This window comes from Mytilus edulis, chromosome 8 (genome assembly GCF_963676685.1).
Source record: "Mytilus edulis chromosome 8, xbMytEdul2.2, whole genome shotgun sequence".
Taxonomy (NCBI): Eukaryota; Metazoa; Mollusca; class Bivalvia; order Mytilida; family Mytilidae; genus Mytilus; species Mytilus edulis.
In genome coordinates this window covers 6,396,448-6,684,805 of record NC_092351.1, presented here as the reverse complement: position 1 = coordinate 6,684,805, position 288,358 = coordinate 6,396,448, and the positions used below count along the sequence as shown (strand labels likewise).

At 32.3% G+C, this 288,358-nt stretch overlaps 8 protein-coding genes and 1 long non-coding RNA gene across 18 annotated transcripts in view; 2 read left to right on the top strand and 7 right to left on the bottom strand.

The window, feature by feature from the left end:
- The window catches only part of LOC139484673 (chymotrypsinogen B-like), an 8,245-nt gene extending 1,575 nt beyond the window's left edge, over positions 1-6,670 (bottom strand). Inside the window, exons 1-4 of the mRNA XM_071268530.1 lie at positions 6,556-6,670; positions 4,497-4,707; positions 916-1,006; positions 1-62 (exon numbers count right to left, since the gene is read on the bottom strand). The exon at positions 1-62 is cut by the window's left edge and continues 119 nt beyond it. Coding sequence (XP_071124631.1) covers positions 1-62; positions 916-1,006; positions 4,497-4,707; positions 6,556-6,601 — 410 coding nt within the window. The 5' untranslated portion in view covers positions 6,602-6,670. The remainder of the gene's footprint in view (positions 63-915; positions 1,007-4,496; positions 4,708-6,555) is intronic.
- Positions 6,671-38,236: 31,566 nt separating this feature from the next.
- LOC139484691 (toll-like receptor 4) lies at positions 38,237-40,992 on the top strand. The gene has a single exon (XM_071268557.1). It carries the CDS (start codon positions 38,273-38,275, stop codon positions 40,862-40,864), a length of 2,592 nt encoding a protein of 863 aa, XP_071124658.1. The 5' UTR covers positions 38,237-38,272; the 3' UTR covers positions 40,865-40,992.
- Positions 40,993-47,445: 6,453 nt separating this feature from the next.
- Positions 47,446-50,403, bottom strand: LOC139484690 (toll-like receptor 4). Its single transcript, XM_071268556.1, has one exon. It carries the CDS (start codon positions 50,361-50,363, stop codon positions 47,763-47,765), a length of 2,601 nt encoding a protein of 866 aa, XP_071124657.1. The 5' UTR covers positions 50,364-50,403; the 3' UTR covers positions 47,446-47,762.
- Positions 50,404-79,747: 29,344 nt separating this feature from the next.
- Positions 79,748-93,103, bottom strand: LOC139484671 (uncharacterized). Of its 2 annotated transcripts, none has more exons than XM_071268528.1 (6): positions 92,489-93,103; positions 91,939-92,085; positions 91,297-91,429; positions 89,288-89,467; positions 81,356-81,548; positions 79,748-80,730 (listed from the first exon to the last, which is right to left on the bottom strand). In XM_071268528.1, exons 1-6 carry the CDS (start codon positions 93,049-93,051, stop codon positions 80,726-80,728), a joined length of 1,221 nt encoding a protein of 406 aa, XP_071124629.1. In that variant the 5' UTR covers positions 93,052-93,103; the 3' UTR covers positions 79,748-80,725. The 2 variants fall into 2 exon arrangements, with proteins under 2 accessions (XP_071124629.1, XP_071124628.1); XM_071268527.1 differs by having other exon boundaries at positions 81,351-81,548; positions 92,489-93,101.
- LOC139484672 (uncharacterized) lies at positions 83,516-88,629 on the bottom strand. Its single transcript, XR_011655136.1, has 3 exons — positions 88,483-88,629; positions 85,296-85,381; positions 83,516-84,206 (listed from the first exon to the last, which is right to left on the bottom strand). It is a non-coding gene; the product is annotated as an uncharacterized lncRNA (long non-coding RNA).
- A 17,370-nt stretch (positions 93,104-110,473) lies between the features above and the next one.
- On the bottom strand, positions 110,474-129,217 carry LOC139484669 (proteasome maturation protein-like). Of its 2 annotated transcripts, none has more exons than XM_071268525.1 (6): positions 129,188-129,217; positions 117,005-117,096; positions 116,462-116,522; positions 115,640-115,741; positions 114,487-114,580; positions 110,474-110,603 (listed from the first exon to the last, which is right to left on the bottom strand). In XM_071268525.1, exons 1-6 carry the CDS (start codon positions 129,200-129,202, stop codon positions 110,536-110,538), a joined length of 432 nt encoding a protein of 143 aa, XP_071124626.1. In that variant the 5' UTR covers positions 129,203-129,217; the 3' UTR covers positions 110,474-110,535. The 2 variants fall into 2 exon arrangements, with proteins under 2 accessions (XP_071124626.1, XP_071124627.1); XM_071268526.1 differs by lacking the exon at positions 129,188-129,217 and adding an exon at positions 128,975-129,096.
- Positions 129,086-190,555, top strand: LOC139484668 (vascular endothelial growth factor receptor 1-like). Of its 8 annotated transcripts, XM_071268517.1 has the most exons (27): positions 129,186-129,619; positions 143,917-144,089; positions 147,214-147,394; positions 148,311-148,604; positions 150,404-150,543; positions 152,001-152,027; positions 153,338-153,361; positions 157,067-157,253; positions 157,469-157,631; positions 158,170-158,291; positions 160,508-160,843; positions 161,448-161,631; positions 163,232-163,374; positions 163,677-163,875; positions 170,113-170,213; positions 171,172-171,305; positions 171,650-171,779; positions 172,897-173,001; positions 173,577-173,696; positions 175,298-175,578; positions 175,826-175,948; positions 177,650-177,720; positions 178,025-178,065; positions 178,381-178,480; positions 179,498-179,603; positions 180,268-180,276; positions 182,488-190,555. In XM_071268517.1, exons 1-27 carry the CDS (start codon positions 129,544-129,546, stop codon positions 183,085-183,087), a joined length of 4,170 nt encoding a protein of 1,389 aa, XP_071124618.1. In that variant the 5' UTR covers positions 129,186-129,543; the 3' UTR covers positions 183,088-190,555. The 8 variants fall into 8 exon arrangements, with proteins under 8 accessions (XP_071124621.1, XP_071124624.1, XP_071124623.1 ...); XM_071268520.1 differs by lacking the exon at positions 152,001-152,027 and having other exon boundaries at positions 129,086-129,619; XM_071268519.1 differs by lacking the exon at positions 153,338-153,361.
- Positions 190,556-194,031: 3,476 nt separating this feature from the next.
- Positions 194,032-256,743, bottom strand: LOC139484666 (vascular endothelial growth factor receptor 1-like). Its single transcript, XM_071268516.1, has 30 exons — positions 256,574-256,743; positions 240,087-240,251; positions 235,120-235,356; positions 234,230-234,367; positions 231,660-231,824; positions 230,703-230,948; positions 229,465-229,602; positions 227,173-227,336; positions 223,027-223,207; positions 220,842-221,135; positions 219,628-219,764; positions 218,567-218,753; positions 217,616-217,775; positions 216,805-216,926; positions 215,869-216,183; positions 214,059-214,242; positions 212,427-212,569; positions 211,038-211,233; positions 210,474-210,574; positions 207,707-207,843; positions 206,822-206,951; positions 205,330-205,434; positions 204,089-204,208; positions 200,596-200,816; positions 200,235-200,357; positions 199,568-199,638; positions 198,937-198,977; positions 198,587-198,686; positions 196,635-196,740; positions 194,032-195,459 (listed from the first exon to the last, which is right to left on the bottom strand). The coding sequence occupies exons 1-30, from the start codon at positions 256,647-256,649 to the stop codon at positions 194,683-194,685; spliced, it is 5,280 nt and encodes a 1,759-aa protein (XP_071124617.1). The 5' UTR covers positions 256,650-256,743; the 3' UTR covers positions 194,032-194,682.
- An 11,380-nt stretch (positions 256,744-268,123) lies between these two features.
- On the bottom strand, positions 268,124-273,731 carry LOC139484665 (carbohydrate sulfotransferase 4-like). Its single transcript, XM_071268515.1, has 4 exons — positions 273,691-273,731; positions 272,242-272,295; positions 271,399-271,576; positions 268,124-269,075 (listed from the first exon to the last, which is right to left on the bottom strand). Exons 3-4 carry the CDS (start codon positions 271,515-271,517, stop codon positions 268,268-268,270), a joined length of 927 nt encoding a protein of 308 aa, XP_071124616.1. The 5' UTR covers positions 271,518-271,576; positions 272,242-272,295; positions 273,691-273,731; the 3' UTR covers positions 268,124-268,267.
- Positions 273,732-288,358: the final 14,627 nt, after the last annotated feature.

Genomic DNA, 288,358 nt, shown 5'->3' with positions numbered 1-288,358 from the left:
AATGCTAGGTCGTAAGGCAGGTAGAAAAGATGCTCCGGTGCTTGTAAGTTGTAGAACGGATTCTGTAGATATAAAATTAAGAATTGAAATGGGGAATATGTTTAATATGAGACGACAACCCGACCAAAGAGCAGAAAACAACAAACGTCTTCAACACAGCGTGAAAATCTATCACTGAAAGGCGGGTCTCAGCTAAAAATGTGTACTAGTTCAGTTAATGGACGTCAAACTACAGAACATTAAATATACTAGATATAGTTAGTTGTTTATCTAATTTAACGTTTTCATTTATTATATTTCAGCGCAGTTATGAATAACTATGTAGTTCTAGTATTGATACTTTAATTGTATGGTCTTTGTTCTGATTGTAAGTATAACTGATACTAAGAATTACTAATTAATTTACTATTTGGATACACTCGTAATATGTATTTGATTTAGTCTTATAATAGATACCATTCCAGTTAAACGTGTGAATACTAAACGCGCGCGTGTTATATGTAACACAACACTAGTATTCGGCAATTGTATGTTGACAAGCAATACCAATACTACTATTTTCGGTGTAAAACCATCAAACCATAGTATGTTACATCATGTGTTATGTTTGTTAAAAAGGGTCGAAAAAATATTTCCTTGAATTTTAGAAATGTAGGAAAGTAACCCCGAAGAACACCTTTCCTGACTCATACCCCAGTTTTTTGGTGCTTCAAATAAACTCATCATAGATACCAGGACTAAATTTTATATATACGCCAGACGCGCGTTTCGTCTACAAAAGACTCATCAGTGACACTCGAATCCAAAAAAGTTAAAAAGGCCAAATAAAGTACCATTCTTTTTTCATTTGCGTTGTCTTGTTGATACATTGAGGAACTATTCATTGTACATTACTGATATATTATGTGTACTAACATTATGTATGACTGATACATTAATGGTCTGCTCTGTGTTTTCATCCACACCAATCACATGGTCCCCTAGTACCACACGGAAATCACCAGATCTGAATTTGGTGTATGAAGAAATTTGGTAGTTACGTATTTCACAACCTGTGAACTTTTAATTGATAGTAAAATTCTTATCAAAGTTAAATTCTATGTAGGAAATCACACATCACGTATAATGATGAACACCACTTTTAACGTCAACATACGCAGTTTGGTTAAAAAAATCATCAGTAATTGCCACATATATCTTTGAAAAATATCAGATAATTGGATAATCAATAAATGCTTGAATACTTTAAATATATTTTATTTCGTTTGAAATTGTTTTTTTCCTGTTAGCTATTTGTAGTAATTATTTATAGTTTGGAACTAGTATAACTAGTTCTGATACTGGTTCTTCAACAGTATGTTCTATTTATAAAGTTTAACGTTAGGAGCATAAGGCACGAGGAAAGTTTTGGTGGTTCTACGGGTGGGGTTTAAAGGGGCACTAGCTGTCAAATTCATTGTAACCGATTTGACTCAAATTCTCATATTTGGTTTATAACAATGTAAAACATTTATCCAAACTATCAAAAGTCTAAAATAAACAGTTTACAGAGCTTGGGGTAGATAATATATAGGTTCGTTTCGTGTGTATTTTAGTCCAGACGCCATCTAATTAACTATCGATTTGACCTCAGATGACCATATAAGCGATGTAAACAAAAATAAAGATACGAATAGATTAAACCAACACGTACAATTGGATTTTTATAGGTCTGTTTGATTTTATTTATAGATTAAAAATAGATGTTTCTCATTGTTTTTAACCATATAAGAATGATTTTATGTGCATCGAATTAGTAATCAAATGATTTACCGTAGTTTCACTTTCATTGTTGACATTCTTTTTCTTTAATAAAGTGATATGAAACGAGTGAGTGGTGAAAAATAATGTTTATCCAATTCTTGAACCAATGCATGTATATATCATAAACTTAGTCCTCTGTGCACGATTTTATCATTATTTTCGCAAATACATCATATAATCGTCAATTTTTTTCTCTCTGTTTGTTATGATTTAACAAATATGGCTGCTCATTAAATAGCGTGATTTGAAGCCGAGTTTTACCGATTGTCACCTTATAGTAATCAAATCACAAAAAGCATGGGTATTGAGCACGTGTTTAACATGTATAATCAGATATTTGTTTATTTTAATGACAGATGCATGCGTATTGCGATCACCGGATTTTTACGAGGAGGGTTACATTCGGGTCACTATGCATACGGAAAATATGTCGGCGAATTGCTTCCTGGAAGCAAGCAATTAAAAATAAGTAAACTTCTTCTTAATGTGGACAAATTAAAGAATTTTCTTCAGAAAAAAGTATATGTACATAAGTTGTATTATGAAAACTATCCATTTAGTTATAAAAAACATATGCATATTTTTTTTCTAATTTGAGGTTTCTTATGACTTTAAATAACCAGTACACGTACAATGCATGCGTTGTCAATCTCTAGCTAGGGGTTAACTTGAAGTTCACATGAATACCGGTTAGAATGATGATGACGTTTTCACTTGCAAGTGAATCAGTCAAAAATTATGTTTAATCGCTTATTTCAACAAAATTAAAGGAAATTGATTGCTAAAATCAAATTATTATTTCATTATTCCAATTTGATTAATGATTGATCTAAAAAAAATCATACTTTATTTTTTTTTATATATCGTAGCTAGTGTCCCTTTAAGGTTCTATATGGGTCATTTTAAAAAAAAAATGTAGAATTTTCAGTACACCCATGCTAAACTTTTTTTATTTCTGATGAAATTTCAGTTGTAGTGGTTTAAATGCATGAGAGCTTGTCGGATTTGTGATTCAGAACATTAATAATAAACACACCTTACATCTATTTTGATAAGATTAAACTGCATTTAAGTCCGATTTTGGGGGTATTTGTGTGCGCACGTTGTCAGAAAAACACATTTCAAATGAATTTTTTCCGATTTTCTGATCGCCTTAATACCTGCAAAAGGGACGTTTTAAGAATGTTAATTATAATTCTAACGAAAAATCGTAGCTTCTTTATCATTGTTTGTAACAGATTATCTACAAACTAAATTCAATCAGCGTACAGGAGGTTCATGTCTATCCTGTTACCGCTACTTAAATCAGTCGTTAAATTATTTTCCCTATGAATATTGAATCAGTCAGTGTTGATTTCAAAAATGCAAAGTTATCTTTACATTTAAAACGCCTCGTTTCTTGAACGACAGTGTAGAAAAAAACCATTTCAAGACATTTAATGAAAAAAAATAGAGCGTACTTATTTACATGTCTATGCTGTTACCAACCATTTTGATTAATTATACTAACATTATGGTTATAAAAAGTGTAATAACGTGTTGGAAACCAAATTCACAATAGAAAACCATAATCACTTCACCAAAGGGAGTAGTTATTTCACAACAGCAATCAAAAACTTAGAAATTTGTCTATCCTGTTATGTCTATCCTGTTACTATGGTTGCTATGGTTACAGTAACAGGATAGACAATTATAGACAAAAACGTCGTTAAATTTTTTATCTGAACATGTAGGTGGAAAACGAATGAAATATTTCATTGTTTGAACTCATCTTAAGGTTATAACGTCTTAATCTTCCCAATTAAGCATTTGCAGGTGCAATACTGATATCGGTAACAGGATAGACAAAAAGGTAACAGGATAGACTTTTATATAGTGATATATCAGAAACGTACGTTCCTGTTACCAACGAAATAAAGAGAAAAGTAAATTAACTTATGAGGGATTTACTTGATGTTGGGTTTATTTGAAAGGGTGAAAAAAGGCCGAACAATATAAATTGTTATCTTAGACTTGCATTGCTGGTGGTAATTTTTACAACCTATGAAAACCAATTTTTAGAGCCATTTTTCAGTACAACCTAGAAAATTGGCAAATAATCTATTATTTTACAGAATAAATATATATAGAAGTTTATTCTCTTGAAAACCATCTAATTGGTAACGTAAAACAAGCTTGACATTTTATCTAAACCTTTTCTTAATAACCCAAAATTTCTTTTGAAAATGGTAACAGGATAGACAAAATATTGTACCACCGATCAAAAAATGTTTCAAGATATTCTTGTATGACATCATTAAGATTGCATCTTTTAATATGTTGTTCTTAAAGTACTGTTTGTTTTGATTTGCTTATGTAGAGGGTTGTTTGAATAAGTAACTTTTAATAAATTTTTCAATTTCAAAATTCGACATTTTTTGAAAATGACCCATATAATATTTGACATTTAAAGTTATAAGTATCGAAGGTGCTCGCAGTTACGTCGAATTGACGTTTGTCACATTGGTATATTATATACAGTTGCTGCTATTTTTATTGTACATTTAGGCGTTGGAGGTATTAGCCGAGGAAAAGAAACAATGCGAAAAAGGAACAATGTTATATGTCGTGTATTTACATGTTGTTTGAATCGAAGAAATCTGTACAATAAAGATGCACATATTCTTAACCATAAACCTAGCTTAAGTATTTACTTTGCTCCCTCTGTGCAATGGGCAGCAGTCAAAACCCATTTTTGTCCTATCAGTACACCACCACAGAAATGATAACCATCATGGTACTGAATGGAGGCAATAAAAGGCCACTGATGTGCCTGTGATGTCGATCCACCAATTATCCTAGAGCCTCCATTTGAATTATTTCTGGCATTTTGTCTTGCAGGACGAGGACCATGTGCCGTCACTCCTAAACAAATACAATGAAATATACACGTAAATCATTGTTCTACATCAGTGAAGATGCCCTCCCTTTTTGCATGATTTAAATTTTAGTTAGTCATCAATCAGATAAAAGAACAAGGAAGATCATACAGTAATTAAGATGCAGTTAATACCGATTGAATTGAAAAGTATACAAGTATATTATATTTATTACTTGTTAGTGGCTTTGAACTAGCTCTCCGATAACTGCAAGTACTCTCAGATCTATTCCTAGTGTCTTTTTGTTGTTGGGATGTACAAGTACCCGGCCACGTCCACTTGTATTTTTGTCCATCTCATGAGTTGAGCCTTTTTCAGCTGATTTTTATAGTTCGTTCTCGGAGCACCTGAGATCACCCCTAGTTGTTGGTGGGGCTCGTATTGTTTAATATTCTTTAGTTTTCTATGGTGTGTCATGTGTACTATTGTTTGTCTGTTTGTCTTTTTCATTTTTAGCCATGGCGTTGTCAGTTTATCTTCGATTTATGAATTTGACTGTCTCTTTGGTATCTTTCGTCCCTCTTTTATACCACTGTCACGCTTAGGGGGAGGGTTGGGATCCGGCTAACTTGTTTTACCCCGCCCCATTATGTATGTATGTGCCTGTCCCAAGTCAGGAGCCTGTAATTTAGTGGTTGTCGTTTGTTTATGTGCTACATATTTGTTTTTCGTTAATATTTTTACATAAATAAGGCCGTTAGTTTTCTCATTTGAATTGTTTTATATTGTCATTTCGGGGCATTTTATAGTTGAATATGAGGTATGGGCTTTGCTCAATGTTGAAGGCTGTACGGTTACCTATAGTTGTTAATTTCTGTGTCATTTTGGTCTCTTGTGTACAGTTGTCTCATTGGCAATCATATCAAATCTTCTTTTTATAAGTATACATACATGCATATGGTGACCTATAATTTGTACTACGACTTCATTTTTATTTTGGTTGACAGTTGTCTCATTGGCAATCTTACCAATTGTCCTCTTTTTTATATAAAGAGTTGATACAAAAACATGTTTGTTACTTGTATTCAATGTCGCAGCATTGAGTATATATTAAAGAGGGGAAGTCAGTATATACTTAAAATACATAAACATCTAACAGATAGGATAATATCAACGTTGAAGGATCAGGATCAATTTTGGAAAAGTTTAGCAAGCTCTTGAAAATGAAAGCGTATTGGACCAAAACAGTAATACTGTTTAACAACAGGGCACCTGCACATAGTTGTTGCGAGGGTTCATTAATGTAGCGAAAGTCGTCATCTTAGCGGAAGTCGTACCCAAGTCGTCATCTTACCCTCTCTGACCGTTACTTACCTAGAATAAAAATCACCTAGGCTAGGCTATACATATGTCGTGATCTTACCGTATCTATATTTCAACCTAATACACACCTTGAAAAAGATTCATTTTAGGCTAAAGAGCATTCTTAAGTCTTCATATTACCGGAAGTCTATATGCCTAAGTAAGGCCAAACAGCATACACAAGTCGGCATCTTATCAAAAGTCTATTTTCATACCTGTCCCTCAACTAGAATAAAACAACTTATGCTGAACAAGCCACAAATTCGTCCTCCCAACGAAATTTTTATCCCTCCTTACCAAGAGTAAAAATAACCAAGCCTTAACATCATACATAAGTTGTCTCTTACCGGAAGTCTATATTCCTACATGTTCATTTCCCAGTGTAATAACAACTAAGGATAACGGCATACGTAATTCATCATCTTACTAGAAGTCTATACAGAGTGTACTCCTACCTGTTCCTTACCCAGAGTCTAAAACAGCATAAGATATTCGTCACCTTTGGAATTCTATATCCCTACCTCGTCCTTACCTAGAGTAAAAATCACCAAGGCTAAACAGCTTACAAAAGTCTTCATCTTAGCGGAATTCAAACAACGGAAGCGATAATCATAATATACATGAAGGTCTGTCACGTTTATAGTATTTAGATAACGTCAAGATCAGAACAAGAACAAGGTTATATATTGCATGATTGTCCTTCTATTTATAACAATAACTTGTTGATTTTATTTATTCATTTATCAATGCTCATATTCTGTTTTAATGCATGTTAAAAATACATTCCTTGTGTCTGTTTTCAGAATTATAGTATATGTATTTCACGTGCATTGTTTTGTTAAAAAAATGAGTTATTGGCCTATCAATGGATGACGGATTGGTGCACTTGCACATTTGTATATGTACCTAATGAGAAAGCAGGACAATCGGAACCATATTACTGTTTCTTCCACACTGTTGGAGTTAGAACCGATGTATCGGCTGTTAAGGACAAACGATACTTTTACAGGGGAGGCAATGAAGTTGCTAACGTGGATATATCTGGTAATCATGCATTGTGTTTGACTGTTTTTTCTGATTTAAACTGATTAAACTTAAAAAATAGTACATGAACCCCTCTTTTGTAAAATGGCATGAGTTTGATTACGTATGAAGACTATTTGTATCAATTTTATTGAAAAAGTCAACAATGAATTTACCAAACGTAAAAATGCCGTTTTTTTCATAAATTCATGATTATTTGTTAAAAACTAATTATTTTCATAGAAATGTAGCATATTCATTTTTAAAAGCGCTTATTTATGTGAGGAAGATTTTCATAATGTAAGTTGTGTCTACATCTTGTTATTATAGGATTAAACGCCTTTTTAAAGGAATTTATTGGTGTATAAACTCGACCAATACACTCACAAACAAATAAAAGTCCGACGGACTTTTATGATATGTTTGTGAGTGACTTGGTCCAGTTCAGATTATACACCAATAAATTCCTTTAAAAAGGCGTTTAATCCTTATAATTCTTTAAAATTGGAAATAGGGAAAATATGTTTTCACACTTGTAACCTCTATCCCACGTAAGTTGTATATTTGTGTCATTGAATAGGCCTGGCACAGTAATTTATTTGTTGGCTTATGCAAAGATATGTACTCCTTGAAATTTGCAAAAATAAACTACACAAATTCTTATAAACATTCAAACGAATCTTTTTTTTTTTACTTAACGATTAACGTGCAGTGAAATACATTTTGTTAATATCGCCGCCATCTTGTTTACATTGGTTACGAAAAGAAGTTCGGTCAACGCCGTCTATCGAAAAATAACCAACGTCAAGATCAACTACCGGAAGTCCTCTCGACCAATCATATCAACTTATTCCCTAATATGCAAATGTTATAATGTTATAATTAAAATTGCCATTAAAGCGGGAGGGTTGGCATGCCGCAAAACAAGGTTCAAACCACTATTTGTATCTTAAAATGCCCTGTACCAAGTTCGAAATTAAGAAATCAATTTGAGAAAAACACAAATCCGGGTTACAAATTAAAACTGAGGAAAACACATCAAATATAAGAGGAGAACTACGACACAACAGAAACACAACACTAAAATGTAACACACACAGAACCCAAATATAATATAACAATGGCCATTTTCCTGAATTGGTACAGGACAATTAAGGGAAAAAATGGTTGGGTGAACGTGGTTTTGTGGCTATATAGCCAAACCTCCTAGCAATATAAAATATACCATTAAAATGACAACATTACATGACAGGACTAACAATACAAATAACACACGCAAAATAGCTATCAAAAGGTAACAGGTTTATGATTTAATGCTACAGTCGCGCGTTTCGTCCATACAAGACTGACCAGTGACGCTCAAATCAAAAACGTTCGAAAACCAAATCAAGTACAAAGTTAAAGAGCATTGATGACCAAAATTTCCAAAAAGTTGTACCTATAGCTAATAGGGCTAAGGTTTTCTGCACGGGATGAGAACATCCTTATTTTTTAGAATAATTCATACTTTTTCAAACAGATATTTATAAAACCGACTATATAATAGATATAAATGATAACACCAAAGTGGTGACTAACTACAGAAAAAATACGAATACATAAAACAATCTAAACCAGCATACAAAAAGTCACAGCCGATTTAGCAGACAAGATAAACTTACACAGTGACATCACATTTGAATTTCTAAGAATTTCACCAAAATAGAATAGGATAGAATTAGGATAGAATTCATTATTAGGTTTGTAATACTGATATAACATTTATTAATAACAATGAAAATCACAATACTAATTAATATAAAATTGTGGTAGTATTTGGATAATCAATTGCTTTATCTAGCTCTGTCGGTATTTCTTCTAAATCAAACAGATATCGTATAAATTTAGTTGACCCAAACTAAAATCGAATAAATAAACTGGGTGATTAATTAATATTATCTTTACCATAACATACGAATACAGCAGAAAAAAATAATATTTACAACTACAAACGATAAAACATTTGCCAAAATCCGATGAGATAACACATATAAAATCAAAACTAAATACATGAATTTTGGAAAGAACAATTCCGTGACACGTCTTTTAGTAATGCGAATTCACATTGAGCAAAACAGCCACAATCGGAAAGAAGTCACGTTCGGTAATTAAAAGATCAGACGACTTAATGACAAACCACAATCTAACAAGTGGTAAAAATGTCCCTAGTTTTTTGAGAAAAAAGAAAATTGATTAACCAATTCGTGATGGTGTCCGTAAAATGTAAGGGGTGCGGTTTTTAATCTGTCCTCCACATAACTTTGTTGGAGCAGTTTCTGCGTTAGAAGCAAACTCATCTATATGAAGTCCGTATAGAGTAAACATGCACGAGCATAACGTATCAACTGAGATATATAAATACCATACGAAGGGGAAGATGGTATGTTACTACTGAAAAATGGGAAATTGTTAATTGGGTAGTTGAAATCGTCCCGTTTATCATAGATTTTCGTGTGAAGTCGTCCATCTGTGTGTACCAATGTGCTTTATCTTTGGTTACATCTTCTGACATCAGACTCGGACTTCTCTTAAACTGAATTTTAATGTGCGTATTGTTATGCGTTTACTTTTCTGCATTGGCTAGAGGTATAGGGGAGGGTTGAGATCTCATAAGCATGGTTAACCCCGCCGCAATGTTGCGCCTGTCCCAAGTCAGGAGCCTCTGGCCTTTGTTAGTCTTGTATTATTTTTACTTTTAGTTTCTTGTGTACAATTTGGAGTTTAGTATGGCGTTCATTATCACTGAACTAGTATATATATTTGTTAAGGGGCCAGCTGAAAGACGCCTCCGAGTGCGGGAATTTCTCGCTGCATTGAAGACCTTTTGGTGACCTTCGGCTGTTGTCAGCTCTATGGTCGGGTTGTTGTCTCTTTGACACATTCCAAATTTCCATTCTCAATTTTATCAATATTGATGAAAAGATCAATGTATGACGCAGTCCTTGTAGAATCAGTAGTATCCTTAATTTCAAGTTTACTGGTATATATGAGATGTAAGTATTGGCTGAAAAATGGGTTATTCAATGATAGGACATCATCAATATATCGAAAAGTAAGATTAACGAATTTCGCTAGGTGCTTTTTCTTTCTGTCTTTAAGAAGGTTCTGAATAATTTCTGCTTCACACGAGTACATCGACAAATCAGTCAGTAGAGGTTCACAATTAGTACCCATTGGAATACCAACTGTCTATAAAGCAGACGAACTCATCAGATACCGTTCAGACCTATTTTGTTCATAATTTATAATGTTTACATTTGTAAATATTTGTGTTGACTATGAATTAATTTTATTTATGCATGATTTGTGTCTATACTTATGTGTATAACTATTATAAAAATCAAAAATGTAGATTTAAAACACAATTAATATGTGTCCTATAGGAAAAAAGTTACACTGTTCAAATAATCTAGTTTACGCAAATCTAATACTGTAGTCCATGCATTCAAAATGTATGATGACACACACTACCTCGAATGAGTCGAACCTCGGATGAGTCAAATATTTTTTCCGGTCCCTTCGACTTCGACACAACGAGGGAGGAAGACGAGTTAAATGCCATAACTGAGTTGATTTGTTATATCTATCATTATTTATTTCTATGTACATATCGATTATTTTGTTTATTTTTAACGTCCAATTTCGACTCTGGCGGTAAACTTCAAACACATATACACCGTACAATGTCCCATATTTACAAATATATGACCTCGAAAACTTTCAGCCGATTGATAGTAAGTTATTCCCACGTACTAAATCTTGTATTATCAATGTCAATGGACCCTATTTATAAGACATTGCTGTTGTATCGTTTATGAATCTAAGGCGTCAGCAAAATCATTCCAGAATATACCTCTGTCGTCTTCGTTCTCGGGATATTCTATATACGTATCCTCCTTTAATATGTACATGATTTCTGAGGAGATCTTTTTTGCATGCACTCGACCTAATTTAAGCATAAATACCATGTTCTGATCTTGCCTTGAGGTAGTTCTTTCTATCAAAGCAATATTAAATTCATACATGCACCACTTTTCTGCTGTTGTGGATAGCATTGGTGATAATTTCAGCTATTCCACATCCTGCAATAAAATCTCTGTGATATATACAAAAGCGGAAATTTCTTTGTTTTTCCAGGTAGTTCACCATCTCATCTTTAGGGAAGTGTCGATCGCTGTCTTCGTATGACACAAAAGCGTCGAACTGATAATGATCCTCAGTTTCAACACGATGATATCCGTATGCTCCTTTCATAACATAATACCAATATCGAATTTTCCAACGGAAGCGATAGATTAGCAATGAACAAAATATAACTATAAAGGATACGATCAAAATCACGGATAGCACTATAAGTCCAACAAAGGAGGAACAATCTTTCCTTAAAATGTTATTTACGTCCGTTATGGTGTACTTTCTCCCTTTATAACTGCATGGGTATTTATCAAAAGACATGAAATGAAAACAAAACTGAAAGTCTGTTTGATGACATATTTAATGAAACTAAATTCGTTTGGTTTTCTAAGATAGAGATTGATCGTACTTCTGAAATATAAACGAGTTGCCAAGAACATTGTTATCAAGCAATAAAACTTTAAGATTTGGCAGAGCTCTAAATTCATAGGGTATTATTTCTGACGCGCGGTTTCCTGAAAGGTCTAAATACTCCAGATTTGTCAAGTTGCACATTGGTCAATTGAATTATTATAGCTGATTATTTCAAAGAATCAATTTTCTTATCGATTTATTTGAGAAATATATAGGAACTATAGCATACCCTATTCTTGCATTTTCAAGAACAACTGTCTTCACATTTGGTGGTATTGCTGCAAGAGTGTAATCTGACAAAATATTGTTACATGACGTTACTGTTTTAATGATTTTTGTTGGTATCTTTTGTTTACGAGTAACTGATTCTACATGTAAGTCAATAATCGTCTCATTCTGCATTCTGTAGCAAAAACATTGCATAAGTTTAAAGATTCCAAATGGTTACAGTTAACAGAATTATGTGTTTGTGACATTTGGTGCTTGTTTTGAAAACTTGCATCAAACGTCGTTAGACTATTCAAATTGATCAAAGTATGATAGTGAGCATATTCATCGACAACCCATCTGTTGTCCGTCACACTTAAAACTCTCAAGGAACTGGGTAAAAATAATTTAGCTGTTAATTCTGGTTTACCAAAATTATTTCCATCGATGTATAGTTCCAATAGGTTTGTTTCATTTAACGGTTTTATATCACTCGTTAGCAACCAGGAACTTCCACTTCGTTCGCATGTAATATACTGAGCCTTGGATATCTGAATAGCTGTAAACGGAAGATCATAAGTAACGTTGCGAAATCCACATAATCCAAGTCTACGATTATATGATATATCTCAAACTTCTAGATGTGAAAGGTTTTTGAACGTCCCCTGCTCTATTTGTAAGACGGCAAAATGTTCTATATTTCTCCATTCTTTTCTAGACGAAAGATCTAGAAATCTTATGTTTGGTAAGTGTTGGAACATGTCTTTCTGTATTGTACCCCGTGCAGCAAGACCGGTTACTTTTATACTCAAGTTATGAAAAATAGAAAATTTGCTTCCAAATGACACATTATTAACACCGTCAATGCTCAACTTTTTCAGTGAAAGTAGATCCATAAATACTTCGTCAGGGCAAAAATAGTTTTTATTTTCATTTGAATTATTAGACATATATAATATTTGCAAGTCACATAAATGCTCAAAAACGCCTGGAAAGTATGTATTACTGTCTACGGAAAAAAACTGATTATTCGACAAACTAAGACTGATCAGATTTTGTAATGAGGCATTTAACCCAGCAAAACTGAAATTCAATATTCTATTAGATGACAGATCTAAAAATTCTAAATTTGCTGGTGAAGTTCATCGCTTGGTAAACTTGTTAAAACGTTAGAAGTGCATCGGACTTCTAACAAATATCTTGAAAGATCTGTCAATAACGAATCAAGAATACATTTCGACTACATGATACGATTCATTGGTGCTAAATTATTCAGTAACGATGAACGTCAAATCCTATATCAATTTGGAAGCACGGTTCATCAAATATCTATAAAAAGTATGGCAAATACGACTAAGGTTATATATGTCTAAGGAAGACAAATCATAATTTCGAAAAGAGACATTTTATGAAAACATTTAATATACATAATAAACTATGGTATAATTGATAATTGAGATCCACACATGGATAACTACTAGAACGGTGAAACCGTCGGGAACGAAAACGTCAAAAAAACAGTGGCGTCGACACAATGGACTTAATATTATATTGATTGATGATTTTTTGCTTAAAGTACTAAAAATGATTTAAAACATAGATATTAGTCTTATGACTTGGTACGTATGACCCGCATGTCGTCAATGAAAAACGCATTCATCGCGCGCGAATCAATACGTTTGTTACGGAAAGAATTAATATGAACTTAAAGTGCTTAAAAACCTGACAATGGAAGTTTTGTCAAAGTCAGTTGAGGATATAAATTTATTGGGAAAGAAACATTAATGGTTTTACAGCATGAATATGCTGCAAAATCTAATAATTGTTCAATAAATTTTTAATTCATAAAAGATGTTTCTAGGATAAAAAATGTATGACTATTCTGAATTATATAATTTTGTCATACTTTCGTACTGTTAAAAATAAAAAATAAAAAATAATAACATATTTTTAGTAGCATAAATCTCAATTATTGCAAATTGTGGTATGGCATTCTTCGTTCAGCATTGTACAAATTGATCAAAGATATCAGTTTTATGATTGAGTACACAAGACATGTGTTTCATCTACAAAATATTCATCGTATGAATGAAATAAATGAAATGAAAACAGTTTTAGCAAATACTGCATAGGCTATATATGCTAATGATTAGAACATATACGTATTAATTTAGATAAATAAAAAAATATATTTCATTGCAGCACAAAAATGAATTGCAGTACAAATGTGCCGATTACCTGGATGATGATACACACAGGGACGAAACATCTACCAGAAGTATATTCGACCCAATATAGATCAAACACTTCTTGAAACTTTGTGTGTGATAATTTGGTACGCCCGACGATCTACTGTTATTTTCTAAACAATAGGAGATATCAAACATGTGAAGAAAACAAAACATGCTAGGTTTGGGCTCTTTGTAGGCACCAATATAAAAAAGGAGATATGGTATGATTGCTAATGAGACAACTCTCCACAAGAGACCAAAATGACACAGAAATAAACAACTATAGCTGGCGTTTTCAATTATAATCCTGATACCTTTGATAACTATTTACACCACTGGGTTGATGCCAATTCTGGTAGACGTTTCGTCCCCGAGGGTATCACAAGCCCAGTATACGTAGTCAGCACTTCGGTGCTGACATGAATATCAATTATATGGTGATTTTTATAAAGTTCCTGTTTGAAAAAACCTAAATTTTTCGAAAAACTAAGGATTTTCCTATCCCAGGAATAGGTTAATAGTACCTTTGCCGTATTTGGCATTTGGAATTTTGGGTCCTTAATGCTCTTGAACTTTTTATTTGTTTGGATTTATAATTGTTTTGAAGTTTTAATAGTACCTTAGCCGTATTTGGCAATTGGAATTTTGAGTGCTTATTGGTCTTGAACTTTGTATTTGTTTGGCTTTATAACTGCTTTTCAGGGATTCCGATACCATACATTACTTAATATCTATATCGTAAATAAAAGGATTGTATACAGAAATTCGACTACACCTGTACTAACCTTCTAACAAAGAGTATATCACATTCTGTTTTAAGGATTTGTTATATACATACCCAGAAATTTATCTACGATCCATGTACACTTATAATTGTGGTTATTTAAACTACTTCCTTAATATATAAGAGGGCTGATCTTTCGCCTGTTGCATGATATGTCCGGATGTTCTAATTCGCCAGTCTCAAACGAACATAAATTATTAATACCATAAAACTCAACACATGTATCAGAAATGAGCTCTCCTTGTGAGATACTTTTTATTAACCAATGTATAATAAATCTAAATCAAACAGTTCGTTTCAAAGTTCATTTAAGCACACTACGACTCATTCTCATTACTGATACACTAAAAACAGTCATACTGGCTCGATCACAATCAGCCATCCATTAAAAAATACAAATATATACTAATCTACAAAACAAGAATAACAAATATTGTCCAATGGATTACATTTTAAACATTACAGGTATTCTAAACATACGTATTGATGTAAACAAACACACGTGTTTTACCAAAACAAATACATGTGCTTCCGTACTATTATTAAATATATTTATGTTCTAATTCGCCAGACTCAAACGAACATAAATTATTTATACAATAAAACTCAACACATGTATTAGAAATGAGCTCTCCTTGTGAAGGTAGCATACTTTCGAAAGTAACAAAGAAAGAAAAAGGGGGTCATATACCAAGGTTTTTTGAAACAGTTAACTTCTCTGTTGCTTTCCTGAACATACCATCTTTTGCAATTTCAGATGTCCATCTTCCATGTTTCTTAAATAACATGTCATTTATACTAGCAGCGGCTGCAGCCGTCACACCACCTGCTCTCAAACTGTGTAAACCAAATTAGATTTTTCTTAACCTAAAGATCCAAGAGCGTCTAACAACAATTCTCTAGCTCTTGTATGATAAAGAGGAGCAATACAGAAGACACCTACAGGCGATTCTTCTATGATTTAAAGTGCTGAATTCGTTACCGTATTTTTGTGCAATCTGTTACAGAATTTTAGATGTAATAGGCTCTTCCTTTTTACAATGTAAAGCCCGATTGACCTATGAACTCCTTTAATAGATGTACATAGAAAAGAATTACAAGGATCGGCAACATAAATTAATCAGGTATAACGAAAACAACATAGTCTGATGCTGGTAAAGAGTAAACATTAAAATAATTACACCATCTACAATAAATGTTAAAGGCGTACCTGTACTTCTTTCGCGTATTTTCAGCTTTGGAGTGTAGACAAGATCCTGGAAAACACTTTGCTAAATTTTGTACTGGCTGGTGTTGTGAAAGAATTTCTGATGACCACCTACACGTACCAACGCTGAACATATCTGAAAAATGTAAAAGATCAAACAAATAGTAAATAAAAAAGTATATACATGACAAATTCATTTCATATATAATCATTACTGACCTTGCTCTAGCTGTACTATAGCCTTGTCATATTTCTTACAAGAAAAAGACCTCGCTATCATTTCTATAGCCTAGTTTATCAACATGTTTCATATAAAAAAGAAGATGTGGTATGATTGCCAATGAGACAACTATCCACAGAAGAATGTCTATTTCACAGTAAAACAAAAACAGTTATCAACATATTGTTCTTAGCCTAAGAGCTAAAATATCAGAATTAAATTTCGTATAGCCAAAAATTGAATTCTTCGTGTTCCCTTGAGAAAAAAAAATATGCATTGCTCTCTTGAAAATTTAATGACTTCCAATACATAATGACAAAATTCGATGTTTCTTCTGAAGTCTTAAAGTCCAAAACGATGAGGACGGCCATTTTGGTTCTATCAGAGTACCTTCTGCTTTACAGAGTACTAACTAGTTTATACTTTTATTAACTAAAACTAATTATTTTCATTTTTCCAATTTTGTATAAAAGCATCAATAGGTTCTACCGGGATTCCAAAATTTTGAATTAAATCGCTTCAATTTTGTATAAGCAAAATTGGCAAATCTATCAACGGTATAAGGACCCCGTAAATTGTCCGTTAATTCAAAAAAACTCCGGAGATGTTTGCCAGTCACCTATGTCTATCATTTTAAACAACAACAAAAAAGATCACCTGTACGATTTTCTGATCTAGGTACCCGTATTGGTTGTACAATGACTCCTTCCATCGAACAAAAGTTAAAAATGTCATATGCGAAACACTGTAAATGCATTTTGGTGCTACCTCTATCGATTATTTTTACTCAGTTTTGATTATCTGTGTGCCGTTTAACAGTACTGGCTTTTTTTTAAACAGATTTAAATGAATACAAAACTAATCTCGCCAAGTCGAACTCATGTTTTTCTCATAATCGCTCCATGTGGAATGAAAAACTTTATCATTCAATTCTACAATAAAAGCACATGCGGCTACATTATTAGCATCTGAATACACCACTATTTAACCATAGGTCATAAACATTTTGTAAAAATGTAAGGCACTGAGCTCAAACCAAAAGCTTAAACTGAAAAACAATAAAACTTTCCGTTTTAAGAAAATCCTAAATATGAATGTTGCTCTTTGCAGATGCCCTAATAAAAATATCCAGATTTTAAATCAAATTCTATTAGGTATATATTTTTCTTTAAAAAAAAATGGTGAGCAACTTTCCCACTGCGAATTCTATTTTATTTTTCAAAACTCATAAATTCAATTCAGACAGATCTAATATCTATCTCTTTTTTCCACTTCATGGATATACTACAAAAGGCTTCCGTTCTTTGAAAGTACGAGGACAGCTTTGTTTACTATACAAATTCAGTATTATCATATGCAGATTTATTATTGCGGAATTGCATAAGAGGTGATAAACTCATAAAAAGAATTAAATAACCTGATTTTTATAGTATTAATTATAAATTTGCTTGCCCCAATGTGCTCCCAAAAAAGCTACAGTTTTAGATATTAAACTACTTTTGACGTTTTGGCGAATTTGAAAAATCAACTTTATCAAAATACTTCACGTGTTCCAAAAGTATATCCATGTGCCCTTGCAACAAATATTCATCTACTAAATTAAGATACTTATCATTTATCTTATGTTGCTGGGTTGTTCCTTGGTGTAAATTGCTCGCTGCTTTTATTGGAACAGGTTGTCCTCCAGTGTCCAAGTTGGTGGCATTCACTGCAACTGTTCCTCCGAAAGGGTGACTGTTTGTACTGTTGATGAGAAATATCTGTAGTATAATAGAATCAAAGTACGACGTAAACAGTTGGAAAGTGCTGTCACTTATTTGTTGATGTGGGGCTGTTTGATGGGTTGCTATCCTCAGTGCTGATGCAGGCAAACTAGGAAATGCAGCTTCTCTGTTAAGAACTAAAGGAGTTGTAGGCTCGTGTAGTAGTAATTCGTTTTCGTCTTCGGAACATTGTTATGTCATGGTAATACAGACAAGGCAGTAGTACGACGTATGCTATCCAGCGTAAGGCAGAACTTCGAATATTAACATTATAAATTACATTTAATTTATAATATCATACAACAAGCACGAGAAACACGAGCCAAATTGAAACGATACCTAGAATACCTGTTTTAAAGGCGCAATGCGACAAATATTGTCCAATGAATTACATTGAAAACATAACAGGTATTCTAAACACACGTGTTGATGTAAATAAAACACACGTGATTTTCCAAAATAAATACATGTGCCTCCGTACTATTATTAAATATATTTATCTTGTGTTAATCTGAAGGTCATTAATCAATCAATGTATCAGTATGAAAGGCATTCCATTATATAAGATAGCAACTTTTTTTGTCACTAAATATAAAATTAAACGTATCAACCTTGTTAAATAAAGGCAACAGTAGTATACCGCTGTTCAAAACTCATTAATCCATGGACAAAAAAACAAAATCGGGGTAACAAACTAAAACCGAGGGAAACGCATCAAATATAAGAGGAGAACAACGACACAACATTAAAATGTGACACACACAGAAACGGACTAAGCATTAGACAAAATCCTATGAGAATAACAAATATAACATCAATATATTAAAATGTGATCGTTACTTGTAAACGCAGTCTTCTTATAGTATGATTATTAATTTGAATGGATACGTTTGGACGGTTATGATTCAGGAAGAAAAAGACATTAAATAGTATGATGTTTGACTGATGTTATTGTTCAATATTTGAAATTATAAAATGCACATTTAATCTACAATTTTCATATATTTTACAGAAATGAGGGGCCGAATGAAAACCTTTACCATGAAAATAAGTTTAAAATAAATGCTGCTATTGATAATATCTTGAAACATCTGACAACACTTAAATACATTTCGGCTACATGATACAATTCACTGGTGCTAAATAATTTAGTGCACGCGGAACGTCAAATTCTTTATTTTTGGAAGCACGGTTCATCAAATATCTATAAAAAAAATATGGCAAATACGGTTAAGGTTATCTATGAAATTGCGAATGGAAATGGGGAATGCGTCAAAGCGACAACAACCCGATCATAGAGCAGACAACAGCCGAAGGCCACCAAATAGGTCTTCAATGTAGCGAGAAACCCCGCACTCTGAGGCGTCCTTCAGCTGGCCCCGAAACAAATATGCATACTAGTTCAGTGATCATGGACGTCATACTAAATTCCGAATTATACACAAGAAACTAGAATTAAAAATCATACAAGACTAACAAAGGCCAGAGGCTCCTGACTTGGGACAGGCGCAAAATTGCGGCGGGGTTAAACATGTTTTTTTGATATCTCAACCCTCCCCTATACCTCTAGCAAATGTAGAAAAACAAACGCTCAACAATACGCACAGTAAAACCCAATTTAAGAGAAGTCCGAGTCCAATGTCAGAATATGAAACAAAAGAAAATAAACAAAATTACAATAATACATAAATAACAACAGACTACTAGCAGTTACTGACATGCAAGCTCCAGACCTCGATTTGACTGATTGAAAGATTATGTTTTCATCATATGAATATCAGGAACAATCCCTCCTATTAGTATTATACCATCATGAAATATATAAGAAGAACATAACCCGTGTCATGGCAACAACTGGTTCAAGAATACATACGTTTAATTCCGATACAAAGACCCTATGAGTGAATCAATATTAAGGCCAAAATATGCAATCTTTAATGACCTGACAACAGTATCGTAACTATATCCCTTCTTAATAAGTCTGTTTAAAGGTTTTGTTAGCTTTTGAGGTGAATACTGACATTTTTATGTTTTGTAGTTCAGTGATAATGGACGTCATACTAAACTCCAAATTATACACAAGAAACTAAAATTAAAAATCATACAACAAAGGCTAGAGACTCCTGACTTGGGATCGGCGCAAAATTGCAGGGGGGTGGGTTAAACATGTTTTTTGATATCTCAACCCTCCCTCTATACATCTAGCCAATGTAGAAAAATAAACGCACAACAATAGTCTATGTATAGGGAAGACAAATTGTAATTTCGAATAGTGACATTTTATATAAACATTTAATATACATAGTAAACTCAGGTATAATTGATAATTGAGATCCACACATGGAAACCGGTAGTAACCTCGTCATATCGAGGAGCGTTTAGTACAGTGATTTTGTCATAGTTTGGCGAAGATTAACATGGTTAATTTATGTTACTTCTCAAAACAATTGCCTCAGTTCTATTCAAACGAGCAAATAAAAAGCAAATAAGATGGTTGAATCTGAATTGGAAGTCAAACGATCTACATTAGAATTGTTTTTTCACGACATTAACGCAGAATAAGCAAGATATCAGAATTGCTATGATTTGGTTAAGCGATTGACATGGTTTGGTTAATTGTTTAGAAATAAGTCATGGTTTTGGTCAAGTTTGTCATGGTTTAGATCGAAATTAATATATATGTGTTTCATCTTAATACTGATAATTTGTTTGGGTGCGCTTGTTATAAAACAAAAAAGAAGAAGAAACCCTTGTTAACCAAAGGAGTAGGTTCAGTAAGACCCCTTTTTGGCCCAAAAATATAGCAGTTTTACAAAACTGTTAAAATGTAAACCTTTAGTTATTTATTGGACAGTAGAATGCTTCTGCTACATAAATATGGGCTGTTTTTGACAATACAATGCACATATATCCGGTACTAGCACCATTACGTCATGCTAAATTACTGAAATCCTCATAATCTAGCATTTTAGTTAAATTTTAGACGGTTTTCGTGTAAAACGAAAGTGGCCGCACTCGTGTTCATCCTTAATATTGAAATGTAAGTTGTATTTTATGATAATACATAACATATATAAAGGTTGAGGATGAACACGGATGCGGCCACTTTCATTTTTACCAAAAAACATCTGAAAAGTGACATTTTTCGGCATATTAGGTAGATTTTTCATATTTGAGCTTGAATCGGATCGTTTTTAATGACTAAATCTGTTAAAATCTTTCACATAAACTAATTAATTCAAATAAAATAGACACTTAAGTGTATAAAAAGTGGTCAAAATCTTTCGTCAGATGAACCTGAAATTTGAGGCCAAAATCGGTCCTTACCGGACCTACTCCTTTGGTGGTTGTAATCAGCAAAGCGTAAATTCAACATGTCAGGTTACTTTTCGTAAGTTTCCTATGATATAATTTAAAAGTCACTGCTCTTTTAAACTAGCTTTTACAAAAAAAAAATACAAACCGTTGCTTCTGTTTCACATATAATATTTTGTTCATGCTTGAATCTACCGGGACATCACTAGTCAAATAGCTAAAGACTACTCAGTAAAAAAATAAATCTTGTTTTTACATATTTTTTTCTAGAAAACTTTTTTTGTTTTAATTTATTAAAATTTTTAAACCAGTTTATGATGAAAGAAGATTTTGGAAGGGGGTGTTATAGGCATATGATACAGTAAACCAACTTCAAGCCTAGAAAAATGATATTAAGAGGACAGAATATGTCTTCTTTTTCTTCTTCTTTTTCAGTTAAGGAGTTGACCAAATGTTGGAGTGTTGTAATAATTCCGCTCGGTAAAACAGGAGGCTTATCCCATGCATAAAATAAAAAATTCCAAATATTTAAATCTATTTACACTGTACAATTTGGCTAGCTGATGTCTAGTTAGGCTGCATCTGGGTCCAGGGCATACTGGGTAATCTGGCCCTGAACACTTCAAGTGTTGCTGCAGCTGATACTGTGTCTGGCAGTAAGTTTCAGTCTAACTATATGGCCACCCCTTGTTCTACTGTTCCCAGTTATGTCATAGATAGCTGGTTGCATCTCCACTGGTTGGTTCTGGATTTTGTAGTAAAGGACAAGCGCTGGTTCATTCGTCTTTGGTGTGGGGTATCCCATTGGGGTTGGTCTAATAGTCCAGTGACACAGTCTGGGGAAGTGTCGGTGTACTGGTTATTTACCAAACGTGCTGCTTTGCGCTGTACCCGTTCGAGATCTTTGATCAGTGTGGTTGGATAGGGATCCCTTACTATGGCAGCGGAACCGATCGATGGTCTGATCAGTGCACAATAGGCTGTGTCTACAACCATTTATGAAACCGTATCTTAATGCGTGACATGGAAAACTGTTATGATTGAAACCGACATAATTTTTAAGTTTATTAATTATTATTACGAATGAATAAAATGACTATGTTTTGTAATATTGTATGAATGCTAGGTGTGTTATCACTTAATCCTTTCAAATATTTTACTTTTTATGCAATAATGTTTCGATAATATCTGACAAAAAACTCCTGCGAGTTATTAAGTATTAAGTATGGAGTGGTACATTATTAAATTTGATTGAAAACATAAAGCATTGAAATTCAAAGAAACACATGTTAAGTTGTCTTGAACATGTACATTTGAACTGTGTACCTTATTTTTGACCTTGCTAGACAAACAATCATCGTTTGTAATAGTTAAAAGACTTCTACTTAAAGTTGCAAAACGTAGCAGCTAGTCAAAATGGATTTTTTTGTCATAATTCAAGGTTGAATTGAATTTGTCAAAACTGTTGGCTTCCTTTGCTAGAAACAGCAAAATTTGATTTTGAATCTTCAGGATAAAGTTTTCCTCGTTTTGTATTGTTTTGAACAGAAATCAAGCTGTTGCCTTTTTCATTTGAATTCTTCTACATTTCATTTTGTCGCAGCCTTTCAAACTTAATAACTTGCTTAGAGGTATAGTTTTTGGTCATTGTTGAAAGCTTTCTTTTTTTTGTAATTTATTTTTATTTCATCTGAAGTATATATTGTGATACATAATTATATAATTAATTCATAATACATATAATGATATTAAATTTTTCAATAACAGTCTAAAATTAAAAAGTTAGTTATGCTATTTGTTCTAAATTTTCTACTGGATCATACACATCCTTTATCACTCTGGATTAGAATACATGAATATGCTGATAAGGTTAATGATTACATCAGCCTTCTCCTATAGCCACATGCATCACTGCCTATACAGTGATGTAAAATATGAGAGGTACCAGGAGAGGCCACCAGAGATCATTAACATATCACATGTTGGACAACATGTTGGACAGAGTCACATAATAAATGTCAACCTAAGTCAAGGGGAGATAATTCAAATACAATCAAACAAAAACTAGTATATCAATATATATATATAACAATAGCAATAAACATAGATAGTACTTTTAAGATGCACACAAATCACTGTCCAGTTGTGATGTGCATCAACATATTATTAATTCTACATGAACTATTATAAAGCCTTAAGTAAGTACATAAATAGAAAGATCTCTCCTCACATGTGAACTAAGTTTTTAATTAATTCCCATTTACTATCAAATTTCTCTCTTGCTCTAGGGGATCTGTAAAAGGAGGTAGATATTTTTTCTATTTGGTAGGAATTTTTAATCATAGCTATGACACCTTTAAGAGTCGGTAATGAAGTATTAAAGCGACATGTATAAATATAATATTTAACCAGAATAGTGAATAAGTTTAGGGAAATATCCCAAGACTCTGACCCAAGACCAATATTTTCCACATTAAGAATTAAAGTTAAATTATTTTCAACTAGAAAAAGTGCTGCAATTTCTAACCACAAATTTCTAACTAGCATACATTCCCAGAAAAGGTGACTTATAGTTTCTTTAGTTTCATTAGAGAAACTACATAAGTTAGTTTCTTTTAACCCGTATTTCTGCAATAATGCATTTGTAGCGAGAGTTCTATGTAAAATCTTAAACTGGAACATACTAAATTTGTTGTTTTTAGTGCAACAAAAGGGTAAACTATAAAAGAAATCCCAATTTTCTATATGAGTGCCTAGTTCTTTACACATTTTGTCTTCTTGTTTTGTAGGACGTTCTGTATACATTGACAAGAATTTTTTATAAAAGAACTGACATGACTTTTTATTGTTTTTTATAAATTCAAATTTATCGTTAGATATGTGAGTAATTTTCTCTGAAGTAGTGATTAAATTTTTCCAGTCTTTTGGTATCATATGCAGCAAAGAATGGTATTCCAAGAAATTAATATTAAGATTATATTTTTCGCAGAATTCTTTTAAAGTAAAAAAATTACTGTTTTCATCAAGTAAATCACCTATAAAGAAAACTCCTGATTCAATCCACCTCTGGTAAAAGACAGTTTTATTATTAATTTTCAAACTCTTGTTTAGCCATATGGATTGTTTCATGATCCCTTCAGCAGTGCCATTAGTGACAGTGTTTAGGATATTCCAGTTTAGTAAAATATCTTTCCAGAAATTATTAAAATTTGAAGAAATCTTTTGGATACCATCAGGGGTCATCAACCATATTTTGTCTGCTCCTAATCTGTTGTATTGATCTATTAATGTTTTCCATGGGGATATATTCAAGGGGTCTAAAAGTTTATTTATCCATGTCATCTTTAATGAATAACAAAAGGATCTTATATCTGGCATTTTCAACCCCCCATTTTCAAATAACCCTATCATAACTTTTTTTTTAATCTTGTCTGGTTTTTGAAACTAAAAAATATATTTTGAATTTATTTTATTTTATCATCCGGAGGATTTGGCAAAACTGTCAATGATTGAATTAGAATAGGTAGAGCTAGTGATTTAATGACAGTGATCTTTTCCATATATGTTAAATCTCTATAAACCCAGGAATTTAGCAGGCTCTGTATTTGTTTTATTTTTTCTTCAAAATTTACGAGCGTTTTATTTTCACTGAACAGATCAAATTTTATTCCTAAAAGTTTAAATTTTCCTGAATGATTCCAGTTCAAATTTCTTGTAGTTGTTAGTTTATCCCTTGAGTGAATCTTTGGCCCAATCCATATTGCTTCTGTTTTATCAAAATTAGCCCTAAGTCCCGCACACTCAGAAATTTTTTCTAAAGTATATAAACATTTATCTAAAGATTTCTCATCCTCGTCTAATAAGAGACATGAGTCATCTGCATACTGGCTTAGTAGATACTCAGAATCATTTATTTTCATACCATTTATATCTGGGTTATTTTTAAGTGCAGCACTCATAAGCTCTAAAGATAATATAAAGAGATATGGAGATAGAGGATCACCTTGTCTAACACCCCGACCAATATTAAAAAATTAAGAGCAATGTCCATTATTTATAATACAGCTCTGAGATTCTGAATATAAGGTCTTGACCCATCTACAAAAAATAGGACCAAATCCTAGAAAAGACAAAGCCAAGTCTATAAATGACAACTCAAGAGTATCAAAAGCTTTCTCAAAGTCTAATAAAAGTAAAAGACCTGGTAGATTATCATCTTCTGCCTTTTCCATAATGTCAAAAATAAGCCTGGTTGAAAGCTTTCTGGTAATTAGCTTACATCTGTGTCATTTGATCTCGGGTGGATAGTTGTCTCATTGGCAATCATATTGCATCTACTTATAACATATTACTACATTGTATGTGCGTTCATATGTCCTTTTGTGTTTCAAATGAAACATTTTTTTGTAAAATGACTGTTTGTTTTTGGTCTTTTCTCTTCATTATACACGACAAGAATCACATATCTGAACCATGTCGAACATGATAGAACATGAACTAAACCATGACACTAATGAACCAAACCATGACATAGTTTTTTCAGTAATTTTGAATTGTGTGAAAAAGTTGGTATTTTTCGGAATAATTGACGGCAGTTTTATATTACAAGGAGATTTGTGATGTAACAGCCAGAAGGCAAATATTGCTTTTATGCACGAGAGACCAAACAGCAACTTTTAATTTCTAACATACGAAAGCGTTGTTCTGTATTAAAGTATTAACTATATGATACGATTTTTGATGTACTAACATATTAACTATATACAAAGATACTTACCAGCTTGAATTCATGGTCAGAAGTTCCTTTTACAAAATATCCCAATGTTTACATTTTGGCATTGATTGTCATAAAAAAAACACTTTACACAGTCATGTCAAACTTATCCAAACTATGACAAAATCACTGTACTAAACACTCCTCGATATGACGAGGTTACTACCCGTGATGTATAACTACTGGAATGATAAAACCTTCACGAACGAAACCTCCAAAAACAGTGGTATCGAAATAATGGATTTGATATTATATTGATTGATGATTGTTTGCTTAACGTCCTAAAATGATTTAAAACATAGATATTAGTCTTATGATTTGGTACGCAAGACCTTCGTGTCGTCAATTAAAACGCATTAATCGTGCGCGAATCAATACGGTTGTTAAGGGAAAATTAAATATGAACTTATAGTGCTTAAAAATCAAACTATGGAAGTTTTGTCAAATACAGGACTAGTTTAAGCTATTAATTAATTGGGAACGAAACATTAATGATGTTACAGAATAAATATGCTTCAAAACCTATTAATTGTTCAATAAATTCTTAATTTGTAAAAAGTGCTAATAGGACCTAAAATGTATGACTATTTTGAGTTACATAATTTTATCATACTTTCATCATGTCTAAAATATAAGATAAATAATATATAATAAACTTATTTTTAGTAGCACAAATCTTAATTGTTGCAAATTATGGTATGGCATTCTTCGTTCAGCATTGTACAAATTGATCAAACATACCAGTCTTATGATTGAGTACACAAGACATGTGTTTCATCTACAAAAGATTCATCAGTATGGAAGGGAATATCCGCCATTTTTATACAATTCTTAATTCGTAACATGCAATTTCTTAATTTGTAACATGTTATTTCTTAATTTGTAAAATGTATTTTTTTCCATCCGTTACATGAATTTCTACATTTCCTGATTTGTGAAATGTAAATTCTTAATGTGTAAACGCAATTTCTTAATTCTAATATGACGTGCTTCTTTCACTTTATAAATAAACCCACGCTCTAAATCCAATAATTTGTTTCTGCACATGCGTATATTGACTACTGCAGAATAATAATTTTATCAAAATTGGCATGCATTTAATATATTTCATTAACTTAAAACACTTCCAAACTCTTAAATGATGCACACGTTGTTACTAATTCATTTCTTATGACTGTAATGTGTTGCATTCCGAAACTGACATATTTTGACCTAGATACGACAACAGTTCATGCTAGCTGTTCAAAAACTCCTCTCCCTGAAAAATCACATTGCCAGCTGTTTGCTTCTTTACAAACAAAATAGGGAGGTTCATGAAAGAGCCTAGACAGTCGCTTTACCCTTATACACATCGGACATAGAAATTACCTTAATTGTCCTAATCAGAATCGACATAATTGATGCAAGCTATACTTTATTGTAGTTTGAACATGGGTAGGCATTATATTCGTGTTATTTTATCCCTCACTATCGCTCGGGCAAAAATAATCACGAATATAATGCCTAACCATGTTAAAACTACAATAAAGTATAGCTTGCATCAGTTATTTCTTAATTTGTTCACGTATTTTCTTCATTCATTACATGAATTTCAAAATTTCAAATTTGTGAAATGTAGTTACATTGTTTGAGTCACGTTTAGTGAGATCGCGTCTGTTAAAAAAAAGCGCTGCCAGTGAATGAGAGGTTCCGTTTCTAAAGAAAAACTACAAGTTACAAATCAACATGTTACAAATCAAGAAGTTTGACAAGACTAGAATGAAATAGTTTCATAATATTCCACACGAGGTCGCTGTGGAGACGGTGATGTGGGGCCATGTCAACTCGTACCTTCACAAACTGGTACCCAATATTTACCAACGCGTATTTCTACCAACTCGCACCCACTATTTTATGATTTATATCCAATAAGTTTGTTGTATTCTTTTCTATAATATATAAAAAAAAAATACACATAACAGTAAGTGCAACTGCATTTATTGGTAATCCGATGCAATTGGTTTTCAAATCAGAAACGTCTTAAGTTAACCATTTCAAGTGTCTTAAACAATCAGATCTTTATTCCAGACACTGTATAAGACATATATCCTTTTGAAGCGAACAAGCAAGTACAAGCATTAAACATAGTCCTAACGTTTTATACAGTTATTTAGATACTATAACAATTACGGACCATGATTAAAATTTTAAAAATATACATTTCGCCCTCATTTTCACCCAATTTTAGTTTTTACAAAGTCAATAATAAAAACTGAATGTCATTTGGTGTTGAAAATGCAGTAATGATTCTGAAATCTGTTTTCATACACCCGTCTATATTTTTTCCTCTTAAAACAACCCAATTCCCATCTATTTTTTATGTTCTTGCCTTTTGTCCACTAAGCAAGTGCCAATCAAGTCAATTTTTAAAAGGGTGTTCCAACACTTTCAAGTCAAATAGAAAGGGGGTTCCAACCATATGTCCCTATACAAAAGCATAAGTAGTCAAATAAAAAAGGGGGATCAACCCCCGGAACCTCCCACTCATTCCGCGTCAATAATCAGTGAAATGGTTAACTGTAGACATTTCTGATTTCAAAACCTATTGCATCAGATTACAATCGATGCCGTTGCATTTAATTATATGTGTATTTTTTTATATTATAGAAAAGAATATAACAACTTTAATGGATATCAATTGTAAAATATTGGGTGTGAGTTGGTAGAAATAAGAGTTGGTAAATATTGGGTATGAGTTTGCGAAGGTACGATTTGACATAGCTCCACATCGACCTCGTGTGTAATATTGTAATACTATTTAATTCTAGACTTGTAAAACTTCTAGTCTGGTGTATTAAATTATAATCCTGGTACCTTTGATAACTATAGGTTACCGTACGCACATATACACAGTACAATTCAATATGGTTACACATATATCATCAAAAACAGTTCAGCCGATATTTTGTCCAAACTTTTCTGAGAATTTTATTTTTAATTTTAAAATTATTTATAAAACAGTGATATTGTATTGATATTGTATTGTTTATGCATTCAAAGCGTCAGCAAAGTCATTCCAGAATATATCTCTATCGTCTTCGTTCTCGGGATATTCTATATACGTATCCTCCTTTAGTATGTACATTATTTCTAAAAGGGATCTTTTTGGCATGCACTTGACCTAATCTAAGCATAATTATCATGTTCTGATCCTGCCTTGCGGTAGTTCTTTCTATCAAAGCAATATTAAATTCATACATACACCATTCGGAATTAAGATAATCCTCCGAAAGTACGCAAACCACTTTTCTGCTGTTGTGGATAGCATTGGTGATATTTTCTGCTATTCCACATCCTGCAATAAAATCTCTGTGATGTATACACAACCGGTAATTTCTATGTTTTTCCAGGTAGTCTACCATCTCATCCTTAGGAAAGTGTCGATCGCTGTCTGCGTATGACACAAAAGCGTCGAATTGATAATGATCCTCGGTTTCAACATGATGATATCCGTACATAATACCAATATCGTATTTTCCATCGGAAGCGATAAATCAATAGTGAACATATAACAACAATAAAGGATACGATCATAACGATGGATAGTACTATTAAACCGACGTAGGATGAACACTCTTTCTTTAAAATGTTATTTACGTCCGTTATGGCATACTTTCTCTCTTTATAACTGCATCGGTATTTGTCCAAAGACATAAAATGTGACCCGTATGTCGTCATCCAATTGTAAAATTCTGCAGATTCACATGAACACTGCAAAGGATTGTTCAACAAATTAATTGTTATAATAGTAGAGAAAGAATGTTCCAATAAACTCATTCCGGATTGAGACAGGTATAAGATTTCTTTCTTGTTTTACTTAATTTATGCATGCGGAATTGATGAACGGAGTTGTTATTATATAAGTAACATTCTGTTGCCTCCAACTTATATCTTTTTGAATGAAAGCTAGTAAAACAAATTAAGAAATTTTTGTATGTATTTATTAATGAAATTATTTAGCGATTGACAAAACGAAAAATATTTATGATTTGCAGAAATGCTACCCAAAAGCAAAATTAAGAATTCTAAAAATGCCAATTTGTTTTATCAACAACAAAAAATAATTATCAGACTGACTTACGTCTATGTGGTGCACTTTATCTTAAAAATGTTGAGTTTTGTAAACTAAAACCAAGCAACCTATGCAGATTTTGTTTTACGTTATAGTTAGAGATCTTTAACCGATATAAGTGTTTGTCCCTGTCTGCCAAAAGCTAATGTCGTTAAACCAATATTCTAAGTCGAGTGTCATACACATTTTAAATGAGGTGTTATGTACACATTAAACCGCATTAAAAGCAATATAACGAATGCGTAACACGTGTTTTTGTAATAAAAGCGCTTTTATTTCTCTTATGACCATTGTAAACTAATTTATGGTCATTGTCTCGTTTCCGTTTTGAAAAAATCATATTGACCTTTAATTTGTACGGAAATAATTACAATCCTCAAAATGATTTAATGTTTGTAGCTTTTTATGAATATGCAAGTTTCAAAATTATGAATTGGGCTATTTGGCAAAACTTAAGCTGACATTATCATCATAAATAGCTCGAAACAAGAAGGACAATTCTCATTTTTTTCACTCTTCTGACCTTTATTTTAAGAAACATGGTAAGAAACTATGTTGTAAAAAATAATGGTTGACTTTTTGATTGGTACCAAAAAACGTTATTTAACATAAAACAGTCTAGGATAAAATATCTGCACACAGCTCAATGAAAATTTCCACACTTGTCTTTACCAAGTATATAGTAATATGTTAGTGCTAGTCCACATAAAATGTGTATGTGTCTTTGTTAAAATCATACAGTTTTAAACGTTATACGATTCTTTCTTTTTGACGCGTTTGCAATCTGCTTTTTTCCGCTAATAACCACCACCAAATAATATATAAAAGTTTGATACCCGAATTTAACATTTTTAATAAGAAATATAAAATTCAAACAAATGAATTTTAAAAAATAAAAACAAATAGCAAGTAGGTTGTTAAAGTAACCGACAAACTGACAGTCGCATAGAATTTTGTTATATTGATAAATATCTTTCCTGTTTACTGATACAGATATTGTAAGCTAAACTTTAATCCGATAGCCCCTTTCATATTTTGAAAACATATAAAGATTTAAATATTCAAATTATTTGAGTTGCAATACTTTCTGTACAACTTAAAGTTCAACATTTATAGTTTTTTTTTCAAAATTAAAACAAGACAATGACCATAAATTAGTTTATAATGGTTATAAGAGAAATAAAAGCGATGTTTCTATAGAAACACTTGTCATTCATCCCTTATATTGCTTCTTGTTCGGTTTAATGTGTATATAACACCCCCTCTTGGTTATAGCACTCGACTATTAAATAACTGTTTTAACGACACTAGTTTTAGGAAAACAGGAACAAACTTTTCAATTGGTTAAAGATGTCTTAATATAACATAAAACATAATTTGCATCTAGTATAGGTTATTTGGTTTCAGTTTTAAATAGTGCGAAACTTTTCAAAGTAAGTGAATACATAAACGTAAGTCAATTTGATTTTTAATTTTTTTTTGTCTTTTTGTTATTGATAAAAAAAAAATTTGCATGTTAAGAATTAGTTTGTAAATCGGATTTGTTTTCTCTCTATCGATTTAAGACTTTAGAATAGCGGTATACTACTGTTGCCTTTATTTTTTACTTTTATATCCTTTGAGTAGCTTTTGGGTATCATTTCCAAAAACAATATAAATAAATCGTTCTTAATCTGTTATAGTGGTTTTCATTTTGCAGAAGATAACTTTGGTTACAATTTCGTTTATCAATTTTGATTGCAAAACTTGAACGAACGACATTATGTACAAATGACTGCTTCAACACAATTAGCACGCTGTGATAAAACTTTTTCAGAGTTTTTTAAAAGTCATATCAAAGTTTTTTCAAACTCAATTTTGCATTAGTAATAGTTTTTGTTGTGGGTAATCTATTTAGTCAATTATAATAGTAAGACCACAGGCTTTATAAGAAAAAACTATGAGCAGAATGTTTAAAGAAGTAATTTCTTTAGATTGGTGTTGGTATTTTATTGTTTTTATCTTAAATAAATCTTATGTTCGTTTCTGTGTGTGTTGAATTGTCGTTTTGGATTTTTGTTGCTCTTCAGTGTTTCTGTTGTTTCGTTGTTTTCCTCTTATAGTTGATGTGTTTACCTCAGATTTAATTTGTAACCCTGATTTGCTTTCTCTCAATCGATTTATGACTTTCGAACAGCGGTATACTACTGTTGCTTTTATTTTTTTCTGGCAAATATATTATGTATGAAACAGAAATTTCTGCAAACTTTAAATCGAATATAATATTAGTTCGAATTAACAACGTGAATATAATGTTTTGTGCTACTTTTGATCAACATATATAATTTGATATAGTTATAATGAACGAAAAACGTTTAGTAGTACGTTTTGTGTTCATGTTGTAAAATAGGTTTTTTTTTACTGTGAGCTATTTTACTTCCTAACTTGACTTTTGATTGATTTTACATATCAACAATAATTTTAACCGAGCAAAATACATTCTCACGTCATAGACATTACTTACATGATTTTGTTTTATCAGATGCTAAGAACTAAGTGTCAGTTACTGCAAGTTTTCTCAGATATGTACTTTTTTCTTGTTGTGAGGGATGAAGGATGGATAAATACCTTGCCAAAAACCATTCTGTGCTTTTGTTTGATATGTTTTGCTTAGTAACGATCTGATGAGTCAGATCTTTGTTTTTTTCGTAAATGTTTGTTTTTCTTGAGATTATAACACAATGATGACTGCTGTAACCATATTTTGACTATTCAACCGATTATATCTGTTTTGTTCACGCATCGATGTAAAAATAACTGAATTTGATGCGACTGTACTAAAAGTGAGAGGTTTAGCGCTATACCACCAGGTTCAATCCACCATTTTCTACATTTGAAAATGCCTGTACCAAGTCACTAATATGACAGTTGATGTCCATTCGTTTGATGTGTTTTATACTTTGACTTTGCCATTTGATTCAGGACTTTCCGTTTTGAATTTTCCTCGGAGTTCAGTATTTTTGTGATTTTACTTCTCAATCATTTTTGTCGTTTGTTCTCATGTCGTGCTGCTGGTTAGGAGAAGATTGAGTGTTTATTTCATTGGCATTGATACCATATCTTGTCATTTCTATCATATCTATATTAACTTACACATGTACTTGAAATAAATTTCTCATAAACTTCACGTGAAATATTTGTTCGTTGAAATATAAAAAAGACATCGAGTTTCAGGTTCATGTAAGTGTAAACTTTATTTTTATTGATCAATAACGCTTTATCATTTACAATACTCATAGAAAAATGTGTTACACAAACTCATGATTTGCGTTACGAGACTGTACGGTATAATAGCGCTATAGAGTAGAATTTGTGGTGACTTTATATTAAACATCAGTAACGTCGCCGAATATTTTTTTAATTTTACGCTAAAAATCCAACTGCCAGAGGATATAGCTTGAAAACTAGCATGACTGCGAACGACTTTTTATGCCTTTATAGATTCGTCGTTCATTTCTATTTTTTTTTTTAGAATAATGTTGACCAACGAATAAGAAAATCTTGGTAAAGTAAAAAAAAATAACATGTTCACCAATTTGATTTAAATTATACTACATTCAATCTTTATTCAAAATTGATTATGTCATAGAGAAACCATTATCAAAAGTAGGACTCAGTGATATAGATACAATGGATAAGCGTTGATTCTTGAAAAAGAAACCATGAGCCCGCAGGGCGAATGGTTTGTTTTTCATGAATCAACGCTTATCCATTGTATCTATCACTTAAACTATTGTGATAATATCTTTTGAAAATTAACGCCTATTCTTAATTAGAAGGTATTGTAAGTGAGTTGAAATAACCATGTAATCGTGTCAGACGAACTATTACAATAAATAAGATATCACAATTAAATGGTTAAAAAAATACAAATATATTATAACACAGCACGTCTGGCCTGAAAGATCTTCATATCATCAGGCATCCAAATGTTATCTGATTTTACAAAATAAGACTAAGACATATTCGAACTTATTTCTATTTGAATTGATCTTAATGGAAATGGCGAATGTGTCAAAGGGACAACAACCCGACAAAAAACATTATATATAGTGCATATAATAAGTATGTTTCCGAAATTTCTAGCAAAAAGCCTAATTCAAGACATATCACGATTTTCTAGCATAGGAATTTGCGAATTAAAATTTGTAAAATTATGTAGTAAAACAGATGAAATCATATAATATAAATTTATAAAACAAAAATGGACCAATATTATGCAATCCAGTTTTGTTTTGTTTGAAACATATGGAATAGCCAACCATTATCCGATAAGAAACGACCAAAACGCTTTTTTTTACACAAATTATCCACAATAACATTCAAAACAAGAACAAAAACTGGAAATCTAGACTATTGGAACAACAAAGAGAATTCAGGGATTCGAACCTAAACAGACAAGATCTTTAATTTAGCTTTAACTCATTTATCGTAACTACGAAACCTCGTGGCTACCAACTCATACTATACGATTACCTATTATGTATATATAAAGGTAGAAGCCATGTGTGTCCGTTGTACCGATGTATATCATATATTCATTTATATATATAAAATATATACTTTTAAATCGTAACCGATTGGTAGCCCAGAGGTTTCGTCGATATGTTAATGTCAGTAACAAGTTTCACAATTTATGGACGGGTTCGATTCCCAGTGAAGGCATATAGAAATTACAAAAAATAAAGGTAAGTTTTTAAAAATAATTCCATTAGTGAACAGAAATCAGGAAATTAGTCAATTCAAACTAAATGATATTAGGCACACAAAGGAAACAATAGAATATAATCTGGTGAGTCCATTTCAGCGACGGATTTAGGAAGCGTTGATTCTAGAAAAAGAATCCACTGTAAATGAATAGGCTGACGTCACCACAATGGTTTAAATATACACTATATACACACCTGTATACCACATTGCCTCACATTCTCATTAAGAAAAAGTTCACACACCTAATTAAATGGGCATTTAAAAAGTCAGAATGTGAATATATATGTTCAAACTCTTTTAGGTCATTTTTTAGTAGCAATAAACAAAACAAAACTATGTCAATTGGACATGCTTTGATACTATATATGCCCTTGAATTTTTACCAGATAATAGTTTTGTTCGCTTTGGGGATTCCGTATATCGTCAGATTATCGGGATTCCAATGGGGACTAACTGTGCACCACTTATTGCGGACCTGTTTTTGTATTGCTATGAGTTACAATGTATGACAAAAATAAGCAAAGACCCATCGAAACAACATCTGATAAACAAATTTAATAATACTTTTAGATATTTGGATGATATTTTGGCTCTCAATAATGACGACTTCAGTATGTATATTAAAGAAATTTATCCTGTTGAACTTACTTTAAATAAAGCTAATACTAACAATGACCACTGCCCTTTCCTCGATCTTGATATCTATATCACTAACGGAAAGCTGAATACTAAAATTTATGATAAAAGAGATGATTTTTCATTTCCTATCGTTAATTATCCATTTTTAGATGGTGACGTTCCCTTGTCACCATCTTACGGTGTTTATATATCTCAACTTGTACGATTCGCTCGTGTATGTAACAATGTTTTAGATTTTAACGAGAGATATTTATGTTTTACTGAAAAATTATTACACCAGGGTTTTCGATATCACAAACTAGTCAAAACATTTACTAAATTTTATCATCGGTATAGGGACATCATTCGTAAATATAGCTCAACATGCAGACTTCTTATACGTTCAGGTATTTCACATCCATTTTTTTTATGGAAATATTCTTTATGAAGCACAAAGGTGTCAGTATTCACCTCAAAAACTAACAAAACCTTTGAATAGACTTATTAAGAAGGGATATAGTTACAATACTGTTGTCAGGTCATTAAAAGATTGCGTATTTTGGCGTTAATATTGATTCACTTATAGGGTCTTTGCATCGGAACTAAACACATTTATTCAAAAACCAGTTGTTGGCATGACACGGGTTATGTTCTTCTCATATATGTTATGATGGTATAATACTAAACCCCTAACGGGAAGGATTGTGCCTGATGTTCATATGATGAAATCATAATCTTTAAGTCAGTTTAATTGAAGTCTGGAGCTGGCATGTCAGTTAACTGCTAGTAGTCTGTTGTTATTTATGCATTATTGTCATTTTGTTTATTTTCTTTTGTTACATCTTCTGACATCAGACTCGGACTTCTCTTGAACTGAATTTTAATGTGCGTATTGTTATGCGTTTACTTTTCTACATTGGCTAGAGGTATAGGGAGAGGGTTGAGATCTCACAAACATGTTTAACCCCGCCGCATTTTTGCGCCTGTCCCAAGTCAGGAGCCTCGGGCCTTTGTTAGTCTTGTATTATTTTAATTTAAGTTTCTTGTGTACAATTTGGAAATTAGTATGGCGTTCATTATCACTGAACTAGTATATATTTGTTTAGGGGCCAGTTGAAGGATGCCTCCGGGTGCGGGAATTTCTCGCTACATTGAAGACCTGTTGGTGACCTTCTGCTGTTGTTTTTTCTATGGTCGGGTTGTTGTCTCTTTGGCACATTCCCCATTTCTATTCTCAATTTTACTATGTATATGTTAGACAAGACTAACTGCTTATTGCAAAATATTATTCACAATCCTACTTTCACCTTTATATGAAACTAAAAAAAACTCATGTTCCTTTTTTTATCTCGTATTCGGTCCCTTTTTAGTGTCTCTTTAAGGATAATGTTTCCTCGATATTGATACAGATGAACAACTACAAACTAGAATCTTTGATAAATATGATGATTTCAATTTTCAAATACTTGGCTTTTCTTTTCGTAGCAGTAACATATTATCTTTTTTCTGTTATACAAGTGAGTGGTTCAGCTAGCTATAAAACCAGGTTTAATTCATTATTTTCGACATAATAAAATGCCTGTACCAAGTCAGGAATATGACAGTCGTTTGATGTGTTTGAGCTTTTGATTTTGCCATTTGATTAGGGACTTTCCTTTTTGAATTTTCCTGGTAGTTCAGTATTTTATGTGCTTTTACTTTTTACATTATATTTACTAAACAATTGCATTAGCTATATCTATGTAAATAAAGGCAACAGTAGTATACCGCTGTTCAAACTCATAAATCCATGGACAAAAAACTAAATCGGGGTAACAAACTAAAACTGAGGGAAACGGTAACATCCAGTTTTAGAGTTTTATTTTTTTGAATCATATAAAAGCGTTGCTGATATACTTAGAAGTAATCTATTTGAACTCAAATTTGAATAGATTTTATCTCAGGTTTGCTTTTTGTTCTAAATAATTTACCACATAAAAAGAAAAGAAAACTGCCACTTCTTTCAATCGAAGCATTCTACTTGAAGGGAAATATTGCCAATACTATGAAGACTATTTGACAAATTTATTTAACATATTTAGGTTAATAAAAGCAACGGTCGTATACCGCTGTTTACAAGTCATAAATCGATTAAGAGAAAACAAATCCGGGTTCCGAACTTTAACTGGGCGAAACACACGTACTAAGAGAGGGAAACAATTAAACAACAGAGACAGTGAAGTATAACAAAAGACAACCCAACATAAATAGAAATGAACTATAAGATACCAACTTTCGTATTCCTGACTTAAAACGGGACATCAAACGGTGGGTTGAACCTGGTTATGTGGCTAGCCAAAACTCGCCCTTTATGGAAATGTTAAATATACCGCTCAAATGACAACATTACATGACAGGAATCAGCACAAATATTGCTGTCTCCTTTATCTAAAGTTAGAGAACATTTTTACAGCAAGGTAACATGCAAACCAAAACAAAAGAGATGCAATGATGGTTGTAAATGACGAGAGGTGTCTGTATCATTTCAAGTATCCACGGCTTACACAATGTATACCACAAAATGCAAGTAAATTATTTGAATTTATATTTAATCTTATTGATTTATTTTGTAGATGACATATCTTGAAGCAACTATTTTCACCATCATCTGCAATATAGCAATGAATTATGCATTCAAGTGTTCATCAAATTCAAATTGTGTATGCATCAACACACCATTAGGTTTGATCGCAGATTGTTCTGGCTTAGGACTTACTACAGTGCCCTGGTTTACAAATAGTGTTGTCTCTGTCAATTTAAGCAAAAATTCTTTGACACAGTTACCATCGCAGGGCAGGCTATCCTTGAAATTAAAGTACTTAGATCTTTCGGTAAACATGATTAGGAATTTTAGCACAGATGGAACCTTGCCATTTTCCAACACTAAACATATACTGAGCCTGAATTTGTCTTATAATAGGATTTTATTAGATAGGGATACATATGTCGATGGAATTTTTAAAAACTTACAAAAGTTGCAACATCTAGATGTTTCATATAATTCCTTTGGAGACCGAAAATATTATTGTCCTGATGAAGTGTTCAAGGAGCTTCAATCACTAAAACGTTTACATATTGATGCTGTTTTAAACGTATCATTTGGAAAGGGATTTCTTGCACTACGTCAGTTGACACATCTAAAGCTTACAGGATTAACCTCAAGAATAACAATACCTAAGAATTATTTCCTTTACCTTCCAAACTTGATTTTTCTTGATTTGTCTGCACAATGGGACAAGCAATTTTCGTATTTTACTGGACTAGAACATATTGAAAGTGGAACATTTAGGAGACTTGCTCATTTGGAGATCTTGGATATATCGTATAATCGTAAGTTAGGTTTGTGCGGGTTTACAAATGTCACGCACGATCTACCTTTTACGTCAATCAAGGTTTTCAAAGCTAAATATTTGGCATGTGAGCGAGGTGGTAGTACTCTGTTATTTAACAATGACATCAAACCTTTGTTGAATACCAAACTTGAAGAGTTATACATCGATGGGAATAATTTAGATAAAGCAGAGCAAGAAATTACATCATTTTTTCCGAAATCATTGCATTACATTAGCGCAAAAGATAACAGATGGATAGCTGGACCATACTCGTACTATCATATGCTGATAAATTTAACAAATGTAAAGAAGATTGATTTAAGCTTTCAAAATAGACACCAAATGTCACAGTCTGTGAATTCATGGAAATGTGATTATGATAATTCAGTTGTTGCAATAGGCTGCTTATGTCAGAGGTATCCGCATAAAATAAATATGCATCATCTAACATTTGAACCAGAAATACCCTATAATCAGAAAGCTAAATTAATTAAAGCAAACCATTCTGCGACCATCCATTCTTGTGTACCATATTTCTATCCCTTTTTTGAACTTGTTATCGTACCACCTAATATTGAGGAAATTATTATGGAAAGGGCACGCGTTGGATATTCAATTCCACCTTTATATATCAGTTCACCATCTGTGAGGAAAATACTTTTACGGAATAATCAGCTATACTCCTTCATTGGACCTATGTGTAACTTTACAAATCTGCAATTTCTTGACCTTTCTGGAAATAAAGCAACAGATATTTCATCATATGTCTTTGGAGCCTTACCAAGTCTTCGACATTTGGCGCTTGATAATAACATTCTCGGTAATTCGAAAATCTTCTTCACTGTTGATTCAAAACATATATTTGAAAACCAAACAAACTTAACATTTTTAAACATTTCATCGAACAGTCTTTCCATTTTGTTTCAAGATTTATTACTGCGATCGACAGATCTCAAGCACATATATTTAGACCATAATTTGTTGGTAGATTGGAATGTAACAATAGAACATATGAAAAACCTTGAAATTCTTGACATTAGCTGGAATCAAATATTGTACCTATCACCAAATGGAATGCAGCGATTAGAGAAATCTTTTTCTACTAATGTCTCAATTAATATGATGAACAACCCTCTTCATTGTTCGTGTGATTCTTTAAACTTTTTTGAATGGATACAAAAACATAGAAAACATTTTCTACATTTCGAAAATTACACATGCAGTTATAAAGGCGATATTTATGCGATAAATACAGCAACTATGCATCTGAAGAAAGACTGTGCATCGTATATTGAACTAATAGTGCTGTCAGTTATTCTTATCATAACATTCATATCAGTGGTGTGTACATTGTTGGTTTACCGCTTCCGTTGGAAGCTGCGCTACTTGTACTATGTTATGAAAGGAGCGTACGGATATCATCGTGTTGAAACCGAGGATCATTATCAGTTTGACGCTTTTGTATCATACGCAGACAGCGATCGACACTTCCCTAAGGACGAGATGGTTGACTACCTGGAAAAACAAAGACATTTCCGGTTATGTATACATCACAGAGATTTTATTGCAGGATGTGGAATAGCAGAAAATATAACGAATGCTATTCACAACAGCAGAAAAGTTGTTTGCGTACTTTCGGAGGATTTTCTAAAATCCGCATGGTGCATGTATGAATTCAACATTGCTTTAATTGAAAGAACAGTTGCCAGACATGGTCAAAATATGATAATTATGCTCCAATTAGGTCGGATGATGAACATGAAGAATATCCCCACTGAAATTATGTACATATTAAAAGACGATACTTATATGGAATATCCCGAGAACGAAGAGGAAAGAAGAATATTCTGGGAAGATTTTGCTAAATCCTTGGATTCTTAAAAGGAGCTAACTTATTTATTCCTTATTTAAATGAGTGTATTTCCTTCGTCATAGTCTCAACGTTTCTTCTCTCCACTTAATCATGTCATTCAAGAAGTAAATGGGATATGAAAACCAATGAGATAACATTCAACCATAAAATCCAAATAAAGTGGATTTAAGCAACTATAAGTCATTAAATAAAGATCAAGATCAATACTTTATAGTCGATTAAGCCATAACAATTAACAAAAAAATGAATATAACAAACAGGATCTAGCTTCAACTATTGGTTGGTATACTTGAGGGTTTTTTTACATGCATTAGTTTCAAAAATATTATAACTATAGAAAAGCAAATTCTGTTTTAAACTTTTCAAAAAACAAAATCAATGTTTAAAATTATTTGATATTAATGATGTTATTTTCTATAACAATCAAAACGTTTCTGATTAGATTCCGTTATTAGATTATTCGGAAATAGAGATTGCAGAAACCGTTTACCCAGCTATCTATGCCTCAGCTTTGGTACATACGTCTAATTCGACTCCAACGAATATCTGAGTATCCGTATTTATTACAAACTAGTCGTTTTCAATTTTAAAATTGACAATTTCATCAGATAAGCAACAATATAAAAACTTCAGACAAGTATGTACAAAAAGAAGATGTGGTATGATTGCCAATGAGAGAACTCTGCACAAGAAACAAAATGACACAGAAATCAGCAACTTAAGGTCAACGAACGGCTTTCAACAATAACCAAAACCGATAACGTATAATCAGCAATGAAAGGCTCCCAAATTACTAATGTAATACAATTCAAACGAGGAAAATAAAACCTAATTTGTATACAAAATAATGAACGAAAAAACAAATATGTTACACAGCAACAAACGACATACACTGAACTACAGTCTTCTAAATGGGACAGGTGCATACAAATTGTGGCGTGGTTAAACGTGTTAGTGGGCGCCAAACCCTACACCTAATCCGGAACATTGGTTCAAAAGTGCAACTAAAAAACAAACTAGTTACAAAAGGCTTAACTCACTAGATGGACACAACATAAAATACATCTAACAAAAACAGAGTTGACGTGACCGTGTACAAAAAGTAACTAAGTACAGATCTGAGAGAACTGTCACTTAGTTCAAAGCCAACAACAAACAGTAAAAAAAAAATCATGCAACTAAGACTAAATAATCAATCAGTACACATCAATATCCAATGGATTTAGCATAACACTGTAATAAACAGTCAGAGGAAATAATGACCGAGTGCTATGCCAGGTACAGAAATCGACAGATTGTAGAGCCTTTTAATATGCATATGTATATCACAATAATATTTATAAAAAAAAGAAGAAGATGGGGTCTGATTGCCAATGAGACAACTCTCCACAAGAGACAAAATGACACAGACATTAACAACTATGAATTACCATACGGCTTTCAACAATAAGCAAAGCCAATACCACAAAGTAAGCTGGCAAAGGCCTTGAAATGACAAATGTAAAACAATTCAAACAAGAAAACTAATTTATTTTGCTTTTAATTCACTTATAATTCACGTTTAGTAAAGTCAATACTAATATCAATAGAAACAATATTCGAAGATCTAATTACAGTGTTGAATCGATAACTATTAACACAAGTTTATTTAAAGGATCCATAAGATGTTTACCAGATAGCTTTTTTATTTTTTCCGTCATGGTAAACACCACCTCCGTGCTATTCCGTTTAAGGTACAACATAACTTCAAAACAAAATATCTTTCTATTGAAGAATTAAGTAAAGGTTTAAAATAATTTGTAATAAAAAAATCCCTGGCTTAATAATTTACCAATAATACACAGTTTACATGCATTCAAGTAAAAATTATCACAACAGACACGGGCATATCGAACGAATAGTGTTATATAAACACCGCAAAATGGTACCAACGGAACATCATCATCCGAAAAAGGAAAATTAACAACAGGGTACGAAAAAACACCCCTTTTGTCGTAAATTTTGGTGTGGAGTTCCCAGTGTGAATGAAACTGATATATCTTAATCTAGGAATGGCCAGTTATTACCATAGGAAAATTTACAACTTGTCGAAAAACTTTGTTGCCGAAATGTACATTACTATTTTCAAGGAGAAAATAAACAGCTAAATATATTCTACATTTCTGAGCACATGTGATATGCAAGAGAATTCGGCTGTCACTTATGTTAGATAAAACTTACGCGCATCCGCAGTATCTAAGAATGAAAATTATGAGCCAAGATTTTGTAAAAGAACGAATCCTCCTTTAAAACATAAGATCTTGGAAGATACCTAGACCTATTATATATAGATAAATATTCTGTGTCTACTTCACTCTTTATTATCCGAGCGTCACTAATGAGTCTTCTGTTGGCCAAATGCGCGACTGGTGTAACAGGTTGTAAGCTTGACACCTTTGATAACTCTTTACTCATAATATAATGTGCGCTTGAATTCTACGTGATGACGTTGTATTTCTTTTGCATTGATATGCCCCTGTTGTGTTAAAGTCGTAACGTGGCCTGTCATTTGTGGAAATTGCTTTAGGTTATCTTTGTTTTGCGTTTCTGATGCTGGTCAAGTTATAGGGGAGCTTCGAACGCTTGTTTTCAATTTTAAATCTTCGATTCTATATTTTACAGTTGTTATCAAATAGTCTATTTCTATGTATGTTGGCGTTTGTTTTTATTGAACTTCAAAGATTCTGTTTTCGTTGTGTTTTTTTTTCTGTTAGTTGACGGGTTTACTTCTGTAATAGTTTATCTGGATTAATTTCTCTCAATCGATTTTTGACTTTTGAACAGCGGTATACTACCGTTGTCTTTATTAACCTTAATACGAACACTTTTGTTTACTCTTTGTTATATGTTTAATTGTTCGTTTAAATGATCTAATCTATTCTTTTATATGTTTATAATTAAACGTATGTTTGCCCAATTTTGTCTGTTTGGATTGCTTTTACAGTTTTGTAAATTTATGTGACTATATATCACTTACATATTAGTACGAGATATGCCGGATATAAAACCAAGTTTAATATAATAATTTCGTCGAAAAAATGTGTGTACTTTACAAGAATATGACAGTTATTTTCCAGTCGTTCCATTGGTTGATATATACAAGCGTTTGTGATTGTCTATCTTATAGCATTGTCATCTTAAATATGATTTTTGAGGACGTGCTTGTCAACACCCTGTCGGCATTCCAATTAGAACCATGAGTGCTCCTCCTTAAACATTGGAAAAATGTCAATTTACCGCTGTTGAGATGTCAAAATCGTTAACGGTCAGGTTTCAATACATAAAAGTGAATATTGCAGTTCACACTAGTTCACAGCTATCAACCGAAAGATAAGTGTTTATGTTCAGTTCTTATGTTGTATCAAGTACATGGACTGTTATTAATGATATATAATTTGTAAAACTTATTTCAGACTTTGATCCGTTCTTTACATCAACTTTATTTCAAATACAGAAATTAATATGATTGGAATCCCGCTACCATGTTAAACCGCACAACATTCTGTATGTATGTACCTGTCCATTATTATGCGCCAGCAATTAAGTGGTTGCCGTGTGTTGCTGTGTAACATATAAATAAAAATCATTAAATTTTAAGGCCGTTAGTTGTCTGGTTTGAATTGATGTACATTTGCCATTTTGAGGATTCGTATAGCTGAACATGCAATATGGGCTTTGCTTATTGTTGCAGGCGGTAAGGTGACCTACAGTTTTATAATTTTTTTGTCATTTTGGTCTCTTGTGAACAGTTGTCTCATTGGCAATCATACCTCATCTTATCATATATAGTAAAGCTTTATTGATTTTTGTTTTTATTAACACTCAAAATGGTATGGAAACTCAACGTTTTCTCGTTAACCAGACATTCTTGTATTAGCACGTCTCATACCTCATTTACCTGTGTACATTATTCGCTTTGGTGGCATTTTGTTCAAGGTTATGACTCGCTGAAATGGTAAAACATCTCACCACTTATTTTATTGAGTTTGTATCTATATTGTGTCATAGATCAAATTTGTTCGTTCAGTGTATATTCACTTGTTTGTGTTAAAATATGTCCTTTGATTGAGTTAAGCCATTTTAATTAATATTTTATAGTGTGTTTTTCTATGTTGTGCTGTTACACTATTGTTTCAGGTAAGGATGAATGATGGTACCTATTAAAAAATTTCAACCCGCTGTATTTGTGAATAGCTATCCTAAGTCAGGAACCTAATGTTCAGTGTTTGTCGTTTGTTAATGTTGTTAATAAGTGTTTCGTGTTTCTCGTTTTTAATATAGATAAGGTCGTTGGTTTTTCCGTTTGAAGGTTTTATAATATTTATTTTTGGTGCCCTTTAAAACTTGATGTTCGGTGTTAGTCAAGGCTCCGTGTTGGAGACTGTACTTAGACCAATAATTCTTTACTTTTACAATAAGTAACTTGTATGGAGAGTTGTCTCATTGGCACTAAAACCACATCTTCTTATATCTATTTATACATGAGATTCTCACGAAGAATAAAGAGAGACTAGTATAATTCTTGAACGTAACGTATAACTATGTAGATCAGATCCGCTACTTTCATTGTTCAGTTCAAATTTTGCTGACTAGATGACGATCTTATAAATATCCAAATAAATTTTAAAATTATGATACAGAAACAATAAGTTTTCGTGCATAATAAAAAGTCTACAAGAAGATTTGTTGGTTTTTCTGTTTTCAAAATGAATTTTCCACTGTTGTATGTGAGATCTGTTGTGTGTAAGTGTGTAACCTTTAGTGTAACATTATATATTGAAAAGTACAGAGTTCTTGACCAAGGGGTTAATGGAAAATCATGAGTCTACGTAAAGTTCGACATCATGACTTCGAAAAACGACGAAAGAAATTAGAAGTCAAACAACACCACACACAAAAGGACAAAGTAAGAGGTAATGTAACGAACATACCGAACTTCAAAGAAAATTCAAAATGGAAATTCCATTTCAAATGACAAAATCAAAAGCTCATGTACATCATACGAATTGAAAAATCATGTCCAGTTTTAAGGTAAAATAACCGATTTACAGTGTGTTAGGTTTTATTGTTGTAAAGAATAAATAGTTTTCTTCATATATAAAAAAAAAAGGGAATCCATAACGGCTACAAGCACGCCGTCTATACAAAACACAATGCTTGTGTTATATACCTCTATTTGGTATTTCTGGTTACCGGAAATGTAGGACATAATTCAGTCTGTTTTTTTTGTATTTTACGGGACTGTATACCTTTTTTATATTTGTCGGCGGCGAACAATTAGTGTCGTCTGTCATACATGTGTTTGTTAAATGGCAGTAAAATAAAATTTGGATACCGAAAAACATTAAGAACCCCAACAAAAGCAACTGCTGTTTGATGGGGGATAAAAACTTTTAGTATGATATGTGCATTTTAAAGTGAAATATTCTTAAATGGATTTCATCTCCAATTTCTACCCGTGTAATATAAGCCTCATTGATGGTTAACATTAGTGTGCCCGTGTATATACGCAATAGCTGTTTTTAAATCCTTATATGATGTGCTCCTCATTCGTAGGAGGAAGTTAGAGAAAAGAAGAAGAAAGGGGTTGAAGAAACTCCAAAGGGGTAAGCCGATTCTATGGGAAAGCGACCACGGCTATAGTGTTTACATATTCTGTGATAAGTATGATGTCATTAAAACATTACTTACAGAGAGGCGAAAGATACCAAAGGAACATTCAAACTCATACGTCGAAAATAAAGTGACAAAACAGAAAAGAAAATACAGAAAAACAAGAGTACACAAAACACAACAAAGAAAACTAAAGACTAAGCAACAGTCAACTAACTTGTCAAGTAATGGTATTCCCATAGACTGTCAATCAAATTTTTTTTTTTTCTAATGAATTTCTTGCGATCTTGAGTAGATAGAAAGGAAATAAAGCTACTATTACCAGAACAAAATTTATAAGGCTTGTGTTCACTAATTGATTTGAGCATTGATGAATTATGGTATTCCTTACACTCAAATTATACTGCTAAACCAGAATTAAATAGTAATAAATCAAAGTCGCACCAAGTTCCATTATATTGACAACAAATTTACAATGTGTAAACAAAACAAACAGACATAATGGGTAAAAATGTCACAAATAGTGGTACAGCAGTCATCATTGGGTTATAATCTTAATCACTATAAAAACAAACAAATATGCAATAAATAAGTACTAAAAGGCAAATAGACAGAACACATTATCAAAACGAAAAAAAAACAAGAATACAAAAATACCATATACAATAACACAATGACGGAACGTTTAAGTACAGAGCCACGTCATATGTGTCAAAAACACACAAAGGAATATAGAAAAAGCACGTTAGCACAAATGAAAGTAAGAATACAAAAATTAGCATATAACAATAACACACTAAGGGGATGTATAAGTATATAGTGAAATCACAAAAAACAGACTAAACAGAAAATTATATTCATGAAGACAAATAAAAGACTACTATAACACGTTATTTAGATGAAGAAAAAAAATTAACCAATATATATCAATACTTTTTATTTTAAAAGACCAGACGTTTTTGGCATACCTCTGGTTCATCAACTTTGACTGATCGAACTGGATAATACAATGTGAGAAGTTATATACATGTTAAATACTTATTTGATATTAGTTACTAAATATAAAATGCACATCCAAAGTCAACTTGTTAATTTAGCCATGAAATAATTAAGTTTAACAGAAGAATATTGTTGTATAGAAATCAAAAATCGGAGGGCAATGCATAACAGTGTTTGTCAGATCTGTTTTGATACATTTAGTATCTTGTATATGTAATCGCTCACGAACTTTATAATGCATTGATTTCTCATCAATTACGAAGCTAATGATTCAGCCATATCTTCCCAGAATATTCCTCTATCGTTTTCGTTCTCGGGATATTCTATATAAGTATCCTCTTTTAATATGTACAATATTTCAGTGGGGATATTCTTCATATCTATCCGACCTAATCGAAGCATAATTATCATATTCTGACCTTGTCTTGAGACTGTACTTTCTGTCAATGCAATATTAAACTCATACATGCACCATTCAGATTTCATGAAGTCCTCCGACAGTACGCAGACAATTTTTCTGCTGTTGTGGATAGCATTCGTAATATTTTCTGCTATTCCACATCCTGCAATAAAATCTCTGTGGTGTATACATAGCCGGAAATCTCTTTGTTTTTCTAGATAGTCCACCATCTCATCCTTTGTAAAATGTCGATCGCTGTCTGCGTATGATACAAAAGCGTCAAATTGATAATGATCCTCGGTTTCAAGACGATGGTATCCATACGCTCCCTTCATAACATAGTACCAATATCGTAGCTTCCAGCGGAAGCGGTAAATCAACGATGTACACACGACAGCTATAAACGTTATTATAAAAATAACTGATAGCACTATCACTTCAATAAAGGAGGCACAGTCTTTCTTCAGAAGAATGTTTGTCTTACTTATCGTTAGATCACCCCCTTTGTAATTGCATGTGTAGTTTTTAAAATGTAGAAAATGTTTTCTGTGTTTTTGTATCCATTTAAAAAAGTTCAAAGAATCACACGAACACTGAAGTGGATTGTTCAGCATATTGATTGAGACATTTGTTGTAAAAGATTTCTCTAATAATTGCATTCCATTTGATGATAAGTACAAGATTTGGTTCCAGCTAATGTCAATAATTTCAAGGTCACTCATATGTTCTATTGTTACATTCCAATCTACCAATAAGTTATGATCTAAATATATATGTTTGAGCCTCGTCGAACGCCAAAAAAAGTTTTTGAACAAAATTGACAGCCTGTTCGATGACATATTTAAGAACATTAAATTTGTTTGGTTTTCAAAAATGGCTATTGAATTATTTGTGCTGAAGATTTTCGAATTACCGAAAATATTATTATCAAGCGCCAAATGTCGAAGACTTGGTAAAGCTCCAAATATATATGAAGAAATATCAGTTGCCCTATTTCCAGAAAGGTCAAGGTATTGCAGATTTGTAAAGTTACACAAAGGCCCGGTAAAGGAGTATAGCTGATTATTTCGTAAATTTAATTTCTTAACTGTAGATGTGCTAATATAAACAGGTGGAATAGAATATCCGACTCGAGCACTTTCTATAATGATTTCCTCTGTATTAGGTGGTACGATTACAAGTTGAAATGAAGGATAGAAATATGGTACACAAGAATGAATGGCTGGGAAATAATGAGTTTTATTTTCGTTTTTACTTGTTGTCAGTTGATAAGATTTTAGACTGTTTTGTTCAAATGTTAAATGGTTTATATTTTCTGTATATGGAAATCTTTTACATAAGCAAGCTATTTCGGCAACTGAAAATGGCTGAGCGCATTGCCAAGAGTGTAAAGACTGTGACATCTGGTGTCTATTTTGAAAGCTCAAATCAATTTTCTTGATATTTGTTAAATGGTGCAGTGTGTTAAAGTATGCATATTTCGCAGGTATCCATCTGTTGTCCGTAGCACTTAAGTAACGCAATGACTTGGGAATGAAAGTTGTGGCATGGAGTTCTGTTTTATCCAAATTGTTCCCATCGACATATAACTCTTGCAGTTTGGTACTAAATAAAGGTTTTATGTCATTGTTGAACAACCAGGTACTACCACCTCGTTCACATCCAAGATATTGAGCTTTGAACACTTTAATCGACGTAAAGGGAAGATCGTGAGTGACATTTGTAAAGCCACACAATCCTATCCGACGATGGTAGGATATATCCAATACCTCCAAGTAAGGAAGTCTTCTAAATGTTCCCCTTTCAATACTTTCTAGTCCAGAATACATTGAAACATTTCTGTCCCACTGTGAAGACATATCAATAAATTTCAAGTTGGGGAGATGACGAAAAAAGTCATTATGTACTGTTTTCCGTGCAGATAATCCAGTTAACGTCAGATTTGTCAATTTAGGGAGTGTAGAAAATTCCTTTCCGAATGAAACATTTACAACAGCGTCAATGTGCAAACTTTGGATCGATTTAAGCTCTTTAAATACTTCATCAGGACAATAATAACTTCTGTTATCAAATGAATTATAAGAAACATCCAAATGCTGTAACTTTTCTAAGTTACGGAATACACCATCGACATATATATCCCTATCTAACGAAATGTTATTGTAAGACAAATTAAGAGTCATCAGTTGTTTTGTGGTGGTAAACGGGAAGAGGCCATCTGAATTAAAATTCTGAATCTTGTTAAACGAAAGATCTAAATGTTTCAATTTCGAGGGTAGTCTGTCGTTCTGAGGTAACTGTGTTAAGAAGTTTTTGCTTAAGTTGACTGATATAACAATATCTGTAAACCAGGGCACTGACGTAAGTCCTAGCCCAGAACAGTCTGATAAAAAACCTAATGTTGTTTGGATGCATGTACAGTTTGCATATGATGAACATTTGACTGCACAACTCATTCGTATATTGCAGATGATGACGAAAACTATTGCTTTAAGATATCTCATCTACAAAATAAACTAATAGTATTATATGAGAATACGAAAACTTTTCATTATTCAAATCATAATTAACTTTCTATTTTAATTATTTTGTTGAGTCGCTGTCTCATTGTAAACAGCTGTTATATGAAAACAATCCATACAATATATATAATTGTTATACTATTTGAAAAATGTCTAATGACAGGTGTCCATATCAACAACTTGATCTGTTGATATTACATGTATGAACTTAGTTCTAGGGAAACCTTAATCGAAGATCACACACAGGCTATAGTACCAATCATAATTAATGGAGACATCAAAAATATTCGGTCGGTCTCAAATATGCTTTAAAAATTATAATTTTTAAAAAGAATAAAAACCATTGTGTATTTGTACATATTTTAGGCCACAGATTCGTTGGTTATGTCTATTTTGTGCAAAATTGACATGCTGATAATCGAAGTGTATTCATATAACTATTACATTTGCTTAATTGATTTTGAATGAAAATCCACAAATTAGTGTTAACATCCTCATGGGAACTATGCAAAGTCCTTCTCAGTCTTGGTTAACAATATCTTTTAAAACTTCAAAGTGCTTCATTTTGATTTGTCTTAAAATCGACATGCATGAGCCAGAACAATTCCCGTTCTTATGACGGTAAAAAAAATTATAGCGTCAACTACACCATTATGTCACGTCAGGCATAGTACTGTTTTACTGGGGGGAAAACCCAAAGCGTCGAAAAAAGAGTCACATCGTCAATTTGTGAGGCCGGAAATCTCTGTTAATCGACAATACATCAGGTCGGGAGATGATACAATGGAAAGATCTCTCCAATGGCGTCAACTATTGACAACGTTTGTAATATTGTCAGATCATAACCACTATTGATGATTTAAAAATATTCGTTAGACAGTTTTAAAAGCATTAGAAAAAAACCAATTCCATAGACTGAGATTATTTTACCAACCACTCAATAAGCATGGTATTGGTCCATTGATTTGAAACACCTTTGCATTTAGCCACATTTCTCTTTTGTAGAAAACAATTGTAAATAAAAATGAGTTTTATAGCTGGCTAAACCTACCACTTGTATGACAGTTGTAAATACTTTATTTGGGTGAAAAAGCCAAACAGACGTAATAAAATTCTTTAGAACAATAAATGTTAATTGAAACATACCTGCGCTTTCTAATTAGATTTTTACAGAGTGTATGTACTTCTGTTGAGATAAATTATCTCAAAAATAGAAAACAGCTCAAGATGAAAATTTGGATCGATACTGTTATGTTGGCGAGATTTGAAATTCAGTTCGACAAATTCTGATGTAATCATATTGTTAACTTTTTTCATTGCACTTAATAAAATCTTTATCATTAGATTGATTACTCATTAATTGCAATGTAAATTCACGACTTAGAAGCCTATTTGATATTTTATGCATAGTACATAAAGAAATAGATAGTGAAGGTGTATGAAAAACAGTTGCAAGTTGATCACCGTTCACAATAATAATCAAAGGACGATAACTGTGTTCCTTGTCCTTTTTAAATAAACAAGCCAACAATTCTGAATACTCTTGGCATGACATTAGCTTGATCAATTATAAGACAATTGATCATATTTTTATATATCATATAAGGGCAGTTTTATATTTGAACTTTTGATATTCAATTTTGAAGTTCAAATTGAACAATATCAACTTGCAAGATTTGGGCTTTATTAAACTGAATATAGTAAAAATTGCTATTGAAATACACTCGTATTTAATGTATCGTGTGATTAAAGCAATAAAATGCTACTTTGATGTATCTGATTTATTACATTTATTAAAAATTCATATTTATATGATCGTGTGAACCGCTAACAATCGAAGATAATTATGGTAGTATCTGAAATGAAGCAGGTATATTTATCATTTTAAAGTTCTTTTAATACAAATTTTCTGACATCTTTATAACGCATTTTAACTTTTATTTACATATCACCCCATAGTATACTTGCTTCAAACAGGCCGTTCAGTAAGGTCAATAAGTACAACACATCTTGTCTGTGAACTTCTTCATGATTCGCGATTCACAAATGATTAATAAAACTTCATAAAAGTTAAGAAACAAACACAAAAATCAAAATATGAAAACCTGTCAGTAACGACGTGTGCCACATGTGGAGCAGGATCTGCTTACCCTTCCGGAGCACCTGAGATCGCCCAGTTTTTGGTAGGGTTCGTGTTGCTAAGTCTTAAGTTTTCTGTGTTGTTTCTTGTGTACTATAGTGTTTCTGTTTGTCTTTTTCTTTTTTTAGCAATGGCGTTGTCAGTTTATTTTTTATCTATGAGTTTCCCACTGGTGTCTTTTGCCCCTCTTTTTGAAATGCATCATCCTGCTGATGGCTGATAACATTGACGGTACAAATTTCACTGCATCAGATGCACATTTAGGCAATAAATGTCTCATCAATCACGCTCGAGGCAAAGTTATTTGAAAATTTAAACCCTTTTAAAACAATGAACAGCTCATTAACCAAAAAGGGAGGAAAAGGTAGCAAACGTAGAGTAAAGTATCAAAGCTTTGTATGAGGTAGACGTATTCCTGAATCAAACATAATTACCATTATTTTGTAACTACAAATGTTTGTTATGCTAGTACCAAAGTGCTAGCTAGTGGATACTACTGAAATCATAAGAGCATAGGTATCCCATTCAGTGGTAGAAGTACATTATTGGTAATAGGGAACGGCTTAAATACATATTTTGGTTAAGTGATGGGACATTGTTACAGAATATCTACCCAATAAAAAAGTAAATTCTTTATGTTCATGCAGTATGACAATTTGACACGATAAAATCAAGGCAACTGTAGTTTACCGATGTTCAAATTATGTTAATCAATATAAAAGAGACAAATGAAGGTAACCAACAATAATTGAGTAAGGCGCAAATACTTCAAAAGGACTGAGCGTGTAAATAGGCATAGTTGGCGTCTCCTGATATACATGTAGAGACATCAATGACAATTCAATTTCCCACTCTGTAAAAATTTCATAAATGTGAATAAAATACAATCGGAATTAGATTAGACGACTATACTTTTATCTAAAGATATACAAGAATTGGTCCTGCTTTGTTTCATAAAACAGAACGAAAACATAAATACAGTTTTTTGTCTTTGCGAGGGATAAGGCCACACCAATTTGATTAGAAGTTTTTACGATGATCCCGCTCCTCTTTTGGAGAAATTGACTTTACAATGAAAAATAATAAGTCCCGCTACCGAAACATTATAGTCCGCATTCCGCCCCAAAATTAGTTTCCCCTTAAAATCTGTTACCACGATGCCGTTTTTCTATAATATACATATTACTCCGATCGAGTCAAACGCATGTGTGATATATGGATTTCGGAATAAAAGATCAAAAGTCTTGATGCGAACATGCAGTTTTGTCAGCCCTTGGCCGTGGTTATTGAAGACACAATTTTCCGAAGGGCATCTCGTTTTACCTTTGATTCTTCCTCAGATGACCAAAATCTCATTAAAATGTGTAAGAACCACCGTCGTCACCTTTGGGCATCATTGTAACAGAACAAGATGAGAAGATACTATACAAATCAGATTGGTATAAAGCAGAAAAAAACATATAATTTTTCTTTTGCAAAATATTACTTACATATTTGATATATGACACATGATGCGCTATTAAAATTTACCACGTGTAGCCGAAGAGGTTTTTTTTAAGAGTTACATCCCCTTACACTGTTTATCTTATTAATTTCCCTCGTGTCAAAACAAATAAGTTCTAATTTCTAATTTGTTCGTTACATCCTCATTAAACTTCAATCAATTAGGAGCGAAGCCATCCGGTGACTTTTTACTTGAGTAAGCTACCCATTACTATTTCATTGGTGAATCTCTAAGAATAACTTATTAACCGTAAGACACAAAGGCGTTATATGGAAAAGAAGATGTAGTATGATTGCCAATGAGACAACTCATCACAAGTGACCAAATGTCACAGAAATTAAAAACTATAAGTTATCGTTCTACTTTAAACAATGAGCAAAGCCGGGCCGCCAATACTGCATAAACAGCTAGGAAAGGCCCGGAAATGTAAATGGGAAGAAATAACGGCATAATTAATGTATAAAAAAATTACGAAAAAGAAATATGAAACACAGCAACAAAAATCAACTAAATTAAAGGCTCCTGACTTAGAAGAGGCACACAGATACAGATAAATCGTTGTTTGAGTAAAGACCAGTGGCAAACATTTCTGTGCAAGTCAAGTCGATTTGAAAGGACCTTAATTTTCAAATGAATTATGTGTTTGGCAATGATGCTGCTTTGAGTCTTAATAAGGGCTTAACAAAGCTACGTTAAGTTTAAAAAAAAAACCAAATAAATATATCAAGTTTAGACAAATATGTCTGTAAAGAACTTTATTAATAATTGTTATAAATACCAATTTTATTCAAAAATTGTTTCTTCCTTAAATATACACGGTGAAACTAATGTTTTAAATGCCTAGTTTTGTGTACACTTAATCTAAACAATGGGCGTCAAGTTGGTTACCTATTCCCTATTCCCTATTCGTTACCTATTCCCTATTCCCTATTCGTTGCCTATTCGTTACCTATTCCCTATTCCCTATTCGTTACCTATTCCCTATTCCCTATTCCCTATTCGTTACCTATTCGTTACTTATTTGATTTTAAATATTCTTCCCCCTTTTTAATTATGGCATGGAATAGTTTAATATGGCTGCCGTTACCATGGAAACGGCACAATTGTGAAAAAAATGAGCTTTTGGTTTTTGGTGAACTGTTTGGATATGCTTCAACTCAGAATCATCATATTTTAAAACAATGTAGGTGCCCACTATATACAGGTGTTGGATGATTTTGGCGATCATTGGAACTACTATGTTGCCATGGAAACTACACCAAAATTTTCAAAATTCTCAAAATGCTCAAAACTTCATGAAACTTCACAGTAATGATGAGCAACATTGGAGTTGGAATTTCCAAAATAGGTCTTGTTACCATGGAAACAATGCAAAAAGGTCAAAAATTTCAAAAATAAGACTTTTCCGCAAACTGGATGAAACTTTACAGGAATGGGAACTGGCATAGGCAGAGTTGGATTTTAAAGTAAGAATTTTCAAAATGGCCGCCGTAACCATGGAAACAGCAAAAATATCAAAAATTCAAAATGTTCAAACTTAATGAAACTTTGCAAAAATGTTACTAGACATCTGTAGATGCTCTCTTTGACTTTGGAATTGTCAAAATGGCTGTCGCTCACCTGGTAATAGGGGGAAGGGGTGCCTTCCGTTATTGCTAGCAATTACAAATCTAGTTGTTAATAGTCTTACATATGGTAATAGTTCTGAATTGGTTGAGGTAAAATGATCTTTTTATGACCTATTTATATGTGTTTGTGCTCAACCGATCCTTTTACTTCATGTTCGATACGCATTTGTTCCTTACTTGTTTTTTATACGTTCTACCTTTTAACTGCTTTATGTCCGTATGTTTGAAGATGGATCTTGGTTCGACGGGATGAAATCACCGTGTTAGCGCTTGCGTAAAAACGAAGATGTGGTATGATTACCAATGAGACAACACTCCACATTAGACCATAATGACACAGAAATTATCAACTATAGTTCACTGTACGGCCTTCAACAATGAGCATAGCCCAAACCGTGTAGTCACCTATAAAAGGCCCAGACATGACAACCTCATACAATTCAAACAACAAAACTGACGGCCGTATTTCATATACAAAAAAATAAACGGAAATATGTAACACAAAAACAAACGATAACTACTTAATTTCAGTCTCTTGTCTAGGGACAGGCACATACTTACATAATGTGGTAGAGTTAAACATGTAAGCAGGGTGTACATCGTTTCGGAGCATGCTATTACCTTGTTTAATTCGTTCCATCACTCGCTTATAATTCGCTTATAATACGTGTATCTTACGTTGCACCTTTTAAAACGTGATTTTCAATTGTTTTGTTGTCTCTGGTGGAAGATTTGGGCTCTTAGAGGTGATATAACTCTATAAGTGCATTTGTATCCGTTCCAGCGGTCGGATAATACCCTGTTAAATATTCGTTACTAATTCGCTTTTAAAAAGTTTGTTGTACGTTGCACCTTTTAGAAAAGGATTTCCAATTGTGTTCATATCTCTGGTGGTAATAATGTGTTCTTATAGATGAAATACCCCTATAAGCGCATATGTACTCGTTCCAGCGATCGGTTAATACCCTGTTACCTATTCGTTACCTATTCGTTACCTATTCACTTATAGTACGTTTGTTGTACGTTGCACCTTTTAGAAAAGGATTTTCAATTAAATTCATATCTCTGATGGTAACAATGTGTTCTTAGAGATGAAATGACCCCATTAGAGCGCATGTACCCGTTCCAGCGCTCGGTAAATAACCTGTTACCTATTCGTTACTTATTCGCTTTTAATGCGCGGGGTATACGGTGCACCTTGAAATAAATCGTTTTTTAATTGTGTTCAGGTCTCTGGTGGTAAGAATGTGTTCTTAGAGATGAAATTACCCTATTAGCTCGCATGTACCCGTTCCAGCGCTCGGTTAATACCCTGTTACCTATTCGTTACCTATTCGTTACCTATTCGCTTATAATACATTTTTTTATACGTTTCACCTGTTAGAAAAGGATTTTCAATTATGTCCAGGTCTCAGACGGTAACAATGTGTTCTTAGAGATGAAATGACCCCATTAGAGCGCATGTACCCGTTCCAGCGCTCGGTAAATAACCTGTTACCTATTCGTTACCTATTCGCTTTTAATGCGCGGGGTATACGGTGCACCTTGAAATAAATCGTTTTTTAATTGTGTTCAGGTCTCTGGTGGTAAGAATGTGTTCTTAGAGATGAAATTACCCTATTAGCGCGCATGTACCCGTTCCAGCGCTCGGTTAATACCCTGTTATCCATTCGTTACCTATTCGTTACCTATTCGCTTATAATACATTTTTTTATACGTTTCACCTGTTAGAAAAGGATTTTCAATTATGTCCATGTCTCAGGTGGTAACAATGTGTTCTTAGAGATGAAATTACCCTATTAGCGCTCATGTACCCGTTCCAGTGCTCGGTAAATAATCTTGTTACCTATTCGTTACCTATTCGCTTTTAATGCGCGGGGTATACGCTGCAACTTGAAATAAATCGTGTTTTAATTGTGTTCATGTCTCAGGTGGTAACAATGTGTTCTTAGAGATGAAATGACCCCATTAGAGCGCATGTACCCGTTCCAGCGCTCGGTAAATAACCTGTTACCTATTCGTCACCTATTCGCTTTTAATGCGCGGGGTATACGGTGCACCTTGAAATAAATCGTTTTTTAATTGTGTTCAGGTCTCTGGTGGTAAGAATGTGTTCTTAGAGATGAAATGACCCTATTAGCGCGCATGTACCCGTTCCAGCGCTCGGTTAATACCCTGTTACCTATTCGTTACCTATTCGTTACCTATTCGCTTATAATACATTTTTTTATACGTTTCACCTGTTAGAAAAGGATTTTCAATTATGTCCATGTCTCAGGTGGTAACAATGTGTTCTTAGAGATGAAATGACCCCATTAGAGCGCATGTACCCGTTCCAGCGCTCGGTAAATAACCTGTTACCTATTCGTTACCTATTCGCTTTTAATGCGCGGGGTATACGGTGCACCTTGAAATAAATCGTGTTTTAATTGTGTTCAGGTCTGGTGGTAACAATGTGTTCTTAGAGATGAAATGATCCCATTAGAGCGCATGTACCCGTTCCAGCGCTCGGTAAATAACCTGTTACCTATTCGTTACTTATTCGCTTTTAATGCGCGGGGTATACGGTGCACCTTGAAATAAATCGTTTTTTAATTGTGTTCAGGTCTCTGGTGGTAAGAATGTGTTCTTAGAGATGAAATGACCCTATTAGCGCGCATGTACCCGTTCCAGCGCTCGGTTAATACCCTGTTACCTATTCGTTACCTATTCGTTACCTATTCGCTTATTATACATTTTTTTATACGTTTCACCTGTTAAAAAAGGATTTTTAATTATGTCCAGGTCTCAGACGGTAACAATGTGTTCTTAGAGATGAAATGACCCCATTAGAGCGCATGTACCCGTTCCAGCGCTCGGTAAATAACCTGTTACCTATTCGTTACCTATTCGCTTTTAATGCGCGGGGTATACGGTGCACCTTGAAATAAATCGTTTTTTAAAGGTCTCTGGTGGTAAGAATGTGTTCTTAGAGATGAAATTACCCTATTAGCGCGCATGTACCCGTTCCAGCGCTCGGTTAATACCCTGTTATCCATTCGTTACCTATTCGTTACCTATTCGCTTATAATACATTTTTTTATACGTTTCACCTGTTAGAAAAGGATTTTCAATTATGTCCATGTCTCAGGTGGTAACAATGTGTTCTTAGAGATGAAATTACCCTATTAGCGCTCATGTACCCGTTCCAGTGCTCGGTAAATAATCTTGTTACCTATTCGTTACCTATTCGCTTTTAATGCGCGGGGTATACGCTGCAACTTGAAATAAATCGTGTTTTAATTGTGTTCATGTCTCAGGTGGTAACAATGTGTTCTTAGAGATGAAATGACCCCATTAGAGCGCATGTACCCGTTCCAGCGCTCGGTAAATAACCTGTTACCTATTCGTTACCTATTCGCTTTTAATGCGCGGGGTATACGGTGCACCTTGAAATAAATCGTTTTTTAATTGTGTTCAGGTCTCTGGTGGTAAGAACGTGTTCTTAGAGATGAAATGACCCTATTAGCGCGCATGTACCCGTTCCAGCGCTCGGTTAATACCCTGTTACCTATTCGTTACCTATTCGTTACCTATTCGCTTATAATACATTTTTTTTATACGTTTCACCTGTTAGAAAAGGATTTTCAATTATGTCCATGTCTCAGGTGGTAACAATGTGTTCTTAGAGATGAAATGACCCCATTAGAGCGCATGTACCCGTTCCAGCGCTCGGTAAATAACCTGTTACCTATTCGTTACCTATTCGCTTTTAATGCGCGGGGTATATACTGCACCTTGAAATAAATCGTGTTTTAATGGTGTTCATGTCTGGTGGTAACAATGTGTTCTTAAAGATGAAATGACCCCATTAGAGCGCATGTACCCGTTCCAGCGCTCGGTAAATAACCTGTTACCTATTCGTTACTTATTCGCTTTTAATGCGCGGGGTATACGGTGCACCTTGAAATAAATCGTTTTTTAATTGTGTTCAGGTCTCTGGTGGTAAGAATGTGTTCTTAGAGATGAAATGACCCTATTAGCGCGCATGTACCCGTTCCAGCGCTCGGTTAATACCCTGTTACCTATTCGTTACCTATTCGCTTATAATACATTTTTTTATACGTTGCACCTGTTAGAAAAGGATTTTCAATTATGTCCAGGTCTCAGACGGTAACAATGTGTTCTTAGAGATGAAATGACCCCATTAGAGCGCATGTACCCGTTCCAGCGCTCGGTAAATAACCTGTTACCTAGTCGTTACCTATTCGCTTTTAATGCGCGGGGTATACGGTGCACCTTGAAATAAATCGTTTTTTAATTGTGTTCATGTCTGGTGGTAACAATGTGTTCTTAGAGATGAAATTACCCTATTAGCGCGCATGTACCCGTTCCAGCGCTCGGTTAATACCCTGTTACCTATTCGTTACCTATTCGTTACCTATTCGCTTATAATACATTTTTTTATACGTTTCACCTGTTAGAAAAGGATTTTCAATTATGTCCAGGTCTCAGACGGTAACAATGTGTTCTTAGAGATGAAATGACCCCATTAGAGCGCATGTACCCGTTCCTGCGCTCGGTAAATAACCTGTTACCTATTCGTTACCTATTCGCTTTTAATGCGCGGGGTATACGGTGCACCTTGAAATAAATCGTTTTTTAATTGTGTTCAGGTCTCTGGTGGTAAGAATGTGTTCTTAGAGATGAAATTACCCTATTAGCGCGCATGTACCCGTTCCAGCGCTCGATAAATACCCTGTTACCTATTCGTTACCTATTCACTTATATTACGTTTGTTGTACGTTGCATCTTTTAGAAAAGGATTTTTAATTCAGTTCATATCTCTGGTGGTAATAATGTGTTCTTTTAGATGAAATACCCCTATTAGCGCATATGTACTCGTTCCAGCGCTCAGTTAATACCCTGCTTCTTATTCGTTCCTTATTTGCTTTGAATGCACGAGGTATACGTTGCACCTTGAAATAAATCGTTTTTTAATTGTGTTCATGTCTCTGGTGGAACGGGTACATGAGCGCTAATAGGGTAATTTCATCTCTAAGAACACATTGTTACCACCTGAGACATGGACATAATTGAAAATCCTTTTCTAACAGTTGAAACGTATAAAAAAATGTATTATATGCGAATAGGTAACGAATAGGTAACAGGGTATTAACCGAGCGCTGGAACGGGTACATGCGCGCTAATAGGGTCATTTCATCTCTAAGAACACATTCTTACCACCAGAGACCTGAACACAATTAAAAAACGATTTATTTCAAGGTGCACCGTATACCCCGCGCATTGAAAGCGAATAGGTAACGAATAGGTAACAGGTTATTTACCGAGCGCTGGAACGGGTACATGCGCTCTAATGGGGTCATTTCATCTCTAAGAACACATTGTTACCACCTGAGACATGAACACAATTAAAACACGATTTATTTCAAGTTGCAGCGTATACCCCGCGCATTAAAAGCGAATAGGTAACGAATAGGTAACAAGATTATTTACCGAGCACTGGAACGGGTACATGAGCGCTAATAGGGTAATTTCATCTCTAAGAACACATTGTTACCACCTGAGACATGGACATAATTGAAAATCCTTTTCTAACAGGTGAAACGTATAAAAAAAATGTATTATAAGCGAATAGGTAACGAATAGGTAACAGGGTATTAACCGAGCGCTGGAACGGGTACATGCGCGCTAATAGGGTCATTTCATCTCTAAGAACACATTCTTACCACCAGAGACCTGAACACAATTAAAAAACGATTTATTTCCAGGTGCACCGTATACCCCGCGCATTAAAAGCGAATAGGTAACGAATAGGTAACAGGTTATTTACCGAGCGCTGGAACGGGTACATGCGCTCTAATGGGGTCATTTCATCTCTAAGAACACATTGTTACCACCTGAGACATGAACACAATTATAACACGATTTATTTCAAGTTGCAGCGTATACCCCGCGCATTAAAAGCGAATAGGTAACGAATAGGTAACAAGATTATTTACCGAGCACTGGAACGGGTACATGAGCGCTAATAGGGTAATTTCATCTCTAAGAACACATTGTTACCACCTGAGACATGGACATAATTGAAAATCCTTTTCTAACAGGTGAAACGTATAAAAAAATGTATTATAAGCGAATAGGTAACGAATAGGTAACGAATGGATAACAGGGTATTAACCGAGCGCTGGAACGGGTACATGCGCGCTAATAGGGTAATTTCATCTCTAAGAACACATTCTTACCACCAGAGACCTGAACACAATTAAAAAACGATTTATTTCAAGGTGCACCGTATACCCCGCGCATTAAAAGCGAATAGGTAACGAATAGGTAACAGGTTATTTACCGAGCGCTGGAACGGGTACATGCGCTCTAATGGGGTCATTTCATCTCTAAGAACACATTGTTACCGTCTGAGACCTGGACATAATTGAAAATCCTTTTCTAACAGGTGAAACGTATAAAAAAATGTATTATAAGCGAATAGGTAACGAATAGGTAACGAATAGGTAACAGGGTATTAACCGAGCGCTGGAACGGGTACATGCGCGCTAATAGGGTAATTTCATCTCTAAGAACACATTGTTACCACCTGAGACATGAACACAATTAAAACACGATTTATTTCAAGTTGCAGCGTATACCCCGCGCATTAAAAGCGAATAGGTAACGAATAGGTAACGAATGTGTAACAGGGTATTAACCGAGCACTGGAACGGGTACATGCGCGCTAATAGGGTCATTTCATCTCTAAGAACACATTCTTACCACCAGAGACCTGAACACAATTAAAAAACGATTTATTTCAAGGTGCACCGTATACCCCGCTCATTAAAAGCGAATAGGTAACGAATAGGTAACAGGTTATTTACCGAGCGCTGGAACCGGTACATGCGCTCTAATGGGGTCATTTCATCTCTAAGAACACATTGTTACCACCAGACATGAACACAATCAATTAAAACACGATTTATTTCAAGTTGCACCGTATACCCCGCGCATTAAAAGCGAATAGGTAACGAATAGGTAACAGGTTATTTACCGAGCGCAGGAACGGGTACATGCGCTCTAATGGGGTCATTTCATCTCTAAGAACACATTGTTACCGTCTGAGACCTGGACATAATTGAAAATCCTTTTCTAACAGGTGAAACGTATAAAAAAATGTATTATAAGCGAATAGGTAACGAATAGGTAACGAATAGGTAACAGGGTATTAACCGAGCGCTGGAACGGGTACATGCGCGCTAATAGGGTAATTTCATCTCTAAGAACACATTGTTACCACCAGACATGAACACAATTAAAAAACGATTTATTTCAAGGTGCACCGTATACCCCGCGCATTAAAAGCGAATAGGTAACGACAAGGTAACAGGTTATTTACCGAGCGCTGGAACGGGTACATGCGCTCTAATGGGGTCATTTCATCTCTAAGAACACATTGTTACCGTCTGAGACCTGGACATAATTGAAAATCCTTTTCTAACAGGTGCAACGTATAAAAAAATGTATTATAAGCGAATAGGTAACGAATAGGTAACGAATAGGTAACAGGGTATTAACCGAGCGCTGGAACGGGTACATGCGCGCTAATAGGGTAATTTTATCTCTAAGAACACATTGTTACCACCAGACATGAACACAATTAAAAAACGATTTATTTCAAGGTGCACCGTATACCCCGCGCATTAAAAGCGAATAAGTAACGAATAGGTAACAGGTTATTTACCGAGCGCTGGAACGGGTACATGCGCTCTAATGGGGTCATTTCATCTCTAAGAACACATTGTTACCACCAGACATGAACACAATTAAAACACGATTTATTTCAAGGTGCAGCGTATACCCCGCGCATTAAAAGCGAATAGGTAACGAATAGGTAACAGGTTATTTACCGAGCGCTGGAACGGGTACATGCGCTCTAATGGGGTCATTTCATCTCTAAGAACACATTGTTACCACCTGAGACATGGACATAATTGAAAATCCTTTTCTAACAGGTGAAACGTATAAAAAAATGTATTATAAGCGAATAGGTAACGAATAGGTAACGAATAGGTAACAGGGTATTAACCGAGCGCTGGAACGGGTACATGCGCGCTAATAGGGTCATTTCATCTCTAAGAACACATTCTTACCACCAGAGACCTGAACACAATTAAAAAACGATTTATTTCAAGGTGCACCGTATACCCCGCGCATTAAAAGCGAATAGGTAACGAATAGGTAACAGGTTATTTACCGAGCGCTGGAACGGGTACATGCGCTCTAATGGGGTCATTTCATCTCTAAGAACACATTGTTACCACCTGAGACATGAACACAATTAAAACACGATTTATTTCAAGTTGCAGCGTATACCCCGCGCATTAATAGCGAATAGGTAACGAATAGGTAACAAGATTATTTACCGAGCACTGGAACGGGTACATGAGCGCTAATAGGGTAATTTCATCTCTAAGAACACATTGTTACCACCTGAGACATGGACATAATTGAAAATCCTTTTCTAACAGGTGAAACGTATAAAAAAATGTATTATAAGCGAATAGGTAACGAATAGGTAACGAATGGATAACAGGGTATTAATCGAGCGCTGGAACGGGTACATGCGCGCTAATAGGGTAATTTCATCTCTAAGAACACATTCTTACCACCAGAGACCTTTAAAAAACGATTTATTTCAAGGTGCACCGTATACCCCGCGCATTAAAAGCGAATAGGTAACAGGTTATTTACCGAGCGCTGGAACGGGTACATGCGCTCTAATGGGGTCATTTCATCTCTAAGAACACATTGTTACCGTCTGAGACCTGGACATAATTGAAAATCCTTTTCTAACAGGTGAAACGTATAAAAAAATGTATAATAAGCGAATAGGTAACGAATAGGTAACGAATAGGTAACAGGGTATTAACCGAGCGCTGGAACGGGTACATGCGCGCTAATAGGGTAATTTCATCTCTAAGAACACATTCTTACCACCAGAGACCTGAACACAATTAAAAAACGATTTATTTCAAGGTGCACCGTATACCCCGCGCATTAAAAGCGAATAAGTAACGAATAGGTAACAGGTTATTTACCGAGCGCTGGAACGGGTACATGCGCTCTAATGGGATCATTTCATCTCTAAGAACACATTGTTACCACCAGACCTGAACACAATTAAAACACGATTTATTTCAAGGTGCACCGTATACCCCGCGCATTAAAAGCGAATAGGTAAAGAATAGGTAACAGGTTATTTACCGAGCGCTGGAACGGGTACATGCGCTCTAATGGGGTCATTTCATCTCTAAGAACACATTGTTACCACCTGAGACATGGACATAATTGAAAATCCTTTTCTAACAGGTGAAACGTATAAAAAAATGTATTATAAGCGAATAGGTAACGAATAGGTAACGAATAGGTAACAGGGTATTAACCGAGCGCTGCAACGGGTACATGCGCGCTAATAGGGTCATTTCATCTCTAAGAACACATTCTTACCACCAGAGACCTGAACACAATTAAAAAACGATTTATTTCAAGGTGCACCGTATACCCCGCGCATTAAAAGCGAATAGGTAACGAATAGGTAACAGGTTATTTACCGAGCGCTGGAACGGGTACATGCGCTCTAATGGGGTCATTTCATCTCTAAGAACACATTGTTACCACCTGAGACATGAACACAATTAAAACACGATTTATTTCAAGTTGCAGCGTATACCCCGCGCATTAAAAGCGAATAGGTAACGAATAGGTAACAAGATTATTTACCGAGCACTGGAACGGGTACATGAGCGCTAATAGGGTAATTTCATCTCTAAGAACACATTGTTACCACCTGAGACATGGACATAATTGAAAATCCTTTTCTAACAGGTGAAACGTATAAAAAAATGTATTATAAGCGAATAGGTAACGAATAGGTAACGAATGGATAACAGGGTATTAACCGAGCGCTGGAACGGGTACATGCGCGCTAATAGGGTAATTTCATCTCTAAGAACACATTCTTACCACCAGAGACCTGAACACAATTAAAAAACGATTTATTTCAAGGTGCACCGTATACCCCGCGCATTAAAAGCGAATAGGTAACGAATAGGTAACAGGTTATTTACCGAGCGCTGGAACGGGTACATGCGCTCTAATGGGGTCATTTCATCTCTAAGAACACATTGTTACCGTCTGAGACCTGGACATAATTGAAAATCCTTTTCTAACAGGTGAAACGTATAAAAAAATGTATTATAAGCGAATAGGTAACGAATAGGTAACGAATAGGTAACAGGGTATTAACCGAGCGCTGGAACGGGTACATGCGCGCTAATAGGGTAATTTCATCTCTAAGAACACATTCTTACCACCAGAGACCTGAACACAATTAAAAAACGATTTATTTCAAGGTGCACCGTATACCCCGCGCATTAAAAGCGAATAAGTAACGAATAGGTAACAGGTTATTTACCGAGCGCTGGAACGGGTACATGCGCTCTAATGGGGTCATTTCATCTCTAAGAACACATTGTTACCACCAGACATGAACACAATTAAAACACGATTTATTTCAAGGTGCAGCGTATACCCCGCGCATTAAAAGCGAATAGGTAACGAATAGGTAACAGGTTATTTACCGAGCGCTGGAACGGGTACATGCGCTCTAATGGGGTCATTTCATCTCTAAGAACACATTGTTACCACCTGAGACATGGACATAATTGAAAATCCTTTTCTAACAGGTGAAACGTATAAAAAAATGTATTATAAGCGAATAGGTAACGAATAGGTAACGAATAGGTAACAGGGTATTAACCGAGCGCTGGAACGGGTACATGCGCGCTAATAGGGTCATTTCATCTCTAAGAACACATTCTTACCACCAGAGACCTGAACACAATTAAAAAACGATTTATTTCAAGGTGCACCGTATACCCCGCGCATTAAAAGCGAATAGGTAACGAATAGGTAACAGGTTATTTACCGAGCGCTGGAACGGGTACATGCGCTCTAATGGGGTCATTTCATCTCTAAGAACACATTGTTACCACCTGAGACATGAACACAATTAAAACACGATTTATTTCAAGTTGCAGCGTATACCCCGCGCATTAATAGCGAATAGGTAACGAATAGGTAACAAGATTATTTACCGAGCACTGGAACGGGTACATGAGCGCTAATAGGGTAATTTCATCTCTAAGAACACATTGTTACCACCTGAGACATGGACATAATTGAAAATCCTTTTCTAACAGGTGAAACGTATAAAAAAATGTATTATAAGCGAATAGGTAACGAATAGGTAACGAATGGATAACAGGGTATTAATCGAGCGCTGGAACGGGTACATGCGCGCTAATAGGGTAATTTCATCTCTAAGAACACATTCTTACCACCAGAGACCTTTAAAAAACGATTTATTTCAAGGTGCACCGTATACCCCGCGCATTAAAAGCGAATAGGTAACAGGTTATTTACCGAGCGCTGGAACGGGTACATGCGCTCTAATGGGGTCATTTCATCTCTAAGAACACATTGTTACCGTCTGAGACCTGGACATAATTGAAAATCCTTTTCTAACAGGTGAAACGTATAAAAAAATGTATAATAAGCGAATAGGTAACGAATAGGTAACGAATAGGTAACAGGGTATTAACCGAGCGCTGGAACGGGTACATGCGCGCTAATAGGGTAATTTCATCTCTAAGAACACATTCTTACCACCAGAGACCTGAACACAATTAAAAAACGATTTATTTCAAGGTGCACCGTATACCCCGCGCATTAAAAGCGAATAAGTAACGAATAGGTAACAGGTTATTTACCGAGCGCTGGAACGGGTACATGCGCTCTAATGGGATCATTTCATCTCTAAGAACACATTGTTACCACCAGACCTGAACACAATTAAAACACGATTTATTTCAAGGTGCACCGTATACCCCGCGCATTAAAAGCGAATAGGTAACGAATAGGTAACAGGTTATTTACCGAGCGCTGGAACGGGTACATGCGCTCTAATGGGGTCATTTCATCTCTAAGAACACATTGTTACCACCTGAGACATGGACATAATTGAAAATCCTTTTCTAACAGGTGAAACGTATAAAAAAATGTATTATAAGCGAATAGGTAACGAATAGGTAACGAATAGGTAACAGGGTATTAACCGAGCGCTGCAACGGGTACATGCGCGCTAATAGGGTCATTTCATCTCTAAGAACACATTCTTACCACCAGAGACCTGAACACAATTAAAAAACGATTTATTTCAAGGTGCACCGTATACCCCGCGCATTAAAAGCGAATAGGTAACGAATAGGTAACAGGTTATTTACCGAGCGCTGGAACGGGTACATGCGCTCTAATGGGGTCATTTCATCTCTAAGAACACATTGTTACCACCTGAGACATGAACACAATTAAAACACGATTTATTTCAAGTTGCAGCGTATACCCCGCGCATTAAAAGCGAATAGGTAACGAATAGGTAACAAGATTATTTACCGAGCACTGGAACGGGTACATGAGCGCTAATAGGGTAATTTCATCTCTAAGAACACATTGTTACCACCTGAGACATGGACATAATTGAAAATCCTTTTCTAACAGGTGAAACGTATAAAAAAATGTATTATAAGCGAATAGGTAACGAATAGGTAACGAATGGATAACAGGGTATTAACCGAGCGCTGGAACGGGTACATGCGCGCTAATAGGGTAATTTCATCTCTAAGAACACATTCTTACCACCAGAGACCTGAACACAATTAAAAAACGATTTATTTCAAGGTGCACCGTATACCCCGCGCATTAAAAGCGAATAGGTAACGAATAGGTAACAGGTTATTTACCGAGCGCTGGAACGGGTACATGCGCTCTAATGGGGTCATTTCATCTCTAAGAACACATTGTTACCGTCTGAGACCTGGACATAATTGAAAATCCTTTTCTAACAGGTGAAACGTATAAAAAAATGTATTATAAGCGAATAGGTAACGAATAGGTAACGAATAGGTAACAGGGTATTAACCGAGCGCTGGAACGGGTACATGCGCGCTAATAGGGTAATTTCATCTCTAAGAACACATTCTTACCACCAGAGACCTGAACACAATTAAAAAACGATTTATTTCAAGGTGCACCGTATACCCCGCGCATTAAAAGCGAATAAGTAACGAATAGGTAACAGGTTATTTACCGAGCGCTGGAACGGGTACATGCGCTCTAATGGGGTCATTTCATCTCTAAGAACACATTGTTACCATCAGAGATATGAATTTAATTGAAAATCCTTTTCTAAAAGGTGCAACGTACAACAAACGTACTATAAGTGAATAGGTAACGAATAGGTAACGAATAGGTAACAGGGTATTAACCGATCGCTGGAACGAGTACATATGCGCTTATAGGGGTATTTCATCTATAAGAACACATTATTACCACTAGAGATATGAACACAATTGGAAATCCTTTTCTAAAAGGTGCAACGTACAACAAACTTTTTAAAAGCGAATTAGTAACGAATATTTAACAGGGTATTATCCGACCGCTGGAACGGATACAAATGCACATATAGAGTTATATCACCTTTAAGAGCCCAAATCTTCCACCAGAGACAACAAAACAATTGAAAATCATGTTTTAAAAGGTGCAACGTAAGATACACGTATTATAAGCGAATTATAAGCGAGTGATGGAACGAATTAAACAAGGTAATAGCATGCTCCGAAACGATGTACACCCTGCTTACATGTTTAACTCTACCACATTATGTAAGTATGTGCCTGTCCCTAGACAAGAGCCTGAAATTAAGTAGTTATCGTTTGTTTTTGTGTTACATATTTCCGTTTATTTTTTTGTATATGAAATACGGCCGTCAGTTTTGTTGTTTGAATTGTATGAGGTTGTCATGTCTGGGCCTTTTATAGGTGACTACACGGTTTGGGCTATGCTCATTGTTGAAGGCCGTACAGTGAACTATAGTTGATAATTTCTGTGTCATTTTGGTCTAATGTGGAGTGTTGTCTCATTGGTAATCATACCACATCTTCGTTTTTACGCAAGCGCTAACACGGTGATTTCATCCCGTCGAACCAAGATCCATCTTCAAACATACGGACATAAAGCAGTTAAAAGGTAGAACGTATAAAAAACAAGTAAGGAACAAATGCGTATCGAACATGAAGTAAAAGGATCGGTTGAGCACAAACACATATAAATAGGTCATAAAAAGATCATTTTACCTCAACCAATTCAGAACTATTACCATATGTAAGACTATTAACAACTAGATTTGTAATTGCTAGCAATAACGGAAGGCACCCCTTCCCCCTATTACCAGGTGAGCGACAGCCATTTTGACAATTCCAAAGTCAAAGAGAGCATCTACAGATGTCTAGTAACATTTTTGCAAAGTTTCATTAAGTTTGAACATTTTGAATTTTTGATATTTTTGCTGTTTCCATGGTTACGGCGGCCATTTTGAAAATTCTAACTTTAAAATCCAACTCTGCCTATGCCAGTTCCCATTCCTGTAAAGTTTCATCCAGTTTGCGGAAAATTCTTATTTTTGAAATTTTTGACCTTTTTGCATTGTTTCCATGGTAACAAGACCTATTTTGGAAATTCCAACTCTAATGTTGCTCATCATTACTGTGAAGTTTCATGAAGTTTTGAGCATTTTGAGAATTTTGAAAATTTTGGTGTAGTTTCCATGGCAACATAGTAGTTCCAATGATCGCCAAAATCATCCAACACCTGTATATAGTGGGCACCTACATTGTTTTAAAATATGATGATTCTGAGTTGAAGCATATCCAAACAGTTCACCAAAAACCAAAAGCTCATTTTTTTCACAATTGTGCCGTTTCCATGGTAACGGCAGCCATATTAAACTATTCCATGCCATAATTAAAAAGGGGGAAGGATATTTAAAATCAAATAAGTAACGAATAGGTAACGAATAGGGAATAGGGAATAGGTAACGAATAGGTAACGAATAGGGAATAGGGAATAGGTAACGAATAGGCAACGAATAGGGAATAGGGAATAGGTAACGAATAGGTAACGAATAGGGAATAGGGAATAGGTAACGAATAGGTAACGAATAGGGAATAGGGAATAGGTAACGAATAGGCAACGAATAGGGAATAGGGAATAGGTAACGAATAGGGAATAGGGAATAGGTAACCAACTTGACGCCCATATCTAAACAAGGCCTACATCGAGTATCGACTGCATACATGTAAACATTGAGTTTTATCAATGGGAACGTAATTTTGTTTAGTTTACGTGTGAGTTACACTTACACAACACAGAGTATAGGTCAATGTGAACACGACCAAAGTTATGAAACACCTGCCCCAGGTTAGTGGTAGGAAAACGTAAAATAACAAATATACTATATTTTAAGGACAGTTCAAACCGGAAATTCCCTGCAAAATCAAATTTTCAAACACGTCAAACGAATGGAAAACAACGGTTATATTTCTGACGGTACAGTTCTTTATGAATATAATTGTAAATTAAACCTGGTTTAATAGCTAGCTAAACTTCTCGCTTGTATGACACTCGTATATTATTCAATTATTTTGACCACAATTTTGACCACAACAAACATATTGCGTGCTCAAAAATAAGTTTAAACCCGCCACATTCTTTATCTGCCTATCCCGCATCAAGGGCCTGTACTTCATATACTGTTATTAGTTGTTGATAGTAAAATTTGTATTCTGTTTGTCGTTTTGTTATATATCAGGGCGTCGTTTATTTTTTTACAAATATAATTGTATTGATTATTCAGTCCTAGATGCACGATTTTATTATTAGTTGTTAGGGCTTTGAACTAGATGTCAGTAACTGCAAGTACTATTAAATCTTTATTTATTGTTTTTATTTGTTGGGATGTAAAAGTTCCCGACCACGTTCACTCTGCGCTTTTGTTAGATGTTTTTCTATTTGTATCCATCTGATGAGTTATAATGAAAAAGAAGATGTTGTATAATTGCCAATAAGACAGCTCTCCACAAGAGACCAAATTACACAGAAATTAACAACTATAGGTCATCGTACGGCCTTCAACAGTGAGCAAAGCCAATACCGCATAGTCAGCTATAACTGGTCATGAAATGATAAATATAAAACAATTTTAAATTCTCCCTCGCCCTGCTCGTCCGAATTTAAAGCATTTAATTTCTAATTCAATAGGCTATAAACAAGACAAACACAGATATAGGATTAGTTGCTCGCAGTAACATCTTATTTTCTCTTGCGATACAATATTTTATTTTACTGAATTGTACATATTTCTTCAATCGAAACATTATATAAACACATGACATATAACATTGTTCCTCTTTCGCATCGTTTCTTTTCCCCCGGCTAATACCTCCAACGCCTGTACGTACAATAAACATAGCAGCAACTGCACATATACCTATGTGACCAACTTCAATCCGACGTAACTGCGAGCACCTTCGATACTATTACATTTAAATCCCAAACTTTATATAGTACCTTTAAACCCCACCCATAAAAACCGCCAAAACTTTCCTCGTGCCTCCTGCACCTAACGTCAAACTTATAAATAGTACACACTGTTACAAAACCAGTATCCGAACTAGTTATACTAGTTCCCATCTGTAAATATTAACTACAAATAGCAAACGGGAAAACCCTATTTCAAACGAAATAAAATACATCAATCGAGAATACCATCGGCCTAATTTATGTACAAACAATGAACGAAAAAGAAATATGTAACACATCAACAAACGACCACCATTGATTACAGGCTCCGGACTTGGGACGGCACAAACATCATCAGATGGATACACACAGAAATACTACACAGAGTGGCCGTAGCCGGGTACTTGTATATCTACTTTTCAACTGATGTGTATCGTTCGTTCACTTATTGTACTGTTACACTACTGTCCGAGATTAGGGAGAGTTGGGATCCCGCTAACTTATTTCACCCCACAAGATTCACTAATAAATGCATTACTTAAAAAGTGTGAGGTAAATGTATTGTTTGTCTAGTACATGTATCTCGGATCCGTTAAATTACCCTTAAAACTATAAAAAAAAAAAACACACATTACCCCCTCCCTTTGCCAAATACTCCTTGGAGAAGAAATACCATTTGAAACAAACAGAAAAGATAGGAATATAGTGATCCCTAATATATCATTCCTTCTTCTCCTTCAATCTCTGTACCGATGTAATGCATTGGCTTTATGAGAATAAAAATATATATTCTTCGCCTGTAAGCACGATGCTGCAGCCTACGTTTTCTAATGCTTAATCGAGACATCTTTATTATTTTTAAACTACTGCAAATCATCAAAATGGCTTTCATAAAAAAGCAACCACTTAATTTAAAATGGGGGGGGGGGGGGGGGGGTATTTTGTTTATTTATCTGAGCCAGAAATGTTTCCGCGCAAACGTTTTATTCCGGTTTTTTTTCGATGCTGGTAATCATTTTTTTTTCAATATTTAACACCATAATGTATTGGTATATATAAAATTTAGTCCTGGTATCTATGATGAGTTTATTAATAAAATGCAAATATGGTGAAAAATAAGAATTCTTAATCAAAACAGCCGTGAAATGTTCTTTAATGAACATAAAAATCACAAGTAAAATTGATAAAATGAAACAGCTGTTTTTTGGCTATAAACACAATTAAATATGTTTCTGACATTTAAAAACTGAATATTATAAGTTACACAATTAAAACCCACGTAAAAAGTATACCGGTAGCAAAAAGAAAACAGATAGCTATGTCGGAAAGGAAAATTATCCATCATTAAAACGCATCAATGAACTATTTAACAAAACGAAGGGCGGGATGTATGGAAATTACACATAATTTACAAGTAAGAAACTAGACGGGAAAATTAATTAATTTCATTCCTTTCAATTGTTACTAACTCTCAGTTAATGATACTCTACATGGATCGAAGTTGATATCCTAACTCACAGAACTCTTGCAACACAAACGTTTTCAAGTATTTGAAATATTTTATGAAGAGTTCATTGGGTATCCTTGAGACCTCTTATTCAAAATATTTGGTCTTCAATGCTCTTCAACTTCATACTTTTTTGCCTTTTTAACTTTTTTTTATTCGAGTCACAGTTGAGTCTTTTGAAGACGAAACGCGTGTCTGGCGTAAATTTAAAATTTCAATCCTCGTATCTATGATGAGTTTATTTACCGAGTATTAACTGTTATTTGTTGACAATTAAAATTAATACGTTATATGATTTTAAGGTCACTAATTATACGTTAAACAATATCGGACGTGAAAGTGTACTTTATAACAGCCACTGAACTATACAAATATGGATAATGTGACCATTGTATTTATCTGTTGACCCTGTAATACCATATGATTATTTGGAGATCCGGCTAGAGACGCCCATACATACACTTAGAGTCACAATATCAAAAACCTGTTTTCAGAAAATTATAATGCACAAATATTGTACCGACAAATCGGTAACAAACTTCAGGCAAATAATACATACATAATGATAATGCCAAATAAAATACCAGCATGATGAGTCGTTAGCGCCACTTACATAGATTATTTGACTACAGATTAAATATAAAAGCTTATATAATAAAACGCTCTATAATTCATAGGGAAACTCATTAAATACATTCGAAAGGCTATATCTTCCTTCTTGTCGAATCTAATAATGTTAACTCGAAAGACATGCTTCAAAATTTTCTCATATGTTATATTTACTATTACTATCAATAAGACCATTAGTAAGAGAGACAGCTTTACCTTGTACTCTATGGTCTGTATAGGTAACGTACGATCACATCAGGTATTTTAAACTATGCAGATGTTAAACGAATTCACTAGAGTAAAAATGAATATCGTAAGAAACGATGGGAAAAACCGTTCAGGTGGCAGAACCAGTTATTTTACAATAAATCTTTAGAATTTCATGGATTTGTGATTTTATTTTCTTGAAAATTCATTCAAGCTTATATACAAATAAAATGTATAGTTTCAAGGAACTAAGATGTGTGCGTGCTTATGTAAATATATAGAAAACCTTTAAATTTGGGTGTCTGTCCGGCATGGAGATTTTAAAATTTATAAATGCATTGCAAATAAGGCAAAAAATGTGATGCTCTGATACCAATCTAATCCTCACCTGCAGAATCCTGCTAAAAGCCGACAAGAATTTTAGCCAAAGTTCAAGAGAGAAAAGATATTCAGTGAATTAGAGCCTTGGCCGAACCTATCCTTACCATCAAAATCTCAAGATATTTTTGTTTGAATAAAACTGAATTGTTTCCCCACTTTGATTGGATGCCGTCAAGTGAGGAGACCACACTTTTGACATCTGATTGGACCTATATGTGAAGGAAATCCCCAACCTGTGTATGCAACTACTTACTTGTGTAGTACAATAGCCTAGAATTTACATTCATTTATTTTTTCAGTCCACATGATGCAATTATATACCTCAATACTTAACTATAACAAAATGTCTGCGTGGGACACATGTTCTGGTACACCAAAACTGGTACCTGCCACCTCAGCTTTCAAAGATTTTAAAGTCCCTTTTTAATATATCATTACAATTTAATTGTTGTCACATTAGGCAGCTAACGGATAATTTTAAAAAGAGGGAATCAAATTGGAATAGCATATTAGATTTGATGGTTACCAATTTTCTTTAAAATTCTAGTACAAAATATCATTTAAAACATTTGTGATTTCTGAACCTCTAAGAAATTTTTATCCCAGATTTTTCACCAGCAATGATTTTTGAATGTACAAACTATGGACATCTTTTAAGAAAATTTGAACTTTAGGTATGCCATACAAGCGACGAGGTAAAGTTTCCTTAAACGTTTTTACAACACTGGACAGGTTACAAACCTTTCACTTCGTTCCCTTGCACGATACATAGCTTTGAATATTTGAAATATTGAAAAAGAAGATCATAGATAATTCGAAATTCCCATTATTCGAGTCTATAATTAAATGATATATCTTAATCCTCTAAAAAAAAAATTGTTCCACGCTATATATCACAGAGAGCAAACTTTTTAACAAACTTTTTTTCGTCTCAACCATTTGGTTGAGATTAGATGGTTTACCATAGTTAGGCAGCTTACCACACAAATCATGCAAATGGTGATACAAGCATGAAACTTTGTAAGAACATGCCTTTAGGTGTATGTAATCATATTAGGGGGGTAGCCACGAAAAAAAATCATCCGATCATGGCGGCCATCTTGGATTTTCGAAATGACGTCTTCACAGGGAACAGACATCATATGTATGGCCCGTTTTGCTTGTATTGTATCCAATATGTTACAAAATGGAGTAAATCATTGTTATATAAAATAAAGTATCACTTTCGGTCAAATATCGGTCGATAACCCACTCCTGGTTTTATGAATATCCCGAATATGACTGTTTTATAACCCAAATAATGTCAGTCGTTATATTCCAAAAACTTCGACTAATCTTCGATTGCTACATTAGGTTCAATAGGTTATGGACCAATAGAGGGAGTAATTTTATTCTAGTTAACCTTTTTGAGAGTGTGTGTTGTCATTGGTATAAGATGTGTCTCGGTACTTGTCTATCCACCGTTCATATTTTTAGTTACGAAGTTTTATTTGCAATTCTGATCGGATATTGATTTGAAGGAATTCTATCCCTATTACTAACACAGTTCTATGATAATACTGTTGTTAATACATCAAATAACATAATTAGAAAAGTTATCTTGAATTTTATACAATTTCTAGAATTTTACCTGTGACGTTTCTCTGTGTTGCGTAAATTTATTCATGTTACAGACACACACTCTTCGTGCACTTCTCTTATAGTTGATTAGTTTCGCTCGGTTATAGTTTGCTGTTGCATTTATTTATTGCTCAGATAATATTTGCGTTATTGTTCTATTAGTTCATTGCTGATTACTTTTGTTTATATAATAGTTACTTAGTTTTTGAAATGGCGAAAAGAATTCGCTTATCAGCTTCTTCAACAGATAGTTAAGAAACTGATTGGACAAAATGTTGTATTGTCAGGAGGTCACAACAAAGGATATAGGGTCTCACTAATTAGCGACAACAAGCGTCAAGAAGCGACAACAAGCGTCAACAAGCGACAACAAGCGACAACAAGAATTATTTTAGCGACAACAAGCGACAAGAAGACTATTTAGCGACAAGAAAACATTTTTTTTATTAGATATAAAGAAATTTGTATTTAATGGTTTTTTTTAAATATACGAGCAGATATGTCTAATTAAAATGTTTTATTATATAGATAGACAAAGAAATTGAACATTTGTGAGGAAGAAAGAGATTGTAAAGTTTATATTAGTATATTGGTAGATGAAGAAATTTAACATTTGTGAAGAAGAAAGAGATTGAGCTTCTTTTTTTCATTTTTAAATATGAAGAATATGTATAAGATAATGTATGTATCTGTTTAACTTTTCATCAAAGTCAAAGTATGAATAAACGAATGGAGATATATGGAGCGGGCATAATGGAATATAATATTTTAATTCATTTGCTTAATACTATGCTCTAAGTGTACTCTTGTTATTTCAATTCGATGCTTTATTTATAGAACTCTCAGCCACGCTTTGTCCCCTGTTTTATTGCTACAATAACATCCAATTAACACCTTCAACTTTGTACACGCGTCGGACTATACAATTACACGCGCCAGAATATACAATCATTGTAAATAATGAACACCTGTTGAAAACTCAAGATTGTCATTAATTTCCTTTCATCTTCAATCAATATGCATAAACATGATAAATATCGTTTAATGAGGCAAGAAACAAATAAAAAGATGAAAACATTACATTTCAATTTTCTTTTCCTCCTGTTTGATTTCAGTTCTTTGTATTTCACAATTTGTGTCAATATTTTCAGGACAATGATGCACAAATAATTCATTTTGCGAGCTTAATATATATTGCACGAAAAGAGTTTTAAAAAACAAATTATAAGATAAATAATATGTTCTAAAACACAAGGAAATGTAATCTCATAATACAATAATTAAACGTAATACTGGCTGTTATTCATAATAGATGATAGAATATTATGTAAATAATGTTTCATTTTTTTCTCAGTATCAATTTTAACTTTCTTGTCGCTAAAATTATTTTCTTTTGCATATTCTTTTAATATTTATTGCAATAATTAATTTTGATTAAAAAAAAATGTTTTCTTGTCGCTAAATAGTTTCTTGTCGCTTGTTGTCGCTAAAATAATTCTTGTTGTCGCTTCTTGTCGCTTGTTGTCGCTAAAATTCTTGTTGTCGCTAATTAGTGAGACCGAGGATATACAATGTTAGGCCAAACTGTCCATCTTTTTCATGAATTAAATGCCCTCCCTATCCCTCTTGATATTCGGCGATTAAACCACGGAGAGGGTATTTAAAGCACAACGAAAAAAGAAAATGCCAAGTATCATAATTTGTGTAGGATAAAGTTCAATAATACTAAACTTGAGAGCCCAGAAACGCAATATGTCACCGATACCATCTGGAAGTTCTAGTGATTGTACGTCTCCTTAACTTTTTAGGTGTACTCCCCGTTCTATTAAAGATCAACAACAAAATCCAGTTGAAAATGTGCATAAATGTTTCATTTGTGATAAAGAGTGACCTTTATCTGTCTTAAGAGAGGCAATGACAATGAAACTAAACCAACGACTAGTGGATTGTGCAACAGCTCTTCATGATAAACAACTTTTGGCAAAGCTGGTAGAGGTGTGTAAACTATTGTAAAATTTAAGCGATTTCTGTAATTGAGTTCTTATTTTATTTCGATATCACCTCTATTTCTCCTATTATTCAACAGAAAAAAAGGACCTAAACAAAAATGTTTGCTTCTTTCGAAGGCAGATTGTGAGCTTAAATGACCTGTGATTCAACTTTTTGTACTTTGTACTAGATCAATACTGCACTGAGCTGAATTTTTAACATACCAGTTCACCAAAGGAGAGAATTTGCAAGAAGACATGTTCCCCTACCTGGTCAGATACCTTCATACTGAACAGTCTATGTTCTTTCTCCTTTATGCTGTGTAAAAAAAACTCTTGTAATCTGTCCTATTAACCATTACTGCAGATCATATTTAACCAAAAAATATATGAAATATGGTGTTAGAATATATAGGTACCTTGTTAACGGGAAGTTAAAGGGGTGAAATTTTCCGGATTTGTAGTTCCTCGGAAAACTGTGTCATTGGCTTTGCATATCAGAGGTAAAAAAAGTATAAAAACCTAAAGACTGATTTCCAACAGACTGATTAATGTCTGATGGATGTCACTTGGTATATATATTAACCTTTTTGATTTGTGAACAAACATTCCCACAAAATACCTTTCATGAAAAATTACTTAGTCAATTAAACTTCACATTACAAGTTACATGGATTTGAGTTACTTTTTGAAAATATTTGAATACTAGTACAGTACTACAAAACATGATTACTAATCTTACATTATTCCTGACAATTGTGGTCAGGTGGCTATGTATGTATGTATGTACATGTACAAACATCCCTCCGTTTGACCATTTAGATACATGGTTTGCTTTTCTTAATTGAATAAAACAGGATGAAGATCTCAAATGTTTAATTTTCTCTTTTTGTATACTGCAAGATCCTCCATTGCAAGTACAACAAAAAGTAATCTTAACAGTATGTATATATACGTCTGAACCAGTGACAACTCTACAACAGATTTATTCATCGGATCACCAGCAGTGATGGTGATACATGGCTGCTGTAAATTCTTTATATACAACTCGTCTAAACATCAACCCAACAATGTTAGATCTGTAAATTTGCTTTCGCAAATGTTTTGTTCTTCCCTCGCCGGGATTCGAACCCATGCTACTGATCATGAGATATCGTGACACCAAATTGCCTGCACTGTAACCAGTGTGCTAGACCACACGATCGCGACCACCTGGGCTTCATATATATATATAAAATTAAGTAAAAAATGTTTGATACTGATCTTTATACATAAACTTTATATACATATATTTACAAAATAAATTTTCATAGATGAAACAATAAATGTATGTGATAATTATCATTCCTGTTGATTTACAATAACATGTATGCTAAATTGACCCATATAGTTTTTTTTTTCCATGTCTTAATTAGTTTTCTCTATTTGTCTTTGGTACATGTATATGGTCAAGATGAATGTCCCAAATACAAAATAAATTAAAGGCAAGGTTTATTTTTTCTCTAATCATGCTAATGATAACTCATACTTTACACATCAAGTTTTCTTGAGTTAAAATTAAGTTTAAAAAGAATTACCCCAAGCATATTTGCCACACAAAAAATGACAAATTTATCTTTGATAATCTCTGTCCCTGTTAGAAAAGAAAAAAATAATATGCTGAACTCCTTATCATTATTTTTGCACCAATTGCAATTCCAATAATGAAAATTCCTATTGTACTAGAACATTTTGTAGAATAAGTAGTACAAGGAATATACTTTTTGATGACTTGAATCATGTTTTTATATAATACATTTCTTTCACAGTACTGTTTGTACTTTACAATATCTATACCCTTCATTTTTTTTGCTAACGTGTCCTTTACATAACTGTTACAGTTTTCCGGAAATATCAACTTACAATATTAAATCCATTAATATAACCCGTTTGGTGTGGATTAACATAAAAATAATTTATTATAAATATTGCACTATGATTTAGCAAATCTTCTCATCATTTTTACTTGTCTCGCCTCAACAATTAGAACAAAACCATTTTCATTTTGGTTTATTCACAAGTCCAACACAGTTAAAATGAAGCCATTCTACAACACAGAGATCAATGTCACATCCTATCGTTTCCCCGTAAGAAACTTGATTACACAGACAGTATGTAGGTTCATCAGGGCCAATAGGGGGAAGTTGGTGTATATTCTTTCTTTGCCTTCTTCTTCTTTTTCCTTTTTGGTCTTATATCCATTTCATCCTGATAAAGAATCTGAAGGAATAAGCATACATGTATAAATTTATGTGTGTTTAAATATATATTTTTTTAAATAGGTGAAAGTATATTAGGATTGTGAAGGTACACTGAAGAAAAGTTAGACTATCAACCTAACACATGTTTAATTTTACATTCATATCATTTTCATTGATCTATACAATTTAACATCAATTAATTTTAAAATTTTCTTCGTAATATATTTTAAAATACACAATGAAATATAAAATCACATTTAAGTCTAAAATGACCAAATCACGATAATAATGCATACAATAATTTCTGAATTTAAATTTAAATATTGAATTGTCCCTTTGATATGTATATCTAGATACCAATGATGAAATATTTTTTTATATGAAAACAGGATTGAGAAAAATATAAAGATGCTCTTTTACAGGTAATCTAATTTGATATAAAGTGACATTGCTACAGAAGTATGTTCTATACATATTAGTCCTTTACTTAGTATTATCATGGACGGGTCCACTAAGGGGGATTACCCCTAAGCAACAAAGTTGAATAGAATATAATTATACTTCTTAAACTAAGTTTAGTGTTTGACAAATATGTTTGAAGAGGTAACTAATACAAACAATTTATACCTAACTCTTTATTTCCTGTGTCATACAATCAAGTAAAGTTGACATTCCAAGGAAGGTTCTGACAAGTTCGTATCTTCCCTCGGTAGACAGCATATTAACTGGATTGCTGTACTTTATTGTAGCATCACAATTCTTCATGTTCCCTTCACTAAGGTTATTACAATATTCTTGACTTGTTGCCAGGGATACAAATGTGATCTGCAAATATACAAGATACACTTGATCAGATTGTACAGATTTCATCTGTCATTTGTTATGTGCACTTTGTACTGATTATCAGTTTTCCAACTATTAATACTACTGTCTTAAATAGATTCAAAAGAACATGCTGAATTGTGAAATATATCAGGTCGAATATATAAACAGAAAAAAAATAAAATACTACTGTTTGAAACTCATACACGAAAGAGAACCCAGACATAAAAGCTTGTCAACTCAACAAAGGCTCTAAGGTGTCTGTATTGCTCACTATGCAAACAAATTGGCACCAAATGCATCAATCCTGTAAACATGGTAAAAGAATTCCAGTCTATGCAACAATTCATTCCTGCAAAACTTTCATAAAAAATGATCTAGCAGTTTGGTTTCCACCAACAAAAGGAACTATAGTAGGGACTTCTAATATAAAAAAAAAAGAAGATGTGGTATGATTGCCAATGAGACAACTCTCCACAATAGACCAAAATGACACAGAACATTAACAACTATAGGTCACTGTACGGCCTTCAACAATGAGCAAAGCCCACACTGCACAGTCAGCTTTAAAAGCGTCGAAATGACAATGTAAATCAATTCAAACGAGAAAACTAAGCATCATTCTCAGTTTTGTACATAAATATGCATATAGTTGCTGCTGGATGTTTAGTCACTAAGGCACTTATAAATTCATGTATTCAACTTATAGTACATTTGTATAACAATTCTAATTCATAATTTTTGATAGTCCTTGGTTTCTTTTGTTATTATACATGTTATTTCCTACAGTTAAAATTTATAAAATGGTTGATGTTTTTAGGGTATTATTTTGCTTGCTGGGAAAAGTTTACTAAATGTCCATGAAACTGATTCATCTCAGCTCACATGTAACAAATGTCTACAAACTGGGCACGTGCTCAGAGAATGCCCAAATGAGTGGGTATGTACAACATGCAACAACCCAGGACATAAGAAAGCTGAATGTCCAAATTTCGAGACCGTTATTGCCCACGCTCAAGAACATCCAGTCAACGTCAATAATGCTAGCATGCATGAATCTGAAGATTCAACAAGTGAAAATGAAAATACATCTGAACTTAGAACAAATACTGAAAAGATGGGAACCACCAACCAGTCTCCGTCTTTTATGCAAAATTTCAATGTGACAAGCGCAAGTTTCAGCTATAATGCTTCAAATAAAAAGGATGCAGCTCTCATTATGAACGAACCTGAACACCAAGGCATTTCAGCATCCAAACATAACAATGAAATTAAAAAGGCAAAAGCTAAAAAAAAGTCTGGCAAAAAAACCGGTACACAACAACCTAATAAAGACAACGAGGACAATCCTAATCAATCAACATTGTTCTTTCACTTCCAAGGAAACAACAATGTTGGAACCCCTGATGGACGCAAAGACAAACGCGCAGCAACAACACCAACTGACCAAATTCACGAACGAACATCAAATATTCAGAAACCAAAGGGACCCTAACTATCATCCGGCTCAACTAAATGTATATAAATTTTATAAGCATTAAATAGTAAAATTATATACCTATTTCCATGAACATTTGTATATATTTACTTTTTTTCTGTGTTTTTATTTATAGTGTAAAATACAAACAAAAAAAAGAACTCTTTGTAATAATAGATTGTATGTGTCCAACTGATGTTATGGTAAACATAAACAATGTTCTCATTTTATGTTTTTTCATGACTTTTATTTATTATGTTAAAAAAAAAAAAAAAAAAAAAATACGATATAATTTAGATTATATGTGTTTGAATAATGATATCGAAAATGAAAACTACTTATCCTCTATACATATTGTATATTGTATTTGTGTTGATAAGAGTAGTACATGTATATTAACCAATCAAAAAGAGAAATATGACACAAAACTAGATCATATGTTCTCAATTGATGATCATGATGATGTAGAAATAGAAAACAGTGTAATATGTAATTTATCTTATATGTATGTTTATTCACAAAATACCAACAAAAACATATGTCTGAAAGAAACAGATAATTTTAAAACAAGCATTAAACCAACAAAAAGAAAAAACTTTTATTCACTAGTTAACAAAATGAAACGATCACTAGTTCTACTATCCACGTCATTAGACTGCATTTGTTTAATTCGGTTCATCACCAAAATGCTTTTATTACACGTAAGCACTGATTGTACAAACAAATCTTCTATTTTCTGCAATTCAAACAAGAATAATCGGAAAATATACCAACCACTTCATATTCCTACGAAATTGCAAATATGGTACGCAACTATATGTAGTATATCACCATATACCGCATCACACACAGGAAGTACGAAACGAATTGCACTCATATATTTTTGCACCATACTATCAAGACACACATATTCCACAACCAGCTATGCTAATCATTTTGACGCAGTATATTCACTTGAAGTACAGATCCATATCTTATTAAAACACATGATACACACATGTACAGCAGCGTTAAGTGAACATTTAAAAATCTCCAAAGAATTCTACACAAAAAGATATCATTTCCAGGTTCAAATGTATGGAAAATTTAAGACGTCATCAAAAACTGTTGAGAATATATTTCATTTGATCACAGTTATAATGTTGTTGAGCACTCGAACACTCCTTATTGAACAATTCAAATATCTGAAAATAGAAAAAGTAATTTCTGAAAATCAAGCTCCTATATACATTTACATACAGGCACAAGTACAAAACTGTATTATTGTAAAAAACACATATTATAATGATACATATATATTATATATACTCATGCATTACTACTATTATACGTTTAGTCATAGTTGTATTGTATACAACAAATTAAAACAGTTTGTTATGATGTATATCTCTGTAGTAATCTTTGCTAATACATGTATAGTTCATTATTTAGATGAGTAATAATTTAAATATTTGCTCCTTGAACTGCCAAGGGCTAGGGAAAAAAGAAAAGCGAGACAGACTATATATTTGGTGTGAAAATCAAAAATGTGACATCTTGTTTATTCAAGAGTCCCATTTCACCGATAAAAACATAAATGTAATAAATAGTGAAACTAAATGTAAGATATACCATAGCTTTGGCAATTCCCTATCCAGAGGTGTTTCAATTTTAATTAAAGAAAACATAAATCACAAAATAATAAATGAAATAAAAGATGAGGGCAGGTTTATTCTAATTAATGTAGAACTTGATAATAACATCTTCACTTTAGTTAATGTTTATGCACCAAATATACAAAGAAATAGAAATTCTTTCTTCAAAAAAATAAACAACTTAATTGAAAATAATAGATTAGGCATTTTAATACTTGGAGGGGATATAAATGAAAGTCTGACTGAAAACGACAGAAAAAGTACAAGTACACAAAAATTTAATAAACCTGTAAATAGTTTGAAACAATTAATAAAAAAACATAAGTTAGTTGATATATGGAGAGAAATTAACCCAAACAAAAGACAGTTCACCTGGAGAAGGAAAAATAACTTTAACATAGCAAGCAGAATAGATTATTTTCTTATTAGCTCTGATATAAGACCACATATTACAGCAGCAGATATTAGACCCGCTGCTATTTCTTACACTGATCATCAGGCAATTTCATTAAAGCTAAGACACAAAGCACACAGTAGAGGCCGAGGTTTCTTTAAAATTAATAACAGTATATTGAATGACACAAAATATCAAAATCTCATTAATAACTTAATTCAAACTTATAAACAAAAAATACTTACTACGGCTGTAGATCCTCGAGTTAAGTGGGACGTTTTTAAAGCTGAAGTAAGAGACATAACCATTAAATACTGTAGGCAAAAACAAGCTGAAAATAAAAATGAAATAATTAAATTAGAACTGTCATTAAAAATATTGAACGAAAATGCAGAAAACTTACAGGATAATAATGTTCAAAATAGAATAAACAATGCTGAGAAAAAACTAGAGAACCTTTACATAAATGAAGCAAAGGGAGCTCAGGTTAGATCATGTGTAAAATGGACAGAAGAAGGAGAAAAAAACACAAAATTTTTTATAGGCCTTGAAAAATCCAGACAAACTCATAAAAATATTTCTGCACTTACGAATGAAAAAGGAGAAATTATAACAGATTCATCTGAAATTTTAAAGTTAGAAAAAAACTTCTATGAAAATTTATATAAAAGTACAAATCCTAATGAAAATGAAATAAAAAAATATATAACAGAAACAAAAGTAGATAAAACTCTTTCTCATGAGGAAACTCAAAATCTAGAAGGGGAGCTTACCATAAAAGAATGTACAGAAGCTATTAAATCTATGAAATTAAATAAATCACCGGGCATCGACGGGATCAGTGTAGAATTTTATCAAACCTTCTGGACAAATTTAAAAGAAATTGTTGTTAAAGTTTTTAACACATGCTATCAAAAGGAAGAAATGAGCACACTACAAAAAATAGGAGTAGTCTCTTTATTATATAAAAAGGGAAACCCACTTCTTTTAGACAACTATAGACCAATTACTTTACTCAATGTTGATACAAAGCTTATGGCATATTCTTTAGCACAACGTCTTAAACCAATACTAACTAAAATCATCCATAGTGACCAAAATGGTTACATAAAAAATAGATATATAGGTTTCAACATTCGTCAAATTCAAGACATAATAGACCATGCAGAATACTTTAATATTGAAGGAGCATTGCTCTTCATAGATTTTTCCAAGGCCTTTGACTCATTGGAATGGCCATTTATGTATGAAGCACTCAAGAAATTCGGCCTTCCAAATCCTTTTATCAAATGGGTTAAAACTCTGTACAAAGACATAACGGGTTGTATGTTAAACAATGGGTGGGTCTCATCACCATATAACATTAAACGCGGTATTAGACAAGGCTGCCCGTTAAGTTCCCTGATTTTTGTTATTGCTGTAGAAATTTTGTCCTGCAGAATAAGACAAGACAACAACATCAAAGGTTTTCAAATTAAGCTAGATACTAAAACACACAGTTTAAAGATTTCTCAATTAGCTGACGACACAACACTTTTTCTAAAATCAAAAGATGAAGTACGTCACACTCTTAATATTATTGAAATCTTTGGAACGCTATCAGGTTTAAAATTAAATAGATCAAAAACTGAGGGCATTTGGTTAGGAAAATTAAAACATTGTAAAGATAAGTTTGAAAATATAACATGGAATAAAGGACCAATAAAAAGTCTAGGAGTTTATTTTGGAACAGATCGAGCTGAATGTGATAAGCTGAATACTGAAAAAATAATACAGAAATGTGACAAATTAATAAGTAATTGGAAAAAAAGAAATCTTACAATGATAGGTAAAATAACAGTTGTAAAATCTCTTCTTATACCTAACCTTACATATTTAGCTTCAGTCACAAACCTACCACATGAATTTATTCAACAGTTTAAAACTATTATCTACAATTTTATATGGGATGGTAAACGAGAAAAGGTCAAACGAACCACCCTTAGCAAAAATACTACTGAGGGAGGGCTTAAAATGACAGATATAGACAATTATATAACTGCACTACAAATAGCATGGATAAAAAGACTTACTGCAGATGATTTTGCTAACTGGAAAGTAATTCCGACATTTTACTTTAATAAATTTGGTGCTAATTTCATGCTACTTTACATGAATCTAGACAACATTTACTCAATACAAAACCTACATAAAACTTTCCAAAATTCTACTTAGAAATTGTAAAGTCTTGGTTCAAAGTACAAAATTTAAATAATACCAAACTCAATATGAATTTTAAAAACATTAGACAACAAATCTTATGGGGAAACAAACTGATAAAATTTCAAGGAAAGTGTTTAGTTTTTATAAATTGGATAAAAGAAGGTATTATATACGTTAACGATATAATAGACCAAAATGGTAATATCTCTCAAGAAATAATATCTAATAAAATATCCTCAAAATCCAATTTAATGTTTGAAATTTCAAAACTTAATTATGCCTTACCAAATGAATGGCTCAAGGTACTTAAATCAGAAAAATCAATAAAATCAAAAGTAAAAAATAAACTTAACCTTTGCATCAATACAAAAGAAAAAAATAAGATAATAATTTTACAAGTAATGGAAACAAAACAGATATACACACACATTAATAGTGGAAATGAAGACACGCCTCCAGGTTTCTTTAAATGGAAACGTGTCCTAAATTTAGATTCGTTAATTCCAATTAAATCAATGCTTAACTTTATATTTACTTATTTAAAAGATAACAGATTAAAAATATTTAAATGGAAATTGCTGCATCATATCCTTCCTTGCAAACAATTGCTTTTTCAATGGAAGATAAAAGAAGACAGTAAATGCGACTTATGTAATGTAACAGAAGATTATAAACATTTTTTCCTAGAATGTCGTTACTTTAAAACTTTTTGGGAAAAGATCAAAATACTATTAAATAAAGTTAAAATAGGTCATCATATCCTAAACTACAGAAACCTCATTATAGGATATAAAATCGGTGATATCAATTATTATGATATAAATCTGTTGGTGACACTCATTACATTTTCTATCCACAAGTGCACTCACAGTTCAAATTATAAAACTACAAATTTTGATGTGTATGCCCTGTTCAAAAAAGATTTTTTGAACTACTTAAATATTTCGACACTTTCAGGTGGTAAACATGGTAAAATTTTGAAAGAAATAAGCTTATACATATAATTATTATTCTCGCATATATGCTATATGCTAATTTATTCAGCAATACATGTGTCTCTATATTAGTTAATCTTAAAACCACGTGTTGTAGACTTCGTCATGATCATGATCAGTGATAAAGATTAAACCCCTACTATTCTGACGCATCCTTCATTTAATATATCACATACTCATAAATAAATATACTTATATAATGTACTTCAATTCGTAACCAAGTATGTTCACCTACATAATTAATATACAACAAACTGCTTCGACTGTTAATTTGCCTCCATCGTGTAATCCTTGATCAATAGGTCATGACCAGGTCAACTAGCATATATACAGAGTCAAAGCGGTTCACGAATGTATTTTTTTCCGGAAAATAATTTCTGTAGTAATCTGTTTAATCTGTATACACAATATTGTAACATGTAAATCTAACCATTTATTATTATTATTAATAATTTACTGAACAATCTCCCTGTTTGTTCAGTAAAACTAACGCTTCAGGGATGCCCTGTCAAATGCTGTAGACATGGTATTAATTATAACAGCAATAGTGCAATAAATCAGATTTTAGATAAAAAAAAAAAAAAAAAAAACTAAATGTCCATGCAGTTGAAATGAAGTGTGAGCAAATGCTCACAAAGCATACCCCCAAAAAAATTTAATAAACAAAAGTCAGAAAACAAGAAATACACGGGTTACATGCTATAGTAAGTACAGTTTTAGGGACAAGCTTCAATCTGGGACCAATTATGGGGCCTCCCACCTTTCATTGATTGATTGATTGTTGGTTACTTAAAGTCCACCTTTCATTGAAGACACATCAGTGGCATTGGGATTTTATTTTGGTCAAGTTTGGGTTGTCTATTTGACATTTGTTTATAATAAGAATCCCTACCATTGTGCCCTGTACTATGATTCCATATTTTCCATTGTTGGTTACTTAACGTCCACCTTTCATTGAAGACACATCAGTGGCATTGGGATTTTATTTTGGTCAAGGTCCGGTTGTCTATCTGACATTTGTTTATAATAAGAATCCCTACCATTGTCCCCTGTACTATGATTCCATATATTCCATTAGGACCAAATACAGATGAAGGAATAACTGCTAACATATCTCCAGCATGCTGACCTTTTAGTCCAGAATCAATAACTGATGTCTTCCTTTCACAATTTCTGGACTGCCTTTCCAGATTTGATGGTCTGGTGTAGTCTTTCTTTACCTTTCAAATATATGAATATAGCATACTGTAAATCTAGAAATTATTGTGTGCATTTATTATTGCGATTTTGTCAATTTAGACTTAAATGCAACTTTAATTTTTACGATGTTGAGAAAAATCCTTTTTAATTCATACAAAATATTTGAAAATGCGAGTTTAAATTATTGCATTTACAAATCTGTTGCATTTTTCAAAATAATAAAAACCTCGCAATAATTTCTGAATTTACAGTATTCATCCTAAATGCCAGAAATAAATAAATCGTCACAACTAAATCCATCATGATATACATTGTAGTACAGTATCTAACACTATGTAGTTAAGAAATTACATGGCAGAGAAGTGTTAGATAAATCTTACTTTTAATTTGAACAATGTTGAAGTAAATTATTAAAGAATAACAAAATATAACTTAATTTTATTTATTTCTCTATTCAAGCATAAAATAGAATAGAGACCTGAACGAACAAAGTCACAGAGCTCCAGATAAGAATCGATCTATTGAGTAAATTTCATCTGTGATTATCATTTCTATTAGGAGCGTAATCCATGCATTATTCTTCACAAATTTAGTTGAAACTTATTGAATTTATGACATCTATGAAAAGGTGTACATTTCCCATTGGCATTGTTTTCAGGATCATTTGAGTTTTCAACCTATGTTTGGGGTTTTTAAAAGCAAGCATTTTTGGATCAATTGGGTTTTCAGTTAGTTCAATTGAGTAATTACCCAAAAACCTAGCTTATCTTTTGTCTTACATCATATGCTACTTACAAAGTACTCATGATCAATGATTTTTGGACCTGTCCCAAGTAAAGAGCCTCAGGCCTTTGTTCGTCTTGTATGATTTTTAATTTTAGTTTCTTTTGTATATTTTGGATTTTAGTATGACGACCATTATCACTGAACTAGTACAGATAGGACATGCCGCTGGAATCAGTCATCTTTTCAAGCTTGAAAATATGTGAATAGGTCAGGAAAACTATCAGAAATATCTAATAAGGTCAATTAAGTTCACATTACTTTTGTATTTTTTTTTTCTTTGTAAACCTGGCTTTTTATTGACCAATTTGGTATTCAACTTTTACATTACAAACCACATGAAACCCAAACAATATGGGAAAAGGTAACATATTTACCTACGCAATATATGATTTATTTTTTAAATCTCAATTATGTGAAAAGAGTGTAAGCAAGCAACAGAACCCCAGCAGCACCCCTATCAATTAAGTATTGAAGTGGACCCACTGAGGCTAAGGCACACCTCAGGTTGCAGGATTTTCTTGCTGTGTTAAAGATCCATTGCTGGCCTTTGGCTGTTGTCTATTCTTTGGTCAGGTTGATGTCTTTGACACATTCACCATTTCCATTCTCAATTTTACATGTATCTGCACAACAGATTAAGTCAGAAGTCAGATTAACCTGGTACTGTATAGCGGGCTATTTTTGCAGTTGCAAATTTTCATGATTTTCATTTTATAAGGTACCTATGTATACAAAATATTTTGGTGTTTTTTTATTTTGGGGGATTCAAAACTTTAATTATTCCTCAATTTTACATGTATCTGCACAACAGATTAAGTCAGAAGTCAGATTAACATGGTACTGTATAGGAGGTTATTTTCGCAGATGCAAATTTTCATGATTTTCATTTAATTAGGTATACAAAATATTTTGGCGGATTCAAAACTTTTATTATTATCTTTGCATGTGCACTTTAAAATTGGCGAAATATATTTTGGTTATTTTGTTCTATCCGTGATAATAAGCGAAAATTACACCTCGCAAAAATAACCCACTATACTGTATCATATGCTACATAATTTACCTCTACAACAGCAATAACTTTCTTGTCTACTTCTTCTCCATTTCTAACAAAGCTACACACAACAGCATCAGGTGTTGAAGTTACTGTCCTGTCCCCAATTGTCAGATGATACGCAGGCAGATTTGGAACATTTCTTTATAATGAAAATGTAGATACAATGTATATATAGTCTTTCAATTAAGAATAATATTATCGGATGTCCCAAGTCAGGAGCCTGTACTTCAGTTGTTGTTGTTGTTTGTTGATGGGTTATATATATATTTGTTTTTTGTTCATTTTTTTGTACATAAATAAGGCTATTAGTTTTTTCATTTGAATTGTTTTACATTTGTCATTTAAGGGTCTTTTATAGCAGACTATGCATTTTGGGCTTTGATCATTGTTGAAGGCTGTATGTACAATGACCTGTAGTTGTTCATCAAATTTCATTCTGCAGTTTAAAAGGAGTAGTAGATACAAAGGTCAGACAAACGGACAGAAAAATACCATGAATACTATATACATGTATATTTAAAAGCAAGTGTACACGTATAATTAAACCACTGGCACCAAAATCCATCCAAATAGGGTTTTTTAGTATGTTGATATCATTACTGCAGTAATAAAAGAATATAAATAAACATGTACATTGTATATACTTACAAGACAGTAACACCAAATATTCTCAAAAAGGACACAAATAATTCTTGATACATAGCCTCAGTCAGGTTATCAGAATTCTGCCTATGTGTATGCTCTGACACCATAAATAAAAGTTGACTGCAAAATTGCTGTAATCTTGGATATATGCTTCATAAAAACAAAAAAAAAGAATGTGCTAATTAATACACTGTAATTTTGTATCTGCAAATTCAAACTGCCAGACAGCAAATGTTTATTTTGTACATGTGTATAAGTTATTAACAATTTATAATTTGATTAATGAATGGAAATAGGGAATAGTGTACATGTATGTCAAATTAAGAGCCAGAAACGCCACCAAAAACAGGAAATAAAGACCACCTACAAAATTATTTGAAATTGTTTTTACATATAACATGTATAACGGGTGTAAAAAATACACATGGTTTACTTGTAATGTATTCATTATTTACATATCAATCTAATGACATCAGACATCCTCAGTAATGCACAACTGTTGAAACTGTTGAAACTGTTTTTGGACTGCTACCTTTATGACCTTAACACTTACTTTTGGCAGATATTTCTCATGTCCTTCAATTTGTCTTTTTCTATTTTTTTTCTATTTATATTGTATTCAAACAGCCACCTAACAAAACATGAGTCCTGAAATGGTTTTTTGAACTCTTCAGCCAACTGCCATGCTTTGGAAATTGTTATATCACTAAGTACACTGCAGTCTACATCAAATGCATCGTTAAGTGCAAATGCATAGCAGTCGTGCTTTGATCTGTGCCTTTCGTCTGTGTTCACCTTTAACATGTAATCTCTTATTTTTATATGGTTTTTCAAGAAAGAGTCAACATATCCCGTATTGAAAACATCAATGGGAGATGGGCTTGGCATGTCATTAATTTGTAGAATATTGTAAATAGTTTCTTCCATCCAGTCTCTTGTATCCTTTGGAATATGGCCGATGGGACTTGTGTTTGATGAAGTCTGAGACGAACGTGGAGAAGAATTGTTGCCCGCTGATTGTCCTACAAGTGTTTCCTCTGAATCAGAGTCAGAATGTCTCCTTTTTCTCTTATTTATTGGATCAGTTGTGCTCGAAGGGTTTTGCTTTGACGCCATGTCAGTGGAGTATTTAAGGAAGGGGAGGGAAATCAATGTGTTGTTCTGTGATTACTTCTTCTTCTTCTTGTCTCCGTATGAGCCTCCTTTATAAGGAGCACCACCATGAGTTGTGGCGTGTAAAGGAGGACTTTTGGAGCCTGTATCGGTACAAAATAATGTGAGCATTGCCTACCAAATTCACCAGCCAGGCCGTGACGGGTCTAATTACCAGAAAATTAACCTTCCCCAAACATAAAAAATCCATGATTAGATTGATAATTTAGGCTTAGATGCATGTTTTTTTATTAGTTGTTAGAGGCTTTGAACTAGCTGTACAAGTACCCGTCCACGTCCACTTGTATGTTGTCCAACTGAGGCTAAATACAAACTTACCTGTCAAGGTAGAATTGTAATCTGAGTGATACCGGTGTTACACCATAATGAAATCATTACAGTGTGTACTGGCTGGTCATTATCGCGTATGATACGATTTTGACACGTGTAGCCATAAACTGAGACTTGTAGATTTGTAGTGTAAATATATAGATGTAGTTTATAAAATAGAAAATTAGATCAGAAATATAGTTATTAATTATTATAAAGCCAACCGAGTAAAACACGGATCTATCAATAAACTGGAATATTCATGTTCAGTATGGGACCCTCACACAGTTGAACAAACCTCTAAACTCGAGATGGTCCAAAGGCGAGTTGCCAGATATGTCTGTAAAAGATACCATAACATCAGTAGCCCAACAGATATGATAAACACCCTAAACTGGCCAACTCTACAGGAAAGAAGAACACGCACAAGATTAATATTGTTCTACAAAATAGTACATCAAATCGTAGCTATGCCATCAGCTATTCTCATACCATCAGACAGTAGAACCCGCAAAAACCATAATTATACTTTTAGACACATTTCAACCAAAAAAGATACATATAAATATGTAATCAGTGGAACTTATTGCCAATGCAAACAGTCGCTGTCGTCACAGTCGACACTTTCAGAGATCAGCTCACACCAGCTGTTCTCCACAAATTCATATAACTCATTATTAGCCTATGTGTACATAGTTTTAATCACAATTTTAAAACTTAAATTACGCACCTCAAATTTATTTCCAAATATTTTTGTTTTTGTAAATATATATATAGGCCACGCTGTGCAAACAGTAAATAGTCTTCAGATCATTGAAGGACTACTGAAAACCGAAAGAAGGAAGAAAGAAGAAGAATAATTATTATTGTTTTACATTGTCTTTTCGGGGCCTTTTATAGCTGACTATGCGGTATGGGCTTTGCTCATTGTTGAAGGCCGTACAGTGACCTATAATTGTTAATTGCTGTGTTATTTTGGTCTCTTGTGGAGAGTTGTCTTATTGGCAATCATACCACATCTTCTGTTTTGATATATAATATAATAAAATGCAACATACGAACTTACACACTCACTGGATTCGCTCAGTCCTCAAAAGTATATAAAGTGCAACACTGTAACAGGTGTATATTTTCTATTTATCAATTATCCTTTTTAAAATATCTGTGTGTTAAATAAAATGGAACAGGGTCACCCCGGATGTCCCACGAATGCGAATGCCGTGGCAAACTATGATACGTCTTTAAGCGCGTAATAACGAGGAAACGGTTTATAGGACAAAATACAATCAAAAACCGACACTGTCAAATGCCCTGCTGTATCAATGGTAGAGGAAAGCCGAAAATCCATTGAAAAGGGTCTAGGAAAGAAACTACCGATCCATTAGAACAGCAAGAACTCTCAAACTTAAAATGATAGGTCTGATAGTTTCCAATGGAAACTCCTAACGGATCCTATATGGGCAGAGCACATGTCTCAAACAAATCCGAAAATATCTGCAGAGGTTTTGCTCAACAAGAAAATAATGACCGAAATTGAAAGAATAATTATATATAAGCTATGGATGATAAAATGCATCCAAAAAAGCAATTTAGAAAACTAATTTGGATGATATTGATGAATTCTCTCTGCAAAAATTTCTCGTCCGTTCTCATCAACATACACCGGCTCTCCCTTCATACTAAAAACGTTACACTTAAGACCCGAAGACCAGAAATTGTTACAAATCCTCTATTTTTAAATAAAAAGCAACCCACATATGAACTTAGTATTTCTAAATAAAAAGCAAACATATGAACTTTGTATTTTTGTCCATCTGATGAGTTAAGCCTTTTTCAACTGATTTTTATAGTTCGTTCTTATCTTGTACTGTTATACCACTGTACCAGGTTTAGGGGGGGGGGGGGGCTATCCCGCTAACATGTTTAACCCCGCCACATTATTTATGTATGTGCCTGTCCCAAGTCGGGAGCCTGTAATTCAGTGGTTGTCGTTTGTTTTTGTGTTACATATTTGTTTTTCGTTCATTTTTTTTTAATTTAAATTAGGCCGTCAGTTTTCTCGTTTGAATTGTTTTACATTGTCATATCGAGTCCTTTTATAGCTGACTATGTGGTATGGGCTTTGCTCATTGTTGAAGGCCGTACGGTGACCTATAGTTGTTAATTCATCATCTCTGGCCTTTTTTGGACACCTTATTAGACTGTAACATGCCATGGTCTACATATTACACATGAAATCATGGACCTATTTCTCTTAGTAACACAGAGCACAAACTGTAAGTTTAGGACAGCTCATATAGAAACAGTTAATCTGTGTTTCTTTTCATTTTGTTTATCTTTAACGTCACAGATTTTGTAGATTCTGGATTTCCAAACATAAACCTTGTCTATAAACATGAAAAGCAAGAAACATCATGCAAAATATTAAATGTATTAAAGAATACTCGAATAAACAATGAGTGCAAAATGAGGCAAAATTTTACTTCTTTTAAAATTATCAACAACTAAAATTACTTGTGATCTTAATACAACGAAAGAAAATTGTACAATATATGATAGTTCTTCTCCACTAAAAACAACAAGTTCTCTATAATTTTTAAGGCAAATACTGTGAGGGGACTTTAAAAGACTGAGCAACTAAGATTGTCTTTTAAAAGGTTAATCTCTTTAAAAAAATGTCCATCAGAACTAAAAATAACAAGCTGTCCACTTTCACTCAATACTACAATACTTCCTAATTGTGTACACTCTACATGTACATTAATAGAACAATAAACTTTTTATTTCCACCTTAACTCTCCATTTTGGCTGAAAGCTTTAACCTTCATTTCGACCTAACTAAGAGTACAAATATTTCTATTAGAATTTTCAATCATTTTAAATTCTTTAGAAGCATATCGGAAGAGAAAGCCTGAGTTATAAATTTTCTTTAAAAATAATAGTTTTCACTTCCACTCCATATTGAGATATTATATCTATTGAATATTTTATTATTCTTACGTCTGAGAAAAATCTTGAAATCCTATTGGTATATATGGTATATGTTATAGATATTTCATATCTTTTGGATAGTTTTGTGGTGTTTCGTAAATTATACCATAGCTTTTGTTGAAACCCCCGACAATAACCTCACGAGACGAAGTCGAGTGAGGTTGCCGAGGGGTTTCAACAAAAGCTATGGTATAATTTACGAAACACCACAAAATTATCCAAAAGATATGAAATATCTGTTTTAACCTATCGCATATATTGCTGTTTAAAAATGTGTATTTCATATATTTTTCTTAGTTTACTTTAAAAATACTTTAATAAGAATCAGTCAAATTACCCTTTTTGGACCTTACACATTAAGGTCCGCCTTCTTTCTGAAATAAGCACGGGCTTCTGAAACAGCGGGAACATCAGTTAGACAAGATTTTTCGACAGCGATGGATGCATATCTACATTGGTTACGGGTAACGTTACAGACAAAAGAAATTGGATGTTCTGCATACATGTATATGGCTGCAAGAGATATTTTAAAAAGTTTTCCGGAACCCCCGATTAAAAGTTGAACTGCAAAGGGTTAGTGTATTTTTTTATTTTATCAAAATGTTAAATGTTTGAAATGTGTAAATTTTTATTGTTAATAATTAGTTTTATAATTCTGTGGAAATTTTGAATCTCAAGAATTTTTTAGTGAGTTTGGATGAATAATTCTACGTTTTGATTTGTACCAGAAGCCCAAGTCACGCATTAACAGGGAATTCAAAATATCCACGATTAAAATCGCATGTGATGTATATTCTAGATGATTTAAACAAAATGTTCAGCTTCATTTAAAGAAACCTATGTCCAGCTTCATTTATAGGAACCTATCTATTTTTAATTCTCAAACATAATTGTTATTACTTAAGCAACCTCGTTAACAGTTTAGATGTATATCAAATCGGATGAGAATCCAGGATTTTTAAAGGGGAAGGGGTCTAGCAAGTCAACATTAAGGTAAAACTATATTTAAAAAAGGACTACGCATCTACCATACATGAAGCACCTTGAAAAGGGCGTGCCTTCCGCTCCCTTCTCCCCCAAAAAATCTGCCTCGGCAATTTTAAACCCTTTTACTCAATATATTCATGTACATGTAGCTGTACAGTGGAGGCTATGGGAGTACAATCTAAGTACACATCAGATTCTGAATCACCGAAAATCAACTTATATTTTCATGTATAATTTTATAATTAAATTTTAACTCATTTATACCTTTTTTAGCTCACCTGGCCCGAAGGGCCAAGTGAGCTTTTCTCATCACTTGGCGTCCGTCGTCCGTCGTCGTCGTTGTCCGTCGTCGTTAACTTTTACAAAAATCTTCTCCTCTGAAACTACTGGGCCAAATCAAACCAAACTTGGTCACAATCATCATTGGGGTATCTAGTTTAAAAAATGTGTGGCGTGACCCGGTCAACCAACCAAGATGGCCGCCACGGCTAAAAATAGAACATAGGGGTAAAATGCAGTTTTTGGCTTATAACTCAACCAGGTGCTCCGCAGGGCGCAGCTTTATACGACCGCAGAGGTCGAACCCTGAACAGTTGGGGTAAGTATGGACAAAACATTCAAGCATGATACAGCTCTGAATTTGGATTGTGATCAAATTTTTGACATTACATGGTTTTTTTTTACACAAAACAAATGCCAAGATTTTAGAAATCAATTAAAGATTTCTTCTTCAAACTTTTTAAATCTAAAATTAAATAGTTGACACAGCATAGGTTTCTGACACAGAATGAATGTGGTCTAATGAACTTAAAAGGTTTTTTTTGCCTTTGAGCAAATCACTATGCTGTTGAATATTAATCCTCTCAAAAAAATGTTTGAAGAAATTTTCTTTTTATTTATGAAATCTGAAATGAGAAAAATTTAACCCCCCCCCCCCCTTTTTTTTTCACATCCCCGTTTCCCTTTTTCAAAACTGATATCAATTCAAATTTCTAATGGAGTTTGCAACAATAACTACTCATTTAAATACATCATAAAATATTAAGATGTAAAAAAACTGCTTGTTATCACTGAATGGTAAAGATTATTTAAATTTATCAGTTGGTAGTAAAAAGTGTATATACATTGTATATTGTATATAACAAAGATTTAAGTTGATTCTGGACAAAGAAAGATAACTCCAATTAAAAAAAATTCTTGCTATTGCACAAATAGGATATTTCTTGCTTACTATTCTAGACAAAGAAAGATAACTCTAATTAAAAAAAATTTTGCTATTTCACAATATTGTGCAATTAGATATTTCTTGCCATTGCACAATACTGTGCAATTGAAAAGACTTGCTATTGCACAATACTTAATATAATAATTTTAGATCCTGATTTGGACCAACTTGAAAACTGGGCCCATAATCAAAAATCTAAGTACATGTTTAGATTCAGCATATCAAAGAGGCCCAAGAATTCAATTTTTGTTAAAATCAAACTTAGTTTAATTGGACCCTTTGGACTTTAATGTAGAATTTGAAATTTGAAAACAGGACCAAAAATGAAGAATCTACATACACAGTTAGATTTGGCATATCAAAGAACCCCAAGGATTCAATTTTTGATGAAATCAAACAAAGTTTAATTTTGGACCCTTTGGACCTTAATGTAGACCAATTTGAAAACTGGACCAAAAAAACTTCAATAATCAAGAATCTAAGTACATTTTTAGATTCAACATATCAAAGAACCCAACCGATTCATTTTTTGTCAAAATCAAACTAAGTTTAATTTTGGACCCTTTGGACCTTAATGTAGACCAATTTGAAAACGGGACCAAAAGTTGAGAATCTACATATACAGTTAGATTCGGCATATCAAAGAACCCCAATTATTCAATTTTGATGAAATCAAACAAAGTTTAATTTTGGACCCTTTGGGCCCCTTTTTCCTAAACTGTTGGGACCAAAACTCCCAAAATCAATACCAACCTTCCTTTTATGGTCATAAGCCTTGTGTTTAAATTTCATAGATTTGTATTTACTTATACTAACATTATAGTGCGAAAACCAAGAAAAATGCTTATTTGGGTCCCTTTTTGGCCCCTAATTCCTAATCTGTTGGGTCCTAAACTCCCAAAATAAATACCAACCTTCCTTTTGTGGTCATAAACATTGTGTTTAAATTTCATAGATTTCCATTTACTTAACCTAAGGTTATTGTGCAAAAACCAAGAAAAATGCTTATTTGGGCCCTTTATTGGCCCCTTATTCCTAAACTATTGAAACCAAAACTCCCAAAATCAATCCCAATCTTTCTTTTGTGGTCATAAACCTTGTGTCAAAATTTCATAGATTTCTATTAACTTAAACTAAAGTTATGGTGCGAAAACCAAGAAAATGCTTATTTGGGCCCTTTTTGGCCCCTTATTCCTAAAATGTTGGGACCAAAACTCCCAAAATCAATACCAACCTTCCTTTTATGGTCATACACCTTGTGTTAAAATTTCATAGATTTCTATTAACTTTTACTAAAGTTAGAGTGCGAAAACTAAAAGTATTCGGACGCCGGACGACGACGACGACGACGCAGACGCCAACGTGATAGCAATATACGACGAAAATTTTTTCAAAATTTGCGGTCGTATAAAAACCAAAGCATTTAGAGCAAATCTGACATGGGGTAAAAATGTTTATCAGGTCAAGATCTATCTGCCCTGAAATTTTCAGATGAATCGGTCAATCAGTTGTTGGGTTGCTGCCCCTGAATTGGTAATTTTGAAGAAATTTTGCTGTTTTTGGTTATTATCTTGAATAGTATTATAGTTAGAGATAAACTGTAAACAGCAATAATGTTCAGCAAAGTAAGATCTACAAATAAGTCAACATGACCAAAATGGTCAGTTGACCCGTTTAGGAGTTATTGCCCTTTATAGTCAATTTTTAACCATTTTTCGTTAAAGTAATCTTTTACAAAAATCTTCTCCTCTGAAACTACTTGGCCAAATTAATCCAAACTTGGCCACAATCATCTTTGGGGTATCTAGTTTAAAAAATGTGTGGCGTGACCTGGTCAACCAACCAAGATGGCCGCCACGGCTAAAAATAGAACAAAGGGGTAAAATGCAGTTTTTGGCTTATAACTCAAAAACCAAAGCATTTTGAGGAAATCTGACATGGGATAAAAATGTTTATCAGGTCAAGATCTATCTGCCCTAAAAGTTTCAGATGAATCGGTCAATCGGTTGTTGGGTTGCTGCCCCTGAATTGGTAATTTTGAGGAAATTTTGCTGTTTTTGGTTATTATCTTGAATATTATTATAGATAGAGATAAACTGTAAACAGCAATAATGTTCAGCAAAGTAAGATCTACAAATAAGTCAACATGACCAAAATGGTCAGTTGACCCGTTTAGGAGTTATTGCCCTTTATAGTCAATTTTTAACCATTTTTCATAAATTAAAGTAATCTTTTACAAAAATCTTCTCCTCTGAAACTACTTGTCCAAATTAATCCAAACTTGGCCACAATCATCTTTGGGGTATCTAGTTTAAAAAATGTGTGGCGTGACCTGGTCAACCAACCAAGATGGCCGCCACCGCTAAAAATAGAACATAGGGGTAAAATGCAGTTTTTGGCTTATAACTCAAAAACCAAAGCATTTTGAGGAAATCTGACAGGGGATAAAAATGTTTATCAGGTCAAGAACTATCTGCCCTGAAATTTTCAGATGAATCGGTCAATCGGTTGTTGGGTTGCTGCCCCTGAATTGGTAATTTTGAAGAAATTTTGCTGTTTTTGGTTATTATCTTGAATATTATTATAGTTAGAGATAAACTGTAAACAGCAATAATGTTCAGCAAAGTAAGATCTACAAATAAGTCAACATGACCTAAATGGTCAATTGACCCCTTAAGGAGTTATTGCCCTTTATAGTCAATTTTTAACAATTTTCATTAATTTGGTAAATTTATGTAAATTTTTACCAAATATAGTTCTCTGTTACTAATGGGCAAAGTTCATGATAGATATAATTGTAAGAAGCAAAATCGTTCAGTAAAGTAAGAACTTCAAACACACCACCATCACCAAAATACAATTTTGTCATGAATCCATTTGTGTCCTTTGTTTAATATGCACATAGACCAAGGTGAGCGACACAGGCTCTTTAGAGCCTCTAGTTTAAATTTGTTCTTGTCAATTTTGTTTTTTCATTTAAAAATATAGGGACAACGGAGTTGGTGTACGTGGGTTCGATTCCCACCCTAGGCATTCATTTATATCGGCTGGTGCAAAGCGGGCAGTTTAGCTTAGTGGCCCCACATTGACTCTGTTGTTCATATGTAAATCTAAAAATTCAGGCGGCCTCGTTTAGGTCTTGCCATCTTTTCGAAAATCATACACAACAAAACCATGGTATAATTGTGAAAATTATACCATAGATAGCTATGGTATAATTTTCGGTTATTAAGATTTATACTCTTGTTGCATTCCCATAGGTTACATTGTACAGCTATAGGTTAAAAGCTATGTATCTCATTGAGAATCATAACATTTCCAGTTCTACTTGCACAGAGAGCTAGAAGATATGTTTCCTGTATTGGTAATGTATAAAGTTTTTGATTTCATGTTCATTCTTTACTAGACTGGCATTGTCACCTGCAAAGACGATCTCGATTGCTTTTAAAAATAGCATGCGAGTAATTTTAGCTTTATAGTTTATTAATCAGGGGCTTTTATCTGGTTTCATTTCTAGAAAATGCTATCTATTTGCAACCAATATTGTCCCATCACTTGCTACGGATACTAATGGATTATGATATGCTTGATTATGATGGTTTCCAAGTGTATTCATTAAACATGTTAAATTGTATGACTTTGTGATTTCACATTTAACATATTCTGTTCCATCATAATTTTGTAGAGATCCGAAAAAATATGGTAAGCTTTCTTATAGTGTTTTCCCCTAGCATGTTAAGCATGGAAAGACGCCATGTTATTTTTAAATGACGCCATGCCCTTTTCTTGTGTAAATAAATGTCGCCATGCCCTTTTTTTAAAAACTTTTTTGGATGATGCCATTGATGCCCTAAATAAAAGACTTAAGATACTTTTGCTACATATTTTTTTTTAGTTTCTTTTGGTATTAAAATAGGTACTTTCAAAGTGCTTAATATTAAAAAACTCATTACAGATATCCTTTGGAGTCTTTCTATATCATCTTTGACTTTGGACTCGTTAAGGAGTTTATTTTTTTCTTTCAGTTCCTTCTGAAGTTTCTTTAGTTTAAATAGTTCTTGAGAGATAAAGTTAGAATTCCTTGCAAAAGTTTGTGTAAGCTTATCCACCAGTTTATTTGAGGATTCCGTGATCCACTTCCTCAAGCTCATCAACCAGTTTATTTGAGGATTCCGTGATCCACTTCCTCAAGCTCATCCACCTGTATATTTGAGGATTCCGTGATCCACTTTCTCAAGCTCATCCACCAGTTTATTTGAGGATTCCGTGATCCACTTCCTCAAGCTCATCCACCAGTTTATTTGAGTATTTCCGTGAGACACTTCCTCAAGCTCATCCTCCAGTTTATTTGAGGATTCCGTGATCCACTTCATCAAGCTCATCCACCAGTTTATTTGAGTATTTCCGTGATACACTTCCTCAAGCTCATCCTCCAGTTTATTTGAGGATTCCGTGATCCACTTCCTCAAGCTCATCCATTAGTTTATTTGAGGATTCCGTGATCCACTTCAAGCTCATCCACCAGTTTATTTGAGGATTCCGTGATCCACTTCCTCAAGCTCATCCACCAGTTTATTTGAGTATTTCCGTGATACACTTCCTCAAGCTCATCAACCAGTTTATTTGAGGATTCCGTGATCCACTTCCTCAAGCTCATCCACCAGTTTATTTGAGGATTCCGTGATCCACTTCCTCAAGCTCATCCACCAGTTTATTTGAGTATTTCCGTGATACACTTCCTCAAGCTCATCCTCCAGTTTATTTGAGGATTCCGTGATCCACTTTCTCAAGCTCATCAACCAGTTTATTTGAGGATTCCGTGATCCACTTCCTCAAGCTCATCAACCAGTTTATTTGAGGATTCCGTGATCCACTTCCTCAAGCTCATCCACCTGTTTATTTGAGGATTCCGTGATCCACTTTCTCAAGCTCATCCACCAGTTTATTTGAGGATTCCGTGATCCACTTCCTCAAGCTCATCCACCAGTTTATTTGAGTATTTCCGTGATACACTTCCTCAAGCTCATCCTCCAGTTTATTTGAGGATTCCGTGATCCACTTCATCAAGCTCAACCATTAGTTTATTTGAGGATTCCGTGATCCACTTCAAGCTCATCCACCAGTTTATTTGAGGATTGCGTGATCCACTTCCTCAAGCTCATCAACCAGTTTATTTGAGGATTCCGTTATCCACTTCCTCAAGCTCGTCCACCAGTTTATTTGAGAATTCCGTGATCCAATTCCTACGATATTGCGACTCAAATGGTAATGTCAAATGTTTACGTTTTACGGCGATTAATGATTAATAGGGATAAGTTGTTTTTTTTCGCTTGTAATTTTTGTTTTGCACATCAATATGGATACTGACTTTAATGTTTGGTTGTACTGAATATGCATGAAATATTTCCCACTGAAAGTAACGTAAGCAACAAACAATAAAATATATCGTATTTGGGTAATGCATAAGTCTATATGAAATGAGAAGATATAAATTATTTACGGCATGATGAGTGCTAATGAGACAACTGTCTACCAGAGACCAATTGACATAAAACGTAACAAAATGCTATGTTTCCCTATTTAGATCCGAAAAGGAAGAAGATATATATTTTTCTTTAATTAAAAAAGTTTGATCACGGAACAATTAGATTAAGAAATGAAACGATTGTCAGAAAATAAAAGGTTAATTATATTCATCTCATATGTTTACAAGCTTTGTATGATATGGAGAGGTATATATAGCCACGCTTCAGGCCCAATTTTATTTTCACTTTAAAGTTCTATACATATGAATCTTATTGCAGAGAAATAAAAAAAAATCGCAGTTTTACGCTTCCAAAATTTGAAAATTTGATTTTTATCCTCGCGTAATACACAACTTTTTCACAACTTAAGAACCTCATCTAAACAACCCCAGTGATCGGAATTCTTATTATTCTTTGTGGTCTTGTTGATAGTATCTGACTATTGAGAAAATTCTATCTGAGGAAATATATACAGATGATCTACCATAAATAGCGTCCCGAATCGACAACGTTGAAAACGTATGAATATCGTCCAGTGGACAAACTTGCAAGACATTTCATTTCTTTGAAAACGAAATCGTTTTGACTACGCAAATTAACAAAAAAGTATGTAGCTGTTTCGTAGAGTTAAAGCACAATTACAGAAAAGCACTATTTAGCATTCAACAAATCTAAATTTTTCATAAATAACGCCAAAAATGACAGTTTGTGCGTAAAAAGCGGCGAAATCCGACATTGGACACTTAACATTTTCCAAAATCTGACCATAATGAGCACTATTTGTTTTTGCCAAAAATAGCGTTGATAGTTACAAGAACACATATTCAGTTGTATTTTAATACTTTATATATAAAGCATATCATTCATTCGAATTTTTGCGGATATAACACAGTTTTGAAGAACACAAACACCCCTGCTTAAGTTAAAATTCGTATAGTCTGTTACATCTGACACGCATATTTTTGACGTTTTGTCAATATATTGTCCTTAATTTAGACTAATGTTTTAAATATGATAAAATAATTTGTAGTATTTTTCGGAATAGTATTTACCTGTCTTATCTATGGATATAAAATTTATATAATTTAAGTGTTATGATTTTATAAAAAAAAAAAAAGAAAGCCGTTTATTAGAGTGGACTGGTTGATTACACGGTATTGACGCAATAACGTGCTGTTAACGTCAAAGTCAAGTAAGAAATGCTTGATGTGATTTTCAATGAATCAAACTCTTCCAGCGTTTCTTTCTGAAGTTTATTAATAGTTTTAAATGTATGTCCCTTATGACAAGACATACTAGGCATCTGCATTCTATACAATAGTTATTATAGTAATGGTCTATGTGATCCTTACATTTAATGTTCTTCAGAATGAGTTTCTCATTGACTTAAATGTCTAAAGGAATATTAGCACTGATAATTTTATGATATTTCCTTTCTAAATCCCATAAATGGCATCTTTTACATTCAAAGCATAATGGTTTGTCACAGTCTGAACATATCCACTCATTTATTTTTTCCTCTTTACAAAATGTGTACCATTTGACTTGATGAAGTAGCCATTGTTCTAACTAAAACTACATAAAATCAATTAAATGCTTTATTTTGTTACTGTTATCTATTTTAAAAAGAATGAATGTGAATTTGAATGTTTCACTTGCATTTTGGACAGCTGATATAAACGCCAAGTGCAAGGTCATAGTACATTTATAAAGAAGGCAGAAGTGCACTGGTACTTATATGCAGATAGAAGCCCTCTGGGTACTTATCAAATAAGGTAGTCTATGACATAATACAGATAATAGTAAACTAATACAACTAGAGGCTCCCAGGCTGTATCGCTCACCTGACTTTACTTGGGATTTTAAAATCATATAAAACAAGAGGCTCTCAAGAGCCTGAATCGCTCACCTGAATTTTTTTGGTTTAATCTCTCATCAATGATTATTTTGGCTTTTCAATTTATTTAAATGTTCTTTGAATCGTCCTATTTTCTTCAAAAGCAAAAAAAAATCATTTTCTCCTATGTTCTATTTTAGCCATAGGAGCTATGTTTCTTGACATACAAGGAAATGAAATATAAAATTTATACTAGATACTCTGAAACTCTGAAACTCATTTAGCCTAAGTTTGGCTGAAATTGATACAGCAGTTTCATAAGAGAAGATTTTTTAAAGTAAGTCAACATGATGAACAAATTGTGAAAAAAGTCTTTAAAGGGCAATAACTCCTAAAGAGGTCAATTGACAATTTTGGTCAAATTGACTTATTTGTAGATCTTACTTTGCTGATCATATTTGCTGTTTACAGTTTATCTTTATCTATAATAATATTCAAGATAATGACCAAAAACTGCAAAATTTCCTTAAAATTACCAATTAAGTGGCAGCAACCCAACAATTGGATGTTTGATTCATCTGAAAATTTCAGGGCTGATAGATATTGACCTAATGAACATTTTTACTCCATGTCAGATTTGCTCTTAATGCTTTCGTTTTTGAGATATAAGCCAAAAACTGCATTTGACCCCTATGTTCTATTTTAAGTAATGGCGGCCATGTTTTTTGACGGATCAAAAATCAAAGCACACACTTTGTGCAGGATAATCTAAGGAACAACCATGCTAAGTTTTAACCAAATCCATTCAGTAGTTTCAGAGGAGAAGATTTTTTAAAGTTAGCAAATATGATGAACAAATTGTGAAAAATTGTCATTAAAGGACAATAACCCCTTAAGGGGTCAATTGACAATTTTGGTCATATTAACTTATTTGTAGATCTTACTTTGCTGATCTTTTTTGCTGTTTACAGTTTATCTTTATCTATAATAATATTCAAGATAATGACCAAAAACTGCAAAATTTCCTTAAAATTACCAATTAAGTGGCAGCAACCCAACAATTGGATGTTTGATTCATCTGAAAATTTCAGGGCTGATAGATATTGACCTAATGAACATTTTTACTCCATGTCAGATTTGCTCTTAATGCTTTCGTTTTTGAGATATAAGCCAAAAACTGCATTTGACCCCTATGTTCTATTTTAAGTAACGGCGGCCATGTTTTTTGACGGATCAAAAATCAAAGCACACACTTTGTGCAGGATAATCTAAGGAACAACCATGCTAAGTTTTAACCAAATCCATTCAGTAGTTTCAGAGGAGAAGATTTTTAAAGTTAGCAAATATGATGAACAAATTGTGAAAAATTGTCATTAAAGGACAATAACCCCTTAAGGGGTCAATTGACAATTTTGGTCATATTAACTTATTTGTAGATCTTACTTTGCTGATCTTTTTTGCTGTTTACAGTTTATCTTTATCTATAATAATATTCAAGATAATGACCAAAAACTGCAAAATTTCCTTAAAATTACCAATTAAGTGGCAGCAACCCAACAATGGTTTGTTTGATTCATCTGAAAATTTCAGGGCTGATAGATCTTGACCTAATGAACATTTTTACCCCATGTCAGATTTGCTCTAAATGCTTTCGTTTTTGAGATATAAGCCAAAAACTGCATTTGACCCCTATGTTCTATTTTAAGTAACGGCGGCCATGTTTTTTGACGGATCAAAAATCGAAGCGCACATTTTGTGCAGGATATACTAAGGAACAATCATGTTAAGTTTCATTCAAATCCATTCAGTAGTTTCAGAGGAGAAGATGTTTGAAAAATTGTTAACGACGACGACGACGTCGACGACGACGACGTCGACGACGACGACGACGACGGACGCCAAGTGATGAGAAAAGCTCACATGGCCTTTTAGGCCAGGTGAGCTAAAAAAGTTAAAATTTGGCTACAAAGTAACAACACTTGGCTAGCACATCAAAAGGAACATTCATGCTATGTTTGGTTTCATTCCATTCAGTGGTTCTCTAAAAGAAGTCATTTTTATGCATTTCCCATAGGGTCCTATGTTAAACTAAGTCCCGCGTTGGCAGGCATCTTGGATGATGGATCGGCTACAAAGTAACAACACTTGGTCAGCACCTCATGAGGAACATTCATGCTATGTTTGGTTTCATTCCATTCAGTGGTTCTCTAAAAGAAGTCATTTGTATGCATTTCCCATAGGGTCCTATGTTAAACTAAGTCCTGCGTTGGCGGCCATCTTGGATGATGGATCGGCTACGAAGTAACAACACTTGGTCAACCCTCACAAGGAACATTCATGCTATGTTTGGTGTCATTCCATTCAGTAGTTCTCTAAAAGAAGGCATTTGTATGCATTTCCCATAGGGTCCTATGTTTAATTAAGTACCCCGTTGCAGCCATCTTGGATGACGGATCAGGTACAAAGTAACAACACTTTGTCAGCACCTCATAAGGAACATTCATGCTATGTTTGGTTTCATTCCATTCAATGGTTCTCAAAAAGAAGTCATTTGTATGCATTTCCCATAGGGTCCTATGTTAAACTAAGTCCCCCGTTGGCGGCCATCTTGGATGATGGATCGGCTACAAAGTAACTACTCTTGGTCAGGCCCTCACAAGGAACATTCATGCTATGTTTGGTTTCATTTTATTCAGTGGTTCTCCAGAAGAAATCATTTGTATGCATTTCCCATAGGGTCCTATGTTAAACTAAGTCCCCCGCTGGCGGCCATCTTGGATGATGTATCGGCTACAAAGTAACAACACTTGGTCAGCACCTCATTAGGAACATTCATGCCATGTTTGGTTTCATTCCATTCAGTGGTTCTCTAGAAAAAGTCCAAAATGTAAAAAGTTAACGACGACGACGACGGATGACGACGAACGCCAAGTGATGAGAAAAGCTCACTTGGCCCTTCGGGCTAGGTGAGCTAAAAATGAACATGATGTATAGAATGCTGGATGACTTAGCTTCAGTAGTTCATTTTCTACATGTTAACTTATGAAGAGTTTTACCGTAGAAATAAAATAAGTTGAGGGTAAAAAAAATTTTTTATCACTTCAACCTTTGTGCAATAAAAAAAAAAGTTTCTATTCTTCTTTCCTTACAAATTAAATTTTGTGCACAGACTGATATGTCTCGCCTTCTTTACTATGCATTGATTTTGTGTTGATAGTCCAAAATATAAATCCATAAACTTAACACGAACCAAGAAAATGAGGTCAATATCAGAAAAACAATCCTTCAATAAACCAAACATAGTTATCCTATTGATTATAGTTTCTAAGAAACAGTCTAAACCATGAAAACTTAACATTGCCAATGAACCATGAAAATGAGATCAAGCCTTGATGTCCAGGTCATATGAACCATGCCAGACAGACATGCATTAAATATATTGCTATTTGCATCTAAGAAAAAAACTTAACCATCAAAACCTTAACATTTCTCGTTTGAATTGTTTCACATTGTCATTTTGGGGCCTTTTATAGCTGACTATGCGGTATGGGCTTTGCTCATTGTTGAAGGCCGTACAGTGAACTATAATTGTTAATTTCTGTGTCATTTTTATCTCATTGGCAATCGTACCACATCTTCTTTTTTATATTGACCTCAATATAAAGCTTTATTACAACTGTCACATAAACTTAACATTAACCAAAAAAACTAAACATCTGACCAATGAACCATGAAAATGAGGTCAAGGTCAGATGATACCTGCCAGACAGACATTTACACTTTACAATCCTTCCATGAAACACATGTAGTTGACCTATTACTTATAGCTAAAGAAAAACAAACCAAAACACAAAAACTTAACACTGAGAAATAAACCTTGAAAATGAGGTCATGGTAAAAAAAACTTCTTTTTGAGACTGACACCTACATCATAAAATATTTCCATACATCAAATATAGTTGACCTACTGCATACCGTTCACCACTGAACCATGAAAATGAAGTCAAGATTAGATGACACCTACCAGTTGTACACCCTTACAATCATTTCATATACCAAATTAGTAGACCTATTGCTTATATTATCTGATATATATCACAAAAACTTAACCTTGTTCATTGATCCATGAAATGAGGTCGAGGTCAAATGAAAACTCTGAACTTTGCAAGGTACGCACATACTAAATATAGTTATCCTGTTACTCATAATAAGAAGGAAATTAACATCAACTTTTTTTTCAAGTACTGAGAAGTCACTGAACCATGTAATTGAGGTCAAGGACAATAGATAGACGGGAAATTCATAACATAAGGCATCTATATATTACAAAGTATATAGCATCCAGTCTTCAAGCTTCTAAAATATTAAGCTTTTAATAAGTTAGCTAATGCTGCAGCCTCCGGATCACTATCCTTATGTCCAGCTTTCTGCGACTAAAGTCGCAGGCTCGATAAAACAATATCTTTTGCTGTTGTATCATAAATGGAACAATGTTTTATGACATAAATTTATTGAGATAATACAGAACAGTGTGACAATGTCTATGACAAACTTTATAACATTCCTTGTCTCTTCTCCAACAACAAATGTGGATCTCCAACCATTTCTGATTCATATGGACCTATAAAAAAGAAGGAAATTTTAAGAAATAATAACAAACATTTGATCCACACCATCAAGTCAGTGGTCTATTTGACTAACATTACCAGCTTACAAATCTACTAATCTCCTAATGTACCATATAATACCACCTTGACCAACGCAATCAATTAGGACTCTAAAGAAGGTCAATATAAAGACTAAAAGCAGCAAACAGGGGAGATAATTTGTAAAACATTGTCAAATATTGTATATCTGATGCTATTCTAAAGAAATTTTTTTTTCATGACAGCATTTGTAGGCAAATCACATTTTGTGCTAAAATATTATATATTGTAGAGGATACATTGAACTAAAAGAACATTGATTAATAAGAATTTTCAAATAAAAATTCATGCGTGTTGATATTTAAATTAAAAAACTAATTTAAAAAAATGGAATAAGTGTATCAGGTTTCTTTCTACATAACAAAATAGGTAACTTTGCATTACATTTCATATTTGTCTAAGTTATCTCCCTTTGCAACTCAATTTACTTTTAACAAAATCAATTGTGAATTGATGCCATGAAAATTTGTGTGAAGCTATCCAATCAAAATGAAAGTTACAAACATTGTCAGCATTAGAATGCCTTATGATGTCACATATAAACAACACAACTTTCTACTATCTTCCAAAAGGAAAATAATATTTGTTTAAATATTTTCTAATTATTATAAGGCCAGGGTTTTTTAATTCGTTGGTTTACGAATTTTCCCCCTGAAAAAGTCCGGTCGGTAAGTTGGGAAAAAAAAAAACAGATTCATGTAGCTCTTTATCAATTTCAGGAAACTTGATAAATAATGATCTTCAACCACGAAAAACTGATAAAGAAAAAATTGCAAACACTAAGTTTTAACATTCGTGTCAAAAATAGACAGGAAAAACGAGAATATCGGGTTCATCAGTTGTCATGCATCCCCGGTTTTCTATATCCGATTGGTTGATTTTTTTTTATTATCTATAAAAACAAGAAAAATTCATTTAATTTGTTTATATTTAGTACTTGACGTCTTCCACGTTTGGACAAGTCCACTTTCCATTTTTCTATGAAATAATGCATCTTATGGAATGATGACAAATACGGGAAACGAACTTGTTGTGTAATTGGTTTTAAACGCAGGTTTCGTTCCGCAAAATTATTTGGGCAAATGCAAGGTCAGTTATGATTGATTTGTCTATTTTTAGATATGTCTATTTTACGATATATCTTTTCAATGATTTAAAAAAGAATGGCAGCCATGTAGTTTAGAGGAATAATAAACAACTGAAGAAGGCCAATGGCCGAAACGTCTTGAACAATTGGTTTATTTATACAATTATAAAAGATATGTTCCCTATTGGAATTTTGAAAACAAGATATGTAAACATACAGATTATTTTTAAGTTGTATTTTTTCACAATACAAAGTATTATCAATTCTGTTAGTGTTTAATGCATTTCATGTCATAAAAAAGAATATTTTATTTATTTTTCAAGGATAATATATTTGTTAGGGTCGGCGGAAATAAAAAAGCATGAAATGTGAATTTTATTTTTATTCTGTAAATCAGAAAAATAGGGTCGGCGGATCTGTAAACCAACAAATTAAAAAACCATGGCCTAAGAGAAACAGATTTCACCAATGTGTTTGGTGTATTATGTTACTTCTTCTGTCCAAGTTTCATCGAATTCCAAGTAGGCTTGACAAAGTTATTGATGTCTGGGAAACGTCAACCTTAGATTACTGTGAATTCATTTACTTTTCATAGGTGCCAAATTTTGAGGATTATTGAAAATCATATGTTAATTGATTTTTGATTTCATGGTTTTACAAAAGTCCACCTACAAGCCTTAAAAAAAATGTGTACTCTTCTTTATCCACAAAATAAACTTAAACTGGTATGTAACAAATATTAATGAATCAACAGTAGAAATTGAAATCAATGTAAACTAAAATAAAACCTGTTCAGTGCATTTATCGTAATTAAAATACAGAAAAATATAAAAATACCACTTTTTTCAATATTTTGCTCAGATTATTTCTATTGATCATAAAAAAGTTTTTCCTAGTTTCATGACAAAAAGTAATTAAAGTTTTAATAAACTAGAAATTGAACATAAATAATGAGACTATCAACAATGGAATGTAGGATAGCTATGTCTCAATTCTGTTCCGTGACAAAAATCTTTTCTCCTCCTTGTACCAAGGGAAATAACTCATTACTATTTATCTAGTTCACAGGAGATTATGATCTTTCTCACAAATTCTTGTAATTATCCAGTGTTCCAGCTAGGCCGTTTTCAGAGGGCGCGGCGCCCGCCCTTTTCCGAGTGGCGCCCTGTGCCCTTTTTACAGTTTCCAGGGCGCCCTGCCTTTTTTGAAGATCGATTGCATATTAATTTGCGTATTGATATGATACGCTAATTACTAAATTTTACCTGGGGAAAAGATTATGACTTTGTTTACCACCCCAAGCTAATCAATGGTTACAACTGGTGTCATAATCTGTTGTTATAGGTAATCCGTTTATTGGATGGGTCATTAATGATCATCAACATTAATTCGTTCAAATAGAATCGGTCAGTCGGCAATTATCTTTGAAGAAATGTGCATACAACAACTTGGGCACAATTTGCGATGTTTACCGTAGTTTCATGGAAGAAACGTAATGACAGAAAGTTGGAAAACCATTATAAACTCGTTGAAGACATTGTTTTACTTGTTTTCTGTAAAATAAACAGAAAATTCAGACGTATTTGTCATTGACTGCCTTCATTTTTGATACGAAAACAACAAAATCGGCCGCCATATTGTGATCATATTAACATCATATTTACGTACTGTTTATAATCCTCCAAAGAAGGAGCACACCCGAATAAAGAAAGATAACTCAATCTGATTTTTTTCCTAGCATTGAGTAACCCATTTACATATTCTAAAATGTGTCTCCATACTTCTTGCTTAAGAATATATATGTTTAGGTATTTATTTTGAGTTATGGGAAAAGTTAAAGAGGGTCTTAGTAGCAGTGTTGGTAGGGTGCCTTGGTCATCTTTTTCTGTATTCTTTATTTTTGATACTATTTTTCACTGTTGCTTTATATCCTAAAATTGTGAATTTACTGAACACAGCTGTTTTGTGCTGTATTGCCATCAAACACAGAAACTGGTAAAATGTGGTAGACCATAGAAACAGTATGAAACAGATCTTCTTTCAAAACATACTGCATATAAAGTTCAACTGTGCCAAGCAATGAAAAAAAAAACTTGTGTGACAAGCTGCTTGACAAGTTTTTCAGCCTTAAAAGTAGAAAGATAGAGTTCTATATGGGCTAAAGATGTTGTTCTTGTATAACCTGTGATTCAACGAATAAACACAAATGTTTGATTAACATCTTTTATTAAAATATGCCCTTTTCATATTATCATATCGCGCGTTAAATGCCCTTTTTCAGGATTGGCACCCTGCCCTTTTGAAAACCTAGCTGGAACACTGTTATCTATATAAATGTTAATCCCTACCCACATCCACTCCTGCCTCTAGACATGCCCGTGTCAGATAGTACTAATTATAGTCAATCACTAATCAGTAAGTACTTCGTAGAGTACTTCCTTCCTTAAGTACTTCTATTATACATTTAACGTACTGATTTCACAACAGAATAATAACGCAGAGCATTTAGTTCAAACAATAATTATTTAAGGCTATAAAGCCATTATGTTTTTTTTTAATATTGTTTTGTAGGCTGCTGGTTTATTCATTTTTTTTTGCCAAAGTCCAAGTCCTAGTAAGTATTTTTGTGAAACCAACTCCAGTTTCATAATGGAAAAAACAAATTTCTGTTTTCTTGGCCTTAATTAAATTGTGTATGTCTATAAACTTACTATTGAATATGTCATCGAAGTTAATGAGATCATCTCGTCCAGTAAGGGTATCTAACATGGTATTGGAACTTGCTAAGCATGGCAGGCGACCAAACTGTTAAAATAAGATAATCATTGAACAAACAAATATTTCATAAAACCTCAAAATATTACACTTTATATGGCTTTTGAATTGGTTGTAAGGAAATCTGGGTATCTGAATTATAAATAAAGCAGTTTAACCAATTCGCTATTATACATTATTGAAAAGGAACCAGCTAGGTATAGACCCATTTGTGGCCTGGGGCTGTTTTCTGCTCTTTGACACAATTCCCTTTTCCATTCTCTATTCTAATATCCCATCTCATGACTGCCACCCGATACCTTAGTTATCACAATTCACAACTGTATTGCAAAATAACACTATTAGCATAAATTTATTATGAAAACAACAAAACTTCAAACTGATATTTCCTATTGTATTGTAAGAATTGCTGCATAGTCTTAATTTTCAAGCAAGAATATGTACCAGTATGTGAAAAGTCTAAATAAGAGATGGCAAGGACACACCTTAAGAAAAGACCAGGATAAAATCACCAAAACAGCTCTGGAATGGACACCATCAGAAGGCAAAAGACACGAGGATTAGTTAGTTAGTTATGTGAAAAGTCTGAGACGATTACTTTTCACAATAATTGATTCAACTCCAGCAAATGTGCGATTTTTGATAAAAAAAAATTATGTTGATACCTATTTTTTTTTTTTTACCTGATTACGGTATATCAATGCTTATATTAATTTAGGCAGAGCCTACAATGTGATCTCTATATGTAAAATAGATCTATTCAGCAGAAATAACATCAATGGGTGGGTAGGACCTTTATCGGGACTCCGGGATCTGGTATTTTTAAGATCAGGATTTCGGGATTGACCCTTTTCGTGATCCCGGAATTCTTTTTTTTTGAATTTCGGGATTTAAATTTATTCAAATTCTGGACCTCAGGATTTCATGTTTTTTTTCAGGATCAGGACCCCTCCTACCCCCCTCATTAATCTATTGTTTAAAGAAGCATGTTATTTATGTCAAAATTTACTTCTCTTTGCTTATAAATTCCATCAGTAAAAATTTGATACTTGAACTTGAATACATTACTGGCAAGTTAATAGTACGTACATGTTTGGCTGTATGAATCTCCATCTGTAGTTTGAGTGGTGCATGTAATCCCTGTGTATTACGTAACATGGAAAAGTCCATTGTTCTCTTGTTCTCGTCCCACTGAAATTAATAAAACCATCATAAAAACTGTTATCAAGGAGCTGTTCTGTAATTATTTAGATAAAACTGTTTTCAATTAAGATGTGCTCCACATTGCAAATTCACCATAGACCCACCATGCATCAAAATTTTCTAGGGAAGACAATGCAAGTAAAGCTGAAATCCCATATTCTTGTTAACAGTGTTTTATTCATTGAATAATCACAATATGCTGACCGATTACAAAATGGATTACACAATAATGCTTCATTTGAGATAATGATATTCATTAACTTTTCTCATCTTTTTATATAAAAATATAAAACATCTATTAGGCATATTAGTAATAAAGTTGTTTTAGTTGAAAACTGAAGTAAACTCTGCTTACTCTTTTAGACTTATTCAATTCATGTGCGAGTCTGAAAATTTAATACAGCCATAAATTTCAGCAGAATTTTTTTTTTTTTGATGCTTGGCCTCGGTCTAATGAATTGAGACTTTTCAATTTGATTTTTATAGTGTGTTTTTAAATTGTGCTGTTACACCACATGCACCAATGTTCCATGTTTAACCAAAGCACATTCTTCAGTAGCTGTAATATAGTGGTTGTTAGTTGCTGTCTGCCTTGCTTGTTGTCCTATAGGTGTTGCCATCCTTAACTTTAACACTAACCTTGACTATTCTTGAAAGTCAAATACTTTTCAAAGAAGAAAAAAAGAACACAGTTAGCACTATACATACATGTTTTTCTGAATATTCTAAGGGGTGGACTGCTCTCTCTAATTTTCTTCCTGGTTGTAAACTGAAAGGAAGGAATTATTTATTAAAGATGATTATATCCATAAAACTAAAAATCTTAAATCCAACTTATTATTTATCTTTTCTTATGTCCAAGAAGAATAAAGAATCCTAGTGATGCAAGGTTGCTAATAAAACAGAAAATTGAAATAAAAAAATGAAGGGAATGAAGACTGAGTGCTGATATATATATAGATGGTAAATCATTAACATCGTCATAACAATGACCTTTCCTAAGTGATAACTTTTGTAAATGTATTATAGCCTTATAGGAATGACATAGATCATATATATATACACATAAAATTGAGAATGGAAATGGGGAATGTTTCAAAGAGACAACAACCTGACCATACATGTATATATACTTGTATTTTGCAATTATGATATTTTATTTCTTTTTAAGGTTTGGGGTTTGATGAGCTTTAGTCTCCTTTGAGTATAGTACCCAAACATCTTCTTTTATATAACATAGAATCCTCTTACCCATGAAGCATGACATTAGGAACTCCATATTGTCCTTCTGGAATATCAACAGTGTGTTCTCCTCTGACTGAGGGTCTCATGGAGGGATAATTCTACAAAAAACATAAAGGTAATAAAGCATAAAAGTAAAGTTATGACAGTGCAATAATTTGCTTTGGATTTATTTGGCTCACTGTTGTTTTCTTCCATTAAAATCATGAACATGATGGAACAGTACAACCCCCCAATAAAATATCTCTGTGGTTAGTATATATGTTACAGTAAATAGGTGAAATTAGGAAATACATGTAATTACTAAACATTTCAGTAAATACCTGTAATTACTAGCCAATTTAGTAATTACATGTATTTACTAGTTGTTTCAGTGATTACTGGTAATCACTGATTTTTAAAGGGAAATTCCGCGATTTTTTACTTATCATCTAATTATGTTCATCTTAACATAAAAAACACATTTGCAAAGTTTTAAATTTATATTCCTTCTAATAACGGAGAAAATCAAGTATTTGTAACTTTTTTGGTTGAATTCTCGAGTGGGTCGTGACGTATTAGCCCGATTTATTGAATTCTGGGAAAAAATAAAATCTGTTTAACTCTTATAGCTTATCGACAATATACGTAATTAAAAGCGCATAGCTGACGAATGGTCGAAGTTATAAACCACAATATAAGAATGAACGAAAGTGAATATGCATATATATACCGTTTTGTATTGATTGAATTAAACTCCTATAAAATTATCTCTAGTAAATGTTTTTGAATAAATTTAATTAATTATTGTTGAGATTTTTTTCATAAAATATTTATTGAACATTTTTACTGATATTGAACTGAAAATATTTCAGTTCTATTTACCGTTATTGTTTTGATAATCATTTCAATGCAACTAATGTGTGAGCAGAGTGTGTATATTATTTTGTAAAGGTCACTGTAATTTCTCGGCTTGAGGTCAATTCGTTTACCTTGTAGCTATTTAGCCGCAGGTGTGAGTTCAAGCGTACACAGGTATAAATGTTGTTATTTGGAAAGGATAAATAGAAAGGATTAGAGTATATGCTGTCATGATGTTAATACACTAAGATTAAATACACGATGAGAATAAAGATACAATAATTAAATTGTGTAAATTAATTGAAAATAAAATTCAGATTCGTAATTCCGAAAGTGTATAAAAATAAAAGGAAACAATTTTTGATTACTTTCTTAGCGGCAATTGGCGTAAAGATTCAAATATGAAGCAAAAAATAGTAGTTTTAATCTTTAATAAAAATTAAATGCAATATTACCCAATTTGATATACCATTGTACATCTGTTTGATATCATTGACTTTACCGGAATTTCTTAACTTGTATTCAAATCTGGCTGTGTTTAAATGCTAATAAAACTATTGCAATTTTAAAGTTTTTAATTGACAAAAAAATACAACATACAACATGCATAATTTTTTTTTTTAGTTTCTTTTTAACATTTTATTCTTACATAATTAAATTCATTTGACAATCATTTACACGAACTTTTTGTGAAAAGAATACTAATTATCTAAGCTAAGGCATTATATCTTTTGAGGATTTTTGAGGATTTTTTTTAAAATTCTATGATAATAGTTGTGCAATGTTGAACATGATAGCCGTCATTAATCCAAATAAGTAATACAGTAGTTGTAATAAAAGTTATACTTTAGTCATGCATTACAGATATTGACGAATTTATAATAGTTCGTTCATACATCGTTGTTCATGAAACAATCATTATTAGTATACATGTAAGTTTCCTGACGTATAAGAGCCATTGAGGATGAGCTCCAGAGAAATCAGACTAGTTGCGTTTCGTTCGTTTGCTTGTTGGGAAAGGAGAGGAAATGCAACCGCTTGTACAGATAAACGACAGAATTACCATACAAGCATTTATAGTCAACACAATCAGAAAGAGTTCCCATCGTTAGACGGGGAATATGAAGGCTTCCAAGAATGAACAAGTGACATGTCTAACTCTGAACAGTTAGAGAACAGACTATCGACATCGAACGCTTGTTCTTGATATTTGAAACTGTATGCATATATATACGTATACGTTTATGATATAGTGATGAGTTCTGACAAAAACTAAATTCCTTCATGGTTATATCTTGCCATACGTTTATATTGGTTTGTAAGGTGATTACTCAAAATCGTTATTTGAAAATCCTGTTTGTGAGATGTAGATTCATTTCAATACAGAAATTTCGTCTATATATTTCACAAGTGTATAACACGGAGAAGCTCTGAAGGTTCATTACTCCCATTTTGTTTGGGTGTGAACCATCGATGTTTACAGCAATATCAAGGAATAAGGTGATGATGGTAGAAAGAACTATGGGCGTCATGTGGCAAATATTACATGCATATCGGACAATGAGTTGTAAATCTGTATAAAAAGTTTTCCAATACAACCATATTATTGAGAAGGAATGTTTACATGCTATACTCTCGTACTAGTATTACAGGGTTCTTGTGGCGTTCACCTTAGACACACATCGTTTAAACGATGTTTAAAAAAAGACAGAACCAATTTAATGTCATATTTCCCTATTTTTTAAATATAACTAAAATTCTTTTATCTGACAAGAATATCCCTATTTAGCGAACAAGTAATTTATTCTTTTTTCAGTTATTGAATACCAAGAAAGAAAATAAATCCCGAAATTAATTTGAAACTTTGATACTCAAAAGTTTCCCAGCAAAATATTCACATCCCCTGGGGATAATTAGTGTTCGTCCAGTGGCATATATAACAATTGTGATGACGAATTCCTTCCTTTGTTTGAGAACAATCTTATTGAAATATAAATCTGCTTCAATGAACCAAAGCAAAAGTTATACATCGACCTGTATTTAAATCAAATTGGTTCTCTTCTTCTTTTGGTATACAACTGTAGTCTATCGACATTCGATGATTACATACTGTTGGCATACGTTGGCTAGCCTATTTACAACACTTTTACCCCTATTTAGGCAGCAACCATTTGATTTTCTGGGGGGGGCTATGGTTTTTTTTTCTGTACAAACTTTTTTTTTCGCCTGCGGCGAAAAACAATCTATTTTTTTCATGACAAGACGAAAACAATTTTTTTCTTTCAATTTTAGCATTACATATAGTGGCAGCTGAGGGGGTAACAAACAATTTTTTTTTTCAGAATTCAAAACAAATTATTTTTTTCTCCAAAAACTGGAAACAAACTTTTTTTTCCAAAAAAAAACATAGCCCCCCCCCCCCCCCCCTCCCCCCCAGAAAATCAAATGGTTGCTGCCTTATTCAAAATATATGTTTTTTTCTTATGTTCAATGTATACACGTATATATTTTAAATTGCGCTATAGTTCATTAACTTTATATCCAGTCGTATAAACGAATCGTCGGCAAGTGCGTACATTTTTTTAAATCAATATTTCTGGTCTGTTCCAATCTGTCCTTCACTATTGACAATGACTATATATTACATTTTCCCAAATTCACCCTTGGAAAAAATATTTAAATAGATTTTAATTTCATCAAATCTTATTTTTTGGGTATTATTTATATATTATGAATTATATTCTTTACACCAGAAATGTTATTTATAAACAAGCGTATGAGTTTAGTAATGACAAGTAAGACAGAGTTGTATATTATACATCTGATAGTTCAAAATGGAAAGTTATAAGTTATAAGTTATCAGCCGTGTACACTGATCAATACCTGCAGAAGTGAAACGATGCATGAACTTGCAAGCCAGACAGGAAATCGCTTGAATACCTGGACGTGTCACCTCACACCCCTCACAATACCTTTGGAAGTAATACCTTTAGGGAGCTACCATTTGATTTTTATGGGGGGGCTAGGATGAAATTTGAAAAAAATAGGCAGGACAGGAGTTTTGAGTTAAAAAAAAAGGCAGGATGAGCAACTTGGTAAAAAAAAAGGCAGGATGACAATTTGTGTAAAAAAAGTCAGGATAAACTAGTAAAAAAAAAAAAGGCAGGACCGAATAGAGTAAAAAATAAAAAGGCAGGACAGGGATTACAACTAAAAAAAAAAGCAGGACAAAATTTTTCATCCTAGCCCCCCCATAAAAATCAAATGGTAGCTCCCTTAGCCATGCTGGTGATCAGATAAGGGAAGATCAAAATATATTTGAAAAAAGTTTCTTACTTTAAAGAATTATGAACAAATTAGATTTTCGAAAACAATTTTCACGGAACACTTATTTATGATTTCAACTTTGACTTTTCACCTAATTCCAATATCAACAGTTTAAAAACAACAGACCATGGTAATTTAAAAAAAGTAAGAAAATTTTCCGTATCAAGTTAGTTAGTCGTATTAAACAACCGTACGATTGACAAGATATCGACACGCAATTACGACTACATCGGTTACTGTAGTTTTGTTTCTTTGTGGTTTATAGACATATCGTTTTTATTCATCGGGAAAGAAGACAAGATGGCGGATCTCGGAGAATTGATACTCTAAATTTAAAATCGATGGTGATCGCTTATCTAGCGGAATAAAACTTTAATATCTATGAATTTGAACATTTTTATACAGAATGAACATAATATCAATTTTTGATTTTTTTGCGAAGTTTCCCTTTAATGTCATTTTTACAGATATTTACTAACTTGATGTTTTTATTTTAAAATTAAAAACAAAATTCAAGATACCAAACAAAAAAGTAAAGGGTAGGGTATTTTAAGGGAGCTTACTTAGGGATGTTGGAATATAAGACACATCAAAAGTTCATACTCTTTAGTGTTTTATGAATTGAAACTCCTTAAATATATGCATGCAAGACAATGATATCAATTCAAAATTGATTTTCATAATTTTGTTAAACTAAAATCTCCATCGTGCACTGTGGTTTAAAACTTTAAGCTCATTTTCTCCAAATATCCTGGATTTCTACCAAACTTGGACAGAAGCTTAATGCTTATGATAATAAGATAATATCCAAACGTACAGTTTGAAAAAAAATCCTTTTTTTCGTATATTACTTATAAAAGGACTAGTTTTTCCCCAGTTAACATTACATACACTCTGCAGTTAAAGTTTTTAAAACATTAGAATTTATAAACCATCCTGTATTTTAACCCAATTGTGACAGAGGCTTCTTACAGTACTAGTCAAAAGATAGTATCTAGAGGAAAATTTTAATATTTTTTTCCTCATTTTTGTTGAGCCTGCGATTAACGGCAAAAGAAGGCGAGACTATTTGTTCTGCAAAACCCTTACAATTCTAATAGCTTAATACATCAATAACCCATCTCCAGCTAGGGGTTGAATTGAAGGTACAATGTATTCAATGAGGCCCAAATATTCACTCGCAAGTGCACAACTCATCAACCTTGTTTCTCAGCTAATTTAACAAAATAGAACCAGATTGGCTGCTAACAGTGAATTCTAATTTCACTATATCAATTTTATTAATGATTAAACAACAAAAAAAAGATATTTTTTTTTTTTATATCTAGAAGCTAATGACATAAACTTTATCTTATCTTTATAAGGTAATAAGTCTAAATATTCTTCAAATTCAAAGTTTTCTTTAAAAAGTTAAAACATAATGCTTTTGGAGAATTTTCCATTTCTGATTTCCATGTCTGCTGAAATTGGTCAAAAATTATCTGTATAATGGTCAATTTTAACCATTTTGGATTAAAACTAAAGTTACTCTGATTTAACCAAATATTTGAAAGTCCATATTTATTCAATAGATTTTTTTATACAAATCAACCATTCAAAATTTTAAGAGTACTAACTGATCTTCTAGTTAGTATTACCATTACTTTTGATCATCTAACCATAATACAACATTGTTTTAGCAGTCAGTAAATAGGTGTAAAAATTCATTTTAAAATTAGCAATTACTGGTAATAACTGGGACGTTTAAGGAATTACTTGTATTAACTAAGTGCATCGGGAATTACCTGTAATTCCTAAATTTTAGTAATTACATGTAATTCCTAATTTCACCTATTTACTGTAACATATATATATTATTTCTTGCAAAATTGTAGGAATCAGGTAAATGCAGGTAGTAGCAATTTTTGGTAATTTAAATATTCTTCGTCCCTTTTTTATGAATATATTCAGACTGTCAATTTATTTTTACCTTTATAATATATGAATCATGTTTAATATTTTTTAAATCTGTCTTTTGAATCATGATATATTTCATTATCATCTTTTATTACTCTTGACTAAATTTAAAGGAATTGAAAACAATTGTTGATCTAAAACTAATTAACCTTTTTACAATTATAACAATGATTGAAGGAAAAGGCATTTTTCAACTTTATCCTAAATTTAAATTAAATTTGCAAACTTCTAGAGTTCACTAGTTAAAAGTTCACTTGAACTAATTGATTATAAATACCCTTAAGGATCAAGAGAACAAGTGAGAATTTCCTGTTATTAATTATCATGATAGTAACAAAATATTTACTTTTAGAATCTCAAGTCACTTGACTTTTTGTGTCAAGTCAAAGGTCGCACATAAAATAAGTACTAAAGTCAATAAGGAAATCATGCTTCTGTCTAAAATAATCCAAAGTTCAATAATTAATGTTATCAGTTTTATAACAAATTACCAATTTATTATTAACTTAAGCAAGTGGACATGATCTTGTCCTAGGTATTATAAATGTATGTTGTATCATTGTTTATCATGTTCATATTTGCAGCCAATTATAAATAAACAGCAGTCATGGCTGTACTGTCCTATTAGAAAATTTTACCCTCAATACATCAGTAGAGAATTACTGCATTACTTAAACAAAGCAGATTTGTGTACCTACAGTGACCTAGCTGGCTAGCATACACTTAAGATAAATTTAGTTTGTATTTTCATTATCTTTTAATTGTAAAAATCATATATTTCAATTAAAAAATACTTATAATGTTAAATTTTTTTAACGGAGGTCAGATGATCACGTTTCTTTAATTATGTAACATAAAATAATGTCTGCAATAAAAATTTGTTTGGCATTTTCGTGTATATATTTGATTTACTGTTTGCAAGAGGAAACTTGTAATTCATTCAACATTTAATTATTTTACATCAATACATGATAATATCATTTCAGCATGTTGTGAATTTGCAAAACATGATACAATAAATTGCTTCGCTGAGCACAGCTGGATACGACTGCAGAGGTCCAACCCTGAACAGTTTGGGCAGACATGAATACAGTATAAGGCATGATACAGGTCTTTGGATTGTTACATTTGTAATAAGATATTTGATAAATAATAAGTTTCTGACACAGAATAACTGTATAGAACTTAGAATTGGTTATATAATTAATATTCAATTTTTTGCTTTTGAGCAATACACCCTGCTGATGCGAATTGAACCCCCACCCCTGAAAAATAAATTAGTTTACCCCATCTTTTTTTTGCTTTTATGCAATACACTATGCTATTGTGAATTGACCATCTCAAAAAAATTAAATTAAAGTTCACATGAATATGGATTCAATGAAGTCAAATTATTCACTTGCAAGTGAATAATTCATAATCAATGTTTTTTACATTATTTTGACAAAATGGAACCATTTATATACTGACTGCTAAAAGCGAATTATTATTCCACTATTTGCATATCATTATTAAATGACTGAGCAAAAAAAAAAATTAGATTTTTATATATTTGGCGGAGAAAAAAAAGATCGATGTTTCCGGTAACCCGACGGACCCTGTTTTTTAGCCCCGACCTTAACTTTTTTATTGGATCTTCAAAAAAAAAAAAATTGTATCAACCGACCCCGTTTTTGACACAGGGTTCTGATAGATGACATAATATTTTTTCTCTCTCATAGAAAGCCAGTAAAACATTTTATTAATGTCAAAAGGTATTGCAAATAGGTTAAAATCCAAGAAATTTGCACAGCAGGTGCTTCAAAAACATTGCAAATGGCACACTTCCGGTTTTTGAAACTAATTACGGATCCAGACTTGGAAAAACCATGATAATTTTCCGGATTTCATTTACGATGTCAAAAAAAAAAAAAAGAATTCCGACCTACCAACCCTATTTTTCAAAATGATGTTACCGGAAACACATATCTTTTTTTTTTAGGCCTTTCCTAGCCACTGCCCGTTTAATAAGAATTTTTAAAACAGTAAGTTCTAAAAATAAATTGACAGCTTATCATTTCAAGACATTACAACATTTCTTTATACATAATTTAAAAGCAGTGTAAGGGATTGTAGATGTGGTTTGAGCCATAACCCCAAAAGTCAATCTTAACCATCAATTCGTTGTATGGAAACTTGTGGTATAATTTCAGAGCGATCCATACATAGTTCCACAAGTTATTGTCTGGAAACTAGAACAAGAGGCTCTCAAGAGCCTGAATCGCTCACCTGAATTTTTTTGGTTTAATCTCTCATCAATGATTATTTTGGCTTTTCAATTTATTTAAATGTTCTTTGAATCGTCCTATTTTCTTCAAAAGCAAAAAAAAATCATTTTCTCCTATGTTCTATTTTAGCCATAGGAGCTATGTTTCTTGACATACAAGGAAATGAAATATAAAATTTATACTAGATACTCTGAAACTCTGAAACTCATTAAGCCTAAGTTTGGCTGAAATTGATATAGCAGTTTCATAAGAGAAGATTTTTTAAAGTAAGTCAACATGGTGAACAAATTGTGAAAAAAGTCTTTAAAGGGCAATAACTCCTAAAGAGGTCAATTGACAATTTTGGTCAAATTGACTTATTTGTAGATCTTACTTTGCTGATCATAGTTGCTGTTTACAGTTTATCTTTATCTATAATAATATTCAAGATAATGACCAAAAACTGCAAAATTTCCTTAAAATTACCAATTAAGTGGCAGCAACCCAACAATTGGATGTTTGATTCATCTGAAAATTTCAGGGCTGATAGATATTGACCTAATGAACATTTTTACTCCATGTCAGATTTGCTCTTAATGCTTTCGTTTTTGAGATATAAGCCAAAAACTGCATTTGACCCCTATGTTCTATTTTAAGTAACGGCGGCCATGTTTTTGACAGATCAAAAATCAAAACACACACTTTGTGCGGGATAATCTAAGGAACAACCATGCTAAGTTTTAACCAAATCCATTCAGTAGTTTCAGAGGAGAAGATTTTTTAAAGTAAGCAAATATGATGAACAAATTGTGAAAAATTGTCATTAAAGGACAATAACCCCTTAAGGGGTCAATTGACAATTTTGGTCAAATTAACTTATTTGTAGATCTTACTTTGCTGATCTTTTTTGCTGTTTACAGTTTATCTTTATCTATAATAATATTCAAGAAAATGACCAAAAACTGCAAAATTTCCTTAAAATTACCAATTAAGTGGCAGCAACCCAACAATGGTTTGTTTGATTCATCTGAAAATTTCAGGGCTGATAGATCTTGACCTAATGAACATTTTTACCCCTTGTCAGATTTGCTCTAAATGCTTTCGTTTTTGAGATATAAGCCAAAAACTGCATTTGACTCCTGTTCTATTTTAAGTAACGGCGGCCATGTTTTTTGACGGATCAAAAATCAAAGCACACACTTTGTGCAGGATAATCTAAGGAACAATCATGCTAAGTTTTAACCAAATCCATTCAGTAGTTTCAGAGGAGAAGATTTTTTAAAGTTAGCAAATATGATGAACAAATTGTGAAAAATTGTCATTAAAGGACAATAACCCCTTAAGGGGTCAATTGACAATTTTGGTCAAATTAACTTATTTGTAGATCTTACTTTGCTGATCTTTTTTGCTGTTTACAGTTTATCTTTATCTATAATAATATTCAAGATAATGACCAAAAACTGCAAAATTTCCTTAAAATTACCAATTAAGTGGCAGCAACCCAACAATGGTTTGTTTGATTCATCTGAAAATTTCAGGGCTGATAGATCTTGACCTAATGAACATTTTTACCCCTTGTCAGATTTGCTCTAAATGCTTTCGTTTTTGAGATATAAGCCAAAAACTGCATTTGACCCCTATGTTCTATTTTAAGTAACGGCGGCCATGTTTTTTGACGGATCAAAAATCGAAGCGCACATTTTGTGCAGGATATACTAAGGAACAATCATCTTAAGTTTCATTCAAATCCATTCAGTAGTTTCAGAGGAGAAGATGTTTGAAAAATTGTTAACGACGACGACGACGACGACGACGACGACGGACGCCAAGTGATGAGAAAAGCTCACATGGCCTTTTAGGCCAGGTGAGCTAAAAATGCTAAAATGTATTTAGGCCCCTAATTCATCAACTGTTAATCCATCCCAACCTTCCTTTTGTGGTTATAAACCTTGTGTTTAAATTTCATGGATTTCTATTTACTTATACTCAAGTTATTGTCCTGAAACCAAATGTCTTCAGACAAAGACAACGCTGACGACAACGACGTGATACCAATATATGATTGCATATTTTTTTGGCAGTGGTATAACAATATTGTATGTTAAATGTGAGTACAAATATTTACTTATATCAAGGATTTCTATAATTTTAATTTAAGCAAAAACAAAGTCTAGGTTCCAAACTTGTTTGTTTTAGTGAACTGGCACCCGAGTTGAATGTTGTTTGAAAATATCAGTATCTACGCCTGCAGATTCTTGTATACGTTTTAACCAATAGGCAATTGAATTGTGCATGATATGACAGGTTTGTGAGGTTTAATAAAACTAATGGGCAGTTGATAACAATCATTAGAAGGAAGGCTCACTGTTTTATCAATGTACAAATGTAGTCTTAAGATACATTGAACAACTTTAAGATTCTCAGGGAATGAACTAAATGTTATAGTTGTGAACCAGTCTTCCTAGTCTTGGTAAGTTTTGACATTGAAAAATAAATTTCATTTGTATGAACATTCAAATAACTCATGTCCAGTTTCTGCATGTCTGACAATGGAAGCTGGCCAAATCAATATGTAACGATCCCGTGTTAAAGTATATCTCATGTATGAGTTTCTGTCTAGTCTCTGAATAATTAATGGAAGACACACTATTGTGAAGTTCCAATTAAAAGATATATAATGTGCTATACTTGTAGTCAGGTAACACGAATCACCGAATAGCACTGTTATTATCCGAATAACACTTGTAATGACCGAATAACACTTGAAATTTTAATATTAGTTCATATTGGTGACTTTTAAACATTGATTATTAAATAATAGTATATTATCGATGTATCTTATAACACAAAAATGTTTTTCAGAAAGCAGATAAGTTCATAAAGATCATTTTAAATTTAATGTGTACAGAGAACATGGTGTCCATTGTGATGTCCGTGGTCGTCATAATTTTAAAAGTTTTTAATGAACTTATCTGCTTTCAGCTGTAAATCATTTATAAGTCATAAAATACATCGATAATATACTTTTATTTAATAATCAATATTTAAAAGTCACCAATATGTGCTAATATTAAAAAGTGTTATTCTGTCATTACAAGTATTTTGAAATTAACAGTGTTTTTCGGTCATTCGAGGTACCACGTGTAGTCTGCAGACTGAAACAAATAAATTATATGCAATAAAGTTTGCTTTAGCCTTTAGTTTCATCTTCTTAACTTTAATATACATCATGTACATAGGATAACAATCCACTGAGTGTGGAAATATGAAGATACATGTAGATAGATAAATAGATCAAATGTTGGCACACCGACTTTTGCCTTTACAACTGTGGTCGAACTAGTCCTGTGAAAGAAACTACATGTGGTCGAACTGGTTGTGTGGCCGAAACGTCTCAAAAGACTTGAAGCTTCAAAAGAAAGGGTCATCAAAATAATTTTATTCGCATTTAACACGGGAAACAACTACTTGGGTGCAAGTGAAAATAATTTGTGTTGTTTTCAGAGTCAGGAAACAATAAAATTGACTATACTCATTAATTAAAACAGCATTTATAAGCGCAAGCCGCTTTGAAATCATTTCAATCAAAATTGCAAGTCAGGTTTCTTACCAAGTTCGCCATGTTGGTAAATTAAACTTCCTATCTTGCGCATTAAGTGGGCTTTCCCCAGTTACGAGATTTATCGTACTCAAACATGAAAAAGTCCGAAGACTCCGGGAACGGGGAACCCCTTTACTCAGAGGCTGATACTTTTACCTCCTGCGAGCTTTTAAATTTGTATTTTTCTTCAAACATTGTTAATACTACCCTTAAACTACATACCCTTAAACTACACATCAAAGCGGTTTTGGTAGATTCAGTTGAATATTTTTACGCTTTCTGTAATAGTTTGTGGGAATAATTATCAACTGAGTTTTTTTCTGATTTTGGGGAGATAATTGGATTAGCCAAAAGGAACTCCTTTGATATGCTTGATGAGAAAAACGTTGATAAATAGAAAGTGAAAATGACACATAAATCACACTAAGTCTGATTTTTACGTTTTTAGATATGGAATAAGTGTGTATTTAAATATAAATTGTACATTATCTTTTGATTATATGTTCATGGATATGGAAATTAGCTCTTAACTGCTTCAGAAAAAGTTTAAAGCACCTGAACATTTTTTTTACCTGAAAATGGATTATACACATTCAAAACATGTATGCTGTTTCGTGATTTTTTGGATAATATCAGTAGATACCTTTCAGAATCGTAAGTTTAACAATAAGTTATTTCACCAAGTGCATGTGCAATGTATGTCTTTTTATGTTGTGATGTTACAATATTGTTTCAGGTAAGGGTGAAGGTTGGTACAAATGTACATGTACCTATTAAAACGTTTAAACATACTGCATGTGTTTGCAACTGTCCCTAAGTCAGAAAACTGATGTTCAGTGGTTGTCTTTTGTTGTTGTGGTTCATATATATTGTGCAACTTGACATTAAATTGTTTCTTGTTTTTTTTTATAGATTAGACTGGCAGTTATCCTGTTTGAATGGTTAATTTATACTGGTCATTTTTGGGGCCCTTTATACATTTTTTTTTGTAGCTTGCTGTATGGTGTGAGCCAAGGCTCCATGTTGAAGACTGAACTTTGACCTTCAATGGTTTACAGTACTTTAAATATAAATTGTGACTTAAATGGACAATGATCATGATGATGCAGAGTTGTATAATTGGCACTCATACCACATCTTCTTATACATGTATCTACATTTTACATGCATACATTTTATATATCTAAAGACAAAGCTAAATGGAAACACTTAGCCTTTAATATAAATGTAAGTCACTATTTAAAGTGCATGCTTTTCATTGAATGCCAGCATCCTTTTTCAAAATTTCTTTCTGAAGTCATGTTTAGAATAAAATAAATGTACACAAACAAAAAAAATGTAGCAGACATACATGTATAAATGTGTTTTTATTTTACAAGTCATGAAATAAAATGTGTTCCCTCTGGCTGCAGGCTAACAAGAGGATAGTTTTCCTATGCAAGGCTGGTTTATAGAGATTACTATTATTAGAATAAGACACATACATTGTACATACCCCAATGTATCCAAGTGACTTTTGCCCATAGAAACTGTTATATTGATTGTAGGTCTTAAGTCTTTAATTTCGTAATTTCATTCACAATTTGTCTAGACATACATGTACATGTACACTCATTGTAAGAGCTTGACATACACTTTTGTACATACATGTACAGTATTAGCACGTGTCTGCTATATAGTTGGGGAGACATTGTATTATATGTCTCTGATAGTTAGTTGAATCCTAGTCTAGTTAATTTTGTCAAAGTTGTAACTTTAATCAATTCCATAAACACTGATAAATACCCCATATCTCTCTTATTTTTGTATCTGTAATATACATGATATATATATACAAGTTTACACTACATTGTGTGCCTTTAGCCACAGTAGGTCTAACCAAAATCATCGTAAACCTGAGAAATATACATACATTTGTGTACATGTACATGTATTTCACAAAGAGTATCTTTTTAAATGTCCAGTTTAAAAGTGAAATTTAACCATGTAAAACAATTATAGTTTACATATTTTATTGTTCAATATATACATGTATAAGGACAAACCAATTAGACACAATTTTTTCAAGTAAGAAATGTCTTCTCCAAGTGTATATTTACCTATACATGAACAATGTATATATCACATGATTTATTTTTTTTACATACATGTATATATACATGTATATAGATACATGTACATACACATCTTTTGCCTAATACTGATCATGAGACCACGTAGAACCACAGAGAATTATAAAACCTATTGAACTTTACATTACAACCACATACAAAGTACATGATAATAATAATAATAATCTTTATTTCAAGAGGGTATGCTCAATTAGTACAAACACTATTCTCCCTTGAGGCCCTCACACTCCACTCACAATGCAATTCACACAATTTCTTCATAACAAAGATAAACATAAGAAAACATAAATCAAAATTGATACATAGTCATTTAAATAATTCCTGGATTTTCAAGTAAAAACTTAAACCAGTTTGTTTTAAAAGTATTTATGTTTGACATATGTCTTAGTGCTTCTGGTAGTTTATTCCATAAAGTTGGGCCAGAATATGAAAAAGATCTTCTATATATGTGTTTGTTCTTGCCTTTGGTATATTAAGTAATTGGGTAGTATTTGATCTAAGTTGCATTCCATTTTTATTTGTAACATAGGAGATTTTGTTAGACAAATATTCTGGGACAGATCCATATAAACATCTATGAACATATAAGGCCTTGTGGTAAATTACACGATCAGTAAATCGAAGCCATGATAACTTTTTAAACATTGTATTTGATGGGGTATCATAAGGAAGTTCAAGAATAATTCTAGCTGCTCATTTTTGAAGTTTATCTAATCTATTTGTATTTTGGTCACTGGTGTTTCCTCAAATTGTACAACAGTAATCCAAAATAGGGAGAATATAACCATTAAAGTATAACTTTCGTGTTTCTAGGGGGAGGGATTTCTTTATCCTAGACAAAAGATTTAGTCTGGTACTGATTTTTGTGCACAAAGTGTCAATTTGGGCTGTCCACTCAAGATTTTCATCAATAAAAACCCCAAGGAGCTTTTCGCAATTAACATCTCTAATGTGTGAGTTACCAACAGTCAAATTAAGAACATGGTCTGTTTTTGCTAGTTTCTGTACATGTACATGACTTTTCTGACAGACATGCTTAACACCAATCTATTCTGTATGATTGTACAAGGGTATCTGACAATTGGCTGATTGTACAACATTGTACAGGTATCTGACAATTGGCTGATTGTACAACATTGGACAAGGGTATCTGACAATTGGCTGATTGTACAACATTGGACAAGGGTATCTGACAATTGGCTGATTGTACAACATTGGACAAGGGTATCTGACAATTGGCTGATGTACTATGTAACTTCTGCTCGACATATTGGTATTCAACTAGATACATCTTTAAAAACAATGGACAGAACTCTTAAAGCTTGTCGCACCTTGCGCTTGACAACGACATCAGTTATACGCCTTGGAATACACCCAGCCATTGTAAATCCAATTAATGTGCAAAGATTATACGTCAGCTCTGCTATCCGAAAGCACTATACGGTTGTGAACTCAGGGGAAAACTTACCTGCACTGAAATACTGATGCTTGAAAGAACTCACCACTATATTTGTAAATTTATACAAGGTTTACCAAGAAGAACAAGAAGCGACATGTGTGTGTCATTATTAGGATGGCTTTCAATTGAAAGTTTTATATGTGAACGAAAACTGTTGTTTTTTGGAAGAACATGTCGCCTTCCATACTCAGCTGTCTCATTCCGTATTCTTCTCCGTAGACTCATTGATGCTAGATATAATCAATATGACACAAGATCAGGTTTCGCTTGTGACATTATTAAAATACTCACAAAATATGGTTTATCGAAATATCTAGATCAGTTTCTCAATGATGGACAATTCCCAAGTTCGGCAATTTGGAAATCGGTAGTCAAGACGTCAATTTACCAGGTTGAGGTAGTAAAGTGGCATCATCGTATGGCAGTGGATCCTGATTTTGTTGTTTTCAAAGACATTCACTCGTTTTGTGTACCGCATGCGGCGTGGAGAGTAGCACTGCGTCACCCACTGATGCGCAGACAGGCCCATTTTGTAACATCAACGTGCTGTCTTATACGCGAGAACTTACAAAACAACAGAATACTGTGCGATAAATGTGGTAAACTTTTTGATGATCCTTGTACTCATGCGATACTATCATGTGACTATACAGTTGATGCTCGAGATCAATTTTGGAGGAGTGTTATAGACATAAACCCGATTTCATTTAGTGTTCACTTAGGAAATATGACTGACAATAAATTGCTTAATTGTATTCTTGCCTGTGACACCGATTTTGATCTACAGAATAAAGAACGTGAACAGTTTAACTTCACGTGTATGAACTTTATCTACAATTCTTGTAAATTGTTACAGAACCGCAACTGCTGCTAGAAGTACATAAACTATCTTCAAACTGTAATGAACATATAACAGGCTATTATTTAAACTTGGAATTATTATTAATTATGGAAATTTTATAATTTCTTGTGCTTGAAATTTCTAGTAAATTCCTTGCTTATTCTGTACTTCAATGGTCTGTGCTGCGCACAACACTTTCATTTACAAAGAAGATAGTACATTTTCAATAGAATGTACTGTGCCGCGCACAACACTATCTATACAAAATACATTATATGGAAAGTGTTATGAACTGCTCAAAACAAAATTATACCAAATAAACATGGAATTTATTAAAAATTTCCAGCACAGAAAATTTAACAAATTCCATAATTAAAAATAATTCCAAGTTTAAATAATAGCCTGTTCTATGTAAATAATTGAACTTTTCGTTGTGATCTCGTCTTTATTGACTGTCTCTGTGTAAATCATAACTCGTGTTGTTTGTATATGATTAATTGTAATTGTCTTTGCTTTGTTTCATACTCTCCAATAGGAGGCAAATAAAATTATATATATCTGACAATTGGCTGATTGTACAACATTGTACAAGGGTATCTGACAATTGGCTGATTGTACAACATTGAACAAGGGTATCTGACAATTGGCTGATTGTACAACATTGAACAAGGGTATCTGACAGTACAACATTGAACAAGGGTATCTGACAATTGGCTGATTGTACAACATTGGACAAGGGTATCTGACAATTGGCTGATTGTACAACATTGGACAAGGGTATCTGACAATTGGCTGATTGTACAACATTGGACAAGGGTATCTGACAATTAGCTGATTGTACAACATTGGACAAGGGTATCTGACAATTGGCTGATTGTACAACATTGTACAAGGGTATCTGACAATTGGCTGATGCAAATATGCATGTAGACATGGTACAAAATAAATGATTTATTTTAATATTTAAGTTTTTTAAATTACATGTACCGGTAAATGTACGCTGAGGATTAAGATTGTTGCCAAAGAATAGATTTTGCTAATGCAAAACATGAAAATAGTTCTTTGAATTGGTTCTGCTGCCTAGATTTGTAGTTAATCAAATATTTTTTGCACATAAATTAATAAGATATTTTACAGTATGTTAAACCCCTTTAAGTACATTGAATGACTTTGTTCTGAAGTATGTCAGAGTGAAAGCGTTTCCTTTAGAGATTTAACTAGGTTTATCCTAGATATTTTTACATGTATTTATATAAAGTATTACTGACTGGTCAATGAGCTATTTCCTTTAACAATGAAGAGGCTTTGATCACATTATAATGGGGAAATTACTTGCCATCAAATGTAATTTTGTCAATTTGATTTTCAATTCCCTGTAGGTAAAAATGTGTAATCGATGATTACATCATTATTAAGTTCTGGTATAGATACATATTAAACAATGTTTAATTATATACTTTATAATATCATCTCCCAAGGCAAATAACATGCAATGTATTTTGTTTCCATTAACTGAATTGAGGTGTGCTATGATATACATGTACATGTATGAGTATCCTTATAAGCATTCCCTGTGCAAGATGTAAGAGAGTATTTATATATATAATCTGATTTCCACATTGTAGGCATTGCAATAGTTCTCTATTGTTGATGGTGAAAAAGAAGGAGGTTGTTTTTTTTGCCCCTAAAAATTTGAAAAAATCATATAAAACAGGACAAGACTATGCAATGAACCACTGCACTCTTATACCTGTGTATTTTTCTTATTTGTTAAACTTGGGGTGGGGGTTACTCAATAGGAATAGATACCTGGGACATCATTATCCACAAACAGGAGACTCAGACTGAAGCATTGTGTACATTTGTATATATCAAATAACAATGGTTTCATGTTCAAAAGATGTTATTCAGTTTCTCTGAGCCAGAATTTATATTTTTTAATTCAGTTGTCTCATTTTCTCTTTCATTAATTAAATTACCATATCATTATTACTGAGAAAACTACAAAGACCATTAAATTGGCTCTTGTGGAAATTTGAAATGATTGTTAAGGTACATTATAATTATATACATGTAAGTTAACTATAATGTATAAACATGAGAAGAGCCATAAAATCATGTTTTTTGCCTTTAACCTCTTTCCCATTTACTTGCATTGCACGAAAATTTGTACATGTATGTAATTTGAATTGTGTGTATATACATGATATATGTGAAATTATTTAGGAGGATGAGATAAAAAATAAGGGTGAATACACAGGTGTCCATCTATTTATTTTTTCAGTCCTTTATTTGAATAAGATTCTTTGATAAAGCTAGTCAAACTTTTAAGTCCTCTATTTCGGGTCAGCCCCTCTGTTGTTACATTTTTCTTTTGTTTATGACTTGCAGTATTATTACACATTTGTTACTCAGATTGAATAATCTTACATGACAAACAAGATGACCATTCTAAAAATAGATATTAACAATCTATGTATTAATCATCAGAAAAAGTCAATATTATAAAACCCAACACCTACTGTACATATATATATATTGTAATAGTAAAAAGTTGTTGATTGAAGTGATCTGGAGATTTCACTATAATCAATGATCATTATATATCAACTTAGGGAACAATAAATACATGACTTTACTTTTGACCTTAAAATCACTATGAATTTATTTTTCGAAGCAAAAACAGGACAAATTTAAATCATACTAGATAGATTTAAATGTCCTAACTAAATGGAGTAACAATTTAACCAATAAGTTATATTAATTGTGTCATAAGTTCACAACAGAAAATTAAATGTATGTTTTCCAAACTTAGAGTAGAACACATTTATCATTGTTTATATATAAATGTTTGTTGTTTGCGCTAACAGTATTCAAACATACATTTTGTACATGCACTTTTGTGTTTTCTGATTTCACTGTGAATAAGGTTTGCTCTATACCAAACAAAACTCTGGTTTGATAACACATTTTGAAGGTAGTTCTAGCTACATGTATATAGCATGTATAGTGATAGCTTGTTGCTGTGCCTACTCTTGAAATTTCTTTTTTCTAACAACTTCTTATAAGTTATATCTTGAATAAGATATTCTTTATGATCACCATCAACATTTTTATTGTGACTGAATTTTAGTCATATCCAATATGCAGTACTTTTTATTTACTTTTAAGACATAAGATGTGAAGACTAAGATACAATATGTACTGTCTATTTAACAAGTACATGTATTATTTATTTACATATGGATGATAAAATACATTAACCACATTTCACCTTTGATTTCACCTTTTAACATGTTTAGAGAGTTTAAAATCTTATTTTTAAATTTCTGAAGTTATGTGTGTTAAATTATTTTTTTGAAATTCATACTTCAGAATACACAGCAATATTTGATTAATTTGCATAAAATTGGATTAGTTACATTTACAATAGGACATTACACATAGCAATTGTACAAAATGTATTTCTCAATGATAAACATGATAAATGTGACAAATATAAATCTACCTGGTCTAGTTACATTGTAGTGACATACAGGTACACATTAATCACGTCTTAATTATCACATGGACAATTTATTATTCACAATTCATTTCAATCACATGTCTGATTTCTCAAACTCAAATTAGGACTTGTAACATGCATGATCTGTTTTGCAGTCTTGCTTCAGTAATTCCCTTTATAATCAACAATTTTTTTCCAACGAAAGGCGGGGGCCCATCCCCCCTCCCCTAGGATCAGCCTATGAGAAAATCTGAAACAATTGAGTTGTCCACTTGCTGCTTAAAGAACCACCAGAGAAGATGATGCACTCCAGTCCTTAAAGTAAACTTATTTGTATTTTACAAATCAGCATCAACACATAATATCTTTGATTTGTTTATGTAATTCTAAAACTATATCTGTATAGTTTACAGTGGTTAATTCTGTGTTTTTATACAAGATAATAACAAAATAAAGTTTGCATATAAATAGGTGAATGATGTTTACATCAAATCAGTAACATGTGTAGAACTGTAAGGTATCAGTTGATGTATAAATATAAATATTTGATCGAAACCAGAAACAGGCAAATGAAGATGTTGTTATGCAATACAAAAATATTTTTAAAACAACAGCTTACTGTAAAATGGTGGGGAGGTGTTCTAAAAGTTCACTTGAGAAAAAACATATTTTTTATAAACATACTGTAAGTGATCATCCCAAATGGTTTTTCATGGCTATTTAATATGATTAACACTCTTTTAGATATACTTTAAAACCACATTAATAGTGTCTTGTGATAACTTTTAAACACAGTTAAATAAATCCCCATTGTAAAGTCTCATCCTTAAATTTATTTCTTATGAAAATTAGATTTTCAGAGAATGCATTAATATCCTGTTTACTCATTGTCACATGAAAAGTACATTCAGATGTAGAATTAAATCATTTTAATAGTTCAGTGCTTTGCTTTTTGCGCACATTGCACACAAACAAAACTTTCATTTGCGCCACAAACCATATTTTGACTGGCCAAAATAAAGCATTTCATTTGTACCAAATTAGAATTACAGGTAAAATAGTATAACATTTAGATTTATTCTAAAGAGACGGTTGATAATCTTTAAAACACGGTTTTTCATGTTTTTGTATGCATAATAAAACATTCATCAGAAATCAGTTATCCTATAACCACTATGAAAATAATATCAGGTTATACATAATACCTCTTCCCCCCCCCCCCCCCCCCCCCTTAAAAAAAAATGACAATCATTTATCAATGTCAGATGTCAGAGAAAATGCCATTAAAACCTCGTAATTAGGGTAATAAGAACTATTTTAAATTAGGCCACACTTAAAAATATTTTGCTTAGCCCAAACCCTACCCAAACATTGAGACAGTGGGTAGGTAGGCATTTTCTATTTTTGACAAAGAGAAATTTAAGTATCGGATGTTTAGATTTAGTCTTCATGCCTATCTGAACAAAAAAAATCACATCAGGACAATAAAAGATTTTGAGTAGTCAGCTATTTTCTGGGTAGGTAGGGTTTATAGGGCAAACACACCTATTAGTTTTTATGGCCTTATCTGTTTTATTTCACCTGTTAAATGGTGCAAATTTAATCTTTAATTTGCTTTTTGTAATAATTGGTGCAAATGCAATGTGCCTTTTTTGTTTTTAATTGATATAAATAATTTGTTTCAGGAAAATATTAGACTTTAAGATACTATACACACAACAAATGGAACAAATTTGGACATGAATGTCTTCAAAGCTTCTACCCAAACCTTGGACTATTATTTTTTTCAAACACAAACATGCACCCAATTCTCAATTAACAAATCAACTTATATAAATTAGGTTATGAACTTCCAAAGACACAATTAAACAGCACGTTATTTTATAAAGGATTTACCCTTGGCCCCTTTCTTACCCTTGTTAATTTTTTATTTTACCATTTTAGCAAATTAAGAATCAGCTTAGAATGTCTGATGTTGAATCTTCCACTGATTACACAGGCGTGATCCTCTATATCTACAAACTATTTTCAGATGTGTTTTTTTTAAGTTTCCATAGATACAGTTAACTATTTTGTAATTAAAATACCAAGGATAGTTGTCTGAAGATGTAACATATTCTATGAATAACATAATGTTTTCATTTATCCACATATAAACACTCATGGGTGATTATAATTACCCTTCATGATCATTCGCTTCATTGACGTTCATGACCTTTTGCGATTTACTTTGTAGATACATTGTGGATATAAATGCAGAAATGTCATTTCCCTATCAATATTATAGCTAGTATAACGATTTTTATTGTGCCATTTCTACCCAACAGTATAAATTTTTCTGGCAGAAGCACGTATGACCTATATTTAAAGAGATATTATAAAACACAAGTTTCTAGTCTGGCTGTTGCTGAAACCAGAAATCATGCTGTATAACACAACGAAGATACAATTAACATGATTAATTTTTTAAAAAGATAATCCCAAAATACATGCGTTTTGTAAAAAATCATATCAGTGCTTCCGAAATTATTAAATGTTGATGGAGTTTATAAAAGTGATACATTATACAAGCTGTATCAAATTACAATTAGTTTAGGGTATTTTAGAATTCTGGAAATAACATCCTGGATAGAATTGTTGCTCTTTCTGAAAAATGTATTGATTTTGAGTGACTGTGACCCTGTTCTTAATCAGTTCAGTTTGCTTTTTATATACTTTGTATGTATCATGCATTCATGTATAATGTGTGATAGTTTTGTTATTGTCGAGCCTGCAACTTTTGTTGCAGAAAGCTCGACATAGGGATAGTGATCCGGCGGCGGCGGCGGCTACGGCGGCGGCGTTAGCTCACTTCTTAAAAGCTTTATATTTTAGAAGGTAGAAGACCTGGATACTTCATACTTCGTATATAGATGCTTCATGTTACGAAGTTTCCGTCAGTCACATGTCTAATGTCCTTGACCTCATTTTCATGGTTCAGTGACCACTTAAAAAAAAAGTTCAAATTTTTTGTAATGTTGAATTCTCTCTTATTATAAGTAATAGGATAACTATATTTGATATGTGCGTACCTTGCAAGGTCCTCATGTCTGTCAGACAGTTTTCACTTGACCTCAACCTCATTTCATGGATCAGTGAACAAGGTTAAGTTTTGGTGGTCAAGTCCATATCTCAGATACTATAAGCAATAGGGCTAGTATATTCGGTGTATGGAAGGACTGTAAGGTGTACATGTACATGCCCAACTGGCAGGTGTCATCTGACCTTGACCTCATTTTCATGGTTCAGTGGTTATAGTTAAATTTTTGTGTTTTGGTCTGTTTTTCTCATACTATATGCAATAGGTCTACTATATTTGTTGTATGGAATGATTGTAAGGTGTACATATCTAGCGGGCAGATGTGATGTGACCCTGACCTCATTTTCATGGTTCAGTGGTCAAAGTTAAGTTTTTGAGTTTTGGTCTTTTTAGCTAATACTATATGCCATAGGTCAACTATATTTGGTGTATGGAAATATTTTATGATCTTTATGTCAGTCACGCAGGTTTTATTTGACCCTGACCTCATTTTCACGGTTCATTGCACAGTGTTAAGTTTTTGTGTTTTGGTCTATTTTTCTTAAACTATAAGTAATGGGTCAACTATATATGTTGTATAGAAGCATTGTTAGCTGAACATGTCTGCCTGGCATGTTTCATCTGACCTTGACCTCATTTTCAAGGTTCATTGGTCTTTGTTTAGTTATCTTGGTTAATGTTAAGTTTATGTGACAGTTGTTATAAAGCTTAGCTTTACACCTAGGACTATCAACATAATATCAATGATTAGTATAGAAGGCGAGAACTCTTGTTAAATGAACGAAAGTAATTAAGGTTGGGTTTTCTTTATTATGAAGTATAAAGAAGTGAACTTTTTTTAGACAAATTAACTTAAAATACATCTGAATCTGGTTTACATAGCTTAAACCTAAATGCATATGACCCCAGGAATATCGTATAGATTATTCCTTCATTTTCCACATGAAACTTATTTTTGGAAGAAGTATAGATAGATGGATAGATTTAGGTCAGATATCTACATAAAACATTACATATATACATGTAGTATGTAATTAATCTACAAAATGTAAAGCAGTATCAGATTAGTCGTAAACTATACTGAAATCAAAAGTTCTCAAGTTGATACTTAATCTGCATTGCCCTTAAAGCTCATTTTCAAAGGGATCCATTTACATGTATGTTTTATTCTAATGTTATAAGAAATCATCACTTTAAATTGGCAGGTTTTATACTAATTGTGCTCAAAGTACTTGAGATATTGTCTAGACCATTCAAGTACAAAAAAATGTTTTCAATAAAATAAAAAAACATTTTTATTTAAAATCTATAAGTTGACAAAAGACATTAACCAATGACAACCACTGAATTACAAGCTCCTCACTGCAAGTTAATTGACAGACCTCAGAAAGCTACACATGTATATAAAAAATGTGGCAGGGTTAAACATGTTTTAAAAATCCACCGTCCCAGTAACAACGGACAGTGGTATACATTTAACAGCATAACAAATGCATGGACTTCAAAAATCAGTTGAAAAGACTTAAATCAATAGATTGGTACAAATTAAAGCACCCAAACAAAAACAAAAAACTACATAAAAACAAAAGACTCAAAGCACCGATATAAGAGAAGTCACAGTTACTAATAAATACATGTAAAGTAATTATCTAAAGTGATACAAAGTGGGATAAAGTGATAGAAACTGTTACACTGATATGCTCATCTTATACACTCCTCCCCCGCCAACTCCAATACACCTTATTGCTAATCCCGGCTGACCCCGCCGCTTGAACTTTTGACGCATACAACAATCACTTTTTCATTGTTGCGTCAGATTTTACGGGAACCTGTGTGATATCCAGTAATGGCGGACAAATAACTATAAGGTGTATGATCTTCAATCCTTATGTGATCTAATAATTTAGAAAGCAGTTTTAGTATTTGATATCCATAAAACAATAATATAGATATGGAGAGGTTTAACACTTCCTCTACACACAGGTATAATCACAACATTGATGGCTGTACTTGTCTGACAGAAACACTGTGATTGCACTTGTCTTCACTTTAATGTACATGTAACATGTGTAATTGTCTAACCACATTTATAGACTTGAAATCTATCTCTTTGATTACTGTCAGTATTGTAATAAATGTAATTTTGAGTAGTAACAAATATCTATTGTATTTCTAAAAAAGTTCTCTTATCCAGCATGTTGATATATTATTAATTATATAAGACTTCAGAAAGGCTTGGCTAATGTAAACTATATAGATTTGGTTAAAAAGATACATGTATTTGAATACAACATGTACAATGATTTAGATATTTTTTTCAAATTTTTATAGTCCAGTGGTTTTTGTATTAATTGAGCAAATGTTTGTTCCTATTATTCCTCTAATGAATATAATACAAGATCTCTTAGAATGTGTTTTTTTTTATTAAGAATTAGTTTAATCAGGCATCCATTATTCATCTCCCTATATATACAGTTTTACCAGTATCAACTTATTAAAACCTAAAGGTCATAAAGCAATTATAATTGATCAGAGCTGGCGGAATTCATGACTTATTATTGTTTTGCCTGAGTAAAAAAGAGATGTAGAGTATTCTGTCAATGAGACAACAACCCACCAACCCAACAAGGACATCTATAGATCTATCTGCAATACTACCTGGATTCATTGTTAGTTATGGCGTAGCTTACTTTCTGTGTTTATACAAACATTTTAACGCGCTAAAATACAAGTTTTCCTTAATATCAAATGAAGCAGTCCAGCGCAGTCAATTTTATCATATCAAAAATACACAAATTTTTGGTTTAATTGAATAATTCAATGGACAAAATTGCAGCACTTGATTGTATCCATTAGGCAGCAAAGGTTGTTAGGACAATTAATTTCCTACTGTTATCTATTATTATAATGTCTTGAACGTGCCAGCTGCTGTGAAGTAAATCATCACTTTAATGAATCTGACAAGATCATCATAATTTAACGATCTAAATAACCATATGTTTTACTACTTTGTTTGAAGTAAGGTATCATCAAGGATTTATATGAGAGGCTAATAGCATATAAATCTTTCTATACCTGATCAGAATATTAGAGAGATAAGTTTTAAGATGAGGATACAATGGAAGCAAGTTAGCCATTGTAGGGTTATTGTCAAATAACACCATGAGCTGTTTTTGGTTAACTACAAGCACTTTCAGCCACCTGACATTGCCTATAGTATGTGAAACCATAAATTAAGTTGTTATGAATTTAAAACTTTCTCAAAATTGTATGGTTACCCTGAATACAAATTGTTGTTTTAATGATAGCCATGAAATTCCAGTTACTTACTACTGGTATACATGGTATATGTACTTACTCCTGTCGTAACAGTAACTGGTAGTTAGTGATTTGTGACATACAGTTGGTCTGTCACTGGTAGTATAGTTGATTACTCTAGGCAGGTCAGTTTATACTCTGTTACTGTTAGGAAGTTACCCTTTGCAGTTACTCTGCTACTTCAGTACTTGTAGAGGGTTCAGTGTTGACACTGTATCACTCTGTGGACCATGTTGGGGTATATTTTGTCTTATATTGCAGTTACTCTTTTTATTGTTGGTTGTTCAACTCTCAGCTATGAGTTGTTGTCAAGCAGCCTTTTTAATGGAAACTGTCTTAGTGAACCAGTTATGACAGAAAAAGTAAATGTATTGCTCATTTTCTTTTGTGAGGCTCAGAAAAGGTCATGGGAGATCATTGATTGTTTATTATAAATCTGGACAATTTAGTGCTTGACATATTGTGTGAAAACCTGTTGAAAACTGTATGTTACTTTCTCAATATTTTTATGTGGTTGAGTTGCTTTCTCATTGAAGCATGCATCTTATTTCATTGATAATATAACACTTTGACAGAAACTTCTTATTTAATATTTATAATGTTCCTCTATTTTATAGCTGCAATAGACAACCCTTTACCATATGTTAAGGTACGACCTACAGATGGCAACACCAGTTATAATGGGACCAAATCAGGAGATTACGTCATACCAACAGGACATAGCTTTACGATAGAATGTCATGGTGCATACCCGCCAAGACTTAGAGTATTACGTAGAAATAAGAAAAATGTAAGTATTTTGCATATAAACATTTAAATGAAAAAAGAACACAATTTTTAGTAGTTTAATCTGATGTTCAGATTGAAAATAAGCTAATCATATATAGATTTATACCAGGATTGAATTTTTGAGTTTGCGCCAAACGCACGCTTTGTCTACAAAAGACTCATCAGTGATGCTCAAATCTAAAAAAGTTTTTAAAAAAAAGTTTTAAAAAAATTACGAAGTTGAAGAGCATCATGAGCATTGAGGACCAATAATTCTTAAAAGTTTTGCCAAAGAGGTTAAAAAAAAAAGCTTTAGTATTTTGAAAAATTCAAAGTTGAAAAAGACTTATCAGATGACAAAGTAATCCATATTGACCTCTTGTACACGTTTGTGTCTGAGGAAATAAAATATTTTGTCTTTGTCTTGATAAACAGCAATTAATACAAAAAGTTGAAGCTTGTGTAAAATGACTGTCAACTAACACAGGAAATGACTTTAAGAAGTTAGGAACTGATTGGAAACTGATTAAATTAATTAGTATTAATACACAGAATTAGTTTACACATCACATACTGTAAAGTTTGCATCCACTTATCATTGCCATTGTTGAACCTTGGACATACATGTACAAATAATGCAATCAAAAATTAAAATGCTAGTTTTTAGAGGTAAAAAAAATTATAATGCTAATGCTTCAATACCTGCAACAAGTCGTAGAGTAAGTTAAGATACCGTGAAAACATATCTATATATACAGTATTTATCGGGAAGAGGAGAGAACATGTTTTATCTTTAAAATAATGAACTATTAACCCACTTATTGTTTTCAACTACTTCTTAGTCTATCAGGAAAAAAGAAAGTTTAAGAAAGTAACAACAAATTGCCACTGTGCTTTTAGATGCAATAAACTCTCTTTACTTTCTGTAATGTCTTCAGCAGTTAGTGTACAATTAAGTTAAAACAAAAATTGATTGAGTGCCTTATGTAATTTGCAAAAGTGTGTTTTTATGTTGAAATCAACTATCTATTTGATCATACTTTTAAGTATAATTATCTTTATAAAAAATAACAAGATACAGTATGAATTCAAACAAGACAACTATCTACTACTTAGTTCAAAGACAGTGGATGTAAACAATTAAAAAGTACAACCTTCAATAGAAGAAAAAAACAATATTATGAAAGAGCTAAAGTCATAGACCAAGTTTTATTCCAGCAATTATAATTTTACATATTTCTAATGTTCCCTTAAAGGTTTGTTTTAGGATGTATTGTTCTGGTCAGAAATCAGGCTGTTTGTTTTGGGATGTATTAATCTGGTCAGAAATCAGGCTGTTTGTTTTGGGATGTATTGTTCTGGTCAGAAATCAGGCTGTTTGTTTTGGGATGTATTGTTCTGGTCAGAAATCAGGCTGTTTGTTTTGGGATATATTGTTCAGAAATCAGCCTGGTTTTTTTTTTGTATGAATGTTTTTAACATTTTGACATGTCTGGGCATCTCACAGTTTACTATGTGGTATTTGTTTTTCTCATTGTGAATTGTCAGTTTTCCTATTGAAGGTCGTGGTTTTCTCCAGGCATTCCGGCTTCCTCCACCAATAAAAACTGATGCCACAAAATAGTCTAAATGCTGTTTTTAAAAGTGGCGTTAAAACACCAAAAACCAAATCAAATGTCATTGTTGAAGGCCATATGATGACCTGTGTATAATGGGTAACATCTACATTATTTGTTTTTTTGATCATCAGTGATGGATAATGGTTTTATCTGCAATCATACCACATTTTCTTATTTTTATATCAGTGAAGAGCAAAGAAACATTATAATTATAAAGTTCAATTTCATGTTCATGTCCTTGGAATAACAATGTTAACACTGCAACTATTTACAAATACATTTCAAAAACAGAAGTGAAGTTAAATCAAAACCAATGCATAATTTTCCCTTGTCCAAGCTGGAAAAACAGAAGTGAAGTAATCAAGTTGGACAGAGAGTAATTCGTCCCGTTAAGGGAATATTAAAACATAAATTTTGACTCTGCGATTCGGTTTTCAACAAAGGCTCATTGTAGTAGGCTGTGACAGGTTGTTCATTTTTTGTTATGTCCATTTTCACTGAACTAGTACACATTTTGTTTACACATGTACACCAGCTGAAGCTTGTGTGACATCCATTTTCACTGAACTATTACACATTTTGTCTACAGGCCAGCTAAAGCTTTTGTGACGTCCATTTTCACTGAACAAGTACACATTTTGTTTACACACCAGCTGAAGCTTGTGTGACGTCCATTTTCACTGAACTAGTACACATTTTGTTTACACACCAGCTGAAGCTTGTGTGACGTCCATTTTCACTGAACTAGTACACATTTTGTCTACAGGCCAGCTGAAGCTTTTGTGACGTCCATTTTCACTGAACTAGTACACATTTTGTCTACAGGCCAGCTGAAGCTTTTGTGACGTCCATTTTCACTGAACTAGTACACGTTTTGTTTACAGGCCAGCTGAAGCTTTTGTGACGTCCATTTTCACTGAACTAGTACACATTTTGTCTACAGGCCAGCTGAAGCTTTTGTGATGTCCATTTTCACTGAACTAGTACACATTTTGTTTACAGGCCAGCTGAAGCCTGCCTCAGATTTTCTCCCTGTGTGACCCATTGATGACCTCAGCTGTTTTCTATTCTTTGGTTGGATTGTTGTTGCTTTGACATATTCCTGATTTCCATTTTCAATTTTATCAGTTATTTCCACAAGTTGATATGTTATGTAAGCCCTATGATACCTTCCTGTAATCATTGAATTGCTTGCAATTTGTTTATGCATACATGCAAAAAATTTCATAATCGTCTACCAGTTTGCCACAGGTATCTTGCAAACAAAAATTAAAAGGTTGGTTTTTGCCAGCAGCTTGTGATGAATATAATGTTAGCCTTGCATGCATGCAAGTTGCTTACAAAAATGATGCTTGCTTGCAACATGCAGGCCACAAGATGCAGCAGCAGTGCAGAGCATTCTGAAAGTGTGCAGTCGGGTTAGACACACAGTTTCTTAAACAAAATATAAAGGCTTACTTTGTTTTATATTACAGCTATAAAAACTACTGTTGTAATTATGAATTAAATTTGTTTGTTTTTTTGTAGGAGGAACCTAACTTTGTTTCCTTGAATATAACAAAGGTTGAACTTAGTGAAAACCAAACTGTCAGGAACTTTGGAGCTTTTTATCATATATTCAACCCAGATTTTACCTACACGGGAGAATATGAATGTTTCTATGTAGATAATGAAAATCTTGGGACAAAAGTTTATATCTATATTAGTGGTAAATATATACAGAGTTATAAATTTTAATGAAGTGGAGTTAATGAAACGGAAAATGTTCCTAACTGATTTAAACTTTTCCCTTATTTTGTAATAAAGATCAACTTGTGAATGATAGGGTACCATCAAATAAAATGTTGTTCAGTGAAAAAGGCTTTGATCGATATCAATGGATGGTATAGTGAATTGCCTTTAGATTTCTTAAGTATTAATGTACTTGGTGACTCAGGAAATTTATTTTACTCTTAAAGTCGTAAGTAGTTAAAAGTTTTCAACTTTAATTAAATAGGACAAGCAAACCCTCCCCTAATCATGCTAATGTGGGACAGTGGTGTAACAGCAAAACATAAGACCAAAATATAAAAGTCAGTTGGAAAAAGGTGTAAATCATCAGATCGTTAAAAAGCAGAAATCCAACCAAAAGTGAGGCCAGACGTAGCAGGGTATTTATACATCCACAACATTAGAATGCAGTTGCAATTAATCATATAGATGTTTTAAAGTTAACCCTCAATTAAGAAAAATATATGATGGTCTTCTGCATTCAAATTTTAACTACTGTAAATTCAGAAATTATTGCGAGGTTTTTATTATTGCGAAAAATGTGACAGTGTTGTAAAAGCAATAATTTAAACTCGCATTTTGAAATATTTTCTAAAAATTAAACATGATTTTTCTCAAAATCGAAAAATATAGAATCGCATTCCAGTCTAAAATGACAAAATTGCAATAATAAATGCATGCAATAATTTCTGAATTTACAGTAATCGATACTGGCATTTACTGTATCAGCATTTGTATTATTTTTAAACAATGATTCCAGTAAACTCAAGTTGTCATAATATAAGAAAAAAAACTGGTTTATACTGATACCAATTGCACATATTGACTCATTATATCTTGATTCTTAATTGTAGATCCAAACAGGTTATTTGCACCAACCTGGACACCATTTCTGTTTTTGGCTATATACCACTATAGAAAAGCTTATCTACCTTGTCGGGTAACAGATCCATCCACAACTGTCAAACTGATAAATACTGCTGGAAATAATGAGGTTGAGGTTGGTGACAGTACAGCTGTGTCTTATGACCCAAGACTTGGTTTTATACTGCTCTACCCCAACCAGTTCTTTGATGGACAATTCGAATGTGAAGCAACATCCAAAGATGGGAACAAAGACTCACTAATTATGGTTCTAAGGTATCTTAGTAAGTAATAATTTACCTGATATTTATTTAGATTATATTTTGTAAATGACATTTGGGCATCAACATTGTTCTGTCTTGACATTAATTGATGATCCTTTATCCTAGGGGGTCACTGACAGCAGCAATAGCTGGATTAAAAAAAATCAAAGGTACCTAATTGTTATTTTGTTTGTGTAATTTAGCCTCTTAAGACTCATCAGTGACACCCTGGTATAAAAAAAAAACAATAAGAAAGTCATATGACCCGTAAAGCCATACAAAGAACAGATTTGCTTGTTTTTTTAGCCTGATACATACAAATGTTTGACACTATTTTTGATTGCAATTGAATTTCCAAGATTAACAAATATATGTGCAGTGAAATTATTTTTGGGAAAGAATACTTATATCAATGGAAATGAAATGATCTCCTTTTCCCTTAGAGCTATCAAGCTCTTGATTAATATTTACAATGAATAAAAAATATTAAATTTTCTAATCTACCACATCTCACTGGTTGAAAACGTGTGCTTCTTTTGCTAGCTAGGTAAAGAACTAAGCCGAAAAAAAATTGTGTAAATTTCTGAATGCTACATAGAAGCTAATTTCAATCAGTTTATAATTGAAAGGTTGAAGGACTGTGCAAGGCTATGACTTTATTTTGTTGTTGTTCTGTATAACAGAGCTCTAGATAAGCTACGTATTTGCGTGATCACGCAATAAAAATAATTGAAAACCCAATGCAAGTACCCATTGTTGCGTTCTAAAACCCAATTCATGCAAAGGAAAACCCAATAATTTGTCAAAAACATAAGTTCTTAACACTTTTAGTCGCTATCATGTACGTTATTTACCCTTTTCTATTACATAGTCGTCGCGTAAATCTATTTATGTAATATTGAAAATCGGAGTTGTCCTTTCCTTCTAAAAAGAGAGCGTTGAAAGGCCTTAAGGGTCCCTGTTAAAACTTCCTGTTGCTTAAATGTTCATGTGGTGATGAAAACATTTTGATCTTCTCTGACTTTATCCAATTAGCGTTAGCCATGGCATCATAATTTTTTTCGTACTTCTCAGGATTAAACATAACACTTAGCAATGAATTAAAACGAAAGTAAATTTCCAGTAAAAATATTGAATAGAAACACGTTTGAGTTTCTTTTTGAGAGGATTATGATGATAACAAGACTCAACTTGTGTTGTCAGGTGCGTTGCTTGAAAGCACCGGGTAGAGCAATGGCGAGTCCAGGCGTGTTTGCATGCCTTAAATTACTTATATGAAGTCAGCATCAGAAACAAAAAGTTCTAATAAGGGACAAGTAAATCCAGATTTATGTAAATAAGATAAGACAAAAACATTGTTTATTTTTAGTTCAAGAGTATATATTTCATTTTAGTTGATGAGTGAACACACACATTCAATCTCGCGTTGATAAAAAACACATTACATTAAGGAGTGATGGTGAAAAACCCAATTTGATATTTGATTGAGGGGTGAACTGGAATTAATTATGCAATTGAAAAACTATTTCATACAATTAAATAAAAAATGGAGGGATAAAAACCCCAATTTGTGTATTCTTATCTTGAGCTCTGGTATAATGTCAATTTCGTCACTTTATTATGTTTATATATTGCAAAAGATTTATGTTTCCTTCTGCAATAAAATGTTAAATTCAACTTGTACTGTCAGACACACCAACTTATAAATTTAAAATGTTTTTATTGTAATGCTTACCTTTTAAAGAGTGTAGACTTTAGGTGATTATATTTAAGGATTTTCTGCAAATATTAAGCTTTTTTTTTTTATTAACAACACTTAGGACAAACATCAGCACCCCAGCCAGCCTTAGTAGCATCTAAAACTACAGTAAAAATAGGTGAAGAATTCGAAATACAGTGCAGGACATATATTGACAGAGGAGCTGCAGTGTTTATGAACTGGTCATATTCATCTAATGAGGTAAGGACATAACCAAATAGTCATCTTACAATCAATGACGTGTGTAGAAATATTTTACTCCTCACTGTTATCATAAAGTTTGACAATTTTTAGGAATAATTAGGTCACCTTAACCTTAATTTCAGCAGCATTCCCCAGTGAAAACACAGGGGTCATGGCAACTCTAGCTAAAGGTTCTTTGAAAATCAAAATTTCTGTGTCATATAGACTTCCCTGACCTATTTTAAGCTTGAGTGACTTGGGTACAGTTCTTTATGAAGTCCATTTCAAAGATCTGATTTGGTTGCCATGACCTCCTTTTTATTTTAATATTTCATATGTAAAAGCTATTATTTACATCCATAGTAGTCAATACCGGTACATATATAACACAGATCTTGGTAGGTCATCATAATCTACATCATGTAGATTGTAACATCTTATTATAACTAGATTAGGGGTGCCAGACCTAAGGTAAATCAGCTTTAGAGGTACCCAACCTTGGTTAAATCAGCTTTAGGTGTACCAGACATTTGATAAATCAGCTTTAGGGGTACCAAACCTTAGGTAAATCAGCTTTAGGGGTACCAGACATTGGGTAAATCAGCTTTAGGGGTACCAAACCTTGAGTAAATCAGCTTTAGGGGTACCAGACTTTGGGTAAATCAGCTTTAGGGGTACCAAACCTTGAGTTAATCAGCTTTAGGGGTACTAGACCTTGGATAAATCAGCTTTAGGGGTACCAGACCTTGGATAAATCAGCTTTAGGAGTACCAAACCTTGAGTTAATCAGCTTTAGGGGTACTAGACCTTGGATAAATCAGCTTTAGGGGTACCAGACCTTGGATAAATCAGCTTTAGGAGTACCAGACCTTGGGTAAATCAGCTTTAGGTATAACTGTTGATGTTTTCATAAAGTTTTATAGACAAGTAATTCTTCCAAACAAACCTCATGATTAACACACAGGAAGAGTTCTTTCAAAAACCCTCTAGGGAATTACATATTTACTTATCCCTATCCTATTTGTTTAAATATTTCAATTTTATATCTTGAGTATAATTTTGATAAAAAATTAATTATTAATTTGATAAAAAAAATATACCAAGGTAAACAAGAGTAGTTTATATTTATTTAAAGGTATTATAATTTGAGTTTTGTTGCAAGGTTGCAGAGATTTGGTGATAGTCAGTCAGATTGTCGGACACAGAACTTACGAGTATATATTTCCCTCTGATTTGTGTTTGATCAATTTATTACTAGCATGCCCTGCTTAGTTCCATTTCAAAATTAAAGTTTTACCTGTTTAATGAAACTAATATCATTCTCCTTCATTTTAGTTGATCAAATTGACCTTTCACCAATGATATGTTAAGTTATCTCCCTTTCATATAATTCTAAAGCATGAGTTATCTCCCTTTTCCAAAGGTGTTGGTGCATGCTACATTAAACGTTTTACTGATGTATAAATTTCTTGTAGAACTCCAGTAATTCTATTGAATTAGAGGTATGTAAAACTGCTTGATTGGATGAACACCATTTTATTGTTGATATGCAATTTTTTCTCTTCTGCTTTTATCAATTGTAGAAGGGAAATTGTGTTTGTTTAGTTTGCTTTAACTCTCTTTGTTGTTTTTTCTTCACTTTAGGTGCCCTAGATTATTGGTAACTCCAACTATTTTGATAAATCTTTTGATATTTGCGATAAAACATATTATTGTTAACTTATGTTGCAACTTTAATGGTAATTTGCTATCAAAATGTTTTTGTTTTGTGACCTTTCGTTTGTTTAACAATTTGTCTGTTTAACTAATTTTGTAGGCTGTTTCTATTTAGACTGTTTGTTACAGAAATCAAAATAACACCATTTATCAACCCATAACAAACAAAACATCAAAATTGTGTTAAATATAAAGATATGTTTATTTATTAAGATTATTTTTGGCAGGAAAATGTCTTGATTTCTTATTCAGAAGGGAAAATGCGTGAGGAAATACTTTAAATGTGGCAAAATTAGTTCTTTTCATCAAATTTAAGAAATCTTAAAATTGAATTTAAACTAAAATATCTGTCTAATTTGGATTTTCTAACAAGATGCCACCTAGCAAAGAACATAGTATGGGCAACTAAAACAATGAAATAAACTGCAACTTTAATTAGATATTTACATAGACTATGAATCTTCAAATTTCTTCTATTTCAGAAAAAACTGTAAATTAGTCTCATTTTGAGATTATTTCCATTAAGATTAAGATGAGAACAACAGCTTTACTTTTAAAAAGATATTGGTTTGAGTGAAATATTTTATTTAATCTTATGATTTCAGACAAAACATTGTTCATATTTAATTTTGCCAAAAACTTTATAAAAAATCCATTTTTGATCAAATATATCAACTATGATACATGTATAATGTTAAGTTAAAGAGAAAAATCTTATATTTACTAAAATGTCCAGACTTTATCATGTTATTAAAATATATTAACAAAATTATCACCTTTTTTACAAGATATTAAACTTTTATATTGTTTTAGTTTAAAACCCCATGAAATGATCAGATTTCCATGCAACTAAAAATAATAGAAATTAGGAACAATAGTATATGTACTTTCACATTATATACAGGACTTGAAACTTGTCACAGGTGTAAAAAAAATGTATTGGAAACAGTTTTCAAACAGTCAAGCAGGCTTATATTTTGAAAATTGTAAAAGGTAAAGCAGGTATATGAAATATTCTGTGAGTAGTTATTTCCCCAGACTCCCCTTATACATATGAATACTGTTTCATTGATATTATTATCTCCCCTGTTTCTAGCTTGAGAGACCAGTGGATAGTGGGGTAAGAGTCACTGCATGTTGTTCTTATCATTGCACTAACATCACATCAAGCATGTCAAACTAAAGTTTGCCAGGTTATAACGGCATGACATTTTTAACATCTATTCCATTTTTAGTTCCTGCTTGGTTACAAATTCAAATACAATGTAGGTAGTAAGTTGCTAGAAGAAAGAGTAAAGTGTCAAGTTAATAAAAAAAATTTAGGTAAGATTTTTTGTTTTATAAATCTATTGGTAACCATGGAGATTAGAACCATCATCCTTCTAAGACTGAATGTGTGTGTGGTAGTGTAGTCATTAACTCATTTTAAAACTGTATTACATTTTTTGGTTAATTAAGATATTTTTGTGTGTGATTTTGTTATAGCAATTGATGAACCATGAACAAAAATGCTAGATTAATTATTGCATATAAATAATGATTTCAAAATTTCAATTTTTAACCGGATTTTTGTGACAAAAATGTCGGTTATTGATTTTTTTTTTTTTTTAAATTTTTTTGCAAAACATTTTCAGTTGCAATTTTTGGCAATACATTTCTAATCGGGTCCTTCTGATCTTACAGTAACTTGGGTGGCCCAAATTGTTAACCATCATCTTAAGATACAATAGATTTATTTCCTGATATAAATTAGAGGTTTGTTTATATGCACAGCTAGGATAAACAGATTTTTTACAAAAAGTTTTAAAGTTTTACTATTACACTAAAAAAGAATAAGAGATCTTTAACTTCTTTTTATGCTAGTCAGCCTACTATTTTTACTCAAAATTTAAAACTTTCTGAACGTGATAGAGTATGAGCAGGGCCTGGTGTTAACAACAAGAGTAATTAGGGTATTTTATTTACAATTAATAGTTTAATCAGTGTTAAGTTTCAGTAGTGTTGATCATCAATAACAAATGTCACCATTATATTATTATTTAACCATTAATTAAGACCTAATTTACCCTCGTCATCATCATTTCACACTTAACATTCATAACATGTCATCTATAAGGCATGCTTCATCACATAAAACTCGTAGCTTAGTGTAGGGATGTAACTTGTATCTCATATTAATAATTACTTGACTTATTTCTGTTTTATGATTGATATAAAGATTTCAGAATTTGTATAGTTAAATAGAACTCTCTAGTTTGACACACAACCTTATTACGATGCAGTTTGATACGATGAAGGCCCATTGTTACTATCAGAGTTGGGGTTTTTTCACTAAGAAAACTTAGTTAAATTTCTGAATAATTCTTTTGTATAATGATCGATTTTGATGAAATAGCTCTTGAATCTTGGACTTTAACCAGAATGAACCAATCATAGTGAAGGAAACAAATGATGTAATAGTTGTTAACAAAACCAAAAAAACACATGGCAAAATTGGCAGAAAAGTATAATGAGCTTCAGTAAAAGTATTTATGTATATGTCATGCATTTATGAAATGCTTAAAATATAAAGAAATAGGAAATATCAAGTTAACTCTGCCTAATGAACAGCTTTGTTTGCCTACAATCATTACAACATGTAGCAACAATCATCTATTTTATACTTATTTTTAGAGCTGCTCTGCATCAATATAAATCAATTTTACTTTATTATTCTTCTCATAAGTCAATTATACAGATTAAGTCTATAGTTATAATTTGATTTGGATAGAAATATGAGTAGAAAAAAACTTAATTGAATATTATCTGTAAAACTATACTTAGACATGTTAGATGTATATTTGCATCCATTAATGATCTCAAATAAAGATCATAAAATAACATTGAATATTCAATACTTAAATGCCTTCATTAAACCATGTAAAAACAGAAAGCAGGGGTTGTCCTCAATGAGACAGCAACTCAACAGCAAAAGCAAACTTACATTGATTACATTGATAGAAATCCCCTTGAATCTATGTAAGTTAAAAATAAACTAAAGAATTGATAAAAAAAAATCATATCCAAGATCAATCATCAACCTCAGGTTTACAGAAGTTTTCAAGGCTCAAGCTTGTCTGTGATGAGGACTGAAAAGTTCCTTTCCCATCCGTCAGATCACTTATAACTGGGTATCATCTGTGAGCTAATGTTCATGACATCTTGTAAAATTAATGAAGATCGAGGCATTCTTCTTAGATAGGTGATCAGTCAAACATTTGGGACTTAGTTGTTTCACTTTTTTGTTTAGTTTTACCAATTATCCAGTTATTTGACTTATATATTACGTTCAGTTCATTATATTCTTTATGTATGATATAATGAAATTGATTGTTAACTCATTCATACAAAAATTAGAAGAAGCACAAATAAAGACATAAAGTCTATAGATTAATAGTTAGAAGAAGAGAAAAACAACCTGAAATTGTTTATTCTAAGATGTTTTTGTAGACAACTATTTAATGAAAGCACAGATAATCTTTGATAATCTTAACACACATATTTCTCACTTTTATCTTGTAATGAACCTGTTATATAATTGTAATTAATTGTATTTTTTATAAGGTGTGTATTTTATCATGTTTTTGAAGAATGATCAAATGATATTGAAATTACAAAAAGATATTTAGACATCATTGCTATCTTGGGGTTTTGCCAGTCCTTCAATAACATTAGTGATATCATTTTAAACATGTATGGATTATCAGAAAAAAATCGCCATATTCTTTTATTAATTGGAAATGTCCATCAAGCTAGTGGTTGGCATTTCCCTTAAGACATGACCAATTTTTATGACTAGACAATAGATACAATACCACTTTTGACAAACTCAATTCATGATAAACTGCAAATGTTGATGTAAAATGTTGATAAGAAATATTCACATTAATCAAGGGAGGAAACCTAGTCTGTATGGTTAGTTTAACGACCGATTTCCTGTTCAGATATTATCCCATTAAGATGTTTGAAGTCGGTTACATGATCTCAATATTATAGTTGACACTAGTTAAGGCCAAGCAAAACAATTGTTTTATAAAGTTAAGAATGGAAATCGGGAATATGTCAAAGAAACAACAACCCACCCAAAGAGCAGATAACAGATAACAGATAACACCAAAAGAGCAGATAACAGATAACAGATAACACCAAAAGAGCAGATAACAGATAACAGATAACATATAATATTTTTACTATAAATCAATGTTAAACTAAATACATGTATATACTTTATTTACATACAATTTTTATTAGTGCATGCAATCCTTGGTCTAATTTACAACAAATGTGAGAGGACTATTAAAATCAGTCCAAGAAGTTCCAGAGCGACTGTTATTTAAAAATATAATTAATATTACTATTAGGGGCAATCATTTGTATAACAATTTACAACAAACCTGAAAAGACAGTCCAAAACATTCCAGAATATAGCAACATATTTAAGTCTGGTATACAATGTACATTTATTTAATTCTTTCTAGTCCATTCTTATTCAGGGCTAACATGTTTGTCATTGATGTTGTTGATTTTGTCATAGAGACAGACTCTCAGAAAATGTTATGTTCTCCCAAACTGGATTAATTAATTATTCAAAGGACACCACTGGACTTTGTGGGTAAGGTCACTGACCCCGGAATTTAAATGTTCAACAAAATACAATTTTTTACAAAAAGTTTGTCTGAATTTTTTTTACCTACGAAGATATAGGAATCCACAGTAGTTTGAATTGAACGATTTCTTGGAACAAAGCTGTTTGTAAGTTTTATAAATGTTTGATTCCATATTTCAGAGATCAGATCGAGTACATTATACAGATCCACTGAGAGAAGTATCCTCAGGAACTTATGACTTTGATGTTCTGTACAGCAACCTAACAGTGATAAAAGCTAAAAAGAGTGATGAAGGTGTATACATGTGTAAAGTTCTGACACATGACGGGAAATCTAATAATGTTAGCACTGTTATAAATGTTATTGGTAGGTGTTTTAAATTTTTTTCCCATAAATTCTAGCTCTTATCTCATTTTTAAATTTTCTTGAAGCTGAAATTAGAAAAAAAATCATATAATTGTGATACTTGCCCAGTCACATTATATATATTCACACTGATAAAAACCAAAAATTCTGATTTTACAATGATATGTATCTCAATATTATTTATAAGTTATTTAAACACTTTTTTTCTTTCACAGCTTCAGATTTCATTTCATTAGTACCTGCCTCATTAAAAGTGTATGGAGTTGAAGGTCAACAGGTGACCTTGAGAGCAGAATATAGTGGATATCCTGACCCTAATATTACATGGTGGTATGAAGGTAGACAGCTTCAGACTTTGGAAGGAGACGTGGATGTTACGTATGTTAAATAGATATAATAATGTATAATTGTTTTCATGCACAACTACAGTGCGTTCCTGTCTATTGTCTGTCTGTCTGTCTGTTCAGTCATTATTTTGCATATTAGGTTAAAGTTATGATTTTTAAAGGTAGTTTTTTTTCACATCAACTTTAAACCTTAGTTGACAATTTCATTATGATTTAACCTATTAAAGAAATACTTGTATGCAAATATATAACTTTGACCCATATTTTGTGGTTCACTGGACACACACATATTCTTGTTATAATCTCACCTGGCTGAAGGACAGCCTTGGCAGTTATGAGGACCAATTTCAATATTAACAACCAACAGACAATGATTATGATCCCCTTCCAAGATAAGATGGAATATTTCAAAATTACTGGTATTCAGATAGAGTCAATATTATTCGTAAATTGATTGATGAGTGATACAGGCTTCTTATAGTGTCTAGTATGATTTTCTTTCTGAATTTTAAAAACAATAACACTGTGTATCTATATAGTATTTATAAATCATATTCAAACATTTTCAGAACTACCTTGAGAGCAACAGCTTACACTGTAAGGAAAGTAACAAAACAGATGTCTGGGACATACACAGTTACAGCTCAAAATACGCTGGTATCATCTAAAGAGATTGAACTCATTATTAAATGTAAGTTATCATATGTATTCTAGGGACCATCTCAAAATACCTTCATATCATCCAAAGATATAGAACTCATTGTTAAATGTAAGTTATCATATGTACTCTAGGGACCATCTCTAAATACCCTCATATCATCTAAAGAGATAGAACTGATTGTTAAATGTAAGTGACCATATGTATTCTAGGGACCATCTCAAAATACCCTCATATCATCCAAAGATATAGAACTCATTGTTAAATGTAAGTTATCATATATACTCTAGGGACCATCTCAAAATACCCTCATATCATCTAAAGAGATAGAACTCATTGTTAAATGTAAGTTATCATATGTATTCTAGGGACCATCTCAAAATACCCTCACATCATCCAAAGATATAGAACTCATTGTTAAATGTAAGTTGTCATATATACTCTATGGACCATCTCAAAATACCCTCATATCATCTAAAGAGATAGAACTCATTGTTAAATGTAAGTGACCATATGTATTCTAGGGACCATCTCAAAATACCCTCACATCATCCAAAGATATAGAACTCATTGTTAAATGAAAGTTGTCATATATACTCTATGGACCATCTCAAAATACCCTCATATCATCTAAAGAGATAGAACTCATTGTTAAATGTAAGTTATCATATGTATTCTAGGGACCATCTCAAAATACCCTCACATCATCCAAAGATATAGAACTCATTGTTAAATGTAAGTTATCATATGTACTCTAGGGACCATCTCAAAATACCCTCATATCATCTAAAGAGATAGAACTGATTGTTAAATGTAAGTGCTCATATGTACTCTAGGGACCATCTCTAAATACCCTTGTATCATCTAAAGATATTGAAGTCATTTTTAAATGTAAGTGATAGTTAGTAATTCTCTATGGACCCTCCTATCATCTAAAGATATAGAACTGATAGTTAGATTGTAGTTATCTAGGGACCATCTCAAAATACCCTTGTATCATCTAAAGATGTAGAAATAATTGTTACATGTTAGTGATCTGATGTACTCTAGGGACCATCTCAAAGTACCCTTGTATTATCTGAAGATATAGAACTCATTCTTAAATGTAAGAAATTATAAGTAGTTCTCTAGGGACCAACTCAAAATACCCTCGTAACATCTAAAGATATTGAACTGATAGTTCAATGTAAGTGATCGTTTGTAGTTTTCTAGGAGTTCTTTAGGGACCAATTCAAAATACCCTAATATCATCCAAAGATATTGAACTGAAAGTTAAATGTAAGTGATCACTTTAATAAGAAAATAAGATGTGATATAATTGCCAATGAGACAACTCTCCACCAGAGACGAAATGACACGTTTATAGTTCTATTGGGACCATCTTGGATTTAGCTGCATGGTTTAAACCTCTTGTGTCCCTTGCAAAGAGAGTGGTCAAAGCAATTCTTATGAATGTGGATTCCAGCTTGATTATGATAAAAGTTGATTAGGTTACAGAGATGATACATGTATCTGTGTTAAATTAATGTATAAAAGCTTAGCTCACAATTAAACAATGTTGAAAACCATCCAGCAACAATTTAGATGAAAAACAAAAATTAAATCTCTTACTATGAGGTATGGTTTATGATCATTGTTACAGTAAGTATTGTTTATTTGGTGACCTGTGATTTCTTAACTTTATGTCCTTTTGTCTCTGGTTGATAGTTGTTGGCAACCATGACATGTCTTCTTATTATTTTTATGTATTTCTTATTATAAGAAGTGTAGACCAACTTATTTTCACAGAAAACAATATTATCTGCAGCTACAAATGACCAACTATTGAAATACAGGCTCCAGACTTGGAACAGGCACATGCAAAATGTGGTGGATGAGACATGTTTACTGACTCCAAACCCTCCCACTAACCTGTGACAGTGTTGTAACAGTACCTCATCAGAACAAACTAAATCAGTTGAAAAGAGCTTAGCTCATCAGATCAATACAAAGCACAAAAAAACACTAAAGACACATAGTACAGATATGAGAGTCCTTGCAGTTTCTGACAGCTAGTTCAAAACCAATACAAACAAAAAAATCATGTATCAATGTCTAACATATCAATCAATACATATCCAACATCCAATGATTTAGTGTAAGACATCATCAACCGTCATAGAAAAATATGGTCTTGTGATAGTATACCACCAGCAAGCCAATGTAGTAAAACAATATCTGTTCATAACAATATGTATTTATGTTGACAGATAAACCTTTAGTACAGATAAAGTCCACCAAACTAGGAGATTACTACATACTCAATAGACTCTATACCATAACATGTAATACAGAATCAGTGCCACCCGTGGACTTCGGTGATATCTGGATGGAATTTTCACCATGTGGCATCGATCTGTGTAATGACAATACCAGACGACAATGGAAAAAGTTGTCTGATTCCAATCTTAAGGTGGAGTACGAGGCTCAGGAAGGGAGTGGTTTCCAACTAATGTTGTATGCTTCTCAGACTGGAGTGTTCAGGTGCAAAGCTAAAAACGAAGTTGGCAATACAACATCTGCAAACGAAATAGTAAAGATTAGTGGTAAGTGTAAGGTAAACCAATCATACCATGATTTTGTTGAAATTAGTACATTTCTCATTTCATATTTGTGTAAATAAAAATATGGAAATAGAGAAAAAAAAAATTCATCAAGCAATATGAAGGAAAAATAGGCATACAAAAAATTATTTCAAAATAGAAAATTACTTCTTGGGATTGTAAACCATTATTAGTCATTTTAAATGTTTATTTAAAATATTTGTTCACAGATGTTTATGTATAAAAACATTGTGTTCAAGCTATCCTACAATAGTTAGGGGATATTTAGTTTTCTAGTCTGTGCGTCTGTCAGTTTATCTCTCTGTTCTGTATAAGGGTGAAGCTTCAGTTTAAGGCAGTTAACAATGGTTTGGGTCACAACAACTTGAAACTCGGTATGTATGTTCATCATAAGGTTAACTTTTTTTTTTCGTCGCATTTCATTCAAAAACTTTTAAGTAAACATTATTCATGCTTTTTGTGGCATCCTTTCCATGTTGAGGGAGTGGTTGAAAAATAGGATATATTTTATTTCAAATCCACATATTTTGTATGATCAAACAAGGTACAGGTGAACTGATGTAAATTACCATAATTTATCTTTTAGAAATGGAGGAAGGTTTATTCTTACATGTATCCTACATCACACCAATAGAGGAAGACAAAATTACAATTACCTGCTACGCCACCTTGTGGGAGTATAATATAGTTAATGTATTGTACAGAGAGGATGGATCAGATACACTGCAACCAATAGAAAATGGGAACAGGACCACCATTACTATAGGGAGGTAAATAGAAGTGATTTTTACCTCACAAAGCAAAAGTACAGGAGAAAAGATAACAAACAAAAAACAAATGTATAAAACATTTCAATAATGGCATAAATTTCATAGAAACAGGATCTGATCAGTTCACTGGAGCATTGTCAAAAGTCTATCAAATTACATGTTATATTGTCATACTTGTGAATTATAAATTTTAATATATAGTTATTTATTGTATGGACATTTCTGGTATAATTAAATATGAATAACAGCTTAACTAAAAAGCTTTTTTGAATTTCTTCATCAGACTCATCAAGTTATATTTGTCTGTATCCAATATCTAAATCAAAATAAACATGGATCTTTTTGTGGGCTTTCCTATTAGTGTTTTGTTATCTGATTTTTAACCGGATTTTTGTGACAAAAATGTCGGTTATTGATTTGGGGATGTACAGTAATCAAATGTTGTCCGTGCATTAACTCATGAACCGTTCAACCAAAGCTTTTAAAATTTTAATATGTTATTACTGACAACTATACGAAGGTCAAGTTCAATAATGGCGATTTTGACTTTTACCGTTCAGGAGTTATGGTTCTTGAAAGATTGAAAAATGGAGTTTCCAGTCGTGTCCGTGCATTTACGCATGAACTGTTCTACCAAAGATTCCCAAATTTTGATATATTGTTACTGATGACAGAATGGAGGTCAAGTTCAATAATGACGATTTTGACTTTTACCGTTCAGGAGTTATGGTTCTTGAAAGATTGAAAAATGGAGTTTCCAGTCGTGTCTGTGCATTTATGCATGAACTGTTCTACCAAAGCTTCGGAAATTTTAATATGCTGTTACTGATGACAAAATGGAGGTCAAGTTCAATAATGACGATTTTGACTTTTACCGTTCAGGAGTTATGGTTCTTGAAAGATTGAAAAATGGTGTTTCCCATCGTGTCCGTGCATTTTCTCATGAACCATTCAACCATAGCTTTTGAAATTTTAATATGTTGTTACTGATGACAAAATAGAGGTCAAGTTCAATAATGACCATTTTGACTTTTACCGTTCAGGAGTTATGGTTCTTGAAAGATCTTAAAATGGTGTTTCCATTCACGTTGTTGCATTTACTCAAGAACCATTCAATCTAAGCTTTTCAAATTTTAATATGTTGATACTGATGACAAAATGGAGGTCAAATTTGATATTGACGATTTTCACTTTCACCATTCATCAGTAATGGTTCTTGTGATATTGCCAGGACACAAATAAATGTTAATAAATCCGGTTTGCTGTCGTTGTGACAGCCTCTTGTTTTTTAGTAGCCTTAATACTACAAAATTATATATTCTCACTTTTCTGGTTCATTTTTCAGTCAAAGATACTGATTTTGAGTTTCTAACTGGATGGAGCTGAGAGGCCCATGAAATAAATAAGGGGAGGGGGCTCAGCAGTTGATATTAAAATTTGTACATTAAAAACAAACTATTTACAGTTCAAAACAAACTCTGGGTGATTTGTTCTGGCCAATAATATATTTCTAAAACTTTTGTTAAAAGAAAAAATACACAAAAACCTAAGAGTGAATCTGAATTTTAGAATTTAATGATGATTATTCTTTTGATTTCAGATCTTCATTTTCCCTGACAGTTGAGCTGGTTATTCATTCAGTCCAACTATCAGATACTGGTTCCTATGTTTGTCTGGGTATGAAACCCAATAGTAGTAGTCATATAGAACCAGATAGAACAGAAAAAAAGATTACAGTTAGAGGTATTGTATACTTGTATTAATTTACATTTATATTTAAAATAGAATTGGATGGACACTTAAAGTCCAAATAACTTGTGTTTCGAATTAGATATTGTGTGTAATATACAGTCAAACTTGAATTAAGTAGTTGCTGAAGAGAAATAACAAATGTGTGGAGATTTCTGATCTTCATAAAAACTGCTATTCAAACAGACATTCATATTTTGAACAGGTAGGATGAATCTAGTTGTCTTATTTTGTGAAAATTTGCTATGAGAAATAGGAATAATAAAACCAATGATTTCTATATTTTTCTTTAACAGCGATCGTAAAACCACATTTAGCTGGAGGATCACATGAACAAGATACTAGAATCAGTATTAATGAAGGCATATCTTACAAAGTGGCGGATTGTGAAATGGTTGGGATACCCAAACCAACATACCGCTGGTTTAAGGACAACAAGTTAATAGACGATGACAACAATACTTTAGGGATCTATTTCACACACAACAATAAGAGGTTTGTACAAGTTGGATGACAACAATACATTAGGGATCTATTTCACACACAACAATAAGAGGTTTGTACAAGTTGGATGACAACAATACATTAGGGATCTATTTCACACACAACAATTAGAGGTTTGTACAAGTTGGATTAAGTTTTAGATTAAGTTTTAGGACCATTAAAAGTTTTATGTGTTTCATTTTAGTTTTATTCTGGCAATTTTGGATTAAAATAGAAGTTTTTGTTTTGTCAGAGAAGTTGTATGATCGCGCTACACTGTATGGCGTAGACACGTTTTGTGCTGGTGAAAGTTCCTCCATCGTTCAATTTTCATCCATGGAGATGCGTAGTTGTGTAAGTATCGGCAGACCTCATTTTCATGGAGATGATATTAGTTACATAGTGTGCTAGTGACCTAATACGGTATATATGGGGTCAGTAAATTCCATATGGGGTGAGAGCGAAGAAGCTCGAATCCCCATATGGAATTTACTGACCCCATATATACCGTATTAGGTCACTAGCACACTATGTAACGAATTTATCTTACCGACTATCTTAACGTGTGAAATTAAGACTAGTGATTCTCAAAATGAGCAAGTCTTCAATACTGTTAGCACTAAGAAAATACTTCCATTGATCCTACAAAAACAGATGCCAACAATAACGACTTGTAAGGTTTAAATGTGTTTTTATTTCAATCTTAATCATCAATTTATTCGTCTGTTGGAACTTTAAAGATTTTTTCTCAGTACCGTTTTGTTTTTTATAAAGGGACATAACACCATTACTAACCGTGTATGAAATAAGCCCCGCCCCCTTCTTACCTAATAAGGAATATAAAGGGACGTAACTCCACTACTAACCGTGTATGAGATAAGCCCCGCCTCCCTACTAACCTAATATCAAATATACACGGTTTGCACGCGGACGCTTTTAACCAATCATATTCCTGGAAATGTATAGGAGGTAAGATAATTTGGCTTCACCCCCTTAGCCCTGGTCTATTGACTGTTTTTTTCTGAGTTATCATGTATAAGTTTGTGATTAGGTCAATTCAAGGGGAACCATTAGTGGTAGGCCAATGCAAATTGGTATTCAGTTGTATAAGCATTGGCACATCTCATTTCCAGGGAGAATACTTGGCCTCACCCCTCAGTCACAGTCTAATGACTTTGAAACTTATCTTAGTTTACATGTATTAGTTTGTGAACTGCTAATGTTAAGTCAATGATATTTAGTATGCAAATTTATTTGCATTTGCAAGCATCGTTTCCATGGAGATTATATAGCCCCACCCCCTCTTATATTGACTTTGAATATTTCTATATTTTACTAGTTAATGTTTGTATTTAGATTTGGGAACGACTTATAACAAGTCAATGGTCATGATGGTATTTGGTATGCAGTTGTATAAGCATTGGCACATCTCATTTACATGGAGATTGTTTAGCCATGCAACTCAGTCATGGTTCATTGACTTTGAATATTTTCATAACTTGTGTAAGATGTTAAAGTATTGCTATTTTGATTTCAACATTTTCATAATCAAAAATTACAAAAAGGCAAGATGTATCTCTTTGATAACAATTTATTTTTTTTAAGTCCTTCAATTATATTTTGTATTTCAAAAGTTGACAGCTGCCAGATAGAAATGTTGTAATGGATATTATGTTGCTATACATTTGGCAGTATATATATCACGATAATGAGATCTTCATCAGTTACAATTATGTAAGCATACATTTAACTGAAGACAAAATGAAAAATAAGGAATACTTGCTTAAAAATCCTATTTTCTTGTAGTTGTTATGTAGAGGAATACATATGTAAGTCTTCTATATAAACTTAAAATTATTAATTGGATTCTGTGGAAGCACGCATATTCTATTTCAATTTAATAGATAATTAATTTGTTATCAAGTCTGTTAATTAACTGCACTTTTGTAACTTTTTACTTTTTACATGTTCTTCACTTAGGTGGTTAAAAAATTTCTCAGACATAATCAAATTGGTAACCTTTATACTCAAAAATGGTCAGTATTCTAAACAATTTTTGTTCTCTTCCATCTGTATTTTACTGATAAAAGGACTCAGTTTTTGTCAGTAAACACAAGATAAAAAGGTTAAAGCTTTATTTAACATCAATAACTTTGTTAAATTCATAGAAGTTTTATTTCTGATTTAGAGATTATGTCTAGGGATTTTTTTATTTTTGTTCTCCATTTTTGGAAAATGACGCAGTCATTGTTCCATAACTGCCGACCTGATTTCTCTGCCTACCGCGCTTGGTTTCGTATTTACTAATTTCAATACAAACTGGAGGAATGTGCTTGTGTTATCATTATGCATGAGCATTGTGTAGTAATCAGCCAGGAACCAGTTTACAAACTAACTGGTTTCTGTTTGTATTCCACTACAGTCGAAGAAAGTGTTGTAGTTTGACAGGAACCAGTCCAGAATTTTGTAAACTACAAAACGTAATCGGTTATTATCATTCCGTTTTGGTGTTTCATACCGACTTATATGGTTTGAATAAGCTTAAGACCCTTCAAACATTAATGTGATAGGTATATTAAAGACTGTTTTACAAAAGGATGAAACTGTTTTGCTTTAAAAGTCGTACTATAGTGATATATGTTATGTACGGATTTCCACTCTCACCGGTTAATTTCTTCTTTTACACATGCTTTTGAAACTTCCTGTTTAAACATCGCAAGTTTTAAAATTGTTTTTTGAGTGAATTAAACTTATTTTAACAATCACGAAGCGTTCGGGAATCATTTCAAGCAGTTTCTTCTTCTCTTTGATGATGGAAAATAGGTTTTCTCAAGAAAATACCGCAAACGATCGCAGAGGAATTGAAACGTACAAGTCAAGTCGGCACCTGGTTAAATTGGCATCTAGTCAAATCGGCACCTATTTGACGTCAATTCGGCTTCCAATAAAATTTATTATAATATTTCTATTCAATTAATTAATAACTGTTACCAAGTACATAGTGAATATTAGGTAAACAACGAGACCAAAGTGAATATGTTGTTGTGTATAAAAGTAAACAACGAAGCTATTGTTTTAACCATTAGACAATTATTAAAATTAAATGGAAAACTATGAGTCCCTTTCAATAAATCAAACTTTCATGCCAAATAATTAGCAAATTTAAGGTGGTTTTTTTTCCAGTAATGTTTAAACAGCATTAAACAAACAATCCTGTAAAAGACTCAACTGGTTAAATAATGCATAAAAATATCCAATAAGGCTATTTTATTTTTTTCTGGGACGCCTTCCTAAGACGTTCGTAGGAAGGCTTCCTAAGAAGGCGTCCCAGAAAAAAATTAACATAGCCTTGTGGTCATAGGAAGGTGTCCCAGAATAAAATTTAAAAAGCCTTGCCAGACTTAATAATTATTTGGACTACTCATATATATCATTAAAAATACACCAAAAAATTCATGTAGTTGAGAAAAATAAATACATTCAAAATGTACATGAACATCCAAAAAAGTGAAAGTTAGTATTAACTCTTTTTGCTTTAAAAATTTACAACTGCATATAAGTATTGAATGCTTTTTTTTGTAAATTCATTGAGGTGTAAAAGCGTTGACCGAAGTACTTTTTGGCGCTTCATTCTAAAAATGTGCACACGGTCAACGCTTTTGCAACCCTATGAGGTTACAAAAAGAAACATTCAATACTTATAATTACTTTTTTTAGCTAGGATCATGAAAACACGAATTTTATAACTTTTTTATTCAATTCATCTGTGCACTTTATTGTGCGACCACGTGTTATCATGAATGAAAAGTTTTATTGAGTGATGCAATTGCTTGAGGAATAACATGTGATGTGCAGTTAGCCAATCAGAATAAAGTATTATAATGAAACATATATCAAATGTAATTATAACAAAATACATTACGTTGTAAGAGTTATCTCCCCAAACACTGTTTTTCTTGTGGCCACCTCTCCTTCGTAACCGTAAAAGATTTTATTTTACCAAATTGCTCGTTACATATTTAGGATAAGAATATTCGTTTGAACCATAGCTCTATGGGGACTCCATATGAGAGTTATTCCCCCTTTTTCATTTGATTCAAGCGATATGCATTTTCAACTGGTAAACCATAACTGATAGAGACCTAGGGTCTTCATGAGGTCATTGGTACTAAAAATGAAAATGAGGTCAATGTCAAAGGTCAAGGTCATATTATAAATTTTGATTTTGGCTTATTTTCACTTCTTTTCAAATACTGTATGACATTTTGACAAATAGTTTTTCATAAATTATTAGTTGCGACATGTCCTTACTTGTATATTTTGGTTGAAAGGCTGCGCATACAATAAAAGGGAGTTTTTGTCCATCTTACATTTAAAATTACGCGTCAAGTGGTAGTTCTCATTAACCAAACATATTAAAGACCTAGGATATTTTGATTCAAGGTCCATGGTTTGTGACCTTGAAATTGAGGTCAAGGTCATAGGTTAATAGGACGTCATAAAGCCATAGGAACTAACATTTTAAACTGATTTTTCATATTTCAATATAAAAATAGATCTTTTCTAGTGGAAAGACTTCAATTATTCTCTGAACAATTTGTTTTTAATTTACATCATATTTTGTGGGAGAAGGGGGTTCAGACTATGTGGTATCAGGTCTGTTTGCGCCCAATACACTTTCGCACCTCGCACGTTCACACCCAAGGTCCATTCGCACTCTACTCATTCGCGCCCAATTTTAATTCAAATTCAAGTTGAATAATTGGAAAATCATGATTGTTGTTTTAAATTGCTTTGGTGTAAATACTGAATGTATTTTTAGCTTGGTATGAGTAAAACATTGAAGATTTTAAAGGAAAAACACAAAAGATAATTGTTTTTAAGCCCTTTGATCTGAAACAACGAAACAATAAAATATAGGAACCAAAATATAGCAATCCACTATTATAACCAAAACATGATAAAATTTATTCAACACACAGAAAAAAAATAGTCAGAATCTCACTTCATTATGAAAGAGGTCAATGAAACAAAGTATAGCAATACACTAACCAAAACATGATTAAGAGTTATTCAACGCTAAATAAAACGTTGACAAAATACCACTTTATTTAGAAAGGACTATTATTATCTTTAACAATACGCTATCCAAAACATGATTAAGATTTATTCAACACCAAAAAAAAATGCTGTCTCACTTTATTTTGAGACAATGACAAAAATTATACTTATAAGAAAACACTTGCTTACAGAGTTATTAAACACAAAACCAATTAAGATTAGTTGCGAACATGTAGGGTGTGAAAGTGAAAGGGGGCGAACATGAGTTGGTGCAAACGTGAATGGGCGCGAACGGACCCGGATTCAGCCTATGTACCAGTGAGAAATATAGAAGCCTTTCTACGGTATTTATTTGTACAATTCAGGTAGTCTTGACCTATTCATTTGTCTTAAAAAAAAAAACCAGCCAGTTGGCACCTTCACTTCACACACACACATATACGAATATCAATTATATGCTTACGAGACATGTTGCATTGTTAAACTAATTACGGTATGTGAAAATCAAGACTTGCATAAAAACTATCCCAATATTAGAGACAGTGGCGTCATTTTTCTTCAGAGCTTTCAGCTCTTTGATTTCATATTTTGATGACAGTAACATTTCCACTCATTAACTTTCACACTCCATCTTTCATTTAATTTGGTTATGAAAAATTGCATGATTATTCAGCCCTACTAGAAGTTGTGTATTGTTAAAGAAAGAAAGCTGTACAGACAAAGTCCTTTGTTCTTTTTGTTCATCTTATATAGATATAAAAAGATGTGGTATGAGTACTAATATAATGAGACAACTCTCCATCCAAGTCATAATTTGTAAAAGTAAACAATTATAGGTCAAAGTAAGTCTGCAACTCTTTGCCTTGGCTCACACCTAACAACAAACTATAAAGGCCCCCAAAAATGACTAGTGTAAAACCATTCAAACGGAAAACCAACAGTCTTATCTGTATAAAAAAACAAGAAACACACACATCAACAAACGACAACCACTGAACATCAGGTTCATGTGTGCATATGCACACAAAATTCCTTTACATCTTAATTGTTTTTCATATGTTGCAGGGCCCACTGTGATGGCTTCCAACACATTGCTCTAGTTTACTGACCAATTCAGTTTGTACTAATGAAATGTTGCAATTGTGGTAATTTTCTAATACATGTATATTATTATGTTTGTTATTTCAGTTTGCACATTAATGAAACTTCTAAGATCCATCGAGGTGTTTATACATGTGAAGCAACAAACAGAGGGGGCGTGGCTTATAGTAACTGGACGTTATCTGTTGGTATGTTACTATATTAAGGACAAAATGAAAAATGACAAAGGCTTATTAGATATAGGAAGATGTGGTATGAGTGCCAATGAGACAACTCTCCATCCAAGTCACAATTTAAAAAAGTTAACCATTATAGGTCAATGTACAGCCTTCAACACGGAGCCTAGGTTCACACCGAACAACAAGCTATAAAGGGCCCCAAAAATTACTAGTGTAAATCCATTCAAATGGGGAAACCAACGGTCTAATCTATATAAAAAAAGAGAACCACATAAACAGATGACAACCACTGAACATCGGATTTCTGATGCAAACAATTGCAGCAGGATTAAACGTTTTAATGGTACCAGACCTTCTCCCTTTTTTGAAATAATAGTATATTATCACAGTATAGAAAGACACAATATAAAATATTAATTGGAATGACTTAACTCAATCTACATTAGTTACTAGAAAATACTATCTGTCTATATATGTTAACTTTTTTTAGAGCATTTAGGTCTTTTTGTAGTAATTTTCAAGTGCCTTGATTGAACAAAGTCACAATTAACACCATTGTTGCATATACTGTATAACATTGATTAGGGTCATTGCTACCCCTAATGGAAACATTGTATAACATTGATTAGAGGGCTGCGCTACCCCTATTGGAAACATTGTTGAAAGAAAAATTCTGCATTGATTTTTTGTTTGTCACTTAAAATATTTTAATTGGCCCTGAATAACACTTTTTAAATCATGCCTTAAATTTGTTATATCATATTTTGAGGTCAATTTATGCATATTTAAATGCCTGTCTAACTTTATAGCAGGCATAACAAAACATTAAAACAAGACAAGATACCTTTTAACCTGATTTCAAATTATATAATTTTATGGCAGACAACAATGATAAGCCATTCCACAATGATGTTTTTTTAACCTTGTTAAGAATATATCTGGATGACCAAGAGAGAATTTATTGTAGGTGAACTGAATAAAGGACTTCAAAAAAGACATGAAACAGAAATAATTGTGGGAGTGGTTGTCGTAGCAACAATAATAATAGTAATCATAGTGATATTGATGTGCATTCTGTACAGACGTAAAGCAGCAGCACTGGTGAGTCATATTAAAAGTATCAAAAATATTGAAGCAGTTATGTATTTAGATGCAAATATAGGTTGGAATAGTGTACAAATTTCTGAATTTACTACTGCTAATCAGTTATAATGTAAAAGTCCTTGTTTTCAAAATTCCAATAGGGAACATACTACATATAATAAAGAACTGAAGAAGGCCAATGGTCGAAACGTCTTGAAACATTGGTTTATTTATACAGATGTAAAAGTGTCATGATTCAATGACTTTTTTCTCTTTTTTGAAGCAAAATATTTGTAGTAGGATAATAAATAAAATTTCACTTTCAATATTTTAATTGCCTTTTATTATTTTTGTTCTTTTAGCATAAAGAATTGGAGAAAACATTGATACATCCAAGTGGAGACTATAACCCTGATATTCCTATTGATGAACAAACATCCTGTTTACCCTATGATCCAAAATGGGAGTTCCCAAAAAAGAGGCTCAGACAAGGTAAACTTTCAGAATCTTTCAATTTGCTATTTCATAATCTAATGCTTATAAAAAAGAAGATGTGGTATGATTGCCAATGAGACAACTCTCCACAAGAGACCAAATGACACAGAAATTAACAACTATAGGTCACTACATGACCACAACAATGAGCAAAGCCCATACCACATAGTGGGCATATACAACCAACAGTAGAACTATATGTTTATGTCCTGTCACTAGCTAGGCAAAGAGGGCATTAAGTGTTGCCTGTCTGTCCATTCCATCATCCCATTTTTGTTTCCAAATTCAAACTTTAGTTTTCCTCGTCCATATTTTATGAAACTCGTACACAATGATAGGAACAAATACTTGCAGACAGGGTTTGAATTTGGGTGGTAAAGTCATTTACTGTTCTAGAGTTATGCCCCTTTGTAACTTGGAAAATAGCTATTCTTTGTTTGTTTCTGCTTTATGGCTTACACAAGTAAAGCTAACAAAGAAATAAGATGTAAAAGTATCAACTCATTATCCAATAATAACAAGCATTTTTTTTTAAATGAATTAGTATTAGTTCCTTTCTTTGACTGATAAATATACATTTTATTCAAAGTCTCATGTAAACAAGACTGGAAACGGAAGTAGATTTCTGCGCCGATCCGGAAATTCAAAAACGCGACAAAAAAAAATTGAACGATTTTGAGTTCATTAGTACAATGAAAAAAATCTGGAAATTTTCCTGATTTTTTTTTTTTTTTTTTTTTTTTTTATTTTGAATTTTCTACTGTAATAGGGGACTTCGTCCCCATATTACATTAGAAATAAAAACCAAAGTGTGAGAATAGGAAAATACATCACAGCACAAAATTCCTTAGACTAGAATAATCAGATTACTGTTCAAAAACTAGCAGTGACATCAAATGCTGTCAAAAATTATTTTCACATATTGAAAGCAAGAAAAAATGCATATTTTAATTAAGTGCTGATGATAATAGTTAAATTGTATTATGAAATCAAAGTAAAATTGTATTATGAAATCAAAGTAAATCAAACAGTGTTAAGTGCCAATAAGTAAGAGGTTGTTGGTTTATGATTTGAAGTACTAACCCACTGAAAAGTTTGTATTGCATTGTTTTAGGTATGATACTAGGTCAGGGTGCCTTTGGTCGTGTCATCAAAGCAGAAGCTATTGGTATACAGGATTCTGAAGATGTATCTACAGTAGCTGTAAAAATGGTTAAAGGTAAGCCATTGGAAGTCTCACACAATAATCATATCTAGATTGTTCTTTTATACTGGTCATATACAAGATATAGTGGCATTAGGAAAATGTAATCCATTTATAGAGAACCATGCAAAAGGAATTTTTTCTACCTTTAAAAGGTATTTATGTTCCAATTTTAATTTCAGTCATTTAATTCTGCCTTAAAGAATAAAAAAAATACATAGATACTTTTTAGTCCGGTACAATTCTAAACATCAAAAAGTTTTGCATTATTTTGGTACTTTTAGGAAATTACTTTTATACCTATTCCTATTAACTGTAGGATAGCAAAGAAACATTCAAAGGGAACACCTAAACATTATATTGGAGTAAAACAAAATTAAACTCAGAATTGTAGGGAAATTCTTTCATGTGAATCAAAGTCCCTAGTTGCAAGATATTAACTAAACTTTGGAATGATTTGCTTATTAAATTAACACAATAGGAAGTTTATATTATTTAAGATTATAATAAAAAAAAAAAAAAAAAAATAAACACTGTTTGGTATTCAGTAAATGTAAGACTAACATTTTTGCTTCTTTTTTTGTTGTTAGATTGCACAGATAAAGAGCAGATGATGGCTTTACTGTCGGAGCTGAAGATATTAATTCATCTCGGTCAACATCTCAATATTGTTAATTTATTGGGTGCCGTGACCAAAGAAATAAGATATGGTAAGTATAATACATGTATCACTGTTGATTTTGATGTCATTGGGTTGTTGACAGGCAAGAGATCACTACGACTGATGAACTTATTGACCACCAAGGCAGCATCTTTAGAGTTAAAGAATAATTGTTATTAGTTCCAGTGTTTAAAAATTATAAAAATTATAAAAGAAATTAGAACAGCAAATAAAAGCAAAAATGATCAACAAACATTATTGTATGAATTAGTTAATCAGTGTTATATAGTTGTTAGCCTTTACGGAAAGCGCTACCTCTAAATCACAATGTAAATCTGTTTTAGCATTTTATCAGATCTTAAAACTAAATTGGATAAATATATACTCTGTTGAGCAAAAGTGGTCAGTAAGACAAGATTTCATTACCAACAGTTTTAAAATACGTATATTTTTGTTGCATTGGACCAATTTTATATTAAAAAATTCGTAAGGGTTCCACGGAACCCAGTGTCTCGCCTACTTTTGCTGTTAATCGCAGACTCAACAAAAATGAGGAAAAACATCAATAAAAATTTCCCTCTGGATACTGTCTTTTGATTGAAAGAAGCTTCCAAGTTTGGTAAAAAAATCCAGGATAGTTTATGAATCTAATAAATGTTTTATAAACTTTAACTGCAGACTGTATGTAATGTTAACTGGAAGAAAAACTAAGTCCATTTATAAGTAAAATACGGAAAAAGTGAATTTTTTTTTACAAATTTTACTTCTAAATAATATCTTATGATCAGAAACAAGCTTTTGTCTAAGTTTGGTAGAAATCCAGGATAGTTTAAGAACATTATAAAAAATTTAAAAACTTAAACCACAGAGTGAATGTTTTGTTTCTGGCAAAAAAACTAAGTCCATTTATAAGTAAAATACGGAAAAGTGGAAATTTATTTTTACAAAATTTTCTTCTTGATACTATCTTATGATCATAAACAAGCTTCTGTCCAAGTTTGGTACAAATCAAGGATAGTTTATGAAAGTTATTAAAATTTTAAAAACTTTAACCACAGAGTGAATGTAATGTTTCCTCGCAGAAAAACTAAGTCCATTTATAAGTAAAATACGAAAAAAATGGAATTTTATTTTTACAAAATTTACTTCTTGATACTTTCTTATGATCATAAACAAGCTTCTGTCCAAGTTTGGTAGAAATTCAGTATAGTTTAAGAAAGTTCTTAAAATTTCAAAAACTTTAACCACAGAGTGAATATTTGTGGACGCCGCCGCCGCCGCCGGAATGTAGGATCGCTTAGTCTCGCTTTTTCGACTAAAGTCGAAGGCTCGACAAAAATCTCAGGTAAGCAAAATAGGTAATGTTTCTGTGAGCCTGGTTATCTATTAGTTATCACCATTTACACCAAACATTTAAATACATATCCTCGTCTCATGGGTTTTCCAGATATAAAGACTGCATTGTTATTAACAATTTCCGTTGAAAAAGCATTCATTGTACGAATTCATAAGACATACTAAAAACATATGATCTGACCATATGTAAAAATATTTAAACTTTTTGTTATTTTTGTCTCACTAGCAAGTTTGCTCGAAACCTTGAGTGACATCATTAACAATGTCAAACCTTCTTTATTTCTCAATTTTTAGGTGAATTAATGGTGATTGTTGAATACTGTCATTTTGGAAATCTGCGTAACTACCTCATTAAATATAAGGAGACATTTAAGGACACCATGGAAGATTATATTGATCCCGCTGAGATGAAGAGGCGTGAGGCAGCTAGAGATTCGGCTAAAACACCGTATTATGTCAATAAAGCTCCACTAGAGGACTCTGCTGATACAGATGGTCCACTTCTGACCACCAAGAATCTCATTTGTTGGGCCTTCCAAGTGGCTAGAGGAATGGAATACTTGGCTTCTAAAAAGGTACAGATAATTAATGTGGAAGATCTTATCAAACATATATTGTGATTTTTTAATTGAGCTTAGCAAATTATTTTACCTTGATTATGAATTATAAGATCAAAAGAAAAACAATAAGTTTGATAGATTTAAAGAAAATTTATCTTCCATAGGGCAAAAATTGTTTAACAAAATTTCTGACTCTTTATTACATTAAACCCAAAATTACAGATATGCATATTATTCATTGCTTGTTTTTTCTTTATTTCAGTACATTCACAGAGATTTAGCAGCTAGGAATGTTTTGCTAGCACAAGATAATGTTGTGAAGATCTGTGATTTTGGTCTTGCTAAAGACTGCTATACAAATCCTGAGTATCATAAAAAGGGAGATGTAAGTTTAAAGGGCAGATTATTTATCACCAAGAAATATGTGCTTAATCTTTATTTTTAATTATTCTTTGTTAATTTGTTTCTTTTTCAGTACATTGCATAAATTAATTAGGACCCCGCCGAATGGTGGAAGCCCTATAGTGATCAGTCTGTGCATCTGTCCGTAACAAATTGTGTCCACTCTATATCTAGAGAATTATTATTATTTCAAAGTTTATACTTGACATGTATATAAACCAATTCCAGAGGGTGTCATAATTTATGTACAACTTCCTTGGTCAAAGGTCAAGGTCAAAAACTTTGGTTTCAGTTGACCTCCCATGTCCTTTGGTAAAGATACAATTTTATTACCACAAATTATTCACAGCGGGGCTTACAAAGATGGTTCCCATCTCAATGATATCTAGTTAGTGTCTGTATTTAGAGCACAAAAAAAAACAAATTATGGTTACCCTGTTACGCTGCAAATTCATACATTATTATTGTGTTGGCCCTGCAACCAAGTTATCGGTGCCATATAGTTTTACCCTTGTCAAAAATTCCGTAATTCCGAAATTCTGTTATTCCGTCATTCCACAACAAACCATTATACAGAGTTATTTCTAAACGCCTTCAGATATTGGGCTGATTTTGGTATGTGAGTTAACCATGATGAGTTACAAATCAAGTTTAAGTTTCGTTCCGCTCCGCTAATATTTGCCGAAATTACAGGCTTTGGACTTTGATAAATTGTTGAAAATCACAGTTATACAGACTTTTTTTCTAAACTCTTTCAGATATTGGGCTGAACTTTAGTATGTGAGTTAACCATGATGAGTTACAGATCAAATTTAAGTTTCCTTCCGCTCTGCTAACTTTTGTTGAAATTACAGGCTTTGGACTTTGATACATTGTTGAAAATCACAGTTATACAGACTTTTTTTCTAAACACTTTCAGATATTGGGATAATTTTTGGCATGTGAGTTAACCAGGATGAGTTACAGATCAAGTTTAAGTTTTGTTCCGCTTGACTATTTTTTGCCAAAATTATGGGCTATGGACTTTGATAAATTGTTGAAAATCACAGTTATACAGACTTTTTTTTCTAAACGCTTTCAGATATTGGGCTGATTTTTGGTGTGTGAGTAACTCATGATGAGTTACAGATCAAGTTTAAGTTTCGTTCCGCTCCGCTAATTTTTGCCCAAATTTAGGGTTAACAAATTTAAAAATTGTTGAAAATCAGTTAAACAGACTTTTTTTCTATACGCCTCCAGATTTTGAGCTGATTTTTGATATGTGAGACTACCATCATGTTTGTGTCCACATGTGTTATTGAAATTGCAGATTTTTCAACTTTTTGAGACGGGGCCATTTGTGTCGCTTTGACACATCTAGTTTTATCATGCTTCACTCAAGCATAAATGATTTTGACTGTGGACATGAATCCAATGATCCCCTTTTATTTTCATATCGCTAAAAGAGAAATTTTGACAGTCTTAATAAATCCTTTTTTTAAAACATCATTCTGAATTTCAAGAACTAACAATCTGAATTCTATTTAAATGATATTTAGAACAAGATTGTGTTTGATATCAAAATGAATCCTTTATCTCTCAGAAAAATGCTATTGTAAAATAATGTTTGGGATGTTTTCTAAAAACAGTAGAAATCTTAGATGTGTTTATCATGTTTATGGCAACGTTTCTGTCTACATTTTAGGGTCCAGTACCAGTGAAATGGATGGCAATAGAATCTCTAACACATCAAGTCTACACCACACAAAGTGATGTGTAAGTAATAAGTAGGATGTCAAAGTTATAAATAGATCAAATTTTGATAAGCTAACTAGCTGTGTATAAATATGACATTAATTCACTGGGAAAATTAATTTAATTTGTGTACTGTATTTGTCATTAACTTGTTTCTTGGTGTACATGCATATTTTAAGTGCAATAATAATGATATATATTTGATACGAAAGCAACCAAAATTTGATTTTTTTACGAATAGATATTACATTTTTATCTTAGTTTCAAAGCAGCATGTCATTCTCATATTACTTAATCATATATTTCATTTTTGATTTTCTTTCAGATGGTCATATGGTGTGTTTTTATGGGAAATGTTTTCTTTAGGTAAGTCCTGATCACATGTTAATCACATGGGAATTGTTCAATTCTTCTGTTCTGCTTCATATATGAAAGTTATCTTCCATCAATTAAAAAAATATACAACTTTTATAAAGAGAAACAATATCATTTGAAAAAAAAAGATTTATAATGTAATCAGAATTCAGATCTAAATTATCTTTCCCTGAAATTAAGAAGCTTGTCCTCCAGTCATGAAAAAGCTGAAAGTCATGTAGAAAAATGATTTGTTCAATCTTCAGTTTACATCATATTTATTCAGAATGTGATCATGTAAATTGCAATTATTATATTATTTGATAGGTGGTACACCTTACCCGGGCATTGAAATCAACGAAAAATTTATAAACCTGCTGAAGGACGGTTACTTTATGGAGAAACCAGAACATTCATCTGATGAAATGTAAGTCATTTTTATCTCTCTCTCTGTCTCTCTCTCTCTCTCTCTCATAATTAAAATTTGCTAAATGGCAGAGACATTGTTTTAAATAAACTTTGCTCCGCAAATTGCAAAATAGTAGTTAGATTCCTCATTTATTTCAAAATTATGTCAGTTTTAATGATAGTTAAATAGGATGTTTATTCTGGACAATGTAAATAGAAATGTCAAATGTGATATCACTTCAAACATCATAAACAGATGGTTTTGATATATTTGATTCAAAATTACATGTTACAAAGTCAACAATGGCAAAGCTTCTCTTAGGTGGTTTTACTATTCTTTTTAAATATAAAAACAAGATGTGGTATGATTATTTGATTGTCAATGATACCACTCTCCACCAGAGGCAGAGTCAAAACACATAGAAGTTAAAAACCATAGGTCACCGTACAGCGTTAACAATGAACAAAACACATACTACGTAGTCAGATACAAAAGGCCTCAATTAAATAACAATAATTCAAATGTGAGAACTAGTGCTATTTTCTAAAGCTCCTCACGTATTTGATTAGATAATTATACATTTTTAGCTTCCTGATTGAAAAATTTTCTGCAAGATTTAATCTTTGATTCTGTTTGGTCAATTTTGAAAATATTTCTCTAAAAATAAAGGGGTAAATGCTTTGAATCTGAGCAGGATTCATAATTGAAAGGCCTTCATGGAAATGTTCTCACTTAATGTTGATTGGGTGCAAACATAACAATATTTATAGCTCATTAATCCCATGAAATATTAAAAAATAACTTTGTTTTATCTTCTATGAAAACGGCTAGCCCAAAGTGAAATGCATTTGGCAGGATTGATAAATAGAAGAACCTTTACAAAGACCTGGTTTGGTTCTTATCAGTTTAAAACCTTGTTGCTAGAAGCTTGAAATAATAGAGCCTTTCTTCTTTCTTTTATATTTGATTTGCTGACTTTGCTTTATAATTTCTTTCCAATTGAAGTCTCCATCCTTATGTATTATTGTGATTTAGGTATAAAGTAATGAAAGCAACATGGCGAACAGAACCAGACGAGAGACCAACTTTTACACAGTTAGCCTGTCTAATGGGAGATTTCTTAGAGGCTAATGTTAAACAGGTATACTTTATTCATTAAATCACAAAGTCTACAGTTTTACATTTATCAGAAATAAAGTGTAATAACATTTTGATATTTTTAATAATGTGCTTCTTATAATTGTTATCATTAAGTTTCAATCTTATTAGAATACAGATGGTGTATCCACCATTTGCGTACATGTTTCTGCCAAAATTTAACATCTACTTTCTGATATAGTAATTATTTCATCAGCAAATTAAACTTCAACCTTAGGATTTTTGATAAAGTGAATTAATCTGACAAAACCAGAGGATCCCGAAAGGTCTCTAAAACAGAAAATAGAACAAAGCACTGTCTGGTTGATGTAAGCTAAGCGTGGACACAGGATTTGTATTTTAATCGCACTACATTTAATTTATGCATGCACAGTATTTTTCTAAATATATATGAAGCAGAAGTTTTGTCAAGGGTTCATTTTAAAAATGCTTAATGAAAAATATTCCTGCATTCTCATCCAACTTATCAAAAGATATTAAATAAGACGGCCATATATTTTGATTTTATCTATTTCTTTAAAATGATGAAAATATTAGGAAAGTACATGTAAGGCTTGTTCAGGTATGACGATATAGGAATATTTTTGTAACTTTAGGTCTTTTTTATAAAACAAATAAATATTGTAAATTATTTCTTTTCCTAACAGAGGGGTTCGGTGAGTTAAGAGTGTACATTGGTAGTCGGTCTATATAAGATTTATTATACTGCATATTAATGGCTGTAATATAAAATCTTGTAATTTCTTTGGAGTGCTTATGTTAAAGCATCTAAGAGTGGTACATTTGTGAAATTATTGTTGAAATACTGAAATGTTGAGAAATTATCAATCTTTTATATGAAAGAATATACAGGATTTAATTACAGCCATAACTTTTCACATAGTCAATTGTTCATATTTCTTTCCTTCATATCATTATCACTCAGTCTATTATTTTATCTTTCATTCTCACAACATATACCATTATACATCTTCCTTTCATTTTCATGTGAAGCAGCAAAATTTGTGGTATTTGATAAGGTTTTTCTGTATTAACAAACACCTTACTAATAATTATCTACCTGGAACAGGTGTATATATATATATTGATATCTAACCCCTATCAACCAAGGGAAGTTAATGTTGGAAAGCTTAAAAGTTAAAACTCCTGTTACAAATTACTTTTCATATAATCAGTAATGTCATGGTGTGAGCTTGGCTCACAGTGATGGAAAAAGGAAAATTTGTCTTAAAAAACAAAACAAAATACTAGTATAGTTTGATTTCCTATCACAAGTTGAAAACACATTTCAGGATCACATAATTTTCATTTTTTCATCTTTAGTGTCTCTCCTCTCATATTTAATTTGTCATCATCATTAATTTAGTTTTGTAACTGATTAAGTGTAGGTTTATTTTAAGTTGTACATTTTATGCTTCTGTTTCCACATATGCAGTATAATAAAGTCAACAGTTATTCTTTTATTTTGCCTAATTAAGCTTAAAAGGTATACTTAATGCAATAATCATTAATTTACATATAAAGAATTAAATATGATTATTATCAATTAGTTATTTGGTAGAGTGTGTGCTTATTCTGCTTTCATGCTTTTGTGGCTAAATATTTAAATTTTATGCTTAATATTTTGCATAAGCCTGTCAATGTAAACTTTTTAAAAAAAATAACTGTTTTTTCCAGTTGAATCAGGTAGGTATTGATAAGTGTCTTACACATTTTAAAAAGAATTTATTTAGACATATACCAGGCTCTTTGATGTAGAAGTTGCATTCCAGTACCTCTCTTATCTTTTCTTGTCTGCTGAAAGCAGTATCAAGTTCAGAGCAAGTGTTCAAAGTGTTTATCAAGTTGATGTAGCAGCAAATTCTCTATAACAATTTACATCTTAGGCTAATTATAGTGAAAGCATTGACTTTGTTCACTGGTTGTGGGATACTTCAGTGGAACAACTTTAAGGAAGGAAATTTATGCTAAACAAAGAATGAAGGGTTGACCAACAATTACCAAAATCAATATTGTTATGAAGATTACCACAGCTGCATACACGGCTAAGCTGACATGAGGAAAAACTTCTAAGGGAAAAAAAAAACACTTTCAACATGCATAAAAACCTGTGTGTGGGATCTTACTTTAGCTTATCCATTGGAAGTCATGCTCAATCATATGCCCCTAGCACTGTTCAGTAGAAATGAGAACAGAAGTAAACTTGCACAAGTAAATCATATCTTGATCGAAACCAGAATTAAACTTTAAGTTGATGTACCCTCAGAAAGCGTTGTTTATAAGTCCTATTCATAAGTCTTCTTTAAGTTTGTATTTGGAATAACTATGCATTTCTCTATTTTAAGTTCTAGGGAGCAGGGAAGATTTTAATTATTAGTATTCTAATTGATATTGTTTCAATAGTTTTTGGTTTCGTTATTTCCATCATTTGTTTTTCAGATTTCTGACAAGCATATTTCCCATATTTTATCTCATCTAAATTTATTTATAGTAAAACTGTCACTTATATTAAAGGGAAATAAATCATCAATATTCTAATTGGTTTTCTCTCATGACTTTCTAGACATCTCTCCTATTTACATCTCTCTGCTGATTTTTGTATTAATAGATATTGATTTTAAACACCTAGTGTGGATTCATTTATTTTCGTGGGTTCCAATTTTCATGGATTTAAGAGAACTAACATTTTCGTGGATATCTGATTTCTTGGTTTTCAAATAGTCATTCGTTGTACATTTAAATTCGTGGTTTCCATTTACCCACCAAATCCATGATAATTGGTATCCAATGAACAATAATGAATCCACAGTATTGATAGATATAATAAAAATATGAAGTTAAAACTGAGCTTAATTTATATTTTTCAGTATTACTTGGATTTGAATTCATCGAATTACTTTAAAATGCTGGATTCAGACAAGGCAGAAGATGATACCAAAAAAGGAGCATGCGGATATGATGGCTATCTGAAAATGAATGGTGAAACGTCAGACTATACAAAAATGGAGCAAGCTCCACCCCCACCCACTGACCAAATTAAGTTTGTTGAAGAAGAGGATGACAAGGACAGAAGTCGATATCTCAACCAAAAACAATGGCGTAAGGAGAAATCTAGTGACCTTGAACTTGAACCATTGACAGGAGGGGATGATAGTGATGATGTTATATTACGTAAAGCAAATAAACGTGAGCAATCTCCACTAAATATCAATACTTCAGCAGACGTTCATAGAAACGATGACACAGATAGTGGACATTCTAGTACATGTGTACCTGGAACCTCGCCCCCTGATACAGGAGATGATGGATATTTAATACCTAAGTCAGGACCCGATGGAGGGTTCGTTAAAAAAAATGGGAACAAAAAGAACAAATCAAATAATTTCTCTACAGACTATCGCCATGCTGAAGATCAACCACCACCGACATATTCCACAGTTGTAGAAGATAGTGAAACTCTGGTGTAGTAAAGGAAGATAATTTGTGTAAACAAGGGGAGATTAATCAGGGTCATGCTGAAGATCAACCACCACCCACATATTCCACAGTTGTAGAAGATAGTGAAACTCTGGTGTAGTAAAGGGAGATAATTTGTGTAAACAAGGGGAGATTAATCAGGGTCATGCTGAAGATCAACCACCACCCACATATTCCACAGTTGTAGAAGATAGTGAAACTCTTGTGTAGTAAAGGGAGATAATTTGTGTAAATAAGGGGAGATAAATCAGGATCTGTTGATAAGGACAGTAATGCCATTAACCCAGTTCTTGTGAATTAAGTTGTGTTAATAAGTATTTGACATGAATTCGTACCTTTATAAATCTCAATAGTATTAACATCATATAGATGTAAATTGACATTAATGAAGAATTAATTTAAATCATTAAAAAATCATCCAAACACAAGTTCTATGTAAATTCAGAAATTACTACATGCATTTAATATTGTGATTTTTTAAAGAAAAGAATACATGCAAGATTTGTTAGTGTGATTTCTGGAAAATGTGTGTACATATATATGTATCAGAGATCAGAATGAGAGTTCTTAATATTGTAACTGTCACCAGTTCTATTAATAGCAATAATAAAAACCTCAATAATTTCTGAATTTATAGTTAACTTGAATTAAGAGTTAACAAATTTGTGCAATAAGCTATATGACATTTGTAAATAAGTATTAAATTTCAATATACGGAAGATGTTTCTCAGTGTAAAGAAAAGTTAGTTTAATTTAATTGAATTAAGTGTACTTTTTATTGAAACTGATTTTGATACTATTATTTAAAATTTGTTGCAGTAAAACATTAGTATATCTCTTAGTTTTGTTTTACAGGAAAAAAGTTAGTAATAATGGGTCCAGGGTTGTTTACAGTGTATGTTAAGTGATTGGATTCTTAGGAAAATTATTAAAGATGTGCCATAAAAATATTTGAGGACCATTTGATATGATAAGTTAATGTGTTCATTGTTAGTGTATAAGTAGGTCAAATGTATTTTGGATTTGTGTAACCATTCAAATTGTACAGTATACATGGTGGTTACCCTAAGTGCAGGAGGAAGAGAATACAAAGTGCTTCTTAATTAGAATTAAAAGTTTAAAGAGTATTTTGTACTAGTTTGTCTGTTACCATGCTGTTTTTTTTGTTTTTGTTAAATGTTGATACAAAATGCTCAACACTGTAAGCACCTTTAACCATATTGTGTCTAAAATGATGTAAATGCTGACCCCCCTTGCTATATTTGTCTTTATATCTTAAACCTCATCTCATTCAGGGCTTTCCATTGAAATTGAAGTAGAAGGCTCTATTAAAATTATAGGCGGCTGTAACATGCGTGCGGCGAAGCCGGACGCCCACCAAGCTGTAAGCTTGGTGCCTTACGGCAGGGGGTCTGGGGGCCGCTCAAGGCCCCCAGAAGCTCTGGCATAAATAGAGCAAAATCCTGCATTCTCGCAATCTCCTGGCACCTAATTTCATCTTTCAAATGACCATTATTTATGTACACATGATGTATGAAATTAAAGAAAGAAAAAAAAAAACTCCAAGAAATTTCATTTTTTTTTATGTTAGTTTTTTTTATTTTCATTACCTTATGCTTAAAATTCATTTACTTTTAAAGGAGTTTTATTTAAATAATCATCCGGTTTGGTAGAAATCTTGATCGATTTATTTTGCATAACTACGTGCATTTGTAAACAAATGACCCTCCTTTTCTCTCTAAAGACTGTTACGCGTATTTAAATCATAAATATTTCTCAAGCATTGACAGAAAATTGATATATTCTCTGATTTTCTCTTTTTTTTTGTAAACTGTTCAATAAGTAGGATACATAAATCATTAGAAAATGTTATTTATTTGAGGTCGAGTCGACAATATTCTACTTTCGTTTTTGACCTTGATTTTCTGAACACCACGTGGGCTTTGAAAAATGAACTTCAAAAGATACTGTTTTCCAGATTCTGAACAATATGATCTACTACACTTTCTTTAATTTGACTAATAATATTCCATAACATAAGATTGTCATTCTATCTGATTGTCTTCACGTTTCAAAAGCCAAAAAAAAGCCAACGAGTTAATGACCATCGGAACGTCTCTATTGTTATCGTTCAATGACCACCGGAACGTCTCTCTTGTTATCTTTGAAAAGAAACGATGCATTCTGACTTTAAAAAGACAACCAATCAGTGACCTGAATTCATGTGAACTATTTAGCCCAAGGTAAACACTGACTTTTCATCCTTGTTTATCGTGACTGCGACTTTGCGACAATACGTCTCGGCTGCCTGTAAACATTTGAAAAAGATATTTTTTTCTTTTTGAATTTATATTTTTGTCAGTGAAGTAGCCGGCACTTGAAGCCACCGTAAGCGGCAGATTTCCGCCGGCTACCGGCTTCAATGGAAAGCCCTGCTCATTACATAATGAAAGTAGGAAAGCAGATTGCAGTGTTAGATAAGTCGTTTCAAAGGTGCTTTATATGATATTCATGATATGATATGCTAACTGCTTGATGTGATACCAGAAGAGAACCTAAGTGACACACATGGATTAATTTACTACCATTTTTAATTTGAATTAATCAGATTCATTGATAAATTGGTATTTTTTCCAAACAGATTTCTAATGTTGTCCATTCTTGCCAGATGTTATATGTACAAGGCATTATTAATAATAAACGGTTGTTCAAACATATTGATATATATATATTATATAATAAATGTACACAAATAATAAAGAGACAAGATAGAGAGAAAGAGAGTGAGAGCAAGAGAGAAACATTTATCTTGCAATGGCTTCAAAACACTATCTTTTATACCTTGCATGAATGATAAATATTATTTTGGAGGTTGCATATTTTATACAAGGCTAAATAGATAATTACCTGACTTTTGAATAGAGTTAAATATTATGTTGATATATGAGGCATTACCTTTGAGTTTTCTCCACTTTTCTTACAGGGTGTTTAATGGCTACGATTACCCTAGAGGGTCTTGCACATTAGCTTGTGTTTTCTCAATAGAAAATGACACTATCTACATACAGTAAGGAATAATTAGAGAATTTTATGATTGAATATCTAGTCAATTGATGAAAATCAAACAAACACTTAAAGTATTTCTATTTATCACTAGTCACTTTATAATATTAGAATTTATTACAATTCTCAGATTGCATTTCCAAAGCAATTCCATATTGTTCATAACCTCTATACAATAGATATTAAAATTGTAAGAAAAATTAAGTTTTATAACTTTAGACATCTTTTAATATGCACCAATTATAATTCTGTGTGTATTATAAATATTGTTGGAAATGGGTATGATCACCTTTAGTTGTACTTTTCATAAATATACATTCCACTTTAATAAGGACCCAGTGCTTAATTTTTAATGACTACTAAGGACCCAGTGCTTAATTTTTAATGACTACTAAGGACCCAGTGCTTAATTTTTAATGACTACTAAGGACCCAGTGCTTAATTTTTAATGACTACTAAGGACCCAGTGCTTAATTTTTAATTACTACTAAGGACCCAGTGCTTAATTTTTAATGACTACTAAGGACCCATTGCTTCATTTTTAATGACTACTAAGGACCCAGTGCTTAATTTTTAATGACTACTAAGGACCCATTGCTTAATTTTTAATGACACAAATTAAAGAACACATTCAACTGGTCTTTAAATTGGCAAAACCAACATTTTCTAAGTTAGGTTGATTAGCATTTCAATATAGGTTGCTGAGGCAAATGACATTTTCCACTGTTTTAAGACAATTTCAGTTTTCATAAACTATAAGACTGTCAGATTGTCTAAAATATATGACTTTATTCCTTAAAATTCTATATACTGTATTAGAAATAGAAGTGTGCTGGTCATGTAAAGAGTAGATAAAGTAAAGACAATGCTCATGAATGTTAGGTTTGTCTTGAAATAATTTGAAAACCATGTTAACCTCATGCTATTTACCAAATAATATATTCATGTGTGACAGTGGTCACTTTGCTAGTATATTGTTTTAATTCTTTTGTTTTGAGAGCTAATTCATGATTCATTTGGGTTTTTTTTCTTACTAGATTGCTTGCTGTAAAGAATCTCCTGACATGATAACCTACTAATTTTTACAATTATTGATAACGCTCTTACTCATTCGACACGAGAGAATGGGCCATCACTCAATAGGGAAGTTTGATTAATAATTTACAATTTGTTTATATCAATACTTATAGATATAGGAAGATGTGGTATGAGTGCCAATGAGACAACTCTCCATCCAAATAACAATTTATAAAAGTAAACCATTATAGGTCAATGTACGGCCTTCAACTCAGAGCCTTGGCTCACACCGATCGACAAGCTATAAAGGGCCCCAAAATTACTTGTGTAAAACCATTCAAACAGGAAACTAACGGTCTAATCTATATTTAAAAAAACAAGAAAACGAGAAACATGTATAAATTACATAAACAAACTTATATCCTTACCAGAAGAAAAATAAATTCACTGTACATATGTATTGAGTGTTTAAACTTTTTTTTAATCTTTTTTTAAAGACTCAACAAGACAAAAATCATGACAATGTTTTGATTCAAATTTACTTGATACTTCCAAACCTAAAGACTTTTAGTTATTGCCAATCTTGGCATACATTATATTTTCATGGCATTATTCATAAAAAGTGGTTTGACAAACATTCAATTTTTCTGCTGAGTTTTTTTTACAAAAGATGTATGATTACTTAGATATAGGAAGATGTGGTGTGAGTACCAATGAGACAACTCTCCATCCATAAGTATACTAATTGATTCTGAACTGTTAGAGTTTTACGATTTCATGGTAGATTGGTTTATACTGACATACACGTTCATAGTATGTGCCTTTTATTATTTGTATATTTACATCTGATTCATAATGATGTTTCACTTTTGTATTTATTATATGTTAATTTTATACATGAAGTTCATGATACCTTTTAATTTGTAACATAACTGTTTATGAATGATTTAATGCATTATAAGTATTTTCTATGTATTTTATATAATGTCAGTAGACCTGTACACTGTAGCACTAATCACTGCCCAAACATACTAACCAATATATACAACATTTATATAAACATATCCTTCATAATGGCATAATTATTTATTGTTCATAGTATAAGACATGACCTTTGTAGTATAATTTTGTTTCATTTTACACAAATCTAGAACCATTTTTTAGGTAATGACATTTTTTAAAAAAACATTTTTAATTTTTTTTTTTAACAATTTTGAGTTTTTACTTTATATATGGATAAAAGAGATGGCTCTGTGATCATGTAATTTTTTTTATCAAGAAAATTGCAAGTTTTTACATTACTATGCATATTTGAAAGGCTTGGTCCTTTTGATATACCAATTAAGTACAATGATCAACTCTTCCAACCCATCAATTGGTTAATGATGTAGCTCATTGATTAAGTGTGTGTACAGCAAGTGCATTGTAATAAAAACATTCTTAACTTCCAATTCTAATTATTGACTGTCTGTTTGAAAAGTTGCCAAGGAACACTGGCTTGAAGAGGTGAAATCATACTGCAAACTGGTTTAATGAAAGCACCAAGCCTTTCCAATATGGACAGGAAGATAAAAAAAAACATTCTATTCCCTGCTTTATATTCATTGTCAAGAAAAAACCTTTTTGCTTTGTTATTTTATTTTTTGTTAATTGTTTATTTTAAATGACATATTTAATGTGTTAATGGCGCCTTTTTTACTATTACTTATGAGAATGGTCCAATAGTTTCATTTTACATGTTGACAGACTTTTATTTTTAAAAAGCTTTAAATTTTAGTGCTTATTTAAGATTTTTATTATGTTTTCAGATATAGTGGCATCATTTAGAATGTTCATTTTACTGATTAAAGGGGCTTCTTAAAATGACAAATAAAATTGATAAAATTGTATGTTGAAAATGTATGCAAGTTTAGTAGATGTTAGGCAAATATACTCATAATAGATACAAGGATTGAAATTTCGTTTTCAGGCAAGACATACCTTTTAGTCTACAAAAGACTCATCAGTGACACTTTAAGGAGGAGCATTGAGGACCAAAAATTCCTAAACATTTTGCCAAATGCAGCTAAGGTTATCTATTCCTGTGGTAGAAAAACCTTAGTATTTCAAAAAATCAGTTTTGTAAATTTATAACTATGACCATATCAATGTTAATTCATGTCAACTAAGAAATGCTGACTGCTTCAAGTCATTTTCAAGAAGTTGTGGGTTAATATAAAGTGTGATAGTGACAAGGACAGACATGATCCCTTTATAAGTCAATATCTGAACACTTGTGACAAAATAATACCATCAATTTGTTTTCTGTGTATAACTCCATCTGTGAATGACAGATCGTTTGATTGTCACTCAAATTGTAGCATTACCAATACATATATTTTTATGCCCCACCTACAATAGTAGAGGGGCATTATGTTTTCTGGTCTGTGCCTCCGCTCGTCCGTGCGTCCGTTCGCCCAAACTTCAGGTTAAAGTTTTTGGTCAAGGTAGCTTTTGATGAAGCTGAAGTCCAATCAACTTGAAACTTAGTACCTTCGTTGCTTATGATATGATCTTTCTAATTTTAAAGCCAAACTAGACTTTTGGCCCCAATTTCACGGTCCACTGACCATAGAAAATCAAAGTGGGAGTTTCAGGTTAAAAGTTTTTTGTCAAGGTAGTTTTTGATGAAGCTGAAGTCCAATCAACTTGAAACTTAGTACACTTGTTGCTTATGATATGATCTTTCTATTTTAAAGCCAAATTAGACTTTTGGCCCCAATTTCACGGTCCACTGAACATAGAAAATGAAAGTGGGAGTTTCAGGTTAAGTTTTTGGTCAAGGTAGTTTGTGATGAAGCTGAAGTCCAATCAACTTGAAACTTAGTACACTTGTTGCTTATAATATAATCTTTCTAATTTTAAAGCCAAACTAGACTTTTGACCCCAATTTCACGGTCCACTGAACATAGAAAATGAAAGTGGGAGTTTCAGGTTAAAGTTTTTGGTCAAGGTAGTTTTTGATGAAGTTGAAGACCAAACAATTTGAAACTTAGTACACATGTTCCCTATATGGTATGATCTTTCTAATTTTCATGCCAAATTAGATGTTTTACCCCATTTCACGGTCCATTGAACATGGACAATGATAGTGCGAGTGGGGCATCCGTGTACTTAGGACACATTCTTGTTATTTTCTCATTGTAGAAATATTCTCAACTGAACAATATGACTTTTCAACTATATTATTTGTTTTGTAAATACCATAATTGAGTTATTGTATTAGGGACACATAGTTTTATGTGTCTGATTGTATTTATACTGTTAAGTATGATTTTTATGGTATGATTTATATAAAATATTTATATAGATAAAATTAATAAAACATTGATAAAGAAATAGAGTGTCATATTTTTCTTTGTTATTAGATGCATTATTATTTGTGGGAAACCAATTTCTCTAGTTTTTATTAGTAAAAGAGGGACGATAGATACCAGAGTGACATTCAAACTCAAAAATCGAAAATCTACTGACAATACCATGACTAAAAAAGAAAAAGACAAATAGACAAACAATAAAACATAAAATGCAACATAAAAAACTAAAGACTAAGCAACACGAAACCCACCAAAAAGTAGGGTTGATCTCGGGTGCTCTGGAAGTGTTAGCAGATCCTGCTCCACATGTGGCACCTGTCATGTTGTTCATGTTAGTACAAACCTGTTAACAAGTCTTCACATTCGTGAAAAGGATATAATTTACGAAGCTATAATTTCAACTTCACCATTTCGAATTCTTAATTTAATAGTTTTTTGTGAGCAGCAATCCTCCATCAAGGATAACATGATAATACATGTATATGTACAGTTTAACATAGGCATATCTGTAAAATCTTACCGACTTGAGATTTAAAAACAAATAATAATCATAACCACATTAAACAAATAAGAAAGATGTGATAAGAGTGCAAATGAGACCAACTTTCTATATAAGTGACAATATATAAAAAGTGAAAAAATATAGGTATAAGTACGGCCTTCAATTCGGAGTCTTGACTCACACAGAACAGCAACATATAAAGGGCACCAAAATGGAAAACCAACGGTCTTATCTATATAGAAAAAACAAGAAACACTTATGAACCACATCAGCAAACGACAACTACAGAAGAAGGGCTTGAGTGCAATTATATAGATGAAGACACGCACAGCAAAGTAAATGTATCAAAACATGCAGACTTTTTTATACCTGCCTATATTGTCTGTTATAAAGGCAATTTTATAGTGCGTCTTTTTATGTTAATATGTTACAATACTGTCGCAGGTTAGGGTAGGGTGAAGGTTAGTGCTTATTGCAACGTCCAAACCCGCAGCACTGTTATGCACCTGTTCATAGTCAGGAGTCTGTTGTTTAGTGTTTTCGTTTGTTGATGATGTGTAGTCAAGAACTTCTGAATAAATGCACATTTTTTTTTTATTTTTGGCTCTTATTTCAAGTATCACAAAGCTTTTGTTGTAAAATGTGATCTAGGTCCTTGAAAATAAGAGCACTGTCAAAGAAGATATCAGAAATAAAGGGAAAATTAATTCTGAACCTGCTGTTATAAAACATGGAATCATTTCCAATAAGTTATTTCTCCTGTCGAACTCTTACTTATGTTTTTTTTCTCTGTAAATGAGTTCGCAAACGTTTGTTTTAGAATTTGTATGATCAATAGTTTGGTCTCAATCATCACGATAGTATCTTATATTCAATATATTGAAAATACGAATATATTGCAGAATATTTTGACAGTTTCTGAATCCATCTCAAGTGTGTTGAGAAATATTTGTGTCACAGACGACCACAGATATATTCCAATTTTCGTAACATCACCCCCGTCTTTTTTCCCCTGGATTGCGACATCGTTCAGAACACCTGAAATCATGGCGATTCGATGCTCAGTCATTCGTTTCTATGTTGTGTTCTGTGGATTCATTTGTCTTTTCCGCGTCGTTTGTTGTTTGCCTTTGTGTTGTATCAACTGATGAACCACTAGCCTGTCAACACTGTATGAGTTCGAACTTGGCAGGTACGCTCGGCCTATTCTTAATTGACAAGGGTTGCCAATTTTCCTTCCGAATTTAGGTGGTTTTCAGCTTTCTCCACCAATAAATACTGACCGCCACAAATAAGCCAATATTGTTGAAAGTAGCCATGGCATTTTCCATTTACCACCAATCAATCAATTAATCAATCATTGATGTACAAAAGTTACGCAATAATATAGGGTTATTGCATGAATATTGGGGAATATTGTCCCGAGTAGAACTTTATATTGCACGAGCTTGCGAGTGCAATATATGTTCTACGAGGGACAATATACCCCAATATTCATGCAATAACCCTTTTATTGTATAGCAATATAATATTTGAAAGTAAAAACTTGTTTAAACTAAGATTTTGTCGTTGATGACGTCATGAATTTTGAAGATTTATTGCACTAGTGCAATATTAGAATTTATTGCACGCTAACTTTTGGTTACTTTCTGTGGGGAATATTATATTGCTATACAATAATTGTCATTATAGAATAAGGAAACGAAAAGAGACAACAATTCAACCAAACAGCAGAAAACAGTCCACGGCCACCGTGACTTATTTAGCTATCATGTACTAGCAATCAATCGTGAGTCTTTCATTGGTTCCATAGTAAAGTGGGTTGTATTTTTTTTTTTTTTTTTTTTTTTTTTTGTATAGAAAATGAAATTGAAGTTTTGTAATGCATTCTAATATCGTAAGTTGAAGTTGAAGGGTTGTTTGTAGTTATTAATTTTTAACTGAATATATACCAAAATCAAGAGGTTCGCAAAGCTTCATTATTAGCATAAAAGTTCAATATTTACATTTCACAGACAAAAAACAAACAAATATAAGTAAAAAAGGATAAACATTTAAAATACAAATAGATCTTTCCTATAATTCCTAACGGTTTCACTTTTCATGGAAGATATTTACAATACATAACGTTTGTATCACACATTTCATGGATGTAGTCGAATTATTTCATTATATATGCCTCAATTTCTTTTATTCGTATCATGTTAAGAAAATAAAGTCATTCGTATTGAATACATAAGAAAAGTCTTGAAAAAAACAATTCCATAAACAGTGTTTTGAAATATTTGCAGAATAGCTTTTTGATCTGCAATCATAACAGACAAGGAATGAAGAAGTCAAAATGTTACAAACACTTTTTTTTAATTAATGATTCGTGCTGTTTCTACTGTGTATTTCTCTACCACCTATGCTAAGGCCTAATGACCATCCTTATCTCTACTTCATACTTTGACTGCTGTACCATTTTTTTTATATTTACCTAATATTATGTCTTTTTGTGTTGTTCATACATCGTTGTCAATATAATGGAGTTATAAGCGACTGTCATACAAGTGGTTTACCTGGCTACAACACCAGCCCGAGGTTTAATCCACCATTTGTCACATAATAAAATGACTGTACGGAGTCAGGAATTTAGTTTAAACATATTTATTTATAGTGGATTCGGAAACAAGTTATTGCAACTTATATTAATCCCTTTCCACTTTCCGGGTTCGAGGGCTACCTTGAATATTACAGTCGTTATCCATTCATTTGATGTTTTTGAGCTTTTGAGCTTTTGGGTTTGCCATTTGCTTTGGAACTTTTTGTAAAGAATTTTTCAGCGGTGTTCGGTATATTTTTTTTATTGTTTTACATTTAAATTGTCAGTATTAACATACTGAAAAGAGAAGCATATTACATTAATAAAGCTTGTTCTCAATTATTTTATGGTAGACTTAGGTATAAGTTCCTTAAAAAAACACACAACCACTTTTAAATAAATACATTGAATACACTATACATTTTATTATACTGACTTGACTCCTGTCATTAAAAAAAACGAATTAATCTTACGCAATTACATAACAAAGTCAAAATGATAATACAAATTTGTTCCAAAAATATAACTGATAAAAACCACTCGATCATTCGAAAAAATTTAGTAAACATTCAATAAAATTAAAATGTGTTGTCGAAGTTTCTTTTGCACTAATATAAGTAACACCATGAAATATGCAATAAAAAAAGAAACTGTGGATTATTTCTTCTTGGGTGAGGAAAAACAGTGTTTTCGTGAAAACTTATTTTCGTGGAATTGAAAAGATCACATGGACATTTGAGTCATTGGTTTACATTTATTCAAGACATCCGCCTACATTGATATCACGTGAATTATGATGAAACCGTCAGTATAACTATTTACATCAAAATAAATAAAATAATATTTACAAGTTGACGAATCTGTCTGAAGCGACAATAAGTCTATTATTAACATTAATGTTGTCATTATGAAAACAAGAGGTATGTAATTGTTCACAAATTATATCACAATTGTATAAAACACCAGTTTATATAATATTCCGGAATTACTTGTTATCTTTATTAATAGGCCATGATTTATCTCCAAAGTTGGCAAAATTGTCCACCTCTACCACACATAAATTTCACATTTCGTCTTCTGGTCCCGCTTTATCATCAGATATCTGAGCGGAAACAGGGACAGGTGCATTGGAAACTTCAATAACTGTATGATCATTTCTTTGGCAGTATGAGGAAGTATTAATATATTGATGAGGTTGTTCACGTTTATTTGCTTGACGTGATGTGACGTTATCGCTATCTTCATTTACTCTCAATGGTTGAAGTTCGACAGCACTAGAATTCTCTTCATACCACTGTTTTTTGTTGATGTAGGGGATTTTGTCACGATCAATATCCTCATTTAACTTATTCTGATCAATCGAATGAGTTGGAGCTTGCTCCATTTTTGTATAGCGTGACGATATGTCGTTATCACTATCTTCTTTTACTCTCAATGGTTGAAGTTCGACAGCAGTAGAATTCTCTTCACACCACTGTTTTTTGTTGATGTAGGGGGTTTTGTCACAATCAATATCTTCATTAAACTTATTTCGATCAATCGGATGGGATTGAACTTGCTCCATTTTTGTATAGCGTGACGATATAACGTTATCACTAGTTTCCTCCTTACACCACTGGCTTTTGTTGATGTAAGGGCTTTTGTCACGATCGAATTCTTCATTGAACTTATTTTGATCAATCGGATGGGATTGAACTTGTTCCATTTTTGTATAGTGTGACGGTTCACCACTCATTTTTAGATAGCCATTGTATCCAAACGCTCCTTTGCTCGATTCACCTTCTGTCTTGTCTGCATCCACCATTTCTAAGTAATTAGATGTATATAAATCCAAGTAATACTGAAAATATAGATATTACTTCAAGGTATGCAAAGTCTATATACACATATGATATAATGTATGTAGAATTATAATTAAAATCTCAAACTTGAGAAAAGATGAATAAAATAAACTAAATGCCTAATAAGTTAATGGCAGTTTTGGGATATCATTATTGAAAAACAAGAAAGGATATGGGAGAAATTCTCATCAGATGAGTCCAGCAATAAATTAAAAAACTATATGCATATATGGGAATTAGCTATAAGTATAGAAAAAATTAGGAGTTTTGTTTGTTTGTTCAATCATAAGTGGAAGTGATATGATAAAATAATAATATCCTTTAAGCAGCCAGTTAAGTTCATTTTTTTTCAAAATTTGTTAAGAATCATTAAGAATCATTGTTGATGAATTATTCTCTTGCAAGTGAGTCTACATTGCCTGTCAACACTGAGGTTGTGAGTTCGAATCGCACACGTTTCAAGTGCGCACAACTCCAAACTTTATATACTAGGATTGTCTGTTTTTCTACCAAAGGTCGGTTTTTCTTCCTTGGAAGTCTTGCTTCGTCCACCAATAAAAACTGACCGCCACGAAATAGCACACTAGTGTTGAAAGTGGCGTTAAACATAAATCAATTAATTACTCAATTGATTACAATAATAATGTAGTAAATTTCGTTTATAATTAAATAGACGTATGTATTTGATAAAGAAATGTAAAAGTAGGAAAAGTTTACAGGTTTATTGGATCTGTCTCAAATATTTACTAGAATCAAAATTATCAGTTTGCTTTTAGGAGTGAAACACTTTATATGCTATTATTTTATATTTAGATTAAAACTAAATTGAGACAGAATTGTATTGCTGAATTTTAATGAAATATGAATTTACTCTTTTACGTCATTGTACTGTTGTTTACTCCAATTTGTTATAATTTGCTTGTAACAACTTGTTGTCAAAGAGTGTCGGTATTGGACCAGTCAAATATGTTGTCTGATTAGATGCAAAATATTTTAAACGCATGTCAAGTCATCATTAAATTTTGTATCTGTGCGAGATAAGTGCAGTTGAACAATGCATTCGATTACTCTGGACTATAACAGTGATATACGTCTTCACTCCTATGTTAAAAACTGAAAACTTAACACAGGAATTTTGAGGGACGTTATCACTTGTACTAGGAATAAAGTATACCTGTTTAACATTACCCTCCAAGAGATCTCCAATTAGACTTGCTAACTGTGTAAAAGATGGTCTCTCATCTGGTTCTGTTTGCCATGTTGCTTTCATGACTTTATACCTAAATAACGAGATAGATTTATTGAAGTTTACCTTAGACAAATTTAAGATATTATAGACTATTCAGAAAAGTACACCTATTTGTTCTTAATTAGTATGAAATAAAATAAGAATATTCAAACGTGGTACACAGATGGTTTAGAGTTTTTACAGTACAAGTAAATCCAATAATAAATTCATTGTATAACTTTATTTTTGAATACTTGTATCTGACTGAAAAAAAGAATACAATTTTCAGATGAAAATTATTACTAATTGTAATTCCAATAAAAAAGCCTTTCATGACAACGGAAATAATGAACAACGATATGTGTTATTTCAACCTAGAAGAAAATATACTCTTTATTCTTTTAGTTGTTCATACTCGAACTCTGTATGAAAATTCAATTATGTTGATATCGATTTAGAGAAAACATATCCGGGTTACAAACTAAAACCGAGGAAAACACATCAACAATAAGAGAAAAACAACGAAACAACAAACAACTGAAGTGCAAGATAAAAAAAAACCACAATGCAACGAACACAGACACGATCTATAAGATAACAACTGCCATTTTCCTGACTTGGTGCAGTACATTTTAAGAAAAAATTGTTGGTTGAACCTGCTTTTGTGGCTAACCAAACCTCGCACATTGATGGCAATGTTAAATATAACTCTAAAATGACAACATTACATGACAGGAATACAGTACAAATAAATGCAAACACAATCAGGACAGAGAAAAACACAAATAAACAATACAATAGCTCATTTCGACATGCTAACCACAGAATAAAAACAACCTAGGACAGCACATAAAAACAGCACAACAGAACCACGCATTGACTGTCACACGACTGAATCAATGTCAGCAAAGTTACGTCACAGGTAACTTTCTTAGAATTTGATATAGTTCAAGATCAGGTTTGTAATTATGTTATTTGATGTATTCTATAACAATAACAAGAATATTAATATAGAATTGTGTTAGTAATTATATAATTTATTGTATTATCGAGCTATGTCGGTATTTCTTCTGAATCTAACTGTAAAACAAATAAATCATGTTCGTTTAGTTGCTTATAACTAAATCTTATAATTGAACTGGGTGATTAATTATCTTTTTACTTTTACATACGAATACGAAAATTAAAAAAAAAAAATAATAGAATAACAACTACAAACGATAGAACAAAAAGTTAACATGTCAAAAATAAGGGTACAGTAGTCAAGATTGTGTTTTAGTCTTAATCCCTATTAAGACAAACAATTATGTCAACAAAGAAATGCAAAAGGGCATATAGACAAAGCTCATTAACAAAAACGAAAGACAAGAATACAATAAATTACCATAGAACAATAACGCAATGACGAGATGTATAAGTAAATAGCCACGTCAAATTAATATTACCAAAAAATATTTTAATTTTTATTGTTTTGTTGACTTGTTTTTCTTTTCGTTTTTTCATGGCATTGTCAGTTTATCTTCGACTTTTGAGTTTTGAATGTCCCCCTTGCCCTTTGATTCGTACATAAGACATCCAAAACTAGAGAGTTGATAATTGCAACCTTTCCTTATAATAAGCCAGATGTTATGAGGGAATACTGCAAAGTATTTAGATGAAGATACACTAACAATAAAGTTGAGAATTGAAATTGGGAATGTATCAAAGAGACAACAACCCGATCAAAGAACAGAAAACAGATGAAGGCCACCAAATGGGTCTTCAATACGTGCTTCTCATTGCCCTTAAACAAAACTGTGTACTAGTTTAGTGATTATGAAAGTCATACTAGACTCCGAAATATATAAATGAACTAAACCTATAAATTATTCAAGACTAACAAAGGACAATGGACTTACATTTCATCTGACGAATATTCTGGTTTCTCCATAACATAACCATCCTTCAGCAGGTTTATAAATTTTTCGTTGATTTCTATTCCTGGGTAAGGTGTACCACCTATCAAAAATCAGTTTTAAATAGTTATGTACTACAAATGTTGCAGTTATCTGGTTTCAAAACTTAAACATGATGCATAATATTGAATCATGGGTCTGCTTCATGCAAGAAATAGGTAGCAGGTCACAACCATAAGAAAACAAATATATTCATCAATTTAATGAAAAAGCATTATCATACATGAATATAAACAAAATAGTAATATAATTATAAGTTACCCTTTTGTGATAAGCATTTGATCAAAACTTACCTAATGAAAATATTTCCCATAAGAACACACCATAGGACCATCTAAAAGATAAATTCATATTAAGTTATATTTTGAATAATTCATGTTTTAAAATGTCCAATGCAAAAATCTTATAAAAATACCCCTACCCAACAAGTGCCGGAAAAAATAAATTTCTTAGGTCCCTCGATTGAAATTATCTAGTCACGCAATATTTTCAGTTATCCTGTGGGTCATTATTAGTGTTTTGATGTGTAAACGGTTACTTACAAATAACTTTTAGTGTTGTAGATTTGATGTGTTAAAGGTTACTTGTACATTACTTTAGCGATGTAGATTTGATGCGTCAACGGTGACTTACACATGAAATTTAGTGCTGTAAATGTTGATGTGTAAACGGTTACTTACAAATAACTTTTAGTGATGTAGATTTGATGTGTTAAAGGTTACTTACAAATAACTTTTAGTGATGTATATTTAATGTGCTAAAGGTTACTTTCACGTCACTGTTAGTGGTGTAGATTTGATGTTTTACGGTTAATAAAATTGAGAATAGAAAAGGTGAATGTGTCAAAGCGACAATAACCCGACCATAGAGCAGACAACAGCCGATTGACACATTAAGTTTAGTGATGTGTTAAAGGTTACTTACACGTCACTTTTAGTGGTGTATATTTGATGTGTTAAAGACTCAATTGCCATCCATTTTACTGGAACTGGTCCCTGAAATGAAATATTCAATCCCATTTTCTGACACCACTCGCAACAGAGAGCAACACAATTTTAAAAGAATATTTCTAAATGAGCTATATAACTGAATTTGTATATGTTAATCAATAGAAACTGTTAAATACGGTTATTCAACGTTAAACATCACCAATTGTACAGCCTTTTTAAATTGTGCCACAAGCTCTTATTAGACAGGAGTGGATCTTTTCAAGTGACTGTTGACAGTATTCTAACAGCAATAAATAAGGAAAAAACATATTTTCAATTTTTTAAGAAACAATAAAAAAAATCTAAACATCAGTAACTCTTCACAAATTTAAAGACTTGCAGACTACTTCACTTTCACTCACATATCATACGCTAAAAGAGCGAACATCATTTTCTTCTTCGAAAAACATTGTATCATCTATGTTTGCTTAATTGAAACAAAATATGTAATGTTGTGTGCATGCATTTCACTAACTTTTGAACTTAACCTATATCCAGGAACTAGAACAAAAATTGTCAAAAAAAATAATTTTAAAATCCAATTCTTATTAAAAAAAATGAGAATTGAAAATTGAAAAGTATGCACAATTTACAAAACTTACATCTCCCTTTTTACGATATTCAGGATTCTTATAGCAGTCTTTAGCAAGACCAAAATCGCAGATTTTCACAACATTATCTTGTGCTAACAAAACATTCCTAGCTGCCAAATCTCTGTGAATGTACTGGAATAAGAGTTAAAACTAATATAATCGGCCTAATGTAAATCAAGTTTCATGTCCTGAATTTTTCAGTGCTTAATATGATATATTCTAATGTTGTCAGGTATATTTAAACAAAATTGTGTTAACCAAGTTTCAAAGTTAGTCCTAACAGAAAATAATTGTTTCATTTTTTTTATTTCAAGATTATAACTAAATCGCTGATTATAATTAAGTATGTTTTCCTTATAAATGCTGTCACCTTTTTAAAAGTCAAGTATTCCATTCCTCTTGCAACTTGGAAAGCCCAGCAAATAAGATTGTTCGTGGTTAAAAGAGGACCATTTGCATCCTCTAGAGGTCCGTTATTTAGATTATCTGGTAATTTATTGTCTTTGAGATCCTTAAACGTTTCCTTCTTTTGAATCAGATAGTTACGAAGATTTCCAAAATGGCAGTATTCAGTAATCACCATTAGTTCACCTTGAAAGTGCAAAACAACACATTAGTAAGAAGGGCAAGAGTTATCCGGATAGCAAGACTAATACTGTGTGTGTTACATTTTAATATTGTGTTATATTTGATGTGTTCCCACAATTTGAGTTTGTAACCCCGATTTTTTTTTTCTCAATCGATTTTTCAATTTCTAACAACGATATACTTCTGTTGCCTTTATTTAATACTCTACGTTCATGTACATTCATATTATTGTTTCAGTAATAACGTTTGTGGTTTGAATACTGTACATGAAGAGATTTGAATATGATACTAACTACAATATCTTCCATATCCGTATTGATATGACTGATATTCCGCTGATAATCTGTTACTAATAGCAATATTTATGTCAAAGGTCAAAGGTCAAAATTACATCAAATTCCAATAACGCATTCACAAACCAAGTTTTGTACAAAAAATTCTACGGCAACATAGAAATGTACCTGCTACAAAGCAAACAAGGTTTAAGTACTAGTGTCAGAGTAGTCAAATGTCCATTGGTAAATATCATACAATGGAATGGCTTTGGAATATGCTACATCGACTTCCCATTATGCACCAAGACACAAAACTTGGTCATTTAAGTTCTTAAGCACAACAGTTCTGCCTTTGACATGAATCCGGATTTGTTTTTTCATCAATCGATTTATGAATTTCGAACATCGGTATAATACTGTTGCCTTTATTTATCTAATAAAATTGAGAATGGAAACGGGGAATGTGTCAAAGAGACAACAACCCGCCCAAATAAAAAACAACAGCAGAGGGTCACCAACAGGTCTTCAATGTAGCGAGAAATTCCCGCACCCGGAGGCGACCTTCAGCTGGCCCCTAAACAAATATATACTAGTCCAGTGATAATGAACGCCATACTAATTTCCAAATTGTACACAAGAAACTAAAATTAAAATAATACAAGACTAACAAAGGCCAGAGGCTCCTGACTTGAGACAGGCGCAAAAATGCGGCGGGGTTAAACATGTTTGTGAGATCTCAACCCTCCCCCTATACCTCTAACCAATGTAGTAAAGTAAACGCATAACAATACGCACATTAAAATTCAGTTCAAGAGAAATCCGAGTCTGATGTCAGAAGATGTAACCAAAGAAAATAAACAAAATGACAATAATACATAAATAACAACAGACTACTAGCAGTTAACTGACATGCCAGCTCCAGACTTCAACTAAACTGACTGAAAGATTATGATATCATCATATGAACATCAGGCACAATCCTTCCCGTTAGGGGTTTAGTATCATACCATCATAACATATATGAGAAGAACATAACCCGTGTCATGCCAACAACTGTTTTTAGAATAAATGTGTTTAGTTCCGATGCAAAGACCTTATCAATGACTCAATATTAACGCCAAAATATGCAATCTTTAATGACTTGACAACAGTATCGTAATTATATCCCTTCTTAATAAGTCTATTCAAAGGTTTTGTAAGTTTCTGAGGTGAATACTGACACCTTTGTGCTTTATAAAGAATATTACCATAAAAAAATTGGATGTGAAATACCTGAACGTATTAAAAGTCTGCATGTTGAGCTATATTTACGAATAATGTCTTTATACCGATGATAAAATTTAGTAAATGTTTTGACTAGTTTGTGATATCGAAAACCCTGGTGTAATAATTTTTCAGTAATACATAAATTTCTCTCGTTAAAATCTAAAACATTGTTACATACACGAGCGAATCGTACAAGTTGAGATATATAAACACCGTAAGATGGTGACAAGGGAACGTCACCATCTAAAAACGGATAATTAACGATAGGAAATGAAAAATCATCCCTTTTATCATAAATTTTAGTATTCAGCTTTCCATTAGTGATATAGATATCAAGATCGAGAAAAGGGCAGTGGTCATTGTTAGTATTAGCTTTATTTAAAGTAAGTTCAACAGGATAAATTTCATTAATATACATACTGAAGTCATTATTGAGAGCCAAAATATCATCCAAATATCTAAAAGTATTATTAAATTTGTTTATCAGATGTTGTTTCGATGGGTCTTTGCTTATTTTTGTCATAAATTGTAACTCATAACAATACAAAAACAGGTCCGCAATAAGTGGTGCACAGTTAGTCCCCATTGGAATTCCGATAATCTGACGATATACGGAATCCCCAAAGCGAACAAAAAAGTTATCTAGTAAAAATTCAAGGGCATATATAGTATCAAAGCATGTCCAATTAACATAGTTTTTTTGTTTATTGCTACTAAAAAATGACCTAAAAGAGTTTGAACATATATATTCACATTCTGATTTTTTGAATGCCCATTTAATTAGGTGTGTGAATTTTTTCTTAATGAGAATGTGAGGCAATGTGGTATACAGGGTAGAAAAATCAAAACTTTGAACAGATTCAAAATCACCAATATAAGCATGCAATTTATCAAGTACTTCCAACGAGTTCTTGACACTCCAAAAGTAATTTATTCCACTATTTTCGAAGGCCTTATTTGAACAATTTATTAACAATGTATTACTATCAAAGAGGTAACAGTTATGGTCACAGTGACCTGATTTTTGGTATTGCCTTCCAACGAAACGACCATAATACAAGTTTGGTTAATCTTTATTCAGACAAGGTTTTACTATCGAAGTTAACATAACAAAGGTCAAACAGAATTGAGAATGGAAACGGGAAATGTGTCAAAATGACATAACCTGTGTAAAAAGAGCAGAAATCAGCCTAATGTCACCAAAGTCAACTTCAAATGGTATAATACAAACCAAGTTCTACGGTACAGAAGTTATGCTATCAACACAAATCGGGACGGTCAAACATATAGACAGACACACAGACAGACAGACGAGTGGACAAGGTAATTGCTAAATACCAGCAAAAAAAATGTTTGTAGAATGCACGATTATATCTACAGCTTAATCTGTGAACTCGTGAAGGATGAATTGTGATTGATCAAATTTTAATAAAACATATTAACTAAACAAGAAAGGCATTCATAGATGTCGATAAACGTAATTTTTTTTTAAAAGCAAGTTGATGTTTAGTTGATATCTTATAAAAATTGTTGTACGTTAATTTCATGATTGGATGTATATAAAGACAATATATGTCTGGTATAAAGTATCTTATCTTATCTTATATTATATTACTTCTTTAAAGAAGAATAACATAATTTTTTGAATCCTTTTGTAAATATTAGTTGAAATTAGATTATCGTCCTAAAAGTTTCAGTCTGTATAGATTAGTACATACTATAAAATTCACTTACCATATTTGATTTCTTTTGTCACGGCACCCAATAAATTAACAATGTTAAGATGCTGACCGAGATGTATCATTATCTTCAGCTCTGACATCAAAGCCATCATCTGTTCGTTATCTGTGCAGTCTGGCAAAATTAATAGAATAAAACAAATAAATTAAAACAAAATTTAGATGCAGAATTTCCTTAAAAACTGTAATTTCCCTTTCATAAATAGCAATTAGTCATACTTTTACAGGATATGCTTCTCTTCTGGATTGCAATGCTGTTTATCATTAACTATATTTTAGTTCCTGTGAATTTTGAGAGGATAAGCGGTAATTCTATAACTCTTCCAAACTAACTCGGTCTAATAAATCAGCCATGGGGGAAGCGAAATTTGAAATTAAAAGCGAAATTTGAAATTGAATTAAAGTCAATCGAAATCTATTGATTTTGTTTATAATTTCAAGCAGAATATCTCAAATCATTTCGGAAAAATAATTTGAGCCAAATGTCGATCTTGAAAAGTTTGCGTCTCGGATAAAGAGCAAAAGTTTGCTTCCACAATTTAGCAGATTTAACATATTTGTGCTAATATTTAGAGTAAAACTATTGCTGCTCTTTCACAATAAGCAATTATTCTATAATTTTTCAAAAACTTATACTTGTATACTTTGTTTTGCATAGAAAGTTAAAATAGATAGTAGTCGATTGAAGCATATTGATTTTGTTTTAAAAAATCAAGCAGGATATTTCACAGATTATTTCGGAAAACGAATTTGACCCAAATATCGATCTTTTAAATTCATAATTTTATGAATAAAACACGTGTTTCAGCCGTGTATCATAATATCTGAATGGCTCTGTCGTAGAGTTGTCACTTGTTGAGACGTACATGTCAAATTAATATCATATATTTTGTTGCAACTGTAGATTGTACTGACGAGGAATTGTTACATAAAGCTACCGAAACCTGAATATTTTATTCAGTCTAGGTGTTTCAGTGGTCAAGAGTACTGAACATAGTGTAATCGATTTTATCTTGATATCCTTATAGGCTAGCATGACGAATTACAAACAAATGTTCGCTTCTGCAGATTCAACAGTGTTGTGCTGGTATATTTATACTAAGCTAAATACATACATAGTTTCAGTTAAGAAATGTACACATGAAAAATGTAATTTTACTGGGGAGATAATCATTGGGTATGGCAAATCTCAATAACCACCCTGCTAAGTGAAAGTTTACATAGTTTAATGCCTACCTTTAGCCATTTTTACGGCAACTGTTGAACCTATTTCATTTTCTAGTATACCAATAGCTTCTGCTTTAATGACACGACCAAAATTTCCCTGACCTAACACCATACCTAAAATTATTATAAAATATATAAGCTTTTCTTTAAAATGTATTACTTCTCTTAATAACAAATAAATTGTATTAATGGTATGGTTTATTTCCTTATTTTTTTTAATAGCGTTTACTCTTATAACTTTTACGTTTTTGATGGGTTTCATGTTGGTCATCCTTTAGTTTTCTACAGTGTTTTGTCGACTTATCGGTCTTTTCGCTGTCTTTCGGGTTGTTGTTTTATGATGGTTCAGGTTTTTTTCTACTCCCGAAAGTCCATTTGGCTTCGCCCGTCTCTTTTCTTGCAATTTCTCGTCGTTGGGTATTTTGTAAGTGGTTATATATGTGTTTGGTTTGGAATATCAAGCCATATGATGTGGGAATCAATGCTCTTCACATCTATCAAAACCTTTATCAAACTTATTGGATATACCATGTGGTATTCCATAGGGATACTCTTTACAACAATATACTTTCAACATACTATTACTTTATATACTTCTATTCAACACCAATATAATAATTAAACCCTTTGTTACACATTTTACAAATATCATGTTTCGTCGGACGTCATGTATACATTTTTTAAACATATGATCAGGATATATATTGAAAGCATCAATTTAATTCTAACAAGTGTTTGAATAAACGTTAAATCAGCAGACAGAAATAACTTGTATTAGTTTGATTTTCAAAATCATAAGTATACTATCAATGAGTATCAGAATACATCTAATAAATCAAGGCAACAGTAGTTTATCGTTGTTCCAAATTCATAAATCGATTGAGAAAAAGACAAATCCGGGTTACAAACTAAAAATAAGGTAAACGCATCATATTAAAGAGGAGAACTACGACACAACAGAAACACAACATTAAAATGTAACACACACAAAAACGAACTATAATAAAATATTGGCCATTTTCCTGAATTGGTACAGGACATTCTAAAAAGAAAATGGTGGGTTGCACCCGCTTTAATGGCAATGTTCAATATAAAATTAAAATGACAACATTACATGACAGGACTACAGTACAAATAAATGGAAGAACATGTAGGACAGAGAAACACACGAATAGAAGCTAACAAAAGGTACAAGGTTTAAAATTTAACAGGCCAGTCACGCGCCCACCCACATAAGACCCATCAGCGACGCCCAAGTTTAAAAAGTCCGTAAGCCAAAACAAGCACAAAGCCGAACAGCACTGATGACCAAAATATCAATGATTCACACTCTCCATGTTATACTTTTATGCCTTAAACAGGTATACATTTTCAAAAAATGTCCGTATACTTTTAAAAAATATTAAATCACTTATAATGAGCATAGTTAAATTGATATTTGTAAAAACTTCAGATTCATTTGACTTTACAAATTGGTTTATATTAGATTTTGTCTGCTTACCCTGTATGAGCCTCTTTTTTGGGAACTCCCATTTTGCATTATAGGGTAAGCAGGATGTTTGTTCATTAATAGGTATATCTGGAATATAGTCTCCACTTGGATGCATCAATGTCCTCTCCAATTCTTTATGCTGAAAAAAGCAATTGAATGAAACAGAATTATCATACTAATGAAATAATAGAATGTATCTCTTTTTATATTCTGGTATCTATGATGAGTTAATCTATGATATTGATTGATATTTTTCAACAGTTCTTTTGAATGTTTTGTACACATCACACATCGTTGTCATCATATTGAAATTCTATGTGATTTTAATACAAAGAGAGGTTTAGCTAGCTATGTAACCAGGATGAATTAATCATTTTGTACATAAGAAAATGCCTGTACCAAATCAGGAATATGGCATTTATTATCCATTCATTTGATGTGTTTCCCCTTTTGATTTTGCCATTGATAAGGGACTTTCCGTTTTAAGTTTTCTTGAAATTCGGTACATACAGGCAACAGTAGTATATCGCTGTTCGAAATACATAAATCGAGTGAGAAAAAAATAAATCCGGGTTACAAACTAAAACTGAGGGAAACGCATCAAATATAAGATGATAACTATAACACAACAGAAGCACAACATTAAAATGTAACACGCACAGAAACAAACTATAATATAACAATGACCATTTTCCAGACTTGGTATAGGACATTTAAAACAAATGGTGGGTTGAACATAGTTTTGGGGCAGACCAAACCTCCCGTTTTTTTTTTATTTTACTCTTTAATACCTTTAAGCAGCGTACATTGTGTATGCCTTATTGATGACTTGGCAGTGCTACGGCGCTACGCTTGTAAAGTAAACACATTACCAACACTACATGTTTGACTTACCATTGTTACAGCATTACGCTTGTAAAGTACACATGTTATCAACACTACAAGTATAATGACTGCTACTGCTGCTGCAACCGCCACAGATATGATTATTTTAATGTCATGTGTCTTGAACGGTACTGTGTGCTCTTCGCCTAAAAGAATAATATCTATATAGCAAATGTTTCCATTCGACACATTTTATTTATACAAATTTGCAATTATCTGTTCCATTTGTCTTATGTTACACAAGCTTAACAATTGTTTGTGGAATTTCGTTAGGCAAAGTTGACCTTAGATGAAATTAAAATTGTTGTTTTTGTGCGTATTGATTAAATAAAGGGAATATATACCAAAGGGACATTTATACCAATAAGTCTAATATAAACTGACAACGCCATGGTTAAAAAACGGAAAACAAGACAGAGACAAACAACAGTACAAAAAAAAAGGAAAAAAACCTAAAAACCTGAGCAACACGAACCCTACACGAACAAAACAAGTGTAATTTCAATTTGACTATTGTAACCATTTCCTGGAAAACGTAAACATACGTAAAAAATAAACAATTGAAGCAAACAAGGCAGGTCCTTAATGCTCTTCAACTTCGTACTTTATTTGGCCTTTTTTATTTTTTAGGATTCGAGCGTCACTGATGAGTCTTTTGTAGACGAAACGCGCGTCTGGCGTATATACAAAATTTAGTCCTGGTATCTATGATGAGTTTATTTGTAATATCGTTCAGTTTACATACGAGTTTTTTTTTTTCGGTTGGTTACATTTCATTTTGGTATGGTTTTGTCATATATTCTTTATAATTCTCCTTTAATACATTGACCGATAGTAAGAATTTAAGTCTGTTTCAACTTCCTCAACCAAACATGTCCTTGTGCTGGATTTGTCAAACGTCTGTTATGTTCTAAAGACTTTTTTAATAGACCTTGAAGTTCAATGTGTTTTTAATACAGTTTTTTGGGCTATTTCGTAGGGTCTATTTTGATTATAAAGCTCTTCAGGTATCCGAGTTGTTATGCCTCATTCGCTTTAAATTTAGATTTGAGCGTTCCTGATATCGGTATTTATTTAACACCATGTTCACAGTAAACAAGGACGGATCTTTTAACCATATCAAACAAGATATAGTTGGCTCTCAATAATGACGACTTAAGTATGTATACTAAAGAAATTTATCCTGTTGAACTTAATTTTAATAAAGCTAATACTAACAATGAATACTGCCCTTTCCTCGATCTTGATATCTATATCACTAACGGAAAGCTTACTACTAAAATTTATGGTGAAAGAGATGATTTTCCATTTCCTATCGTTAATTATCCATTTTTAAATGGCGACGTTCCCTTGCCACCATCTTACGGTGTTTATATACTTAACTTGTACGATTCGCTCGTGTATGTAACAATGTTTTAGATTTTAACGAGAGAAATTTATGTATTACTGAAAAAATATTACACCAGAGTTTTTAATATCACAAACTAGTCAAAACATTTACTAAACTTTATCATTGGTAGAACGACATCATTCGTAAATTTAACTTAACTTGCAGACTTCTTATACGTTCAGGTATTTCACATCCATTTTTTTATGGAAATATTCTTTATAAAGCACAAAAATGTCAGTATTCACCTCTGAAACTAACAAAACCTTTAAATAGAATTATTAAGAAGGGATATAGTTACGATACTGTTGTCAGGGCATTAAATGTTGCATATTTTGGCGTTAATATTGATTCACTTATAGAGTCTTTGCGTCGGAACTAAACACATTTATTCAAAAACCAGTTGTTGGCATGACACGGATTATGTTCTTCTCATATATGTTATGATGGTATGATACTTAACCCCTAACGGGAAGGATTGTGCCTGATATTCATATGATGAAATCATAATCTTTCAATCAGTTTAATTGTTTGGAGCTGGCATGTCAGTTAACTGCTAGTAGTCTGTTGTTATTTATGTATTATTGTCATTTTGTTTATTTTCTTTGGTTACATTTTCTGACAGCAGACTCGGACTTCTCTTGAACTGAATTTTAAAGTGCGTATTGTTATGCGTTTACTTTTCTACATTGGCTAGAGGTATAGGGGGAGGGTTGAGATCTCATCAACATGTTTAACCCCGCCGCATTTTTGCGCCTGTCCTAAGTCAGGAGCCTCTGGCCTTTGTTAGTCTTGTATTATTTTAATTTTAGTTTCTTGTGTACAATTTGGAAATTAGTATGGCGTTGATTATCACTGAACTAGTATATATTTGTTTAGGGGCCAGCTGAAGAAAGCCTCCGGGTAGGGGATTTTCTCGCTACATTGAAGACTTGTTGGTGACCTTTTGCTGTTGTTTTTTCTATTGTCGGGTTGTTGTCTCTTTGACACATTCCCCATTTCCATTCTCAACTTTAAGATATATTCACTGATGCTTAAAACTGCTACAATTTCAGTGATCCCAACAAACAGTAAAACCTGACTAATAATAAATATTGATTATATGAATGATTACATATTTAAATCATACGAAGATAAAACACATGACTTAAATACCTTTACTGGATGTGACTTTGACATTATATAAAAGTCATACAACATGTTTGTGTCTCATACAAAGATAGTCAGAAGTGGGACAAGGACTTATGAAAACACATGGAAGTTACAGCTTGTTGATCTAGAAACAGTAGATACAGATAATCTATTTACAGACGACGTAAGTATATACCCGCTTTTAACTTCTATTACTCTAAACATCTTTTCATTTTTGATCATATTTTAGTACCGTACCAACAACTAATGTCCAGTTCATATAAGCCACGCCCACTCTATTTTTTGCTTCACATGTATAAACACCTTGGTGAATCTTGGAAGTTTCATTAATTCTTAAACTGAAATTATAAATCAGCAATCTATATAACACAATCGAAAAGAATTTCGAATACTATTATGAATAATAAAATTGCTGAACTGTATTAATCTAACTCTCTTCTATCAATATTTCATATGACAAATATTCTAGGCATGATCAAATAAATAATATATTCTCTACAATAAAGGAGAAGCTGTTAACTTTTATTTTATTTTTATTTATTTAAAAGAAAACCAAACAAATATCATATATCAATCTAAGACATCGTCGAATTCTTCAGTTAGAAATGCCGAACTCATTTTTTCATGTGAAGCTTTGATAAATGATATTTTCTTACAAAATATCGTTATAAGCTCTTGAAACTATTGTCAAATATGTTTAATAAATGTCAATTTGGGATTTTGGAAAGACAAATAGGTAACAAAATATTCCCTTTGAGTATATAATATTATTATTCTATAATGTGCATTGACAATACATACCTCTTTTGATTATTTGTGAAGTATATTCCGAAGATATTTGTATACTCTATTAATTTATTGTCTTTAAACCATCGAAAGCTGGGTTCTGGTGTTCCTACCATTTCACAATCAGCTACTTTGTAATATATTCCCTTGTTGATATTAATTCTTGTCTTTTGGTGATGCTGTCCTTCTACTAAATGAGGTTTTACTAACCCTAAAACAGAATGATATGGAATTCGTTATGTAAAAACAATATACGTGGCTTCTGAACAGTATGGAAAATAAAAAAAAAATGTATCGAGCCAACATGCATGACTTGTACTTGGAACACTAATACCCGTTTGATAAAAAAAAATTGTGAAAATTAAACACTGACCAATACAAACTCCACCATTACCTTTTTGATCAGAAAAATTATGAAAATTAACACTGACCAATACAAACTCCACCAATACCTGTTTGATCAGAAAAATTATGAAAATTAAAGACTGACCAATACAAATTCCGCCAATACCTGTTTGATCTCAGGTGCTCCAGAAGAGTATGGCACCCACCAGGTTGCTTATTTTAGGAATATGGCAGTTGTTATAAAACAAATATCTGTTTTTGTTGCACATCGGTGTTCCTGTTGTTCCTTTGTTTTCCTCGGAATGTAACCCGGATTTGGTTTTCTTTTCCCAATCGATTTATGACTTTTAAACAACATTATACTACTGTTGCCTTATTTATTTTCTGGGAAAATCTAGTTAAATAACTCATTCGGTGATTTCACAAACAAGGAAAAGATGGAACATGTCCGTGGTCATCCATGCGTTACAGACATTCAATATCGCTAAAGCAGTTTGACATGGTGTCCGTTAAATCTTCGAATGTATGAAATCAACTTAAAACCCTTGTTTCAATAGTCTTGTAAACTACAACCCTTTATTACTGAAATCATAATATATCCTTTACAGGCACTGTGATGGGTTTTCATGACGTCCTGCTCTTTTTGTAAAAAAAAATTGCCCCCATTTCCCTTGTTTGCCGTGTTTTGGCATAAATTTTATTGTCAATTTCTAGATGTAAAACAAAATATAAGAAGGATATAACTTGATCGTTAATATTCTATTTATAAAGTTCAATGAATGGATGCCTTGAACATAGTGACCAATTTTGAATTAAGAAGAGGACGTCATCTGTATATCTATTATAAGTTTTCTTTTTTACCTCTCATACATATCTGGGGAAAACGAAAAATACAGTAGTAAATGACATTTCAAATGAATAAATTTTGGCTTGAGAATTCAATTCAGCAGGATAGCTGTAAACGATATATAAAGGCATAAGAATTTTTCCAAGTTTATCATTTTGTGTCCATCAATGCAAATGTAAAAATATCCGTGTTAGAGTTAAAGTGGAAAATACCTCTAACTATAATCTTTTTTTCTGTTCTATCTGGTTCAATATGACCACTACTTTCACGTTTTGTACCCAGACAAACATAGGAACCAGTATATGATACTTGTATTGAGTGAATAACTAGCTCAACCGTCAGGGAAAAAGCAGATCTGAAATGGAAATGAATGTTAAATTCTCTTAAACTAAAAACTAATGAATCTAGGAAAAAATTTCATTTCAACAATCGCATTTTCTTCATAAGATATTTTATCCCAAAAAAAAGCTCAATTACCATGTTCCATATAACTTACTATAATACTTTCTCGGTTTTCTTTTATATAAGTAATGTTGATGTTGCCGTCCTTAAGGGCATACGCTACAGTTTTGATCCCGTATTGACAGTTTGATGAAAATTTCCATATAGACTATGTTTCGCCTGATTAAAGTCATAAGAAACTCAAATCAAAAAAAATAATGCATATGTTTTTTTTTAACTCAATGGATAGTTTTCATTATAAAACTTATGTACATATACTTTTTTCTGAAGAAAATTCTTTAATTTATTCATATTTAGAAGAAGTTTACTTTATTTTAATTGATTCCTTCCAGGAAGCAATTCCCCCGACATATTTTCCGTATGCAAAGTGACCTCAGTGTGACCCATCTCGTAAAAATCCGGTGATCACAATACGCATGGATGTCCTTAAAATAAACTATTATCTGAATTTACATGTTAAACACGTGCTTAATTTCCATGCTTTTTTGTTGATTTTTTTTTGTCGATTGTTGACAAACAGGTGACAATCGTTAAACGTCGGCTTCAAAACACGAACTTTAATTACCTGCCATATTTTCACAACAACAATGACCGATTGAAAAAAAAAATTGACGATTATACGAAATTTACACGAAAAAAATGATAAATTCGTGCACAGAAGACTAAGTTTATGATGTTTGTATGCATTGGTTCAAGATTTGGAAGAACAATTTGTTTCACCGGTTACTCGTTTCTTTAAATCTTTAAACCAAATATGTAATAATAAAATATACCTTCATGTGCTACTTTTTGAGTTAAATGAGGTCGAAATTTTGTATATTTGCTCAAAATTCGGATTTGTGGCCGTATTTTCCCTTTCGAAAGAAAGCCATAAACGTTTTGTTTTAAAAGATAAACAAAAATTGATTTTGTTAAATGATTTGTAATTCCTGTATTTTATATGTATTCTAAAAAATTATGCATTTTTTTATTTAGAAATAACTCATATTTATCACATGGTCATGAATTAAGAAAAAACACGTATTTTTTTCTGTATATTTATCAAAATTAAAAAAAATGCACCATTTACAGTGTTATAAAATTTGGTCCACATAATCTCCCTGCAAAATGGAACAAAATGTCCATGCACTCGTTTTCAAATTAATCAGTTTGAATGATAAAAATTAGTCGAAAAATGCATCTTTTCCCGATAAGTCATAGTTTGACGTCGCGAAATTAACATTTTAAGTAAGCAACGTCATTACTTCCCCTGTAACTGTATCGTATGCCCTTAAAGTTTTGTTGTTGAGTTCATTTGTAGTTTAACTTGTTTTACATCTACTACTGTATGTTATTGTTATTTAATGATTTATATAGTAAATGTAAGTTTCATTCATCATTACCTTCCCCTAGTTAATGTGCTTTTGTTCACATTTTCAATAGATTGCAATGTTTCCGATTCTTCTTCTCTGTACAATATATTCACTTTATTATATTCCCACAAGGTGGCGTAGCAGATGATTGTTATATTGTCTTCCTCAATAGGTTTGTCATTAGAAATGTTTAAAGATAAACTTTCTTTCTTTTCTACAAAATAGAAAGTTTTTTATTTCAATTTTGCACATTAGCCTTGTGTTTGAAATTACAATTTCACTTAAACATGATATAAGAAAATATTAAAACAAATGGATTCGAGAATCACATTACAAAGTATTATTATACTAGAGGCTCTAAAGAGCCTGTGTCGCTCACCTTGGTCTTGTGCATATTAAATAATGGACACGGATAAATTCATGACATAATTGTGTTTTGGTGATAGTGATGTGTTTGTAGATCTTACTTTACTGAACATTCTTGTTGCTACAATTATCTCTGTCTATAATGAACTTGGCCCAGTAATTACAGTGGAAAATATTTTCTACAAATTTACAAAAATTTATGAAAAATGTTTAAAATTAACTTTAAAGGGCAATAACTCCTTAGGGGGTCAATTGACTATTTTGGTCATGCAAAACTTATTTGTAGATCTTATTTTGCTGAACGTTATTGCTGTTTACAGTTTATCAGTCTATCTATAATAATATTCAAGATAATAACAAAAAACGCCAAAATTTCCTTAAAATTACCAATTCAGGACAGTAACCTAACAACGGGTTGTCCGATCCATGTGAAAACATCAGGGCAGATAGATCTTGACCTGATAAACAATTCAACCCTGTCAGATTTTCTCTTAATGCTTCGGTTTTTGAGTTATAAGCCAAAAACTTTTGGCCCAGTAGTTTCAGAGAAGAAGATTTTTGTAAAAGATTACTAAGATTTACGAAAAAATGGTTAAAAATTGACTATAAAGGGCAATAACTCCTTCAGGGGTCAACTGACCATTTTGGTCATGCTGACTTATTTGTAAATCTTACTTTGCTGAACATTATTGATGTTTACAGTTTATCTCTATCTATAATAATATTCAAGATAATAGCCAAGAACAGCAAACATTCCCTAAAATTACCAGTTCAGGGGCAGCAACCCAATAACGGGTTGTCGGATTCATCTGAAAATTCGAGGGCAGATAGATCTTGACCTGATAAACAATTTTACCCCATGTCAGATTTTTTAAACTAGATACCCCAATGATGATTGTGGCCAAGTTTGGTTTAATTTGGGCCAGTAGTTTCAGAGGAGAAGATTTTTGTAAAAGTTAACGACGACGGACGACGGACGCCGACGACGGACGCCGACGCCGGACGCCGGACGCCAAGTGATGGGAAAAGCTCACTTGGCCCTTCGGGCCAGGTGAGATAAAAATAGTAAGCGGCAGTAGCTGGAAAGTGCCAAGTCCTTTTGAGCACAACACTCTGGAAAAACTCAACGACATCCTACCATCTACATATTAATATCTAACTACGAAACAACTGCCATGTAGATATAATAAACTATGGAGTATTGGTTACAATGATAAGGTAGTTGTTAGAAAGTCAAAATGTTCATTATAAAAATGAACGTGTTTATGGATAAACTAAACAGAATTAATAATCCTTGATATGTGTTTGCGTATACGATACAGAGGTCGGTATTTTTGTGATTTAAATTTTCCTTTACGAAGCTTTAAGTTGGTCCTAATAGACGAACAGACGGATAGACAGACTTGTAATTATATACCATCTAGACTCGTTTTGTGCGGTAGTAGAAATAATCCAAAATATGTTATGCGCTTGCCTTTAATCTTGACAATTTCGATTGGAGATGTTGTACTTCCTACTCCATTTTGAGCCCTACATCTTATTACTTCCGTCTGTTCAGCTAGATAACTTAATCGTAAACTCCTCCCTTTCAGAAACTGGACGTCTGATTTATTTTTCCATTGATGTCCCATCTGGTTATAACACATACTAATGTTACATGGTGAATACTCCATCCAGACATGTAGATCACCGGAGTCAACACATGGCACATTGCATGTTAAAGTATACAAATGTTTATATTTGTAGAAGTCCCCTGATTTATTTGACTTCATATCTACTAAAGGTTTACCTGTCAAAACAACACATTTATATATATATATATACTTTGTCTATACATATAGACGCTAATAATGAATGATTTTTTTAAATAAACAAAGCAACTTTGTTGTTTCTCCATTCTATTTATTTTTTACTTTTTGTATTTTTATAGAAGACGTTTTAAAAATTATGTTAAATTATTATGGACCCTGGGGCAAATGAATATATCAAGATAACAAAGCTCTTATTCAAACTTTCGAATTAGATAGTTTCTTGAACATTCAAATAATGGTTATCAACATGGTTGAATGAGACACTATATTCTATATAGTTTTGCCTATTGTATAGCCACCTGATTGTGGTCGAAGACTGTATATTGTCCTCATTTTGTTTGTACATGTATGTGTCGTTGAGTTACTATCCTATTCACATATAGCTCACCTCAGATGTACTTTTAATCGTAATCTTTTGTTAAAAAAAAATTAAAACCTAACTACTGATATCTTGAAGGCTCTCACATAACCACAAATTATAACTTACATTTAACAAATTTTTTTAATGTCTTCAGCTATTAAAATGGGGCTTTCAGTTGCTTTGAAACCTTATTAATGACATCATGGTTCCCCTTAAATAACCACAAATTATTACTTACATATAACAACCAATTCAATATCTTTGGTAACTAAAATGGTGCTTTCACCTTTAACTGTGTACGTTCCAGACATATGTTTTGCCACTCTTGTGATAGAGTAGGCAGTTGTATTCCTCATAGTGCTGTAAAGTTATTAAATATGTAATAGTTAGATAAGCAAATTAAAATACTGTGGATTCATTATTATCGTTGGATACTCATTTCGTAGATTTCTTGAAAACAGGCGACACAGAAATTAAGTGTTCAACGAATTACAAGTTTTCTTTAGGGTTATATGCAAAATTTTGCAAAACTACGAAATCAAAATTCCACGAAAATGCAAGTTTTCCTCCATCAATGAAATCGGGTACCAACGAAAATAAATGAATCCACAGTACTTTTTTTTTTGTAATTCTTAATGAAATAGTTGAAGAGTATGTTTATGTCTACAGGAAGGGGTCGTGTTGATTTTTTATAAATTGAGTAGGAACAAACCCAATTTAACTTTAACCTTTATTTCAGATCTCGTGTAAAACACGTCCGATTGTTGTTTTCTAACGGAAATTGTTTAAAATATAACAGCAGCTTAGATGATAAATAAATACTTTTTTTAGGAAAAGCATTTATCGTACTATTCAATAACCTCTTAATATGTCTCAGCAATCCTTACTAGCATTTTTTCAAACATGACAATCTAATTATGATAATATTTTGTTCAAATTCATTTTGTAGTTTCACAGGAGAACATCTTTCAAAATGTTTTGTATAGATATAGATCATGTTTGCCTGAGCTCATGCAATCCAATAATGGTTGATTAATCATTTAACATACGTTATAGTCTCGTTTCCGTCCACATTATGAATCTGGTTATTCCCACGCCACCATGTAATTCTGGGAAGGAATGGATTTCCATTATAGTCAGCACTCAAGGTTATCCGTTTACCTTCTTCTGCATAAACCACTGACGAAGCAATTACTAATGATACAAAATCTGTGAAAGGTAGAATCGGGATATTATTATTCATGATATTTACGAAAAAGGTTTTATATGTTGTCAGATTTGTACTTAGTGTCTTCAGTGCCGTTTTTTGTTAGTATGTACAATTACGCAGTCACGTCCAATCTGTATTTTTGTTAATTTAATTTCTATGTGTATACATATGATGAGTTACGCCTTTTCAACTAGTATTAGTGTTTAACTATCTCGATTAGTAAAAACCACGCCATTGATTAGAAATTATATCAAGCCAATTTATGACGGTTGCATCGCAGGTGGTCACAAAAATAATTTAACGATAGCGTAGTAACTAGATAGCTTTCATATCTTTTCGACAGCGCTTCAGAAATAGTTCTTGTCAGTATGATACGCCTTTGACTATATTTCGTTAGAAGGGGTCGAAAATTACAAAAAAACGGCTCCACACAGTCATGAGAAATAACGACTGAAATTGACATTTCATACAATTTACGGTCACCATAACAAACTAGTTGACTAATACGATATGTGTAGATTTCAACTCAATAGCGACCTGTTTCTCAGTCGTAGATTTTTAGATACCAAACTAGCCGTTTCGTCTGTTAAGTTTTTAACCTTTTCTCTCTATTTTTGATTATTATCTTGATTTGGTTTTTTTAATTGATGAGATGATTTAAACATCAGAAAAAACTACTTTCAGATTAAAATGTCAATTTTTCAAATATGTGAAGGTAACGTTTATTCACTGTCTTCATTCTTGGTAGTTAAGCATACATAAATTAACATCTAATGATTTCAACACCTACCTACTACATGTATTACGGTGCTGACATTATTTTGTTTTCCATAATTCGTCTGCACTGTACACGTGTATGCTCCTTCGTCACTCTTTATAGCTTTTGTTACGATCAGGTTGCTGTATAAAACATCGAAGTCGACAGATTCTGACTTAACTTCTCTTATTGGATCTGTATAATGTACTCTAGCTGATCTCTGAAAAATCAAAACAAAACATGAAGTGGATTTATAATTATCAGATTTGAAAAATGTATACAATTGTTGTCAGTGTAGCAGATGATTTTTGTATGTTTCAAAACGACTTTCGTTTAAATTAAACAGAAATATTCCAAATTTCTATAAGAATTACACATATCTAAGCGTTGCTTAAAACATTCGTGTAATTTGTTCAAATTGAAATTACCATACATATTTCCTTTCTTTGGACATAAAATTATGTATATAAGCCTACCGATAAAATCCTTATTTTTTCTTGCTAAAGCTATTTTCTGATGAGACGTTTAATTTATGTTCATATTAATAAGGTCGTTTTGCCTCCTCGCTAGTTTTAGTCTTTGAAACGATATTTTTATGTCTCAAATGGTAAAACTTAGGCTTTTCTTATAGATTTTGTGAACAAATAATTCTGGTTCTGACTTATCTGAATTTGACATGCAAAAATGGACGTTTTACGTACGGATGGACGGAATAACACATGGACTGCGGAATGGGCAGACGTTATTTCTTTATCTCATTTGATGAGTAGGAAAAAGTGGATTTTCCTAACCTCATTCGATGAGTAGGACACAGTGGTTATTTCCTTACCTCATTCGATGAGTAGGACACAGTGTTATTTCCTTACCTCATTAGATGAGTAGGACACAGTGGTTATTTCCTTACCTCATTAGATGAGTAGGACACAGTGGTTATTTCCTAACCTCATTAGATGAGTAGGACACAGTGGTTATTTCCTTACCTCATTAGATGAGTAGGACACAGTGGTTATTTCCTTACCTCATTAGATGAGTAGGACACAGTGGTTATTTCCTTACCTCATTAGATGAGTAGGACACAGTGGTTATTTCCTTACCTCAGATGGGTATGACCAGTTCATTGAAAATGTAGCTCCTCTATCAATATATACCCTGCACTGGATTTCAAATTCTTCACCTATCATTACTGTAGTTTTAGATGTGACTAAGGTAGGCTGTGGTACTGATGCTGATTCTAAGTGTTGTTAATAGAAATGTCTAATAATTGCAATGATAGTTAAATAATAATAACCTTAACGTCTAAGAACTCCTCCAAAAATTCCGAACTAAATGACGGTAGATTATGTGGTCAAAAATGTAATGAATGATTAAAAATTTAACATTACACAGTATGAAAACCTTTACGGAAACTGTCTCTTGGAAAACGAGTATAAGCTTGTTTAGTATAGACAGAAAGACGATGTCCGAAGACGCGAATGTGGCAGGGGTGAACAATAACTGGAAAAATCAATTATATCTATTACCTGGATGTTATATGCAATTACATGTTTAAAAGAGGGACGAAAGATACCAGAGGGACAGTCAAACTCATAAATCGAAAATAAATTGACAACGCCATGGCTAAAAATGAAAAAAGACAAACAGACAAACAATAGTACACATGCCATAACATAGAAAAATAGAAAATAAACAACACGAACCCCACCAAAAACTAGGGGTGATCTCAGGTTAAGGTTAAGGTTTGAGACCTCACCCAATATTTTTGCATGTTTTTTATTCCTGTGTAGAATTTGTAAAATCAGTACGTGTTTTGACGCATCCTTCACAGAACTGCAAATTATGAATCTACTCCGACTTTTATCATTACAGGAATGGTTACTCACATCTGATAATAATTTGTTTATTTAGAATGTTGAATGTCCCTTGACTTATAATGGTTTGCTTTTACAAATTGTGACTTGGATGGTGAATTATATCATTGGCACTCATACCAAATATTCTTCTATCTTTTAACATTGAAAACATTTTATAAACAGTGAGAAATTTTACATTCATCTTGTCTGAGAAATATCTTGTTGACAATTTGGAAGATTAAATGTGGATTGTGTGGAATTTCGCTACAATTGTCATATCAATAAAAAAAAGTGTTTAAGATTTATTACTGCACTCGTGATTTAAAAGCAAGCAACATAAATAACAATTTTCATAGTTCACGGATAAATATATGTCAAGAAGAAAACAATGTTGCTGCTCATATGTCATTCACACAACTATTATCTACATAAAAGGGAGGTAAATTCATTATACTTACTTAAATACCTTAGAACCATCATTAGTGAGTCTTCTTTCCCATCCTTAGATATTGCTTCACATTCAAATTGTCCATCAAAGAATTGGTTTGGGTAGAGCAGTATAAAACCAAGTCGTGGATCATAAGACACAGCTGTACTGTCACCGACCTCAACCTCGTTATTTCCAGAGGTATTTATCAGTTTGACAGTCGTGGATGGATCTGTTACCCGACAAGGTAAATATGTCTTTCTATAGTGGTAGATAGTTAAATTCACAAATTCTGTCCATGTCGGTGCAAATAAATTGTTTGGATCTACAATCAAGATACATTTAGTCATGATGTATATATGAATATTTTATTGACACGATTTTAAGTACTGTGGAATGCTCGTTTAAAAATCTACAAATTTTATATAACTGAATTTCCGTCTGGAATAGATAATTGGTCTCGTGTAAATATGAACGCAGAAGACCACCGCATTTTCGTTACGAACAAATTGAGTGTTAATTATAACTACTTTCTACACGTGGGAAATGCTAATTTATTTTCAAACACGTCCAGGTTGATTAAAATATCTTGTGTGTTCAAATAAGAACTAAAAAAGAATGATGTTTGAATGTTTTCTCCTATTTTTAGACTTTAATGCATGTATGTATGTATGTATGTATGTATGTTTGTAAGTTGTTAGGAAGTGCTAAATTTGTCCTAACATTTAAAACACAGGTAATGCTAACATTATTTAATTCATGAACTTAAAATTTGATGAAAGTTTCACTGCTCAAACTACTCTAGAGTAAAATAAATGTCCTGAGTTACAATATACATTAACTCATGAGAAATCTGAAGGCTATCTCTTTCATATCATATTTATAATTGTATAATTCTAAATTTTTATTTGATGATCCCCAACCAATAACAAGAGACACGTTTTTGGTCAAACAGAATTCATTAATAACAAACTGTTTTAGTCTGTGTCAGTGTAATTTTCAAGATTTTTAGGGTAAATCTGTTTGCAATGTTTATTTACTTTTTTTTCTGTTCATGTATTCTTATCTTTTTTAACAGATACACAACATGTGAGGGATATTATTGATACCTCTCCTGGTTTACTGATAGTCCTAGAGGGTATTATATAAAGGCAACAGTAGTATACCCCTGTTCAAAATTCATAAATCGATAGAGAAAAAACAAATCCGGAATACAAACTAAATCTGAGGGAAACGAATCAAATATAAGAGAACTTCGACACATAGTGACACAACACCGAAATGTAACACACACAGAAACGAACTATAATGTAACAATGGCCATTTTCCTGACTTGGTACATGGCATTTTATGAAAAATGGTGTGTTGAACCTGGTTTTGTGGCATGCCAAACCTTCCGCTTTAATGGCAGTGTTAATTATAACATTAACGACAGGATGACAATAAATAAACAGATAAATGGGAGAAAATATAGGACAGAGAAACAAACGAATAATAGCTATCAAAAGGTAACAGGTTGACAAATATTTTTATACGCCAGACGCACGCTACGTCAACACAAAACTATGTTCAGATGTAAAAAAAAATTTGAAAGCCATAACAACTACAAAGTTGAAGACCGCCGAGGACCAAAAGTTCCAAATAGTTGTGAGGTCAATGTTATCCGCCTGGGACAAAAACATCATTATTATCAAGAATAATACATAGTTTTGCAAACAGTAAATTTTATAAAATGACCAAATAACAGATATACATGATTAAACTGAAGTGGTGACTAGCTATAGAATAAAAACGAATACATTACAAAATCACAGCCTTGTTAGCCATAGTCAATGCAACGCCCAAAGTGACATCACATTTAAATTTCTAAAACGTGTTCCAAAAATTAAGAAAGAATTTGGATGAAATTCAAGATTAGATTTGTAAGACTTATCTAACTTATATAAATGACAGTGAAAATTATAATACTAATTAATATTTAATTGTAGTAGTAATTAGATAATTAATTGTATTAACTAGCTTTGTGCTATTATGAGAGACTGCCACTTACAGAAGTCAGTACGAAAATCAAATACTAACATTGTTTAATCAAAATTACTGTTAATGTTATTTCACAAGTTGATCTTTTTCACAGAATAATGGAAAATAAAATCATCCACTTAATTAACACTCAATTCATAAATCTCAAATACAAATCTGTAGCTGTTTATATTTACCGCTAATAAAGATATAAACTTTGGTCCCTAGGTTATCATTATCGCCATAGTAACATTCATATTCCCCTGTGTACGTGAAATCTGGGTTATCAACGTGATATAAAGCTCCAAAGTTCCGGTCAGTTTCGCTTTTGGTTAGTTCAACCTTTGTTATATTCAAGAGAAAAAAATCAGATTCATCCTACAAAAAAGAAAAAACTGTTAATGCATTCATTAATATTGCAGTTGGTTTAAAGCTGTATAAAATAGAGCCTTTGTTTTCTGTCTAAAGAAACTGCGACTATGAATGATATTATGTAAAACAAAAATAACTGAAAACGTTTACGAACAGACCATTTGCTGAAAATGTAAGCACAGAGTCAATAACGGTTTCAACTAATCACTTAGTGGGCAAACACATTCCTTGTCCAGCTTGTCAAGGTGAAATCCAAATTTACACATTGAAATATTTGGGTCCTCAATGCTCTTCAACTTTGTATTTATTTGGCTTTTTAACTATTTTGATCTGAGCGTCACTGATGAGTCTTATGTAGACGAAACGCGCGTCTGGCGTATAAAATTATAATCCTGGTACTTTTGATAACTATTTACACCACTGGGTCGATGCCACTGCTGGTGGACGTTTCGTCCCCGAGGGTATCACCAGCCCAGTAGTCAGCACTTCGGTGTTGACATGAATATCAATTATATGGTCATTTTTATAAATTTTCTGTTTACAAAACTTTGAATTTTTCGAAAAACTAAGGATTTTCTTACGCCAGGAGTAGATTACCTTAGCCGTTTTTGGCACACCTTTTTGGAATTTTGGGTCCTCAATGCTCTTCAACTTTGTATTTATTTGGCTTTTTAACTATTTTGATCTGAGCGTCACTGATGAGTCTTATGTAGACGAAACGCGCGTCTGGCGTATAAAATTATAATCCTGGTACTTTTGATAACTATTTACACCACTGGGTCGATGCCACTGCTGGTGGACGTTTCGTCCCCGAGGGTATCACCAGCCCAGTAGTCAGCACTTCGGTGTTGACATGAATATCAATTATATGGTCATTTTTATAAATTTTCTGTTTACAAAACTTTGAATTTTTCGAAAAACTAAGGATTTTCTTACGCCAGGAGTAGATTACCTTAGCCGTTTTTGGCACACCTTTTTGGAATTTTGGGTCCTCAATGCTCTTCAACTTTGTATTTATTTGGCTTTTTAACTATTTTGATCTGAGCGTCACTGATGAGTCTTATGTAGACGAAACGCGCGTCTGGCGTATAAAATTATAATCCTGGTACTTTTGATAACTATTTACACCACTGGGTCGATGCCACTGCTGGTGGACGTTTCGTCCCCGAGGGTATCACCAGCCCAGTAGTCAGCACTTCGGTGTTGACATGAATATCAATTATATGGTCATTTTTATAAATTTTCTGTTTACAAAACTTTGAATTTTTCGAAAAACTAAGGATTTTCTTACGCCAGGAGTAGATTACCTTAGCCGTTTTTGGCACACCTTTTTGGAATTTTGGGTCCTCAATGCTCTTCAACTTTGTATTTATTTGGCTTTTTAACTATTTTGATCTGAGCGTCACTGATGAGTCTTATGTAGACGAAACGCGCGTCTGGCGTATAAAATTATAATCCTGGTACTTTTGATAACTATTTACACCACTGGGTCGATGCCACTGCTGGTGGACGTTTCGTCCCCGAGGGTATCACCAGCCCAGTAGTCAGCACTTCGGTGTTGACATGAATATCAATTATATGGTCATTTTTATAAATTTTCTGTTTACAAAACTTTGAATTTTTCGAAAAACTAAGGATTTTCTTACGCCAGGAGTAGATTACCTTAGCCGTTTTTGGCACACCTTTTTGGAATTTTGGGTCCTCAATGCTCTTCAACTTTGTATTTATTTGGCTTTTTAACTATTTTGATCTGAGCGTCACTGATGAGTCTTATGTAGACGAAACGCGCGTCTGGCGTATAAAATTATAATCCTGGTACTTTTGATAACTATTTACACCACTGGGTCGATGCCACTGCTGGTGGACGTTTCGTCCCCGAGGGTATCACCAGCCCAGTAGTCAGCACTTCGGTGTTGACATGAATATCAATTATATGGTCATTTTTATAAATTTTCTGTTTACAAAACTTTGAATTTTTCGAAAAACTAAGGATTTTCTTACGCCAGGAGTAGATTACCTTAGCCGTTTTTGGCACACCTTTTTGGAATTTTGGGTCCTCAATGCTCTTCAACTTTGTATTTATTTGGCTTTTTAACTATTTTGATCTGAGCGTCACTGATGAGTCTTATGTAGACGAAACGCGCGTCTGGCGTATAAAATTATAATCCTGGTACTTTTGATAACTATTTACACCACTGGGTCGATGCCACTGCTGGTGGACGTTTCGTCCCCGAGGGTATCACCAGCCCAGTAGTCAGCACTTCGGTGTTGACATGAATATCAATTATATGGTCATTTTTATAAATTTTCTGTTTACAAAACTTTGAATTTTTCGAAAAACTAAGGATTTTCTTACGCCAGGAGTAGATTACCTTAGCCGTTTTTGGCACACCTTTTTGGAATTTTGGGTCCTCAATGCTCTTCAACTTTGTATTTATTTGGCTTTTTAACTATTTTGATCTGAGCGTCACTGATGAGTCTTATGTAGACGAAACGCGCGTCTGGCGTATAAAATTATAATCCTGGTACTTTTGATAACTATTTACACCACTGGGTCGATGCCACTGCTGGTGGACGTTTCGTCCCCGAGGGTATCACCAGCCCAGTAGTCAGCACTTCGGTGTTGACATGAATATCAATTATATGGTCATTTTTATAAATTTTCTGTTTACAAAACTTTGAATTTTTCGAAAAACTAAGGATTTTCTTACGCCAGGAGTAGATTACCTTAGCCGTTTTTGGCACACCTTTTTGGAATTTTGGGTCCTCAATGCTCTTCAACTTTGTATTTATTTGGCTTTTTAACTATTTTGATCTGAGCGTCACTGATGAGTCTTATGTAGACGAAACGCGCGTCTGGCGTATAAAATTATAATCCTGGTACTTTTGATAACTATTATAACTGTTATTCGTTTATATTTCATCCCATATTATTAACATGAAATTCATCATTGAAAAATCATAATTGCCCTTTGCTCTGTCTTGATATGAAAATAATAAAATGCCGTATGATTGCAGATGAGACGACTATCCACGAAAGATCAGATGATGATGATTATAAATAATTGTGAGGCCTAAACAATGAGCGCACCAAATACCATACATCAATCTATAAAATGCCCGAATATGATAAAATGTAAAACAAGTCAGGCATAAAATTTGGTTCATCCTACAAGGAAAAAAAACTCAATAATGTTATTTATTGATACAGATTTATTTTCTTTTGTGTACTGTTGTTTGTCTGTTTGTCATTTTATTTTTGGCCACGGTGGTGTCAATTTATCTTTTACTTAAGAATTTGAATGTCACTTTGGTATCTCTTGCTACTGCTTTAAAACGACTGGCACATTTTAGCTACGAAAAAACGAATATGGAAGGAAACAGTATAATTCCATTAATTTGTATCTGTTTATATTGTTGTCCTAAGTGGATACTTTAGAAGTTGTCAAGTTTGCATTCGTACCGTATCTCGTTATTTTATAATCTAACCTGATGAATCCGCTTAGACGTAACGTTCGCACAAAAGTATAAACAAGCATTACAGATTGTCATAGCTTTATTTGTATGCAGCATTTACTGCAATAACTAATCTCATTTTTGTATTTGATGTTCAGCAATGGCAAAATTAGATGTATACAAAAATAATCTATGTACAGTAAACTTATATCTGTTGTAATACAAATTCATAAGATAAGTATCCAATAAGCTTCTAGGTTCTTGAAATCATTTCCTATTTCTTCCCTATTCTTGCAACAAAACAAATGATTATTAAGTCTAATAACTTCACTCCCGTTTTTTAGTGGGGTTCGAGTTGTTTCTTATTTCTTATTTATACTTGTTGATGTAAATGTCCTTTGGTTTTGCGAGTCTTGGTTTATTCCTTGGTTTGGATTGTTATTGTCTTTATCTGAAACTATAGCTACTAAACAATATGTCCTCGAACATTTACTACATTTGTACAAAATACTTACATTTACTTTACCACTACGTAAAACTTTCAGCTTTGGAGGATATGCACCATGACATTCTATAGTAAAATTGTGTCCCGTGGGTATGACGTAATCTCCAGCGTCAGTCTTATTGTAACTGGTGTATATGTCCTCAGTAGATCTTATTTTAATATCTGGAAATGCCGCTAAAAAATCATGGAACGTTAAACAAAATGAAAGTCGAATGATACCAAAGGGACATTCAAACTCATTAGTAGAAATTAAACTAAAAACTAAATGGCTTAAAACGAATAAGACAAACAGACAGACAAGTCCATAAAACAACAACAAAACCAAAGTCTGAGCAAAACGAACCTCACCGAAAATTTGGGGATTTCTGGTGCTCCGGAATTGTAAGCAGATCCTGTTCCACATGTGGCACCCGTCGTGTTGCTCATGTTAATAAGAGGCAAAAGTAGTAATGAGATGTTCAACTCTTTAAAATGTGTTACAGTGGGATAGTTATGCATCGGTTCCGTGCCTCTTTTATTATTACAGAGTAGCCAAGAAATTAACGGCAACAATCGTATCGTAGATGGCTACAGTAAACTTTTGGCTAGATATTGGCCATTTCTAATGATTTTTTCCCTTACACACTGACCTCCCTCACGGCAGTACGAAATGTTAATGTCTATCCTTTTTTTTCACTTTTCAATAGCTTTGAAATTAACAGAAATATATTATATGAATAAACAACTAGTGACTTTTATCATTAGAAACGCAATCTATCTAAATTGATGTTTGATTTTCTTTAAAACACATAAACGAAAAAAAGTAGCTAATATGTAAAAATAAGGAGATGTGGTATGGTTGCCAATGAGGCAACGTCCCATCAAAGTTCAAATGAAGTGGATGTACCCAATTTTATGCAACCGTGAGGCCTTCGACCAGGAGATAAAACCATACCGAATAGTCGGTATATAGGCTGCGACTTGAAAAGTATGAATAAATTCAGTTGCGAAAACTAACGGCCTTATTCATAACAAATTAATTTGATATATGACAGATATGAACCAACGGCAACCATTGATCTACAGGCTCCTGACTTGGGACGGACATACAATAATGTGTTGGGGTTCTTTGAAATTCAAAACGTCAATACAGACACCGTTCGTCGGTGCCAAATGAACATCACCGTTAAAATAATGAAAATTAACAAAAAGAAAAGAAAAAATTGAATCAACACTTTTGTAGTAAATGTTTGTGTAGAGCCCAGAATATGTAATGTCTATTTCGAATTTGATGTTAGTAATAAATTATACGAAGAAAATATAAATATTTGATTCCACCAGAATTTTAATAATTTCCCAATAAGATATAAATGCATGGAATACTGTGTTGAACAAACCAAATGATTTCAGCATCTTCATCAATCAAGTCCAAAATATTGCAAAACATTATTGAAATTCAAAAAAGCGAAACAAAAAGATTGAATGTTCCATAGTTTGAGCAATGATTATTCACGTTTCAATTCCTGACAATTTCCAGCATCGGCATCATGGAAAACACATGTTGGTAAGTTTGTGATATTTGTTAGTTTTGATATTTGTTAGTTTTGATATTTGTTAGTTTTAGCTCATCGTTTGTTAATTATCATGAAAATTTAGTGGCCTTGTATTTGTATACATTGACAGAACCGATATTAATGATCTTTTGTAAAAAGGGCCTACATATGAAAATAAGAGCATTTTTCGTGATTTCAAATGAAACCACTATCCACAAAACACGTATTGTCTTTTCAACGATTAAGATAAGAATATATTTATTATGTCAAACTCCTTGCTTTTTTCATTTTTAAAATAAAGGCTACAAAAAAGCTATAATTGCCTGTCTGGAATAAAATTGTTACAATCATTCTACTTTTGACTCAGGCAAGGCAAAATTTCAAACCATAATGTTTTTAAATCTACTCAGGTTGTTTCTGATCACCACTGAACACATTCAACTTTTTCAGAGCATCCAAATTCATAGGCTAAGATACTTACGATAATAGGTGCACTCGATTATGTTATAATGTTATAGTATATTTATTACTTGAATTAAATTCTAGAGAGATGTTATCTTCCCTTCATTGTCATATAAAAGAATAATAAGTATTATAATACTAATTTTTCTGGTAATACAGTGCACTTTTTGTAGCCTCTTGCTTCACGGGCAGTTTGTTTTAAATATAAACGGGAATCCAAAGTTTGCAGCCTTGGCAACTGAGAAATTTTTAAACAAGATTATTTTTGGAATAAACAAGTATCTATTCAAAAACATAAAGATACTTACATTTCTGACAGTTAAAACCATCCCATCCTTGAGCACATCCACTTGAACACTTTCCATTGACACTTTCACAAGCCTCACTTTGGTCTTCACAATGACATTCATATTCACAGTTGTTCCCAAACCGTCCAGCTGCACAGTCTAGCATAATGTATATTGATGGTGAATTAATGTGTATTTTATATCAAAGATTTCCACTATTTGGACATGTTATACCCTTTAACGCTTTGAAATGATAAAAGATTAAATGTTAACAGTAAACATTTTTAGCAATTTTTAAACAAGTAATGTATAGAATGTGTTACCATGATTAAAATGTATCAAGTCTGAATAAGGTAGATTGATGGTGAAGTCTTTTATATCATACTTAACACCATGCAATCACGGGGGGTAACTTCGATATTTTTTTGGTAGGGGTGTGCCATTTTTGCCACAAAAAAACGTACCCATTTTAATATAACATTCACTGAAATTCAGTACCTATAGTTATATAAATATTTAAGAAAGAATGATCTATACTTACATACAATATTTAAAATATGACCTCAAAACGTTATTGAAGATCAAATCAGGAGAAAAATTTTCGGGGTTCATTTGGGAACTTATTTGAAAGGTGAACTTTCAAATGAACTGATTTAATTTAATATAATAATTGACCATTAATAATGTAAGATTCTCAATAGCATATTTATATATGATATGTAGATCCAGGAACATATATGTTAAATATACTGTAATCCCAGGTAGATCATACCCCAAATCAATATACATTTATCAAACGTAAATGCATTTTAATATAGGATGTCATTAAAAAGGAGGGTCATTCTTATATAAAATCTTGCAAAATTATGACCCATATTTTTGGCACATCCCCGTATACCCAATAATAGGAAGTTACCCCCCCCCCCCCCCCCCCCCCGTGCATGCAATATACTTAGTTTCACTACAAAAAGACAAGACAATCTAGGGATTTGTTTTTAGTGTTTTTATCTTCAGAGAAGTGTCCTTGAAATTTCAGCATATTTAAGATTGAAAACTTACTTGCAATATTTATATTAACATCATAACCTTGTAAAGTTTATATGCAACAGTACGACACAAAACAGTACATATATATTGAATACGTGTGTGCTATTGTACAAAAGCACATATATTTACATACACCTACGTTGTGTTTAAAGCATCACATGCTATACAAGTGTCGGATGAAGCTTTAGCTCTGCTACTTTTTATATACGTACTGCAATTATTTATATTACAATAGTCAAATCTATTGGTTTCGTTGGTCGTGTAACACCAAGGACGATGCGAGTCCGGTGTAGTTCGGCAGAAGTTTTCCGGCCACGTCTGATCTGGAAAATCTGTAACTTTATAATGATGGGGATGGGGGTTCTGGGTTTCCCATCTTTGACATGTGTCATTATATTCTGTCACTGTGTCTTTTCCCATATACTCTTTGGCTTGTCCATTATAAAAACAATTGTTAGCTGTTAAAGATGTACAAAAATAACATGGTACAATATAAGTTAAAAACTTATATATACAAGTTAAAAATAATAAAGTTAAAAACTTAAATACTAACCACATCCTAATTATTATTCCATACGAAAATAAAACTTTCGCATTTCGGCATAGAATTTTAAATTGCTATGTTAATCCCCTGCTAATAAATGCAACTGCTGTTAAATAAATTCTGAAATCCCGCTGCATATATTGCTTTATTGCAAATTAAAAATGAAATGTACTTTACATTACATTACCAATGTGTTCATTGGCAGTACTCATTGCGATTTAATTACTCACTGATTATTATTCCTAATTAATTTAAATTCTTTTTCTAATTTTACACAAAGAAAAATCAAGAACAGCAAATTCGTATTCCCTTTTTCCCATTTTTGAAGCTTTACTAAATAAAAGTGTCTCCTTATTCATTTTCTACGATTAATTTTTTGTCACTAAGAACAAATTTGAACTATTACATATTAAGATGATGATATAGAAATGATTTTCACCATGATATGATACATTTTTGAATTGATGTCAAAATCGAGTCTCATGCAACAAACTAAATGTTACCAACATGAGGTGAAATGTATATCGATTATAGGTGTAAAATCGGAACACCATACGAAAGTATTTGAGACGTGATGCAAAGGATTTTCATTTAACTTCATTCATTGACATTCGGAACTACTTACAAAGCTGACATCGTTTTCCCCAAAATCCATGCGCACACCTTCCTCCAGGACATTCTCCAGTCTCCTTGTTGCATACTTGGTCCCCGTGACATCGACATCGGAAATTACAGCTATAACCAAACGTTCCATCTGTACATACTTCTGACAAGCTGGACAAGTCAATTTCTGTCAAATAAATTATAAATATTATTTCACACAAGGCTTTACGTGAAAAAAACTAAACAAAACAATACGTTTTTTCTTTTTCCAAATACAACAGAGACTGTTTGGTTATAAATGGGTTAACCAAAATATTGATAATGCTGGCATATTATGTCGTCTATTCTGCCGTTTGTAAGGGGCACTGTCAAATTCGTGTTTATAGATTTGATTCAAATTCTCATATTTGATTTATAACAATGTAAAACATTTAAACAAATTATAAAAAAAAAACAATTCGGAGCATGGGATCGATCATATGTAGCCTCGTTTCGTATGTATTTTAGTCTAGACCCCATTTAACTGGTTATAGATTAACGACAAATAAGCGATATAAACATAAATATAGACTGCAAACTTTGATTTCCCGAGGTCTGTGTAGTTGTATATGATAATATATAAAATGGGGTGTTTTTTGTCGATCGAATCAGTTAATCAAGTTATTTACCTTTGTTTCACTTTCAATGCTGACATTCTATTCCTTTAAGTGATTGAACACACACAGTTCATGCGATATCCATCTTTAGCCTTTAGTTAAATTTAAGTCTACATGAATATGAATACGGGTTCCATAAAGTCGAATAATATTAAATAATATTCGACTAGTACAGCAGGTTTTGAAAGTTACGTGTAAAGTGATTTAAAATGATGCTATGGGAATATTTTCCTTGGGTACCAAATTTAAAATATATTTCTACTGGCTGTATTATTCTCGTCTCATTTCTTTTGCTTAAATATCACCCATCGACTTATGGTCATAACCTCGGTTACAACTTGAATCCGCGAGTACGTAACAACCTTAACCATGTTAACATGTACAAGATCTATTTATGCCATCAATAGATGTCTACGTAAGAAAACATTTAACAAGTAACGAACTCGTAATAGATGAATTTCTTCCAACTGACAAAATTAACAGCTTTCTATCAACGGATCCAATGAAATGTAACTGCAATTTTGATACGGCCATCAAAATTTTGACGGGACGTTTCATGGTATACAAATGACCTGCGTCCGTCTGTCTGTCCATCCGGCGTTAACATGTTGCACCATAACTTGAGAACAACTTATCCAAATTTCATGAAACTGAAGATAGTTGTTTCTTATGATGGTCAAACAATCTGTATACTTTTTGGAGAAAATAAGATAAAAACTTTTTCAGAAATAGGGGTGTGGTTTTTTTTTAACATTACGCGTCGTATCTCAAAAACGATTCATGATTATTGCTCAAAACTTTTCACACTTCTTAAAAATATTAATCTAAAGATCTGTATAGATATTGTGATGATTCACAATTCTATTTAAGAGTTATCGAGTTTTTTGTTAAATAAAGGGGGTTCACATGGCTAGCCGTATCTCAGAAATTTCACACACTTGTTAGTTATATTAATCTCAGGGTCTTTATACTTTTGTGTGATGATTCTTTATTTTGTTTATGGAGGGTCTTTTTTTAAATAAGGGTGTTTCTCACATTTCGTGTCGTATCTCGGAACCTATTTATGATTATCGCATACAACTTCACGGACTTGTTATTCCATATCAACCTGAAGATCTGTTTACTTTTTCGTGATGTGTTTTTTTTTTTTCATTCATTTCAGAGTTATTGAGCGTTTTTTTTTTGTTTTTTTTTTGGTAAAAAAAAGGGGGATTCACATTTCGCTAGAGGTACAACCAAACATCAAAACCAAATCTTTATATATATGAAATAATTTACTAAAGGTTTAAGTAATTTATGGTACAAAACCACTGACTATCAATTAACCAGTAATGCATAGAATACCTTCGTTAAATCACAATACATTGATCATTTCAAACCTATAGCCTTTTATTTAAATTACAGGAATTACAAAGAGCCTTTATTGAACAACCGGTATGTTTGCACAAAATTGATACAATGCAAAACAATAGTTGTCTTTATATAGTCTCTCACATGTAAAATTTGCTCCGGTTTTAAATATTTTTATTAACTTAACGGAACCCAAAGCATTCAAATAATTTGAATATGCCAATGCGTATAAAAATATCGTTGATTTACCAATATATATCCCCCTTTAAATGACCTCAACACAAAATTGTTGACAACGTCGGAAATAGCATACCTACATCTTGCCTTATGGATACTTTTAAGGGAGACAAACATTATCGAGTAATGATGTTGCTTAGAATCATACACTTCTAGAAATGTACTTATTATGGTAAAAGCTGACTCTGTACAATACTAAGACCACAGTGATGCAGCAATAACTAGAATTCTCCAAATATCGGATGCTAAACGTGTTTAATCTACCAAGAGTGATCCTGGTCCCCTTTTGGACACATTTGAGGAATTGTTTACCTGTTCAGCCTTTACATCCATAGACTGTGATACTTACGTTTCTGACAGTTTAAACCATGCCACTCTTCAGCACATCCACTGGAACACTTTCCACTGACGCTTCCACAAGCCTCGCTTTGATCTGCACAATGACATTCATATTCGCAGTTGTACCCAAACAGTCCAGCTGGACAGGCTAGAAGAAAGTATATTTAGGATACAAATAAGGTGTATTATATATCAAAGACATCCTCTAACTGGACATGTGATAGATACCCTTTGGTGCTTGAAATTATTGAAATTGTAATGTTAAAAGTTTAAGTGACTTAAAAACAAATTTTAAGTAAATATGTAAATTTATTTGTAATTATTTCATTTTTCAAGATGAAACATGTGAAATTACATAATACAGTATTAGACGCAAAGTATTAAAACTTAATTAACACTTGTAAGATTGATTAAATCATAATGGTAAAATAAATATAAATATTACAATTGATTTTGTTAATTAAATGCTGCTTCTAACAATTGCCACTTCTGATTCATTTTTATTTTTTGTGTAGGTTTTTTTTCAGACTACCGTTATTAATACAGCTGTGCAATTGTGAGTCTACTTTCTGGCGCGTCTGGCATATTAAACTATAAGCCTGGTACCTTAGATAACTATATTCTAGTAAACTATACTATAAAGCATGATTAAAGGCTGTCTCTGCGTTTCACAAAAACAATTGACATGGGGTCTGTCTGACGGAACTTAACTTGTTTTAAATATTAATTCTATGTTTATACTGACATCATAACTCAGTATATTTTATATACAGCAAAAGGCACAGACAATGTTTAAGTAAGTAATAATTAATAAACTCACATCAATCTACGTATTGCTTGAGCATCATATGTTATACAAATTCTTAAGTGCTGAGTAAAGCTTTAGTTTTATATACGTACTGCAATTATTTATATTACAATGTTCCCATCCCCTGTCATTGTCGGTCGTGTAACACCAGGGTCGAGGAAAATCCTTGGCAGTTCGGCAGAAATTTTCCGGCATCGTCCCATCCGGAAAATTTACCTCTGTATAAAAATGAAATTGCTCTACCCATTTCTTACAGGTGTAATTGTTGTAAGACACTGCTACTGTTCCCATATAGTTGTCGGCTTCTCCATTATAAAAACAGTTGTTTGCTGTAAATAGATGTACAAAACTTATGAACATATAATATAAGTTATTTAACTTAAATACTAACAAAATTTTAATCATTATTCTATAAGTTTGTATCACATTTCGGCATAAGATTTTAATTTTTGTTTTTGTTGGTCAAACGACGGTATATGCAATTACTTTTTTGTTAAGAATATAACTTTGAAAATTGTATATACACGGCCGGCACTCGGCTTACCGAGAGTTTGGTCGGTTAATCTATATTGAGTATGCGGCTATATCGGCGGTTGGTCTGTTAATCGGGTTGGTTATACGTCTGTTAAGAGTAAAACGCACAATTTTAATATTAAAATCTATTTAATATACAGATTTTAGGTACATTATAAAAATCAAATCAAAAAAAGAAAAGTGTCTGACAAAATGATATATATCATAGAACATTTTCCAACTGTAAAAACATTCCATAGTCTGCGCAGTTTTCAGTAAAACTAAAAGGCGTCGCGCAAGTATGTAGTTTTTATGCTTATACGCATAGCAATTTTTGTAATGAAAGGCGAAAAAAAAACGATTTTAGATATCATTTAAAGGACACAAAATCGACTTTGGTTCTAAAATATAAATTGAAATTAGTAAATATTTTATAATTGTAATATAACGTGAGTAATACCACGTTTTAGTGAATATTATGGGAATAACGTCTGTTAATGGGTTGGACAATTGAAATTGTGTCAGTTAAGAGTTATTTAGCCACGATAATAGTTGTGCTAGTACCTTTATATTTTGCCTTTGAAAAAGTTAAGAATGAGATGCTCTTGAGTAAAAAAAATGACAATACGCTGCAACAGTATCCTTCTAGTAAGAACATTTTTATTTTGACTTCCTTTGCATTTCATTAAGGGGTGTGTCACTTCAATAGAATAAAATTCAAAACAGTGTGGCTGTGGCCATTGATTGACACATTAAATTCATTCATTGACTGGGACAATTTAGGTGAACGTTTGTATGTAACGACCACTTCTCACTTTGTACTTTTTAAAGACACTTAAACTATGGGGTCACCAAAGGTTCTCAACACCTTAATAAAGTAATTCGAAAAATTAGTAAGAAATAACGCGATGTTTTGATTTATATCAATTATATAAATCAAAACATAAAGGTTATTCCTGATTAATTTTTCGAATTATTTTATAATTAAAGGCGTTAAGAAACCTTTGGTGACCCCACAGTTTAAATGTCTATCGTAGGTACGTCGTGAACAGTGGTCGTTACAGACAAACGTTCACGTAAATTGTCTCAGTCAATGGATGAATTTCATGTGTCAATCAATGGCCACAGCCACACTGTTTTGAATTTCATTCTATATGGATATGGATTGCCTGCTGGAATATGCATGAATCTATTATTAACGTTTTCTTCAGCCTTAATTTTTGTGTCTGTTCAAAGTAGCACGTTCTCAAATCCGTCCGAAAGTGTCTTTGTAATACAACACAGGGTACATATAACGTGTTGTCGCTCAATTGTGCACATGATATTTGTCACTGGACGTTAAACTCTAAATCGTCAACATCATCCGATTGGTTCTTTTCTTCTATTACTGAATCATCTGTTGTTTACAAATCAGTCTAAAGAAGTAAATAGAAAGGAGCGAATGCAGCTACATTTGGTTATCTTAAGTTTTAATTAATTTTATTCCGTTTAGTTCCTTTCTACATAAGTGCAGAGGAGAACTGCAGTTGTCCGCATGTAAACTTTTAGCATTTATTACCAATATGAGTACATAGCAATCCGTTACTGTTTCAACACCCACGGGTGTTTCATGTCTTTATTCTCAAACAGTTATAATTTTTTTCTATCTTTTTTTTTATTAATGCATCACTTCCTACTGTCCTTATCTATTATTCTATATATTCTGTGTTTCCATCCAGATTCTCGTGTATACAATGAGGGTCCGGATTGGGGGTGTTGTTTATTTCTATATTCTTTAAATTGTCTGTTACTTTTCTCTACATTTTATTTTATCTTACTCATTATTATTTCTTTATTCTTTATATATTCTAGCATCCCAATATATTTTGCTTACTGATGTTTAGTTACATTACGACGTTTATCTCTGATTTATATACTGGTTAATACCAATTTAGATACAAATTAGTGTCATTCATGACAACCTAAACAGAATCCACATGATATATGCGACCATTCTTGGATGAAATCAATAAGTATAGATTATAACATGCCCTTTTCTATATTAGCCCTGGTATCATCCCGAGACTCCCATATCGGCCTCGAGGCTTTAGCCGAGGGCCGATATGGGTCGAGGGATGATACCAGGGCAAATATGGAAAAACATGTTATAATCCTTAAGCTATTTATCACATATTTAAGTGTTGCAGAAAAGAGGGGAAAAAAGTTCAATTATAACAATTTAATGAAACATAACAGGTAAATCTTTAAAATTTATCCGTATCCGTAACAAATATGTGATAAGATATAAATAACACATAGCTGAGAGGGTGATAGAGCAGATTGGGTCCCGAGAAAACAGTGTCAACCGCGGCGAAGCCAAGGTTGACAATGTTTTTTCAAGGGATACCGATCTGCTCTTTCACCCTCTCAGCTATGTGATATTTGATTTATTATAATGAATGTCCTATCATCATTTTCTTTAACAGATGAGTTTTATTATAAAGTATTTTCTATGTAGTCACGTACTTGACAGCGTAACGGGTATTTGAAAAATCATCAGAAGTGAAGTAAATAGACAATAGTAGTACATTGACTTGACATATAAACGATATAAGGATTAGGCCCGAAACGGGGAAAAAAGCTCTGCTATCAATGAAAAAAAATATTTTCAATTGTTGTTATTTTATTATTGTTATTTATTGTTAATATTTATTTTATTTAAATTTTGGGTAAATACCCCTTTCAAAAGGCCTCATATCTGACTGAGAAATATACATCACAATGAACATGATGAAATGTACGTACATCACCAGTTGAAACCCATCGATGGTGAACGAATGCGTTTAATATCAACAATAAGTATAACACACAATGATTTATAGGTTTTAAAGTAAAAATATTAACAAGTGAAATACGTTTTTCCAACAATTGTAAAAGAAATAAGTTTGAGTCGTTCCACGCTTCGTTGTATAGTAAATTAGAACTTTAAGCATTGTCTATAAAATAACTTGATGTAGATTCAATTCATTGTCGTTTAAACTGCCGATTTTTGATAGGTCTAGCCGAGAGGGTGACATTCCAAAAAATTGTCACCCGCTCAGCCATGTGATAGAGTAAATTAACACCTTCGTATTAGGCAATCAAAATATGGCATTTTAACATGATGTATAATAATACTTTAATATTACACTTTTTTTTTATCAGTTTTCAATATTCATGGCCTAAATTCATTGTTCATGTCAGTGTTCCCGTATATATTAGTTTTCATTGCTCATGTGTTGTTTCCGTATATTTTAGCGACTCGTCTTGAGCCTACCCATTTGATCCGATAACACCCCATACAGCAATAAAATTATACTTTTATTGCCATTCATAACTCTTAACAGACCAATTAACAGACCGGGTTTTATACATCCGACCCATTAACAGACCAGGTTTTAAATAAAGATTGATTAATGTCACCAAAATACAGATTTTTGTGTAGATTTTTCACACAATGATATCAATTTGGTTGACAAACATAATGCCTGTCTTTGTTCGATGTTCAAAATATCGCATGCAAGTAAATTCAACCAACGTGTCTTTTTGTGTACATTTCGTGTGTGTAAAATGTGTATAAATTTATTGATGAGTAACACGCCTTTTCATTTTATAGATCGTACATCGAAGCTAGAAAAATAATAATTACACCACTGGATTCAGTACATTGAATTGTTTTGTTAGACATGAATAATTTTTATGATAAACATATATTTAAAAAGTTATACAATGAAACATGCAGAATTTCCAATGATTTCCTCGATAACACCTGATTAACAGACTTTAGCCAACCCGATTAACAGACCCACCGCCGATATAGCCACATACTCAATATAGATTAACCGATCAATCTCTCGGTTAGCCGAGTGTCGGCCGTGATATAATTATGTATGGTTTTATCGCAATTCTAAAATGACATATAAATTTAGTGTAGGATAACAGTACATACTGTGTTTTCATTGCTACATTGTCAAGACAATTCCAAGTTTTCTTCAAAATTTCTTTGAATTTCCAATCAAACATCTTCGTAATAGAAAAAAGTTAAATCACAAAAATACTGAACTCCAAGGAAAATTCAAAACGGAAAGTCCCTAATTAAATATCAAAATCAAAAGCGAATGGATAACAACTGTCATATTCCTGACTTGGTACAGGCATTTTCTGATGAAGAAATGGTGAACTGAACTTGGTTTTATAGCTAGCTAAACCTCTTACTTGTATGACAGTTGCATCAAATTCATTTTTATGAACAACGATGCAACATTCACCTTCCCGTAACCTTTTGGTTTGATATTCAATTAATTTTGAAGCTTTGCGAAAAGGAAAAATTAGCAAAATGGAATGAAATGAATTTTCATCATGGTGTAATACGTATATATTATGATGTAAAAATTGATATCCATACAAACAAAATGTTACTGACAGGATTTGAAATGTCAATCGAGGATGTGCTTACCATTTGAACACCATATCAAAGAGGTTGAGGCGTCAAGAAAATGATGTGCATTAACCAACGGGAACTACTTACAAAGCTGACATCGTGTTCCCCAAAATTCCTCCGCACACCTTCCCCCAGGACATTCTCCTGTCTTCTTGTTGCATACTTGGTCCTCGTGACATCGACATTGGAAATTACATCTATAACCAAAAGTTCCATCCGGACATACTTCTGGCAAGCGAGGCAAGTCTAATTCTGTCGATTTAAATATAAGATGTTGGGATTTATTATGTATGTTGGCGTTTGTTTTTGTTGCATTTCAGTGTTTTCCTCTTATAATTGATGTGTTTTCCACGGTTTTAGTTTGAGACCCGGATTTGTTTTCGCTTAATCGATTATAACTATAGAACAGCGGTATACTGCTGTTGTCTTTCTTTATAAAACAAATACTGAAAACGAGACTAAAGAATGCGCATTTTCTTTATTCAAATAAAATTGAAAAAAGCGGGTAAAGAAATAATAAGGTTTTTTGGTACATCATGGAGTATATGGTTAGGGTTAATGCTATTGACGACGGTATTGATATAATAAGGCTTAAGATATCGTGTATGAAGATTATTTCATTTATTTTTATTAATGCACTGCTCGCCTCAGAGATTATCATCAACTTGACATCGAAATAAACATAACCTTTCTCGAATTTTCCGTCAATAAAATGTGAACATTTTAAGGTTCAGGCTTACTATTTCATTCTACAAATTGTTTGCTCCTCAGTACTCCGTTGTTTTATTGTTTTACCGTCATGGACAGTCAAAAAAAAGACATGACTTTTGCAATGCCAAAATAAAAGTATCGACAGGCAGTAGGGTAGTAAGGAGTTAACCTTTGAAGAAATAAGTATCTATACTATTAAATGAGAAGACCTCATGTTGAGTGTCACTCCTCTTCCTCCCACGATAAGTTAATTATCATTATCTCTGTGTTCTATGGTTAACATGCATAGTCGCATTTGTAATCCATTCTTATGATAATTCAGATTGAGTGAATTTTTAGAGTAAATCGACAAAAAAAGTGTCATACCACCAATTAAAAGTCCCTATCTGTTCAACCAAATTTTACAATTTTCACAGCTTTCTAAATATTTTACCTTAAGTTTAACTTCATAGAAACCAAGTATATCCTGAATCGTACATGTATCAGCTTTCTACATGCCAATTTTCAACAGATGTTTAAAATCATATAAAATAAATAAAGGTCTTCCGAATAGAGGTACCACTAAAAATAACCCCTGGTTTTCAGGAAATCTTAAATTAGTATACTATGGAGTGCATTAATCCTCAATTTTGAATACAAACTCATAAACAAGTAAATTTTAGCTCAAAATGGTCGTAATATATTTCTCTTTCACCAAAAGTTTCATTTCTGCCAATTTGTTGGTTAGTTTAAGTAAACAATGACATCAAATGCACTATTTTTTGTCCTAGTAGGCCTACTTTCACATACGTTCTAAATTTGAGGGAGTAATTGGTGGTATGATACCAAAAGGTGTCCAGATATTGATTCCGTCATCAGACTGACTTTTAGTCATAGATAAGACTTCCGGTTTGAAACATGCACAAGAACAACCAATCATATGATAGATAACAAAAATGAAAAATGAATAAACCAATCAGAGCGTTCTCCATATCATGGTGTTTAAGCCGCAATAACCACAACTATTATACATCCTTAGAGAGGACAATTATTTTTCACGTTTGTCTACATGTAAACTACGATTATACTAATTTAATATATAGAGATTCTCTGTATTCTGTGTACTGTTTTCTTTGAAATGTTTACTATTTACGGGGTCATACCAGTTGCATATATATTAAAATAAGTAAAACATGTGGAAACAAGAATGTGTCCATAGTACACGGATGTCACTTCGGCACTATATTTATTAAGTTTCGAGTTGATTTGACTTCAACTTCATCAAAAACTACCTCGAGCAAAACTTTAACCTGAAGCGGGACAGACGAACGAACGAACGAACGCACGGATGCACAGACTAGAAAACATAATGCCCATATATGTGGCATAGAAATTTAATATTGAAAGTGAAAGTAGTGATTTGGCAAAAATGAAATTTGGGTAGAGATTAGAGGGAGGTAGGACCTCTTTCGGGACGTCGGGTTCGGGTGTTTTTAAGCTCGGGATTTGGGGATTGATCCTTAAGGGATCCGGGAATATATTTTTCGATTTGGGGATTTCGGGATATGAATTTCTTTAAATTTTGCATTTCGGGATTTCATGTTTTTAAGCCCGGGATTTCGGGATCAGGACCCTCCGACCACCCCTCAAATTAGCCTTAGTCGGTCTTAGTCATTTATGCAAGATTCATATCCTACCATAGGCATGTTAATAAGGCTGTCAAAAGAAAAAGCACTGATGGATTGTCCTAGAAGCATATTTTATTAGACTAATAATGGTCTATAAGCAGTTACATTTGTTCCATGTTTGAAGCGGTGCAAATATTTAATTTAATTTGACTTTCACCAAAAAATTCATTGTAGCAAAGGGGAAACATAAGTTTGGTCTGAGGCCAGAAACACGAAAATAATTGAATTTAATAGAGAGGCATAAAAGCAGTTACATTTATTTCATGTTTGAAGCGGTGCAAATTTTTAATTTAATTTGACTTTAACCAAAAGATGCATTGTAGCAAAGGAGAAGAATAATTGTGGTCTGAGGCCAGAAACACGAAATAATTGAATTTAATAGAAAGGAAACAAATATCGGTCTTTGAAAAATGGGAGAGGGCTTTTGATTCCTTTTATGAAATTCTCCATACATAATATCTTTTACAAACAGTTCACAAGCTGTATATGCCCGAGATTTCGCGGGTGTTTTCTATTAATGTTATATATATAGAGAGAGAGTACTAGTCATATATATATATATATATATATATATATATATATATATATATATATATATATATATATATATATATATATATATATATATATATATATATATATATATATAAGTACGTCTGAGTCAGTGACAACCCTACAACAGATGTATCTATATATAGAAAATGAACGTGGATGTGTATTTAAACATAAAAAACAACAAAAAAATATTTAAAGGATACAAATTGAGTGATGTTTTAATTTGCTGATGACAAAACTTATGTGTGTGGCAATGTAAACAATATTCAAAGATCTAATTACAACGTTGGTACGATATCTTTACTATTAATAACTTTGTTTCAACGTTCGATGAGTTTACACGGATCACATAATCAGTTCTATCTTTTACTTAGCAATGGTTCATTGTAACTATTTGCATATTCAATACAAAAAAGTGTTTTAAACTTTTTCATTAAATTTTCATTCTTCATGTGAAATAAGGAAGTATATATCTTTAGACTTATAGTTCTGAACTTTCTTCTAACATTATTTCTTTCTATTTTTGAATTCTATTGTTGTTCATACCAATCCCTGATATTCAGTTAAACGTATTTTTGTGGTATTTATAAAAACAAAAATTAGACGTGCTCCAGACTTCTTTTAATCACGTCATATGTTGCCTAAAATCGTCTTAATTTCAATATATTAGCTGAGACCACCCCATGTTATAATGAGTTCTTGTTGCTCAGTCTAATGTTTTCTATGTAGTGGGGTTTTTTTTAATATATTTGTCTCCTTTCGTTTAAAACAGTGCCTTTGTCAATTTTTTCGACATATCAAAACTTAAACTGGTTAGCATTAAGCATTTCATTTGCTTTTGCTGTTAAAATTTTTTCCGTATATTTAGTTCCATTTTTCTGGAAAATATACTGTTTCCTCTTCTTTTTTATGTCTACATCTGTATCCTTATACTACTTTTATTTTTTCTGATTTAATGAATATCGTCTGGAAATTGTTTGGTTTTAAGTATGTCCTTATTTTGTTTGCTAATTATTCATGCAGTGTTTATATGTGACATTGATTTTTTTTTTTTTTTTTTTGTAGTCGTGGAATTTCGCAAACGGCTGCTGCTGGAATTTGTTTGGGTCCCCATTCTCTGGGCTCAGTCAAGTTCAAATTTGAAAATCATTTTTAATGTTGTGTTTCTGTTGTGTCGTAGTTCTCCTCTTATATTTGATGCGTTTCCTCAGTTTTAGTTTGTAGCCCGGATTTGTTTTGTTTTTCTCAATCGATTTATGAATTTCGGACAGCGGTATACTACTGTTGCCTTTATTTAATTCAACTTTTATATGTTCGTCTTTTTTGTTCATGAACTGTTTCAATAGTATTTTTCCACGTGCTACGTCCAACCAGGTATGCTATTTGACTTTGTTGACAATAAAGTCTAGTTTACAAATGTACCATATATAAATTCATTTAATTCAATTCCGTAGACAGTCTTGAAAATTGATTTCTGACTTTAGCTATCATTTTTTGTTTTGAATTTATTTTCTGTAGAAACGGCTTGAAACCTATATCCAATAACATCTTTGGCGTATGTATCATTTTTTATACTACTTACATCTCCATTTTAAGTTTCAAATAATTGACAATTTAATAAAATATTTTACCACTGAGCCCAGAGTTCCAAATGTTGAAGTTGAAATCATCCCTTCCCAAATTTTACGGACGCCATCACGAGTTGGTTGACCGTCATGGAATAACCGTTTCACAGATGATATAGGTTATGTTCCTTACTTCGTAACTACAATCCCCTTCCCTTTCATGAATGTGACCTACCGAATGTGACTTTTTACTGTTATAGCATGAGCAACACGACGGGTGCCACATGTGGACCAGGATATGCTTTCCCTTCCGGAGCACCTGATATCACCCCCAGCTTTTTTGGTTGGGTTCGTGTTGCTTATTCTTTAGTTTTATATGTTGAGTCATGCGTACTATTATTTGTCTGTTTGTCTTTTTCATTGTTAGCCATGGCGTTGTCAGTTTATTTTCGATTTATGAGTGTGACTGTCTCTCTGGTTTCTTTCGTCCCTCTTTTGTTATAGAATGGTTTGTCTAAGAGTATATACCGCGGTTTGGTTCGAGTGAGTCTATGACATTCGCGTTATACATGTGTTTCGTATACAATTCGAAGTTTCTATTTCTCTTTCACGTTTTAAAGTTTTTGGTTTTTTCCTCATTCCCATGATTACATTCGCTTATTTCATATCGAAGTAAGAATGTCGTGTGTTGATTCCGGAAAAAATCACTTTGGTTTTAAAATTGACTATGAATGAGGTAGCAATACACAGTTAGGAAAAAAACCTTAGAATTGACACTCTTATATTTTTTTTTATCCACCAAATATGCTTGTGACATTGTTACTTCAAGAAACCAAGCTTTTCTTGATGTATCCTGTAATATTCCACTGATTCCCCAGATTAGTATTCAGCTGCTGATATATATGTATGTACACATTTCTTGAAATACAATTGTACAACATTTTTATGCATTATGTTTTAATCTATTTAATCGTCTATTATTCTTTTTAGTTATTTCAGTAATGGATTAAATTTCATTGTTATATTTTCGTTATATCTTTTAAAGTATTCTTGAACAAAAATTTGATAAACATCTAAATTTGTCAATTTTTGATTAGATACATAATATGATTTGTATAAAGAAAAACCTTAAGTTGTTAGGAAATAATTCAGACCAAAATAATTTTTGGCAATATTTGTATATCCGAAGACTTATTGCTTTAACGATACTCTAAAATTTTAATTCAATTCTATCATAAACTCATAAATACATTTCTATTTTTTTTTTTCAAAACATCGACAAGAAATAAAAAGTGGTTATATTCTTCCACTTCGTTACATCCATTACAAAGACCGTCATTCTTCTGTTTTCATTTAAACAATACGTGTTTGAACTGAACCAAATCAGGAGAATGACCATTGTTATATTATAGTTCGTTTCTGTGTGTGTTACATTTTAGTGTCGGGTTTCTGTTGTGGTGTCGTAGTTCCCTTTTATATTTGATGTGCTTCCCTCAGTTTTAGTTTGTAACCCGGAATTTTGTTTTTTCTCAGTCGATTTATGAATTTTGAACAGCGGTATACTACTGTTGCCTTTATTTGTTAATAATATGAATTGTAAAAGTTTCCATCTATATATTTTGAACTTATTCTCTTCTAAATAATGAAAAATGAAAAAATTGTTGGTTAATACTAAGTTTCTCAATATTTTGTAAAATACGCATCCATTTGCTAACACTAATTGAGGGTTCAGTTTTCTCTTTACAAATTAACTTATATAATATGTTTGTTGAAAAGCTTGCAGCCTAAATGTAATTACCTTTTCCAGATCAGTTTCTTTCTCGGAATAATGACAATACTTGTAATAGAACACTCAGAATATTTTGACATATGAAGCCAGTCTTTTGGGATGTTTTTTTTTAAATATTTATTTCTGCTATTCAATTATTCTTGCAGTCTAAATTTTGCAAAATAAAATGTTGAGATAGATAACCAGTGTCATCTATTATATCATTGACAAATATCAAGTTACTTATATTTTTTAACCCCCTTCCTTCACTTCCTTTCTAACAAATAACGCTTTATATTTGTATTATGCATGTGTATATTTATGGAAAGAAAAGCCTCCATAAATTTGATTTCTAATAGTTATAATGGTGAAATAGTTTTTGTTTTGTGAAAACATGTCAACAATCTATGTATTTGATACATAATATGGCAGAAAGGGAGGTGAAAATGTCACAAAAGTCTCCAAAATATGGTTCAGAGGATAATTTAAATCAATTAGAGTAAAACCATAGGTACTTATCTATCAAAGGGTTAATAAAATCATATCCAATTCACCTCGTTTTCCATAAAATTGAATTGAAAAGATCAAGGGTCAAATCTCTAAAAACAAATAACACTACAATAATGTCTTGACCTATTGATGGTACGGATATAACAATACGGACTGCCAATCAGAAAAATGGCCTATATAACATAATAAAAACAATCTAAATGTTCATATAAACCCACTTCGAAGGCTATATTATTCTTCGACTATCTAAACATCAATTGTATTCCACAAAAACGTTCGTATTTAAAAAAAAAATCACAATGACTAAAATGCGAAACTAAACTTCTAATTGTGTATTGGTACCTAAAGTTTTCGTTCATTAAACAAGGGGAAACGCATGCATGGGCACATAGAAGATCCAGGTGTGTAAATTGTAGAACTATTGTTTGTATATAAGTATAACACAAATCAAGAAATATAGGGCAAAGGAAGCGTTCATTTTCTACCCATAATATTTAGTTCTATTAGTGAGAGGAATTTTTATGCATCACAGCAATTGATTTGTTCGTATATCTTATTTATTCATCGGGTGACTTAAGATCCGATCTAAATATTCACACGCTTCACGTCACAATAGGGGTAATTTGTTCAGGGATTTTTATTGATAAATTTTACCTTATTCTTTATGAAGAAAAACTTTCTGAACGTATGATTAAGTATATTTGGAGTGCACCTGATATATGAGAGCGTATCCGTCAGTGAGACCGGAATGAAATCATGATAGTAGGTCATGAAATTAACAGTGAAGTATTCAATAATTCAGTCAAGTTGAAAGTGAAGTGTTGAATCGATATTCTGTACCAGGGCAAGAATATGACATTTGTTTTCCATTCGTTTGATGTGTTTAATTATAGTTTGATTTTGTTAAAGGACTTTCCGTTTCGAATTTCCTTAAAATTCGCTGTTTTTGTTATTTTACTTTTTTAAGCCGCAAGGTCGAGCGCTAAAGTGGTCAAAAATTAATTTAATTTTGTTCTCATTTTATTATTAGGTTGTGTTTGCATCAGATATAAATATCATTTTATCTGGTATTCATAGTTGAATTATTTAAAAAATCAGTTCTTGAGTGTAAAGCATCACATTATCTAGCATGTCAATCTATTGTTATCAAAATTCATTACTTCAAATAAGCTTAGTAAATATGGGTAACTAAGTCCTTATAATTGAATAAATTAAGGGGAAGGGGGACGTCGTCTTTCGATGTAAATATTCCTTATATTTTGTTACTATGGATTCATTTATTTTCGTGGGTACCAATTTTTGTTCATTAAGGAAAACTTACATGTTCATGGATATATAATTTGGTGGTTGTGCCGGAGTCCGCATAAAAGCATTAAGAATTTGTTGGTCGTTGAACATTCGTTTGAGTGGGAAATTGTTTAAACGTTAATTAAGCTCAAATTTAAAATTGTTTGCTAGCCCCTCTTTGTGATTAATGTAAGGTAACTCTGATTAATTTCACCAACATTTCATCATTGCGGGGAGATAATTTTCATATATAGTCTTTTTCATAAAAATTCAAATGCTAAATATAGGTTCTAATCATAATTTCCCACTAAAACATTGGACATAAGTTTAAAGTTTCTGGAATAAAGTGCAAGTTGGTGGTCTGTTTTTTAGTTTGTGCGTGTGTTCATCTTGTGTGTGTTTGTGTAAGGGTGTCACAGCATTTATGCTTTTGTCTTTAAGGAATGAATTTGTGCAACTGTATAAATGAAATCTGTCTGCTTCATTTGAATTCTGACATAATTATATACACCATATAAAAGCAATAAATGCTTTTACAAGTAGCAGGACCAATGCCGTTACTTCCCATGCACGCGTTCTAATTTTGAGGTGTTGGCAGTGTTTAATGACCTTGGCAGGCTATACAGCCTTTGCACGGTCAGTTCTTTTTTGTAACTAAATGATATTTAAGAAAATACGATGGAGTCTTTATATTGGTATATAATAATTCTAAACGTTTCAAAACAAATTAATGAAATTATATGTACACATCAATGTATTTTATAAACTAATAACAAAAACTGAATGATATTGAATTTATAAAGTTTGTAATTATTTAAAATTAAATAAAATAACTAAACGTAAATATACAATTATGAACCTGTTCAAGGGAGAAATACTTCCATAGTTTCAATTGACTTTTTCGAATTGCAACATAGTACAAAGGAATGTCATTCTTATATATAAGTAGATAAATATTATGAAATTATTGTTATTAAAACAGCCCTCTCTGGCGTGTGGTATTGCACATTACTCTTTTTTGTTATTTATTATTATACGATAATTATCTGTGCTTGTGATATATGAGTGTTAATGGAAGAGTAGTTCCTGCATATCGTTAAACAGGAAAATAACACTTCATGCTTATCTTGAGAAATTATCGAGACTTTAGTGATTTTGTCGTTTATCAGATGCTATCTGTCGTTTTGTCATATTGTAGATACTTGTCTGTTTATTGCCATACCATGTTGTGTATGCTTATGCAAATAAGATATTCATCCATTCATTCATTTACAGATGCACGTCTATTAATTTAACTCAGTACTTTCCAGGAGTTAGAAATGACCAAGCACAAAAAGAAAATTATAAACCTTAAAATACTATATTAGCCATTCTTGTATTCCACTTCCCCCTTCAATTACAATTCATATGCAGAGCAAAACAAATCAGCACAATAAATTAAAACAAAAGGCAATAATTTTAGAAAAGCCATTAGTTGTCGTAATTAACGATCATTGTTTATATTGAATATTTGTTCTGATTTTCATTCTGCGTTTTAGAGTTCCAATGTTATTGCCCTAATTGAGTTGAGAGGAACTGTGTCTGGCTCAAAGTATAAATCTCTACATTATTTTATATCTTTGTTCACTAGGAATTGTTGGTTTATAACAGATGTGTACAGATATGTTTAATTCATTCATTCGTTTACACACATAAAGAGGTTTGGGATAAAGTTTTATTTAAATTTTGATTGATTAACACAGCACTGTTGGCTATTTCTTATTGGCGGGGTAACCCGTAGAGAACCTTATTGTTTATGAATACTTGTCAATAATTTTTGGTAATTATTTTATTTTTCAAAATGAAAAATGTGAAATTACATAATACAGTATAAGACACAAAGTATAAATAGTCAATTAACACTTGTAAGATCGATTAAATCATCATGGTATAATAGATATAAATATTACTGTTTTGAACGTATCGATAATAAAGTCGAGTAAACACAAAAGCGTCTTCAATGTTTCGTATGCTTTACTAGAGTCTAAGATATACAAAGAGACGTCGGCAAGTGACGACGTTGCGGGCCTATTGTTACGTAAATGGCGGTAAAACGTTAAGCAAATAAAAGAGTATAAAATACTAAACTGAAACTATAACTAATTCACAACATTCTGGGTACCGCAAAATGCAATAACTGTTCATGTGTTGTTCATAAAAGGGTATTGAAAAAACACTTTTAACAATTAAAGTTCATATTTCTAATGGCACCAGTTTCACAATTGGTCTCGTGGTAATCAATCAATTTGATGTCCGATGTTTGACTGCTCTCACTACTCCATCATTCCTGGTGATCAAATCTTCTATAACTGCTAGTTTTCACATCATTCTCGGTGAATTGTCCATGATTTGTACGACGGAACCGATTTTCACATGTGCGCTTTGGTCTCCGGCGACGCAATGAAATTCTCTTAATCCGGTGAGGTATTCCATTCTCCATCGTTTTGCAAAGTGTTCAATTAAAGTTACTTTATGGTTGTAACGTTTGTTTGCTTCTGTAAAATCAAACTTTGAATAATGGACCTCTGAATCAGAATTGTTATCTTGCGATAATATTTTCCCTGCAGTAGATGTGACGGTATTAGCGGCTCTGGATCTCGGATGTCGGACGACACATGTGTAATCGGACGATCGTTGATTACACGTTCAATTTCTATCAAAGTTGTTCGTAATACGTCAGAATTTACTTGTGATTTCCCGAGCACTTCTTTTAATGTCGTTTTCGTAATTCCAACTAGTCTCTCCCACCATCCACCGTACCACGGTGCTGCTTTCGGAATTAATTTCCAATTAATCCAATCAGAAAAATGGTCTATATAAAATAATAAAAACAATCTACCTGTTCATATATAAACCCACTTCGAAGGCTATATTATTCTTCAACTATCTAAACATCAATAGTATTGCACAAATAGTTATCAAGATTATAACGTATTTTAAAAAAAATCAAAATGACTAAAATGCGAAACTAAACTTTTAATTGTGTATTGGTACCTAAAGTTTTCGTTCATTGAACAAGGGGAAACGCATGCATGGGCACGTAGAAGATCCAGGTGTGTAAATTGTAGAACTATTGTTTGTATATAAGTATAACACAAATCAAGAAAGTATAGGGGAAAAGGAAGCGTTCATTTTCTACCCATAATATTTAGTTCTATCAGTGAAAGGAATTTTTATGCATCACTGCAATTGATTTGTTCGTATATCTTATTTATTCACCTGGTGACTTAAGATCCGATCTAAATATTCACACGCTTCACGTCACAATAGGGGTAATTTGTTCAGGGATTTTTATTGATAAATTTTATTTTATTCTTTATGAAGAAAGACTTTCTGAACGTATGATTTAGTATTTTTGGAGTGCATCTGATATATGAAAGCGTATCCGTCAGTGAGACCGGAATGAAATCATGATAGTAGGACATGAAAATAACAGTGAAGTATTCAATAATTCAGTCAAGTTGAAGGTGAGGTGTTGAATCGATATTCTGTACCAGGACAAGAATATGACATTTGTTTTCCATTCGTTTGATGTGTTAAATTATATTTTGATTTTGTAAAGGACTTTCCGTTTCGAATTTCCTAAAAATTCGCTGTTTTTGTTATTTTACTTTTTTAAGCCGCAAGGTCAAGCGCTAAAGTGGTTAAAAAGAATTTATTTTTATTCTCACTTTATTATTAGGTTATGTTTGCACCAGATATAAATATCATTTTATCTTTGGTATTCATAGTTGACATATTGTTTTATTCAGAATCAGTTCTTGAGTGTAAAGCATCACATTATCTAGCATGTCTATCTATTGTCATCAAAATTCATTACTTTACATAAAAACTAAGTCCTTATAATTGAATAAAGTAAGGGGAAGCTGTGGACGTCGTCTTTCAATGTAAATATTCCTTGTATTTTGTTACTATGGATTCTTTTTTTTTTTTTGTGGGTATCAATTTTTTTTTATTAAAGAAAACTTACATGTTCATGGCTATATAATTTTGGGGTTGTGCCGGAGTCCGCATACAAGCCTTTAGAATTTGTTGTTCGTTGAACATTCGTTTGAGTGGAAAATTGTTTAAACGTTAATTAAGCTCAAATCAAAAATTGTTTGCTAGCCCCTCTTTGTGATTAATGTAAGGTAACTCTGATGAATTTTATCAACATTTCGTCATTGCAGGGAGATAATTTTCATATAAAGTCTTTTTCATAAAAATTCAAATGCTATATATAGGTTCTAATCATAATTTCCCACTAAAGCATTAGACATAAGTTTAAAGTTTCTGAAATAAAGTGCAAGTTGGTGGTGTGCTTTTTAGTTTGTGCGTGTGTTTATCTTGTGTGTTTGTGTTAGGGTGTCAGAGCATTTATGTTTTTGTCTTTAAGGAATCAAGTTGAGCAACTGTATAAAGGAAATGTGTCTGCTTCATTTGAATTCTGACATAATTATATACACCAAATAAAAATAATAAATGCTTTTACAAATAGCAGGACCAATGTCGTTACTTCCCATGCACGCGTTCTAATTTTGTGGTGTTGGCAGTATTTAATGACCTTGGCAGGCAGTTTTTTGTAACTAAATGATATTTAAGAAAATATGATGGAGTCTTTATATTGGTATATAATAATTATAAACGTTTCAAAACAAATTAATGAAATTATATGTACACATCCATGTATTTAATAAACTAATAACAAAAACTGAATGATATTGAATTTATAAAGCTTGTAATTATTAAATTAGATAAAATAACTAAACGTAAATATACAATTATGAACCTGTTCAAGGGAGAAATACTTCCATAGTTTCAATTGACTTTTTCGAATTACAACATAGTACAACGGTATGTAACTCTTATATGTATAAGTATATAAATATCATGAAATTATTGTTATTAATACAGCCCTCTCTGGTGTATGGTATTGCACTTTACTCTTTTTTGTTATTCATTATTATATGATAATTATCTGTGATTGTGATATATGGGTGTTAACGGAAGAGTAGTTCCTGCATATCGTTAAACAGGAAAATAACACTACATGCTTATCTTGAGAAATTATCGAGACTTTTGTGATTTTGTTGTTTATCAGATGCTATTTGTGGTTTCTTCATATTGTAGATACTTGTCTGTTTATTTCCATAGCATGTTGTGTATGCTTATGCAAATAAGATATTCATCCATTCATTTATTTACACATGGACGTGTAGTGATTTAACTAAGTCTTTCCAGGAGTTAGAAATGACCAAGCACAAAGGAAAATTGTAAACCTTAAAATACTATATTGGCCATTCTTTTATTCCACTTTCCCCCATCAATTACAATCTATATGCACAGCAAAACAAATCAGCGCAATAGACTAAAACAAATGGCAATTATTTTAGAAAAGCCATTAGTTGTCGTAATTAACGATCATTGTTTATATTGAATATTTGTTCTGATTTTCATTCTGCGTTTTAAAGTTCCCATGTTATTGCCCTATTTGAGTTGAGAGGAACAGTGTCTGGCTCAAAGTATAAATCTCTACATTATTTTATAACTTTGTTCACTAGGAATTGTTGGTTTATAACAGATGTGTGCAGATATGTTTATTTATTCATTCGTTTACACCAATAAAGAGGTTTGGGATAATGTTTTATTTAAATTTTGATTGATTTTTGCAGCACTGTTGGCTATTTTTCGACGTCTATTTCTTACTGGCATTGGTAATCCGTAGAGAACCTTCTTGTGTATGAATACTTGTCAACCATTTTTGGTAATATTTTATTTTTCAAAATGAAACATGTGAAATTACATAATACAGTGTAAGACACAAAGTATAAATAGTTAATTAACACTTGTAAGATCGATTAAATCGTAATGGTATAATAGATATAGATTTTAAAATTGATTTTGTTAAAATTAAATGCTGCTTCTAACAATTGCCACTTCTGATCCATTTTTATTTTTTGTGTAGGGGTTAAGAAACATACAGTGTATTTTTCTATCTTAATCCAATACTATAAATATTCTATCCCACCACATTTTGTGGGCAATATGCTCTTACATCTACATTTGTATATATAGTATTTAAGTAACAACAATATATAATTAACAGTGTTACTGTTGACAAAATCCTCAGCCACACCTAATATTACCTCTTTTGCACTGAGACAAGATGATGTCATAAGTTTAATCCAATCTATAATGGAAACCAGAAGTTTTGTGTTTATTACATTCCCAAAAAATGTGAAAAATATTTTCTGTAATTTCTGAACAAAATGTACTTAGTTCAGTTTCTTTTAATTTACATTTGAATAAAAAGGAATTACATGGTAGAATCCTATGAACAATCTTAAATTGAAAATTTTGTAAAAACGAATTTTGGGTTATAATGAAAGGCATGGAATAAATAGCATTCCAATCTTCATATTGAGGTCTATTTCCCATTTATTACGGGAAGATAAGGATAATATTTTTTTTATTATCCTCTAGAAATAAATTACAGAAAAATTTACAAAGATTTTGGTTCTTTTTTAACTTTATCTACTAATTTATTTCAATATTATTTAGTTTAGAACTACCTTCTATCATACTTTTCCTTCTATTTGGAGTAGCACTTAAAATACCATCAAACTCTACAAAATTTGTATTTTTTTTATACTCTTTTACAAATTTTTCATATGAGAATAATGTATTATTATCTGACACTAGATTATTGATAAAAAATATACAATTTTCAATATATCTACCCTTCAAAATTATCTTGCCATCCATAACATGCATAAGATGTTTGGATTTAGCCATATGGAGTGGGTCAGACTATCTGTATTGTTTTCAACTTTCAACTTATTTTTCAATTTAGAAAAATTTACCAGGATATCATGCCAAAAGGGATTGACTTTTTTTGCTAAGTAACGCGATCCTTCTTTAATTAAATGTAAAATTGTGTCCCCCCTCCCCTCAATTTTTGTATATAACTAAGTAGCAAAACTTTCCAAGGAGAGTAATTTTGGGGGTCTAATAATTTATACAGCCAAGACATTTTTACACTAAAACAAATATAGTAAATATTAGGCATCTTAGGACCACCATCACAGTGTTCGGACATAACCACTGTTCTTTTCACTTTATCTGGTTTTCCTTTCCATAATACTTGTCAATAATTGAGGACCGTATGTTGAGCGCTAAAGGAGTAGGTCTGGTAAGAACCAAGTTTGGCGTCAATTTTCAGATTCATCTGATAAAAGATTTTTGACACTTTTAAACACTAGTGTCTACTTCAGTCGATTCAATTAGTTTATGTGAAAGATTTTGAATGATTTAGTCATTGAATACGTTCAAATTCAAGCATCAAAAAAGGAAAAATCTATCAAATATGCCATACATAATACGTCACTTTTCAGATGTTTTTTCTAAAAAATGAAAGTGGTCGCATCCGTTTTCACTCTCAACCTTTGTATTTGTAATGTATTATCATCAATTACAACTTACCCTAAAATATTTTTAAAGAATGAATACAAATGCGGCTACTTCCATTTAATACGGAAACTGTCTACAGTTTATTTCAAATGCTAAAATTGTGAATATTTCAGTAATTTAGCATGACTTAATAATGCTAGTACCCGATATGTGTAGATTGTATTGTCAAAAAAAGCCAAGTTGTATGTAGCAGAAGTCTTTTTTTCCCAATAATAGCTAAAAGTTTACACATAACAATTTTGTAAAACTGCTATATGTTGGGGCCAAAAAAGGGTCTAACTGGACCTGCTTCTTTTTGGCCCCAAAATATAGCAGTTTTACAAAATTGTTAAAATGTAAACTGTTAGATATTTTTTGGAAAGTTGAAGCTTCTGCTACATCAATACGGGCTTTTTTTCCATACAACGCACATATATCGGGTACTAGCATCATTAACTCAAGTTTGGATATGAAAAATCTATCAAATATGCCAAAAAATGTCACTTTTCATATGATTTTGTCAAAAATGAAAGTGGCCGCATTTGTGTTCATTCTTAATATTGGAATGTAAGTTGTATTTGATGATAATACATAACATTATAGAGGTTGAAGATAAACACGGATGCTGCCACTTTCATTTTTGACAAAAACTATATGAAAAGTGACATTTTTTGGCATATTTGATAGATTTTTCATATCCAAACTTGAACCGGAGCGTTTTTAATGACTAATCAGTAAAAAATCTTTCACATAAACTGATTGAATCTACTGCAATAGACACTTAAGAGTTTAAAAAGTGTCCAAAATCTTTTATCAAATGAAACTTGAAATTTGAGGCCATAATCTGTCCTTACCAGTTCAATGTAAAGTGTTTACCACCCTGCAATCAACGTTTGCACGTATTTCAATACGACTACAAAACCCAAAGGAATTTGTCTTAAAGTCTATTCATAGAAAAAGATATTCCATCAAATTTATCTTGATATATCGTTTACTAAATGATAATACAATGATACTAATGACATAAAGTGTTTTATAACTTACGTTTCTGATATGTATCTACTATTATTGTCCAACAAATCATCAGAAACCATAAACATTTTGTGTATATTAAATTCATTTCCTTGTATAAAAAAACAAATTCAAGCGATGTAAAGTTTACAAGAGTGTTTCACCAGTGAGTACGTCCATTCATATATCTTAAATAGTTATTTGATCAATTGGTCAAGTTCTAAAGTTTTATGAAATATTCAAGAGGTTTAATTTCCGTCACCAAGAGGTCAAAGGCTAATGAAAAAATACTTCCCTCTTCAAAAATGTCATTTATATTACATATTCCTTCCGAAAAAATTAGTGAAATGATATTGTAAAAGTACTGTTTCTCCTATATGATACTTTTTATTATATTTGAATAAGAATGTTGTCTTAAGTATTACTAGTTACATTGTGTGCTATTCTTTGTACGTTATATAGTAAATAGTAAATACCAATTATATATCGGGTCTGAGCGAAGCTCGAATCCAGATATGTAATTTACTTATCCCTTCTTCATCGTATAAGGTCGCTAGCACACGGAGTAAGGAATTTATCTTACCGGCGACTATCTTAACATGTGGTATTTAGACTAGTGGCCTATCACAGTGATCAAGTCTCCAATATTGATTATATATATAACAAAAACCTACTAACATTGGTGTATATGAAAATAAATGCAACCAATAACAAATTGTAAGCTTTTACAGTATATGGTGTTTTATGAATGTATTTCAATCTTTTATCATCAATGCCTTCGTCTGTTGAAATCTTACACATTTTTCATCAACACCGTGTTGTTTTAACAAAGGGGGATAACTCCACTTCTAACCGTGTATTGACAAAAACTAAGCCTTCCAACCCCATATGAGTTTTACAGTGTGGTTGTTTATAACCATCCATGTTACTAGAAATGTAAGTAGGTAAGAGGAATTGATTGAAATATATTTTTTGTCTGTATTTAACGCCATTTTCAGTCCCATTGACTATATCGTAGTGACCAGTTTAAACTGGTTGATAAATATGTCAAATTTTGAATATTTTCCCTGAAACCGATTCAAAAAGGGTAGTCTTCACCAAAACAACAATTCTATAGGAAGTACAGGTATGTATTATTTTGACCCATTGGTGGACTTCGGTTGTTGTCTGCTCTATGGTTGGGTTGTTTTCTCTTTGACACATTTCCTATTTCCATTCTCAATTTTATTTTTCAAGCTTTCTAAGTTCATAATGGTTAACGAGCATCACTGAAGAGACATGTATTGTCGAAATGCGCATCTGGTGCAAGAAAATTGATACCGTTAATTTTATTAACGATGCCTTATTAATCTTTTAGAAAAATTATAATATTGAAATTCTTGAAATAATAACCGCCCCCACCCAACCCCCTCCACACGTACCCACACAGTTAAAGCAAAAACAACAACAACAAGAAGAGAAAAAAAACCAACACAACACAAAAAAGCATATTTTACTCAAGTTTAGCAAGATTTTCTAGGAAATAATACGTACATATTGGATGCAAGAATATAAAAATATAAAAACACCCGTCTACTGTCAGACGCTGCCTGTTGTCATCCAGATGTCTTTTTATTATTCTTGTCGTTGAATTGTTGACTTATTGACATATACCTCACGTCTAGTTTTACTCATGTCAACATACGGAAAGCAACAATTTAAGATAAAGAAACTATATAATAATAAATAACTTTAGGTTGCATCTCTGTAAATATCGACAATGCAATTTTCATTAGGAACTCCTTTTATGACTAAAACTGTACCACTTTTGCTATGAAGTTTTGAAAAATGTATATCCTATATAGATATAGGAAGATGTGGTATGAGTGCCAATGAGACAACTCTCCATCCAAATAACAATTTATAAAAGTAAACCATTATAGGTCAATGTATGACCTTCAACACGGAGCCTTGGCTCACACCAAACAACAGGCTATAATGGACCCCAAAATTACTAGTGTAAAACCATTCAAACGGGAAAACTAACGGTCTAATCTATATAAAAAAAACGAGAAACGAGAAACACGTATAAATTACATAAACAAACGTCAACTACTGTACATCATATTCTTGACTTAGGACAGGTGCAAACATTTGCAGCGGGATTAAACGTTTTAATGGTACCAAACCTTCTCCCCTTTTCTGAGACAATAGTATAACATCACAACATAGAAAAACACACGATAAAATATCAATTGAAAGGCTTAACAAAAATGGAAAATGTATATGCAGTTCTATTTTTGACCAAGGTCAAGATAAAGAGCTGTGCGGCATATTTCCAACGTTTATATGCCCCGAACTTCTTAGGAGTTTAAACTTACACTTAAAGTATATCCTACCCCTACCTTGACTTAAGGATTCCAACGGAATTCAATTTGACCGATATGCATATGTATATTTACTGGTAACATTCCCAAGTTATGTCTTTACGAGATGAAACATAGAGATCATATATTGGAATCAGTACGTAAACAGAATTAATTTTCTATGAATATTATATTATATATCTTACCAAAAGAGGCGTGGTTTGAGAAACAGCTGTATTTACAAAGTGTAGCCTATAAACAAACGGTGGCATGACACTTTATATCAATAACCACAGTTCAAGTAGAAATCGTGTCACTGCATTTGAGTACACTGTACATATCTACGAGAGACTACTTATTTCTTATATAAATCTATTCATTCAAATTTAAATTAATGTTCTTCTTTTCATATGTATGCATTATTGAAATTAGTTTGTTGGTTACTAGATATCACCTTAATTTTACAATTTGCTCATTCATCGCCTCCCGTCCTGTAACGAGTATTACAATTACAGTGAGGACCGGAATGGATATGCATTTGACCCCGAGCGACTCAATTTAATTGTTGTTTTGCAAGATTGTATTGTATGTTCAACTATCAGCGAGTATCAACAATCTTCAAGAAGATAATTGAATAAATATATCCAAGAAAAGGACTACACTGATTTCTCTCTCATGAATTAATACACCATATCAATTCTTCCAATCAAAAGATGAAATCTCTTTTGAACTTCCTCTAAACAGGACAGTGTTTTCCTTTAAACAATGATATACTACTTCACTTTACGTATAGCGTTTGCCAATTCTAAATACTCTCCCTTCAAGTGTGTGTATATCAGTCACATAATTCACCGAAATAAATATAGATAAAGACTATTTTACTTTTACTTCAAATTTTGTGATAAACATTTGGTTTTATTAATGTTTTTTATTATATTTTCAGAGAACAGTTGTAGGTTTTTCCACCTCAAATGTTGATAATAAAGGTAAACATGAACTTATCGAATGTAAAAGTGTTACAATATAATGTATTGTAATAGAAGGAAATCTTGAATGAATGTGTCCAAGAAAAAAGATGAAACTGGTTATTCTGACATACATTAATGATTTAAAATACACCATTTCCTTTATCGTCAGAGGATGACATATATTTTGAACTTGATTTTAAAAAGAAATGTTTCTCTTAACAATGACGGATATACTTAACTCTACATAAGTTTGTCAACCCTGAATACCCTACCTTATAGTGTATGTATGCAGTCACTGAAATAAATATAGATAAAGACTATTTTAGTTTTACTTCAAATTTTGTGATTATTATATGAGATAAATATTTGGTTTTATTGGTGTTTTTTAAATACATTTTTGAGGATTGAAGGTTTTTCCACCTCAAATGTTCATAATAAAGGTATACGTGAACTTAAAGTGAAACTTCGCAAAAAAAATGAAAAATTGTTATTTTGTTCAAAGGCAAAAGGTACTGTTCTTAAAATTGCGCGATGCAACACATGTCATATATTGGGCCCCATCTTAATTGTTGGATCGTTTTTTGGTTTTTAACTTTAACTTATTTAAAAGTGCACAATAATTCCCTGTATTAGGATTAATTTCTTGAATGAATTTCCAAGAAAACGATTAAACTGGTTTTCGGTCATTAACTTTTATCCCATAAACCCTCTTCCAGGCAAAAGATTATATTATTTTGAACTTACTCCTAACTTAAACGGATATTTTCTCTTTACAATGACATATATACTTAATTCTACTTAACCTTCTCCAGTATTTGTAATATAACATTGTTTTATGTTTGTCAATTCTGAATACCTTCCATCTATTATTAAAGTGTATGTATATCAGTCACCGAAAACGCAGCGCGAAGTCAAAAGAAATAATTTCTTAAGAATAAGTTTTACTTCAAATTTAGTGAATATGATATGGCGGTAGCTTACGAGAAAAAAGATGTTAATTAAAAATGGCAAATGTTGGGTGGATGAAAATTGAAAGAATCAATCACATTTTTAGAGGTTATTTAAGACATACTACCTGCAAGTCACAGATTTATTAGATTTTTACTACATTTATCTAATATATATATATATATATATATATCTCACAGTCAACGCAGCACGAGGTCAAAACTGATAACATCTGTAAAAAAAGATCATTTTAGTTTTACTTCAAGTTTTGTGAATGATATGAAATAAACATAGTAACAAGGAAATTATTTTCATGAGTATTTTACAGAATACGCGTTCTTTTTAAAGATAAATAAAAATGTCATAAAAATTTATAAAGAATACAGAAATAAAGGACCACAAACCCTCGTACACCCCTGGCTTTAAACATAGGACCCAAAACCCTCGTACACCCCTGGCTTTAAACAAAATAAAGGACCACCAACCCTCGTACACCCCTGGCTTTAAACATAGGACCCCAAACCCTCGTACACCCCTGGCTTTAAACATAGGACCCCAAACCCTCGTACACCCCTGGCTTTAAACATAGGACCCCAAACCCTCGTACACCCCTGGCTTTAAACATAGGACCCCAAACCCTCGTACACCCCTGGATTTAAACATAGGACCCCAAACCCTCGTACACCCCTGGCTTTAAACATAGGACCCCAAACCCTCGTACACCCCTGGCTTTAAACATAGGACCCCAAACCCTCGTACACCCCTGGCTTTAAACATAATAAAGGAACCCAAACCCTCGTACACCCCTGGCTTTAAACAAAATAAAGGACCCAGACCCTCGTACACCCCTGGCTTTAAACAAAATAAAGGACCACCAACCCTCGTACACCCCTGGCTTTAAACATAGGACCCCAAACCCTCGTACACCCCTGGCTTTAAACATAGGACCCCAAACCCTCGTACACCACTGGCTTTAAACATAATAAAGGACCACCAACCCTCGTACACCCCTGGCTTTTAAACAGAGCGGTTTGAGAGTTTCTGATGACGGATTGACAAAATAGTTTACCATCTCTTCTGATTTATATATTACCACTCGTACAAATGGGCGCTCACAGTGACACATATGCGTACAAAGAACCAACACATACAACATGAATGTTGATACATTTGCATATAATAATGGTATTTGTCTAGTCGTACACAGATAGTGTAAATTTTTGTGTGCAATATGTTCGTCATGGTTAATAATGCTATTGGTATATGCTTTGGTTAGCAAGTGCCTACGAATAAAGCTGTAGTCTTTCAAACCAGGGGAAGCATGCATGACCTTATAAACGGAACAGGTTTACAATGACTATTACCTAAATTTTGCATAAAAATAGAACAAACATACCTTTATTTTTTTATTTTTTTTTTCTAGACATAAAGTATGAAATATTTCTATTTCATTCCACAGACTTTTTGAATTTTCAAAGTATATTTCTCCAGTCAATAATTTTATAATCAGATCTATTTAACTTTTTCATACTTATTTTACATTTGACAACATTAATTGATTATTCGTGTTGCTTGGACATTTGCGCATGGTAACGTAAAACTCTGAAATATCGAAAATGGTATGAATCTTTTGTCTTGCATCCCTATTTCAAATTAAAATACTACTAACCAGAAGCAATTACTGAATATTTAAATAAATGACTTAGATATTTACAAATACAGCACGGGCCAAAAACATGAATCATCTTGTTAATGTACATGTGACTATTTGTTTTAGCCAGATGATGTATTTAGATTTTTAAGGAAGTTGTTTTGTTCGGTTCAGCACTCAATGACTTTTTATGCAATTAACATCAAAGTTGCTATCCCTTCGATCAATAGTTGGTATACAATGGGAAAACAAACTTGCTGTTACCCTCATAACAAGACAATAAGTGTATTCTATTACATGGCGGACGCTACATTGACTACAAGACTACAATTTCGGCAGAATTAGTTTTTTTTTTATACATATGAATTTATTCATTTTCTTTTTTTCCCTCTTATATTGTGTATATTTTCCAATTCGTTCGCATGTAGTGACAATTAATATTTCAATGAACGTAATCACGCCAGTTTTCGGCGGGGTTCGTGTTGCTAAGTGTTTAGTCCATATGTGGTGTACTATGGACTTTTTATTTTGTCGTCTTTCGTTGTCAGTTTACCATGAACCCATTGATATCACCCCTAGTTTTTTGGTGTTGCTTATTCTTTAGTTTTCGATGTTGTGTCATGTGTACTATTGTTTGTCTGTTTGTATTTTTCATTTTAGCCATGGCGTTGTCAGTTTATTTTCGATATATGAGTTTGATTGTCCCTCTGGTATCTTTCCATCATTTCTAATTCATGTTTTGTCTTATTCAAAAACTACTCGAACAGAATTATAAGGATTCACGACTTTGATCAACACTATGCAAGTCTCACGCTCAACTTCACGAATCGGGGGTAGTGTGTCTCCCTCGGTTTTAGTTGTATAGCGGATTTGTTTTCCCTTTGTCGATTGATCCCTTCCGGAGCACCTGAGATCACCCCCAGTTGTTGGTGTGGTTCGTATTGCTTAGTCTTTAGTTTTTCTGCGATTTGTCTTCTGTGCTTTTATTTGTCTGTGTGTATTATTTTAGCCATGGCGTCGTGAGTTTATTTTCCATCTATGGGTTTGACTGTCCCTCTGATATCTTTTGTCCCTCTTATGTTGACTTTTGAAAACCGGTAATTTACCTTTGCTTTTATTGATTAAATGAGTCTGCGTTTTAACTCAGTAGCACCATGATTTCGCAGTTTACTGATGTCTCAATCTTTGTCGACCAGGATGACAGATAAAAAACGTGAACATCCATTAGAAAAATAGCGTATATTGACAAGGGACAGATATTTTGCATTGCAACAAGTCACCAATGGACCAATCAGAGTTTTGTTACAATGTTTCTTTTCATATGTAAAGATCGGATCACCCAAGGGACATCGAATCAAACATCCCTATTATGACTGGATGTGGTTGCTCATTTATAAATCACAAAATAGACGCCCAAATTAAGCAAAGATTTTACTGCTTGATGTGAGAAGTTATAAAAATGACCATATTTGTATACCCAAGCTAACACATGGATATCTGGATAGAGGGATGCCACTTGCAAGGTCACATAAATGGTTCTGAATAATCTTTTTTAACGTTATGAAAATCTGAGATGGACAAATATCTTCTCCTTGTTGTAACAGCAATTCATCCTGATGTTTCTTTACGACATCACCGAATGCGCTGTATAAACACATTTTGTATTTGAAATAAGGCATGGCGGGAACATTAGTGTAGCAGAAACTACGTTCATATGAGCCTGTTCTTTTTTCGGATGTGGTGGGGTTTAGGTTGTTCAACCTTTATTTTCCGTGTAGTGTTTTGGACCAGTTGTCTGTTTTTCTTTCTTGATAAAATCTCTTTCTTGCTATTTTACAGATATGTAATTATCATTATATTGTACTATTCATAAGCTGTAATTTACCAATTCATAGCACGTAGTTTATGACAAAAGCACAGGGTCTTTTTAAAGATAGATACATTATGACCTCATACAGTTTTAACTATAAAGAATTTGAGTGGAGATTGACTTTATATAATAAAGTTCAGTCAATCAGATTCAACTTCATTTGAGTTTGATTTCTTCGACTAAAAATAATGAAAATTGTTTAGATTTGACATAGAATACTTAATAACATTTTTAAAAGTAAAATCTTGCAAATTTCGAATTTAAGTAAGGGATATAAGCCGATAACAGTCCAGTCTGTAAAATATTGGACAGAATGGACTGGTAGAGGCTTACATCTTACTTAAAACATTGTTTGACACGTCCAAAAAGGTAAAACAAAAGAAAAGGCAAGCAAAGATTTTTTTTTATTAAGTATGACAATTGTTTTGTGAATAAACTTCTTGTCATTAAAATATATCCTACATGTTGGCCCCTTTAAACAGTAGCTCAACTTTAAAAATAGACAAAAAGAAAGTACAGCTAAAGGTAAACAACATGTATTGCTACATGAAGAATAAGACACGGGGTATACGTATCATGATTTTTGCGTGTGCAAGAATTACTCATAGTTTCCGCTCATAGTCATAGTTTCCGTGAATACCTTTACATGCGTTTTGTGTTTCAAAATGGATAAAGTGATCATTTAATCAAATTGAGAATGGAAATGGGGAATGTGTCAAAGAGACAACAACCCGACCAAATAAAAAACAACAGCAAAGGGTCACCAACAGGTCTCCAATGTAGCGAGAAATTCCCGCACCCGGAGGCGTCCTTCAGCTGGCCCCTAAACAAATATATACTAGTCCAGTGATAATGAACGCCATACTAATTTCCAAATTGTACACAAGAAACTAAAATTAAAATAATACAAGACTAACAAAGGCCAGAGGCTCCTGACTTGGGACAGGCGCAAAAATGCGGCGGGGTTAAACATGTTTGTGAGATCTCAACCCTCCCCCTATACCTCTTACCAATGTAGTAAAGTAAACGCATAACAATACGCACATTAAAATTCAGTTCAAGAGAAATCCGAGTCTGATGTCAGAAGATGTAACAAAAGAAAATAAACAAAATGACAATAATACATAAATAACAACAGACTACTAGCAGTTAACTGACATGCCAGCTCCAGACTTCAATTAAACTGACTGAAAGATTATGATTTCATCATATGAACATCAGGCACAATCCTTCCCGTTAGGGGTTTAGTATCATACCATCATAACATATATGAGAAGAACATAACCCGTGTCATGCCAACAACTGTTTTTTTTTTAAATAATGTGTTTAGTTCCGATGCAAAGACCTTATCAGTGACTCAATATTAACGCCAAAATATGCAATCTTTAATGACTTGACAACAGTATCGTAATTATATCCCTTCTTAATAAGTCTATTCCAAGGTTTTGTAAGTATATTCCTTATGCAAAAAAAAAAGAAAGAGATGTCGTTATTAGTGATTGTGTTGTTTCAAACTTTCAATGGATTCAAATGTGTATTCAGAATCTATTCAGATGCATTATTTCAGTGTGGATTACAAAGAGGATAAAGTCAAAGCAGTTAATAATGGCAAGTTTTAAATATACATATTATATTTCAAAATGTAGTCTTCTCCTATTAGTTTCTTGTTTTTTTTCGTGTTTTATTTTTTACAGGGTTAATGAGAAAAAAAATCTGATGAAGATAGGTTTTTGTTGAACCATGTCGAATGCAACGCAGTTGATTTTATTTCAAATATATAATTAATATGAACAAACGAAGAGATAACAGCATGCATTCAGTTATATTCTTTTGTTGGAATTTTCAAGAGACTTTTATTGTTTACCCAAACGGTACCACCTGAATACCCCCCTTTTTCCTGTTCTCTTCTTTCTGCAAGGTCATGTCGCTCTTTTTTCGTTTATTTGTGTATTGAGTTCCTTGTGTCTTTTTAAATGTTACTGAAACATCATTTTGTCTCAATTTTTTTTTTTTTTTTAACTTTTATAAAACGATCACTGCGAACAAAGTGCGAATCGGACACACGATTGGTTTGCTTGACAGATAAAATGCGGTAATATCTTTTTTTATTCTGCTTCCCATATTTGTCGTCGTTCATAAGCGAAGTGTTGCATTATATTCATATTTAAGCAATAACTTTAAAAAACAACAACTTGTAAATCAACGCCGAAACCTGAAAATTTAAAAAAAATAATATTTTAGTCCACTAGTTCATGAAGGAAGTTCTTGATTCGCACTTTGTACACAGGATAAGGCTTATGTTGTTCATGACCCTTGTATTGCTGCATGATCTATCAAATTTTAGAACCATTACTTTATTGCTGTTTTTATTTAATTGTAGTTGAAAATGATGTTAGGAAGAATAAGAACACCAGAGGTCAATTTTGATCACCTAAAGACGGACGAGGATAAATCTTTTGAAAAAAGAAATTCATAAAGGCAACAAAAACAAGACTTACGACGACCATACTCAACTTATTGAATTAGTGCTTAAAGAGTCAACCCCAAAACACGAGAAAAAATGTTGTGATATAAGTATTGGTAGTGTTAAAAATCAATTTGAAAGTGATTTTTTCCTCAAGAAACCGTTTTGATGAGTGACATAATTATTGCATCCGAAGGTGACTTTAATCAAATGTTTTTTAACTGTCATTTGTTCTTCGGTTGTATTTTTGTTTACATGATGAAAACATTTGTGGTAATTAATAGGTTTTTTTTATTTCAGTGTTTGAACTATCATTTACCTGTAAAAATCAGTTATGCTACCTTTAGCTGTCCAATATTTTTAAGAAAGAAGACGGCTATTCTTAAAAATATTGGACAGCTAAAGGTAACATGATGGTTTCTTACAGGTAAATGATAGTCCAATCACTGCAATAAAGAACAGGTTAAACAATAGAATGACGTCACAACAATGTTTTAACATGCATTTAACAAGGGGAAAATGTGCAAATATGTCACTCTGTCACCGGTGGAGAGTTTTCGCATAGCAATGGACAATTTAACCATATATTATTTTCAAATTGACCTCTAGGACGATAAAATACAGTGCATAGAATAATATAATAGTATAATGATACAATTGCAGCCTTTTTACGTGCGTCCTTGATCAATATATTCGGAGCAATAAAACATGCATTTCCCTTAAAGAAATTGACGGGAGAAACAAAAGGGAATCCAAAAGCTTACAAGTAGAAAAGCAACTTATACCGCAATGGCAAAATACCGGAAGTGACATTGTCCTAAAAAAAAACAAGGATCGGATCTCAGGTGCTCGTAAATGACAAGCAGATCCTGTCTTCTACATGTGAAATCTGTCGTGTTGTTCTAGGCATTCACAAATTCGGTGATGAGTCTCATTTAGTGATGCTACAATTGAGGTTAAGAAAATATGATTTGGGTTACGAACATATTCGTGGTTAAAAGTGTTATGATTGTATAGTGTTAGCTTATAATAAAATATTGAACTAAAATATTTAGTCTTCTTTAAAGTCAGCTTATTTCAACTTCATGGCTATTGAACAGCGGCATACTACTTTGTCTGTGTTCATTCATTGATCCTGAAAAGTGACAGTTCTCGAGGCTATACCAAACACTTATTTAGATATGATGATATTAATCTAATGAACTATCGTCAAATCATATTTTAAATTTTACTGGTATCAATATTCATCAAATATGATTGTATAGTGTTAGTTTATAATTAAACATTGAACTCAAACATTTAGTCTACTCCAAAGTCTGTCCATTTCCACTTTATGATTATTGAACAGCGGTATAATAATTAACGTTGTCTTTATTCGTTCTTTGATCTTCGGAAGTGGCAGTTCTCCGAGCTATATCAAACACTTATGCAGATAAGATGATATTTATCTTATTAATCTATTGTTTTACAACTCACTGGTATCAATATTCATCAAATATGTGTTTTACAGACGGAACACGTTGGAGTGATTCATTCTGATCTTGTAATGTCTTGTGGCTGACTTCTTGATATCCTAATGTCTCAAATACTGTGCGACACAACTTATTTATTTCTACAACTTCATCAGGTTGTATAGTCTTTCTCCAGTTGCTTGCTATCATATTACCATTTCCAGATTTTGTTAAAAATGCATTGTTGCCTCCGGACGAATGGCCTAAAAGATGACTTTGTATAAACATTTTTACTTTCTGTGAATAATTGAGTTTTGTGAAGTTAAATATTCTCTTAAAGATCGCCGTCGGATTCTTTACAAGGGCTTCATATTTCAACAGGAATATTGTATTTGGATATAAAGTTTTAAGTTTTGTAGTAGATTTTATATCAGATAATATATCATTACAAATTTCTGACGCTTTAGATTTAAAATCGTGTACGCCTATTAACTTTGACCTCATTAGGGAATTGAGTATCCCTCTTGGGTCTCTGACTAAATGTATTATTTTGAGGTTCGGCAAACTATTCAAAAGTAGTTCTGTAGTCTCCATTCGCAGTCTAACTACTTTTAATATTTTGTTCTTCATCTGTTTGCAGACTTCTACTAAGTGTCCAATACAGGATGAAATGTTTGACCTTCGCTGACATTGATAATACTCTCGTGTCGTACGAGAATGATATTGCAAATTAGAGCTTCTAAGATCACTTAAATTGATATCGGATAATCTACAATTAAACCAATTAGCTAGCATGTCTGCTTGCACTGCTGGTAGTTCAATAGTTTTATCAAGCAACCTGTAAAGAAATTATAAATATGTTAATATACTAGTAGCTAAAATAATCTACAAAAAAACTATTTGATGAAAAGGTAACAGAGTGTATAACAGCCCAACAATGGTATGTCCATGTTGACGACAACTAATGTGAAAAACGGAAACTTACTGAATAGTAAGCTCTAAAATTTCTTTAAAATGTCACATTTTACAAACGAAAAAATCCAACAGCCAAGATTTTATACAACAAAAAAAGAAACACAAACATAGTTGACATCAACCAACAACAACCACTAGATTACAAGTTCATTGTCACACACATTTTTTATTGTCCATGTCTTGTTTTGTTTTTGAACTACAATGACTATTAATTTATTTTTTTTTGTAATGTTTCTATTGGCAAAAAATTACATATATAAATAATCATAGTAAGTAAGTCCATAGTACATCAGCAAAATCGAAACAAGTACATAAAGTTGATATTTTGAATCATTCAATAAACGTATAATATGACTATTAATTCTTCAAAGGAAAGATGTTCAATCTAATTGCATCGGGAGAAAAAAACATCTGAAAGAATTTTTTAATTTTATTTGAAGATTTTGAGTCATGTGAACTATAAATGACCATGAAAATGTACGGTAACCATCACAAATTTGCTAAGCGATACAGTATGTGTCTCAACTGACTAGCGACATTTTTCTGATGTCTTTATATCACAAAATATTCGTCTGAAAAGCTAAATACTAAATATCGTCCTATACCTGATTGAGACATATTTACTGAATGTTGGTTGGAAACGTAGGATACTCTTACCCCTTCTACACACAAGGTCTCGCTTCTTTTAGTGTTAAGGAGATTTTTTAAATTTGGGTTTGAGTTTTTGTTTTGGAATTGTTTTTTTTTATATTCTTAATTGATTTATAAGATCTGACCATCGGTAAACTACTGTTGCTTATATCGACTCAGAAAAATACATATGCAAAATAAATATGATTTTAAATAATAACATTATTCAATTTAAAACAACAAGGAAAAATACATTTACGTCACCGTCACTTGAATACAAATAAATGGAAAACAACATCATATATTTCTTCAATGATAAAGAGGAGATTGTATATTACGTTGAGCATCATGTAAATCTTAATCTACGTTGCGCTATGAACGAATTTAGTCCCGTCATGTCATGTTGTCATTTTTGTGTTATATTTAACATTGCAATAAAATCGCGAGGTTTGGCTAGGCACAAAACCAGGTTCAACCTAACATTTCTTAAAGTGTCCTGTATCACTGAGGAAAATGGCAGTTGTTATCTTATAGTTCGTTTCTGTTTATGATACATTGTCGTTTGGTTTTTTGTTGCACTTTAGTGTTTCTGTTGTTTCGCTTCGATTCCTCTTATAGTTGATGTGTTTCCCTCGGTCTTAGTTTGTAACCCGGATTTGTTTTCTCTCAATCGATTTATGACTTTCGATCAGCGGTATACTTCTGCTGCCTTTATTTGGAATTACAATCTGGTTCTGCCCTTCAAAAGCAAACACTGTATTACAAATGAAGACAAAGACTGTCGACTGTACTGGCTTCGGAAAACGTGTGTTGGGAATATGCTTAATAAATAAGGAGGAAAAAAGAGGCGAAAGATACCAGAGGGACAGTGTAAACTTTGTTCAATAAGACGAAAGAGGTTAACAGGCTAAAAATGCAGTATCACAGTATAATAAGTGTATTTATTATAGATTTTTTACTTTTGATCAATTATACTGTCAATAATTATGTTGTAAAACATGTAGTTCTTTTAATTCTTTGAATAATTTTCATTAGTCGATCTTTCATTCTTTTACAGTAATCATTTTGTTAAATTTTAGTTGCAATCATGTTCATTTTGTCACTCTGGGGTTGTTTTTTTTTTTTGTTGTTGTTGTTTTTTACCTTGCATCGTTCATTTATGTTCGATTTAATTTTGTGTCTGCGGTGGTCATTTCTTATCATCAGCATTGTGAACGCATACAACAATTGCTGCAAAAACAATTAACAAATAATTTAAGGAACCCTCTCCAAATTATTTTACAGTGTCTTCTAATGTTGTGCTTTTAAACCACTGTCTCTAGTTAAGATGGAGGCTCATTAATATGTTTAACTCATTCTCTATGTGAATCCAAATGCACAAGCTTGTAAATCAGTGGTTTTCCAAGGTAGATATCTATTGGATTTGTATGATGTTTTCCCTGGTGATAATTGGTTCATTTTCAATCGTTTCACTTGACCCATTTTATATTGCTTATTCTCTGATAACCTATTCAACTTTTTTTCTATTAATAAAATATTGATAAAATATCACTTACCTTGAGGATCCATTTAAAAATGTAATTGCAGTATTTTCATAGGTATCAAATGATAGGAAATTGATTGGTTCAAATACATGAAAATTGTTTTCAGCGGTACTCAGTACATCTAGCGTCATAGTCGAACCTCCACGGAAATAACCGACAATTAGAACGAAATTGTCATGTGATGCAGTGTCTGAAAATGTTTTAAAGAAAAAGAAGAATATTTTATCTTCAAATGCAAATTTACAAAGTTTGTTTTGAGATTGTGACACAATGATGACTGCTGTACCCATATTTTGACTATTTTACCTATTATGTCTGTTTTGTTCACGCATCGTTGTAAATATAATGGAAGTTGATGCGACTGTCATACAAGTGAGAGGTTTAGCGCTATAAAATCAGGTTCAATCCACCATTTTCTACATTGAAAATGCCTGTACCAATTCAGAAATATGACAGTTGTTGTCCATTCGTTTTATGTTTTTTATCATTTAATTTTGACATTTGATTAGGAACTTTCCATTTTGAATTTTTCCTCGGAGTTCAGTTTTTTTGTGATTTTACTTTTTACAACAGTAAGAAAATGATATTTTTATAAAAATTTTACAACAAATTGTAAGATGCATAAGTTCAGGTAAATTATAAATACATCTTAATAATATAAACTTTGAAATTTGTGTAGGTTTATTAGCATAACAGTGCATATTCACAATCATTAGGTGACCAGATCATTTTATGTATTTCAAAGGAAGACATTTGAACGAACAAAGAGTTAGGTTTCCTATTACAAAAGCCATGTCATGTGGCGTCGCATCCTATAAATTCAGTGTTGGCTAAATTTCGTTCAATAAAGCTTACCTTTTACTAAATATCTTTTCTGAACTTTTTTAGAAAAGTCATGTCGAGTTTGTTCTGGAAAAATAAGCATAATTTAAATTTTCATACAATATTCACGTAAATTTCACGTCAAATGTTGATTCTCATGGACAAAATATGACTGTGTATAAAAATATTAAAGGAATAACTGTAATATTTTTTCTGTCTATAAAGAAATAACATCAAAAGTGTGGTGCACACTGAATAACCCGCGTAGCGTGTTATTTCAAATTGTGCACCACATTTTTTGTTATTTCGAATAGACAGACAAAATCTTAGTTATTTCTTATAATTTAATTCTAATAACCGGAGTAAACCATGAAAAAACGTTGATGACGTCATGGTAACATGACTAAATTATGTCTATCAGCTGATAAACAAAACTACGTCAGCCAATCAGAAGACGTGTTAAATCCAAAATTGAATTATAAGAACATCAACATTGAACTAATTAGTTAGTTTAGGATTCGGTTGAAACCAATGTTTTATTTCAGAGTGTATCATCTCTTTTCAAGAGCTGTTCTGAAACAACCTTTTTCAGGACGATATGTATTTTACAAAAGAAATGTTCTATGCAATAAACCTGTAAAAAGGATGATTATCGTTTTCGTTTATAATAAAATAGTTCAAACTTTATATTTATGGTTTTTCTATGGAAACACGAAACACGAACATTGGCAAGGTATTATCCTATTCATTAAAGCACTCCAAAATGTGTTAATAGGAAGAGGAATGACTCCCTTAACTGTTATAGATAATGGCATAAAATTCGTGTACTTTGAACTGGGCTTTAGACTGAAAGACATTAATTATCGATATGCGCATCTAATGCGTAAAAATGTTTATCGGTCGTCCAACTGTCTATATCAATTTGCTCAGCTCTTAATAAAACTCCATATCACGGCTTTGTGACGTCAAATACGTTGACCTGGCCTTAATAACTTTGCCCCGGACATATCAGCGACGTCATAATGTTTGAACCGACGTTGATAAGTTTGACCCGAACTTATCAAGTCAACTTCCGGTTGCTGGTGAAACTAAGACAATACTTCCATTTACGCAAATACAGCCCGATAAATCGATTATTAGGGTTATCGGCATATTAATATTGTAAAATATCAGCTGCTCGACATAATATGAAGGCTTTTTGATCTCGTTCGCTGCGCTTACTCGACAAAAAGCTTCATATTATGTCTCGCAGCTGATATTTTACGATATCAACATGCAGACAACCTGATAATCGGTACGTATCGTTAATAAAATTGCCATTATTAAACCCGTTGTCATCGATTTACTGTGTTTGATCATATCGATACCATTCTAGTTCGGCGCTGTTCTTGTCATTAATTTAATTCCCCTATCATTATTATCTCATCATTATCATGTACTCGTACAAGTAATATACAATATCAAATATAAAATAACTATAACCTTTCACTGAATCTTCCTTTGCGTCTTTTCCAGGAAAGTTATTCCCTGTAAGAAAACAAAAAATATGAAACTGAAATAAGTTTTATGGATAAAATATTGTAAACACAAATGTGACAAAACCTAATGTAGATTTATGCATCCATGTGTTGATATACTAATGTATTTTCTATTTGTTTTGTCGTATATTGTATATATTACAGAAGCATGCGGATATTTATATTATATTTTTTTAAGCCTCGTATCTATTATAATTTCATTGAAATCAAACGATGTAATGTCATCATGCATTCACGTTATCGTACAACATTGATTTAGAAAACCATGTACACATGTATTAAAAATCATTATTGCCATGATGATAAAATAACGATACTTTCTACAATACAAAGTTTTCTGCCTATAAAATGTATTTCAATAAAGACTCGAGAACAAAAGACAAAATCTATAGAAACGTTCAACCTATTAAATATTTGTATAATCTACTAAAACAACCTTTTAAGAATGGAATTTCAATAGTTTTTTTTAGAATGCAACACATTGTTCTAAATATGATGATCACGATTAGTTTCCAATTGTCAATGTTATAAATAACTTTGACATTAATCTTATAAAAATGAAAGCCAACATGATTTTCATCACTGATAAAGATATGCTATAGACCCACAAAAAACGATTTTGTAAAACAAACAGAAAATGTTAAATACAACTTATTGAGTACGTCAATATAATTGAATTTCAGCTATATTCTTTCAATAGCGTAATACAAACTAATATTTAATGGAATGATTTGAGATCGGAGATTTCGATATAATAAATAACATTCTTAATAAGACTAGGATACAATTTAGTCAACGACTTCTAGATACACTTCTTCCATTATATACGACGAACTAGGTCTTTTCCAAGAAAGATTAAAATTTAGACAAATTGAATAATAGGTATAGATGGTCAGATATAAATTAGCACTGTACACATGATATTGTAAGAACAATATCATAATACTTTAGACCTCGTTATACTTAATGATTATCTGAATTATTAATATTATTTTGCAAAGTACAAAATATATTGCATGGCAACCAATATGAAATACTACAGAAAGCATATAAAGTGTAAAACTTAATCGATGATTTCCAAGTAAAAATCCTCTGTTTATTATTTCAGAAGCGGATGGTATAACTTAATACGAATATTGTAAGAGACATGAAATATACAACATCGAGCGTAGAATTACATTTTCATCTGTTTTACCATTATAACATTTCTTTGTAAGTTTGATAGGGAAAAGTGATTTTCTTTCTCACAGTCGCAGTTTCAAAAGTAAAAAATAAAAAATACCGAAATCCAAGGGAAATTCAAAACGGAGAGTCATTCTTAAAATGACAAAATCAGAAGGTCAAACACATCTGACGAATTAAAAACAACTCATATTCGCAGAATAATGCAAGAGTCATAAAGAAAGCTTACAGAAAATAATGTATGCATGTATGTTTAAAAGTTTTTGATAGAAAAAGAAATTTTTTTGAGTATATATATATAAAAAAAAACACTGATTACTCAGTCACAGACTTGTAATAAAACAAATATGATTTTCTTTGTTATGGACCCATGGAAATAAGTTTGAAATTTTCTTTTCTGAAATTTGCTCAATTTATAACATGAAGAAATATAAGAAATTTAACCTTTTACAAATAACGGCAGTTTAGGTTTAAAATCAATGTTCTACACTATATGCCATTAAAATGATTCCATCCGTGATGAGTAGCTTTTCATACTCAAATCTCAGGCAATCGCTGAATAAAGCAACATGCACAAAGAATTGTTAATCAACAACTACTGTACATGCTATAATGTGTGAAGTAGTGGAGTTGTGGTTTTAGACATTGGGCTTGATCACGGCCGACACTCGGCTAACCGAGAGATTGGTCGGTTAATCTATATTGAGTATGCGGCTATATGGGAGATTGGTCTGTTAATCGGGTTGGCTATACGTCTGTTAAGAGTAAAACGTACAATTTAGTGTTAAACTCTATCAAATATACAGATTTTTTGCATATTATAAGAATCAAATAAAGTGTCTGACAAAATGATATCTATCATAGAACATTTTCCACCTTTAAAAACATTTCATAGTCTGCGCAGTTTTCAGTAAAAGTAAAAGGCGTCGCGCAAGTATGTAGTATTTATGACTACCCGCATAGCAATTTGTTTAATAAAAGGCGAAACAAACAATTTTAGATATCATTTAAAAGACACAAAATACTACTTTGGTTCTTGCATATAAATTGACATTAGTAAATATTTCATAATTGTAATATAACGTGAGTAATACCACGTTTTAGTGAAAATTATGGGTTATAAAGTCTGTTAATGGGTTGGACAATTGAAATTGTGTCAGTTAAGAGTATTTAGCCACGAAAATAGTTTTGCTACCTTTATATTTTCCCATTGAAAAAGTTAAGAATGAGAGATTCTTGAGTAAAAAAAATGATAACACGGTGCAGCACTATCCTTCCAGTAAACGCATTTTTATTTTGACTTTCTTTAATTTGCATTTTATTGAAGAGTGTGTCACTTCAATATAGCCGCTATATTCGGTGATCTGGGTTGGCCGCTGGAATATGCATGAATATATTATTAACGATTTCAATCAGCCTTAATTTTTGTGTCTGCAAAAAGTGGCATGTTCTCAAATGCGACTGAACGTGTCTTTCTAATACAACACAGGGTACATATAATGTGTTGTTGTTCTCATATGCACATGATATTTGTCACTGGACGTTTAACCCTAATTCGTCAGCATCACCCAATTGGTTATTTTCTTCTATTACTTAATCATCTGTTGTTTATAAATCATTCTAAAGAAGTAACTGGAAAGGAGCGAATGCAGCTACATTTTGTTGTATTAAGTTTAAATTCATGTTATTTCGTTTAGTTCCTTTTCTACATATGTGCAGTGGGAACTGCAGTTGTCCACATGTAAACTTCAAGCATTTGTTACCAATATGATAACTCGAATAATTCAAGCCCTTTCCATGTCCGATTTTCACCCACACATGTAGCCTTCGTAGATCAGCGGCATATAACGACTGAATTATTCGGGTTACTAATATGAGTACATCGCAATCCGTTACTGTTTCAACACCCAGGGTGGTTTCATGTCTTTATTCTTAAACAATTATTTTTTTTTCTCTCTTTTTTAGCAATGCATCACTCTCTACTGTCCTTACCTTTTATTTATATTCTGTATCTCCATCAAGATTATCGTGTATATCATGAGGGTTCGGATTAGGGTGTTGATTATTTCTGTATTCTTTAAATTGTTATGTTACTTTTCTATACATTTTATTTATCTTAGGGTGCTATAAACAGTTTCGTATAAAAAAAACTAGGTATTATTCCCCGACTAAAAATAACCATGGAGGGAAACCCCTGTTTATTTACTCAATTGGTGAAAAAGTATCATGTTTTATGTATTTGATTGTAAAAATTAGTTAATTAGCTTTCAATTAAAACAGGTTGAATGATTGAAATAATTTTAAAAATTATATTAACTTTACATGTTTTGAGGGGAGACAACACTGTTAACATCCTGTTTTTTTTGGCAGTGAAAATTGAAAACTTATGTGCAGCCACTGTAGCTCTTTTCGGAGCAGGAAACCGTACCCTGAAACAAGATTTTTTTTTTGAAAGGCCAGGTAAAAACCTACAAATTTCATACAGTTTTGATAATGTAAAATGTGCATGAATCATAGCTTCATGGGTGTGCACATGACCTGGTTTCAAGTTTTTTATGTTCAAATTAGACTTTTTTTCCCCATGTTCATTGGATGGAATATTTTTAATATATTAAAAGTACACATTATTTTTATTTCATTATAAACTAGTAACATTCTGATTCCAGTGATGTCTAGTTTTATACAAGTATCTTTATTAATCAGTCCACCACTAAGGGTCACTTATGCATGGTCCCTCAAAATGTGACGACATAGAAAAAAACTGTTGATTGCACTCATTATTCTTTCTCTATTCTTTATATTTAGGCATCCCGATATATTTTACTTACTGATGTTTAGTTACATTACGACGTTTATCTCTGATTTATATACTGGTTACCAATGTAGATGACAAATTGGTGTCATTCATGACAATAAAACATAATCCACAGAATATATGCGACCATTCTCGGATAAAATTAATTTTACTTTAATTTAACACTTTTTGAAACCACTTTTATCAATTTTCAATATCCATTGCCTAAATTGTTAATTGTTCATGTGTTTTGTTTTCGTATATTTTATATTCCATTGCTCATGTTTTGTTTCCGTATATACTTTATGTTCCACTGCTCAAGTGTTGTTTCCGTATATTTTAGCCGCTCGTCTTGAGCCTACCAAATTAACACACTATATAGTAATAAAATTATACTTTTATTGTCATTCATAACTCTTAACAGACCAATTAACAGACCGGGTTTTATACATCCGACCCATTAACAGACCAGGTTTTTAAAAAAAGATTGATTTATGTCACCAAAATACGGATTTTCGTGTAGATTTTTCACACAATGATATCAATTTGGTTAACACACATAATGCCTGTCTTTTTTCGTTGTTCAATATATTGCATGCAAGTAAATTCAACACAAGTGTCATTTTGTGTACATTTTGTGTGTGTAAAATGTGTATAACTTTATTGATGAGTAACTTGCCTTTTCATTTTATGGATCGTACATAGAAGTTAGAAAAATAATAATTACACCACTGGATTCAGTACATTGAATAGTTTTGTTAGACATGAATATTTTTTATGATAAACATATATTTAAAAGGTAATACAATGAAACATGCCGAGTTTTCAATGATTTTCTCGATAACACCTGATTAACAGACTTTAGCCAACCCGATTAACAGACCAACCGCCGATATAGCCGCATACTCAATATAGATTAACCGACCAATCTCTCGGTTAGCCGAGTGTCGGCCGTGTTGATGTAATGTTATGTCAACAGATAGGGTGAACTATAAAGTATTTAAATGGGCATTTTAAATGCCATTAATAAGAAAACCATGAACACATGTATTAAAAATCATTATTGCCATGATGATAAAATAACGATACTTTCTACAATATAAAGTTTTATGCCAAGACTCGAGAACAAAAGACAAAATCTATAGAAACGTTCAACCTATTAAATATTTGTATAATCTACTAAAACAACCTTGTAAGAAGGTAATTTCAATAGTTTTTTTAGAATGCAACACATTGTTCTAAATATGATGATCACGATTAGTTTCCAATTGTCAATGTTATAAATAAATATGATTTTCTTTGTTATGGACCCGTGGAAATAAATTCGAAATTATCTTTTCTGAAATTTGCTCAATTTATAACATGAAGAAATATAAGAAATTTAACCTTTTACAAATAACGGCAGTTTAGGTTTAAAATCAATGTTCTACACTATATGCCATTAAAATGATTCCATCCGTGATGAGTAGCTTTTCATACTCAAATCTCAGGCAATCGCTGAATAAAGCAACATGCACAAAGAATTGTTAATCAACAACTACTGTACATGCTATAATGTGTGAAGTAGTGGAGTTGTGGTTTTAGGCATTGGGCTTGATGTAATGTTATGTCAACAGATAGGGTGAACTATAAAGTATTTAAATGGGCATTTATAAATGCCATTAATAAGAAAACCATGAACACATGTATTAAAAATCATTATTGCCATGATGATAAAATAACGATACTTTCTACAATATAAAGTTTTATGCCAAGACTCGAGAACAAAAGTCAAAATCTATAGAAACGTTCAACCTATTAAATATTTGTATAATCTACTAAAACAACCTTTTAAGAAGGTAATTTCAATAGTTTTTTTAGAATGCGACACATTGTTCTAAATATGATGATCACGATTAGTTTCCAATTGTCAATGTTATAAATAACTTTGACATTAATCTTATAAAAATGAAAGCCAACATGATTTTCATCAATGATAAAGATAGGCTATAGACCCACAAAAAACGATTTTGTAAAACAAACAGAAAATGTTAAATACAACTTATTGAGAACGTCAATATAATTGAATTTCAGCTATCTTCTTTCAATAGCGTAATAAAAACTAATATTTTATGGAATGATTGGAGATCGGGGATTTCTATATAATAAATAACATTCTTAATAAGACTCAGATACAATTTAGTCAACGACTTCTAAATACACTTCTTCCATTATATACGACAAACTAGGTCTTTTCCAAGAAAGATTAAAATTTAGACAAATTGAATAATAGGAATAGATGGTCAGATATAAAGTAGCACTACACACATGATATTGTAAGAACAATATCATAATACTTTAGACCTCGTTATACTGAATGATTATCTGAATTATTAATATTATTTTGCAAAGTACAAAATATATTGCATGGCAACCAATATGAAATACTACAGAAAGCATATAAAGTGTAAAACTTAATCGATGATTTCCAAGTAAAAATCCTCTGTTTATTATTACAGAAGCGGATGGTATGAACTTAATACGAATAGTGTAAGAGACATGAAATATAAAACACCGAGCGTAGAATTAAATTTTCATCTGTTTTACAATTATAACATTTCTTTGTAAGTTTGATAGGGAAAAGTGATTTTTTTTCTCACAGTCGCACAGTTTCAAAAGTAGAAAATAAAAAATACCGAAATCCAAGGGAAATCAAAACGGAAAGTCCTTCTTAAAATGACAAAATCAGAAGCTCAAACACATCTGACGAATTAAAAACAACTCATATTCGCAGAATAATGCAAAAGTCACAAAGAACGCTCACAGAAAATAATGTATGCATGTATGTTTACAAGTTTTTGATAGAAAAAGAAATTTATTTGAGTATATATATAAAAAAAAAACACTGATTACTCAGTCACAGACTTGTAATAAAACAAATATGATTTTCTTTGTTATGGACCCGTGGAAATAAATTCGAAATTATCTTTTCTGAAATTTGCTCAATTTATAACATGAAGAAATATAAGAAATTTAACCTTTTACAAATAACGGCAGTTTAGGTTTAAAATCAATGTTCTACCCTATATGCCATTAAATATGATTCCATCCGTGATGAGTAGCTTTTCATACTCAAATCTCAGGCAATCGCTGAATAAAGCAATATGCACAAAAAATTGTTAATCAACAACTACTGTACATGCTATAATGTGTGAAGTAGTGGAGTTGTGGTTTGTTAATCAACAACTACTGTACATGCTATAATGTGTGAAGTAGTGGAGTTGTGGTTTTAGACATTGGGCTTGATGTAATGTAATGTCAACAGATAGGGTGAACTATAAAGTATTTAAATGGGCATTTATAAATGCCATTAATAAGAAGAAAAACAGGTGTTATAGAATTATGACAATATTTAGAAAATGGAATGTAGATTTATACACTAATTTAGATAATGTGTTGCATAAAAATGTCATTACACAGTTAGATTTTTTATTTAAAAATTATAAGATAAGTTGGCATATTAAAATATTGTCACAAAATGTTGGAAAAAAATTGCGTACTTATATAAACAGAGATGCATTTCAATACGATACAGAAGTGCATTTGCTAAATTTAGGTGTGGATAGACAAGACATGACAAATGACAGCACAAGTTCAGGACAGCCTGACTTAAAGGGGATTCCCGATTGGAATTTTCCTTAGAGTTCGATTATTTTTTAGTCTTTTATTGCGTAATATGTCTGTATTTAATAGTGATTATTCTTGACGCTAGATTAAAAGGTACATTTTATTTTACATGTTTTGGATGGTTTGAGTAAAAATTTAAAATATATATGTGTATCAGTGTTTTTACAGAAGATATCTGTGACAATTACATTGTCTTCCGTTATACATGTAATAACCAAAATATCCAAAACCGGCATTTCCCTGACATATCTGTTAAAAGAGAAACGATTATATGGATTTAAAGAATTTAAATCAGAATGAAAATCTGAAACAGATATATCCGAATTTCAAATTATAAAACAATCGTCAAGAAATCGTTTCCAGCTTTGACGTATGTAAACAGCAAATTTATTTCCGTACTAGTGACTCATTTTTTCGTATAATAATTGTTCCAAATATCCAAGTACCAAAGTGGCATATGAAGGCGCCATTTTAGTACCCATAGCTGTTCCTTTTTTCTGATGATAGTATGTGCCGTTAAAATAAAAAATATTTCTTTCTAGTATAAGTTATCCACAAAATTACCCTCATATATACTTTAATATTGTTAGAGGTGTTCCTGTCTATAGGAAGCTTATACAAAGAAGAACTAGCTGTCCCGCTAGACCACACGACCACCTGGGCTTCATAAAATGAAGCTTTCGGTGGCCGGGTGTTACCTTTCCACGTCAGTTTTAATCTAGCGTCGTACTACAGTACATGGTATATAAGGCATGGAGATGTTATTGTTACAGATCAGCTCAATTATCTATAGTAAAGGATCCTACAAATTAATGCAAGATACAGTCACAGAAAATAATAATATCTATAAGTACGTCTGAGTCAGTGAGCTGATTTGTAACAATAACATCTCCATGCCTTATATATCATGTACTGTAGTACGACGCTAGATTAAAACTGACGAAGAAAGGTAACACACGACCACCGAAAGCTTTATTTTTGTAAAGCCCAGTAGGTCGTGTGGTCTAGCGTGACGGCTACAGTGCAGGCGATTTGGTGTCACGATATCTCAGTAGCATGGGTTCGAATCCCGGCAAGGGAAGAACAAAACAGTTAAAGTTAAAAAGCTGACGTGGGTTACATTAAAGCTAGAAATCAGATCGCTATGAAAATAAAACTGTAAATGAAAGAGTTTGCTTTGTGTGCAATGATAAAATTGAAGATGAGAAACATGTTATTTTAGACTGTATTTTATATGCAGATTTACGTGAAAGTTTATTTTATGAAGATAAAAGGAGTAATGGTGATTTTGATATTTTATCTGATGATGATGAGTTTATATATCTTTTTTAAAAATACTGACGGTTTTGATGGGGTTGCCAAGACCTGCTTTAACAATTTAAGTAGAAGAAATAGTTTTTATATATATATATGCTTGATTGATGGTTATGTTTTCATAAACTTGAAATATTTTATAAACATGATAATTGTAGTTTTATGATTTTACATAACAGAAATGTTTTTATAGGCATGATAAATATATAGTTATAACTTATATTGATTTCTATAGTCTCTCATAATTCTTTATAGAATGTCACTTGTATTTTAATTTATAAAATTATTGTTTTATTCAATATATATTATGATAATTGTATCATATGTATTACAAGTGGTGAGACTTTAATAAAATATTGAATCTGTGATGACCTTATGAGCATTAAAGCTAAAGAAATTATTTCCGTTTCTTATGATATTTACCAACCGGTGAATTTGAACTCTGGTGGATAGTTGTCTCATAAGAAATCCCACCAAATTTCCTTATTTGTATAAACATATCTCGCATATAACGGACTTTTATCTTCAAAGATATTTATAATACAAATGTAATAACTAATGAACTTACGAATCTGTCTATATGTTTTGTTTCTATCCACCAGAACATCCACCAATATAATTATAACAATAGCAACACATATCCACATGAACCGGATTCTTCGTTTGATATACAAATAAATTCCTCTTATGTTTGCCATCTTTATTAAAAAAAAATATATAAATTTCAGATGAATTCCTTGTGATTTTCACTATGATAAAACGCTTTAAAAACACAAAACTATGACCGAGAAAAAGAAAATTACCAATTTATTTTTTTAATTGGATTCTCCTTTTCAATGTTATCTGAATTATCTGTAACTTTGCTAAGACACATTTATGATCAATATTCATTTTACTTAAACGGTTAATCAATTAACGTATATATCTATGGTATTTGTATATATAAACATGGTTAATATAACCATAGCATGCACACTTAAACAATCAATTGCAAACGATCCTATAAAAGACCTTTGAGGGTTTGTTTTCAACAACGATACAACACATTACAATGACAAAATAGATAGAATAAAAATACAATTAAAAAAATTGAATAAAAAATTAAATTCTCAGTCGGGTTTACATGAAAAATTTCAAACATACGCTCTGTGAAGCTTTTGTGAAGAATAATAACAATAACAACACATACAATATTAAGACATATAAAACATATAAGAAATCATATAATATATTTTAAACATATAAATAATAAACACATTAGTCATGCAAAGTACTATTAAGACATCTTAATGCATAAGCAAAAATATTCATTAATAAAAGCATAGCAAAAACCAAAGAACTAAACGAAAAAATAAGCACACGCGAAACGAAACAAAAAGGGGACAAAATATGTTCTTTAAGCTGCATGGAAAACTCAACATAAAAATCAAAACATTAAGATCTGCAGGAGCCAAACCTGCAATTCCAGTTGTTGGTCAATTATACTTATAAACTGGTGCAGGTTCAAGTGCAGCATACTTTAATGAATAAACACCAAATTGAGTTGTTCTCACATGTGATACTTTAACAGTTGAAAGAAAATTGTAGCTTTCTAAGAGTAAGGAACATTTTCATAAATAATAATATTATATAGATACACTGGTGACTCAAAGTTTCTTCAGCAATTATTCATATGTGTCTTATTTTCATAGAAGGAAAATCAATTTTTAACAAAGAGAATTGCTTAGTCACTACTTACATCTGAAATTGAGAATGGAAATGGGGAATTTTTCAAAGAGACAACAACCCGACAATAGAACAGACAACAGTAGAAGGTCACCAATATGTCTTCAATGCAGCGAGAAACTCCCGCACCCGGGATGTCCTTCAGCTGGCCCCTAAACAAATATATATGCTTGTTCAGTGATAATGGACGTCATACTTAACTCAAAATTATACACAAGAAACTAAAATTAAAAATACAAGACTAACAAAGGCCAGAGGCTCCCGATTTGGGACAGGTGCAAAAATGCGACGGGGTTAAACATTTTTTTTTAGATCTCACTCCTCTCCCTATACCTCTAGCCAATGTAGAAAAGTAAACGCATACCAATATCTGCATAGATGAACCGCCTCAAGGCACTCTGCTGTACTTTTTCCATTTCCCCTTTTTAGCTCACCCCGGCCCGAAGGTCTTATTGTGAGCTTATGCCATCACTTGTCGTCCGTCGTCTGTCTTCGTCTATCATCGTAAACTATTTAAAAGATCTTCTCCTCTGAAACTACTGGGCCAAATACCTTTAAACGTAAACTACATGTTTCTTATGGTATCTAGTTTATAAATTATATCCGAAGTTTTGATCCATCGACAAACATGGCCACCATGGCTTAAAGTAGAACATAGGGGTCAAATACAGTTTTTGGCTATTTCTCAAAAACTTAAGCTTTCAGAGCTAATCAGACATGGGATTAAATTGTTTAATTGGCAAACATCTATCAGCTATGAAATTATCAGACGAATCGAACAACCTATTCATTGGTTGCCAACAACAAAGTAAGATCTACAAAAAAGTTAATATGCCCAAAATTGTCAATTGGCCCCTTAAGGAATTATTGTCCTTTAAAGACAATTTTACACAATTTGTTTATCAAGTTTGCCAACATTTAAAAATCTTCTCCTCTGAAATACAGGTGAGCGATTCACGCTATTGAGAGCCTCTTGTTAATATACATAAATAATACATGTTGTATATGATATAAAGTAATAATGAATACACAGCGTACATTATTCTATAATGGTTCAGAAGTTGATATTGATAAATAAGTAAGTGAAAAGTATAACAAAAATACAATATTCCAACGTAATTTCATAAAAAAAGACGTCCATTAAAATTGACAAAATCGATCTTCATTAACAGAACGAGTAAACCCAAGAAAAGGCTGTTAAACTTGGTTTTATATCTAGCTAAAACTCCCATTTATATGATAGTTGTATATAGTTCCGTTTGATTGACAATTTGAAAAAGGAATAAAACATGAAAAATGGATACCAGTGCGCAATGCATTTTTCTGGTGCTCCCATGAAACCCAGCCCTTCAATTGATCGGAATCTTTTTTTTTTCTTTTTTATCAAAATAACACCTCGTATCATCATATTTTGATGTTGACCGCGCGAGTTTCACAAAATTAGGAAATTACACCTTTTTGAAGATTTTCCTTTCTCACCACTATTATCTAAATAGCAAAGAAAGTGGTCTAGTATCCTTTGTGCTAGTAGTTAATTTAGTTCAGAATAATATCAGTATATGAAGACAGAAAGTAAATTTTATAAGAATTAAACTATGTATGTCCTGTATGGTAAACTTTCCGCCCTTAAATTGAACTATCTGACCTTACAGTTTAACTGTGTACCCTTTATGTTAAACTGTTTGACCTTGAATTTTAAATGTGTGCCCTTATGTTAAACTAAATGAACTTGAAGTTTATCTGTGTGCCCTTTATGTTAAAATGAATGACCCTGAAGTTTAAATGTGTGTCCTTTATGTTTAACTAAATGGCCTTAAAGTTTAACTGTGTACCCTTTATGTTTAACTAAATGACCTTGTGCCCTCCATGTTAAAGTCATAAGAAACGAGTGACCGGTGAAAAATATTGTTCTTCCAATTCTTGAACCAATGCATACACACATCATAAACTTAGTCTTCTGGGCACGAAATTATCATTTTTTTTCGTGTAAATTTGGTATAATCTTCATTTTTTTTCAATCGGTCAGTTTTGTTGTGAAAATATGGCAGGTAATTAAAGTTCGTGTTTTGAAGCTGAAGATTAACGATTGTCACCTGCTTGTCAACAATCGACTATAAATCAACAAAAAGCATGGAAATTGAGCACGTGTTTAACATGTAAATTCAGATAATAGCTTATTTTAAGGACATCCATGCGTATTGCGACCACCGGGATTTTACGAGATTGGTCACACTGAGGTCACTTTGCATACGGAAAATATGTCGGGGGGACTGCTTCCTGGAGGAAGCAATTCAAATAAAGTAAACTTCTTCTAAATATGAATAAATTAAAGAATTTTCTTCAGAAAAAAGTATATGTACATAAGTTTTATAATGAAAACTATCCATTAAGTTATAAAAAAAACATATGCATTATTTTTTTTAATTTGAGGTTTCTTATAACTTTAAACTAAATTACCTTGAAGTTTAAATAAGTGCCCTTTATGTTTAACTAAATGACCTTGAAGTTTAACTGTGTACCCTTTATGTTTAACTAAATGACCTTGAAGTTTAACTGTGTGCCCTCTATGTTAAACTAAATGACCTTGAAGTTTAACTGTGTGTCCTTTATGTTAAGTAAATGACCTTGAAGTTTAACTGTGTGCCCTCTATGTTAAACTAAATGACATTGAAGTTTAACTGTGTGCCCTCTATGTTAAACAGTGTGACCTTGAAGTATGTGAACTGTGTGTCCTTTATGTTAAACTTTGTGCCAGGCACACTTACCATTATAATGTTTGATCATGTTTGACAGTCAACAGAATTCTGCTTACATTTTCACATTTTAATAGACGTTTAGATGTCCAACAAAACGTTAGTTAAACATATAATCAATCTTTCGGAACATTTACTAACAATAAAATAAAAATCGCACAAAAAAAATCACCGGTTGATCGCTTATTATAAATAAGTATTACAAAACTTTTCGTTTGACTAGTACCAAATAAGTCAATAATTAATTAACATTATTAACCTGTTTCATGCCGGTCTGTAATTAAATATTTACACAGTGTAATTTATTTACGAAGTATTTTATCGTATTATGTCTATAAACAAATATAATGATTTACTAGTGTGAGACCGGAGTTTCATAACGGTGGCTAGCAACTAACGGTTATTAAGGAGGCTCGCGGGTATAAAAAAATCAGCAAAAAATTAAACATTTGTTTTTTCATTTCAAATTTTATTTATTACACTGTTAGTTATTACTTTATAATATGGTACAAAAAATCACCAAGAAAAATTGATTTGGTTTGGCCACAAATGACTTTTAAAATGTTCATATCATAGAAAAAGCTCCAAATTATCTCCCTTTGGTGCAAAAAAAATACCATTTTTTTACGTTTAAATTGAAATATCTTTTTTAATTCATCGGTGACCTATATTTTTTATTATTGTTTTCAAGCAAGCTGTACATAAACTAAATAATTGTAAAATTTTTGCGATTTCTGTAATTTAGTTCTTTTTTTATTTCGATATTACCAATATTTCTCCTATTAGTTCAACAGAAAAAAAGGACATTTACAAAAATGTATGCTTCTTTCGGATGCAGATTGTGAGCTGAAATGAAAGGTGACTCCATATTTTTATTTTATATTTCCATTAGGTATAAGATAAAGTTTAATCATAGAAAAATATAGGAAAATCCTTTATTAGAAAAAAAAGTTGGTTTATACCCGCGAGCCCCCTTAAAATAATTTCTTGCCCTGTTTTAATTTTCATAAAAACTCATTTAAGACACGAGTCCGTAAGAAGCCGAAGAGGAGGTTGGGGAGGGGGTGGCGTGGGTTGTATCAGGTCCTCTCGATTCGCTGTGTTTTATGTACAAAATGGAATGTCTCTGTTTAAGTAACTTTTCTGTTTTGAAAGTATCACAACATTTTGTGATTTAC

What these genes read in the sequence shown, in the direction of transcription:
- LOC139484666 (XM_071268516.1), bottom strand. Translation starts at nt 256,649, where the DNA reads ATGAATTTAATATACACAAAATGTTTATGGTTTCTGATGATTTGTTGG. An exon ending in CACCGTAATACATGTAGTAG is followed by an intron (nt 217,776 to 218,566) that starts GTAGGTGTTGAA and finishes TACCTTTCACAG; the next exon opens with ATTTTGTATCATTAGTAATT. An exon ending in TGGAGGGTAATGTTAAACAG is followed by an intron (nt 195,460 to 196,634) that starts GTATACTTTATT and finishes CTATATTTTCAG; the next exon opens with TATTACTTGGATTTATATAC.
- LOC139484668 (XM_071268517.1), top strand. Translation starts at nt 129,544, where the DNA reads ATGGATTATACACATTCAAAACATGTATGCTGTTTCGTGATTTTTTGG. An exon ending in TTCACACACAACAATAAGAG is followed by an intron (nt 163,876 to 170,112) that starts GTTTGTACAAGT and finishes TTGTTATTTCAG; the next exon opens with TTTGCACATTAATGAAACTT. An exon ending in TAACTGGACGTTATCTGTTG is followed by an intron (nt 170,214 to 171,171) that starts GTATGTTACTAT and finishes AATTTATTGTAG; the next exon opens with GTGAACTGAATAAAGGACTT.
- LOC139484671 (XM_071268528.1), bottom strand. Translation starts at nt 93,051, where the DNA reads ATGGCGTCAAAGCAAAACCCTTCGAGCACAACTGATCCAATAAATAAG. An exon ending in ATGAGAAATATCTGCCAAAA is followed by an intron (nt 92,086 to 92,488) that starts GTAAGTGTTAAG and finishes GTTTTTATGAAG; the next exon opens with CATATATCCAAGATTACAGC. An exon ending in AAGTTATTGCTGTTGTAGAG is followed by an intron (nt 89,468 to 91,296) that starts GTAAATTATGTA and finishes TATATTTGAAAG; the next exon opens with GTAAAGAAAGACTACACCAG.
- LOC139484690 (XM_071268556.1), bottom strand. Translation starts at nt 50,363, where the DNA reads ATGAGTTGTGCAGTCAAATGTTCATCATATGCAAACTGTACATGCATC.
- LOC139484669 (XM_071268525.1), bottom strand. An exon ending in CCTAATGTCATGCTTCATGG is followed by an intron (nt 116,523 to 117,004) that starts GTAAGAGGATTC and finishes CCTTCCTTTCAG; the next exon opens with TTTACAACCAGGAAGAAAAT. An exon ending in TAGAATATTCAGAAAAACAT is followed by an intron (nt 115,742 to 116,461) that starts GTATGTATAGTG and finishes TATTAATTTCAG; the next exon opens with TGGGACGAGAACAAGAGAAC.
- LOC139484665 (XM_071268515.1), bottom strand. Translation starts at nt 271,517, where the DNA reads ATGACGCTAGATGTACTGAGTACCGCTGAAAACAATTTTCATGTATTT. An exon ending in TTTTTAAATGGATCCTCAAG is followed by an intron (nt 269,076 to 271,398) that starts GTAAGTGATATT and finishes ATTTCTTTACAG; the next exon opens with GTTGCTTGATAAAACTATTG.
- LOC139484691 (XM_071268557.1), top strand. Translation starts at nt 38,273, where the DNA reads ATGAATTATGCATTCAAGTGTTCATCAAATTCAAATTGTGTATGCATC.